The sequence below is a fragment of the Artibeus jamaicensis genome, unplaced genomic scaffold (genome assembly GCF_021234435.1).
Source record: "Artibeus jamaicensis isolate MK-2021 breed Jamaican fruit bat unplaced genomic scaffold, CSHL_Jam_final contig_729, whole genome shotgun sequence".
NCBI classification, from domain to species: domain Eukaryota; kingdom Metazoa; phylum Chordata; class Mammalia; order Chiroptera; family Phyllostomidae; genus Artibeus; species Artibeus jamaicensis.
The window spans coordinates 3,944,823-4,233,180 of record NW_026521939.1 but is presented as its reverse complement, the minus strand read 5'-3'; the positions used below and the strand labels follow the sequence as shown (position 1 = coordinate 4,233,180).

The window sequence follows — 288,358 nt, the reverse complement described above, 5'->3', positions numbered from 1 at the left end:
TCAGGAGCATAGTGGGGGACACATGGGAAGCCTGGCCACAGTGGTACCGAGGCACCTCTTCTTCTGGCCCCTGAAAGCATCCTCTTGCCCCCACACAATGCCGAGGGCTGTAGATTTTCCCGAGTGTATCACAGGAACATTCAAAGAGGGAGTTTGTAGCCACCTCCCCAAACATCCCTTGCACATTTCTCTTCCCCCAAAGACCTTCTCTGGCCTCAGGTCCGCTTTCTGGTGCTCTTCCGCCTTCCTCCCTGGGACACTCTCTCCCTGGTCCTCTGGCTCCCACTGCCTCCCTTCTCCCTTACCTCTCCCCATCTGGTTTCTGTGCTACACAGTTTATTGATCTTCTAGTTTTTGCCTTCAAGTGCGCAGGAAGTCTCATCTACTGCCTCTGATACATCATCAGTGCCCATGAGGAAAGGGTCATCCATCCAATTGGGTCATCCGGACCCAATCTAGGGTGTGTGTGCAAAAGAGTGCTCTCACACCATTTAGGGATGATTCAAAGTATAAAGACACATAAGTGGTAATCTACAATTTTAAATTAATGTCTTCTCTGATAAGGAATGGGGGTAGGCTTTCAAGGAGGGGTACACATGAGGATGGGGGCGGGGGTGGAGCAGGGTTGCCCTAGGGTAACCGACCCTCTGTGTTTGCCCAGGAAGGAGGGTGTCTCAGGATGCAGTGCTAACATCAGGCCAGTCCTGGGCAGATGGGGATGACTTGGCCGCCCCGGCCTGTGCTGTATCTGATGCTTTATCTTTTAAGGATGGGTAGTGGGCACATGGTGCTTTGCTGTATTATCTCTGTACTTTTTATAGACTTCAAACATTTCATTGAGAGGGAAGGAGGAAGAGGGAGAGAGAGATCATTTCTTCAAGAAACATGTGCTCTGGGAGCACCTGAGAGAGAGTTGCTGATTGTATGGGAACATTGAAAAAGATTTGGAGAAGGTACAGTTCAAGGGGAAGCATGACATATGAGTGAGAATTCTTCCTGCACTTGCTATTCAGTTTTGAAATTATTTTCCGGTCTTTCCGAATACCTTCCTAAGCTGTTGGCTCCAAGAAAGCAAGGGCTAAATTTTATGTGTCATCTTGACTGGGTCACTGGGTGCTCAGATGTTTGAGGAAACGTATCTGGTATGTCTTTGGGTGTTTCTGAGTGACATCAGCGTTTGAATCTGTAGACTGAGTAAAGCAGATTGCCCTCCCCTGGGGGGGGTGAGCCTCGCTAGGTCCAGTAAAGGCCTGAATAGAATAAAAAGGCAAGCAAGAAAGAATTCTTCCTCTCTGCCTGATTGTCTTAGATCTGAGACACCAGTTTTTTCCTGCCTTTGAACTCAGACTTGAATTTGTACCATCAACTCTTCTGAGACTCCAGCTTCCTGACTGAAGATCTTGGATACTCAGCCTCCATAGTCACATGAGCCAGCTCCTTATAACAGTCTCTGTCACATATTATATGTGTCTACCTATCCCATCGCTTCTGTTTCTCTGGAGAACCCAGACTAATACATTGTCTTCTTATCCCATCCCTAGTACCTGGCCCAGACCCTCTGCCCATAGTAAGTGCTCAATATATATCTGCTGAATGAGGATGCAGAAACGTATACAGTGGGAACTACACGGGCTGGGGACCATGCTGGTTCCTGGCTTGTTTGGTGAGCAGAGAGAAATTAGCCCACTGTGCTGGGAGGGAGGGGATGGAGGGGTAAGCAGGAAAGTAGACGGAGGACAGGCTACATGGTGCACCCAAGCCATGCTACAAGCCTTTGCCTGGAGACTAAAAGGGGAAACTAAAATGAGCGTGGGTACCAGGCAGGTAATGCAGTGAGGGAGGAAGGCTGGCTGTAAGGCAATAGGGACTGCTGGAGCACTTGCCTAGGGGGCAAGGCGTTGTACTCAGTCAGCTCTGGCCAACTGCAGTTACGCAGGATAGGGTGTGGTGTTTTCAGTTTTTCATGCAAAACCTCCAAATTAAACACACACACACAATACAGGCCAAGAATAAACAACCCATCTGTAGGCCTCCAGTCCTTGGAGGGGAGCCAAGCAGGGTTTTTAAGGCAGGCCTGTGACGTGATCCCATCTGAGTTTTAGATGGATGGCCTTGGCAGCGGAGTGGAGGGTGGATGGGAGGAGAGTGGTAGTCGTGGGCAGCAAGCTGCAACTTCCAAGATCTCAGAGAAGCCAGAGGGTTTGGTGGCAGCCCTGGGCCCTGATTTCTGGAAAACCCTCATTGCAGGGAAGGGGAAGCATGGCCCAGCTGGATGCCAAAGAAATCACGGGGGAGTGGAGAGACGGGACTGTGATTTCCCTTTATTCCCAAAGCCACCCATCCCATTCTGTCCTCGCCCACACTGGGTCAGGAAGACCACAGGTCACTAGGACAGATGTGGCCACAAGCTATCCCAAAGGACTATAGAAGTAGCTAAAAGTGATGCCTCACTTTCCAGGCTGAGTTATGACCAGGAAGTCACAGCCGGGTAACTGCAGGTCAGTCAGAAGTGGAATGAACAGGGCCTGTGGTCTGTGCTGCCTGGGTGCCATTCAGGGGTGCTGTGACTAGGCTCTCTGCACTGACCAGGGCATGGCTCATGGGGCCCCAAAGGGCCCCGCCTCTCTGCTTTCCTTCCCTTCTAAGCCACAGAGGGTTTGGGTGGCAGGGAGACCCAAACCAGGCACAGAGACTGCAGCCCTCCCAAAACAAACTAGCCAAATCCCAGGGGGAGCAAAGAAATGGCCAGCTGCCAGAGCTCTATGCAGGGGCATTTGGAGGAAGCTGTGAGCCCAAAGCTTTGAGAATGCACTTCCCGGGTTCTGTTCAGTGACTGGAATTACCTCCATGGGAGCCATTCCCCAGCAGCTCCTACCTCTACCTCGGTCAGCTACTCACACAGGCCCAGCTCTTCACCAGGTGCTGGGCTGCCGTTGGTAGCACTGCTGAAATGCTCCTGGACTTGACCTGTCAGGGGCCTGGGCCAAGGCATCCAACCTTTCGGCCTCCAAGAAGGGCTGAGAGAGCCCACCAGGGGAAGACTGCAGAAATACACACACCATCGTCCCTTCCTGGTGCCCCCCGGGGGCTCACCGTGCCTTGAGAGCCTCCAAGGGTTGATGAACCACAGCTGGGGACACAGAAATGACCCACAGAAAATGACAGAGCCAGCTTAGTTATACATTTCTTGGTTTTTAAAAGTAGGGGAGGGTGCTCTTTCCACAGGCCTTTTCAAAGTAGTGAGGAAGAGAGGAAGGGGGGTTGGGCCCTTAAAATCACTCCTACTGAGCAAGTTTTGGTGGGTGGCCAATCACACGCCCTGGAGGGAAGGATCCAGCCCAAGAAGGGTCAGGAAGGTGAGTGGGGTACAGGCAGGAATACCAGACAAGGAAGTCAAGCACGTTCTGAGGGCTTTTGCGTTGAATCCACACCAGTTTTGAGGAGTAGGAGGTATTATGCCTATTTGGCAGACAGGAAAGTACAGCTCAGAGAGGCTGAGTAATTTGCACCAAGCCATGCTGCTAATGAATCAGAATTCAAACCAGGGGCTGACTGGTGCAGAACTTAAGCTCTTCGCTGCAGAACGCCAACCAGCGGAAACGATGCTCCAGAGATGGTACCCTGCTTGATTTATTTACTAACCGTCCACTGAGTGTGGGAACCTGCAGGGGCCGGCCCTCCCGGGTCCAGGCCTGTGCGCACCCCGTCCAGGGGTCCCTGAGGTCGGCCTCCTGCAGCAAACACATGCCCAGCTTCCAAAGTGTTAGGAAATGTCCATGAAAATTTTCCACAAAGCCTTTCAAGCAAACAAGAAAGGTATATGAAATAATATCCAGAACACCCACATTCTATCACCAAACTTAAGAAATAAATGTTACAAATATAGTTTCAGCACCCTGTGTGTCCCTCACTCACTAACCATCGCCTCCCTGGTTGTAACCACCATCCTGATTTGTGTGTTTTTCATTCACATGTGTCTTTATACAGGGGTAGGCAAAAGTAGGTTTACAGTTATGAGTACACAAAATACCATTTATTTTTGTACTATTATTTATTAATGATTGTATTATTTTCCATCTGAACAACTATAAACCTACTTTTGCCACATCTTGTATTTTTTGCTGCATTTGTAAGTGTTCCTAAATATGTGTTGTTTGCGTGTGTCAATATTTCTATATGAATGGTATCACATATGTATCTATCCACAACTAGCTTTTTGTGAACAGTTTTATTGCTACTATACAATGCACTCACAACATATACCACCCAGTGGCTTTTATTGTATTCACAGAGTTGTGCATCTATCACCACAACCAATTTTAGAACACTTTTGTACCCCAAAATGAACCCTGCCACCCCGCTTTGGCCATCACTCACAATCCCCTCTGCCCCTCAGACCTGAGCAACCATTCATTTCCCTTCTGTCTTTATAAATTTGCCTATTCTAGATATTTCACACCTGAAATCCCGTGTATAAATGGAATCACTTGCCTGTTGTGTCTGACTTCTTTCCCTTGTTATGTTTTCATGTTTCATCCATGTGGTAGCCTGTATCAGTGCTTCCTTATTGACAACTAGTATTTTATTGTATGAATAGGCTACATTTTATTTATTGATTCAGTTAATGGGCATATGGGCAGTTTCTACTTTAGGGCTATTATGAACAATGCTGCTGTGAACCAATGCATGGACATGCTCTCCTTTCTCTTCTCTATACCCAGGGGTGGAATTGCTAAGTCACACAATCACCCTATGCCCAACTTTTTGAGAAACTACCAAACTGTCTTCAAAGGCAGCTGCACCACTTTCCATTCCCACCAGCAGAGTATGAAGTTTCCCATTCCCTATATCCTTGCGGATACTCACTGTTGTCTGTCTCTTCTATGACAGCCATCCGAGGGGGTATGAAGTGGTGTTTCACTGTGGTTTTGCTTTGCGTTTCCCTCGTAGCTAATGACACTGAACGCCTTTTAGTGTGCTTATTGTTTACTCGTTTATCTTCTTTGAAGAAATGGCTATCAGATTCTTCGCCTATTTTTAAAATGTGGTTGTCTTTTAATTATTGAGTTATAAAGTTTTTACATATTCTAGATATAAGTCACTTATCAGATATATGATTTGAAATTTTTTCTCCCATTTTGTGGATTATCTACACTTTCTTGATACTGTCTTTGAATCACCAAAGCTGTTCATTCTGACAGTCTAATTTATCTATTTTTTGTTGTTGTTCTTGCTTGTGCTTTGAGTGTTATATCTAAGAATCCACTGCCCAATCCAAGGTCATAAATGTGTACTCTTACATTTTCACCTAAGAGTTTTATAGTTTTAGCTCTTATATTTAGAACTTTGGTCCATTTTTTATTTAACTGCTCATGGTGTGAGTCACGGAACCAACTTCATTCTTTTTCGTGTGTGTACCCAACTCTCCCACCACTGTTTGTTAAATTGAGTTGTCTTAGCTCTCTTGTTGAAAATCAACTGGCCATAAACATGAGGGTTTATTTCTAGTCTCTTGATTCTATTCTATTGGTCCATATGTCTATTCCTATACCAGTTCTATACTGTCTTAGTAACTGTAGCTTTATAGAAAAATTTGAAATCAGAAAATATGAGTCTTCCAACTTTGTTCCTTCCTCTCCTGGGTCCCTTGAATTTCCATTTGAATTATAGAATCAGCATGTCGATTTCTGCAAAGAAATTATCTAGTATTTTGATAGGGATTGAATTGACTCTGTAGATCAATTTTTAAGAGTATTTCTATCTTTATAACATTAAATCTTACAATCTATGAATGTGAGATATCTTTTAATTTATTTAAATCTTCTTAAATTACTTTCAACAGTATTTTTAGTTCAAAAATCTTGTGCTTCTTCTGTTAAGTTGTTTCCTAAGTATTCATTCTTTTGATGTTGTTGTAAATGAAATTGTTTCCTTAAGTTCATTCTAAATTTACTAATTGTCAATACATAGAAGAAATACAATTACTTTTTGTATGTTGATCTTGTATCCTGCAACCTTGTTGATCTCATTTAACAATTCTAATGGTTTTGTGTGTGTGCGTGGAATCCTTAGGATCTTCTACCCAGAAGACTATGTCATCTTCAAATCAAGATAGTATTACTTCTCACTTTCCAATCTGGTTGTTATTTTTGGTATATATATTTTTCCTCTGGCTAGAATTTTCAGTACAGTATTTACTGGAAGTGGCAAAGGTGGTCATCCTTGTCTTTCTTGTTCCTCATCGTAAGGGAAAGCATTGTCTTTACCAAGAATAGATAAATTAGACTTTTAAATATGATGTTAGCTCTGGGGTTGTTATAAACACCCTTAATCTGGCTGAGGAAGTTCCCTTGTATTCCTAGAATGTTGAATGTTTTTACTGTGAAGCACATGATTTGGGTTTCTCTGTTAACATGGAGTGTGAGATTTATCCACAAGTCACTGAAGTTTGTAATGTCTACTTTTACTGAAGATTTCATAGGGGGGATAGAGAAGGTTAAGTCCTGTATCATCCATCTCCTTTAATTACATCTTTCTTATTTTTCTCACACCACTCCCCCAAGGTCCCGCCCACAACTCCCTCCGCAGGCAAACTCTCTCCTCTCTCATGCTCCACAGAGGGCTCTTGGCAAAAGAACACTCCGCTTCATTCATCCATCTGCGGTCAAGTTTAGGAGAGTGGGAGTTCCACACAAGTTCCTGAAGGAGGGTGCCTTTGAGCCTAGACTAGAAGAATGGGTAGGATAACACCTTCTGAGCAAAGGTGTCTCAGGTTGTGCCCTGTCATTAAATGAAACTGAATGTAGGCACTAGTGAGGTCCCAGTAGCACAGTCTTGATTGTTATTATAAGAATCTTCTACTCGTATGATAACTGCATCAATTGTGTCTATAGACTCAGCATCATTTCATGTATCTAGAAGTTGTCCTGTCCAATATAGTAGCCACTAGCCACGTGTAGTTATTTAAATGTTAAATGATTAAAATGAAATAGCATTCAAAATCCAGTTTTCATTTGCATTAGATTCATTTCCAGTGACCAATAGCCACATGTAGATAGTGGCTATTAGAATGGACAGCACAGGTCTAGAACATTGCCACCATCACTTTGGAAAGGTCTGTTGGACAGCACTGTTGTCGTTTAGAGAGAGGGGCATGGGCTTAAAGCAGGTGGCTGAGGAGCTTGAGGCAGACCTGCAAGCCCTGGACGTAGGTATAGGCAGCCAAGCCTGGAGGTTATAGGCTGTGTGCCAGGTCTGGCTCTGCCATCCCCAGTTCACTGGACAAACGACTTCTCCCCTCTGGTTTTCTCATTGCCAAGAAAATAAAATCACTGGGCAATGTAATCCTAGGAGCCCATCCAGTGATTTCCAGATTCTATGACTAAATTTAGCCAGAAAGGAGTATATTCAGATGTTTCTTCCAGATGTAGAGAAAAGACCTTGGACTTGGAGAGAGAGCAGCAGGTTCTGGTGCTACCCAGCTGGACCGGCATGGGCAACTCATTTAACTTTTCTGAAGCCCATTTCTGCATCTGTGAAGGGGGGACTATTGAAAGGATGAACTGAGAGGATATAAAGGGAAGCACTTAGAGAAAAGAGCAGACATCACAGGACACCACCAGGTCAGATAAAGTGGGAAAGTTCAAATAAACAAAGCTAAATGGCTTTATTTGCTGCAGGATTCCTTGGAGCTTTAATATTCTGAATGCACATTATATGCATCTCTAAGCATTTCCCAACTTGGTATGATCAGAGGATTCCATTTTGTTCTTTAATTCTCCCAAGGGATGGGCATAGGCATTAGCAACTGTTACCTGAAACACCCGTGGGAACCAACATTCACAGGGATGGGACACTTCTCCTCCGTAACTTGTATTGATGGTTGTCCCCCAGAGTCGCCTCTGAAAAATGCATGACCTAAGGAAGAATTTGGAAGATCTGGGTCGGATGACATCATAGAGATTGCTCAGAGTTGAGGTGGCCTGCAGACGAAAGCAGAGGGGAGAGGGAAGAGGGCACATCTAGGGAAGGAAGTTACAGAGTGGCCGAAAGAAGCTATGGTGACTGAATGCAGATAAACTGCACACCAGGCTCTGACCTTGACATTTTCATACTTATCATCTCCCACCCTCGGAGCAACTGTGAGGCAGGTTTTACATGCATCAGCAGGTAGTTCCATGCCCATTTCGTAGATGAGGAAACTGAAGTTCAGGGAGGAGAAGCAACTTAAATACGTTTCAACATGTAGTAAGTGACAGACCTGGAATCTGAACCCAGAGTTACTAAAGTCCCATACCCTGGAGGTTAGTAGGCTGCCTTTCCATTTCAGGAAGCCTAAAATACGAGGATCCTGGGCTTTAATTTTGCAGGGGATGGGTAAGCAACTGTCTGTAGTTTGTAAACCTAGTATTGGCATCATCTGGCTTTTTCCTTATGTCTGATTGAGTGAGCTCTTTTGAATGAAATGAGCTTACTCCATTATCCTCCCCAGGCTCTCCAGCCTCACAACAAAGATGACCCAAGGGTCCCCAAAAGTAGAACTAAAATCAGGTTTTCATCCTGGCCACATGCCATCCCTCACTTCCATGGGAATTCTGCAGTTAGGAGGCCAGTGTTAAGCCTGAGATTTTGGGAACTTCTGTCCCACCAGAGCCCTCTAAGTGAAACAAAGAGGTACCACCTGGCAAGGTGGGGGCCTAGGCTCCCGCAAAGGATGAGGGGGCGTGGCCCAGAGCACCGAATTCTGTAGGTGTAGTGTGTCTCTTGGTGGATTGTGCAGACTCCACTTTGGGACCAGATACTGATCAATTGCAATCAAAAGCAGTTGTGCCGATTTCTGTTTTAAAAAGATGTAACTTCTTAAGGACATTGACCCTGTGTCTCCACGGGGATCAAGCCAACACAGCAAACAGAAACCCTCATGTCCTGTCACCAGCACTTCAGCACTGAAAAACAGGGTGGCAGGTTAGGGCCTTACAAAAATTGAAGAAGGCAAAACGTGGTAAAAACGGTGTACTTGTGACTGTTTGGGCTGAACTCGAAAACAGGCATCTTTATTTACAGTTAGTTAGATTAACTCAGCTGCGTTTACAAATGGAATCTCCTGCTCCAGCAGCCACCACCATTTGCTGAACATGTGTTGTAATCTTGCCTTTAAATACAACCACGTGTATGACATATTTTGTTTTCTCTTGGTCATTGCACTGGAAGACGATTGAGACAACATCTGCTTTGCCTTCCGACTGACTCAGGAGAAAAGAGCCTATCTGGTCTCTCTCTACCACCCTTCACATCATGCCTGGGATATCAAGTTGCAGCTGCTAACACGTTCCCACTCCCTAAGAATCTGATCCTGAACAGGAGTTTTCTATTGGAAACTTGGGTCTCCCTCACTCAAGGACCAAACTGCCTCTGATCTTGGCTCCAGCCTGTGAAGCCCCCCCTCATACATCCTGCGCCCCTCCAATTCACTGTTGTGACCTTTTGTTGGTCGGTTGGTTTTTTTGGTAGTACTCAACCCAACTTGAAATTATTGTATTTTCTCTTTAGCTCTCTTGTCTCTACCGTGAGAGTATTCTCTTCAGCAGGGCAGGACCCATGTCTATCAGCCATGTACCCCCGTTTCTGTAGGGCCAGGAACATTTAATAGACAACTCAATAAACATTTGTTAAGTAAACCACAGTATTCTCGATGAACCATTCTCCACCCAAAACCAATTTGGGTGGAGCATAAAGTAAGTTTGGATCACTTTGTGAGAAAGTTATTGACTTTGCCACCATTTCAATTCTTCTAATAACATCAAGAGTTTGGGTGTTGATGTGTCTCTAACTTCTCATTGACTCTCGCTATTCCCCTGTCCGCCCACCCTGCCACCTATTTTATTTTAACAGAAAGAACTTCTCTGGGCTCAGAGCTAAGGACAGTTACCAAAGCTAGCTAGGATTTAATAACATTGTTTTATTTCTGAGCATTTAATTTTTTTCAAAGAATGTTTGTGGCTCTTCACTTATGGTGGTGATAATTTCCTTTTAAGAGGAACCTAAGGTCAAGTGCACTGTTTTAGAGGAAAATGGACTCAGTGCAGGTAGAAGGAAAGCAGCTTTGAAGACAGCAGCTGCGGGACTGAAGGTGGGAATGAACACGCACATGCGTGGTGGAGGCTGCAGCTGCACACACTCACCTGCGGGAATGTCCACTTACAGTTCTGTTTGGCCCGTGCCTTACAAAAGGCAATTCAGTAAAGAGAACTTTGTTTTCTTCCAAAATAATGTAGGTCTGAGCTAACTCCTACCTCCTAACCTCTCCCTGTTCCTTTTTCCTGAGGCTGCTTTTTGGAAGATGGGAGCGGAGCATTACTCAGAAAGAGACCAGGAAAGGTAGGGCACCTGGGACATTAGCTCTGGTGTGGGTCATCCCCCAAGACACTGGAAGGAAATACCTAGAGCCATAATCTTAACTGAAGACTGAAATTATAGACAAATCATGTGTTTTTCTAGAAGGAAGTTCTTCATCATTCATCAGGTTCTTAATGCTCCCTAAGAAAGTTTCAGAACCACTGGCCTGGAGGTTCCATGAGGAATGAATCGTCACCGTGGTTTTCCACCACACACAGCTGGTCAGTTAATAATGCAGCAAGTTAATAATTAAAATGGGGGTTATGTGATCCTTAAAGATACAGGCTTGTTCCTCCTGTCTTCACCTGAAGAATACTGTCACCATCAAAATCAGTAGGATCTCCCAGGTGGCTCTGTGCTTTCCTCTGTCATAAGAACAGGGAACAGTCTACTTTTGTGGTCTGTGTCCACACTAGACTTCGAGCTTATGCAGAGACCAAATCTGTCCGGTTCGCCTTCTGCTTTCGTAATCCTTCATGCTTAAATGCCCGTCATTCCTCCCATCACTTGCCCATAATATTTCTGTCAGTAACCAGGATCAGGTGGACCCACGGGCCTGTTTATACCCCAGGAGGCAGGATATCTGGGTTGACTGTGACTCGAAGTAAGTTATTTAACTTCTCTAACTCATAGGAGTGTTGTTGAATTTAGATCAAATAAAGAAGCAGACTTGGGAACTCTATGGAAAGTTAGAAGAGTCCTAAGATGTAAAAGGTCTATTCAGAGAGCTGGATTCAAGTCGCCCTCAGGACCCATAACTCTCAGGAGCTCCTAGAGTAGGTAAGGCTCCTCCCAGCCAGAAAAGGTGTGGAACTTGGAGCTGTTTGCAGCATTGTTAGTAAGATTTTTTTAAAAGATGGATCCCACTCATATTCTTCAAAGCCAAATAAATACCCTCTGTCAGTAACTATATATGAAATATATTTTCAGTTGTTTTTAAAATATATATATTTATTGATTATGATATTACAGCTGTCTCAATTTTTCTCCTTTGCCCCCTCTACCTGGTGCCCCTATTCCCTCCAGTAGTCCCCCCTCAATTTATGACCATGGGTCATGCATCTAAGCGCTTTGGCTTCTCCATTGCCTACACTGTTCTTAACATCCCTCTATTCTGTACCTACCAATTTGTACTTAATCCCTGTACCTTTTCCCCTATTCTCCCTCTTCTCCCTTGCAGCTGATAACCCTCCAAATGACCTCCATATCTATGATTTCGTTTCTGTTCTGCTTGTTTGCTTAGTTTGTTTTTTCGATTCAGTTGTTGATAGGTGTGAATTTATTGCCCTTTTAATGCTCATGGTTTTGATCTTCTTCTTCTTTTTCTAAATAAGTCCCCATAACATTTCATGTAATAATGGTCTGGTGATGATGAATTCCTTTAGCTTTACCTTGAGTGGGAAGCACTTTATCTGCCCTTCAATTCTAAATGATAGCTTTGCTGAATAGAGTAATCTAAGTTGTAGGTCCTTGCTTTTCATCACTTTGAGTATTTCTTGCCAGTCCCTTCTTGCCTGCAAAGTTTCTTTTGAGAAATCAGCTGACAGTCTTATGGGTACTCCTTTGTAGATAACTATCTCCTTTTTTCTTGCTGCTTTTTTTTTTAATTTTATTTTTAGAGAGGGGAAGAGAGGGAAAAAGAGAAAGCGAGAAATATCAATGCATGGTTGCCTCTCACGTGGCCCCCACTGGGGACCTGGCCCACAACCTAGGCATATGCCCTGACTGGGAATCAAACCAGCAACCCTTTGGTTTGCAGCCCACACTCAATCCACTGAGCTATGCCAGCCATGGCTCTCTTTCTGCTTTTAAGATTCTCTCTTTCTCTTTAACCTTCGGCATTTTAATTATGATGCATCTTAGTGTGGTCCTCTTTGGGTCCAACTTGTTTAGGACTCTTCTGTGCTTCCTGGACTTGCACGTCCATTTCCTTCACCAAATTAGGGAAATTTTCTTTCATTATTTTTTCAAATAAGTTTTCAACTTCTCACTCTTTCTCTTATCCTTCTGGCACCCCTATGATTCAAATATTGGTATATTTGGAGATGTCCTAGAGACTCCTCATTCTATCCTCATTTTTTTAATTCTTTTTTCTTCTTACCATTCTGATTGAATGCTTTTTTCTTTCTTATGTTCCAAATCATTGATTTGATTCTCAGCTTTATCCCTTCCACTGTTGGTTGCCTGTAGATTTTTCTTTGTTTCACTTAATGCAACCTTCATTTGTGCCTGGGTCTTTTTTATGGTGTTGAAGTACCCAGTGAGTTCCTGGAGCTTCCTGATAACCAGTGTTTTGAACTCCTCATCTGATAGGTTGGTTATCTCTGTTTCATTTAGTTCTCTTTCTGCAGTTTTGTTCTATTCTTTCATTTGGGCCATATTTCTTTGCCTTCTCAATTAGTAGGCAAAGTGTGTACTAGGTAGAGCTGCTTTGACTTACTGTCTTAGATGCGTGGCCTATTGTAGAAAAGGCACTTGTAAATTGGGGAGGAGCCTTAGGAAATCTCCAGGGTGGGGCAACCCATTTCACCACTTTGTGGCTTTGTGTGGGGAGGGTTCAGAGAGTGGACAGTGCCGCTGCCTGTCCTCTGGAGATTTGCCCAGGAGGAAGCTATCTTCTCTGGCACTCTCCCTGTTGCCAGTCACTTCACTTTCTCCCCATATGCTACTTGTGCCCTTCCAGCTGTTGCCCTTGTGCTGAATCTCAAAGGAGGTGGGTTTGCATAAGTCCCGAGATCTTTACAAGACCTTCAAGAGGTGTCTCCTGAGAATCCTGTGGTTTCTTCCACCACCCCAACCCCCACAGGGCTTATCCAGAAGTTATGGGGACTTACATTCCTGGCTCTGGAACCTTGGGCTGTGTGGTCTAGTCTGGGGCTGGGATTGCTCACTACTGAGGTATCCCTCCTGATTTTTATCCTCCACACATGAATGTGGGACCAGCCATTCCACCGCCTCTCTGCATCTCCACCCCTCCTACTCATCTGGGTGAATGTGGCTTCTTTAAATACTTGTCAGACTTCCATACAGCTCAATTTTCTGATGAATCTGGGTGGTTTTGTTTTGTAGTCTAGTTGTAACTTTTGTAGTTGTGCAAGGAGATGAAGCATGTTTACCCATGCCTCCATCTTGACCAGAAATCCTATTTTCAGTTGTTTTAAACCACTCCTTTTTATATGAGTGCTGTACCCCATTTCCAGTTCATGGGAGTGAGGTGGTGCTGATTAGCTCTGGATATGGTCATCTGATGCAGAATTGGCCAATTAGATCATCACATTCCCCCCAGTCATAAGCTATTGGTTCAGATAGAACACATCATTTAATTTGGGCCAAAGAGATGAAAGGAGGACTTTACAGGAAACTCTGAGATGCAACCATGTCCCTTTCAAATAGATCAGAACCTGGGTTTATATGGACCTGAAGCTGCTATAGCATTCTTGGCAGCAGGAGGAAAGGCTTTGTCTGAAAATGACTGAGAATAAGAATGGAACAAGAGAAGAAGAGTCAGAGTTGTGATCTTATAACTACAATCATTGACTCCCATTGTGTCTGAATCATTTTTGGTGATACAAGATTTCTTTCTTCCTTTCTTTCTCTCAATTGATTTTTTCTTCTTTCTTTCTTTCTTTCTTTCTCTTTTTTCCTTCCTTCCTTCCTTTCTTTCCTTCTTTTTTTCTGAAGCCACTTTGGCACAAATTTTGTGTCACTTGCAACCATAAGAGAGTCTTGACTGACTACAGTGTTTTTAACATCTTTGTCAAATGCTGTTTCTCTCTTGATGTGGCCTATGTTTAACCTGGGGCCTCAGGACCCATCTGAACATACTGATCCACTGAAATTATTCATCTCAGTTTTCATTTGTTTTTTTTACATCTATCTTGGCACCACAAAGATAGTGAGAACCATCTATCACATTTATTCATCACTTTACAGTTTACAAAAGGTTCTTACAGGCACTCTATCAAATGACACTCACTTTACTGGAGTAAACAGAGAGAGAACTGAAGTGGCCTAATACCCAAGGCCACGCAAGTAACAGGTCATTGTTCTCAAGAGTGTGTTTTCATAAATACCCATGGCAGACGATTAAAGGGTCTGAGGAGATACAGGTAACACCCTAACTTCATGAACAAGACATTGTCTTCATTGCACCCAACAATCTCCTTTCTATACATTTACTACATGTCCCCACCCTGGAATCCTTTCTTTAGGGTAGCAGATACCCAGTAATTCCCATAAGGGTCAGGAATACAAAGTACCCCTAGGGCTTGTTTGCTCCTGAGCTGAAGATACTTCCTTCTCAGACTTGGGGGAGATTTGCATCCTAAACTATGATGTTTTCCTTGCCACGTCATACTATTTTTCAACCCTGTGCACAGGCTCGCTCCTTTCCTGCCTCCTTTCCTACCATTTTCCTCTACTGACTTAATCATCCTTCCTGTATTTGTCAGAGTTCTCGGTTGCAAACAAGAAAATCCAGTTTAGCTACTTTGAAAAGAAAGGGAAAATGCTAGGCTGTAGTAGGTAACTCACAGAATGTCCAGCAGGATCAGATAAGTGAACTTGGAGGAGGATACGCAGCCAAGAACAACATCTACATTTTAGCTTTAAGGGCATCTAGGAAGGTGACTTTTAACTTCCAACCTCAGGAGAAGAGACACTTAAATTGGAAAATTTTCCAAATCTAAGATTTGTATTAAGAGGTACAGCAAAAAGTCCAAGAAATTATGCATTAAACTTCCTAATTCTGCTAAGACAGCACCATTGCCACTAACTCATCCACCTGCATGAGCCCTACTCACAGTTAGGTGCTGCTTCTGTGTTCTCACAAGGCCTGTGCCTACAGCCGTGACGGCACGTGATGTTCATTAGTCTGCTACTGCCTCTGGGGGAGGGGCGCTCTTTCTCCAGTCTCAGAGCTTGCAGCTCACTTGGTCTGAATTGTTCTTTACCTCCCAACCACCACCCTTCCATTTTTTTAGCTCTCATAAAGTTAATTTTGATTCATTCTTCATGTCTCACCTCAAAAACAATATCCTCAGAAAAGCCAATTCTGACCTTTATCCTTAGTCTTAGTCTATTCAGGCAGCTATCACAACAACACCATAGACTGGGTGGCTTGAACAACAGAAACTTATTTTTCACAGGTCGAGCTATTGGGAAGTCCAAGATCAAGGTGCTGCAGATTCAGCATCTGGTGAGAGTCCACTTCATGTTTCATAGCTGCCTCTTTGCATTGTGTCCTCATAGGGCAGAAGAGGCAAAGGAGCTTCCTGAGGTCTCTTGTATATGGGTGCTAATCCTGTCCCTGAGGGTTCCACCCTCATGACCTAATCACCTCCCAAAAGCTCTACTTCCTGATACCACTTTGGGGGCTAAGTTTCAACATGAGAATTTTGGAGGGACACGTTCAGTTTATAGCATACACTCACAGCATCTTGTTCTTTTAAATTCATCTACGTACCATAGTTTCTATATTTTAAATCCAGTCTTTCCTACTGGACTTTAAGTCTTTAGAGCGAGGAACCTACCTGTTATGCTCACCATTATATCCCTTGGCCCCTAGCCCTTAGCATGACAGGCCTTCTGTAAATGGCTGTTGGAGAAAAATAATGAGTTGAATGGATGCAATCATACTAGATTGATGTCAGAGTGCACTTCAGAAGATTTCTGTCTCAAGAGGTGATCACACATTTCTTTCCTATTAGAAGTGGTTTTCATGTACTGTAGGAATCAAATGAATCTGAGTGAAAATTGTGCTGAAACAATATTTATAAGGGGAGTGGGGAAGCTGTTTTTCTTGGAGAATGCAGAGGTAGTGCCCCGGTCCTGGAGGGGAGTAGCAGCTGGGTGGCTGTGTAAGAGACACACACTAGCAGCCCCTCCGGTGCACTGGCCCCAGCTCTGAATGGTGAGCAGGCTTCCTGGCAGCAGCCCCATGAGGGAGTAGGACGGGGTGAGGGGATGAGAAAAGCTCTCCAGCTTTACTTCTCGGGGAGCCAGAAAAGGGGAGGGAAGCTGCTTTCCCTTTGTGAAGTCTTGTTTTAGTTCAGCTTAACCAGCTTTCTCGGGATTCTCGTTTTGGCAGCTACATCATGGCCCTTTTCCAAAGCATGCTTGCTTTGTCAGAACCATAAATCCCTTAGTATCTCCCTCTCCGCTGGCCTCCTTCCTCAGTGGACAAAATGCTTAGGTCTCTGTAATCTTTAGAATCTTCCCTTACCCCAGCTTTCTCTTCCTTCACTGACAATGTTCTAAAAAAGGTTCCCATCCACCCTCCCCAGCTGACTGCCTGTTTAACCCCTGGCCATCCAGCTTCTGCCCCTTACTCTGGGACTGATTTCTCCAGCGCTGAAGTTACTCAGGGTCCTAAATCAGTCATTCCTCACCTTTTCAGGATCTCTTCGAGAACTTTATGAAAGCTATAGACTTCCTTTCCAATGAATACACTCTTGCATCCACATAAAACGTGGTAAGTAATTTCAGGAGTCCATGTGCCTTCTGAACCCCAGCCTCAACCCCCCAGGATAATTACCTTGCTCCTGAATGTGAAATCCAGAGGCCTTTTCTTAACCAGCTTTGGAGATTGAAAACCAACTTCTGGAGTCCCACTATTTGTGAATTCTGTCTCCACCCTTCCTGGCTACCTGAACCTTAATTTCCCCAATTATAAAAAGGGGATAATAATATCTAACTTTACAGGGTTGTGTTGAAGCTTAAATGAGTTAATTCAGGTAAGGCATTTAGAACAGTAGTTGGCATGTATTAAATACTCACATGTTCATTACCATCATCATTATTATTTTAGTTTCATTGTTCATTATTCTCACCAACCTCATTAGTTGTAGGTCAAACATGGTTCCATATCTGACTCATTGTTATGCCTTGTTGCCACACATAATTCTAATGATAATAATAAATTCATCAACAACATTTAGAAATTAAGAGTTCACATGAAATTCTGGATTTTTGGCTTCTCTTGGAAAATCTGGTCTGGCAATTCTGGTTCTGCATTTCTGGCTGGTGTTATGGGTCGGAGCTGAGTAGTGTGAGTAGTTTTCCGATTTGCCACAGTTCCCACCACTGAAACCAGGAATCCAGGGCACCTGCATAGTTGCATTCCCTGCAGTCAAAAAACGGTTCTTGTACCCAAGAAAATGAAACCTGGACTAAGGAGGCCATGTATTTTCAAAAAGAAAGTATAAATTCATCTGTGCAGAAAAAGACTATGCCTGTGACTTTTTCTTTAATCATCACCTGAGGACACGTTTATTAATTTTTTAGAGCGAGAGGATGGGAGAGAGAGAGAAACATCAGTCAGTCAACTCCCGTATGTGCCCCGACTGGGGGTCAAACCCCCAATCTAGGTACGTGCCCTGACCAAAGGTCAAACCTGCAACCTTTTGGTGTATGGGATGACGCTCCAACCAACTGAGCCACCCAGCCAGGGCATGTCTTTTATGCTGTAAATCCCTTTCACGCATTTGCTTTACAGCCCAGCCTGTGGGCATTTGCATTTTCCTTCTTAGCCCCTGCACCACCCTGGCCCTTGCTTGCTTCCCTTCTCATATTCTGTCCTGTACTAGCTTTCTTGTCTCTGCCCCAAAGTACTTCTTTTTTTTATCTCACTTCTCCTGTGCTGGGAATGACATGGGTTTTAGAGCTGAACAGACTTCGGTTAAATCCTCTCTTCTGAGCTTCCTTTTCAGGTCTATGGAAAGGGTACAGCATTCTTACCTCGTAGGTGTGTTGAAAATCAAACAAGAGAATAAACACCCAGTTGTTAGCACAATGACTGGCAGAGGGTAGTTGCTCGATGCTTATTCCTTTCCCTTAACTAAATGAGAAAAAAAAGCTCAAGGCTCTCTTCCTCCAACCCCTTCTCTTACTGTCCTCTCCTCTTGCTGTGGGTGAGCAGTCCCATTTCTATAACTTTAACCATTGCTTCCCTCCAGTTGCCTTGCATGACCGCCGGTGCAAGCAATAGTACACGCCTCTCTCCTTCCTCATCTTTGCCTCTACATTGGACAATGACTTTACAATGTAATTACCCGTAGACAGAAAAGAAGAATTATTCCATCTTTCTACAGCATGTTGATTGGATTTGGTCCTCTGTTATTGATAAGTGATCGTGTTTTTTTTTTTTCCAGCTTCACAATGGTTGATTGGTAACAAATTTTTAGAGCTCTTGTTAAGTTTTGGAAAATCATTGTCAACTCTCTTTGAGATACGTGCTGAAAGGTTTAGAATCATTTTCCACAGACTAGCTTCTGGCTCTGTACATTTCAAACCTGTTTCTCTTCCACCGCCCACAACCTTGGGGGTATATTCATATTGCCACACAACTTCATGTCATAATTCCAGGTGCGTGGACCCAGTGGGTGTTAAGAATATTCCTGGAAACTATTCCTATACAAGGATAGCTAGCAATTACTTAATTATGTGAGGAAGTGACTGTGAAGTGCAGAAATATAGCCCACTCAATTCAAACTAAAAGTATTCCCAATTTAACTTCTCATAGTTAGATCCAAAAAAATGCCCCCAGGGATTCCAGTGCCACTGAAGACAAAGGGAAATGAGATGGGTGAGGTAGGAGGGGAGTCAGGTAGGAGAGATTGCTTTTAATCGATCATAATTAAACAACACAGTCTTGTAAATTTTATAGGAACACATGACCATGTGAACACCTAGATAGGGCTTTGGAAGTGCCCATGCAAGTGGTAAATGCTGAAGCTTCAGCTTAATGAGCTTCACCCTTTACTCTGGCCAAAAAGGATTGACTCCCATTACCTGAGCAGCCCTGGGGTTGCCTTTGCTTGTGTTAGTCCACCCTCCTATGGACCGCATCCTATCTGCCTCAACCATGTGCCTCTCAGAAAAACATCTTGGACCTTTTCAGTTACTTCTCTTCCATCCTCCTCTACTCCCTTATGGAATCTTATCCTTTATGTTTCTTATTGCATTTGGCAGACATCACCTTGTATTTAAGTTTTCCATTCACTCAGAAAATATTTACTGAATGCCCATGATGTTTCAGCCATTGTTTGGGTACTGGAATACCCCAGAAAGGAGGCCAAGTTCAGCATTCTGGGAGCTGCTAGCCTAGTTGGGGTGGGAAGTACAAGTACCTTCACATGCAAAGAAGATCATTCAGAGCGATAGGGCCATGGAGAAGATCACAGTGACTAGGAAAGAGAAATGCTGCTTTAGCCAGATGGTAATGGAAGACCCCTCTGATGAGCTGACCCTGGACGATGAATGGAAGGCATCTCCAGGAAGAGCTGAGGGAAGGGCATTCTCAGCCCAGAGAACAGCAGGTGAAAATGCAGTAAGTCAGGGCACTGCAAGACCATGGCAGCACCAGATGAAATTATATTGAGCTCCACTCTTCCTTCTGTTGCCAACAAACCCTTAGTCCCTACAGGCTATTCAGGGCTTTCAGAGCAGCGTCCACTTCCATTTGGAAGTTCTGGACTCTGCATCAAAACATGCCAGTTCTATGTTCTGAGGCAGGAAGCACCACTGGTTGCACATTAACTAGTGATAGGCTACTAAGATACTACTTCACCTCGGGCTATATCTGTGCTTATCAGCAAGACTCTTGAAAGGAAAAAAAAATACCTTAATTTGTCAGCAGGAATATCAGTCACTGTGGCAGGTCAGTAGAAGGGATACTTTTCCTGCAAGTCACCTATGGTACGGTGACACCAACACTGGTATGTTATTTCTCTACTGCTACTGTAATGCATCACCACAGGTTTAGTGACTTAAAACATCTGTTTAGGACATCTGTTTATATGCGTAGGTCAGAAGTTCAAGCACAGTGTGGCTCAATAAGTCCTTTGCTTAGAGACTCAACCTGACTTCTCAGTCAATGGAAATGCATTCTTTTCTGGAAGCTCAGGGATTAATTCAATTTCAAGCTCGCTTAGGTTGTTAGCTGAACACAGTTCCTTGTGGTTGTGGGGCTGAGGTCCCTGTTTCCATCTGGGGGCTGGTCTTTGCAACTATTCCTTCTCATGTTTTCCATGTGCCCCTTTCCAGCAACCGTGTGGCGACTCCCTTTCCTCCTTCAAAATGTGACTACATCTGCCACATCTTTCCAGCCGGAAAAAGGTCTCTGCTTTGAAGGATTTATTTAATCATGTTATTTTATTGGGCTTACCAGGATAATCTCCCTATTTTAAGATCTGTAACCTTAATCACATCTGCAAAGTCCCCTTTGCCATCTAACACGACACCCTCATGGGTTCCAGGAATCCTGGTGTGAATGTCTTTGGGGCCCCATCCTGCCCACCACACTGCACTGGGCCAGCAGGCAGAGTAATGGAATGTGTACTCTTGCTCTGACACTTGCTGTCACTACGGGCAAACCTGTCACCGCCTTGAATTCCAATTCAGTCTCTGTAGAGGAGGAGTAGGAGCTAAGGCCTAACAACTCTCTCGTGATCCTATTTTACCTTTTAAAATTGCATGTGCAAAAGCACTTCATCTCTTCAATATCAGCAGATAAGTCACTGTTGTTGTTGTTCCAGCACATGGTACTGTGATGGCTCTTAGGTTGTGTGGTACCCCCTCTGCCACCATCAGGAACTTTCCAGCGAGGAGGAGCAGCTGTAGTGGAGCTGGTTGAGGGCCTGGGCTTTGGGGCCAGATTGCTGTGCTTCCATTCTGGCTTCTCTATTTGCTGCGTGACCCTGGGCAAGTTTTTAAGCTCGGTGCTTCAGCTCTATCACCTGTAAAATGGAGAGAGTGGCATCTGCTCCGTGGGGTGGTTACAGAGTAAGTGATTTTAAGAGGGCAAAGTGCTTAGAACTGCAGCTATCGTCACCATCATCCTCCTTGTCATCAGCATGTCCTCTCAGTGTCCTCCACAGCCCTTTATGTGATTTGCAAGCAGAAGTTTTGTCTCTGTGTTTGCTCAATGTATACTACAACCAGTCGATTTAAGGTCCATCAGGACTATTATGTTGAAGGGAGTTGCTTATGATTAATTCTTAATTACATATCTTCGAGAATACATGTTGTCAATAAATGGAAACACTGAGGATAAAGGTAATGTCTCCTTTGAATACCATGTTTCCTCCTGGTCCCTTCTGCCCTCCCCAGAGAGAAGTAGCACCAAGTCTGCCAACATCAAGTGCTCCCGTGGGGGAGGGGTAGCAGCGCCCAGACATTGTAAATTGATATGGCCACCATGGAGGGCAGCCTGGCAGTAGCTGTTCAAATTAAAAGTGGGCGTTTCTCCTGACTCAGCAGTTTCACTTCTCAGAAGATACCTTAGAGCCACATTGGCACATAAGCCAGAGAAGCCACAGAGAAGGATGCTGATTGCTGTGTCCTTCATAGCAGCAAAAATGAGACAAGCTGCACACTCGCCAAAGGAGGAATGGTTGACTAAACCACAGCACCTCCAGGGAGGCAGTGCAAGAAGTGAATGTAGAACTTCTATATCTGTTATTAAACTTCATGTTTCTATTTGTACTTCACATGATTTAATAAGAGCAAACTGGCTATGAGTGAGGCCCTGTTTATTCATTTAATTTCCACAGCAGCTCTGTGAGGTGGGTGCTATTATTATCCCTACGTGAGACACAGAGCAAGAACCTGGACTTTAGCAGTCATTCCCAAGTGAGTGAGATTAATCACTTTGCTACACAGTGAATTTTCCTTTCCTGTAATGTACCTAACATATTCACAGAGTAGCTCATGTCTTCATGTGTAAAAAAAGCAATATGCAGCAACGGAGGGTTGTTTAAAGTTCAAAACTTTAAGGGAGCTCTATTACAAAAGTTTCAGCATCACTGTGAGCAGTATACAGCCATGAAAAGGATGAATGAAGTAGGTCTTCACGGGCCAGTTCCACCTCATTTACTTTGTTTCCCCAGTGCTTATGTAAGGCACCTAGCACATAATAAGAACTCTCCAAGCAACAGGGAATAAGTACATAACCTCAGTGCAATGTCTGTCCTGTTGTGACTCTGAACGTGGGAAAAGGGACCCAGGCCTTTGTGTCCCTTGCTTCCCCTCCTCCAGGCCCTGTGCACGAGGACACTAGCTAGGCAGGTGCAGAGAGGCTCTGGTTTCCGGAAGCCTGGAGATAGATGTCTGTGAGTCTACGTGACAACGCTGGCGATTCACAGGAGAGTGACAAGGAACCTAAAAAGAAAACGAACAAAAACAGCTCCTAGAACTACTAATTGAGTATAGCAAGGTTGCAGGATCCAAGGTCAACACACACAATCAATCATTTTCTATAGACTAGCAATGAAACACTGGATACAAAATTTACAATACGGTGTCATTTATAGTTGTTCCAGAAATAAAATAAAATACTTTGGTGTAAGCCCAATAAAATGATTGCGTACATAAATGATATGCTGGAAGTTTCAAAATATTGATGAAAGATATTTAAAAAGTCTTACACAAATGGAGAGGCATACCGTGTTCATAGATCAAACAACTCAGCATAGTACAGATGTCAGTTTTCACCAAATTGATTCATAGGTTTAACACATTTCTATAAGAATCCCAGCAGTGTTTTTGTACATATAGACAATATAATTCTAAAATTTACATGGAAAGGCAGAGGACTGGGAACAGCTAAAGCAATATTGAAAGAAGAAAAAAGTGAGAAGTTATAGGCTTACTCTGATGTTAAAGCTTATTTTACAGTCAAAGTTATCAAAACTGTGTGTTAGCAGAGAGATAGACACAAAGATCAGTGCAACAGAACAAAGAGCTCAGAAAGAGGCCCACAGAAGCATTGCCAACTGATTTTTGACAGAAGTGCAAAAATAATTGGCAATCCATAGACAAAAATATGATCCTTGAAGTGAGCCTCACACTGTGTACAAAAATCAACTCAAAATGGATTAGAGATCTGAACATAAAGCATAAACATATAAGGCTTGCAAGAAAACACTGGAGAAAATTTTCATGACCTGGGATTAGGTGACGAGTTCTGTATATAACACCAAAAACATAATTCATAAAAAAATATTAAGTTGGACTTCATCAAAATTTGAAAATTCAGCTTTATGACAGAACCAGTTAAGAAAATGAAAGACCAGCCACAGAGTGTGAGAAAATATTTGCAAAATTTGGGGTCCAGAATCTATAAAGGACTTTAAAAACTCAACAGCAAAAAAATATATGCCCTCATATATCCAACGACAAAATGGGTAAAACAGGCATTTCACTGAAGAAGCAGTACAAATGGCAAAGAAGCACATGAAAAGATGTGGCCATTAGGGAAATTCAAGATAAAGTTACAATAGAATATAACAATATACCTATCAGAGAGGTTCAAATTAAAAAATATTGACATACCAAGGGTTGGTGAGGAGGGTGGGTGCTGAACCTCTCCTCCATTGCTGGTCGAAATATAAAATGGCACAGGGACTCTGGAAAAAAATTTGGTAATTTCTTATAAAGTTCATTATGCCCTCAGCATTGGACCCAGCCACGGCACTCCTGCCCATCACATAATACTGGAGAAATGGAACGGTACATCCACAAGAAAACCTATGCATGACTTTTCATAGCGGCTTTATTTGTAATAGCCCCAAAACCTTAACAGGCAAATGGATAAAACAGCTCAGCCACAAAAAAGGAAAGTATTGATACACCCAACAACGTGGATGGCTCTCAAGGGTATTATGCTGAATGAAAAAGAAAGCCAGTCTCTGAGGGTTTTATACTATATATGACAGCATTTATAGGATATCTTGAAATGACAGAACATTAGAGATGGAGAGCAGATCAGTGGCCGCCAGCAGACAGGGTGAAGTCGGATCTAACTCACATGAAAGGTAGCCTGAGGGACTTTGTGGTGGTAGAGTAATTCTTTATCCTGATTATGAAGGTAATTGCACAAATTCGCACACATTGGAATTTTGGAGAACTATAAAAAATAACTATGAGTGAATGAAAAAAACTGCAGAAATCTGAGTAAGGTATGCAGTTTCCAGTTTTTTACATCATACTGTGGTTAGGTAAGGTGTTAGCACTGGGGAAAGCAGGTGAAGGTAACCGAGGACTCTGGACTATTTTTGCAACTTCTTGTGAGTCTGAAATTATTTCAAAATAAAAATTTAGGGAAAAAGGCGTTAAAGGGGCTTATTCGTAAAAGTCTGGGGACAGCAATAGAGCAGTATGCAGCCATAAAAAAGGACAGAGTATCTTTATGGAGCAATTCTATCTTATTCACTATTTCCCTGGTGCTCACCATAATGCATGGCATATAGCAACAACTTAACAAGTGACTGGAAGATAAATGAATAACCTTGGTGCAAGGTCTGTCCTAGTCTGACTCTGAGACAGGAGGGAAAAGCTCAGACTCAGGCCGTGTCCTGGGATCCTGCCTGGGCAGGTGCAAGGAGGCTCAGGTTTCCTGGAGCCTGGAGATGGAGGTCGGTGAGGCTGAGTGACAGAGATGGGGATTTCTGGGTGAGCAATAAGCAAGCGGGCAGAGGACACCAGGGCTGGCCCAGGCCTAGGGGGGGACATAATCTTCCCAGGGTTCCTATCTGGCCAGAGAGCCCAGCAGAGAAAGAACTTCTGGCACAAACTTGGCCTTTGAGCTGCCTTGAACTACCTGCCTGCAGCTCTTGGAATTTTATTGTTCCCCTTGGAGCCTTTTAGGCCAGAGTTTCAATGCCCGCAGCAGCTTCCTAGTTGTGGGATCTGGAGACAAGTCACTGCCCCTCAGTGAGCCTCAGTGTTTCCATCTGTAAATTGAGATTAACACCCCCTTAGCTTGCTAAGCCCTTGTGTGGGTGGATATTGAGATTATTCAGGGCAAGGGCTTAAGGCTAGGCAGGTTATTTGTGCTCAGGGAGTATGATGCTTTCCACCTTCCTCTTTGTGATGTTGCATCCATCCAGCACTGGTGGAGAGGGCTGGGCCCAGCATCTGGGTTTTTTCTTCCCATTGACCTACTCTACTGACTTTTCATTTGTATCCAGGTGAAAGTAAGTTAAAAAAAGCATCAAGTGGTCAGGGCTTTAGTGAGAGTGGCAAGCAGCTGGTGGTGAGTCAGCTGCCCAGGTATGAATCCCAGCTCTGCTCTTTATCAACCATTGGGCATCTTCTTTAAGGTCTTTGAATCTCAGTTTTGCCATTCTGAAGTGGGGACAAAGGTCCCTGACTCAGCGGGCTCAGAGTATTAAATACTTTAAAAGGAAAACATATTGATTGGAAAGCTCTCTGCCCCCCACCCAGGGGCCCCTCAATAAATGAGAGGGATAATACTGATCATCTCTGTCATGTTGATCATTACCATGCACACCGCGTGCAGGGAATGGTGCTGTAGAATCTGAAGGTATTTGTAGCTGCGGCAACTGCCTCCTCCTCCACCTCTGGAGCCGCTGGGAGGAATCAGTGTCCAGCTAAGGCAACTGTTCCTGCGTGCTGTCCCCTGGGCATGGCCGTTCTCATGGGCAGGCTCCTCTGGGGACCATGCAGACAGTGGCTATCTGGGTTACCTGCAGCCTCACCTGACTCATTCCCCGGAAACCAGGCCCAGCATTCTGGGCCAGATAACATCCTCCATGTCCTCAGATGCCCCGAATGTGGTCAGGTTGATGCCTGGGCATGAGGAGGAGAAGCCCAAGAGTGAAAGCCCTGTGATCAGCCAGCAGGCGGCCTCACCGCACATGGTGAGGATGGGAGCTCTGTGTCCTGCAGGGTCAGTTTCCACAGCCTTTGTGGGGCCTGCTGCTGACCTCCCATCTGTTCCAGCTGTCTGGGGCTCACAGAGGATACTATCAGGTCTTAGGAGTCAGCAGAAGCCCCTGAACCCTTATTTTCCAATGAGAACTCTGAGGTGATGTCCTTGCACAGGCAGAAGCAAAACAACTCCCCAACCTGGTCTCCCAGCTCTCAGCTCAGTGCCCTCCCACTCCCCACATTGCTACAGATCTGGAAATGACTGGGCTCAGATTCTCGTTCTATCACTTATTTGCAATGGGAGATAAAGATAAAGCAGAGGCTGCCCTGCTGTGCCTCCATTTTCTCGTCTGTGAAATGGAATCATAAAATGAACCTCATGCTTTGAGAACAAGATAAGATGTTGGGCACAGGAGACAATATAAGTCTGTGGGTATTAAGTTGAAATGGAGCCGGGAGGCTCTGCTTGTCGTGATGATGGAGGCCCATTGCCAGCATGGGAGGGAGTCAGGGGTGAGAAATGTCCTCAAATGCACAGGATAGACTAACACAAAGAATCGTCCTGCTCCAAATGCCAGTCGCCCCCAAACGAGAAACCTGTGTGTTAACAAACAGAGGACTGTCATGTGAGGACAGACCCAAGGGCAAGCCTCTGGTGAGATGAGACACTTGGAGCAGGGTGTCCAGGATTCCTGAAGGACTAAGCAAGGCTGGTGTAGCCTTGGGCCTCTCTGTGGTCACTTAGGAGAAACAAGGAAGAATGGCAAGGGTTGACTGCGGCCAATGTTCTCCAAACTCGAGTACACGAAACAACATTTATCATTTTAATAGTTGCTATATTTAATACACATTAGAAAAATAACTAGCACATCAGTGCCATGATTTGATGAATATTATATTTAAGATAAATGTAAAGAAAGTATTTCAGTTTGTTTTTTAAGTGGATAGGCGATGTTAAGCAATGAGGGCCAGCAGAAAGTGGGTACGCAAAAACCAGCAAAGTCATCGGAAAATGACTCACAGTTGGGAAGTTCTGGACCTTGGGCCCCCCTAGGCCCTTGTGTTCTTAGAGTAGACATCAAAAGTCATGCTGGGAGCACAAGGTAGTTAAAAAAGGAGAACCTCTATTTGAAGGGGACAGACAATGGGGGTGAAAAGGCAAATTCTCCCCATCACTCCTTCCTGTTCTGTGGTTGTGAGCTCTGGTCTGTCTTGGCACCAACTGGTGGCGCTACCTTGCCCTTCTCCTAGACATGACCTGCCAGGGCCCAGGGCGGAGAGGGCCAGGCCCAGGGCCTCACCGCTGCTTTTAGACATTCAGGCTTTGTATTGGTTTCCTGGGGTTGCTGTAAAGTACCACCAGCTGAGTGATTTACACAACAGAGATGCGTTGTCTCACCATCTAAGAGGCTAGAAGTCCAAGGTCAAGGTCTGGTTCCTTCTGAGCCTGGGAAGGAGAATCTGTTCTATGCCTCTCCCCTTGCTTCTGATGGTCTCAGGTACTCCTTAGCTTGTAGGTGGTACTCTTTCTGTGTCTTCACATCATCTTTCTTCTGCATGTGTCTTGTGTCCAAATTTCCCCTTATGATAACAGCAGTCTTATTAATTAGGGCCCCCCCTTACCTTGATTACCTGCAAAGCCCCTATTTCTAAATAAGGTCACATTCAAAGATACTGTGGGTCATAGGACCTCACCATCGTTTAAGGGTACACAATTCAACACATAATAGTCCCGTTTCAGTGAGTGAGAAGGGGGGCCCCAGCACCCCAGGCCTGCCTCTCCCACACCCAGTTTCCTCCACAGTTCCTCTGCTGGGTCAACCCTGCCTTTGGTTCCAGGAAGGGTATGTTTTCCTCCACCCCATGCAGACAGATTATGGTCAGGAAGTACTTGGCCCTGACCCTTGGGTAATTTCACTACTGGGGTAGCTGTACTCCAGTATGTGCTTCCCCAAACAGAAGAGTAGTTGAAGCAAAAAAAGTATGCTCACGTATACCCTAAGCAACTGCAGCAGCCCCTGCACCAAACTTGGCTTTGTGGAGAGTGCGTTAGAGAGTGCTCCTCCCGAGCACTTGTGATGTACTCCCCTCTACAAACCAAGAGGTCAAGGTGCAGAGGAGCCATCTGACTGCAGAGGGGCACAGCTGACAGGTGGCAGATCCCCAGGTAGGAATCTTCTGACCCCACTTCTGCTTTTATTCTAACTGATCTGCTCCACGGCACCCTTTCTGCCTTTCTCGCTTGAGTATTTAGTTATTTATTGAATGGGCAGTTTATATAGAGGTGACTCTATACACCTTGCCTTTTAATGGCTATAGAGAATCAGCAATACTACTATTATTACTATTACTGCTGTTGATATGTTTAGATCATGCTTATTAGAAATGTGTGCCAGACTCTTTCCTAAGTCTTTACCCTATATTAATCCTCGGTGACTCAGTGATGTGGGTGTTATCACTTCCCCATTTTCCTGAAGAGAAAACCGAGGCTCCACGGTGATTTGCCTGAGGCCACACTGGGATTTGGCCTCAGTCTGTGCTGGACTCACCGCGTCCTAATCTCCCACAGCAGAGTGTCTGCTTGACAGATGGCCCTGAGTGCATTTGATCAGCATCCAGTTTTTTGCTATTATTATGCTGCTGTGAGTTTCCTCGTACATGTGTGATTTCCGCATGCATGCAACGATGTCTTTTAGACAAACGCCTTGGAGTGGAATTGCCAAGACAAAGGATGTGCGTATATACTATTTTATTTTTACCATGATTATTTGCTTATCCTTTTAGTAAGCAACCAGGCTATAAACTAACTTTACTTTAGTCACCAATTCTTTTTTTAAAATTTCTATTACAGTTAATACACAATATTATATTAGCTTTAGGAGTACAACAAGTGATTAGACACTTATATAACTTACAAAGTGATCACCCCAATAAGTCTAGTGCCCATCTGACACAATATTGCTGACTAGATTTCCTATGCTGTACTTTACATTCCTGTGACTGTTGTTCATAACTGACAATTTATATGTCTCAATTCCTTCGTCCTTTTCACCCCCCAAACCCCTGCCCATCTGGCAACCATCAATTTGTTCTCTGTATCCATGAGTTTGTTTCTGTTTTGTGTGTATATTTATTTTGTTTTTAGATGCTTATTCCATGTGATTTAACAAACAGGTATTGGACAGCACCTGGGAAGACAGAGAACTGAGTGAGCTTCTGTGCTGCCTTCACAGACCCATCCCTGGGTAACTAGAATCTGGGCTACCTAAGTCCGTCCTAGTCTAGGGTTGCATAGGCCTGGGGTTTCAGAGTCTGGCCTGGGACAGAACCTGGTTCTCCTCTCCACTCTTCTGGCCCTTGATGAGTGTGTAGTAAACATTAGCCATTTCTCCCATCATGACCCTCTGGGCCATCCCCACCCTACCCACAGCACTCTCCAGAGCTGAGTAGCAGCTGCCCCCTTTTTATTATCCCTACTGAGTTCAGAGAAGTTAATGATCTTGTTAAGGTCACAGCCCGATCATCTCTCTCTCCTTCTTATTTTTGGAGACTCCAGAAATCTGGCTTTTTATGGCATATGTCCTGATTTTGTAGTGTTTTTCATTAGGATTAAAAACAAAAAAAGCAACAAAAAAACCACTGTCAAGGCCAAACAAAACCCATCTGCAGACCAGATGTGGCTAGTGGGACACCAGTTTGCCTCAGAGGTGGGCAGGCGTGTCTCAACTCTGCCATTTACAAGTCTGCAGCCACACCGTTGTGGGACACCTGGGTGCCCTCATCTGTGGAAGGGCAGCGATAGTGCCCACTACGCATGGCTGAGTTTGAGTGATTGGCTATTTGTGTCAATTGCCTGGCACATTGCAGGCACGCAGTAAATGGTCGATCACTGTTATTTGTATGGCAATGACATTATATGAGATCAGGGCCATGGTGGGTGGAGATGTTGGAGGGAACTGATTCCATTTTGAGCTTGTCAGGATTTAGGTGTTGCAAAGACACCCAGATGGAGACGTCTAGGGAGGGTTGGAAAAGTGTGGGGGTGGAGCAGGAGACGTCCCTCTGGGGGAGGGGAGGTCTTCCACTGAGAGTCTGTCATCGCAAAGAGGCGAGACAAGTAAAAAACCCTTTATGCACATACTCCTGAGAGTTCTGAAAGTTCATGGGCTTCTGGCCACCACCTCAATGTCCGATGCTCTGAAGGCTTGTTGTCAATGCTTCCTGGAAAACAGCACAATTTCCTGAACTGGCTGCTCTTCCAATGGGAGGAGCGTGTGAGAAAGGGAAGTCAGACTGGGGCTCGTTCTCAGAGAGAAATTGCGGTGGTGTCAGGCAGAGGTGATGGAGGCTGCGGGCAGAGGACACGCACTTGCCCTTGTGAACAGTGAACAAGAAGCGCAAATGACGTCAATCAGCATTGTCTGAGAACACTCCTCCACTGTGGGACCTTGGTCTCTCATTGGAAGAACCACTGGACTCCAGTTAGAAGACGTGGGCTCTCATTGCTGTCCTGCTTTACATTCTCCCTGTGACCTTGGCCAAGTCATTTCTACCCTTTGGACCTAAGGTCGTTATTCATAAAGCAAGTGTAATAAACTTTGTGTCAGTTTTCTAAGGCCACCAATACAAAGTACCACAGATGAGTGGCTTAAACAACAGAAATTTATTTTTTCACAATTCTGGGGACTGGAAGTTCAAGATCAAGGTGCCAGTATCCGGAGCACTCTCTCCTTGCTTATAGATGGCTGTTTTCTCCCTGTGTCCTCACGTGGTTGCCCCTGTACAAGTCTATGTCCTAATCTTTTTAAAAGGACACCAGGAATATTAGACAAGGGCCTACCCCAATGTCTTCACTTTAACTTCATTGCCTCTTTAAATGCCCTTTCTCCACATGGAGTCATGCCCTGAGGTGCTGGGGGCTAGAGTTTCAGTGTATGAATCGGGGAAGGGGGCATATGTCAGCCCGTAACAGACAGACCAGATCATTGTTCCCTACCCCCCCAAAGTAGGGAAACAATGCTGGCAGAATTGATTTTATATCAAATACAGAAATATACCTTGAAGAACAATCTATCCTTCTAATTACTTTAAGAAGAAAACATTTGGTTTAATACCAAAGTGCTCTGGTAACCTTTCCAACACCTACCAAAGCAAATGGAGAACAGGCCTCAGGCACCCACATCTGTATTACTTACCTATCGCTACATAACAAATTACCTTCAAATTCAGTGGCTTGACACTGTTCACATTTATCATGCCATAGTTTCTATAGGTCAGAAATTCAGAAGCAACTTAGCTGGCTGGTTCCGGTTCGGGGTTTCTCATGAGGTGCAGTCACCTACAGGCTTCGCTGGGACTGGTGGCTACACCTTGAAAGTGGGTCAAATTGGCATTGGCTATTCCTTCTCGCGTGGCTGTGAGTCAGGTATCCTCAGAATGTGACAGCTGGCTTCCTCCAGAGTGAGCAATGGAGAAAACAAGAAAGCAAGGAGGAAGCCACCAAGCTTTCTACATCGTAACCTCAGAAGGCATACACAGCCATGTCCACAGTCTCGCCTGGGACACTAAGGAATGAATGGTGCACAGGCATGGAAGGGAAACACAAAAGGGCAGGGCCACCAGGAGGCCAGGGTCACTGCGGGCCATGCAGAGACTGACCCAATAGACATTAATAAGGAGCTTTATGTTCCAAGTAATTCATTTTCTGGTTACCTAATCTATATTTCTATACACAGAAAATATATGCAGGGTGGGACCAAAGTAAGTTTACAGTTGTGAGTAGGCAAAGCAGTTTATTCTCGTATTATTAATTATTACTGCATTATTATCTGTACGAACAATGGTATACCTACTTTTGCCCCACCCTGTATTAGTATTTTGTGCTTTTAATTTACACAAGTGATACCTATGTATAAATGTATAACCTGAACTTTTTTACTCATCAATATGTTTTTAATATCAATCGCCATTAATAGAAATAGATCTGATTCATTCCCTTAAATTTTAAGTACATGCTATTTTTATCAATATTTATCCATTCCCCTATTAACAACCATTTAGATGTTGTAAATTTTTGTATTTATGACAGCGATGACTCAAACATCCTCATACATGTCCTAGGACAGAGAGTAAGAAGGCAGATATCTGGGTTCTAGAATATGTGTATTTTATATTTTGCTAGATGGGACCAATTGTTTTTTACAGCAGTTACACTCATTTACCCTCCCCTGCAAAAGAGGGATATTTCCTTTCCACCACAATATTACAAACACTTGATATTTCCAGACATTTTAAGCTTTGCCAGTCTGATGATCAGAGAAATGGTATGTAAATGTGTTAAGTTTTAAAATTGTGGTAAAAACATGTAATATAAAATGTACCCTCATAACCATTGTTAAGCACACGGTGTGGTAGGGTCAAGTCCACTCACACCATCAGGCAGCCGGGTTCCTCTTCCACTGCAAGACCGACACTCCGCACCAGACAAACAGCAACCCCCCACGCGCCCGCCCCAGGCCCTGGTGACCGCCACCCTACTTCAGATGGCTCATATAAGTGAAAACACACAGTATTTGTCTTTTCATGATGACTGTCTTATTTCACTGAGCATAATGTCCTCAAGGTTCGTTCATGTTGTAGCATGTGATGGGATTTTCTTTCTTTTCCTTTCCCCCCTTTTTTTTAAAGATGGAATAATATTCCATTGTGTGGATGTACCTGTTTTTTTATCCATTCACCCATAAATGGATACATGTGTTGCTTGCACCTCTTGACTGTTATGAATAATGCTGTTATGAGCATGGGTGTATGAATATCTCTTAATTTTTTGGATATATACCCAGGAGTAGGATTGTTCAATCATGTGGTAATTTAATTTTTAATTTTTTGAGGAACCTCCATACCGTTCTCTATAGCAGCTGCATCATTTTATACTCCTACCAGTAATGCCCAAGGGTTCCAATTTCTCCACATTCTCATCAACACATTTTCTTTTCTGGGGTTTTTTTTGTTTGTTTGTTTTTTCATAATGGCCTTTGAACGTTTCAGGTTTCCCTCTGCCTGAGTACGAGTAAGGCTGGACATCTTTACACACTCCCCTTTGAACAAGAGGGAACTTGTGGTTCTGGGAGATTAAATCACTTCCCCCAGGGCTAGTCAGTGGGGCGGCCAAATCAGAATCCATATACCCATGTTCTCTCCAATATGTGACCCTGCCTTTAAACTTGCTGTGCTTCTTGAAGCAAAGAAAGGAAGGAGAAAGAGAGGCTCCAGCTTCTGAATTCCTGCCTGTTGTGCCTCTGACAAGTGGGGAGTCTACAGAGCATTATTTTTCTTGGATCCGCAGGCTAAGTGGCGTTACCTCCACCTAGGAGGAAGTAGTGTCTAAGCTAATACCCCGGACGGGAAATGTGTGCCCAGAAGATTAGCTCTATTGTTTGGGGCTGGACGCTTTCCACTGACTTTGTTTATGGGACAGATTGTTTTTGTGAAGTTGTTTGCTCCGGTGAGTCTCTGAGCTCCAGCAGCCTCCTGGCATAGGAGAGGGTCGGATTTACGGGTAGCCCAGAGTGTGGCCAGGAAAGGCTACAAAGGAACAGGTCCCCGGGGGACTTCAGGAGTCTGTCCGGGGCTTCCTCTAAAAGCAAAGTTGTGGCCCTCTTTTATTTTATTTTAAAAATTGGATGTGCTACAGTGTGTGAAGTTTTCTTAGCTCTTGGCTCTTAGAGCTGCTATTTTCATGTCACTGTGTATGTCCCACATCAGCTCACCTCTGTAAACCTCTGTATGTGTTGCAGGGATTTTGAGGGTTTTTTTCTCCCAGTTCTTTCTGCCAGAGGCAGCATGTAGCTACTAACATCACAAGCCCCTTCGTGCCTATTTGTTCTAAATTGGTTTGCAGATGGTGCCTAGAGAGCATGTGGTTCACACCCCTCACTCAGACCACTAGACATCTCTCCTCGGGTGGTCCAGGAGGGTGCATTGTGTCTGGCATGTGGTACAGATACCAATTGCTAACATGTGCTCTTTCTTTATTGTTCCATCTTCCTACCCACCCACCCAGCCAGCCAGCCAGAACACCCCATCATCCTGAGTTTCCATACTGTTTCCAAACCTCAAGAATTTAGGCCAGACACTCTGGCAGGGAAGGATGCAGAAATGAGGACGAGATATAAAGCTTCTTAGCTTTTCTGAGCCTCAGCTTTCTTCATTGTACATGTCATAATAGGGCAACTCTGGCTCCTGAGGTTATTAAGAAAGTCAAGGACATCGGTAGCTAAAGCACCTATTATTTTCTGTATGCCCATCTTGGGTAAGACTCTGTGCTAGGGACACAGGGAGACGAAATGAGACACAGCTTTGTCTCTAAGAACTCACTTCAAGTGAGAGAACCACAATTAACAGACTACCATCATACACAGGGTGCTGATAGAGAGTAGCACAGAGTGGGCACACAAACCAGACTGGGGGTATCAGGAATGTCTCCCTGGAGGAGGTGACGTCTGAACTGAGACCAAAAAGTTACTCTCTCTGCTTTGGGTGATCCTGACAAAAGCATGCCAGAACCTCACATGATAATTCTAGATAACATATCTAGAGTAAGGCCTTTCCTATCTGCTCCAGCCCTGGTTGGCATTTCCCCCCTGAACCCCTCAATTCTGTTCTGTAGAAGGAAATCTATACTTAACTATTTCCTCTCCCCTGGACATAGTTTCAATGCCTATGACTGTCTCCATTCTTTATCACCTTAAAGGTTTTCACAATCTCCACAGTCCTTGGCGAAGGCCTTAATCATTCATTCACTCATTCATTCTTTCTCTCATTTAATCAATCTTCCAATTGGTGACAAGATAAACCTCACCCAGGAGATCAGGTCCAAAATCTGCACAAACCTTAAAATGAAGCCTGTTTGTTTCTTTCCTGTCACTGAGCCACGACCCATTTTCCAGCAACTCTGGGCACCACTGATGGTAGCATCCATGGCGAGACAACTGAATGGAAGGGAGGACACGTTCTGACATCCCACATCTAGTGTGTGACCTATGTCATACTCCTTCATGGCCCTCGTCCTCATTTTATCCTCCTAATCCTGGGAGGTAGCCTCCATTATTTCCACTTGCCTGGCCCCAGCAGCTAGTGCTTGTTGGGTCTGCAGCTGGTGGACTCCTAGACAGTTGACTGTCAGCTCAGTCCATTCAAAGTGCCTCCCAGCTGACCAGCCCCGCCTCAGCTCTGTCTGGTGCCGATGTTCCCTCTGGGGTCTGGCTGCCACACCCAAGTTTCCCCTCCTCATGTAGGGCCACCTTGTAGCTCTCTGTCTCAGGGCCACTTCACCGTCCCAAGGCAAAAGCATGTCCACTGGCACTGTCACCTATTTTCTGTGTCCCTCCACAGGGCATGCGGAACCTTCTGGGTGCAGAATCAAAGCCCTCCTCTGCCTAACCATGTCGTGTACTGATCTTATTTTAATGTTGCCTCTTCCTAGAATCCCATATGTGAAATAATACAAAGGCTTCTCTGCTTTTGGCTTTCCCCACACCTGACAATCTTCTAGAAGGGCTGCCTAGGACGTCCTGACACAGCTGGCTGCTTCCCTGCTTCTCTCCCTCTTCCCCCACAGTCTGCACTCTGCTCGTCCGAGAGTGGGGAGGAAAGTGGTTCAAGGAAGGAAGCCAGCTGGCAATTAAAGATGCATGTTGGCTGATATTTGAAAACCTGACCTGTTCCAAAGGTCAACTGAGGGATGGATACAGGTGCTTCTGTGCACATAAGAACAGACCAAAAGAACAGAAAGAGCGTAGGAATCAAGATTCAGGAGTCAAACTGCTTGGGTTCGCATTCAACCTCCACCAGCTAGAAGCGGTCTGACCTTTGGCAAGTCGATTAAACTCTCTTAATCTCAGCTTGCTCAATTGTAAAATGGGGTGATAGTACCCCTTACCTCACTGACTGATGGGAGATAAAGGAAATAATGCCCCTTTGTTCATTAAGATGTGTGCTTGGTTGCCAATAATAAAAATCAGGTGCCAGTTTACAGGGGAAGTGTGTTCTTTGATGCCACCTAAATAAAAGTGAGGATTTTTGTTGTTGTTGTTGTTATTGTTGTTGTTGTTGTTACTGAGGAAGAAGGACATAGATGTTGGGTAGGTTCCTAGGAAATGGTTTCTGCCATGGCTGGTAACATGTTCTCAACATAGTACTTAGTATAGAGGGAGGAAGTACTAGAAAATGTTAGTTAGTAGCAGCAATCTTGCCCATGCACAAGGGATCTGAAATTTGGACTGGAATCTCTGTGGTTGCAGTGAAGAAAGACTGTCAAGACCCTTGGAATCACACAGTCAAGGCAATTTTCATTGTTTCCCTGCATGACCTATAGTGCATGCTTAATCAATATTTTGTTGAGTATACAAATGAATAAACACCTTTGGCCCCAGTGGGCTCTAGCCCCTCTTGACCCCCCAACACATTTTGAATCTCTGACCCTATAACCTCCAGCTGACCTCCAAGTGACTTTGGTTGGGCCCCAGCTGCAATGCACAGTTCTGTTCTTCCCACGGTGCGCAAGAGCAAAATCTCATATTGGATTTCATTTCCAGCATTTCTTGGCCTGAACTTTGGAATATGCCAAGGCTTTATGCACCCTGCCTTTGTGTGTCAGTGTCTGTCTCCCTCTCCACCCCCTGAAGGTGCTAATCTGGCAGCTCACCATAAATGGTGTGAACGTCCTCCAACTGCCATGGTCATGTTTCTTAATCAATAGCCTGCCTTGTCAACACCAAGTAAACACAGCTTCGATCTGAGAAGGAGGAAGCCAAAGGATACTGCTGCAAAGCACACAGAGAAGGAATCCTTTCTTTCATACACTTATTAGGCCATTAAGTCAACTAATAACAGCAGTTCTTTGAGTAATGATTATGCACCAGGCTCTGCTCTAAGCACGAACCATGTGTATTGACTCATTTAATCCTTATGATCTTTCAATGTGTTGTGACTGTCCCTATTTTATAGGTGAGGGCACTAGGGAACAGATTGTTTAATAATTATCCAGTGTTATCACAAGTTAGGCTCTTGACTAAGGGCTGAAGATGTCGTAGTGAGTAAGACAGATATGAATTCCGGTCTCATGGCACTAAGAGTCTAGTGGAGGGACTTGGACAAAATACACACAGCTAAATTAACGCAGTGATTTCAAATGTGTTTTATTTACTTAGGGCTACTTTGACTGTAAGTACCAGATAACTTAATAGTAGTAATGTAAACACTAGGGATTTATTTTACTTCCTAAAGCAGCAGATGGTAGGAGATACTGGTGCTGGTTCTATGGCTCAAGAATCCAGTATTTGCATGGTCTTTCCCTCACGGCCCTAGAGTTGCTGAACAGCTCCCACCATAGCCCCTGTGATTCAGCAGGAATGAGGTGATTCATGGAAGAGGGGGGAGGGACAGCACCAGTGTCTCTTACTGGCCAGATCTGAGGCAGATGGCCATCGCTGCCTGGATCGTCACTCAGGAGAAATCAAACAGGACTATGGGAGAGAGGACTCCTGTATACGGGGAGGTCAGGGGAAGATGACATTTGAAGAGAGACCTGATGATGAAGAGCCAGCCCAGCAAATACAACAAAACATTCCACACAGAGAACATAGCAAGGCCAAGAGTCTCATTCTGAAACATGTAGGTCAGACCTTGGAAGAAAGAGAAGTTCAGAGTGGGTAGAGCATGAGAATAGTGAGAAACAAGAAAAACAAAGGCCAAGGAGGAAGACAGGAGCTGGATCATGAGTGCAGGGTCTTTTAGGTCCTAGAAGGAATTTGATCTTCTTGAATGTGTGAAGTTACTGGAAGCTTTTAATCAGGGAAGTGAAATAATCTGATTCAAGTCTTGAAAGGAATTATTGGGGCAGAAAAATGGCTGTAAGGCTTAAGGAGACTTAATTATAGGTGATGGTATAGTTTTTCCAAGCTCCTTTTTCTTGGGTTTACTTTTGTCTGCTTTTTGGACCTCCCCTGCCCGATTTTAGTTTCACAGCAGCTGCTGGAGAACTGGACTGTGCCCAGTTCACCTCTGTCCCCACAGCACCTAGCACAGGGCCAGACACGGTGGCAGTGCTTGGTCAATGTCACTGAGCTGAACTGGACAGAGGCAAGCGCTCCATCCAGGGGTCCCAAACTTCAACCACTCACATTCCACTCTGTTTTTTGGCTAGATCACTGGCTCTTACCCCAGTGAGTTCACCTCCCAGGGGAGCATTTGGTAATGTCTGGAGATATTTTTGGTCATCATAACCAAAGGGAGTGCAGGGATGCTTCTGGCATTTAGTAGGTAGAGAGCAGAGATGCCACTAAACATCCCACACTGCACAGGACAGTCCCACACCATACAGCATGATCTGCCCCCAAATGCCCCAGTGTTGAGGCGAGAGGACCTGGACTACATCTACACACCCTGTTCTACTATTGCCTTAATATTTCTCTTTAAACTAATTCACTTTTTAAATCAAAACATTTCTAGAAAAGCTGTATATCACTACCATAAGTAAGATAGTAGTGTCACTTGCCATAAGTAGAAGATAATTGGAAGATAAATACTCAGAAAACAAAAGCTGATTACATGCTAGCTACATACTGTGCCTAGTTCAAACCTCTGAGTTTCCCTTTGTTAAAAAGGGAGCTTGTTCACTGACATGAAAGACCAAGAATGACTGAGGAACTGTTTCAGATTAAATCAGAGTGGAGGGAAGTGACAGATAAATGCAATAGAATTCTGAATTGGATCTGGGATCAAAAAAACTCTGACATGACTTCACTGGGACAATTGGCAAACTTTGACTATTAGATACTGCATATTAGATACTGGCATGGTACCAATATGAAGTTTTCTGAATTTAGTAACAATATTATAGCTATGTAAGGAAATGTCCTTGTTCTTGGGAGATTTATGGAGTATATAGGAATAAAAGATCATAACATTGACCAACTTATTCTGAAGTACTTTTTAAAAAGTGTATATATTTATATGTACATATGTGAATATATTTTCTCTACATGCATATACATGTATATACAGATACACTTATTCACATACACAGACACAACACATAACATATGCACAAAGAAAGCAAATGTGGCAAAAATGTAAATGGTTGGTGAATCTAAGTAAAGAATAGGAGGGTTTATTGTGCTGTTCTTGCAACTTTAATTTTTTTTAGTTAAAAGCAAGAAACCAACCAAAAGATTTCTTCTGAATATATCTCTAACGTCACGAAAGCCTCAAATCGCTTAAACGCTCAGGAGAACGTCAATACTAGTTTCTAATGAGTTGAATTCTTCATACTTGACTCCCAAAATAGGAAAACTTAAGATGTCTACTAAATGGAAAAATGTCTTCCATGCTATCACAGTTATGTCAATAAGACAGCCAAATTAACTCATGGGTGATTCTAGAATTGTTTTGTTGGGGGTGCTATTGTGGTAACATCACGTAACTGTAGAGCCGTGGAGATGTGAAGCCACAATGATATATTCTAAGCAGTGTGCCTGAGGCTAGGGTGCTCTTGACTGATAACAAAGAAAAAATGTTTTCTTCACAAAAGATTAGCCAGTGTTCAGGAGGTAGTCAAGATAGAGTAGCGTCAACAGGAGACTTTCTCAGCAGAAGGACTGAAAGCAAATTGAAAGAGGGGCAATTTTCTCACTCTGATTCATAGTTTTCGGCCAAGGGTCAGTCCACCCAGGAAGATCAGTCATAGCTGTTTCTCTTCAGTCTTGTGCAAGTCCTGGCCCTAAGACTCAGCTTTCTCAGCTGCAAAAAGGAGATGATACGCCAGAAGCCAGGTGCCAATTTGGGGGCAGGCCATCTGCCCTTTGAAGTCTCTAGATAATACTGACCTGACTTGCTGTTCCCACCCGCATTCCAAGTCCTGGGGAAATTCCAATGTCCTTGCAAAGATGTCATCTGATTCCTGGAGCCTTACATTCACACTGTCACCTGGGCCTTGACTTCCTCCTGTCCCTGCCCACTTCTCTTTCTTCCTCTGGCTCTTGTGGCAATTCATTTGTCTTCACTCTGCAGGCATTCAGCCCCCTGCTATGATTTCCAGCACACACAAAGACACGCACAAACACACCCAGACACACAGATACAGACACACACAATCACACAAACAGAAACACATAGAAACAAAGACACACCCAAGCACAGACAGTCACAACAGTGCACACAGACTCAGAACCATTACAGATGCATACATAGACTCACACAGACATACACATGCAGACACACACAGACATGTGCACATCACATGCACAGACACCTACACATGGATGCACATATAGACACACAGGCACTTCATAGCTGAGTGTGGAGTGTGTGGGAGGCTTTACAAGTGTTTGGGGGTCTGGAAGGTGTTTCCAGTGCAAACGGCTTATGAGTGAGTGTCACGTATCTTCCTTCAAGGTCTTCCGAGTATCTTTCCTTTCCTCCCTTCTTTTACTCTCCTCACCCCACATATTCTCCACTTTTTTCTTATCAGAACAACTCATTTTTTCCAAACTAAATTCAAACTCTGCTCTTGATGTCGCCTTGCATTTCTCCTCTCTCATCAATGCGCTCTGCCTTCCAGTCTGGTCTCTTCTTCTCTCATCGGGTTTGCCAGGGGAAAAGAGCAACATAGAGATTAATTTACCCACTGCTAGGAATTACGCCACACACCCTCACACCACCTTAAAATACTGGCCTGGTGTCTTAGTCCATTTCAGGTTACCACAAAAACACCATGGAGTATGTGACTTAAACAACAAACATTACTTTCTCACAGCTCTGGAGGTTGGGAAGCCCAAGATTCAGTTCCCAGTGACAGCCTACTCCTTAGTTCATTGACGGCTGTCTATTCACTGCGTCCACCCATGGCAGAATGGGGTGAGAGAGCTCTCCGGGAAGGCACTAATCCCATTCATAAGGGCTCCACCCTCCTGACCTAATCACCTCCCAAAGGTCTCAGATCCAAATACCACCACATTAATACTAGGTTTCAACATATTAATTTTTTTGAGGGGGTGGGGAACACAAACATTTAGAACATAGCACAGGATTACACTCGATTTCGTTATTACCATTAGAAGGCATTCGTATGGGTAGTGGTGCTGATCAGTTCGCTCCCCGCTCCCTGGTAGGAAGGACCACATGAAATACGGTGGTAGTGGATGTGGTGGTGGCACATGCTGTGGATTTAGGATTCTGTTCTAAGTCAGCATACGGCCTGATGTTCATGGTGATTGGTGCCGCATCTCTTCTATCACACTGAACTCGGTTGTGGCTCGGGGCTCTGCACACATTGTTCCCTCTGCTTGGGGTTCCGCTGCCATTCTCTACACGTCAGCTCATTCTCGCTCTTTACACCTCAACCTTGGTGTCATCACTTTAGAAATACGTTCCCAGGTCACTCCACGGATTTCCCTCAAGGCATGTGTCACGGCTCACAGTTATTTTATTTATTTTTTGTACTTGATGTTTGGTCTGTTCTTCTCCGGTAGATAGTAAGCTCTTTGAGCATAGGAACCATGTGTTATGTTTGCCATTATGTCCCCAGGGCCCAGTGCAGAACTCAGTAAGTATAAGTGTCAGTTGTTGAATGAAACTCCCCCTCACAGGCCTCCCCCAAGAACTTGATAGCTCTTAAGGGCCTTATATTTTATACCAGTTTTTAAAAATTAAGTTATTGGGGTAACGATGATTAGTAATTATACCAGTTTTGGAATGGATGTTTTCCAGGTTGCCCCTAGAAAATCCTATCAGCAATAACTAGGAAAATTCAGCACCACATTTTAAAACTTTTTATTCTGAAATGATTTTAGACATACAGAAAAGTTGTACACACAGCAGAGTATTTTCTCTTTACCCTGCATCTCCTAATGTTGCTGTCTTTTATCACTGTACTACAGTTATCAAGACAAAAAAACTAAGTCCAACCTATGGACTTTCGTCAGATTTCACCAGTGTTTTCCTCTAATGTTCTTTTCTGTGCAGGGTCCCACATTGCATTTAGTCATCATGTCTCTTTGGTGTCCTCCAATCTGTGACAATTCCTCAGTCTTTCCTTGTCCTTCATGACTTTGACACATTAAAAAGAACACTGGTCAGGGTTGGGTTTGTCTGATGTTTTCTTCTGATGTGACAGGGGTTCTGGGAGAGGGCACCACAAAGATGAAGTGCCCTTCTCAATAAATTGTATCAGAGGATCATAACAACACGACTTATTACTAGTGACATTAAACTCAATCACTGGATTGATGTGGCATCTGTAATTAATATGGAATTATGGGTATTTATTTTATTCTATGGCTTGTAATTCAACACTATTTTTATTTTGTTTGCTCAGATTATTCTAGCTTTAGCCATTGGCAGCTCTTTAACGTTAACTCCTATATCTTTTCAACAAGCCCCCAACCTTTTTTTAAAGCACTTCCCTATCTTCTGGCATTCAGTTTACTATTTTCTGGTCCCAAGTCCATCTTGTATTTTTCCTGCCCCAGCTCTGGAATCAACTACTTCTCTAAGGAGCCCTGGTACCTTTTATTGGAGAATGGTATTTAGAAACCAATATCTGAGTTGTAAGTGTGCTCACTGCTACTGGGGAATCTTTGCTTCTAGGCCCTCTAAGTGTTCAGAACTTGAAAATATATTACATATACCAATCCATGCATTCACACATATCTAGTATATTTACATCTGTATCTACCTCCATATACATTTAAGAAAACTTTCTTTTTTCATACCAAATACTACTGATTTCAATTTATCAGCATAGGGTCATTCTTGCCTCCTTCCTTATCTATAACTGTTTTTTTTTCCTTGAAAAGCTGATCTTCAAATCTTGATAAATTGTAAACAATGTTTCCATTTCATCCCTCTTCTCATCCTTTCTTCCCTGGAAATGACTGACATGAGAACATAACATTACTTGATTTTGCTGTCAGAAGCTACACAGAAGAGAACCTAGCAGATTACTTGGTCTTTCTTAGTGTAAAAAGGACTAGTTACACACTTTATATTTTGTCTGCAGTGGGGTTCATGAGGGTCAGCCCAGGCTCTGGAATGTGAGCTCATTGTTCCAGCCAAATGAGTCAGTTGAGATGGGAATGCAAATTTATTTGAGCGGTTGTGTATTAACACAGTTTTGGGGGGAGGGGAGTTTGCCTGTTTTCTGCTCCAGCCGCCCCCCACCCCCTGGAGGAAACTCACCCAGTGGTCCTCTTACCTGGCTACTGTCTTTGATCCTGGAAAAGCCCCTTGCCTCTTGCTGGCTGCCTTATTTCCTCATTGATTTCCACCCCCTCCCCTCTCAATATACATGCTGTTCTCTTTCCCTGTAACTTTCCATCTTTATTTCCCTTTTTACAGACTCTGTGAATTTTCACCAAAAAGCAGGTCTTAGCAGAAACCTTTCATGGTTGAAGCTTCAGACTCTTTTCAATCAGGAAAAACCAAGTATATATTTTCCTTTATTTTGTTGTCCGAGGTTTGGTTCCCTGTTCCTGAGGAAGTTTTCTGTTCTTCCGTCCTTTCATAATGGCTTGGAGTTGTTCAGCATGAAACCTCAAGGAATGCTTTACCGAAAACCCAAATTTCGCCCACCACACTCCAGATATAAGAGATGTTAGGAAGGGCCAGTGTTGCTCACTCTGATGGCATATGAAACACGTACCATTTGAAACTCAAAAGCCTGGCTCTTTTAGCTCCCCCTGGGAAGAAAGGAATAAGCTCATTCCTTTTAGCGTTATCAATGACTCCAGAAGGTCTGAGGCCTGTTTGACTGGGATCCTGCCACTCCCATGGCCAGGGGTGGGGGCCACCTTCACAGTGGCCTGGGCTGACCAGACATGAACTCAGAATGCCCTGGAGCGAGATGACGTCACGTTAGTGCAGGGGGAATCTCAGGAGAGCCTGTATTTTCTTAGTTGTATACAGGAAGCTGGATGGAAAGGTCTCAGCAGACACAAGCTTCCTGGGGAGCCAACTGGGCAGCTTCCTGGGGGCCCTGGGGGTGTGAAATCATTGTGGGCACTGAACCATCAGTGAGACAATGAAGAATTCATTTCAAGAATTCCAAGAATACTATTCTTTCTTGGAAGGAATGCTAAGCAAAGTCACCTAGGGCTGGTAGAAAGGGAGGGAGAATGTGGTAAGTAATAATGATAGCTATGGGACCTGCTGAGTGGTAGCAGTAGCAACAATAATAATAAGTAGACAATGATGACAATGATAACAGCTGGAATTTAAGGGGGCTAGAATTTAATTCATTTCTTCCTTATGAGCCAGGCAATATGCACAAATTTACGGTACACATTATTTCTGGTTGAAGTCTCCTCACAATTGTGTGAGGCAGGTACTGTCATTAATCCCATTTTACATCTAGGAAACTGAGGTTTGGAAGGAATTAAGTATGGTGCTTGGAGTCAAAAAGCTACAAAGGGATGACGCTAAATTAAAATCCTGAACCTGCTTTCTGAATTACTTTGCTACATGGTCTTGGGAGGGTTTGTCTTGTAAGCTGTGGGCCTTTGGTTTTGCTGAGCTGGTTGGTATTCAGGTGGCTGTGACTGATGCTTTCACAAGTGCCCACAATACCAGTTAGATGGTCCAGAGAAAGGAACCCAAAGCCCTGCCCTCCCCAAGGCAGCAGCGTGGACGGAGGTATATGCAAGGCCATTTGCAGGACCATAGTGTGCGGGATGGTCGCAGAACCAAGGATGGGATCATCAGAGGCAGTCCAAGGATTTGGCCAGTGTTAGGAGTCAGAGCGGTAGGAATGGAAGGAAGGTACACTAAGCATGAAGGTGCGCCAGCGTGAGCCAAAGCGTGGAGGTATAAAATATGGTATGGCCCTAGAATGTCAGGCTGGTTATTAGAGCTGGAATAGAAGGTTGTAAGTGAAGGGGGGAGACAAGAACTATATCTGAAAGGATAAGCAGGGGCCTGGTGTGAATCAGCTAAGCCCAGTGTTTAAGCACATGGGCTCTAGAGACAGAAGGACCTGGGGGTAAATTCCACTGTTGCCACGCACTAGGTGTGTGACCATGGGCTGTTTCTTTAGAGCTTGGCTGAATTTCCATTTTCATATTTGGGAAACAGAGGCAAATGATATCGCGTATGCTGGGATGAGGAACTGGAGGCCTGGAGAGTCTAAGTACCTGGTCTTGGTTCACGGAGCTGAGTAATGAGTTGCCAGAATACAAGCCTACTTTCTATCACACGTGCAGCTTTAAAGTTTACAAATCTCTTCTGTACTCTCAATTTCACAGATTTCAGATCACTAAACCAGGTTTGCATTGTCATTCTTCTCTCTCTGCGCCTGTTGTTCTCAGCCTATGCAGCCCTCAAGGATAGGGACCTTGTCCTACTTGACAATCACATGGTGGACCAATATGGTTAAGCTCTGGCCCCAGGCCTGCCAGTATATCAGGAGTCCCCAAACGGTAGGGGTCTGGAACCATCTGCGCATATTGAATCAGAATCTTCAGGCCTGCAGCTGAACTTTCTCTCTTGTCCAGCTGGGGTTTTGAACCACAGCAGAAAAGTGTTCCTTGAGTGAATAAAGGAGCAAATCACCATACTGTATGTATTAATAGGGTTAAGCTAGTAAGTGCCATGGCAACCAACAATCTGCAACTCTTTGTGGCTTTAAACAATAAAGGTTAGGAGGTTTTGGTCATCTTATGTTCACAGTGGATTGGCTATGGACTGATGCAACACAGCAGCAGCCCAGAAGTAACACATACTTCCTTCATTTGCACTCCTTGGCTAGGACTAGTAACATGACCCCACCCAAGTGGACCAGGAAGTGCACTCCTCAATGTGCCCAGAAGGTGGGAAGCCAGAAACCCTGGGGAAACAGCACAGCCTTTTGGAGCTAGCATCATTAACTTCATTTTTACATCAAAGTGAGACTAAGAAGCTTGCTCAAGGCCAGTTAGCTAATATGGAGTTGGATTTGAGCTCCTTTTCTATTGTTTTTCCTGGCTAAAGCTTACAGGTTTTTTTTTTGTTTTTTTTTTTAATGTAAGGAGGCTGGATGGTGTATGGCATCAAATTAGTGGCTAAAAGCTTGGAATCTGGATTGCCTCCAGACCTTCAGCTCTGCCACTTACCAGATGTGTGAGCTGAGCAAGTAACAGAAGCACATTGTGTCCATCAAAGAAATGGTCGAAAGATGGGAAGAGCTAAGGAAGGATAAGTTTTCTTCCTTTCTCTTTTAAAAGATTTTATTTATTTATTTTTAGAGAGGGGGAATGGAGGTAGAAAGAAAGGGGAAGAAACATCAATGTGTGAGAGAAACATCTGTTGGTTGCCTCTCACATGCGCTCTGGTCGGAGACGGGGTCATAAGTCAGGCATGTGCAGGAATTGAACTGGCGAACTTTTATTTTGTGGGATGATACCCAACTCACTGAGCCACACTGGTCAGGGCAGGGTGTGTTTTCTTGAAAGCAGTGTTTGAAGTCAGGCAGGGCTTACTTGAGTGGTATTGATATTGGGGTGGGAGTGTGGCGGGGGGATGAGGTTAGACGTAAACGATTACCTAGGATTTGGGGTGGCTCCTGACACAGCCAGGGAAGATACATGCCTGTTCTTCATAAGTTGATCCCTTGCTCCCTGCACTAGTAAGAATGTTTGGACTGCAAGGAACAGAGAAGCCAAGTCAAGTTGACTAACCACAGCATTAGCTCAGGGACATCCAGGGCCTTGGAGGTCTAGGGTCAGTCCAGCAGCATGCTGATGTAGTTAAGGACACAGGATCTTTTGTTTTCTCTGTTGTTCTCTGTGCCATGCAGCCCCTATCTTATCCCAGAGTTGCAGAGAGAGCCACTGGTGGTGGCTGAGGTCCATGTCAGGCAGGGAGAGGGAGCTGGCTTCCTCAGGCTCTCTCTTACAGCAGAGAAACTTCCCCAGGCCTCTATTCTTAGCAAACCTCTCTCTGAGTCTCGTTGGCTCCAATTGGCTTGGACCTGTGAGGGGTCAGCATTCTTGGTGGAAATGCTAGCTGGTTTAGGTAGAAAGGAGAATGTAATATAGGATGTTGGGTATCCCACAGAATCATCGTGAAGGCTGGAGAAAGGAACTTGAGGCTAAGCTTCTAGGAAAAATGCCCCAAACCACACAGCAGGCGTGGCCCCATGAGCTAGCTGCCACCCTGCCTGAGTCTGCTCTCACCACAGCCACCACTGCCATCAGCACTGGTGCAGCTTCTCCATCGGGAGCTCCACTCTGCAACCACCGTCCCCAAAGCTGACTGCTTTGGCTGCTGGCCACTCAACAGAACACAGCTCATGACCACATTCAGTCTCACGTGGTACGTGTGGCTGGTGGAGCCTATGTCATTTTCCTTATCCTAGTTGGAAGGGAGGCAAGACATCTGCAGCTGGATTTCTGTTTTGGGGTGCTGGGACTTTATAATGTTCGATTTCCTCAAATACAGATCGGCTAGAGATATGACAGCTGTGTCATCCTTGACCAAGCACTGGTGGGACAGAAGTGGTAGGAGTCCAATATGAGCTTGGATTGGCTGGAATGGGTATGTGGGGACCAACGGCACTTCTCGTGACATTCTTCTGCCTCCAGTTGGGTTCTCTCCTCTCCTCCCATGTCCTCAGGGTGCACACATGTCTGAGATGCCTCTAGAGGCCCTGCCACCCTCCTGTCTTCCCAGCTGCCAACACTTACGTTCTCCTTGCCGATCCATGCCCATCCCTATCTCGGGAATGTTCTCCCCTCTCCTCCTTGCCTAGTTCACTCTAATGCATCCTTCAGAACTTAATTCAAACAAGTTACTTCCTACCCTTCCACCCAGACTTTTTGTCAGGGGAGGGGTCATTTGCTCTTCTTTGGCATTCTATTTACCACATAACATTTCAACACTTTATTGGGTCAATTATTTAATTAGCACCTCTCTCTCCTTCCAGGACATAAATGCAATGACAGCCTGGACGATGGTCTGTCTTACTCAGAGTTACTCAGACAGCAACTGGCACTTAAGTGCTTAATATGTTTTTAATGAACAAATGAGCATTAAATGAATCCATTATAGGCATTTATAAAATTCCCCTCGGATCAAAAGATATTTCATTAGTGCTTCTTGGGAAATGTACATCAAGCCTTTAGAGATATGCATATTAGAATCACCTGGTTGCTTTGTTTTGCTCTCAAACTACAACAGATCTTCAGTAGATCTTGTCATGTCCACCCTGCCCATGGTGAGGATCATTCCACACTGCCAGTGGTGGGAATGTGTGGTGTGGCTTTTGTCAGGGTAGTGACTTTACTTTGGGGTACCATGTCCTGAGGGTGGCGGCAGCTTCGGTTCCTATTAAAGCCTTCCTGCCAATCATGATATCACTGTAGTTATATTAACCCTCAGCCTTGCCAAAAGTCTCAAAATTTTTAGCGGTTTTTCTGTTTTGTTTTGTTTTTTTTCCAACAACTTAAATATATCTGGGTGACTTTCCCTATACAAGGGGAGCCTTTTATAAAACCAACTGTCAGTCTCCCAGGGAACTGAGAAAAGCTTCAAAAGAGTCTAGTTTCTCTCCACTATCAGGGGGAAGTACAGGAGTCATTTTGTCCATTCAAGAGCATTTATTTTTTCCAGTAGGCCAGGAACTAATTTTATTCCTATGCCAGAGTAGATAAGGTCGCATCTCTCCAAAGTGATTTGGAGTTTATACTGAGGGATGGGGGAAGAATAACATACCACAGACATCCCCATGATACTCATAGCTATAATTTATTGAGAGTTTAATTTGTGTGAGGCACTTTAGTACATGCTTCACAAATATTAACTCGGTTAATCCTCCCAACAACTCATTTTTATCTTTATTTTAGATGAGAATATTGAGGCATGGTCTACCCAGAAAACAATACACAGTATCTTAGGCTCATGGGATTTTTAGGCTTTCGGTTTCACAAAGACATAGACTTTGGGGAGCAGGGAAGAATCTTGTTTGTCACTGAGGTCACAGTATGTGGTTTTGGTGACAGACTGTCCTGGGGTAGAACCCCAGCCCTCCCACTTACCAACTGTGTAGCCTTGGCAAGTTTTCTCCCCTCTCAGTTCCTTGCTTTTCTTAACTTTAAAATGGGTACAATCATAGCTTTCACATGGTATTGCTGGGAGGCCTAAATGAATGGATAGCACCTGGAGTAGTATTTGGTACCTTGCTACTGCCCATCAGATGTGACTTCCTTTCCTCTCTCACTTCCTCCACGAGTGGTTTGAGTAATGTTGGCACATGGAAGGACATCTATGACCTTTGAGAGTGGCATTGTTTCTGGAGGGAGTGGGCAGGCTTGGAGGGTGGGCAGGCCTATATTTGCTGACATTGACATGACTTTCAGGAGGGCTGGGTAAGGCTCTGATGCATGGTGAAGGGTTGGCTACAACCTGCAAGGCTCTTGATTTTATTGGTTGGCCCAGACCAGCTAGATCAGGCAAGCTCGTGGGACTTGAGCACAAGGCAGCACGTGGCTCTAAACTCAGACCCAGGTTCAAATCCTATCTCATTACAGAACCTTAGGCCAGTTTCTTTATCTCCCTAAGTCTCCATTTTGCTATGAATTAACTTGGAAGACTATTGGTGGTGACCTTGAAATGCCCTCAATAAGTGCTAGCCCTTCTTTATTGTTATTATTTAATCCTCACCCCAAAACACACTTATTGATTTTAGAGAAAAAGAAAGGGCGAGAGAGAGAAACATCGATTACTTGCCTCCTATATGCAACCCCAGGGATTGAACCCGCAGTCTAGGTATGTGCCCTGACTGGGGATTGAACCGACAAACTTTTGGTGCACAGGATGACACTCCAGCCAACTGAAGGGCAACCATGGTTAGCCCCTCTTCTTTAGAAACAATAAGAGGAGTCCCCCTTTATTCCCAGGAAATATGTTTCAAGACCCCAGTGGATGCCTGATACCTCAGACAGTATTGAACTCTAGACATACTATGCATTTCTACACGTACATAGCTATGAAGAAAAGGTTACTTGAACACGAGCACTAGGACCCCCAGGCAGCTGATGAGATCATGGAGGCAGCTACTAAGTGACTAACAGAAGGGGAGCATATACAGCATGGATGCACTGGACAGAGGGATGATTCATGTCCTGGTCGGGACAGAACGGGCAGGCTCTGGATTTCATCACACTACTCAGAACGGCCGCAATTTAAAACTTACGAATTGTTTATTTCTGGAATTTTCCATTTAATATTTTCGGACTGTGGTTGACCATGGGTAACTGAAACTGCAGTGAGCGAAACCCTGGATAAGGGGAAACTACTGCTTATAATGTTAAGATTTTACCCTTAGGAAAAAGTCACATGGTTCTCTGTGCCCTTAATATGTGCACTTTGGTTCTATGTCCCGTGTCCCGTAGAACGACTATGCTACCACCATCAAAACACCACCAGTGTGAAGAGGAGATAGAACAGAATATATTCACATAGCTTTCAGAGCCATGTAAAGGGTCTGGAACAGGAAGTCCTTAGAAACGTCATGTAATGTGGGAGAAGTATTTTCCTGACCAGCAGCTCCAAAAACCCCCAGAGGGATTGTAGCAACCCATCGCCCAGGAGGGCCTCCTCTCACCTTGGTGAAGTTTAGGAGGGAAATAAAGACTGGCGCTGAGACTGGTCTCCCTCAGCAAGAGTTGGGGCAAGGTCAGGGCTGGGGGGGCGGGGGGCGGGGAGGGAGTGGTTCAGAGCAGGGGAAAAATGAGGCTTTAACTTGAGAATCAGACAACCCCATGTGCCAATTCCTAGCAGTGTGTCCTGGAGATAGGGACAACCTTGTCAAGTTTCTGTTGCTTCCTCTCTGGAATGGAGAGTATAGTAATCTTCATTCCTGGGGGCTATTGTGACTACCCGAGGTGGGTGGTAAAAGTACTCGGTGCACAGTATGCACTGCCAGACCGGCTGGTGGGATTATTGTCGCTAAGGTCAGTGTCTTTGCAAAGGCTCTCAGGTCCAGGACTTCAAGCGTGCGCATGCGCGCGCGTACTGGCCGGCCAGGTGAGAGGGAGGTGGCAGTCTTGCACCTGGCTTTTAACCCTCACGCTCATGGAAGTGGGCGAAATGGATATAGCAAGGGGGACGCAGAAGCCAGAGCACCGCTAGGACTGTCGCTGAAACTAGGGCTGCTTACAGAGAGCGCGTGGACTCTATTCCAGTCCGGGGTCCGCCAGCGCCGCGGGAGGGCGGGGGTGCGCCGAAGGGAGCGAAGTCTCGCGAGATCCCGCGCGGCGGCGGTGGCGACGGCGGCGACGGCAGCAGCGGCAGCAGCGGCCGGAGAGGTGAGCTGCGGGCCACTGTGGCGGCCGTTGGGGGCAGAGGAGGGGGTGAGAGCGGCGCAGACCAAACGCCGGACGGGGGAGCGGGTTGGGCGGCGGCCCGCGTCCTGGGCTGCGGTCCCAGCTCGCCCCGCGGTTGCAGCGGAGCCGCCGGGTCCGCCCCGTCCCGGGACCCGCGCGGACGGGGCGGGGCGGTAGGGCCGGGGCTCCAAGGCCGATCCCCCAGCAGGCAGTTCCTGCGCTCCGGTGAGACCCCGGGGTCAGCCTCAGTTTCCTCCGGCTGCGGGATGGCTCCAAGGACGTGGTGCTGCTGGCTGCGGCAACACCATTTGAGCCTTTACTGTACGCTCGGCACTTGCGCGGTTCCACTCCCGTGCGTCTGGGAGAGGTGAAGCGCCCTGCCGAAAGTTAACACTGCTGGGAAGGGGCGGAATGGGGGTTCAAAAGCAGGCCTGTTGACTCCCGCGCCCACTCCCATCCTCGCCTCCCATCCTTCTCCCCACCCCCACTCACAGAGCTTTAAGGCTCTAGTTCTGTTCCTCGGATCCCCGTTGGGCTGCAGAGGGTGTGTCTGGAAGTCCCTACCCGCCCCAGCGTTGAATGCAGCGTGGTATATGAATTGTTGGGAGATGGTCCTTGGCTTTTGTCAAATTCCCCAAAGGGTCCTTGATCCAGAAATAGTTCAGAACTGTTGTTCGGCTCCGTGAGAGAGCAGAAGTGGACTTAAAATAGCGGTGTGCCAGGTCGAATGGAACTGGAATATTGGAGCCCTGGGCTTCCTTAGTTAGGGGAAGGAAACTTTTAAGTTTGACTTTTGTCAAGCATGTGATTGCACTCTTTGGAGCAGTGGTGCTCAAACTTGTCAGAACTAAGGCCCTTTCCCTTTGCAGCAAGCGTTTATAAAGCCTACTTTACGGCCCTGAAATAAAATTTATCATGAAGTACATATGATCAGTACGATGTTCCAGATTAAATGCAAGGGAGAACTAAATGTAGAACAATGTATGACATGCATTGTAGCACACACTGTGGGAAAGAGAGCAAGTGCCTGGGTGCTTGCACCTGCTTCAAATGAATGCACTTGGATTAAAGAGTGATAAAAAATATTAGGTATTTCTAACAAGATAAAGAAGGGCCAGAGGTATGGATGGACACTGTGTGTGAGTGTGTGTACGGGGGTACACCTGAGTGTTGGGATAGCCTGTTTATGATAATAAATAGCTTACATTAAATTAGAGATAAAATGCCAGGATGTCAAGATAAAAATTACAGACTATCTCAATCAACGCATAAATGACATTAATGTAACGCCTTCCGTTAATCATCCACCATTGGTATGGTGGATGCCATATTTTCAAATTACTTTGTACAGTACCTTTTGTGTCGAAAGCTTTAAGGTACTGCCACTTACTGATAATAGTGAATAAAATAACAAGATTGAGATTTAAAGATTCAGTGTCGGGGACTTCTGCCAAGATGGAGGCATAGGTAGAGATGCCTTGCTTTCTCACACAACCAAGTTTAGAGTCAACTAAATATTAGCAACAGAAAACACAGCCAGAACACAGAAAATTGAACTTTTCGGAAGTCTGATAACAACAAATTCTTCAGCCTGACCGGTAAGAGGGGTGAAACCAGCAGCTGGCGGAGCGGGGTTGCACAGGAAAACTCGGTCAGATGGACTCAGGCACGCTGAACCCAGGCGCAGGGTTGCAATGGGTGGACCTAGTGAGCGACCCACCGAGTGACCTCGAGGAACCAGCGAGGAAGCAGGGCTGAGATTTGACTGTGGTCAAGCATTTGGGTGCAGATAGAACAGCCAGGGAGTGGGCGGTTAGAGGGGACCCAGCAGGCCCCAGCGGCAAGTGGCAGCAGAGGGCGAGGCCATTTCCCCCGCTCTGACCCCGCCTCCACATAAAGCGTCATAACCCAGTGACCTGAGTGGCCCTACCCTGGTGAACCACCTAAGGCTCTGCTTCTCACCCAGCTGTGTGAAACAGCAGACAGGGTCGCCATTTTCCCACTCTGACCACACCCCACATACAGCGTCACAACCCAGCGACCTGAGAGTCCAAGGCTCCGCTCCTCGTACTTAACGGGCGAGAACAGACCAAAAATGGTTCAAGAAGATCTCAAAGCCCCAGAGCCTATAAATCTAAGCGATGAAGAAATAGCAAAACTCTCAGACGCACAGTTTAAAACACTGGTCATCAGGATCCTCACAGAACTGGTTGATTATAGCCACAAATTAGACAAACACATGAAGGCGAAACTAATTGAAATGAATGGAATTGCACAGGAAACCAATAGGGATGAAAAGGAAACTGGGACTCAAATCAATGGAGTGGACCAGAAGAAAGCAAATAATGGCCAAACAGAAAAGAGTGAAGAAGCAAGAATTCAAGAAAATGAGGAGAGTCTTAGGAACCCCTAGGACATCTTTAAACACTCCAACATCCGAATTATAGGGGTACCAGAAGGGGGAAAGGAACAGCCACCAGTGGAAAACTTATTTGAACAAATAATAAAGGAGAATTTCCCCAATCTAGCAAAGGAAATAGGCTTCCAGGAAATCCAGGAAGCTCAGAGAGTCCCAAAGAAGTTGGACCCAAGAAGGAACACACCAAGGCACATCATCATTATATTAGCCAAGATTAAAATGAAGGAGAGATTCCTAGAAGCAGCAAGAGATAAGAGGACAGTCACCTACAAAGGAGTCCCCATCAGATTGTCAGCTGATTTCTCAAAAGAGACCTTACAGGCAAGAAGGGGCTGGAAAGAAGTATTCCAAATCATGAAATCCAAAGACCTACAACCAAGATTACTCTATCCAGCAAAACTTTCATTTAGAATGGAAGGGCAGATAAAGTGCTTCTCAGATAAGATCAAATTCAAGGAGTTCATCATCACCAAGCCCTATTATATGATATGTTAAAGGGACTTATCTAAGAAAAAGAAGTTAAAGAAACATGAACAGTGAAAGGACAGCACACTCACAATTATTAACAACCGCACCTAAAACAAAATCAAACTAAGAGGACAGCTAGATCAGAAGTGGAAACATAGAAATGAAGATCACGTGGAGGGTTAGCAACAGGGGAGTGGGAGGAGGAGAATGGGGGAGAAGGTACAGAAAATAAGTAGCATAGATAGTAGATAGAAAATGGGGGGGGAAGAATAGTATGGGAAATATAGAATCTAAAGAATTTGAGACACATGGTCATAAACTAAAGGGGGGGGGGGGGGGGGTAGGGTGGAGGGGAATGAAGGGGGGAATAGAACAACTGTAATGGCATAATCAATAAAAATAAATAAAATTAAATTTAAAAAATAATAAATAAAGATTCAGTGCCGATATCTCAATTACTGGTTTAAATATGCTCAGTTTTATGACACTGCAGTTATGTGTTGAGTTAACAATATGTGACATGAGGAAAATGGTCACTAATGTTCAAAGATTAGTTATTTTATCTCAACATTCTTCACATTAGTTATTTCCTCCTAAATTACCGTGGGTTTCCCATAATACAAAAACTTTTTAGTGTTATACCCTAGAGTAATGCCACTTTACAGAGATTAATCTGACTAGATATGTAAAAGATTCTCGGGACTGAGATGAATCTTCATTATGTGGGTCTGTCCCATGCATCTTGTGAAATCCGACATTCTGGCCCCAACATGCTTAATGCCAGTGGTATCTCCAGTCACTTTGATAACTGAATATGTTTTTTAGGATATAGTACTAGCCCCATTGAGACCTACTCTAATGAATACCCTCCATTGTCTTTTCAGTTATTGGAGAAAGGGGGGCAGAAACTGACTTGAGCAAGTTTTCTTAGGAGAAAGTTTCCTTCTTTTGTAACATATGGAAAAATCAGGCCCGGTGGCTGCTGACACTCATTGGTTAATCTCTGGTGGGAGACAAGGTTAGTACCTATGTCCCTCTGAAAATTTTTCTTTGTTTAATGGAAATTTTTGTTAGAAACATTGAGGGGGTGGAGGGATAGAGAGAGAGGGGGCAGAAAGAAAGAAGAAAAGGAAGGAGAAGAAGAAAGAAAAGAGGTAAAGAAAGAAAAAGAAGAGAAAGAACTCATAGACACAGATAATAGTCTGGTGATTGTGGAGCGAAGGGGGTGGGTGGAGGTGGTGGAAGGTATAGGGGGGTTAAATGGTAATGAAAAAATACAATACAAAATAGTGTAAAAATTATATATGTACATAAAGAAATGTTGACAACTAAACTCTTGAATCATTGAGCAGTTTGAGATTATAATGGAGTTGGGAAGTGACAGCAATAATGTATAAATAAAAAGGCCCGAATTGCAATACACATCAGTACTGTATATAACCGCTTTTTAAAAAATTTTATTTACTTATTTTGAGAAGGGGAGGAGAGGAGATAAATATCAATGCATGGTTGCTTCTGGTGCATCCCCTGCTGGGAACTGGCCCCTGCTGGCAACTGGCCTGCAACCCAGGCATGTGCCCCGATGGGGAATCGAATCGCAGTCTTTTGGTTCACAGGCCTGTGCTCAGTCCACTGAGCTACACCAGCCAGGGCTATAACCGCATTTTAAATAACTTTTATTCCTACATACTAACATCCATATTAGAGAATTTAGGAAATGTAGATGTGTACAAAGGTGAAAATTAAAGTGACCTATAATCACATAGGTCCTCAGTCCTCCTGGTATGATTGGTTAGAAATTGTCTTTTCACTTCAATCTCAGACACGCAGTTTAGGGGGAAATGCAAATTGAGTTAAGAGTGTTCAACTCAGACTATTATATAGCTACAGTGTAATACTGTAAATTTCTTCAAGCCTTGTTAAATCTACAAAGCAAGTTTATTTTTCCTTTTTGTTGCATGGATGAATTCTTTCTTGCTGTAAGATGTTTATTATTCATTTGTTGTTACTTTTGAAGAGTGCTATGGAAACAAACATGTAAGTAAGTACTTATCAAAATAGAAGGATATATTTTAGATTGACTAGAGATAGATACATCAGATTTTTTTGCATTTGAAAATTATCCAAGTTAAGCATAATTAATTTTTATTACTTTGAACAAGTAGTATCATGTTCCAGGATAAAAGAGGTCACTTCCTTTTTTTTCCCAAAGGAAACTACTTTTTAAAAAATATTACTACTGCTTTTTACATTGATCTGTACAAAACTGAACCAAGTAATATGATTTGCACAGATATGGAAACTTCCAGTTTTTAGGTGTGGGGGATACATTGTTATGATTATGCACATACCTCTGATTATAATTATAAATCTTAAGCCTATAAACCTTAATTATAAATCTAAGCAATTTGGAATGGTATCATAGAATTGGCATGGTTTAATTGGCAACTTTTCTTAGCAGTACCTAAAACAATAGGGCACAGGTGGCAAACACGAGGCCCGTGGGCCGAATCCATCCCTCCATCTTGTTTTGTTTTATCTGGCTTGGCACCTTGATTCTTCCTGGTGGCATTGCCAAGCTCCTTGCCACTAGGTAAGGAGTAGTTACATTGTTATATTTGTACTGTCCTAAAATTACATTTGGCTCTTTGAAGGCAACAGTGAGGCTTGATGTGGCCCCTGGTGAAAATGAGTTTGACATCCTTGCAATAGTGTATCTGAAAATTGATGACATCTTAGATTCCATGAAATAGGGATACATAGAAATTTCAGCACATTAATTAATTTTTTTAAACTTAAAAAATATTTATTTTCAGAGAGAGGGAAGGGGAAGGAAAGGAGAAGGAGAGAAACATCAATGGGTTGCCTTTGGGGACCTGGCCCGCAAGCCAGGCATGTGCCCTGACTAGAATCAAACCAGTGACTTTTCAGTTTGCAGTCTGGTGCTCAATCTACTGAGCCACCCAACCAGGGCTAATTAATTTTTAACACCAAAAACTTTATCCAGGGGATGACTTGCAAAATGAAGATACATAACATGTCTAGGTCTTTGCATTCTAAACCATAATTCTTTACTCAGAAACTTCCTGTAAAAATTATTTCCATATAGAACAATGGAGAATCAGTATTTGTAAATAGAAGAAACAAACTGCTTGGTGATTTTCATGGCAAACACATGGTATGGTTAATGTGTTTTGAGGTAAAGTTAATCAGATGGTACAACCAGGCAGATGTGTGAATGTGATTTTTTGGTTTTTATCATTCTGGAAGGCTCATAGGTTCACTTTATAAATGAAAGTTTTATCAAATGGGACATCCTTACATTGGGTTTTAATAATTCATAATTGTTATTGTTTTAATACGAAAAATGTTTGAAAATATATTTACTGTGTGCCGATTACAGAATTTATATGAGAGGCAACACGGTTATCTCTTAGCCACAAAACCCATGTAAGGACCTTTTCCATCTAATATTAAGGGCAGGTTTCATAGAAGACTCAACTACACAAAGACTGCTCACCTTCTTCTGCAGGTGAACTTGCAGTTTTGTTCACAAAGTGTGGCCCCTGAGACAGCAGCATCCTGGAGCTTGGCAGACTCTGGGGTCCATCCCAGACCTACTAGACCAGAATCTGCATTTTAACATGATCCTCCTCCAAGTGATGGGGTGAATGTGTGGGAAGCATTGGATTGGATTATTGGCTCTCAAACTTGAGTGTGTGTCATAGGGATTGCTACCTACTGCTCCTAGAGTTTCTTGTTTAGAGAATTTACGTTTCAGCAGGTTTTCAGTTGATGCTGATAATGCTGGTACAGGGACCATACTTTGAGAAGCATTAGATTAAAACTTCCTTTCCAGACTTCTGCCAAGATGCAGGCGTAGGTGGAAACATTGTGCCTTTGCGCACAGCCAAGTTTAAAGACAACAAAGTTTTAGTAATAAAATACGCAGCCAAAACACAGAAAATTGAGCTATACTGAAGTCTGACAACAGTGAAACCTTCAGCCAGACTGGTAAGAGGGGTGAAGCCAGCAGCAGAGCAGGGTTGGGCAGGAAAGATCCACCGGACCTACCCAGGTGGGCGACCCAGGCACACAGGCAGCCGTGGGTGGATCCCAGGTGTGGAGTAGCAACAGCTCTGCCACCTTTCGACCCACCGAGGGTGCAAGGTGGCAGACCCACTGAGGGCTGACCGCGGTCACACATTCGCACTTAGATAAACCAGCAAAGGAGCAAGCAGTGAGACAGACCCCCAGGCCCCAGCGGCGGGAACTGCTATTGCCCCCCTTTGGTCCCGCCCCCACAAACAGCATCATAACCCAGCGACTGGGTTGCCCCACCCTGGTGAACACCTAAGGCTCTCTCCTCATATGTAGCAAGCACAAACAGATCAAAACATGGCTCAAGAACAACTCAAAGCCCCAGAGCCCATAACTCTAAGTGATGAAGAAATAGCCAAACTTTCAGATGCACAGTTCAAAACACTGGTGATCAGGATGCTCACAGAACTGGTTGATTTTAGTCACAAATTAGAGGAACAAATGAAGGCTAAACTAATTGAAGTGACAGGAAATGCATAGGAAAGCAATAGTGATGGAAGGAAACTGGAACTCAAATCAAGGGAGTGGACCAGAAGGAAGAAAAAAATCACCAAACAGAAAAATATGAAGAAACAAGAATTCAAAAAAATGAGGAGAGGCTTAGGAACCTGCAGGACATCTTTAAATGCTCCAACATCTGAATTAGAGGTGTACCAGAAGGGGAAGAGGAACAGGCATAAGTGGAAAACTTATTTGAACAAACAATAAAGGAGAACTTCCCCATTCTGGCAAAGGAAATAGGCTTCCAGGAAATCCAGGAAGCTCAGAGAGTCCCAAAGAAGTTGGACCCAAGAAGGAACACACCAAGGTACATCATAATTACATTAGCCAAAATTAAAATGGAGGAAAGAATCCTAGAAGCAGCAAGAGCTAAGGGGACAGTCACCTACAAAGGAGTTCCCATCAGACTGTCAGCGGATTTCTCAAAAGACACCTTACAAGCAAGAAGAGGCTGGAAAGAAGTATTCCAAGTCATGAAATCCAAAAACCTACAACCAGGATTGCTGTATCCAGCAAAGCTTTCATTTAGAATGAAAGGACAGATAAAGTGCTTCTCAGATAAGATCAAATTCAAGGAGTTCATCATCACTAAGCCCTTATTATATGAAATGTTAAAGGGACTTATCTAAGAAAATGAAGATAAAAATATGAACAGTGAAAGGACAGCAAACTCACAGTTATTAAGAACCATACCTAAAACAAAAAGAAACTAAGAGGACAGCTAGATCAGGAGCACAACCATAGAAATGAAGGTCACATGGAGGGTTAGCAACAGGGGAGTGGGAGAAGGAGAAGGGGGGAGAAGGTACAGAAAATAAGTAGCATAGATGGTAGGTAGAAAATAGATAGGGGGAAGGCAAGAAGAGTACAGGAAATATAGAATCTAAAGAACTTGAGACACGTCATAAACTAAAGGGGGGAATGGTGGGGGAGGGGGTGTGCAGGGTGGAGGGGAATGAAGGGGGAATAGAACAACTGTAATAGCATAATCAATAAAATATATTAAAAAAAACAAAAACAAAAAAAACTTCCTTTCCATTGCAACTTCCTGTTCTCTCTTTTAATTCTTTACCCCTCCAAATAACTTAAATAATTGTAGTCATACACTTTAGCTTGGTTGAAGAAAAAAATTACATTGTCTTTTATAATTTTCAGTGATGTTCACATTAAATTGCTTGTCAATATCCAATTTCAGAGAAAAATCTTTTTAAATGCTTGTTAGATTTTGGCTTTGATTTATGGGTAGTTCTCTTTTTATGAGGTATACTTTTAACACTTTAAAATTATTTTTGTATAAAGAAAATGTTCATATTGTTTAAATATTAAAACCAATATTTTGAGGAGTCTAGCAACTATCTTGGTCTGATCTGTCCCCCCCTTCCCACGGGAAACCTCTTTTGTTTCCTATTGAAGTCTCTTGTTTCTTTGTGTAGATAGAAGCAAATATCGGTATACTATGTATACACTCACACCTTTTTAATATAAAATATAGCATACTTTGTAAATTATTCTGCCACTTTGCATTTTTTAGTTAATATATCTCTGGGGTCTTTCCATGTTTGTGTATAGAAAACAGACATGGATGCCTGTGCTGTAGTTCATTGAACTCACTCCTACTGATGCACATTTGAGTTTTTCCCAGTCTCTTAACAATTGCAGACAACCTGGCATGAATAACACTTACGCATATCATTTTGTATATGTGAGGTGTCTGTGTAATGCATTAGAGCACCTGTTTCTCCACAGTCTCTGCAGTAGGCTGCATTTACCAACCTTTGGATGTGTATCAATTTGATAGGTGAAAATGGCAACTTGGTGGCGTTTTCATGTGCATTACTTTGATCATGAGTTAGGCTGAACATCATATTATACACTTAAATGCTATTTCTAATTCTTTTTTTTATGAACTCTTTGTTCCTGCCCTTTGCACATTTTTCCTTTGGATTGCTTTGCTTCTAATCAGTTTCTACTTGTAAATTAGATTAGCCCTTTGTGATGTGAGTTTCAGTTACCCCCAGTTGTCATTTTTTAAACTTACTTTCATGTATTTTGGTATAAAGCAGGCTTAAAAGTTGTATCTTTAAATTTTAGGCAGTTATTAATCTTTTATGGTGTCTGGATTGAATCACAGAAAGGCCTCCATGAATTTGGAATTTGTCCCTGTTTTCTTTGATCACATTTGTGGTTGAATATTTAAGTTAAATCTTTGAGCCATTCAGAATTTATTCTGGTGTTCAGGGATGATATATAAATTCAATTTTGTTTTTTTCCATATGACTACCAGTTATCTTACTCATTTATTTCAGAATATAGCACACCTTTACTGTATTCTGGACTTCCAGACGGGGTACACCTGTGGAGATGTACCTTCATACACACACCTGTGTGTATGAAGGCTCTTTATTTCTGTGTAAGTACAGAAATTGACCCAGAATTTGTAAGTCATTTTAACAGGCCTTAAATTCTGCAAAATCCCATACACATGTTTGCCTAAGAGAGAGACTTAGCAGTTAAACTTGTGGTTTAATTTTGTGTCTGCATTTATTAGCTGTGTGGACATCAGGGAATCTATTTGACTTCTCCCAGCCTCATTTCCTAATCTATAAAAAGAACAATTCTATCTTTGTTAGAAAGTTGGGAGAATTAAAAATGAACATGTAAAGCTCATCATGTAATGCCACTTCTGCCATCACTGCTAATGTCAACATGAGTTGAGGTTGCTGTTCTTTTTTCTCTCCTACTCTTACCCCTTTCACCCTTAAAAGGGAAAAAAACAAAACTATTAAAAAACAGTAAAAAGATATTAGAATTGAAATTAAAACAAATAAATGGTGTGAAAATTGAAGTGGTTCAACCTGAGCAGAAAAATCAACATACTTGAGAACAGACAAAGCATTTGTAATCTCTCCTGCTTTCTGTCCTTACAACTTACTGCCCTCTTGGATGCACCTTGATAACGACGAGGCTACCCAAATATCCTGTGTTTCCTGTTGTACGTGTCTGCTCTCCATTTCTACCAGTTCAGATGCATGCTGTCCCAGATCGATAGCTCATCTGTCTTATATATCGTGACCCTTGATAGACTGGAAGCTGTGAAAAGAGAAACTCTCCATCCTGTCCACCAAAGAATGCCCAGCAAAACACCTGGCAGTGAATAGACTCTCAGGGTTGTTAAATAAATGAGTAATTATTGACTTTGATCTTTCTTTTGTCTTAACATTGTGTGTCTGGGTAACTCTTCTCTCTCTCCCAGTACTTTGTAAGCCTCTTGAAGACAAGATTATGCCATTTCTTAATAATATAGTAATGGTGATGGTACAGGTAGTGAGACACAAACATTTATTATTATATGAAAGCAATAATTCACATTTATTTAACATTTATTACACTCCAGGAACTCAAGCAGTCCCGATGTGGATTATGTCATATAATCCTCAGCATTCTATGCATTGGGTACTGTTACAACACATATGGGGAGAATGAGGCACACGGAGGCGTGGGGACTTGCTCAAGGTAACAAAAGCTAGGGAGTTGGTAGCGCTGGGATTCCAGTGCAGACGTTCTGAGTCTAGCAGCCCAACCGTTCACCTGCTTCAGTACTTGAAGCCTATTGATTGAATATAGTCGTTTATATAGTTTTTGAGAAATGTAGGAGAGGTTAGTTAATTACACTTGAACTCTCACTGTCTTTCCCAGCTATCCCATTTTAGTGACTTCTGTTTTGTTCTTTCCTATTAATCTGACTTAATGTTCTCTAGGAGGCTTTGTTTGACTGCACTTCCTGGCATATAAAGAAGTGTTCAATAAAAAGTAATTTTCACTTTTTTTTTCTTCTCTAGGTTCAAAATAAAGGTGCTAATAAAGAGAATGTAAGACAAGAAAATAATTAAATATTTGACCGAGGTAAGTTTTTTATTATTTCATTTTTTTTAAAACCTTATTATTATTGTTTTTAATTCCTCTCTACAGCCTGCTTTCTTTAGGTATAAGAGGGAGATTGTTTTAGGAGTGTTTAAGTTCATGGAATCTGGGGTTCTTAAGGTGGATGCCAGAAATGTGAGCTGTTTGAATGAGATCATTTAAATTCCCCTTATCTCCTTGTTTTAGAGCGTGCTACTGAGAAGGAGACCTAGTAGGTGGAAACCCATAAGCTCTTTGGTGACTATATATATATTCAACATATATTTAGTATATGTTAAATATATATTAATACATATTAAAACACTAATATATATTAAAACATTCAGTGAAGAAATATGTATTTCTTATTTTAATATATATTTAATATATAAGTATATATTAAATATATATTAAAACACCTATATAGATATATTAAAATATTCAGTGAAGACTTTGTTTTTTAAAATAGGGAACTGAAGGATTTGAAGTCATTTCTGGTGACATAGCAACACTTCTTTTTCTTAAATGAGAATTCGGTATACAGGATGATGCTCCAGCTAACTGAGCCAGAAAGCTAGGGCACACACAAACCATTTTTCAAGGAGTAAATAATTGTCATTAAGTTTGAATTAAGATGTAAAAGAGGTACCTCTTCTCTTTTGAGAAGAGCATTGTCCTGTACACCAAAAGGTTGCAGGTTTGATTCCCAGTCAAGGCACATACAGAAGGCAATTGTTGATGTTTCTCCCTCTCCCTCCCTCCCTCCCTCTTCCCCTCCTCTCTCTTCCCCTGCACCTTCCTCTCTCTAAAGTCAATGAACATATCCTCAAGTGAGGATAAAAAATAAAGGAAAAGAAATGTAATTTATTGGAGATTATTTTGTTCATTAGATTCCTCTTATAGGTGAGATCATGTGGTATTTGTTTTCCACTGACTGGTTTATTTCACTTATCATAATCTCTAGTTCCATCCATGCTGTCACAAAAGGTGGGAGTTCTTTCTTTCTACTGTATAGTATTCCATTGCGTAGATGTACCCAGTAAACTAACGAACAAAATAGAACCACAGACATGGAAACATGGAACAGACTGACAGTGACCAGAGGGGAGAGAGGAGGAGAATAACTGTGGAAAGAAGGGGAAGGAACTAGTTAAAGAGCATGTATGAATGACCCATGAACATGGATAGTGGTGTGGGAGTGGGGAGGTGGGATGGGCAGAGGAGGGCAAAAGGGGGAAATTGGGACAACTGTAATAGAATAATGATTAAAAAAATCTTTAAACAAAATTTCTTGGAGATTAAAACTAGCACCTGTGATTTTTAAATTTATATAAATGTAGATGTACATAATTATAGTTAACACTTGCAACCCTAACATTTTTCAACATTTTGTTTGGACTATTGATTTGGACTATGTCTCATTTATTTTCAGATTCACTTATATTAGTGGTTTTAAATAATGCTTTTTCATTTGTTTTTGTTGTTGCTGTTAAGGGCAAAGTAGTATCTAAACTGGGTAAGGTACTAGATCTTACTAAGTTACCCTGTGTATGTTTCCTATTATAGACATGGGAGTATTTTTCAGTTAGGTTATTTGAAGACAAGGATAAAATGAATGCCCCCAAATAATTTATTGTTATAATGGAGAGAAACTGAGTTGTGTTTTAACTGTAGGGTTTGACATTTATAAAAATAAAATTAGAGATATGGATTGCCAGAAATTGAGAATTTATAAATCTTTGTCTCATATCCTGCCTATTAAGCTTTTCTGACTCTTACACCAGTTTTTTTACAGCCAAAATAAACAGAAGATGGAAAAATTATCTAATACATTCTAGCAATGTTGTAGACTCTTGCTTCATACATTTTGTTTCCACTGGAATATGGGATTTTTATAAGGGAATGCATGAGCTAGTTTTAACTAGTATTTCAGCAGCAGTTACTTGCATGTAAAAATTTAAAAATTTATTTATAATCCCCTAGCAATTTATTTGTATTTTAATTTGCTTAGCAACTCCTTATTTAAAAAATATTGTCATTCAAAGTTATATGTAGGCAAACTTAAAATTACTGAATCTTTGTTAGTTGAGTCTAAATTAATGAGATTACCTAGAGTTTTTCCCTCTGATGTTGTGGCTAATGGTATAATCTTGTATTTGTTTTAAAATAACCAAATTTTTGGGTTCTTGAATCTCTTTTCTATGGCTTTATGGGAATTTATTTATTGGTAGCTTTCATTTCACTGGTAAGTTAATTTCTTTAAACCCTTCTTTAAAACCTTAATTCCAAAAATACTTCTGGCAGGTGAGGAATTACTAGTAGTAATGGTTAAACTGAAGTCTCAATTAAAATTAAGACTTTATATCATTGTTTCTCCTCGTAGCTGCACTTGTAAAACTTTTTGTATGGTATTAAAACAGATTTTAAGATATTCTTACATACTTAATGGGTTGGATTTGTGCATTTGTAACAGTTTATTCCTACTTCAGCCATCAAGCTTAAAGTTTAGACTGGCACTGTAAGTGGTTATTTGTTTGGAAAGTTGGAAAGAGGAGAAGTTCTGTCTTCATATACAGAATTTGTGGTAGCAGAATATTTAGATGAATCTTGTGGTCAGGCTGTGAGTATAGAACCGCAGTAGGGAGGGAAAAAAACTAAGCACTTTACACAGTAGGTAATGGATCCCTGGCAAAGCCAACACTGGGCGTCTGTAGTATCTGTAATTGACTTGGTCTCTCACAGAGGCCTCACTAAGTCAGAATCTCAAGTATAGAGTTTTAGGAAAAAGATGGAGAACAGTAGCTTTGGACCACAAATTCCATAAAGAGTGCAGAGCTTAGTGTTCCTCTCTAGGTATATCCCCAGCCTCTGACTGCCCTGTCCTACTTGAGAAATACTTTTCCCTCCTAACCTTGGAGGCTTTCTTTGCCTAGTGTTGTGGCATGATGGAGATGTGTATGGAGCTGGGCAGAAGAAGTCTGACTCTGCCTGTTACTGCAGTTTAGATGCTCTCTTTAAATAGATTTCAACATGGGAGTATGGCTATAAAGCATCATTTCCTCTGTATCATAGCAGTGTAATGACAAATCTGGGAATTCATGCAAGTTTTTCCTTCAGGCCAAAAAGTTTGTTCAGAGAAGACACCTAGTTCATGGTGAAGGTTGTGTAGATTAAACCCAATAAGTTTTGTTTGAAATAGATTTCAGTAATGTAATAATGTTTTTCAGTCTGAATGTTCCAGCAGCCATTACTCAAACATTAATTGCTGTCAGTGAGAAAAGATATCCTCCTACATCTTTTCTGGAGTGCTTGAAATCATCCTACTTCCTTTTTCTTTTACTTTAAGAACTGATTACTGACACAGGAATTATAATCAGATTGCATCAGTCTTTATGGAAAGGTTACCAATTATTGCACTGAAAAATAGGCATTTTCTGTAATAGTAAGTGTTTTTCTTAGTGTGTCTCTCTTGGTTCAGTGGTGTTAAATACTTCTCAGATGAATGAATGCTTTGCGTTATGCCCTGATTTAAAAACAGACTTTCTTGATGGCTTTCCTACCTTCAGTTCTATGGGAAGGGGGATAATTTATTTAATGTGAAGTCTTCATAGGATCTTTTCGTTGTTTAGATGTCCTTGGGGTAAAAGAAGGATGGCAGATGTCAGTTACTTATATGATTATTTAAGCTCTAAAAGGAGTATGTGCTTTGAAGAGTCCAGAACAGTGGGTATTTTAATGGTGGGGTGTACATGTTGAACATTGGACCCTACTGTTGGTGTGCATGTCCTCATTTCATTCTCACAGCTCTGAGAGGGCAGATAGAATCACTCAATAGAAGGCCACAGTTAGGAAGTTTGTCCTTGGGCATGCAGCTTCAGTAGGTTTTAAAAAATGATGACTTGAATCCAGATCTCTGTAGCTCCAAGGTTGTTGCTCTCCTTTATACACATTGACAGAGAAAGGGATTTCACAGTTGTTAGAGTGTTCCGTTTTTGTAGATAATTGAAATGTTGGACGGAATGAAGACAAAGCTACTTTGTCACCATCATCACCATCATTTGTACCATCTTTATTTCTAAGTTCTTCAACATCAACCAATGAAATTTTGGAGCCTGCCAGGGTGTCTGGCTCACTGTGTCCAATACAACGTAGGCTTGTTTAGTTTAGCAGTGCTCTGAGATGAAAGGTTCATGGCAGTCAAGTACAAACAGACCTTCTGTGGGATGTTAATTCTGTTATAGGAGAGAATGCTGTTTTTCCTTGCTCTTTGCTAATAAAGAAGCTGGCACATTTACTCATGATTTAATAAGGATTTTGATTTGTTTATATGTGTGTAATCAAAGGGAAGTGAACAGTTCTGGTAAACATTTTTCTTTGTGCAGTATTTGGTTAATTCCATTTCATAGCTGCCAGGGAATTGTAAATGGTGTGCTCTTTTGTTTTCTCTTTTTACTTTGCATTTGATTTTATGGTTGGTTGTTGTAAGAAATCATTTCCTCTTTTGAACAGATTGTGTGTTTTTTACAGGAAGTTATCCTATGGTAGGCAGAGTGATTTAACCAGACCACTGCACAGAGGTATCATTATATGATTTTGTTCAGTCCCTTTCTAAATGATAGCTGTATTGAGATATAACTCATGTACCCTGAAGTTCACTCATTTAAAGAATACAGTTCAGTAGATTTTAGTATGTTCACAGTTATGCACCTATCCTCACTGTCTAATTGCAGAACACTTTCATCACCCCAAAAAGAAACCTCATGCCTATAAGCAGTCACTCTCCATTCTTAACCTTTTTCCAGCCTCTGGGAACTACTTTCTGTGTCTGCGGATTTGCCTATTCTGGACTTGTCGTATAAATGGAGTCCTACAACGTGAGGCTGTTTGTGTCTGGCTTCTTTCACTTACCATGTATTTGAGGTTCATCCATGTTGTAGCATGTATCAGAATTTCATTCTTTTTTTGTTGCTGAATAATACTGAGTTGGGCAAAAAGTCCATTTAGTTTTTTCCATAAAAGACACTTTATTTTCACTTTTATTAATAACTTTATTAATAATTTCCAGTAACTTTATTAATTTGGAGATTTCGAGTATGTTGCCTCTCTCCCGCTATTGGCTTCTAGTTGGTAGAGGCCAGGGGTGCTATTAAAAATCTTCCAATGCATAAGACAGCCCCACAGCAAAGAATTATTTGGCCAGAATGTCAGTAGTGCCAAGAAACTTTGCAAACCACTTCCATCAGTCACAGCATTTTCTTTATACGCTGCACAAATTTTGTTTTGCATTTTAGTTGTGTTTTTACATTTCTTGAAATAATAAAGCATAATATGCTGAAAATGTTGCAAACAAGTTTTGGGGAGGACATATATTTTCATTTCTCTTAGACATATACCTAGGAGTAGAATTGCTGGGACCTATGATAACTCTGTGTTTAACTTTTTGAGAACTGCCAAGCTGTTTTCCACAGTGGCTGCACCACTTTTTATTTCCTTCAGCAGTGTTAGAGGATTCCAATTTTCTCATGTCCTTGCCAACACTTGTTTTCTGGGTTTTAGTGGTTTTTTTTTTTATAGTAGCCATCCCAGTGGGTGTGTGAAGTTGTGTCTCGTGGTTTTGATTTGCATTTTCCTATTGATTAATGATATTGAGCATCTTTCTATGTGCTTATCGGCCACTTATAATGATATATCTTTTTTAGAGAAATAGCTGTTCAAGTTCTTTCTCTATTTAAAATTTTTTTGCTGTTGCATTGTAATAGTTCTTTATTCTAGATACACACATGTGTACACACATTCTTATCAAACACAAGAATTGTAAAATTTTTCTTCCTTTCTGTGGATTGTCTTTCACTTTCTTAATGTCATTCTTTGAGGCAAAAGCTTTTAGTTTTGATGAAGTCCAGTTCATCTATTCTTCAGTTGCTTGTGCAGTCTTCTCTGTTTTTGAAATTTTGTGTAAGTTAAAAACATCCCTTATTTCTAGACATCTCCAATTAATTAATTAATTAAAAATTTTCACCTGAGGATATGTTTATTGACTTTAGGGAGAAGAAGGGCAGGGGGAGAGAGAGACAGACAGACATTGATGTGAGAGAGAAACATCAATCACTTGCCTCCCATGTGCCCCAGCTGGAGATCAAACCCACAACCTTTTTAGTGTAACCAACTGAGTAACGCAGCCAGGGCTAGCCATCTCCCACTTAAAAAACTGGTGCAAAATTGAATGGTCAGCTGGTTAACTATATAGTGGGTTAGAGGTATTAAACATCCTTTGTGTTTTTCAAATATTCTCATCTAATTCAGAAATATGTCTTTTGCACTGGCCTGGTAGCTCAGTTGGTTAGAGCGTTTTCCCCTGGTACATAAAAGTTGCGGTTCAGTTTCAGTCACTGCATGTACAAGAATCAACTGATGAATGCGTGAATTGGCTTAGCAACAAGTCCATGTCTGTCTGTCTCTGATGCTCCCTCTTCCTCTCTCTCTCTAATTCAATAAACAAAAATTAAAAAGAAAAGCCCTGGTTAGTGTGGCTCAGTGGATTGAGCCCCAGCCTGTGAACCAAGGGGTCGCCAGTTCAGTTCCCAGTCAGGGCACGTTCCTGTGTTGTGGGCCAGGTCCCCAGGTGGGGGCACTTGACATGCACACATTGATGTTTCTCTCCCTCACTTTCTCCCTCCCTCCCTTCCCGTCTCTGGAAATAAATGAATATAATTTAAAAAGTTAAAAAGAAAGAGTAAGATTTCTTCTCAGTCTTCTGCCTAGCTTAGAATGCATGTGTCCTTCTGTGAACATCGATAAGTGTCTCATACACCGAGCATTTGACTGGCTTGGGGATCCAGAAGTGAGTGGAACATGGGTCCTGTCCTCAAGGAATAAGAGCTCACATGCCTCGCTGGGAGCGTGCACAGAGGGGGTATGCAGAGGAAAGAGGAGGCACTCTCCTCCATCAGGGTGAGAATGCCTCATTAAGGGGAGACACTTGTGCTCAGGCCGCAAAGGCTATCAGAATTTTTTGGTAGGGTCTCTGACTCTCTCTTCTGGCTCTCTCTTCTGGCTTACTGTTGTGTCTGCCATGTTTCCTTGGCACCAGATATCTTATACCAACCATATTTAGGATTGTTTCTGTACTAAAATGTTGATATAGCTGTGATGACTTTGATGCCTAGAAGTGAGCCTAAAGAAACTGGTTTAATTGCTTTAGGTCTAATTAAACTAATTTAATTTCTTTAGGTCAGCATGGTGTGTGTGTGTGTGTGTGTGTGTGTGTGTGTGTGTGTGTAAGCAGAACAAGTCCAAGTAATTTATGTCAGAGCATAAAATTTGAGGCAGGGAATAATAGTTGCTTGGTTAGAGAGGAAGTTTAATTATGGAGAATTGGGTATATTCTGATAAGGAATTCAGATTTTGCCCATATTGATGGGGACCGTTGATGAGTCCAGGAGGGGGAGAGTGATATGGTCACTGTGGCTACTGTGTTATGGATGCCAGGTGCAGGGGCAGGACTGGACACAGAAGACCCATTAGGCTGTTATACTAGTCCAGTTGAGAGCCAATGAGGACCTGAACTCAGACATTTGTGGCTGAGTTGGGTAAGACACAGGCTGTAAATGTTTAGTAGTTATTAGTCAGGAATCCTGACTACAGGTAACAGAAACCCTGCTCAAACTATCTTAAGTTAAAAGGGGTATTAATTGGAAGGTCCTGGAGAAGGTCCCAAAAGAAATGGAATGCTGCAGAGAGCAGTGATGTTGGGGATTAGAGTGGTACTTGTTATCACAGGCGCTCTTTCCCCTCTGTCCTTTCAGACTTTTACATGGAGAGTGGCCATTTTCACACTCACCAGTCAATAGGAAGAAAGAGCTTCTCCCTCCCAGCTGTAGTTTTTAAAATCCCAGGGGCTCTCTTGGCTTCTGGTTTTGTGGCTTCACCAGGCACTGGGGTCTTTGTGGAAGCTCTCTAACACCATCACATTGGGAGCTCCATACCTCTTTCCATAAAAGAAGTATGGAAAAGGTGGTTCTGGGTGGAGACAACGTTATCCCCCTACTCTGGGAATACAGACCAGATCCAGAGATTGAGAAGATCTGAGGAGGAAGTGAGGATGAAGAGTGCCTCCCAAGTTTGTGGCTTTGGTAACTTATAATGGCACCATCCAAGAGTAAGGGTTCAGGAGCAATTAGATCAGAGTGCAGTGAGTAAACTGAGTTCAGTTTTAGACCAGCCTAGGCTGGGACGTAGGGCTAATCACAATTCATATGTTACATATTTTTATAATTCTTTGATTGGTTTGGCTTCCTTTGCCATTAGAAGCTCCGTGAGGACAGGGACTGTCTATTCTCTTTGCTGTCAATCTCCAGAACCTAGCATACTGTACTTGGCAGTAGTAGGTTTTCAGTAAATACCGATATGAATGATTGAATTCGAGTGAACACTTCCAGCAGGCAGCTGCATGGACAGTTTGGTTCTCAGATGAGGACAGGAAAATAGACTTGGGAGTCATCAGTATAGGGGTAGAAGGGAGACAAGTCTTGAGAGTTGTCCTTACTGGCTAAGTGACTGAAAGTTCTCTGTATTGTGGAGACCTGTAATTTTCATGTTCAGGTAATGAAATTGTGTCTTTTCTCTGCCTTGCCTAATATTTAATGCTTGTAATTATCTACTGACAATCCTGCCAATGATTTTTTTTTAAATTTTGTGATAGAGTTAGGGTTGTGGTAGGGAAATAAAGGTGATAGACAGAAATTCTACTTCCTTTTAAGAATAACTGACTCATGGGATAAAACCTTGGATATGATTTCAGATCACTCCTGTAAACTCTCACAAAAGATGTTTATAAAACACTTGGAACAATACAGATTGTACCAAGAAAATGTGCTTTGATCAACTCTTGAGATACAAAGCAGGGAACTTAATAAATCAAATCCTATTTGTGAATGGAAAGGACTGAAAGTTCACCTTAAAAGTAGGAATTCAGTGCACATCAAGGCTTAAATTTTGTATTCTGAATAGCAGATGTTATCTTAGTTTCATCTTTTATATAAAAAGAAAATGAATTGCAGGTTTCAGATCTTCACATCTTGAAATCTGACTCCTGATTCTAATCTCTTAATTACTATTGGAACACTAGTCTAGAAATGGAATTTGACTTTGGTTTTTTTACCCATTAATTTTGGGGTGAGTGTACTTCCAGCCCTTTATATTTAGGAAAACCAAACCACTGGTAGTTTGGATATGCCATAACATTTATTATTTAAATATTAGAAAAACACGGTAATGTTTATGTAAAGTGGTAATATTATGTTCATACTTGGGAAAAGTGGTTTTTCATTTTAAGGCATAAATATAATTGTATTTATATTGCCTTCCAGCAGCAATGATGTAAACCATTCTTTAAAAATGTATTTAATTTTTTACTTAAAGAACTTCCACTAAATTTACCTGATTCCAAATACAGGCCAGCGTTTTTTAGCGAGCTGTAATTTAATAGAGCATTTCTAAGAACTCAAATTGAGTAGATAATAGCATCTCAGCTTTTGAAATTACCATAAGATATAGTTGATTCTTGCATAAATTAGTTAAATACCTGACTACCTGGAAAAACCCTAGACCCCTGCAAATTGTGTCCATTTTGACATCCAAGCTGACATTTTAAAATGTTGATTTTTGGAGGCACACTTTGTCAGAAAAAGAAAAATTTTAAATGCATCTGATATCATATAGCTTGTATTATATTCTGAGATAATTTTATTCTTAAGAGATAGTTTTGTTCTTTGCTAATTCTTCAGAAGTAGCATTATTAAAAATAGAAAAGGTTACGACTAGATATGGGGGGCGGGTAAGCAGCTCTTACAGACAGTAGTAAGCACTTGGCCCTGAAGAAAGAGGCCTGCATCCTTCGGCAGTTGTTTTCTGGACTTGTCAGGGTCACCGCTCTTAAGTACCACCTAAAACGGCAGCAAGATCACGGTAAAATTCACATACACAGTATTCCCACTTATTTGATCTTCAGTTTTTCTGTGACTGATAGAATTCAAAAAGGAGCACTAACTAATGGGGGAAAATTCAAGCATTTTATCTCTACCTAGATTTAGTCTTAATTAAGAAGAATTTGTTTGAGATATGGAAAGTATAAATAATTGGAATGTACTTCTATTTAGGTATGTGTAGAATTTATGCTAATGTGTTTGGGTAGCAGGTATAAAGAATCTGATAAGTGATTCTAAGTAATATGTATGTATTCTGGATGTAATTAGACATTCTTAATATGCTTTAGATGTAATTTTTGTAGTTGAAGTAGCTGACAGAGTTTGTTTACGCACTCTACTGAGTAGTCTTCGATAGACAAAGAGAAGGCAGAGGCCAGTCAACCAGTTCTTGCTCCTGTGAGAGTAAAGTCTGAATTTAAGTTGTAGTCTACATCTCAAAGATTGCAAAATAGTGTACAGAAATTTGAAAAGGGTTGGGGAGTGTGTGGTTTGCATAACTTACTTTCCGGGTGTGTTAGCTCTGAAACCCCAGTGTGTTTTCAGAAGGCAGGGGAAGGCTGGGCAGGCGCTGCAGGGGCTTTGGGAGCGTTGTTCCAGGCCATCATTAACGAAATGGCACATTGTTTTGGTGAGGGGGCAAAGGACAAATTATTCATGATCATTTATGCTGTATGGCTACATGATAAACACTAATATGATGTTAAATCAGAATTGCCTAAAAATTTAATAATCACACTACTGCTTAGACTACCCCATAGCTCTAAAATAGTCTTATCTTCTTACAAAAGAGCCCATGCCGGACTTCGCAAGATTCTAATAAAAAGTACCTGAAAGCCAAAGCATGGAAGGTAAGTTGGAAGATAAACCGTCATATTCATCTAGTCCTTTCACGATGTTGTTTTCTCCCATATTAAGGCATACAAGGAATTAGAGAATAATAAGCACTTGAGAATAAGTGAACAGCAAGTACTGTGGTTACATGAGTTCATATTTTCAGGCAGGTGTGGCCCAGCTTGAGGCCTGGCTCGGGAGACTCACTGCTTAAGGGTTCAAGGTTTCCTCTGTGCTATGAGCCAGGTGAAATCGTTCTGTGACCTTGGACAAGTTCTCAAGGTCATAGCTGTGAAATACACCTTCATAATGTTGTTTGAGGGTTAGTGGAAATGTTGCATATAAAGTATTTCAGCACAGTGTCTGGCACATTATCAATTACCAGTAGATGTTAGACAATAGAACTGTATGTTTCTTCAAGAGGGAATATAACAGTAGGGCAATAATTGATAGTGGAGGATTCAGGTAGAAATACATATTTGGATCCCAGCTTGAGCAGAACTCATACTGCAGCAGGTGCCATTTTGTAACTTTAATTCAGGTAAATATTGGAGGTGAGATGGAAAAGTTCCATGGTGCAAACTTAATGTTTACTATTAGCTGTTGAATGCATCTGCTTTTTGGATACTTTTCTTACCATTTGACCTAAAACAGACCCTCCATTTTTTTTTAACCCGAAAAATACAGAAGGTAAAATGACTGAGTCCTCTGGTGTTTTTCACTCTTTGCTTTAGTGCTTATTGCTTCTCTGTGGGGATGAGTTTGTGCCCACAGAACCTGTGGTCTGCAATGCCATGGGCTACTGAATGTTTAGAGTCTTGGCAGTGGTTCGTAATGTGGGTGTGTATTTGGACATGCGTTTAGGACATGCGGTACAGGGGTCATTCCATTATGTTAGTCAGAATTCACTAAAAGCTATTGCGTAGTAAAATTGTTTCTTTTTTAAAGATTTATTTATTTATTTTTAGAGAGAGGGGAAGGGAAGGAGAAAGAGAGTTAGAAAAACATCAGTGTGTGGTTGCCTCTCACGTGGCCCCCCACTAGCGACCTGGCTCACAACCCAGGCATGTGTCCTGACTGGGAATCGAACCAGTGACCCTTTGGTTCGCATTCTGTGCTCAATCCACTGAGCTCCACCAGCCAGGGCTGTAGTAAAATTGTTTCTTTGAAGACACAAAATATGACAGTTCAGAGGCAACCTGAACATTTTACTAAAGGAATTAGTTTCTAAGGGAGTCAGAAGCAGTTACCTCTTAACAAAGAATATTTATTGATTTTGTGTCTGTTGCAGGTGTTGTTTAATTCTTTTATAGAAAAAGCCTAAAAGAGAAGTGCTACTACAAGGCAGGGAAAGGTAAAGGTTTTTAAATGGATACCCCTATAAAATAGTCTATATATTTATGGAAGGATATGTAGACTCGTTGAGTTTTATTTGTGCTGAGTAAATAAGCATACATTTTTTTATTAATTGTAATTACTTTCCTTGGTCCAGTTAGCATAGAATTCCCTAAAATTGACAGTAAAAAGATATAAGACACAGAATGTTGTCTTTGATACTAACATTTAGGGAATTTACTTAAAGCTTCCAAGTTTATTTTTACTTAAAAATTTTTTTATACATATCATTTTGGATTTGTCTACTACCTAAGTTTTTCACTTTTTTTTTTTTATGCTGGAAAGACTTGGCACCGAGAAGCTGCACTCCTTTGTCTGTGTATGGAAGTACTTTTTTATATTTTTCCTGAATTCACTTAGGCTTCAAGACATACCTTGTTCTGGATTTCTAAGCTGTCAATGTACAAGTCTTCAGTCATCTTATCACTAGCATTTAACTTTCACTGTATTAGAAGAATCAGCTTATTTCCATTGTTACTCTTTAGTTATGTTATTTAAATGCAATGACTAAAACCTTACAAATTATTCCCAAAGTAGATACAAAATGGCTTTGTAATTTTGTACTGAACATTCTGCATGAACATTGCCAGACAGAATTCATGCGCAATAAATGTTTATTTGAATTAATGAATTGCTCTAGGGCAGCTTGTGGTTGCAGTATTTTCAGTACTGGTAGTTTAGCTAAATATTCAGGCTTCATTTGAAGCCAGTAAACAGACCACTGTGCAATCCAGAGAGACCAGTCTGTTCACTTTTTCATCCAATAGTAATTTACTTTTACAGTTGTGTTTATATAGAGTAAAGGTCAAAGGAAAAGGTGTATTTGAGGCAGTTACATCAATTGCTTTGCCTCATAATTTTCAGATGTTAATGAAAATGGGGCAATCTAAAATGAATATTATAAAATTTAAGCAATTATTTGTTCAGCTTTATTGAGCATAATTGACATGTAATAAACGACAAGTGTTTTAAGTGTACAGTTTAATCAGTTCTGACACATGTATGCGTCTATAAAACGACCACCACAATAAGAATGATGAAATATGCATGCTTCCCCAATGTTTCTTTGTGCCCCTTCATAAACTAACTCTTATGCCCCTCTGCCTCCATATCCAGGCAACAACTGCTCTGCTTTCTGTCACTATAGATTAGTCTGCCTATTCTAGGGTTTTATGTAAGTGGATTTGTATACTGTGTACTCTTTTTCTGTCTGGTTTCTTTCACTCAGAATAATTATTTTGAGATTCATCCATGTTTAGTTTATTCCTTTTTATTGCTGAGAAATATAGATATTCCACAATTTGTATATCTGTTCACTGTTGATGGCCATTTGGGTGTTTCCAGTTTCTGGCTATTATAAGTAAAATTGATCTGAAGATTTATATACAAGTCTTTGTATGGACATATGCTTTCTTTTTGCTTAGACAAATACCTAGGAGTGGGGTGGCTGGATTGTAGGTGCATGTGAAACTTTGTAAAAACTACCAAATTATTTTCAAATTGTTATATTCTTTTACTTTCCCAAGCAGCACTGTATGAGAGTTCCAGTTGCTCCACATCTCTGTCAGCAGTTGGTATGGTCAGTCTTTTAATTGTAGCCATTCTAATATAAGTGTAGTGGTATCCTCATTGTGTTTTTAATTTGCATTTTCCTAATGACTGAGTTGAGCTTATTTTCACGTGCTTATTTGCCATTTCTCTGTGAAATGTCAGATCCTTTACCCATTTATTGGATTGTTTATTTTATTATTGAGTTTTTATGGTTCTTTATATATTCTGCATATAGAGCCCTTATCAGATATAAGATCTGCAAATATTTTTTCCCAGTCTGACTTGTCTTTTTTTTTCTTTCTTCTTTTTATTGTTGTTCAAGTACTGTTGTCTCCTTTTTCCCACCACCACTTTCCCCCTCCTCCTCCACCCCACCCACCCTCATTCCCATCCTCAGTCTTACCCTCCTTTGGCTTTGTCCATGGACCTTTATACGTGTTCCTTGACATCCCTTCCCCTTCTTTTCCCCCTTTATCCCCCTACCCCCTCACCTCTGGTTACTGTCAATTTGTTCTTTATTTCCATGTCTCTGGTTATATTTTGCTTGCTTGCTTGTTTTGTTGATTAGGTTCCACTTGTAAGTTAGATCATATGGTATTTGTCTTTCACTGCCTGGCTTATTTCACTTAGCATAGTGCTCACCAGTTCCATCCATGCTGTCATGAAGGGTAGAAGCTCCTTCTTTCTGCTGCGTAGTTTTCCATTGTGTAAATGTACCATAGTTTTTTGATCCACTCATTCATGATGGGCACTTCATGACGGGCACATGATGGAAGCAGGTTGCTTCCAGCACTTGTCTTTTAATTCTCTTAATGGCTTCTTTCAAAAAGCAGAAGTTCTGCCCTGACTGGTGTGGCTCTGTAGGTTTAGCATCATCTTACAAATGATAGGTTGCCAGTTTGATTTCCCGGTCAAGGCATGTGCCTGGGTTGCTGGTTTGGTCTCTGGTCAGGACATACACAAGAGGCAACCAATTGATATTTCTCTTTTATGTCAACATTTTTCTCCCTCTCTTTCTCCCTCCCTTCCCCTCACTCTAAAAATAATGAAATAAAATCTTTTTTAAAAGCAGAAGTTCTTAATTTGATAAAGTTTATTTTTTATGAGTTATGCTTTTGGTATCATATTTAAGAAAGCTTTATCTAATTCTGAAACATGAGGTTATCTTTTGTTTTCATACAGAATTATGGTTTTAGGTTTGATATTTTAGGAGCATGATCCATTTTGACTTGGTTTTTGTGTGCAGTGCAAGGTCTGAATCAAAGTTCATATTTTTGGATATGTTATCTAGTTATTCCAGCACCGTTTGTTGAAATGAATGTTCTCTCTTCACTGAATAGCCTTTGCAACTTTGTCAGAAATTCATGGTTCCTGTATGCAGGTTTATTTTGCACTCTATTTTGTTTCAGTGGTCTATTTGTCTACCTCTGTAGTGGTGCCATGCTGTCTTATTTACAGCTTTATAATAGGTCTTGAAATTTGGTAGTGTTAGTTCTCCAACTCTTTTTTTCAAAGTTGTTTTGGCTATTCCAGGTGCTGTGAATACCCATATGAAGTTTAGAATAAATTCATCATCTTATACAAAATAGCCTGCTAGGATTTTGTTTGGGATTATATTGCATTTGAGTATCAATTTGGAGAGAATTGACTTCTTAAGCAATACGAGTCTTCCAACTCATGAACATGTTATTTTTCTCCATTTATGTCTTTAATTTCTCTCAGCAGTGTTTTAAAGTATAAATCTTACACAGCTTTTGTCAGATTTATCTCTAAATAGTTCATATTTTTTGGCATTATTATAAATGATATTTTCCGAAATTTCAGTATAAAATTATTCATTACTAAGATAGAAATACAGTTCAGTTTTATATACAGAATGTATACCCTGCAGCTCTGTTAACCTCACTTAGTTTTAGTAGCTTTTTTGTGGAGTTCATTGGATTTTTCTAATAAATAATCATGTCATTTTTTGAATACAGACAGTTTATTTCTTCCTTTGTAATGTGGATGTCTCTGTGTGATAACAGTAGATATCTCATCTTGTTTCTCATCTTAGAAAGAAATCATTTTGTTTGTTTGTTTGTTTATCCATCCATCCATCTTAACCTGAAAATATGTCCATTGATCCCAGAAAAAGAGGGAGGGGGATAGAGAGATTGAGAGAAAAACAACAACGTGAGAGAAGTATTGATCAGTTGCATCCTGAAGGTCCTTCAGCAGGGGACTAAACCCACAACCTAGGTATGTGACCTGCCTGGGAATCTAACCTGTGAGTCTTGGTTTATAGGACAATGCTCCAACTGAGCCACACCAGCTAGGGTGGAAATCATTTAGTTTTTTACCATTGTGTGCTGTTAACTATAGATTGTGTATGTGCGTATATGTGTATGTAGTTCCTCAATTGCAGAGATTCTATTCTTAGTTTTGCTAAAAGTTTGAATCAGGAATGGATCTTGGGTTTTGTTAGATATTCTTCTGAATTTATTAGGATGAGCATATGGTTTTTATTTATTAGGTTGTTAATATGGTAAATTATCTTGATTGTACTTTGAATGGTAAACCAACTTTATATTCCGCTTGGTCATGATGTATTATCCTTTTTATATACTATTGGATTTGATTTGCTAAATTTTGTTTAAAAATTTTGCATCTGTGTCCAGAAGGGACATAATAACCTTTTGTAATGTCTTTGTTTAGCTTTAGTATTAGGTTAATCCTAACCTCGTAGGGTAAGTTGGGAGTTATTTCCTCCTGCTCAATTTTCTGAAAGAATTTGTGTAGAATTGGTACTGTTTTTTTCCTTCAGCATTTGTTAGAATTCACCAGCAAGGCCATCTTAATCCAGAATTTTCTTTGTGGGAAGATTTAAAACTACAAATTAAGTTTTTAATATGACTATTCTAGTTATCTATTGCCTTTTAAATTAGTTTTGGTTCTTTGTATCCAGTAATTTATCTAGTTCATCTAAATTGTTGAATTTATTTCTGTAAAGTTTTTCACAATGATCCCTTACTATCCTTCTCATATCTGTACCATCTGTGGTAATACCAGTTCTCTCATTTCCTATATTGGTATTTTGTGTCTTCTTTTTTCCCCTATTTAGTCTAATTGGAGGGTTATCAGTTTTATTTACCTTCTCAAAAAAAAAAACAACACAGCTTTTGGTTTCCTTCATTTCTTTCTTTCTTTGTTTTATTCATTTTCTGCTCTGATCTCCATTATTTCTTTTCTTCTGCTTATTGTATTGTGCATAATTTTAATAATATTTTTCTTTTGCTGTTAAAAAATTTTTTTACAGTATGAGTTTTTTAAGGTTTTGATTTAAATTATTTTTTCCTCAAGACATGAGGATACTGAGGCTCAGAAGTTAAAAGAGACAGTTAAAATGCACAGCCTCATACTCTTGTTCTTACAGTGTGATCAGTGCTGTGGTAAAGGCAAGGAAGGGTGCAACTTGAATAAGAAGGGGGCTTAGCCTATAAAGAGCAGAGTAAGGGGGCCTCCTTGGAGAAGTTGATGTCTGAGGGGTCTTATTTTGTTGAAGTCTAGGATAAATCTGTGAGACCAAGTTCAAGTATTAGATCTTAAAAGTTTATTTTGCACTGGCTGCAGATGTCTCTCTTGGTTGCTCCATTCTGAAGAATGTGTTAGAATATTCCAAGAGTAATTTTGCATACAGCTAATGTTCCCTTGGGTTTAATTGCCAAACCTGCTCTTTATTTCTATTAAGACTGTTTGCAGTGGTCATGGTAACTGTAGCTGTAACAGTGGTGCCAGGTGTTGCCAACAGGATTATGTTGAATGGGAGGAAAATCTGGGGGTGGAATGTGGGGGATTTACATCAGTATTTCACTTCAAAGTTAAAAAAGTCTCATTTAGTAATGAGTATTTAACAAAAACTGTTTCTTGCTTAACACGTATAACTTCTTTAAAAGTACTTTTTATTATTAAGAAGGCTTAATTCTGTAATTATTTTACAAATGAAGTGAAACCGGTAAACATCTCAGCATCCATTTAGAATGTTGAGTTTCTTTCCAGTCTGAACGAAGGTACTATATTTAGGGATTTTGAAAATATAGGACAGCTGTTTGCTGGGATGTACCAGTGTGGTCAATTGTAGAGAAGAAACAAAAGGGAAAAAATAGAAGAGTTATTTTCAAATGGCCCTGAGGGCCAGGAGTTATGAGCATTATTTTAGTTTCTTAATAATAATAGTAAAGAACATGAACCTGATCCTTTATGTAAAAAATTGTGATTGAAAGAGCAAGCTACTCCTTTAACAGTTTGCTTCTTAACATTATAAAATTTTCAAGTTCTTAATTTTGTAGAGTAGAAACAGCAATAGAATTAAGCAGACAGTTTTTTGATAGTGCCAGGACCAGAACCCACACTGTTGAGTCAGGAAACCTGCATTCTAACCCTGTCTCTCTCCTCTGTACTTCATATAACCATGAACTTAGCCTCAGCTCTTTCATTTGTAAAATGGAGATGATAATGGTACTTTTCTTCTGCTTGTGAGCTAACGTGTGAGCTATCTATCACTCAGTAAACGTCTAATACTATTTTGAGTAGGGAATCATTTTCCTCTTCTCAAGGACTCAAGGAAATAATTAACGGTCATCTGTGCTGATAAGAAGCTACTTAATTGAGAGTTTTTGTTTCCTAACATGATTTCACCTCATCCACTCCATCTACTTTTAGAATTATACAAAAGTTTTTTTTCTAATTGAACAAATGCAACTGAATTTCTATGCTGTATAGATGCTTTTAAACCGGTTTACTTTTCAGTTTTGTTTGGCCTCAAACTTTGTAATAAGGTGTCCAGCAAACAACAAATATGTACTCACACGAATGTTGATTTCTCTCACGTCCCCAGTCTTGAATTTTGTATAATAGTCTCACAGTGTAAGATAGGTACTTTGGACTGTGTGCATTTCCTGTTGCTTTAGCTTTGGGGTTAAAGGAGGATAGTGAGGTGGAGAATGTTGAGTGATAAAAAGTCATGAAGTAGATCATTTGCATATCACCTCCCTCTGCTTGGATTGCTCCCTGCCCCCCTCCTCACCTTCCTATCCTTTCCATTTTATTCTTAAGATTTAGCTGCATTCTTTATTTTCTCTGGGGGTCCCTTTGCTGATCCTCTTGCCCAGTTATGTTAAAGTCCCCATCCTCTTCTAACCCCTAATGCTCCCATAACACCTTACTGTCATCTAGTATCCTTTACCACACTATGTTGTGATCATCTGTTTTCTCATCTTTCTTCCTAACAAATCTTGAAGTCAGATTTTACTAATCTCCATCTCCCACCTCCCAGCAGAACTCCTGATCAAAGGTGCTCAAGGAAATTGTGTAGGAAGCCTTGAGTTTGATGCATTCTGTTCAAAGAATAAGAATACACTGTTTATCTAACAAAGATATTTCTTTTTCCATATTTCAGCCTCTTGTTTTGTTTTGTTTTATTTTGTTTTGTTTTTTCACTAAGGAAATGCTTGAGCTACCAGAAAGACCTCAGGAGTTTTCTTAGTGTCATTGACACCCTTTGTGGTATTGCTTGTTAGATCGAGGGACCTTTGAGGAACCCAGGATGATTCCTGTTTCCACTGGTAGGATCACAGTGCAGTCTTGCAATGTTGCAGTATATTTTTGCATTTAAGCACACAGACCAGTTGGCTGCAGATACAGTCTACTTTTAATGCCTTCACGTAGCCAGTCCAGCAAATCTGCAGTTTTAGGTGTTAAATTGGAAATTATCAAAATGGAAAGAACAGTACTTTCAAAGAGGCAGCTGGCCCTTCCCTTTTCTGCACTATGGAATAATAATATAGAGAATTATAGCTCTGCTGTACTCAATCAAGTGAATAGTTAACTTCCCTACAGATTTGTGCCTGGTCTCTGGATGTTGAGGCGTGGGAACCATGATTTATCATTGGCTAATATTGGAAGAAAAAAATAATGAAACTGAAGGATAATGTGACCTGTAGTAACATATAATCTACCTAGTTAATGGTTGACAGTGTCTTCTCAAAGGAGGCTCTTGAACCAGAATGAAAAAAAAAACAACCCTTAATTTTGACATTTATTTGTAGAAATATACTATACTTGTGGTGTAGAGGAAAGAGAGAGTTTAGGTGTGAGGTCCGGCACCAAACTTTTAACTGGCAAGACTGAACATTGTCCTATTTATTCAGATAAGAAGGAACCTATAAAGGCCTAATTTGTGTCTGGCTGAGCATATCTCCTCATTCTTTCCCTTTCCATCATTTCTTAGAGTTTCTGATAGAGACTTTTCTGATATTCTCCTAATTTATTCTTGAAATTCATGTTCATCAGATGCTGCTCAGAAACATCAGAGATGCTGATAAGTGAGTGTGATAAGCGAGGCTCGATAAATAGATTGATGTCTGATATTTTGCACTCAGCGGGATAACATGGGGAGTTCTCTTAGTTTACTGATCTAGCTGAATCTTAGCTTTTAAACATATCAGTAAGCCTCAGTATTATTTAAATGTTTTTCTTTAAATGTTTTTAAATGTTTTCATTTGTCACAAAAGATCAAAGCCAAAAATGAGAATTTTTTTGATGAGTACTATAAATAATATTAATTATTTTCAGGAGTAAATTTTGAGAAAGGCAGGTTTTTAAAATGTAAGTTTTGAGAGACTCAGTAAATTTGAGACGAGATCTTTTCTTTTAGGATTTAATTAACTCAGAGACTTAGACACCCCAGTCCTTTTTCACTGGGTAGCTTTCTTAGGTAGGATATGTGATCACCATCTGTGTTTTGTTGGCTTCTATGCTGAAGAAATTATTCCTGAGTGTAGTTAGCCTTCTTTGAGCAGAGGCATACTTAAATTTCTACTTCGTTATCCTTATTAAAACTTAGGCCTCTCTAGGTTCCACCAGTGCTTTCGTTGGTCTGATAGTTAGGGGTAGAGGGAGTGGATGGAAGAAAGGAGACCCTTATTTCCTTCTTTTTTTTTTTTTTTAAAGAAAGATGTGAACAAATGCCCAGAAATTGAAATTTGCTATCATAGAAATTAGCAAACTTTCAGAAAGTAAGCAGCCTAATTAAGAATGAAAAAATGAGCCCATTTTTTTCTTTCCTTCAAGTTAAAATTAGCTGGAAGAGGTCTGAAGGCATTGTCTTACAGCATCCCCTTTGCCTAACTTAGGCCATGTTTTAAATGAGCCCAGAGAGGTCTCCTGTACTCTCTCTTTCACAGAATGGTCCGTGACATTTTTCATAAAAGGTCAGTGGTCAGAAAGGAGTGACGTTTACTTTAAAAATGTCTTTTGGTCTGTCAATGTCTGAAATATAGCTGTGGCTTGATCAGGTGTATTGTTCTCTTACAGACATTTTGGATTTGTGGAGAAATAAGATGCTGTCCTTTTATTAATGAAAATTATAGCTATGTTTGAAAAAGTAAGTTTTGGTATATTGTTAGTGATAAAATTAGATAGAATGTTCTTAAAAAGAGAGGAAGTTACAGAAAGTTAAATGCTGTCATTCTGTCTCTTCATACTAAGAACAAAAGCATATGATTGTGAAGTATTTCAGTGGGTTGAACCTTAAGTTTTAGTTTGCCTTCCTCAGTCTTATAAGAAGCATTTTGTCTAGTTGCTATGGGAACAAATTTAAATTATTGAGTTGAAAGTTACCATGTAGTTCTTGATACAGATCTGCTGTGACAAATAGATGTTGCAAACTAAAAATCTTAATGCTACTCCTACAACTATTTCAAGAAAAAAATATTGACCTTGTACTTGCTGTATGGTAGGTACTGTGTTAGAAAGCTATGTGCACATTAAAAGTCTAGGTTCTCAACTCTAGGAGCTCTGATTCTCATGGGCAAATAATAAACAGACACATGGATTAGAGCAGGACTGTTGGTCCAGTGCAAATGTGTGCGAGGTGCAGTGGAAGGTGATGCAGAAGAAATGCTCAAGGTGGTTTGAAGGACGTGTAGATTTTGCCTGATAGGGAGATGGGATGATGTTCCCACAAAGGAAACTGCATGGGTAGAGGCTAAGAGGTGAGGTTATTTTAAAGCAGTTCTTTTATATCACTATATATCTGCTTAGCCATAATGTTAGGAAATATTTGGGTGATCGCAAATTTTTGTTTTCATTTTTTATTTTATTATTTTTTAATATTTTATTTATTTATTTTTTAGAGAGGGGAAGGGAAGAAGAAAGAGAGGGAGAAAAACATCAGTGTGTGGTTGCCCCTCATGTGTCCCCAACTGGGGACCTGGTCCACAACCCAGGTATGTGCCCTGACTGGGAATTGAACCAGCGACCCTTTGGTTTTCAGGCCCACGCTCAAGTCACTGAGCTACACCAGACAGGGCAAATCTCAAGTTTTTAAATTCATAACCTGGTTGAATGTAGACCCTGGAATCACCCTGCCCCACTTGACAGAGTGACTGGGAGGTATTTAATCTCTCCAAACCTCATAAAGATTAAATGAGAGACTGTCTGTGAAGGGCGTAAGTCAAAGTTTGACCATGAACTCTAAATAAATGTGAATTTCTTAACAGCATCAGTATTACTATTGTTCATTCTAGCTTGCTGACAGTTTTGAATGCTTTTGTAACAGTTATGTTATTATGTAAAACATATTCTGTCTTGCTGGATTACAAAATTTATTTGCAGTACCCCATTGAATTCCTACCTACTATGTGCTCAGCATTGGGCTAAGACTCAGTGTGAAGTATATGTAGTTCCTATCTTTAGGCAACTTGCAACATAGTTGAGAATGAAAACGGGAAAATATGAAATAAAATGTGCACTGAACTGTACTATATGGCTTTCTGTGTAACTGTTCAGCATTTTAATTAGAGTAGTGTAGCTGCTCGTGTGGCCCCGTTGCTGTTTTCAAGGGAGCGTAGGCATAGGCTACCAGAGAGAGGACAGAGAGTAGAGATAGCAGTCAGGCAGAGCCAAAGGAGTTGGAGACAGAAAAAAATAGACAAAAACCTTTTTCTGTGATGAATCTGCCCAGTATAAGAGGGAAGCAGTTGCCCCTGTGGTGTGATTCCAGGGCTGCTGCCTGGAATCTCTCTCCCATTCACATCTTGATAATTGGAATTCCTTCATTTTGCAGGGCCACTAAGAGAGGTCAACCACGTATCTTTTTCCTTTTAGTATGAACAGCTTTATTATATCCTTTCCTGAGAGTGAATTTTTATCAGATACAAGGAATGAACACTAGTCATAGGATAGGGGTTGGGCATAGTTGGGGGTATGTGTGAACATACTAAAAAACAGGCTTTATTTTTCTCACTAACAACTCTGCAAAAAAAAGTTCAGGGGCAAATAGTGGATGATTGCCTTGTGCCAATTTATTCTAAAAACTAGGGATAGATACAAAGAGGAAAAGATAAACTCCTCTACTTCAATGAAATTTTACAGGCCAATGAAAAGAGAAACATAAATGTAGTACATGCTGGGTTGGCAGTGCTGAAATCAGGGTGCAGAAGGTTGGGTAACAGTACGGTACAAGGTCTACCAGGGACAGGTCGCAGCAAGAGTTGTTGGGAACTCCAGAAGGTACGCTTTGTTACTGTCTTCTCTGAGTTTCTGATTTCAAGCAGGAGCAGGAAGCATGCAGTTCTCGTTCCAGACATCAGCCACCTCCACCTTCTGTTCCTACCATTGCTTCTCCTCTGGGTAGTCTTTTACTTCACAGGGTCTAGCTTATAGCAGTGCACTGCAGTGCTTCCAGGTTTGGGACTTACAGTGGATGGAGCTGCTGTCCACCTGACTTTGGCCTTGTAGGCCAGGGCCAGATGCTTCCCTGAGCCCTGGATTTGCAACAGCTACTGGCCCCAGTGCTGGATGCTGTGCAGGGGTAGGACTGGGGCGGGTTAAAGAACACCCAGGAGACTGTAGCTTCCATAGTGGTAGTTTCCCATGTCTGTATTGCTCTTTCCTAAATAGTCCAAGTGTGATTGGAGTTTTCTAACAAACCTGAATCTTGAATATTTGAATAAGATGAAATGTTAGCATTCAGTAAAGAGGATGGGTTGAATTTCATCATAAGCTTATTTCATTTAATGACCCTTGATAGGAAATTTCTAAATGCACAGTGCTGACCTACAGAATTACACATGGAGAGAACTTAGAGCTGATGGACGGCATAATCACCTTGCTGGCCATACACACATTAGTGGTTGAAATCTGTTATGTGAGAGAGAGACGTGGAAGCAGCCTGCTGGGTCACTCGGTGACTTCATAGAAGTTTGAGAGGACATTCAAAGCCTGTACTCTGAGGAGGTTACTTCTCTCTCCCCTGGAATTGACATTCTGCATGCATTTTATTTTTATTTTTAAAGAGAAGGTCAGTTACCTCTGAGAGTTTAAGAAGCTGCATTTAATAATAAACTTGGCATACTTGTGTTTTAATCAAAATAGTATAACAACAATAGCAGCAACCACACAGAGAAAAATCTTTCCTTCATCATCTCTACCACATACAGTAACTTGATATTGGGGACTTTTAAAGCTGGAAGTGTTAATGTCTGCCATTTACTAGAAGAAAATGTAACTTATGATAATCTGAAAATTGCATAATCTACTTTAAACTTGTACCATATTTCTATTTTATTTCTTTTTCCGTTCTTGGCTTGACTTAAATATCAAAATTATTGGAAGAAATTGTTTGCTTCTTAAAGGACTTGAAGCTTAACTGTCTAACGCTTCATTGCTTCTTAGAAATTCCTATAAAAGTACAATATTATTTTCATACAGGAAGCTGAAAAACCGGGCTGTTCTGAAGGAAGCTGTTGTGTAGTTCCTTCCTTTCTGAACTTTTAGCCGAATGCTTTTCCTCACTCCAAGTTCAAGGGCTTAGTTTACGTGCATGAAAATAAACTGAACAGCACCTGCCACTTAGTCATAAAAGAGAATATCTTAAAGCTGCTAAGCAAACAGATATATTCAGTTTATGCTTTTGAGATGCTCCAAGCATGTGAGTAAAAAATAAATTTCAAAATGAGTAGTACGAAGAAATAAAGTTAGAATAAAGCATAAACGAAGGGGTCACATTGGCTGCCTAAATTATGTACATTTCATTGCAATACTGTCATCACTGTGGGCACTGGTACTTTGAAAAATTTGTCCTTGAGAACACAGAATTGTCAATGTTTTCTTAAAGAAGGATTTGGCATAATTTACAGGTTTTTTTTCTTTAAAAATATTTTGTTATGACAATTCATTAGAAAACTGAGGAGAAAGCATAAATAGTACTTAATTCTTCTGTTATAAAATTATTCAGTATTTATTGACTTCAGGCAGCTTTTAAAAAATTTTTTTAAATATATTTTATTAATTATGCCATTACAGTTGTTCTATTTCCCCCCTTCATTCCCCTCCACCCTGCACACCCTTCCCCTACCATTCCCCCCCTTTAGTTTATGACCATGTGTCTCAAGTTCTTTAGATTTTATATTTCCCATACTATTCTTGCCCTCCCCCTATCTGTTTTCTACCTACCATCTATGCTACTTATTTTCTGTACCTTCTCCCCCCTTCTCCTTCTCCCACTCCCCTGTTGCTAACCCTCCATGTGATCTTCATTTCTATGGTTGTGCTCCTGATCTAGCTATCCTCTTAGTTTGCTTTTGTTTTAGGTGTGGTTGTTAATAACTGTGAGTTTGCTGTCCTTTCACTGTTCATATTTTTTAACTCCTTTTTCTTAGAGAAGTCCCTTTAACATTTCATATAATAAGGGCTTGGTGATGGTGAACTCTTTGAACTTGACCTTATGAGAAGCATTTTATCTGCCCTTCCATTCTAAATGAAAGCTTTGCTGGATAGAATAATCTTGGATGTAGGTCTTTGGATTTCATGACTTGGAATACTTCTTTCCAGCCTCTTCTTGCCTGTAAGGTCTCTTTTGAGAAATCAGCTGACAGTCTGATGAGAACTCCTTTGTAGGTGGCTGTCCCCTTATCTCTTGCTGCTTCTAGAATTCTCTCGTTCATTTTAATCTTGGGTAATGTAATTATGATGTGCCTTGGTGTGTTCCTCCTTGGGTCCACCTTCTTTGGAACTCTCTAAGCTTCCTGGACTTCCTGGACTTCCTGGAAGCCTATTTCCTTTGCCAGATTGGGGAAGTTCTCCTTTATTATTTGTTTAAATAAGTTTTCCATTCATTGCTCTTCCTCTTCCCCTTCTGGTACCCCTGTAATTCAGATGTTGGAACGTTTAAAGATGTCCTTGAGGTTTGGAACCTAAGCCTCTCATTTTTTTGAATTCATGGTTTCTTCATTCTTTTCTGTTTGGTTGTTCTTCCTTCCTTCTGGTCCACCCACTCCATTGATTTTAGTCCCAGTTTTCTTTCCATCACTATTGTTTCCCTGTGCATTTCCATTCATTTCAACTAGTTTAGCCTTCATATGTTCCTCTAATTTGTGACTAAAATCAACCAGTTCTGTGAGCATCCCGATCACCAGTGCTTTGAACTATGCATCTGAAAGTTTGGCTATTTCTTCATTGCTTAGATTTATCGGCTCTGGGGCTCTGAGTTGTTCTTGATCCATGTTTTTATGTTTGTGCCTGTTATGTATGAGGAGCAGAGCCTTAGTTGTTCACCAGGGTGGGGCCACCCAGGTCGCTGGTTTGTGATGCTGTATGTGGGGGCGGGATCAGAGAGGGACAATGGCAGTCCCCTCTGCCGCTTCCTGCCACTGGGGCCTGCACAGTCTGTCTCACCATGTGCTCCCCCACTGGTTTATCTGCACGTGAATGTGTGACCACAATCAGCCCTCAGTGGATCCGCCCGCTTCTCCACACCTGGGATCCGCCCACAGCTGTTGGTGCACCTGGGTCACGCTCCCAGGTCAGTCCAATGGATCTTTCCTGCCCGACCCAGTTCTGCTGCTGGCTCTGCCCCTCTTACTGGTTTGGCTGAAGGGTTTGTTGTTGTCAGACTTCCGTATAATTCAATTTTCTGTGGTTTGGCTGCGTTTTTGTTGCTAAAACTTTGTTGTTTTTAAACTTGGTTGTGTGAGAAGGTGCAGTGCTTCCACCTGCGCCTCCATCTTGGCGGAAGTCTCAGGCAGATCTTTATAAGTTCAAATAGTACAGGACAGTCCACTGTAAATGTCTTATAATATGTATTGCTTGATCAAGTCCATGGTAGCTTGATAAAGTCCTTAATACTGACAGGAAATGAGATGGCCAAGTTGTCCATATTTATTTAGTGTAAATGACCATGCTTGGTTCCATAAAACATTGGAAGCTATGTTCATGTTAACTTATGTGAAGGCTCAAAGTTCACTAGGAGATTACCTAGAAACTCCTATTTTACTAGTGAATGTTGTCTGGAAAAATATGCAGAAGCCCTGCTAGAAATATAATAGACTAGTTTTGTTATCAGCAGAGTCCTGTGAACTAACATTATGAAGAATACCAAATACAAATTCCTTTTTGCCTGGGAATCATACACATGGCTCAAGATTTCCATCATAGATGAAACAAACAGCATCTTAAATTCTGTTACTGAGGTGGAATTCGGGGGAAGAAGGAAACAATAAGGATCAATATGGTTTGCCCTTTAATCTCAAAATCATTTTAATGATTCTTAGAGTAGGGTGTGTGTCTTATTTACTCTATTGCCTTGAGACTTAGTGAAAAATTTAAAACAGTGCCTGGAGACATAGCACAGTCTGAGCTGGGCTCCCCATGAAAGAACAAGCCAAGCTTATGTTCAGGAAGGTCCTGGGGTAGAGTCACTCCAGCACCTGTGAAGCCGTGATGGTTGAGAGTTAACTGTCCTGGATTGGATATGTGCAGAAGCCAAAGTCAGGTGCTGGCTCCCTAGTGTAGTTGTCATCAGTGGACATGTGGCACCGTAGGGCCTCTGTGGACAGATAGGGAGCTTAGAATGGGTTATACAGGAAGCAGCATAGTGTCAGGGAGGTAGCTCCAAAAGCAGACAGGGAACAGTGTTCTAGCCTCTCAGCTCTCTCAGCAACTTGCTTTGTGACTTTGGACAAGTCACTTCATTTCTTTGGGTCTCTGCTTCCTCATTTATAAAGCGAGCACACTGAATCACATATCTCAGAGGTCCTGGCTCCTTCCATCCTTCAAGCCCTATGATTCTAGGAATATTACCAATCTGACACTGTGCCTTCCATCTTGTAGCAATTGTACCAGCCCTCTACATTGAAATTGATCCATAATATGCTGTTAGTCACCAGGCTGTGTCCATTTCTCTCTGGGAAATCTCTTTAGTCTTTTCTTTTTTTCCCTTCTCACTATCTGTACATTTGGCAGGTTCTCATTATGCTTGTCTAGATGACTGCCTCACTCTTTGGCCTTCCACCTCTTGCCCCCAACCCCCATCCTGTTCTTGTTCCTTTCCCATCCCATCCCGTCCTGTGCTCTTGAGTCTCATCTCCCTTAAATACAGCTTTCATCATGAGCATTTTCTTGTTCAGCAGTCATCAGCCTACACTGTGTGGCTTTTAAGATCCTCTGTAATCTTGTCCCATCTTATCCATCTAACTATTTTCTGTCACCATCAAGCAAGCCCTATTACGCAGTGATACCAGTTTTATCACTGTCTTCGTAAGCATTCCTGTTTTTTTTCCTACTCATACAACTTGTTCATTTTGTGGTTTCCATCTGGAATATCTTTTTCTCTTCATAAATTTAACAAATTCAAAATTCAAGAAAGTAGGATAACTGAATAAAGCTCTGTGGATTAGGGGGTGAGAATGGTAGAGAGAGGGGTGGGGGTAGTCACAGGATGAAGGGAAGAACATTGGGATCCAGGAGGGAGGGACAAGTAAATGTTAACCTGTGGGGTTTGAGTCACAGGGAAAGGAAGTTTTAAAGACGATCACTCACATCAAGTGGGCTTTGCCCTCTGTAAGATAGAAGCCACGTTCATCTATTCAGAATGATGGGATGGGGACATTTCTAAGAACCTGAAGAAAGTAGAAAGTTCCCACCTGCTAAATACTCTTAGTTTCAATATCACTTTATCAGCGATAACTTCAGGGAGGAGAGAAACTGGTTTGGAAACAACAGTGATGAGCATGATGATACCCACCCTACTTTCAAGCTCAGGAACATGAGGGCTGTTGCAGGAAAAGGCCACGGAGGAAGCAAGGGGAGAGCCATGTTTTCCTCCCGCTGTTTTTTCCTCCACTGTCAACTGTTCCGGCTCAGCAGCCAGAGTGATCATTTTGCAGTAGAAGCCCAGTTTTCTTATTTCCACCCTATTTGGAATATTCTTCATAGCTTGATCTCTCACCTCCTGCAGGGTTAGGGTCGTGAGTAGTCTCCCTCTCAGGGCATTTCTGGTCACCCTCTTTGAAATGGTGCTCCTCTTGCCACATGCTGACACCTCCCTTCCCTGCCTTTCCATTTCTCAGCATATAGTACTCTTTGATAGTATACATTCGACTTATTTGCTTCTTTATGTTACATCAGGACAGCTTTCTGTCTGGGTTATTAAATCATTTTACAATAATGCTTTCCCCAACCCCCCTGCACCTAGAAGAGAACTTGTCGAAAGGCAGAAATTTGATATTAGTTGAATGTGGGTGGACTGGCTGGATGGATAGATGAAGGTAGGGATGAACCAACAGGTGCAAAAGGCATAAAGGAGGAGGAAACAATGTATTCACAGGAAGGCATTTCAGAATTCAGGTTTTAAGATGTGTCTAGGATGTGATTGTTATTGTGGGAGCTTGAAGAGAATGGAAAGGTTCCTGTTGTTGAGGAAGTTGAATTACTGAGACACTGGTAAGTAGAGGGAATTCCAATTCCTCTCACTTGGTGGCAGGAGAGAAAAGCTGCAAATCAGGCCCCGCCCCTAATTGAGGACTTTATGGGTGGCCAATGAGGGAGGAGATGCTTTAAGAAAAAAAGGAGCATATCTACAAAGACACTGTTGTGAAGTGTTGCCTACCTTACATCAAGTTTGATTCCCACTCCCTCCTCACCCACCCCCACCCCCCTCAGTTCTCCCTGGTACATTTAGTTAATTGTGAGCTCTTGTAGTTTAGTGGGTGTCTTAGATTTTTCTTTTTTTTCAGGATGAAAGGTATTAGACAAATAGAACTAAAACGTGCTGACACTGGTTTTTAAAAGTCTGTTATTCTGGTGTGGGATAGCAAGTATCCAGCAATTAAAATAGCTGCTGTGGAGAGCTAGTTCCTGCTGATCTTTGAGGGTAGAGTACTAGCATTTGCTTTTCAAGCTGTCACAGGTTCAGAATAGAGAGTATGATTTATACTGATATATTTGTGGTTGGAAACTTGAATATTGCCAAAATCTTCCCAATTGACATCTGAATATCTCAATTATGTATCTGTTCAATTTATTATTTTAAAACACTGCCAGACCATAGTGCTTTACAATATTGGCCATATATTGCTGATGACCTAATTTATTATTCAGACTCATTGTAAGTGTTCTAAATGTTTCAATATACAACTATTCATTTTATCCATTTGAAGTGCATTTTAGGAGTACTTTATTACATAGAAGGGTTGTTTTCCCCTAGCCCAAATAAGCACAAAATAAATGTTTAAGTGTTTTAAACCCAGTTCCCAGATTTTTTTTGCTTTTTGGTGTAGGGTGCCTTCCAGAATATCAAGAAGTGTAGTCCAGTTTCCAGTAGACTTTCTTCCAGGCAACAGCTCCTCTCCAGGCCCCACGGGAAGCTGCATTCGCCATGTTTCTGGTGGCTCTGAGCTTCACTGACCTCTACCTCCCACCCACAGCCTTTTTTCAACCATTATTTCTTCCTGATCTCTGCTTTCTTCCGTTTTCTGCTTTGCTTCAGTTCAGTTTCTTTCCCTCTTTCTAATCCTTTCAGATCAATAATTTCGAATTATCCTTTAAGTCTCAGTTTCAATATCGCTTTCTCAGGCAGATCTTTCTAGATTCTTTCCTTCCTATGACATTTGGTCTATTGCTGTATATTGTCAACATTATGCTTTCCTATCATAAATTTTACACCTTAATGTAATATATGCTTCATGTCCATGTACCTCTATGAGATTCATAACCTCTGAGGCCCCATGTCTGTCTCCTGAATTGCCGTATCCTCAGCACCTAGAATAACCAGGACCTAGCACACAGAAACCTCCTCACGGATTTGTGTCGAATGAGGGAATGAATGAGAGAGTCCTGGGCCCTTCCTCTGTGTCACTGCCAGGTGGCCAGTGACCACCTGACACAGTATGTGCAGTGCTTGACTCAAGTACCCAAAGGGCCAAGTCTCCTCTACTAAGAAAGTTAAGTCCTTGGTGTGTTCGTGGCTGTGTTGACTCTTCCTTTTGTGTGGAAATCCAGGAGCAGGAATTGTGAAATAAATTACTATGAAGTAATTTGTTTAGTTCTTTCTCAAATCTCACTACTGTGAGTCTGCTAGGATCACATGCCAAATTTCTAGGTTTTCAAGGCAAACTCCATAAAATGAGTCATAAGGTATATGTGGTGTATGTATGTGTGCATATACACACACACATATGCACACACCCACATATCTGGAAGTTTCATACTGTTGTTAGTAAGAGCAGTGATTTAGAAAAAAATAGTCTGAACACATACTCATTCAGAAACCCACTTTGTTCAATTTAATGTAGTTTGACAAAGTTTATTCAGTACCTTGTATGTGTCTTCAGTCCTATATCTTAAACTTCTGGGTCCAGCTGCATTTTGGAATATAGGCTTTTTTGAAGTTTAATAAGTTGATATGCTTACCCAGTGGGGTCTGGGGTGGCACCCCATAATCAAACATTAATATTTCTGTGTTGAAATATTTTCATTAAGTAGGGTAAATAGCCTCAAGTCAGTTCAGGATAGTGGGCCTTGGAATGGGCTTCAGAGGAATGGGTTCCTTGGAATGGGTTCTGGTTTGGTACCTTAGGATTATAGTTGAGGTTTAGGTTTAGGAGATTGGGGTCTTTGGAGTTACAAGGCAGAGAACCATGATGGGTACATGTCTTGGTATAATGCTGACTATGTCTAAGCATCTTTCAAATGCCTCCCCTCCATCTTCGAACCACCGTAAGGTCAATCCATCCTTCAGAGTGAATGTCCTAAAACAAGTTTTGGTTATACCACTCGTCTGTGAAAATCCTCTCAGTGGCTTTTATTGCCCTAAAGATAAAGGCCAAATTTCTTAATCCATCATACAAGCTTATTATGGCATGGGTCATTTGCTTGTCAGTTCTTCTGTAGCTACTCCCCACTTTTCCACTGTATAAATATGTCTTTCATTCCATAGTCCTAGTTGCCTTCCTTCTGTCTGCAGTAGCTCCTTTATTCTGCCTTCATCCTTACACCCCTTTCTAATTCATTCGTTGTTCAGGTTCTGAGGTAGGTGTCATTTCTAAAGAAGCTTTTCCACCCCAGTTCTAGACTACATGCCTCACCTTCGTATTTGGTCTACACCTTACACTCCTGCTGTATTATGATATAATTACTTCACTAATTATCTAGAATAGGTTTCTCAACCTAGGCACTATGGACATTTCATATATGCTCATCTAACAACCTTGTGTTTAATACTCTCCTCTGACACTTGGCCTGCTTGCCTCTTGTCCTTGACCTCTTTTGTCCTCCTTTGGCAGTCAACTCTAGACATGTTTCTAAGCAACCTACATTAGGTGTCTCTCCTTTGACGTTATTGACTTTTGAGGCCAGAAGATCTTTCTTGTGGGGGTGTCATTGTAAGCCTCATTGTTGGATGTTTAGCAGCATCCCTGGACTCTACCACTGGATGCCAGTAGCACAGCCCCCACCCCCACCATCACAACTGAAAATGTTTGCAGCCATTGTCAAATGTCCCCTGTGGACACAATCACCTGTAGTTGAGATCCACTGGTCTAGAAGGAAAGTTCTTTGAGGCAGAGCCTATGCTTGTGTGGCTCTTCATCCCTAACTTGGTACATGTGTAGGTCTCTTTAAATGTATTTAATTAAGTTGTTGAATGAGGTGGAGATGAGGGTAATGGACAAGGAGGGGGACAGATGGATGGACAGATGAAGAGAGAGGTAAATTAGCTCTCTCATGAGGTAGGGGATGAGAGATGGTATAGCAAATGCTTTTTGAGGGTTGAACTACCACACACAGTGGGCTCAGATTCTATTCTGTCTCTTTAAATGGCTGTTTCTTTGGCCTCTGGGGCCATCCCCCAAAGACCGCTTTGGTGCCATAGAGCTGCAGGCACAGAATCTCCTGATTGCTCAGAGACTGCCTTAGAATCAACTAGGAAGCATTTATTGAGCACTGTGTAAGTTATAGGTGCTCCAGCCCAGTCACAAAGAGGGATGTGGGTTTTGTCTCTGTACAGAGGCCCTCCACCCCTCCTTTCTGGCATATTTCTATTTCTCCTATCCAATCTATAGATCATATTAGCCCTTTCTGCTGTATTGTCCCATAGCAGCTATTCTGTTCCTTCATAGCATTCTTTACAATTTTATTTCTATAGTTTTTTTTTCTATCTTTATTTAATGTTTCTATTCATTGAGACTAAACTCTGTGGAAGAAGTGAAACACATGTTTTGTTCACTTATGTTTCTGTTGCTGCTGGTATAGTAATTGGCACCTTGTAGGCATTTAATATATAATTTGTATAAAAATGAGAATGGGTGTGTAATAGCCTCTCGCATGCTCCCTCCTGGGGACCTGGCCTGCAATCCAGGCATGTGCCCTGACTGGGAATTGAGCCAGTGACCCTTTGGTTTTCAGCTCGTGCTCAATTCACTGTGCTACACCAGCCAGGGCTGAGAGTATATGTGGTATGCCCTCCAAGAATCTGTGTTTGAGTAAAGGAGACAGTGTGTACTTCAGTGCCATGTTCTACACCAAAAAAGCAAGAAAGTACAGTGTTGAATTTTGGAGTAAAATGGGAGAATAAATTGGGCTATAAGTATCTGTCTGGGTTGACTTTATAAAAGAAAAAATTTCAAAATATAGAAGAGTAGAAAGAAAAAAATAAAAACTATCCGTAGCCAAAGGCTCAATATTAGGAGACAACCATTTTGGTAAATTTCAGCCTCTGCTTCTTTTTCTCATTCTTTAAAATACAAGGTGCCCATACTTTGAAATATTTTGCAAATATAGCATAGTTAAATTTTAACATTGTTTTTCTTTGCTTTACATTAAAAGCTTAAAATGGTATAAGATAAAGCATTGCACACATAATCAGTGCCCCCTGTGTACCCCTCTCAGATGTTCTTTCCCCTTTTTCCTTCTGCAGAAGAACCATCATCTGAAGTGTACCATTCCCTCACACGATTTCCTACTTACATTGTATGCATATGTATTTATAAGCAACGTGCTTAATTTCTGGATCCCAAACTTTGTGCAGTATGGTATTATATCATGTGTGTATATCTTCAACTTGTTTTGTTTAACATTCTGCATGAACTATATTCATGTAGACACGTGTGGCAGTAATTTCTTCATTTTTGCTATATGGTATTTTAGGATTATATTACAGTTTGTTCATCCTGTTGGTGGAAGTTTGGGGTATTTCCATGCTTTGCTGTTAAACAGTGTTGCTAACAATATGTGGTACATTATGTTCTTCTGCATATTTAATAGCATCTCTAGAGTTTGTACCTACAGATAGAATTGCTTATACATAGGGTATGCACATCCTTGACTTCTAGATGTTGCCAGATCATTCTCCAGAGTAGTTGTACAAATTTCAACGCCTGACATCTCTGTCTGAGAGTTTCTATTGCTCCATTTCCTTGCCAAGCCTTGGTATTATCAGACTTTCAATTTTTTTGCTAATTTGAAATTGTGTATTTTCTTGATTTATGGCGTGTTTGAGAATCATTTCTTGTGTTTCTCTGGCTCTTTCCGTTTCCCCTTTTGTGAGGTTTTGTTGCTCTTTTGTATGTTTTTCTGTTAGACTGCTTCCCCTCCTATCTGTCTTTTATTCTTAGATGTTCTGATTATCTTTTCTTGATATTTTAAACTTGAAATATATTCTCCCAATGGCTTATCTTACCACTTTGTTTATTGTATGCTTTGTTGTGTTCAAGTTTTACATTTTAATCAAGGCATGCTTTTTAGTCTGCTTGTTTGTGGTTGGAGCGTTTCGCATCACGTTTATAAATCTTATTCTGAGTAATTTGGGGTTATAAAAAATTCTACCATATTTTTTTCTAAAAGTTTGTTCTGCTCTTCAGCATAAGTCTAATCCATATGGATTTTTTTTGTTTGTGGTTATGAGATTAGGGAATAATTTTCCATGTGAATAAACTAGTTGTACAAGCCAGCATGTCTGATGCATAGTGCCTCTTTTTCCCCACTCATTCATAAAGTCTTGCATTCAGTCAGATTGCTCATTATGCATGGGTTCTGCGCCATTGGTCTTACTATATTCTTGTGTCTAGATTTATATATTATGTAAAGCCCTGTGATAAGACCTTTGGTTCTGGTGACAGTTCTGGCAATAGAATAGTGGCTGGTTGCATTAGGAAAATAGATGGACGTTATATTGTGAAGGTTTTTGAGCACACCTTGGAGGACACCATTTAGACCTGCCTGTAGGGCCCAGTGGGTCACTGAGTGCTGGTTGGGATAGCAGTAGGGGTGGACTCTCAATTTTCAGCAGCAACCAGTGGTTTTTTCAAAGAGGACTAGGAGTCTCAAAATGATATTTGCACATGCCCCACAAACTTGTACGTATGCTTTATGTTTTTTTCCCCTTGGAGACCTTTCCATTAACTTTCCCTTAAAATGTTATCCTCTTAAAACCTTACCAGGTGCTTCAGTCTTGTATAATCCGAGAAAGCCTTTAAAAACTGGTTATTATGAACCTTCATTGTTATGGTATTACAGCCTTCGTTTGAAAGCTGGTTCTTAGCATTGTCATTTTTTTAGTTAATGTGCCACCTTTTTTTGTAACTTTAGGTTTACTTTTTTTCTTCTCTATTTTGTGCTGAATTGAGTCATAAAATGAATGCTATTTTTAAATACTATTCTTTTGGAGAAAAGGTTCAATTTAAAATGTTTGTCTAACCTGCAGGGGTTTTCTATCAACTGTGCTGCTACTAAGAATGAGTAACAGACCTTTTTTTGATTTTAGAGAACAAGAGCAATGTCACGATGCTCCAAATGCATGTTGTCTTCCTTATTTTGGTGGCATTTGAACTCTTATTAAGTAGAGCTGAGTTAGTAAGAATCAAATAACAGAGAAAATTGGCATTATACAGGTCATAAAGCCCTTATAAAACAAACCTCTGATGCTTCTGTGATGTTTCAGAAGGAACTGTTGAAAGAGATACAGAATGGGGGGATAGGGATAAAAAAACTATTTTTTCAAATTGGAAATGGCTTTATTCTCTTTGCAGACTATAGAAGTACAAAAAGTTTACATAATATCAAAGGGCATAGAATAGCCCTACCCAGCAGAACTTGGTACAGTAGTGGAAATGTCCTGTTCTGTGTGGCCAGTACAGTAGCCATCAACCAGATGCAGCTGTTGAGCACTTGAAACGTGACTCGTTCAATTGCAGAATGGGATTTTAAATTATATTTAATTTTAATTAATTTTGATTTAAACAGACACATGTGACTAGTGGTTATTGTATGAGACACTCTCAGAGCTCCAGCCATTTTGGAGTGTGTACTTCGTGTCTGTCCCTGTGTGTCTGTTGGTCTCTCCCTGCCTCCTGCCCATTTCTTCTGTCTCTTACCCATGTTTTCCTCTCACCTTCTCTGTATTTCTTTGGTTTTCAGCCTGCTGTGCACATACTCTCCCTGCCTGCTCTTGTTTGCCAGACTACCTGCTGCTTTTCTTACCTGTCTCATTCTTTCTCTCCCTTTCTCTGTGTATGTGTTATATACACACAAGCCATATTTTTAGGACTATCAGATGCACCTAGGTTTTAGAGGAATAAGAAAAAATTTTTTGAAGCAAAACATGTAAAATATTTAATAACCTGTGACCCCGCCCCACCACTGGCCCGCAGCTTCTCCCCTCAACCCCCCGCCCCACCAGCGAGCCAGGTAAACTACATTTGGATATAAAATGCACCCCCTTGTCCTCCCAAATGGGAGGTTTGTCTTATAGTCCAAAAAATATGGTAATTATTTAGTAGAATGTTTTCTGCTTAATTATATGTCATGAACATTTTCCTTTTTTGGTACTTATAGATCTTTTTGGAATTTTTTTTAAATGATAGCATTATTTTAGTGGCATGAATGTACCAATATTTATTTAACCTGATGGGCTATAGGTTTTTTTTCAGTTTTTTCCTTCATAGATACAGGGGTGAACAAAAGTAGGTTTACATTTGTGAGTTCATGAAACACAGAGTTTCTTCTTATATAATTATTAATTATTGTATTATTTTTCATACAAACAACCACTGCATATTTTTAACTAGTGCGGTTTTTCCTGTTATACTTTATCCTGTGTGTTCTTTGGGTACTTTGCTGTTGTGCATGGGGTTGGGTTGTTCAAAACTGTGAAATCTGCCTTTGTTTGGTGGTTTGATACCTGTTGGAATTCCCTTAGCATTTCAAATAAGGACCCCTCTAGAGTCACTTGCCTACAGTCTCAAGGACCATGTTAAGGTTACAGATCTTCAACAGTGCACTGTGCTAAGGAGCAAGACACTGGAATGCTATATTGACATGACTATCTGTCCATTGCTGTATATCTCAGGTCAACCATTTGCAACTGCCTCAACCTTTCTTCAGGCCATCTTGGTGAGGTTGTACGTAAAGGCAGCTGCTAATGCACCTTCTTCCAGTCCCTCCATCTTTGCTTCATGGTCAGAATTCCACTGGGGAAGAGTACTTGGAGTCCAGGTGTCTCTTGGGTTTGGAAGGAAATCTCAATTTTTACCCAAGGTTAATTGAAATGCTGGTCTGGCAGAGAGAATGGTCATGTCAGCCAAATGAAGAAGCTTGGAGGGGAAGCCTCAGAAAAGTTGAGGGTAGCAGTGGGAGTGGGTGAGGGTCAGCAGAATCCCTCTCAGCTAACACCTCATTTCTGTGCTGTTGGCTTTTTAGTTTTTTTGCCATTATCTCCCAGAATTTTCTAAAACTATTCTGTTGCCACACATAAAAACCCTAAAGTCTCTCTAAAATAACTTGTTTAATGAAATTTCATGTAATAGTTGCTTTTTTTTATTTTGGTAAACGGGCTTTCATGAACTAAATCTATTTTGAAGATTTTATAGTATGCTGAGGTCATTTCCAAGTGACGTTCCAAGTGATGATTAAAGATTTTTAATGTTTATCTGAAAAATATTTTCTTTCAGAACAATGATGTATTTATAGGAAATAATTAACATAATGCCACTTGAAAAACAAAGGCTTGCGGAACACAGAAATCTGAGCCTCCTTTCCCTTCATTAGTTTAGTCACTTCCAGTACAGAAATTGTAATTACTTTCAAGGACTAAACTAAAAATCCTGGATGTTTCTGGCTACTTTAAGAAAAAGCTAAAGAGATAACATATTATTATAAGGAATAAAAAGTATGTGGAGAACATTTATTTTACTGATCGTACTAAAAAATCTTTGGGAAATTCTTGTAACCTGCTGATATTAATTTGCGTTCTTAGTTTTAAGAAGTCACTGTAGGAATCTCTTTAAAAATCATAGTTTTTTTTTTCTTTTAGAAAACTTAAGTTAATATATACAGCCATGTTATATTGCCAAATATCTAGAAATCCAAAGCTGTTAAATCTTAAATGTTGGGGAAAATAATACAAAAATACTGAGACTGATTTTAGCTTCTGTTAATTTTAGAGCTAGCCTGCATTATGTCTGTGTTAGAAAATTGTTTCAACCCTATGATCATTTATTCATCAGAATAATTTTGTATGTGTGTCAGAACTGTTGGTAGGAATAAATTTTTTATTTGGAAGTTTGACATATAATTAGAAAGTCAAGAGAAGCTAGAAATGAGGTTTAGCATGAGGGTTTTTTCCCTTCAAAAGTTAGGTGATAATTGCAATACTTTTTATGTTATTTCACATAACGGGGAACTAGGAATGTAGTTGACAAAATAATAACACTAATTGCTAACATTTATTGACTACTTACTATGTGCCCAAAACTCTGCTGTATACCTCACATCTAATATTTCTTCAATTCTCCCTTTAATCCTGGGAAGTAAGTACTTTTGTCACGCCATTTTTTAATAAAGATTCTGCGGCTATAAAAGTTTAAGTGGCTTCACCACCAACTAGAAAATTTCAGAGCTGGATTTTGAACCTAAGCAGGCCAACAAACAGAGGAGAAACGTTTCTCACCACCACAGGTCTTATGTGACAAGGTCTCTCATGAAATGGGGGCTGAATATTATGGCATTTTGGTGACTACATCAGCCAGGAAACAGCCATAACTGCAAATGAGGCCCTGAGCAATTACTGGATGCCTTCTTAGTGCCAAGCGTGATGCTTAGCACTTGATACATGTTGTCTCATTTAATCAGCGCCTTGCAATGGAAATACTATTTATACCCATTTTACAAAGAGGCTTAGGGAGGTTAAATGACTTCCTCTTAGTTGAGCTTCTTGCAACTTTCAAAGTTAGGATAGTGCGGAGTAATGGATTAACATTGTTACCGAACAAGAGGTCCGAGGTGGGGCAATATTTGGCCCACCTAGGGATGCCAAAAACTGCTACAGAACAAGGGTCCTTCCCAAGGACAGAATACTAAAGTCTACTGGGCTCTTCTGTCCGCTGCCAGTTGGAAAGACATCTCTCAATGCCAGAGATTTGTGAAAAGGAAACAAAATGTTTATTTAATGCTATTCAGGCCTAACGCCTCCACTAAAATATCAAAGTCCTTTAGGGTACACACACACACACACACACACACACACACACACACACACCCACACCCACCCCCCTTCTCCCACTGTCCCAACTCCAGGTACCGTAAATCAGGAAAAGAGCACACGTCCATTTTTATAGGCTGCTGGCACCATCAGCTGTGTCACCATGCAGGCAGGATCTCTAGTTAATCCAAAGTACTGTGGTACCCTCTCATGGTCCCTGGCAAGAGTTCTTTGTACCCAGTTCCTGTCAAAGTCTGTCCTGCTTTCCAGGCCATGTGGCCAAAGGGTCACCCCAAAGCTGTGTGGGCCTCTTCTACCAGAGCTGCAGGGGTCCGCACTCCACCGAAAGCACATGGCGTTCCTCTTCACCTGGCTGCAGGGCTCTCCATTCTGGCAAAGCTGTGTGGTTTTCCCTTTCATCTGGGAAAGAGGGGGTCTGCACTCTGCCAAAACCACGTGGCTCCCTCTTTCACCTGGCCAAGAGGGGACCCTTTGCTGAAACCACATGGCTCTCTTTCATCTGGCTGCAGGGTCCCCATTCTGGCAAAGCCAAGTGGTATTCTTTCACTCTCTCCTCAAAACTCCGTTGCTCCCCCTTCTACCTGGCTCAAAACTTGGCCACAGCTATTTAACATATCTATAAAACCAGTTAAAGGTTATAGATATGTTAAATAATCATTCCAGAGGTTAGCTGCAAAACTGTTGCTATGCAAAACAGCTCTCAATGGCCCTGCTTTATTGGTCCTTTGCAGGGAGGGGGTATGAGGACATGTTACATGTCTCTCCAATATTCCTATACACTTTGAATTCTGGACACCATTCCAAATCCTTTTTTAGGGGGTTCCCCCCTTGGCTGCACCCTGTATCAATATCAGTAGGAAAGATTTTATTATTTATTGCAAAGATTTGCTGAGTTCTGTTTAGTTCAATATTTTAAGCATTGACTAAGATGACTATACAAAATGCAAATTTCAAATGACACAAAGCTGAGAGATAGTATACGTATTGGAGGATGGGATAATATTCAAAAGGATCTTCATGATTTGTTTCATTCTTACACATAATTAATAGTATACATTCACTTGTTCAAAGATAATAATAAAACAGTACTAAAACTCACTCTGACCTCTGCCAGCAACCGCTCCATCACATCACTCAAGTCACACACAGTTCAGAACTGCTCTGCTGTTTTCCTGTGTCTTCATTCAGAATTTCACTTTAGCAAAAAGTGAATATATTTCTATTCTTCTTTTTCTCTTTTTCTAATGCACTGTTTTAGTGGCAATAAATCAGATATCCTTTCATATCAGTGTTACCTGGAGAACTTTGTCATTCTTTCTTATAACTGTGTGGTGTTTTATTATAGATATACAATAATTGAAACTGTCTCCTGTTTTTTCAAATTTTATTTATTTTTTTAATTACATTTGACACACAATATTATAGGCCAGTATCATCGGCCAAGAAACAAGCAAGTATAAAACATAGTGATTATACATTTTTATAAATACTAAGTGATCACCCCAATATATCTGGTACCCCATCTGACACCATACATTACATTGCCATACTACTGAATATATTCTGTCTGCTGCACTTTACATTCCTGTAACTGTTTTTATAACTGGTAACTTGTACTTCTTCATCCCTTCACCTTTTCACCCATGCCCCTAACTCCCCTTCTGTCTGACACCCATCAGTTTCTTCCCTATACCTGACTTTTTTCTGTTTTGTTTGTTGATTTATTATTTTTTAGATTCCTCATACGTAAAATATGGTATTTGCCTTTCTCTGTGTTATTTCACTTAGCATAACCATCTAGGCCCCTCCGTGTTGTCACAAATGGCAGGATTTCATTTGTTTTTATGTATAATATCCATTGTGTAACATACATATCACATCTTGTTTATTCATCTATTGATGGACATTCAGGGTGCTTTCATCTCTCAGCTGTTTTAAGTAATGCTGCAGTGATCATAGGGGTGCATTTATCTGTTTGAATTAGTGTTTTGGATTTCTTTGGGTAAATACCTGAAGTGGGATTGCTGGGTGATATGGTAGTTCTATTGTTAATTTTTTAAAGGCACCTCTATACTGGTTCATAGTGGCTATACTAATTTACATTCACACTAGTAGTGCACAAGAGTTCCCTTTTCTCCACATCTTCACCAACACATGTTGTTTGTTGATTTATTGATGATAGCCATTCTGACCGGTATGAGGTGATAATCTCATTGTGGTTTTAATTTGTGTTTTCCTGTTGATTACTGATGTTGAGCATCTTTTCATATATCTATTGGCCATCTGTATGTCCTCTTTAGAGAAATGTGTATTGAGGCTCTCAGTTCTTTTTTTAATTAGATTGTTTGGGTTTTTTTGGTGTTGTATGAGTTCCTTAACATATTTTGGATATGCACCTCTCATCAAATATATCATGGGTAAATATCTTCTCCCATTCAGTAGATCGTCTTACTGTTTTATTGATGGTTTCCTTAGCTATGCAAAACCTTCCTAGTTTGATGTAGTCCCACTTGTTTATGATGTTTTTGTTTGTTTCCATGCCCAAGGAGACATGCAAAAAATATTACTAAGCAATGTCAGACTTTACTGCCTATGTTTACTTCTAGGAGTTGTATGATTTTGAGTCTTTAATCCATTTTGAGTTTATTGTGTATGGTGTAAGAAAAGTAGTCTTAGTTTTTTGTCTATATCTGTTTATTCCCATCACCATTTATTGAAGAGATTATCTTTACCCCATTGTATATTTTTTCATTATTCCTTTGTCATAGGTTAATTGACCATATAGGGTTGGGTTTATTTCTGGGTTTTCTATTCTGTTCCACTGATCTATGTGTCTGTTTTTGTTGTTTTTTTTAAATGTATCATGCTGTTCTGATAATTATAGCCTTATAGTATAGTTTGATATAAGGTAGCATGATACCTCCAGTTTACATCTTGTTTCATAAGATTGCTTTGGCTAGTTAGGGTCTTTTGTGGTTCCATACAAATTTTAGGATTATTTGTTCTAGTTCTGTGAAAAATGCCTTTGGCATCTGGATAGAGATTGCATTGAATCTCTATAATTCAAATTATTTTGAATAGTATGGATATTTTTAACAATGTTAATTGTCTTTATTTATTAGCACAGTATAGCCTTTCATTTATTTGTATCTTTAATAACTTTCTTCAGTGTCTTATAGTTTTCTGAGTTCAGATATTTTACATCCTTGGTTAAATTTATTCCTAGGTATTTTATTGGTTTTGATGTAATCGTAAATAGGATTTTCTTAATTTCTCTTTCTACTAATTTGCTATTGGTATATAAAAATGTAACTGATTTCCAAATACTAATTTTGTATCCTGATACTTTAATGAATTCATTTATTAGGTTTAATAGTTTCTAGTTTTTTTGGTGGAATCTTTAGGAATCTCTCTGTGTAGTATCATATCATCTGCAAACTAGGAAAGTTTTACATCTTTTCAATTCAGATGCATTTTGTTTATTTTTCTTGTCTTATTGCTGTGTCTAGGACTTCCAATGCTATGTTGAATGAAAGTGGTGAAAGTGGATAACCTTGTCTTGTTCCTGACCTCAAAGAAAAAACTTACAGTTTTTCACCTTTCACCCGTTAGCTGTGGGTGTGTCACATATACCCTTTATTATGTTGAAGCATGTTTCCTCTAGTCCTACTTTGCTGAGAGTTTTTATTATAAATGGATGCTGGATTTGCCAGATGCTTTCTCTAAACATACTGATATAATCATATGCTATTTATCCTTCATCTTGTTTATGTGGTGTATCATATTCATTGACTCGAAAGATACTGAACCAACCTTGCACCACAGGAATAAATACCACTTGATCATAGTGAGTGATCTTTTTCATGTAATGCTGAATTTAGTTTGCTAATTTTTTTTTGAGGATTTTTATCTGGTTTTGGTACCAAAATGAGTTTGGAGTTTTCCTCCTCTTCATTTTTCTGAAATAGTTTGAGAGAACTAAGTATTAATTCTTCTTTTAATGTTTTGTAAAATTCACCTGTGAAGCCATCTGGTCCATGACATTTTTGTTGTGAGTTTTTTTTATTATTGATTTGATTTTGTTAGTAGTTATCGATCTGTTCAAATTTTCTGTTTCTTCCTAATTCAGTCTTAGATGATTGTATGTTTCTAGGAATTTACTCATTTCTTCCAGGTTGTCCAATTTTTTGACATATAATTATTTGTAGTATTTTCTTATAATCCTTGGTATTTCTATGGTATCAGTTGTCACTTTTTTTCATTTCTGTCTTTATTTGAGTCCACTTTTTTTTTTTCTTTGGGTCTGGCTAAAGGTTTGTCAGTTTTGTTTATCTTTTCAAAGAACTGGCTCTTGGATTCACTATTCTTTTCTATTCATTTTAGGACTCTATTTTGTTTATTTTCACTCTAATCTTTACCATTTCTTTTCTTCATTTCACTTTTACTTTGTTCTTCTCGTTCTTGTTTTTTCAGGTGTAAGGTTAGATATTTTATTTGAGATTTTTTTCCTGCTTCCTGCTATACATTTCCCTCTTAGAACTGCTGTGGTTGTGTTTCACAGACCTGAGGTCATTGTGTTTTCATTTCCATTTGCCTGAAGGTATCTTTTTACTTCTTCCTTGATCTCATCGTTAGCTTAGTTATTGTTGAGTAGTATGTTATTTAGCCTCCCCCTCTTTTTTCCAGTTTTTGTCTTGTAATTGATTTCTATTTCATACCATTCTGATCTAAGAAGATGCTTTATATGATTTCAGTCTTCTTCAATTTATTTAGGCTTGTTTGGTGGTCTAACATGTGGTATGTCCTAGAAGATGTTCAATGTGCACTTCAAAGGAATGTATATTCTACTGTTTTGGGTAAAATGTTCTGAAATGCCAATTACCTCCATCTGATATAATGTGTTTCTTAAGGCTACTGTTTTCTTGTTGATTTTCTGTCTGTATGATTTCTTCATTGATGTCAGTGTGGTGTTGATGTTCTTACTATTAATGTATCTTTTGATCTCTATGTTTATGTATTTTTTTTAATTTCTTCTCTTATTCTCTTGCTCCTTTCTTGTTCCTTTCTTATTCTTTTGCTCTTCTTTTTTATATGTTGAAGACTTTACATAGTGTTGTGTTTGGAATCCTTTCTCTTCATATCCTGTGTATTGTAGTTTTTTTGTTTTGAGGTTCCCACGTGCTTCATGTATACCAAGCTGTTTTTATAGTAGCAGTCTGTTTTCAGCTGATGGTGATTTAAATTAGAATGCATTCTGAAGTCACTACAATTTTTACTCCTTTCATATTTATGTTCTTCATTACTGTTTACTTCTTTTGTGTGTGTTTGTGTCTTTTTTAATTTATGGTTGTAATTACGCATGGTCCTACTACTTTTGTCTTTCACCCCTTTTATTTGGTTTATAGTTAGTTGAACAGTTGCTTTCATTAAGTGTTCGCCTTTGTCAGTGAAAATTTATTCTTTCCTATATTTTCTCATTCATAGTTCTGATCTTCTAAATAAGTCTGTGTAACATTTGTTGTAGTACCGGTTTAGTGGTAATGAACTCTTTTAGCTTTTTCTTGTCTGGAAACTCTTTATCTCTCCTTCAGTTGTATATGATGTATTTGCTAGGTGGAATAATCTTGGTTGTCGGTTCTTAATTTTCATTGCTTTGAATATTTTATGCCTATTCTTTCTGGACTGCAAAGTTTCTGTTGAGGAATCAGCTGATAGTCTTACGGCAGCTCCCTTGTACATAAGTAACTGCTTTTCTCTTGCTACTTATAAGATGCTACTCTCTTTGTTTCTAGCCTTTAACATTTTAATTATGATGTGACTTTGGGTTCATCTTGTTTGGGACTCTCTGCACATCCTGGGCTTGTATGTTTATTTCCTTCATCAGATTAGGGACAATTTCAGTCATATTTTTAAATAGGTTTTCGGTAGCTTGCTTTTTCCCTTCTCCTGTTACCCCTCTGGATGCTAATGTTGGTATGCTTGATGTTGTCCCAGAGGTTCCTTAAACTATGCTCATTTCTTTTGTTGTTGTTCCATATGAGTGTTTTTTGCTAGCTTTCTTCCAGATTGATTTGATCCGCTGCTTTATCTAATCTGCTGTTGACTCTGTCTAATATATTCCTTATTTCAGTTCATTGTATTCTTCATTTTTGACTAGTTCTTTCTTATGGTTTCTGTCTCTTGTTTAGGTTCTCACTGAGTTTATCTGTTCACCCTCTATGTTAATTGAGCATCATTATAACCAGTGTTTTGGAAATTTGTGTCTGGTAGATTGCTTGTCTCCACCATTTCATTTAGTTGTTTTTCACAAGTTTTATCCTGTTCTTTCATTTGGGCCATGTTTCTTTGTCTCCTTGTTTTGGCAGCCTCTCTGTATTTGTTTCTATGTATTAGGTAGATCTGCTATATCTTGCAATCTTGGCTGAGTGGCCTTATGTTAAGTATCTATTGGGCCCAGTGTCTCAGTGTCTCTGTTCACCTGAGCCAGATGCTCCAGTGGTGTCCTTTGTGTGTGTTGTGAGTGCTTTCTTATTGTAGTTGAGCCTTGATTGCTGTTCACACATCACTGGGTGGGGTATGTGAACACCCCTCAGGCTGATTGACTGTGAGGGCTGGTTATGACAGACAAGTTCATTTGGTGAGAGCACATGGATGACCCCACATAGCAAGAGCCAAGGCCATCCTTCAGGTATGTCATTTGTTGAGCTGGTGGGGTGGTAATCTGGTAGTTTGAAACCGACCCACCTTCTGGGTAGAGCTTCACTGCAGGCCAAGTTTAACTACCACTTGTGCTTGGTGTGGGAGCACATAGTAGAAGCTATAAAATGATTTGCAGTTGGTTGCTGCTTGCGTTGGGATTGGAGATACCTGGGAGAGGCTATGCAGGAACCTGAGTCTGATTGCCACTAGTTCCAGGCTTGGGATCCTTTGGTATATGTATCACTGTGTGAACTTAGGCTAGCCATCACTTGTGCCTGCTTATGGCCCCTTAGTTGAAACTGTGTTAAAAGCCAAGACCAGCCACCCCTTGGGATCACCTGATTGAAGTTACAATGCAAGTTGAGACTGGTTGCTGTTTGGTGTTGGGCTTAGGGCTACTCAATAAGAGATACAGGACACATTGAGGCCAGCCACTATTTCTTTGGTGTCTGTGGACCTTGAAGAGATTTTAGGGAAGTCCATGTGTGGGCTGAGGCTGTCTGCTTGTGTGGAGGAACTGAGGACAGGGTCTCAGGGAATTACAAGGGCAGGGTGAACAGTGTTAGCTAGGTATATGAGAGAACAGATTCGGTGTCTGCTTCTTCCTGTTGACTGGGTAGCAGGAGCAATCAACAAAAGAACAATGGTGCCTGTAGCTCTTCAATAGAGAGAGCTGTCCTGACTCCTCCCCCTCTAGCCCTCTTCCCGAATCTAGTAAATTTTGTTCCTCTTTATACATCCTTGATGCCCTTCAGGCTGCTGTCCTTATATTGGAATCCAAAGTGAGTTGAGTCTGTGAGCAAGCGGGTTTGTTTGTGAGCCCCTCAAGAGCAGTATCTCAGTTTCCATCAGCCCACTGTCTCACGTGGATGGATTCCCCACTGTTTTTCACTGCCAGGTGTTTTGGGGACTCCCCTTCCTGGCACTGGTACCCTGGACTACTGAGCCCAGTGTGTGCCTGGGACCCATGCTCCTCAGGGAGGACTTTTTCAGCCTAGATGTCCCTCCTGACTCTTAATTGCCACACCCTGCATGTGGCACCTTCCTGTTCTACATCTCTGCCACTCCTACTATTCTTAATGTGGCTTCTTTATATCCTTAGTCACAGGACTTCCATTCATCTTGTCTTTAGGTGGTACTCAATGATCATTGTTTTATAATTTAGTTGAAATTTTGATGTGGTTGTAGGAGAAGGCAAACTCAGTTTACCTACTCCACAATCTTGACCAGAAATACCCCCTGCTTTCTTGTATATTCACACAGAGCTTCATTTTAGCAAAAAGTTGAGTATGTTTGTATTTTCTCTCTTGTTCTCATTTACTGTTTCACTTAGCAGTAATCAGCTGTCTTTCCATATAAGTATTACCCAGAGAGCTTCTTCATTCTTCTTTATAACTGAGTAGTATTATATTTTATGTATGGACACACTGCATATTTTTTTCATCTCATTCATATTGAAACACATTTAGGTTGTTTCCAGTTTTTGGCAATTATGAATAAAGTTGCTGTAGACATACACACATAGGCTACTTTTTTAAAAAAGCATCCTATATTTAAGATAGCATTTATATACCGTAGGATTCTATCATTTAAAAGTATAAAATTCACTGACTTTTAGTTAATTTACAAGAGTTAGGCAACCATAACTACAGTAATTTTGTAACATTTTAGTAATTTCAAAAAGAGACCTTATACCTGTTTACAGGTTATCCCTATTCCACCCTCAACCTCAGAAAGCTATTAGTCTTTTTTCTACCTATATAGATTTGCTTTTTGGGGGTGGCAGTGGGGAATTTCATATAAATGGAATCATACAACATGCAGTTCTTGGCCTCTTGGTTCCTTTCACTTAGCATGTTTTTAGTTTTGTCCATGTATAAGAATTTCCTTTAATTGCTAAATAGTATTTTATTGGGTTATATCACATTTTGTTAACCCATTCACTAGTTGATAGACTTTTAAGTTGTTTACAGTTTGGGGCTATTATGAAAATGTTGCTCTGAAAAATGGTTCATAAGAATTTATGAGGACATATGTTTTTATTTCTCTTGGATAGAAACCTAGGAGTGGAATTACCAGATTACATGGTAAAATTATGGTAAACACATTAAGAAAATAACAAACTGTTTTCTAAAGTAGATTATTTGTTCCCATTCTAACCAGCACTGTATGATGGTTCCTGTTTCTGCACATTCTTGCCACTCCCTTTTGTTGTCTGTTGTTATTATTATTATTACTATTATTATTATTATTATTATTATTATTATAGCAATTCTGGTGGTTGTAAAGCGGTATCTCATTGTGGTTTTAATTGCATTGCCCCAGTAACAAATAATATTGAGTATCACACATACACAGAAAGAAATATTCCAACTCAATAAAAACACAAATTGCTCAATTTTTTAAATGGGCATTTCTCCAAAGAAGATGTATAAATGACCAATAAGCACATAAAAAGATGCTCAACATCATTAGTCATTAGGGAAATGTAAATCAAAACCACAATGAGATACTACTTCATAGCCAGTAGGATAGCTATGTGTTTTTTATTTTAAAGGAGGATTTGGAGAAATTGGAACTCTTATATTTTGCTGGTAAGACTGTAAAATGATGAGCCACTGTGGATAACAGTTGGCAGTTCTTCAGATAGTGAAGCATAGAGTTACCGTGTGACCCAGTTATTTCACTTCTGTGAGAATACCCAAGAGAATTGAAAACATGTTACACGAAAATTTGTACATGAATGTTCATAGCAAATTATTTATAGTAGCCAAAAAAGCAGAAACAGTCTGAAGTTCTTTAACTGAAGAATAGATAAACAAAATGTGATAAATCCATACAATGGAATATTATTAAGCATAAAAATTAAAGGAATACTGATAACCTGGTACAACATGAATGAATCTTGAAATCATGTTAAGTGAAAGGAGCTACATATAAAAGGCCACATATTATACGATTCTATCGATACAAAAATATCTAGAATAGGAAATTCATAGATTAGTTAGTGCCAGGAACCAGGGGAGAAAGAATAGGAAATGACTACTAATGTATATGGGATTTCTTTTAGATGTAAAACAAATCTGAAATTTTGTTTCCAATTCTAATTTCTGAAATTAGACAGTGATGGTTATACATCTTGTGAAAATACTAAAAATTATTTCACTGTGCATTTTTTCTTGTTTTAAAATATATTTTATTGATTATGTCATTACAGTTCTATTTCCCCCCACCCTGCACACCCCTCCCTCACCATTCCCCCCTTTAGTTTATTATCACGTGTCTCAAGTTCTTTAGATTCTATATTTCCCATACTATTCTTGCCCTCCCCCCTATCTATTTTCTACCTACCATCTATGCTACTAATTTTCTGTACCTTCTCCCACTCCCCTGTTGCTAACCCTCCATATGATCTTCATTTCTATGGTTGTGCTCCTGATCTAGCTGTCCTCTTAGTTTGCTTTTGTTTTAGGTGTGGTTGTTAATAACTGTGAGTTTGCTGTCCTTTCACTGTTCATCTTTTTTATCTTCTTTTTCTTAGTTAAGTCCCTTTAACATTTCATATAATAAGAGCTTGGTGATGATGAACTCCTTGAATTTGATTTTATCTGAGAAGCACTTTATCTGCCCTTCCATTCTAAATGAAAGCTTTGCTGGATAGAGCAATCTTGGATGTAGGTCTTTGGATTTCATGACTTGGAATACTTCTTTCTAGCCCCTTCTTGCCTGTAAGGTCTCTTTTGAGAAATCAGCTGACAGTCTGATGGGAACTCCTTTGTAGGTAACTGTCCCCTTATCTCTTGCTGCTTCTAGAATTCTCTCATTTTAATCTTGGTTAATGTAATTATGATGTGCCTTGGTGTGTTCCTTCTTGGGTCCAACTTCTTTGGGACTCTCTGAACTTCTTGGATTTCCTGGAAATCTATTTTCTTTGCCAGATTGGGGAAGTTCTCTTTTATTATTTGTTCAAGCAAGCTTTTCACTTGTGGCTGTTCCTCTTCCGTTTCTGCTACCCCTATAATTCAGATGTTGGAACGTTTAAAGATGTCCTGGAGGTTCCTAAGCCCTTCCTCATTTTTTTGAATTCTTGTTTCTTCATCCTTTTCTGTTTGGTCATTTTTTTCCTCCTTCTGGTCCACTCCTTTGATTTGAGTCCCAGTTTCCTTTCCATTACTATTGGTTTCCTGTGCATTTCCCTTCATTTCAATTAGTTTAGCCTTCATATGTTCCTCTAATTTGTGACTATAATCAACCAGTTCTGTGAGCATCCCGATCACCAGTGCTTTGAACTGTGCCTCTGATAGGTTGGCAATTTCTTGTTTGCTTAGATTTATTGGCTCTGGGGCTCTGAGTTGTTCTTGAGCCATGTTTTGGTCTGTTTGTGCCTGTTACATACGAGGAGGTGTTCACCAGGGCAGGGCCACCCAGGTCACTGGTTTGTGATGCTGTATGTGGGGGCGGGGTCAGAGAGGGACAATGGCAGTCCTCTCTGCCACTTTCCACCACTGGGGCCTGTGCTGGTCTGTCTCACCGCTTCGCTCCTTCACCAGTTTATCTGCACTTGACTGTGTGACTTTGGTCAGCCCTCAGTGAGTCCACTACCTTGTGCCCTCAGTGGGTCTGCCCACTACTCCACACCTGGGATCTGCCTACAGCTGCCGGCGTGCCTGGGCTGAGCATCCCAGTCGGTCTGGTGGATCTTTCCTGCCTGACCCCACTCTGCTGCTGGCTCTGCCCCTCTTACCGGTTTGGCTGAAGGGTTCGTTGTTGTCATACTTCCGTGTAGTTCAATTTTCTGTGGTTTGGCTGTGTTTTTGTTGCTAAAACTTTGTTGTGTGAGAAGGTGCAGTGTTTCTACCTACGCCTCCATCTTGGCGAAGTCCCTCACTGTGCATTTTTAAATGGTGAATTTTATGACGTGTGAATTACATCTCAAGAACAAAAAACGCTTATTTACAACTGCTATAAAGTTAATAAAATTCTCAAAGTTGATTGAAATTGCTGTTTTATGATATATACCAGTATTTTTAATACAGAAAAGAATTCACAAGTATTTTGAAGAACTATGATACAGTGAGAACAGATGATTTCATATTTGATGGTGCTAGAAACTTATTTGTAGTTGTACTGTCTCCTAGCGTGCTATTATAAAACTCTGAATGTGAACTTTTATGTGTATTATTTTATTGTATTAACAGACTCCAGCCCTGGCTGGTATGGCTCAGTGGATTGAGCACCAGACTAGGAAGCAAAGGGTTGCCAGTTCGATTCCCAGTCTAGGGCACGTGCCTGGGTTTCAGGCCAGATCCCTGGTAGGGGGCGTACGAGAGGCAACCACACATTGATGTTTCTCTCCTTCTCTTTCTCTCTCTCTTCCCCTCTCTCAAAATAAAAAATAATAAAATTTAAAAGTGTTAAAAAAAAACAGACTCCAGAAAACTTACAAAGACACAGATTTCTAATTTGAGATGTCCTTGTCATCAACATAAACCTTTAAAATGCCTTGTCATAGAACCTGTCTTCTTTAGCTCCCACTTTACTGGTTCGGTGAACTACCAGCCCTCTCCTGTCCCGTTGTCTTAGAACACACTGAACAGTCACGGCTAGGAAACGACACTGAAGTTTGGCGACACATCCGTTCTCACTGATTAAGTTGTGTGCTAACCAGAAGTCAGCTGTGTTTATTCCTAAATCTGTTCATGCCGGTAGTTGTAGTAATCATGATTAAGTACTTTGACTAAATATTATGTAAACTGATGAAATATGAGTGCAAAAAAAGTTACATGTGTAGAAACACAAAGGCATATTAATACTTTTGAATTGAACGTGGGTAAGAAACTAAAAAAATTGGGTTAAAAATTAGAAAAGTGTTGACACGTTCTTTGCTCAAAAACCTTTTTTTTTTGAGTAGAACAAAAATGTTTTTTGTTCTACTTCAAAGAAGTGGAAACTAGAAATTATAGACAGTTGTGGTTTACACCAGAGAGCTGACACATCTGGAAAGAGAAAGTTTTGAACCTGTATTGGAAAACTGGCAGACAGATGCACATTTATGCCATGTAATTTAAATGAAAATGTTTTAAGAATTGTATGTTTTAAGAATACATATAATTTTATTTTTTAAAGATTTTATTTATTTATCTTTAGAGAGGAAGGGAAGGAGAGACGGAGAGAAATATCAATGTATGGTTGCCTCTCATGTGTCCCCTGCCAGGAACTGGCCTGTGACCCAGGCATGTGCCCTGACTGGGAATCAAACCACAATCCTTTGGTTTGCAGGCCTGTGCTCAATCCACTGAGCTACACCAGCCAGGGCTAAATATATACAATTCTTAAAACATTTATTATATGTATCATTTTTACGGACTCTTCTCTTAACTGAGATTTTCAGTTTACCGATGAACTACCTGGCATGCTTGTGTCAGATAAGAGGGTTTCTCCTCTGGTAATTAGAAACCAAAGAACTGGATTACAGGTTAGGGGACTCGCGGTCCCAGCTCTGCTGCTAAACTAGTCATGGTACTTTAGACAAGTAAATTAAAAATGTTTTCATGTATTTTGCAATACTTTTGAATTTAGCAACATATCTTTGGTTAAATTCTAGTGATTCCTAATATCGAGAAGAGTGAAGTGCTAGAAAACTGATTTCCCTCTTTTTAGTATCCTTTTCTGCTTTCTCTCTTTCCCTTTCTTTTCCCATCCTCCTTCCCTACCTGACTTACAGTACTGGGAAATAGGAGTACAATATAGTTTTTATCTGTTAAATAAAACATTTGTTAATGTTGCCCTAGCTGGTATAGCTCAGTGGATAGAGTGCTGGCCTGCGAATCCAAAGGTCACTGGTTGGTTTCCCAGTCAGAACACATGCCTAGGAATGCAGGCCAGGTCCCCAATTGGAGCATGTGAGAGGCAACTGATCTGTCGATGTATCTCTCGCACATCAATGTTTCTCTGCCTCTCTTTCTTCCTCCCTTCCCCTGTCTAAAAATAAATAAAATCTTTTTTAAAAAGAATTTGTTTATTTGTAACACTTTAACTTGATATCAAAAAGCGTGCCCTTTTATACTTAGTAAATCTACAGGTGTAGATTTCATTTTCTACGTTTGGACTTTCAGTTACACTCTGTGTTTGCTAAAATGGAACAATAAGGGAAGAGGCTTTCCTTTATCTGTCATAAAGCAGGCATGTTCTACTAGCTCTTATTAGGCATTTAAGGTTATGTTATAATTGCCTAATTGACAAGGTCTTTACCTCCAGGAGACCCCAGGGTGGGGGATTAGGATTGAGTTGTCATTGGAATCCCAGTGCCTAATGCTCTGCCAGGGTGTTCAACTTGTGGCCTGCGGCAGCCTGCGGCAGCCTGTGACCTAAGATGGCTAGCAGTGCATCCCAACACACAATCATAAACTTACTTAAAACTTTTTTTTGCTCACCAGTTTTCATTAGTGTTTGTGTATCTAATGTGTGGCCCAGAGACGCCTAAAGATTGGACACCCTGGCAGAGACACCCCTGCTAGGCCTTCAATTATGAATGTTAAAGAATTATACAAATGAGTATTTTCACAACTTTACTTCCCTCTTTCTCATGACTGCCTCCTCCGCCAAATATTTGTCTCTACCAATTACTTGCTCCAACTTACTTATATTTTGGCACGTAAATGTTATGTAATTGTGAAAGAATATGGGCTCTAAAGTTAAGAATCCTGGCTCTGATCCTAGTCTCTCAAATTTGTTTAATTTTTGTAAGCCTTAGTTTTCTCATCTGTAAAATGAGAATAATATCTATCCACAGTACAGTCATTAGGACAAAATTAAGGAATGCATAAACTAGGCTTAGTGACAAACTGAGTAGAAATGCAGTAACTCTTCTTCCCTTTACTTCTTTTCATTTGTCATTTCCACTTTTTAAATTAGGAAATTGGGTCCATGAGAAGTTAAGTGACTTGCTAAAAACTGAATCTCCATCTCTCCAGTCACACCCTTTTTTAGAGCTCACTCCAGGAGGCCTGCGGATTCTCCGAGTTCACTTTCATCTTCCCCACCGCTCATTCCAGCCTCCCTACTGTCCCAATCCAAACACCTCAGCCACCTCTGCTCTTTATTTTCCTCTACCTTTCAAATGAGCCTGTCACGAAGTCTTGAAATGTTGCCTCTTAAATATTAATTTGAGTTTATTCTTTTTTTGCATTTCTATCTTTTTAAGTTTATTTATTTTAATTGTTGTTCAAGTACAGTTTTGTCTTTTACTCCCATCCCAGCCCACCCCCCCCAGTACTCCCCACCTCCCTTCCATTTCCACTCCCCTTAGTTGTTGTCCATGTGTCCTTTATACTTGTTCCTGTAAACCCTTTAGTCCCTCACCATGAAGTTTTTATCATTTCATCCCATAACATGAAGTTTTATCATTTACCTGCCTCTGCCACAATTATCATTCTACAATACCAATCTGATTATATCACTGTTATTAGTCCACATTCCTTTACAGTTGTGCTTTAATTTACCACTCCAGTCTTATCTTCTCACCCCCCATGTCATGCATGCCCTTTTACACTGGCCCCTACACTCGGTGATAACTGCTCATGCCACTATACTTGGATGAGAAAAACTTCTGTGCCTGCAACTGCAGACTCCTATTCAACACTGGCTACATGTTAGAATCACTCTACCCAAGACCAGTTAGTTGTATCAAAATCTCTGCAGTTACTCTCCCTGGGCCCCCACCTATCAGGGATTTTTTCCCCTCAAGTGAGTATCATATTGTGAGGAGGGTTGAGAAGCGCTTATACTAAACCTTGTTTCTAAGATATCTTTTATCTAAAATATTCTGTTATTCAATGAGAACATTCAGGCAATTAAATCAGAAAAATATAGGGGGACAAAAACACTTTGCATGGAAAATTTAACACTTTGGATAAATTATTTATCTCTGCAGTTCTTCTTCTCCTCAGTTTTAAAACTGGGAGGTGAATGTTATTTATTCAAAAATGTAAAGATTCGATCCTGAATTGTTGATATCCTTAAGAAATTTTTAGAAGATAGTGCAGAAGTATATTTTTACGTCTTAATCCTCACCTAAGGATATATTTTATTGATGAGAGAGAGACAGACAGACAGAAGCATTAATGTGAGAGAGAAACATCACTTGGTTGCCTCCTGTAAGTGTCCCGACCGGGGATCAGTCCTGCAAACTAGATATGCACCCTGGCTGGGAATCAAACCCACAACCTTTTGGTGTACAGGATGATGCTCCAACCAGTTGAGCCACCCAGTCAGGGCAGCAATATATTACTAAGAAAATGTTTTTATGTATACAGTTGACAAGAGTTTGTTCATATATTAAATTTTGAACTCTAACAGTGTTGAACAAATTGTCAGCAGGAGCTTTGGAAGGAGAACAGATAACATAGAATAGCACAGGGTTGACATCAGTAGTTTGCCCAACCCAATGACACAAACTCCTGTTTCTCCAGAGTAGATTAAATACGGAATTTTCAACTTGTTTGATCATAGGACTTAATTGTAAATATTCATCTAATTGGGGAATTACTTTGTGTGTGTGGAAAATTTTTGTCTTTGAACTTTTAAATCAAGTTTTATGTTTTTTTAATTTAGAAATTTATTTTTACTGGCTATTAGGCAGGTATTTTTCTATCTGTAAATCAGGGGAGCTTTAAAGACCAGAGACAAGAGTTTTGTTGTTGCTAAAACATTTTTTTAGTATGTTTGGATCTCCTGTTTGCATTTGGCTGATTGTATATTAAGCTTCTGTAGTTTGATATTGATATTCTTTGAATTCCTTTATTATTTAGCATTGTTAATATAACAGTGATTATGAATCACTTTATTTACTAATATTTTCATGTAAATTAGTCATAAGCAAAAAAGTACAGTGGAAAGAGATTTGCCTTGGGACTTCATTTGACTGAAATCAAATGTTAGCACCAATTTTGGGACTGTCTTAGCCTGTTAATAGCCTAACATCTTTTTAAATATAAGGTCATTATTGATGCCACCTTGATTCCATTCAGGGGGGAAAAAACATGAGTGAATCAATAGATAAACAAATAAAGCGGGATGCCTATTTTTTTCTTTCCATATTATATATTATGTCTCTAAGCATAGTGTCTGGCAGTGAAGTGGTTTGTATTTGGTGAACAGAAGCCATATCCCAGGGTGATCTTACTGGTATTGTGCTGCACTTTGACCTGGTGTTGGATAAATGTTTGATTGGTTTCATTTTGGAATGAAGTTATGTTACTGGGATAGGTAAGATGTTACATTGATATTATTTTGTCAGTTATAGGCAAATTAATATTTTATCACAGTTTGTTAACACTGATTGCTTTACTTTAATGACTAAATTATGATCCAGTAAAACATTTTGTTCTAATGCTATTTTTAAAAAGATCTCAAATAGAGACTATTATTGGACAGAGTGTTTCTTTATGTTTGATGTTGGATTTCAATTTCAAAAGAAAGAGCAGTTAAGAAGATATTAAGTGATAGTTTGCAAATTGGTAGTAGAATTTCTGAATAGACTAACACTTATTCATTTCCTTTTGCTACATTTTATAAAGATTTTTTTAGCTTATAATTTTCTTAAATTGAAGAGATGTGTGGGAGTTTAAGGTGAGCATAATGCCAAGGAATAATAGGTTGGGAAACATTATTCAATGTGAAGAATAGATACTGTTGCACGGAAATACGTACTTTAAAATGTACTGCGTAAGAAGAGCCTAGTTAAAGAACAAGTATGAATGACCCATGGACATGGACAACAGGGTGGGATGGACTGTGGGAGTGGTGGGTGGGCAGGGCAGGGAGAGCAACAGAGGAAAATTGGGACAACTCTAATAGAACAACAATTTAAAAAAGCTTCATTGGAACCGAAAAATAAAAAATAAAATAAAGGATCTTCAAAATTATGAACACTAATGTCAGAGTTTGTATATCTTGCCATTATAAGGCATTATGGTACTTACAGCTTAGAATTAATTTGCTGGGAATGTATTTTATTTTAAATTAATAAGTAATTTGAAAAGAAAATTCTTAGTTGTGAAAAAATTGAAGAAGTCATATCTTAATATTCCTTAGCAAAATAAGTCATTTTACTTGTATACTCACTTACCTAACATGTATTTTTGATGTTAACCTTCCTGGGCTTTTAGTTTGCATGGCCTGTCTTTTTCTGTCCATTCACTTTCACCCTGTTTATTTCTTCATGTTTAAAGTATGTCACTCATTGTAATATATTGTTAGGCTTTTAAAAATGCATTGTCAACCTCTGTCTTTTAGTAATAGTTCTTAATTCATTCATATTTAATGTAATTATTGATAAGGTTGGATTTAGGTCTATTATTTTACTGTGTCTATTGTTTTGCCTATTTTTTGTTTCTCTAGTCTTTCTTTTTAGGTTAATTCAGTATTTTTAAAATATCTTTTAATTCCCCTGTTGGCTTTTTAGCTAAAAACATTTGTATATTTTTAATGGTTGTTCTAGGAATTATAGTATACAGCCTTCTCAGTCTACTTCAAGTTAAAATTTTACAACTCTTTAATATAATGTAAAGAAATGTAAGAATGTTGTTATACCATCAACCCTCTACCATCCTCTGTTATAATGGCCATATATACTGTATTTATATATATTATAAACCCCATAACAATGTTATAATTTTTACTTTGGACTATAATGTTAAAGAAATGCAGAGGAAAAACTAGTCTTTGGTATTTATCTACATGTTTACTGTTTCTGATGCTTTTCACTGTTAAGGTCCAAGTTTTTGATAACACTACACTTTAGCCCAAAGAAATTCTGTTTGCATTTCTTGTACTATGTATGTGTCTGCTGGTGACAATTTTGCCCTCACTATTAAAGAGTATTTTTGTTGGATATGGCATTCTGGATGCACAGTTATAAGAAACTGTATTCAGTAAGGTTCCCTCTCAAGAGTATTGTTTTACTTTAACAGGCAGTTAACTTTGCAGAACTCACTTTTGCAAACTCCATCTTTCCTTGGTGAACACCAGCTGACATCTCAGTTCTGTTCTTTTTGGGCTGTTGGGAGTCTGCCCTGCATGTACCTAATTTAGGGGTTAGCCAGAAGCTTGGGCTGAGTTTATTTACAGAATTTAGAGGTTCCTTCTTTGTGAATCTCTCCTTTCTGGAAACTAAATACAGAATCAAGAAATCGATTCATGTATAAATGGACAGTTGACTTGCAACAAAGGTGCAAAGGCAATTTAGTGAAGAAAAGGTTTTAACCTTTTCAACAAATGGTGCTGAGACAATCACATATCTTTATGTCAAACAAACAAACAAACAAACAAACCCAAAAGCATAACCTTTGATTCAGATCTCACAGCATATATAAAAATTAACCCAAAGTGGATTATAGACTTAAATGTAAAACAAAACTATAAAATATCTAAAACATAAGAGATAATCTTTGTGACCTTGGGTTAATCAAAGTTTTCTTAGCTATAACACTAAAAACATGATCCATAAAAGAAAAAAATTAATAAATTGGACTTAATTAAATTGAAAACTTGTCTGTTCTTTACAAAACACTAGTAAGAGAATAGAATGGTAAGCCCCTGACTTGGAGAAAATATTTGCAAACTACATATCTGATAAAGGATTTTTGTCCAGAATATGTAAAGAACTCTTATAATGATAAAAAAAGAAACCACCTAATTTTAAAAATGAAAATACTTGATCAGATACTTAACCAAAGATATACAGATAGCAGCACATAAGCACATTAAAAGATGCTCAGCATCATCATGGAAATGCAAATTAAAGCCATAATGAAATACCACTGCACTCCCATTAAAATAAATAAGATAAGGAAGATTGACCGTAATCAAGTGTTAGTTAGAAAGTAGAACAAGTGGAACTCTCATTCACTGCTGGTAAAGTGCAAAATGGCACAACCACTTAGGAAAACAGTAAGTTAGTTTCATTAAAATTTGAACATAAAGCTGCCATATGATCCAGCCATTTCATTTCTAGGTATTTAACCAAGAGAAGTGAAAGCATATCCATTTATGTATCCATCTAAATAATTGTACAAGAATACATATAGTATCTTTATTTCTAATAGACAAAGACTGTAAACAACTCAAATGTCCACCAGTAGATGATTACATAAAACAAACTGTGAGATGAAATGCTACTAAGCAGGCAACAGTTCTATTAAATGTTTTGCCACTGTGTAATATGGACCACCATCCTTCTAGCTTTCAATAATGGTTTTCTCGCTGCCCACTTACTCAGCCCCAGAAGTGTTTCTTTGGCACTTCTGATACCAATTTTTCTGTCAGTCAGGTTGGTTTGTAGCAATTAAGGTAGACTTTCAAGCAAGACTGTTTTTTTATTTTAATCAGTATTAGTTTTGTCCATTTTAAGGTACATTAAAATCTTTAAGTAATGACACCAATAGCTATAACTTTTCTTGATACTATACAAAAATTGTACAAAATACTTTCAGCTTTTATTTATACAGTTTTTAGATGGGAAATATTCCTGTGTGTTGTACAAGGAATCTGAGGTCCAGAAAGGCCAGTTGTCACGACAATGAACATGAACTAGAACCAAGTGATCCCGTTTTAATACTTTTGTACAAATTGAGAAAAATAAATGTACCACATACTTAAACACATTCTTTATTTTGACAGACTCTTCAACAGACCACGTTTAAGAGTTGTCTCGTACTCCCTCTTGTCAGTGGCTGGAGCACAATGGATCACACAGGGACACTAGACACCGAGGATGAATTGGGACCTTTAGCCCATCTCGCTCCAAGTCCTCAAAGTGAAGCTGTTGCTCACGAATTCCAGGAACTTTCTTTGCAGTCCAGTCAGTACTTGCCCCCTCTGAATGAAAGGAAGAATGGTAAGTTCTTCAGCACGTGCAGTGGGGATTTTGATTTAAAGACTGACCTCTTTGTGAGCCTAATTGAGTTCTCTTTAGTAGTTTTTTTGTTTGTTTGTTTGTTTGTTTTGCCAGTTGCATTTGACAGTCTATCACAGAGGAGAGAACCTCATAGGGGTTAGTTTTGAGTAACAAGCAGAATTTTACTTTCCATCCCATTCTTCCATTATTTCCCCAGCATCTTTGGTAGCAACGTTATCTTTGAAAATAAGTTTTAGATTCAGTCATTTGAATACCAGCAGAAGATGTCATGCTAGAATGGTGTTGGGAAGTCACATCCTGTGCTGATTCTCGGGAACACAGATTGTGGATTTAAATAGATTATCCTCCCAATTTCCCCACCTCCAGTGTGTTACAGCTTAACTTCAGAATTGGTAAAATTTGCACTAATTTAATGATCACTAAGAAAGCAAGAGTGTTTTATTTATTTTTATATTAATAGGTATTAGAAATGGTCATATTTTCCACCTTTGGCTGACTCATCCTTGTATACAAAATGAATAATTTCTATTTATTTGCTGTCTGTTCAGGAAATGTTCCTTGATCACAGAGGCATCCAGAGTTTCCAAAAAACACGTACTGCCAATTTTTAATATAAGTGAATATAGAGAGATGATATACACTTATTCTTAATACTTAAAATATAAAAACTAATAAATATAAAATATTAAAATTTACAAACACTTTAAGTATACATATGAAAAGTACAGAATTAAGAATTTCAACCAGATTTACTGTGCTTTCCTCAGATCTGATGAGGCTTATATTCAGAAATTTATATTCTTTTAAATTCCAGAAGAAATAAAAATATTTCCCTGTAGAACACTTCCATATGTACTATCTTATTACTTATTTTTCTGGGTTCTGTGTCCCAATTCTTTTCAATATTGGCCTTTCTTATTCAGGAAAATGGATAAAAGGTGTATGTTACTATTCTTAGTTCTCTAGTACACATCTTTGGAGTGTAACTGTTCTCCCTTCAGATAAGATATCTGATACTTGTGTCTTATATTAGCTGTTGGGCACAATGCTTGTGCAGTTCAATTGGTATACAGCAGCATTTTGGCTAAGATGCTGTCAAAGCCTTCATGAGCTGTGGTTGACAGGTTGATGACCTTAGAACCTTCTATCAATTACAGGCCAAGCTTTATGTTAGTGGCTGAGAGAGAAGAACCACACTTCATGAAACATGATTAAAATGTGATCAAATTTACACAGTACACTTGGATCAGTATGATAATGTTCAAATTTGTATCTGCCAAAAGAAAGTTGAGCAGATATAAAATTGCCCTATATATAATTGCTCAAGAAAATGATCATATGAAGGGCAACCCCCCCCAAAACTGGAATTATCTTCTGGAGGGCAGGCCCCTTATAGTACAGGCTTCCCTTGCTAGGTGAGTGTTCTAGGAACCCATCAGTAACAATGTGCCAGCTGATGTTGTTGTGAGAGGCTGTGTTTGGCTTCAGAGAATTTTTGTTTTGAAGACTTTCAATGTGTTTGCCCATTTCTTGATGAGTAATTTACTAGTGTACCTGCCCACATCACGCTGAGTGTTCAGCAGCTTTTGACCCAAAATGGCATAACCTCTGTGGCCCCCACCATTCACTTCTTCTCACCTCGAGCAACTTTTGTTTGTTTACCTAATGAAAAAAGTCCTCAGAAACGTGTTGCTGATGTGGAAGAGGGGAAATAAAAAATGACAGAAGCACTAAAAGGCATCAAAATTCACAAGTTCAAAACTGTTTTGAGCAGTGGAAAAAACGTCTTGATAGGTGTATTGCATCAAATGGAGAGTACTGTGAAGGTGACTGAAGTTTAAACATGTAAGAATAAGTACAGAGTTTTTTATAAATAAAATCCATTTTTTTGGTGGGGTCCCTCTCTTGTATGTAGTAGAGGAGAGAATTGAATTATGTAAATAAGTTTCTGCTTTATGGATATCTGCTCAATCCAACTTACCACATTCTTTTCTCTTGAATATGTATGCCTGAATATAAGATAAGCTCAAATATAAGGTAATCTCCCCTTATAAACTTTTAAAAATGTAGATTAAATCATAAAGTATTAATTTATTAATTTAGGTATATGTATTTAAGTCACATTTTATGAAGCAGTACAGTAATATAGAAGGATTGCCTTAGCCACTTGCATTTCATAAAATCATCTTGCTCAGACTTTGTCCACCAGTCTTTGTTGTGTTTTTATCATCAGTAGAACCCCTTTGCATTATGTGTCTAGTATGGAAACCCAGGGTGCATCTTCATTCTGTCTCTTTTGTTTGAGTTACAGCAGTATTTGAACACATGTATGATCTAACACTGAAGATTTTACATATAAATTACAAATACCATTCACAAAATAGTGGAACTGGGTTTGTTGTTTTTTTGTATGTGTCTTATAGTTGTATATTCATAATCTCTACAGTTGTATATTCATAATCTATAGTTGTATATTCATAATTCGTAATTACTCATGTTTGACCTCTGATTGATTACAACATTTTATGTAGTTTCTGTTTCTGAATTTAATTCTTTTTTGAGTAGTAACATTGTATATTCACTCAGTTTAAAATTGAAGTGTACAAATGGGTACACAGTGAAAAGTAGGTCCCTTAACTACCCAGTTACTTCCCCAGAATTACCAACTGTTAACTTGTGTCCTTTCTGAGAGAATAGTTTTTGATGACTTTCTAAAAGCAGTTTTGAAAGTCTTTGTAACAACATCCAACACTTTGAATTTTGTTTTAACCTAAGAATAATGAATGTGTTGATTTTTTCCTCCCTCTTTTTTTCTGACTTTATTAAGATGTATCTGTACATGTCCTAAAACCAGCTTTGAGTGAAGTAAATTTAAAAAAATATTTACATTAAATTTATTGGGGTGACATTGGTGAATAAAATTACATAGGTTACAGTGTACAATTCTATAATACATGACCTGTACATTGCGTTGTGTGCTTACCACCAAAAATTAAATGTCCTTCCACCACCATGTATTTGACCCCCTTTTCTCTTTACCTCCTCTTCCTCAGCCCCGTTTCTCTTTGGTAAGCACTATACTGTTGTTTGTATCCATGGGTTTTTGTTCATTTATTTGTCTTCTTTGCTCTCAGTTTTATATGGCACATACGAATGAAATCATATGATTCTTGACTTTTCCCCATCTGGCTTATTTCACTTAGGATATTCTCAGCATTGAACCATGTTATTGCAAATGGCAGTACTTCATCTTTTCTGTGGCTGAGAAGTATCCCATTGTGTACATGTAGCACATCTTTATCTAGTCGTCTATAGAAGGACACCTTGTTGTCCCCGTGTGTTGGCCACTGTAAATAGTGCTGCAGTGAACAGAGGGGTGCATACATCTTTACAAATAAATGTGTTCAGATTCTCTTTTAGTAGACATCCATAAGAGAGGTTGCTGGGCCATTTGGTAACTCTATCTGTAATTTTTTGAGGGTCCTCTGTATTGTTTTCCATAGCTAATGCGTTTTTCTCAAATCCTTTTTTATTATTAACTAACTGAAAGAGCATCTCATAATATGAGATATTGTGTAAAGACTCTGACAAGAGAGAATCTCCTTTTTTCTGACAAGTGACTGAGGAAGTTAAAAACCTTACCTTATATTTAGGCATACACTAATTTTAGGTTTATGGTATATTAGCTTAATTTGCATATACATCACAAAGCATAAATGGAATTCTTGTACAGCTATCAGAAATCTAGGATTTTTGATACATTGATATGAGTATAGTAGAACCACATCAAATAATATGTAAACAGAACCATAACTTTGTTTAATGATTTTTTCAAGCTTATTCTTCATTTTCTAGGTCTTAATGTCATGTTTAAATCATATATACAAAATGTAGGTGTTAGCTCAAAATTAATTAATATAAAGTATGGTTTAGCTATTTTGAGGTAATCAAATTTAGATATTTTCTAACATACTGTGTTTTATTGTTATACCTAAGTTTTTAAACTTCACTTTAGAATTCTCTTCGGGGTAAATGAAAATATTTCAGTTTGGGCTCGGCATGTAGAAGGATTATGTCACCACATAGTTTATATATAAACTTTGCAAGGAACATGAAGTTGACATTGAAGTAATGATTCCAGGATCTCCCCTTATTTTTTTAAAGATTTTATTTATTTATTTTTAGAGAGCGGGAAAGGGAGGGAGAAAGAGAGGGAGAGAAACATTGATGTGAGAGAGAAACATTGGCTGGTTGCCTGTCATATGTGCCCCAGCTGGGTACCAAACCTGCAATCCAGGCACGTTCCCAGACTGGAAAGCAAACTGGCAACCCATTGCTTTGCAGAACGATGTCCAACCAACTGAGCCACACTGGTTAGGGCAAATCTCCCCTTATTTTTAATTAATATTTATGTTGGCAGTAGTGGAGTGGTAAAATATTTCCACCACTGGAGTAAACATGAAAAATGTTTAGTAAAGATAAGCTAGCATTTCCCTTTACCCATGAACGTGGCCAAAATAGTTGTATAGTTAGTGGCACTTCAAAAGTAAGGCAGCCATTTAGGCAACTAACTCTTCTCGACAAGTGAATCCTTTATCAAAGAAAGTAGATATACAAAAACAAATAAATAATGTACCTTTCCTAAGACAATGCATACACTGGGATATTGAGCTTTGTTTTGACATACACACAGTAGACTCATTTTCATGTTTCAATATTAACATTCCTTCAGATGGTGAGAATAAAAGGGGAATCAGTCAAGGGGACAGTTAGCTCTTTTATTGTTTAAATAGGAAAAGCTCAGGTGATATAAAGTGAGTATAGTTTTGTAAAAGGAGGGAAAGGCAAAGTTGATGGAAACAACATGCTGGAAAGAGCTGCGACCCCTTTGCTGAGGCCCACACCTAGAAGAGACAAAGAAGCAGCTTCTCATTCATGAGGCCATTTGCAAGACCAATCTATGCTGGTTGGTGAATTTAAGCTTTTAAGTCATTGCCAGTAGTGTCTTACAGTAAGTGGATAAGTTGACATAGATTCCCCTTCTATAAAACTGTTCGGTATTTCAGTACTTCTTGGTATGTCTCTGAAGATAAGACTCAATCATGTTAACATGGCCACAGACACCACAGCCAGCCATAAGTAGTAGTGTCAAGTGCATGGAGAATAAGCATTTGCCCCTTCTTCCTATGTTAACCGACCTTTTGAAACTGCATTTACTATTAAACCATCAGCATGTTTTAGGCCTCACTGAAGAGGAGAGACTTGTTATTCTCAAAACGTTGGTATTACTAGTTACTACAGTTGTTAGGTTTTTGTATAGTCCCATTTTGAAATTTTTTCCTTAAGATTTCTGTCCATTGAATTCATTATACTGAACAGTTTTACACCATCTCTTGTTCTATTCCAAAATGATCACTTACTAGAGAGAAAATAATTTATTCAAAAGCCTGCTGTCACACAAGGGAACACAAGGTGGCTGTTTGTATTGGATCCAATACCAGGGTTAATCCATTTGCCATCAGACAAATTTTGCCTTGCCATGGAACCCAGAAAAAAAAACACCCAAAAGTCTGCTCCTCTTGTTCCATGGAAAATAAATGGCACATGTTTACAGTGTTTTCACTGTGAACTGTTTCACAGTTCTCTTTGTGTTTTACTTTGAAAACATTTCCCCACTACTCATTACCCTGTTAGGCTTACTGGCAGACCTGGTGTTTGGGAATGTACAAAAGTGATGAGTGTGTCTTGAGCACAGCCCTGCTCTTTAGAATGTCCAGGAGCTGGTGTGGCCTAATGGAGGTTGGTCAGGGAAAGAGAAAATGTAACTATTTTTCTCTGGAGCAAACAGCCAGGCATAAAATTCTCATAGTGTCCTTAATGGGAGAGAAATAATTAGAGGGTAAATAGCCAAGGCAGGGAACTATGGATTTTTGCTTTCCCTTTTTACAGCTGGAGGCAGTAGAAATGAATAATTTTCTGCAAAATTGTCTTGTGATTGGCTTTACTATTAACATATTTAGGAGCTTGAATATTTAAAATAATTCTTTAAGGTAAAAATATTCTGATACATTTAGATAATTTCTTTTTGTTTTTAGGAGTTAAGAATATTTAGACTTAGAAGAGAAATATGTACTCCTTAAATATAACTTTTTAAATTTTCAATATTTTTTGAAAATTTGGCTTTAGGACTTACTTATACCAGCCACAATTACAAAGTTTAAAAGTCATCTGTGAACCTCCTAACAATGGCAAATGAAATTCTTGATTAATTGTGGCAGCTCTCATATTGTTTTTGTCTGTGACAGTCTCTTGAACCCTTTCCAGATGGAAAAGAAGCCATATAAGTAGCTTAAAGGTGAGGTGCTGTCCTTCACAATGGGCTTTATATAAAGTCTGCTATTAAATAGCATGTTTTGTTTCACAATGTAAACAAGCACCTTTAACCCTGTCCACCTTTTTTTTTTTTGTACTCTGGGTTTCTTATTTAGAGAGTTTTGCGTTACTGAGGATTTAGTTTGCTTCATTGCATTGCTGAACATACCCAAGCAGTATGTGTGTGTGTTGATGGAGGGAGGGAGGGAGGGGGGTAAGCATTAATTTACAGTCTTCCGTTAGTAGCTGGCATGTTCAGAAGTCTAACACAGGAGTGCTTCTGTTATTGCTGAGGGGGTAGATGAAGCTTACAGTTTCAAAAGTGCATCAGCAAGACCATAAGCCCCAGTTATGTAACACCCTGAAGCCTCATTTCGAGTTATTTATTCAGTCTTTAAATTGTATCCTCTCGCAGAAATTCCCTTAGAGTGTCAGCAGTTAACATATTTATATTAAAAGTTAGATTAAAAATGTAGTTATTCACAGTTCCTCCAGCATGAGACCACGTTATCTTAAATTTATAAAAGTCTAAAATTTTTACAAAGCTTTTCTAGTTACTACTCATAGAAGTACATTATTTCTTACATAGATTATTTGAGATAATTTTTGTAAAACTGGAGCCCATATATGATTTATATTAGACATTGGGCCAGTGAATAAACAGAAACTAATTTATTATTTATTAAGCTAATTTATTATTATTCAGTAGTCTCCTGTTTCTTGAGGAGCAATTTTAAAAGGTAATATATAAAGTATTGGGTTGGCCAAAAATTCTCTGTAGTCTTTTCCATAAAATAAAAGACAGTTTACATTTTCAACAGTGACTTCATTGATTTGGATATTTTGAGAATGTCAGCTGTCTCCCACATGGTGTAATGTTGATTGTTCTCAATTACTGTCTCAATTTGATTGCTATCAACTTCGACTGGTATATCCCGACACGGAGCATCATCCAGCAAGAAACCTCCAACACGAAACTTTGCAACCACTTTTGACGTGTTTGTTCAGTCACAGCACCTTCTCCATACACTACACAAATCTTTTTTGGCATTTCAGTTGCATTTTTACCTTTCTTGAAATAATAAAGCATAATATGCCAAAAATTTTGCTTATTTTCTTCCATCTTCAATATTAAAATGGCTACACCAAAATTCACCAATTTTGATGGGGTTTTTTTTTAATGCATGCTGATACGACACCTGTCACAATACAAGATTGTTTCAAATGAAGCTAAAGACAACTAAGTGCTACTAGAGCCATCGTATAGAAAAAAGTCAGACTTTTTGGCCAACCTAATATAAATAAGTAGTTATTAAATATTACTCAGCTATAATCCCTTAGCACCTTAGGGCTACTTGGAATTGAATAGTTAATTTGTAGTTGAATTACTGAATTAGACCCTGTGCTGGGCTAAGAGACTTTGTTAAAATTAAGTCAGTCTGCCTGACTACAGGCAGTCTGCCTGCCTATACTCTTTACTTAGGTCTGTCATCTAACCCAATCATAGTCACCTCATTAGCTAAAAAGGAAGCGAAAGGATAGATACTGGGTCCTGTAAAAGCCTAATAAATGTAGGGAGTGTACTGGAAAAAAAGCGATCCATGACTATTTCTATTCTTCTGTTATTTTATTTTTAGAAAGTAGTATTGTGGCAGAAGGCAACAAGATAAATATGTTGGAATAACAAATGTACTGGAATTTGCTCTTGGGTTTGTAGTTAATAATCACCCAGACTAAGTAATAAGTATCATACCCAGTATGTTTCTAACCCCTTTAAATTAATCTATACTGTTGGCTACCCTCACCTGCTGCCCTCACTATTATTAACAGGAAGTGTAGTCTTTGGGGAGTCAGGACTCCAGTCTCCTCTGCTGACTCAGTCTGTGAGCATGGGTAAGTCTCAGATGCTCTCTGTGTCACGGTGTGCTTTTCGTAATATCCATGTGGTGGTAGTTTTCAGCCCATGTGTCTTCCTCTGGCTGCCCTCCCTCGTTACATTGTGTGTTCTTATATCTCATCACTTTTGCCTTGTGTTCTTCATTGGGCAGCAGAAACGGAAAGGACGGAAGATGACTTCTGTCTCAGTTAACTGATGGCATTTGCTGTAGACAGAAATCAGTCATGTCGCTGTTTAATACATTCCTCACTGGTGTATAATTAAACACACATTCGAGCTTGCGCGATTAGTCAGACTTTCCACCATATTGAAAAGGAAAGAGAAGTTGATTAATTTGAGTTATTCTAAAAATAATGTATCTAATGTACAATATTTAAATTTAGAATATGCATTATTTTTCTACTTATGGTTTTCAAGGGTTGGCAGGTATGTGTTAACATTTTTATAATAGCATTCAGCTATCAGTTAAAAGACAGTATTTTAGCCTTTTCTTTTGAGGTTGCATTATTCACATTATTTTCTTATTATGTATGTTGTTACTTTCATTAAGAAAATGTTAACAGTTGGGTGTCTGTTTCACCAACCTAAATTTTTGACATACAACCTCTGTTTAATAAAGGTCTAAAAAGAAAAGTGAAAAGTTTGATTTACAACTCGCCATTGGTTCTTGTAGGATAGGCTAAGTTTAAAAGCTAACAAATGTTAGAATTTGTCAGCACTCTGCAGGTTTGAGATTTATAGCTACAAACTAGGAGACCCTCTTTGACAGAAGCCTTGGTCCCGACATATCAGTTAAGAAGTATCAGTTGGACTGCTTGATCAAACCACATCATGTATTATATAAAAGAAAAGTTTGCCATATCAGAATAGTCACCTCTCTCAACATATTAAAAAGTTCAAGAGTGGAAATAGGCATATTTTTTATTGTTAGAAAAGATCTATTGAATGATCATTGCATCTCTTACCTTAAAATAATTCTTAGATTTTAAGCCTCTAATACAATATAGGCAATTCAAATGTACTATATTCTCATAAAAATGTTGCACACATAGATTTTTGAAAGTAATTCCTTCAGCTATCTACAGAAAATTAATGTAGAGATGGTTCTTGCAGATAACTGAGAGGGAAAAACACCGTCTTAAACAAAGAGAACTGCAGAGTCAAGCCTAGAACCTGCTCCCCTGCATTAGACGTGTGGTGTTGGGTCACACACAGCCTGTATCTCTCCTCTGTAAATAGGAGACATGTGAGATATACCTCACAGCGTTATTGGGAGCGTTAAATAAAATAAAGCATTTATAGTAACTAGCACATTAGTAGGACATGTTACAGTTACTCAGCACTGCATTCGTGATATGAACATTCCATGAAAGAGGCAGCCTGCACTGCGGCGGAGAGGACCGATTCTGGAGCCACCACCCTGTGTGAGTTTGGACTCCAGCTACAACATTACTAGTTAAGTGAATTTAAACAAATCAATTATCTTCCCTTTGCCTCAACTCCTTATCTGCAAAATGGGGATCATACTTCTTAGAGTTGCTATGAGGATTAAATTGAGTTCATGTAAGTCAAGTATTTAGAACAGTATGGGCGAATAATTAGCTCACTGTAACTATTTTTTATTCATGTTTGTATTTCCAGAATGCAACATTTCAATTCATACTGTGAATATCGTTTTTCAGGGTTCTGCCATGGTGTTTGATAACTTAGTGTTGCTTTCAATGGTCCCAGTAATTTTTGCTCCCATTTTCCACGAGTATTTCTTTTTAAAGATGTTAGAGTGACTTGCAGTTTAAATGTCCTACTGTGTACCTTTATAACATTTGAAGAGCCACTTATCTGATGAGAGCCGAGAGGGCAAATGTAATAGGCACTGATTTCCCATGAAGTTTGTCTCTCTTGTTGGTACTGCCAGTTCCCACAATCCTAGCATTCCCTGGGCATCAGTCAGTGTCTACAAGGAATGGTTTTCAAATATTAAAGCCTGTGAAAAGACAAACAGGCCAAAACTCAGCGCTCCCTAGGGACTATGACCTCCAAAACAGACTCTGTTCTGACATTTTCACAGGCTGCTTGAGGGAATTCCAGCAGGGTCATTCCATTTGGTAAACTCCTAAACAAACCCTCCGTCATCTAGGACTAATTTAAAGATTTTTCTCCTTATGTGCTTGTTCTGAAGAGATTAAGATAGTGGATATGGTTGCTGAGACTTTTTTAAGGCATTTGATGTATATGATAAGTACTATACCGAAGACTTTTGGTATTTTGAAGTCATAAAACAGTTACTATGTTGAGAAATTTTTTATTCTGAATTGTCTTTTAAGTTCTTTTTCTTTTTCATTCGAGGAAATCTATGTCATAACCATATCTAAATTAATTTTTTATTAACCCTCCAAAATTGACTAAATTCAGAAATGATCTTTTAAAAAACATACATTAAAATATGTATATGATCACTTGTTTTGCACTGGCTTTGTTATATGTAAAAACAGAAACAGTTCTATTGTTTAGAATATTCTATGAAGTCCTGGTGTGATGGCAGTTGTTTAGATGAGGGTTTCAGCTTACCGGGACTGGGGGCAGATCCTAAGTTGTTTTTCAGTTCATCTGAATCCTCTAAAAATATTTTACTGTGTATTATTATATATTTCTTTTAAAAAAGAATACACTCCTAAAAATAAATGAGAAGGACACAACCCAAGAGATTTGGAGCCTGGACAACTGAAGGTAATGGGTAGTTAGGGCTTATTTGGTTTATAGTTGGCCTTACATGCTGCAGCCTCATGGTTGTCTGAGTCTGAAGTCTTGTGAGTGGCATGTATGAAGTTCCAGAGGTGAATCGTGTTCCTTATTTGAAGAGTCAGATTTATTGAGGATTTTGTATGGTTTGTTTCCTTCTTCGCATGTTCCTTTTCAGTGAGTCCTATTAAATGAAAGAGATCTTCACAATGAAAAATTTCTGATGACTTGATATCTCATTCTGTTGTAAGATTGTAATACATTTTGAACAAATTAAAAATAGGACACAGGCAAGTAAGTTGACGTATGATCTCAGCCAAGCCTCTCAAAATTAGTAGTAAAAATAAAACTTGTTTTATTACATATTTTTTAACATCCTGTCAGAAAACCAGGATGTTTCAGAGATTTCTTAGTTACAAATGTGAAATAATAAGTTCCTTAGTAATTGATCACAAGTAGTTATTGAATGTATGAGAAATTGTGTGGCTCTTGAGTGAGGTATAAAATATATATGATGAAAACAATATAAATGTTTATGTTACTGTTTTCTCAGGCCAAGAGTGCAAAGGGATATTTAAAAACTAGGCATGCTCTTAATATGAGAAGGCCTTACTTTTCTAACAATCTACTCTTCTAGCATAGATTTTTTATCCCTTGCTGTGTATTTCTATTAGCTAGTCTTTTCAGTTTTCAACTAAATGGAATTTAGTTAAATAGCGACTCACCGATAAACCAGTGAAATCTCTGGTTGCATCATTGTGTGCTTGTTTGTTTGTGCATAGAAGCAGAGTAGCTGACTGATTGATTGCTGAATGCTTTCTGAACTCTCAACAGAAACAAAATGCTTACAACTTTAAAATTGAAGACTTTATTTGGATACCCAAATATTATAATTTTGAGAGTTTTCCAGATAAAGAAGTTTAAACTTAACTCCAGTCAGATCAAGTTAGGACTGAACAAAGTAAAACTTAAAGCAATTCAAGAACTTATTCCTAAATCTGTAAATTTTGGATTTTAGTGGTTTTAGACAGTACATTCGGCCCTTGAACAACACAGGTTTCAAGTCCATCATGTGCGGGTCCACCATACGTTGATTTTTTTTTTTTTTTTTCCAAAAAATGTGTAGTTGGCTGGCTGTGTCCCCAGGTTTAACATCATGATTGAACCAACCATCTATCAAAATTCCTGATCCTCTGTTGGAAACCCACAGATACAAAGGGCCAGCTTAAGTTATATGTAAATTCCAGCTGCATAGGATTCAGAATCCCTGCCCCCACATTGTTGAAGGGTCAGCTGTACTTTGATTTTTGTTTTATTCTCCTATTACACTAAAACTATTCAAAACTTCTCATGAAAATGTGTACCTTTCATAAATGACCATGAATGTTTCATGTACCCTTAAGTATGAGGTAAATGTTAGTTAGGTCTAGTTGGCTTATAAAGTTGTTCAAGTCTTATATATCTTCACTGTTTTCTTTTTACTTGTTCTATCAAAGACTTAGAGGTATGTTGAAAACCTCAACTACTATTAGATTTGCACGTTTCTCCTTTCAATATTGTTTTTTCCTTCCTGTATTTTGAGGCTCTGTTACGTGTTCTTGATGAAGTGAGCCCTTTACACTATAAAATGTTCCTCTGTCCTTGGTAATGATTCTTCTGCTAAAGTCATCTTTGTTTGATAGTGATATAACCCTTCTAAGTTTCTTACGTTTATTAGCATTGCATGATAAATCTTTTCCCAGCTTTCATCTTTAACCCATCTGTACCTTTATATAAAAGTACGTTTTATTTAGAAATCATAGACCTGGATCATTGTTTTTTGAAACTAGTCTGAAAATCTCTGTCTTTCAATTGTAAGGTCATTATTGTTTTGTCTGGTGCTCTGGTTATCTATTTCTGTGTAACAAGTACACCTTTAGCATCTTAACACAGACGCATGTATCACCTCACAATTTCTGGAGTTCAAGCATGGCTTGCAGGGGTGTCCGTCATGCGGCCCAACACAAAATCATAAGTTTACTGAAAACCTTTTTTTTTCCGCCAGTTTTCATTAGTGCTTGTATATTTAGTTTGTAGCCCAAGACAATTCTTCTTCCAATGTGGCCAAGAGATGCCAAAAGTTTGGACACCCCTGATAGAGGGTACTTGTGCCACAAGGTTTCTTGCAAGCTTGCATTTGTGTCAGCCAAGGCTGGAGTTTCATCCAGAGGTTCCACTGTGGAAGGATCTACTTCTAAACTTACATTGTTCTTGGTAAGGTTCGGTTCCTTAAGGGATGTTGGACACTGAGTTCCTTGTCACAGTGCAGGGAGCAGGGGCACAGGGCGCTCTCCAATGTGGAGGCTGACTTGAGCAAAGCCAGCAAGAAAAAGTCTGCTGGCAAGACAAAGTAAAGTTTTCTGAACATCGGCCAATTTTATTGATTAGAAACAAATTACTCAACGGGAGAACATTCTAAAAGGCGGTAAATACCAGAAGGTAGGGATCACTAGGGACTGTCTTAGGCATTACCTACTGTAGTTGAATTTAAATCTATCATTTTGATCTATGTTTATCCAGTCTCTTCTCTGTTTCTTTATTCCTCTTTTCTTGCCTTTTTTTAGTATTTCATTTTGCTATTTTTATATCTTATTAGCTATACTTTTATTTCAAGAGTTCACTGATTTTTTTACATACACATATATTAATTTATATAATTAATTTATGTTTCATTACAGTTGTCCCAGTTTTTGCTCCATTGCTCTCCCTGCCCCTCTTCCCTCAGTCAGTCCCCACACTGTTGCCCATTACCATGGGTCCTTTATACATGTTCCTTGACTGGACCCTTCTCCTTTCCCCCGTTTTCCCTCTCCTCCCTCCCCTCTGGTCACTGTCAGTTTGTTCCTTCTTTCCACGTCTCTGGTTTCTATTTTGCTCATTTGTTTGTTTTGTTCATTAGATTTCAGTTATAGGTGAGATCATACAGTCTTTGTCTTTTCTAACGTAGGTCTAATAAGCTGCTAATCCTATCTAATAAAATGTTTACCTTAGATATTACATTTTTATCTCTACGAGTTCCCTTTTGTTCTTTTTTGCATTGTCCATTTCTTTTGTCATTATATACATGTTTTCCTTTAAATACTTGTACATAGTTATAATAGCTATAATAGCTGTTAGTAGTTTCATTTTTTTCTGTCATTTCTGAGTCTGTTTTGTTGACAGTTTTTTTCCTATTAAAGAGACATTTTGCCTCTTGGCAAGTAGTCCAGTAATTTTTTGATGTAATATTGTGTTACATTGCTAAGTGGCTAGATGTTGCTTTTGTTATCTTCCTTTAAAGAGTGTTGGACTTTGATTTGGTAAAAATCTTGGACTTTTGGGTGACTATCAAGGTTTTTTAAAAGCTCCTTAGGAAAGATCCAGGGTAGCATTCACACCAGGGATGGTTCCTTAACTACTAGGACTTGACCCCCTTGGGAATCCCAGCTGATGCCCCAGTAGATGCCCCAGGGAGGGCTTTTCTTTCATACTGGTGGGAGCTTGAATGTCCTCCAACTCTGTGTGTGCTTCGGATGTTGTTTAGCTTTTGTTTCATTGCCTGGCCATCCTTGTGAAATTTCACAATATGGATGTATAACTTAGTACTTACCAGACTCAGAGCCGCCCTTATGCAGATTTCTAGAGCTTTTTTTCATCATTGGCCTTTCCTTGTCAGAAATCTGCCCTGAAACGTCCAGCTGCCTTAGCCTTCCGTGCTCTCATCTCTATCTCCTCAATTTGGCTAGCCTGACTCTGTTTGAATTACCCCTCCTTAGACTCAGTCTGGAAATTGTTTCCAGGCAGAAAGCGAGGGTGACTGTTAAAGGTTATCTCATTTGTTTTCCTTCCTCTAGTCTTTCGTTGCCTGTTTCCCAAAGCAATTGTTTCATGTACTATGTCATTTTCTCCTTTTTTTATGGCAAATGATAAAATGCAGTTCTTGGTAGTCCATCACAGCCGAAAATGGGAGTCTGGAGTTAGGACTTCAACATGAAGCCTGTGCCGTTCACTGAAACACGTTTCCTCTCTGAGTACATGTAGCTTAGCTTTCAGACTAGACTGCAGCAGCAGTGTCGTTTTACGAGTATCTTTGGGTCCGCTCAAACCCTCAGACCTCCTGGACACACTGGGTTGCTCCTGGCTTTTTCGATCAGTGAGCGAATGAAACCAAATTATTGGTTAAAGACTGAGGCCCATAGTTGTGGTTGGTTCTCATGGCAAGTAGATTTCCAGTTCTTGCTGTAGGTACAGACAGAATGGTCAGCAAGATTTACATAAAAGAAATTATGGTGGGGCCTCTTGGATCACTTGGAGCCAAAGGCAGAGTTAAGTTGCTTTAAAAAATATAAAAATAAATAAAAAGTTCACAATAAAGAAGAAGAAGAAAAAAAAGAAGTTGTCATTTAGGTGGTAGTAGGGATCACCAAAGAGGAAATATTTCACTGGTTAGCAGAATCTATTCTCCATTAATAAAGAACTGATCAGATATTAATTTCTTTACAGAGATGTTGAAATTAAAAAAAAAATTTGCCTCAGTGTTTGAATTTGGTTCAGCTCGGCGGAATAGACTTTAGAAGAGATACTTAAAGATTGTACTTTTCTTCTCACATGTGTGTTAATGGAATTTTCTTGTCAAGAATATATAGGTTATATTAAGTAAAAAAAAAAGCAAGGAGTAAAACTGTAGATTTATCATACATCCACATGTATTATTGCATTTTTATGTCTATTTTGGAATTAACTTGTTTGAAAAAAATAGCAGGATCCTGGCCAGGTAGCTTAGTTGCTTTGAGTTTCTATCCCAATAGGCCAAGGCTGCAGGGTCAGGGCACATACAGGAATCAACCAACAAATGTATGAATCAGTGGAACAACAGACTGATATCTTTTTTTCTCTCTTTCTCTCTAAAATTAATACAATTTCTTTTTTTTAAAATTTTTTAATTTATTTTTACAGAGAGGGTAAGGGAGGGAGAAAGAAAAGGAGAGAAACATTGACCAATTGCCTCTTGCACACACTCCAACTGGTGACCAGGCCCACAACCCAGGCATGTGACCTGACCTAGAATCAAACCCATGACCTTTCACTCTGCAAGACGATGCCCAACCAACCGAGCCCCACCAGTCAGAGCAATAAATTTTTTAAAAAATTAAAAACTAGCAGAGTATGATTGGGAACATGTTGAATTTGTAATGTGGTGTGAACTGACATCTTAATTCCTGTTCATCAGTGATATCTCTGTATTTATGTAGACTTTCCTTAATCTCTTATAGCCGTGTTTTCTGGGTTTTAGTATAGATGTCCATAAATCTGTTTTTGACAGTGTTGTCAATGAAATTGGTTTTTAAATTTAATTTTAGTTATTCTGACTTATGACCTTAACATTGCTTTTTGCTCTGCTTTGCTGATGATTTTGTAGACTTCTAATAACCCTTAAGTGTCATTGATGTAGGACATGATGGTGGAGGAAATGTAGGACGTGATGGAGGAAAGCACAGATACTAACTTATGCTTTTGTGAAGCACTAGGTGAAAACCCCGTTGGAAGACATTTCATTCTGCATTAGTTCAGATAAGGATTTATTTCTGCCGAAACTGCTAGAAACCTTTCGGGGGGGGGGTGTGTGTGTGTGTGTGTGTGTGTGTGTGTGTGTGTGTGCGCGCGCATGTGCCTATATGTTACAGTCATTTATAATTGTGTGTGTAGATACTTGTATTTAAAGAAAAATAATAGAGAACTCTTACATTACCTTCATTGTCAGTGGATGAATTTTGACCTAACTGGTTTTGTGATTATTGTTTATTGATGGAGCATATATTATTTAAGTGTTGGCCTCTGAAGTGCTAGGGCTGCAGAGGGGGGAAGTTACAATTTCTTTTCTCAGTCATTGATAAGAGTCATTGGTATTACACTTGCTATAGAAACAGAGCAACCAAATACAAAGAAACACAATAAAACCCATGTTTTTAAAAATATTCCTTATCTGATAGAAACAGGGCCTTTATATTATTCCTGAACAGTATATTGTTTTCTTTAACTTGTTTCAGTGCTTCAGTATAACACTATGTACAGTCAGTACCATCTCCCAGCAGCCTTGCCATTTGTGACAAAAAATTACTGTCATTGGCACATACTTTAGAAAATCAGTTGTTTTTTGTTGTTTTGGGGATTTTGTTTGTTTTCTGATTCATAGTAGTAGCACCAGACTTTGGAAATGAAAAATCTTTTCTTCTGTTAGGCTGTACAATGCTTATGAAGGTTCATGTAATTATGAATGTTCTGAAGTAATGATGAACCTCATTTTGAAAAGATTGGTTATTGGTGACATAAATGCCATTCTAAGCTGTACTTATTTGGCTGTCCACATAATTTAGCTCTTTACAGATCTCTGTGTTCATGAATTTGCCATTATTTCTAAGACTATTTCTAGAATATTCTACTTTTCCAGCTTTTTTTTAATTGGCTTTTTTGAAAATTGTATGCATTCTCATAAAAACAATGGAGATAGACTTTGTCATGTTATTTCCCAAAGTTTTTGGGAAATAAGACTTAGTCATGTCTTATTTCTTTGTCTTTGTTTCTTTAATAAAGTTTTTGTTCTTATTAAATATTGTTTATGTGTATGTATATATGTAAAATCTTAATATAGTTTGAATACACCTCATATCCCACTTCTTGCTTTCTTTTGACATTTTTTTGTTTATATTTATATTCTGTGTCTGAGTGGTCGCTAATGTTGTGACTAAGTGTTTTTCCTTGACAGTGTTTTAGGTAAGTTTGCCTTGCTTCATATTCTCTTTCCTGTTTCTCTCTTCTGTGTTAGAAGTTTTCACCCTTCTCTTTGAAACTTCCATATGCTATTCTTAACATGTAAGAAATATTCTCTAAGGGTTTTTTAAAAAAACTTTGTTTCCAAAAATAATATTTAGGGAAAAAATTGAAATCACAACAAATGCAACTCTGGAAAACCATTGTGTGATCATATATAAGCAAGTAGCTGATAACAATTTTTATGAGAAGTGTTTTCATTGTCAGTCATTGTTTCTATTTCTCATTCTTGGTTTTCATTTTCTTTGGTCTTTTTCTGCTATTTAGATACTTAGCCTGTTAGCTTTTTAAAAAGTACTTTGATTATTCTAAAATGTCACTAATGTATACTATGGCAAATTTGTGAGAAACAAGGAAAGGAGAGACAAAAAGGTTAATATATATTCCTACAATTCAGATAATCACTGTTAACTTTTATAGCATTTCCTTATTCATTTTTCTGTGTTGACTGTTTGGGTTTTAAAATGTCACTAATGTAAATTTATTTCTTGATTATTTTTCAATTTAACATATATTTGTATTTATTTTTAATTTTGTTTTATAAGCAGCAATTTATTTGTACTAGCTCAAGTTAGTGCATCAGTTAATGCATCAGATCCTCAGGGTTTTTTTATATAAAGATTTTATTTATTTATTTTTAGTGAGAGGGGAAGGGAAAGAGAAAGAAAGGGAGAGAAACATCGATCAGTTGCCTCTTGCATACATCCCAATCTGGGACTGAACCTGCAGCCCAGGCATATGCCCTGACCAGGAATCAAACCAGCAACCTTTTGCTCTTCAGGATAATGCCCAGTCCACTGAGCCATGCTGGTCAGGACCAGATCCATACCCTTGAACCCTTAAACTATTTTTATTTTTTAGTTTTTGCCATAGGTTAAAATCTTTCTACTAGCACATTTGAAACTTTGAAAATGCTTTTTGTAGTCCTTATTTTGTTACCTCAGGTAAAGCTTTTTTGTTTAATTTTTTAAGTTTATTTTTATCTTTTTTATTTTTCCATCACCTTGTATCACCCCCTATACCCTCTTCCACCTCCACCCACTCCCCTTCCCCCACAATGAACACACTGTTGTGTGTGTTCATCAGTTCTTTTGCTTTCTTGCTTGTTTTATTGCTTCTTCCACCCCTCCAACTACCCCTCCCAGAGCTGTCAGCCTGTTCTATCTGTGAGTCTGTCTCTATTTTGCTTGTTAGTTCAGTCTATTCATTAGATTCTACATATGAGTGAAATCATATGGTACTTGTCTTTCTCTGACTGGGTTATTTCACTTAGTATAGTGTTCTACAGGTCCATCCATACTGTCACAAAGGGTAAATTTCCTTCTTTTTCTATATCCACATAGTATTCCATTGTGTAAATCTATCATATAAGCTGTTTTATCCACTCATCTACTGATGGACATTTGAGCTCCTTCCAAAACTTGGCTACCATAATTCAGGTTTCTTCATATAAATTCCTAGAAGTGTAATCACTAGATCATAAAGCAGTTCCATTTAAATTTTTTTGAGGTATCCATACTGCTTTCCTCAATGGCTGCACCAGTCTGCATTCTCACCAGCAGTGCAGGTGAGAATGGTTCCCTTTCCTCCACATCCTCACAAGCACTTGTTTATTGATTTATTGATGATAGCCATCCTGACAGGTTTGAAGTTGTATCTCATTGTGGTTTTAATTTGCATTTCTCTGATGATTAGTGACATTGAGCATATTTTCATATGTGTATTGGCCATGCGTAATGTATGTCCTTTTTGGAGAAGTGTCTAATCTGGTTCTTTACCCACTTTTTAAATTGGATTGTTTGATTTTTTGGAGTTTTATAAGTTCTTTATAAATTTTGGGTATTAACCCCTTATCATATGTATCTTTGGTGAATTTCTTCTGCCTTTCAGTGGGTTATCTTTTCATTTTGTTGATGGTTTCCTTTGCTGTGCAAAAACTTTTTAGTTGGATATAGTCCCATTTACTTATTTGTCTTTTGTTTCTCTTGTCCAAGAATATGTGTCAGGAAAAACATTGCTACAAGTGTCTGAGATGTTGCTGCCTATGTGTTCTTCTCAAATCTTTATGGTTTCTGATCTAACATTTAAGTCTTTAATCCATTATGAATTTATTCTTGTGCGTGGTGTAAGAAAGTGGTCTAGTTTGTTTTTTTTTTCCGACACATCTGTCCATTTCTCCTAAAACCTTTTAGTGACTAGACTGTCTTTAGCCATTGTATGTTGTAAGCCTTCTTTGTCAAATATTAATTGACTATAAAGTTGTAGGTTTATTTCTGGGCTCTCTATCTTTAGCCATTGTATGTTGTAAGCCTTCTTTGTCAAATATTAATTGACTATAAAGTTGTAGGTTTATTTCTGGGCTCTCTATTCTGTTCCATTGATCCATGTGTCTGTTTTTATGCCAGTACCATGCTGTTTTGATTACTATGGCCTTATAGTATAGTTTGATATTAGGTAGCATGATTCCTCCAACTTTGTTCTTCCTTCTCAAGATTGTTGTGTTTATTTGGGGTCTTTTGTGGTTCCATATACATTTTTGAAATATTTTATTCTAGTTCTGTGAAATATGCCATTGGTATTTTGATAGGAATTAAGTTGAATGTGTAGATTGCTTTGGGTTGTGTAGACCTTTTAATAATGTTAATTCTTCCTATCCATAAGGAGTATCCATTACATACTCCCATTTATTTGTGTCTTCTTCAATTTCTTTCTTCACTGTCTTATAATTTTCTGAGTAAAAGGCTTTTATGTTCTTGGTAAAATTTATTCCTAGATATTATACTCTTTTTAAAGCAATTGTGAATGGGATTATTTTCTTAGTTTCCCTTTCTAATTGTTCATTATTGGCACATAAAAATGCAGCTGATTTCTGGATATTTGTATCCTACTTTACTAAATTCATTGATCAGTTCTAGTAGGTTTTTTGGTGACATTTTCAAGGGTCCTTTATATACAGTATGAAATCTGCAAATGATGACAGTTTTACTTCTTCCTATCCATTTGGATGTTTTTTATTTCTTCTTTTGGTCTGATTGCTGTGGCTAGGAGTTCAATACTATGTTGAATAATGGTGGCGAAACCAAAATCCCCATCTTGTTCTTGATCTTAAGGGGAACACTTGTAGTTTTTGCCCATTGAGTCTAATGCTGGCTGCAGGTTTGTCATATGTGGCCTTATTATATTTAGGTATGTTCCCTCTATTCCCATTTTGCAGAGAGTTTTTATCCCAAATGGCTCCTGGATTTTATTAAATGCTTTTTGTGCATCTATTGATTTGATCATGTGGCTTTGTAACCTTCATTTTGTTTGTGTGATATATCACATTTGTTGATTTGTGGATATTGTACCATCCTTGCATCCCCAAAGTTTTAAGGTATTTCCTGGCTAAGAGCATAGACTTTGACCACAGACAGTGCTAAGATTAAGAATCCCAGCCAGTTACCTTACCACCTGTGGTTTCTTCATCTGTAAATTAGGACGAGAAGATAATGAACGTAAGTATTTGTTCAGGTCGTTGAGGGAATCAAATGAAATGAAATGAAGTTCTTAGCATAGTGTCTTGTACACAGTGCTAAGTAAAAACTGGAGTAATTGTTGAATTGTTTCTATTTTGCAAGTATAAAAGAGTTAAATTGAAATTTAATCTCATTTATATATTATGCCTAATATGTTCAAGTGGTTCATCAAGATATGTTTACATAGTAAATGAGAGCGTTTCAGTTTGTGAGATGGCAGAAGTCCTCTCAGAAATTAATTTTGTAGTTAGAAATCCTGGAATGCTCGTTACTTATATATCATAGACTTCACTAAAATGTTTTTCTATGACATTATTATATTGCTTTACAAAATTGTGGCTTTGGAGTTGGTAGTATATTATGTCCTCTGTCTGTCCCTCAGATAGTCAAACTAGGTGGAATCCATGTTATGTAGAAGTGTTTTTTATCTTGTTAATTATTTGCAAATGATTTTATTCTTAAAGTTTAAACAAGAAATGTCAGGCAGAACTTACTTGCCAAATAACATAGAGAATGATGATAGTTTGTACTATATCAGAGTTGTTTCCTAGAACAATGTTGAATTACATGAGGAAAGGAAATACCTATTTTACAGAGTCAGAATTTGATGATTTTCTGGCAGTTCTCATGAAATAAATTACTTATTTCCTCTCAATCTAAAACCCATAGAAATGCTTTTATTAAGTACTTTCTCAATAGCTGTCTTGCTTCTTTTTATAACAGCGATATATATTTGCTTATCTATAATTATAATACCTTAACATTTGTTTAAATGAATTACATACAGGCCTCACTGGGTGGCTCAGTCGGTTGGAGCATCATCCAGTACACCAAAAGATTGCGGGTTAGATCCCTGGTGAGGCCACGTACTTAGGTTGTGGGTTAAATCCCTGGTCAGGGCGCATATGGGAGGCAACCAGTCACTCACAATGATATTTCTCCCCACCCCATTCCTCTCTATAAAATCAATAATAAAAAATACCCTCAAGTGAAGATTAAATAAATAAATAGGTCATTACTATAAAGAGACAGTTTAGATTACCAATTCACAGTAATTTTAATTTAGAAAATTTAGGGTTGATTCTTTTTTCATCATAAGTATAATGCATGCTTATTTTACATATAGACCATTTTTAAAATTCAGAAAGATTTGAAAATTATCACTTAGCAATTCCCAGCACATTAATTGTTGTAGGTCAAAATTTCCAGTGGACACTAAAATTTAGAATAGGTGAGAGTATTATGAGGAAAGGATAATTATATAGTGCCAGAATATTTTCTTACAATATACTTATTAATTACAGAACTATAGAGAAATAATAACTTTACAGTGAAGAAACCTAAAGACATCATCTTAACCATGTGACCAAGCTGAACATTCACCAGTACTGGGTCAGACTGATATCCTGTGTCACTGAGAAGACACACACCATCATCTCTACAGTCTTCCTGCTAGAAGAGCATGACCTGCTCTAATCCAGAGGGACCTCAAGAGATGAGCCAAATCGAGTGTCATTCACAAAATAGCTGACCTATACTCTTCAAAAAGATTCTAAAAAACAAGATAAAAAGAAAAGAATGAGACTACAGAACTGCCTCGTTTTAAGGGAGACTGAAAGACCTGACAATTAAATGCACCATGTGATCCTAGACCAGATCGTGAAACTCTTTTTTTAAAGTATATCATCGGACAATTGGCATAATTTGAATAAGATCTGGGATTAGTAAATAGTATAGTGTCAAACTTAATTTCCAACTTAAATAATTGTACTGTGGTTTTATAGGAGAATATCCTTATTTTTAGGAAACACACACCAGAGTGTTCAGAGGTTAAAAGGCAACCTGTCTGCAACTTACTCTTCAATGGTTCTGGGAGACTTTAGGTGCAGATATGGGAAGAGCATGACATTGCAAGCATTACAAAGACGTTAACAAGCAGGGAATTGGGGTGGAGGATATATAAGAATTCTTTGTGCTACTTTTGCAACTTTCCTGTAAGTCAGAAATTATATAAAAGTAAAGTTCAAAAAATGTCATCAAACCGTACATTTTAGATCTCTGCATTTCGATGTGTGTAAAATATAGCTCAAACTAAAAAATTTTAATGACAAAAATTATTCAAGTAGATGAGGATGCTGTGAATGCTGTCCAACACTACCAATAAAAAGTTGGTAATGTAAATACTACTAAAGAAAAGTTGGTATCATGTTTCTAGAAAGCCACTAGAAATATGTTCAAGAACCCAGAAAGAGGTTAAACTCTTTGACTCTGTCATTTAATATCTACAATTTTATTCTAAAGAAATATTCTAAAGTATATGTGTGTGTAGTGATTTAGGTGCAGTGCTATCTATCTATTTCAGAATTAACCATACAGCAAAGCCCAGCAAATATGAATAAACAAGGGATTAATCAAATTGATACATATATAATTATGTACTGTACAACCATTGAAATGATGACTTCAAAATGGAAGTATAATCATTAGGTGCTTACAGTGCACCAAAGAAGTAAAAAGTGATTTCTTTGTAGGAATATTTAATAGCATGGAAAAATGTTTACTATAGTAGCGAGAGGAGAAAAGGAGTTCATAAAGTGTATGTTCAGTGTGGTCCCCATTGTATTTTCTAAAAATCATATGAATAGAAATATATCAGCAAAGATAGGAATTATAGTTTTCTTACATGGTCCGCTATTTATCTTTCTGATTTTAAAAATGGTCTAAATATAAAATAAGCATGCATTATATTTATGTTGAAAAGAGATATTTTCTAAATTAAAATTATTTTGGTTGTTTAATCTAAACCGTATCCTCAGAGTAACAACCTGTATGTAATTCATTTAAACAAATGTTAAGGTATTATAATTAGGGGTAAGTTATACTTCTGTTACAAAAAGAAGCAAGACAGCTATTGAGGAAATACTTAACAATTTTAAAGCATTTATACAGATTTAAGACTGAGAAGAAATGAGTATTTTATTTTATGAGAATTATCAGCAAATCATTATATTCTGACTCATTGCAAAATAGGTATTTCCTTACCTCATGTAATTCTGATACTGTTCTAGGAAATGACTCTGATATAGTACAAACTATCGTCATCCTCTATGTTATTTGGCAAGTAAGTTATGCCTGACATTTCTTGTTTAAATATTAAGAATATGGCCATTTGAAAATAACATGTATTAGATAACATTCCACTTTATAGACAGCTTATCTCTATGCCCCCTTTATTAATTTATATTAATGTGAATGATGGAATCGTACTAATAAATAATACTATTATATAGTAATTCTGTTACTTTTATTATTTATTTTGATGCTAAAATTATCTTAGATTCAGCTAGTTCAGGCTGGCTTCTATGTTCTTTTGACAAGTTCCCATCATTCTTAGAGCACTTACTTGCTTTCTGGCACAGCAAGATGTTCTAGGCTCAACTTATATTTTTTTCCTGCCCTGGCCCCGGAATCAGCCCTTTCTTATGGAAAGTATGGTTCATTTTAATGGAATCTTTATAACCAAGATCTTGGGAAGTAGGTGTGTTCATTACTACTGTTTGTTCATTGCTTCTAGATCCTCTCCGTACACAGGAATAGGAAATACATGTTTGTTCACATATATGCACACACCTCTATGTCTGTTCCAATGTACCTACATTACTGTATATATTAAAAATCATGCATCCTTACCGATACCTCCGATTTCAACCCAGCATCACAGGGTTTATTCTAGCTTTTTGTCTTTCCATATTTCTAACTCCCTTGTCTGACAGTGGAAAACCCTGCTCATATCATCCACAATCAATTCTATGTGTTTAATTCTCGAATACGCCCAAGTTAGTTTTAGAATTGCTAACCCATACCACTGTGAAAAATAAATCTGCTATACTTTAAACAGGCGAACTTTATAGTCTATAAATTATATCTCAATAAAGCTGTTTAAAAAGTATTTGCAAACTGGAGTTCAATATTTGTTTATATTCTTTTTGTCTGTACCCCAAAGTTACAAAGTCAAAATATTGTATTCAAAAATTAATAAGGCTGGTTATATTCCCTCTTCAGGGTATCCACATCGTTTATTTGAAAACAGTTGGGCTCATTTGTTGTGTCTTTATTCATATTTGGGTGTTCCCCCATCCTCGCAGATTGCATTTATTTTTTTTTTTACTATGTAACATATTAACAAGGTTCTAAAAGTCAAAGCTATATGAAAAAAGATATCCTCAGAGAAGTGCCATTCCCACCTTCTGGCCCCTCCCATTCTCTCATTCTCCCATTCTCCCCACCCTGGTTCCCCACACACAATAGTTCCTAGTGTACCTTCCCTTCAGTTTTTCCCCTCAGATAAGCAGCTATAAGTAAATTTTCTTGTTCTTTCTTCTTTCTTACAGCAGATGTAACATTAATACTGGTTTTTTGTTTGCTTATTTTACTTAACATTAGAAGACCCCTCATATCAATTCTTGGAACTCTTGGTCCTTTCTATAGCTATATGTGCTGTGGATGTACTGCAGTTTATTCAGATGCTCTCCTTTGTATGGGCATTCGAGTTGTTTCCAGTATGTTTCAGTTGCAGACAACACTGTAATAAATAAGTTTTGGCATGTATCATTTTATAGTGTTATAGTTTTCAGGTAAGTTCTTTTTTTGTCCTTTTTAATTTTTAAAAAATTTTATTGAATGTACTGCGGTGACATTGGCTAATAAAATTACATAGGTTTCAGGTGTGCAGTGTTATACTACATCATCTGTCTATTGTATTATGTGGTCACTACCTGAAGTCAAGTCTTCCATCACCATTTATCCCCTTTACTTTTTACTACCTGTCTCCCACTCCCCTTTTCCTCTGGTAATCACCATACCTTTTTCTGTGTCTCTGAGGGATTTTTTTTTCTTTTTTTGCTTAATCCCTTCACCATTTTCATCTACCCCCCCCACCCCCGACAGCTGTCAGTAAGTTCTCTATTTATGAACCTGTTTCTATTTTGTTTTTTATTTTATTCATTAGATTCCATATTTAAGTCAAATTATATGGTATTTGTCTTTCTCTGACTGGCTTATTTCACTTAGCATAACATTCAGGTAAATTCTTAAATATGGGATTGTCGGGTCAGAAGGTATAAATTCATTCACAGGTTTGTTAGATATTGCCAAATTCCTCTCCCAAAGGGTTGTACCAGTTTGCATGCCAAAGTTGAACTTTTTGTGTGTGTCTGTAAGGGCTATTTCAAAATCTTGTTCTGGAGCAGAGTGTGAATTACCCGTTCATTTCTTTGTCAAGTTTTTATACTTTTTAATATTTGAAGTTATTTATGCATTGGGGATATTAGCCCTTTCTCTTCAATGGTTTTTTTTTTTAATATGGACAGAATTTATCAGTCTTTCCTTTTATTGCTTTTGGTTTTGGGGTCATAGTTAGAAAACTTTTTTCTATGTCCAGGTTGAATTATACCACCAATATTTACCTACAATGCTATGTGGTATGATTTTTTAAAAACATTTTTATCCCAGAACCACTTGGATTTTATTTTTATCTAATAAAGAATTTTCTTCCTCCCCAATATGACATTTTTTTCTTCTGTGTCTCCTAGTTTGTCTTATGTGTTTTTATTTTTCCCATGTGAACTTAAGTATCGCTTGTCTAGTTCCATCAAAAAGGAGTTGGTATGTTTATGGCAATTGCATTTAATTTGTAAATTATAGAAAACCAGCATTTTTTCAGTGTGATATTATTCAGAAACAAGGGCTGTCTTTCAGTTTGTTCAGGCTGACTTTTGTATTTTTCAGTAGTTTTGTACATCTTATATTGTTTACACCTGAGTTTTTATCTTCTTTGTTGCTGTTATTGATGGGTTTTTTCCTACTGTTCTACTAACTGCTTATTGTCTGTGTATCTGAAGGCTATTGATTTCTGTTTGAATTTATTCCACTTGAAGTTTGCCAGGCTTCTTGACTTTGTAAATTTATGTGTTTTATCCTATTTGGGGAATTTTTAGGCATTATTTTTGCAAATACGTTTTCTGCCTCCTTCTCTCTCCGCCCTTCTTCTGGAACTCCAGTTGCATATAAGATAGACCTGAAACCATCTGAGTCACTGGGACTCTGTTCTCTGTTCTTTTATTAGTTGTTTTTTTTCTTTATGCACATAGTTTATTTTCATTTTTATTGATATAATGGTTTATGGATTTGAATTTTTCTCTGAGTACTGCTTTAAATATATACCATAGATTTTGATTATACAAAACATTTTTCTTTCATTTTAATTTTTCCTCTTTTCTGTAAGTTACTAGATGTTATTAGTATTTATATAGACATTGATATGAATGTTGTATACAGTATTTTTTTAACTTTATTGTATTCTTTGCGTTACCATTTATTCCCCTTGTACTCCTCCCTCAGAATTACCACACTGTTGCTCATGTCCATGAGTCCTTTTTCCTTCTGGCTCAGTCCCTCCATCCCCCAACCCCCTTCCTCTCGGAGCTGTCAGCCTGCTTTCTATCTATGACTCTGTCTCTATTTTGCTTGTTAGTTCAGTTTGTTCATTAGATTCCACATATGAGTGAAATCATATGGTGTTTGTTCTTCTCTCACTGCTTATTTCACTTAGCATAATGTTCTACAGGTCTAGCCATGTTGTTACAAAGCATAAAAATTTCTTCTTTTTTTTACAGCCAAGTAGTATTCCATTGTGTAAATTAGCTGTTTTATCCACTCATCTACTGATGGACACTTGGGCTGCTTCCATATCTTAGCAATTGTAAATAGTGCTGCAATGAACATAGGAATGCTTCTGTTCTTTCAAACTAACTATAAGCAATACATTATTTTTTATTTTATGCAGCTCACTCAAGTTTTCTTTGTGACCTAATATGTGGTTGTTTTTAAATATTTCACATATATTTGAGAAGGTATGTTCCCTATCAAAAGTGTGTCAAGTTCACTGTCAGTAAAATCTCTATTGCTTATGTTTTGGATGGATATATATACCCCCCAAAACAGAATTTATTTATAAAAAATTCTGTATTTATTCTTACATGTTTAAACTTCTGTCACCTTCCAAATACTCTCCATTTGATGTAATATGCCTATCAAGACATTTTTTCCACTGCTCAAAACAATTTTTGAATGTGTCAATTTTGATGCCTTTTAGTGTTTCTGCTGTTTTTTGTTTCACCTTTTCGCACTGGTAAAACATTTCCCGTTAAGGACTTTTTTCCATCCAGGTAAAAAAAAAAAAATCACCTGGAGCACAATCAGAATAGGGAAGGTAGAGCATAAGGGTCATGCTATTTTTGGTCAAAAACTTCTGAACATCAGCATGGTATAGGCAGGTGTGCTTCTAAATCACCCATCATGAAATGGACAAGAGTCTCCAAAAAAATTTTACAGGAGCTGAGCACAGCCTCTCACAATGCCAACTGGTACACAGGTACAGATGAGTTCCCAGAACACTCACCTAGTGGGGGAAGCCTGTACTACAAGGGGACTGTCCTCTAGATTACAATTCCAATTTTTTGGAGTAGATATATATATATCTCCTTGTTTTCTCTCTACTTCGACTGTTTGTACTGAGAGTGGCAGATTAAAGATTCCTGTTATTTGTGTGCTTTTCTACATCATTCCATCTCCTGTTGTTTTTGTTTTATAATGGTGGTTATGTTGTTTTGGGCATAATCATAACTGGTATATTCTCATTATTATTTATGGCTTTTAGCATTGAAAGATGTACTTCTTTGTCACATATAATGTTTGTACTTCTTTGTCACATATAATGTTTGTACTTTTTTGTCACATATAATGTTTTGTACTTGAATTCTGTGCTTTCTGTGGTTAGGGACACTACCCCTTCACTACTCTGATCTGTAATGTATCATATAAGCCTCTCAGTGAGTCATACATAACACACCGCGTCACCCCACACCGTGTGCTTAAGGAATTGTGATTACACATGGGATATATATTATTTTGTTTATTTTAAATGGATAAGTAGGTTTGTTGGTTTGGTCTTTCTTCCTTTTTTATTTTTTAAAGATTATTTGTAGAAATTCTGCTGCTCAGTTGCTTTCAGATTTTAGGTGCCCAGATAAATAATTCTTTTGCATTAAAGTTTTATAAACAGCAAAGACGGTTTCAGAGTTATCATATTACACAAAGGAATTTTTCTGTCTGTTCCCACGAGTCCCATTGTGTGTTTTTTAAAACAAATTCATTGACGTATAATTGACATACAATAAATGCACATATTTTTTTAATGCACATATTTAAAGTATTCAACTTGAAGAATTTTCTTCATACTGCAATCAAGATAACATTTTTATCGCTCTTAACAATTTCTTCTTGCTCCTTAGTAACCCATTCCTCTTTCCACCACAGGCTCCGAGCAACCAGTGACCTCCTTTCCATCACTAAACATTAGTTTGCATTTTCTAGATTTTTTAAAATGGAAATATATACATGTGCTCTTCTTTATTTGACTTCTTTATTTGGCATACTTTTTTTTTTTTTTTTTTTTTTTTACATTTAGCCCTATTGTTGTGTGTTACCCTTGTGTTCCATTGTATGGACGGACTTGCAGTTTTAGGCTATTATAAACAAAGTGGACATTAAAGTTCTGTTGAAGAAACCATAGTTTCTTCAAAAGTTAAACATATACCTTCTGTATGAGAAGCCTTTATATAAAAGAAAGGAGTATAAATAATGAAAGATTTATATGAATGTTCATTTTGGATTTATTCATATTAGCTCAAAACTGGAAACTAATCAGATGTCCATCAACTGATGAATGGATTAACAAAATATGGTATATTCATGCAACAGATTACTACTCAATAATAGAGAAGAACTACCAATGTATGCCACAATGTGGATGAATCTCAGAGTCAAAGTTGTAGTGAAAAGGTTCAAATAAAAGACTACATACCGTATGATTTAGTTTACTTGAAATTCTAGAAAAGGGAAACTAATATATAGTAATAGAAAGTAGATGATTGGTGATCTGGAGTTGGGTACAGTAGAAGGATGTATGCAAAGAAGCAAGAAAAAAACTTTTCTTGCTGAATATGTTCTGTGTCTCTAATGTGACCATGGTTTCACAGGTGTGTACCTCCACCACTTACCACACTGAACACTTTAAGTGGATGTATCTTATTTTCTTTATGCCTCAGCAATATTATCTTAAATGTCTGTAAACCACAACCAAATATTATAATAGGTAGTTTTCATTATTAGTTTATTTTAAGGAAGTTACTGCCCTGGCTGGTGTAGCTCAGTGGATTGAGTGCAGGCCTGCGAACCAAAGGATCTCCGTTCGATTCCCAGTCAGGGGACATGCCTGGGTTGCAGGCCAGTTCCCAGCAGGGGAATCATGAGAGGCAACCATTCATTGCTATTTCTCTCCTTTCCTCCCCTCTAAAGAGAAATAAATAAAATCTTTTAAAAAAAGGAAGTTACTAATCATTTAGTTAGGACTACTTTAGTTAGAACATTCATATAAATCTTTCATTATTTATACTCCTTTCTTTTATATAAAGGCTTCTCATACAGAAGGTATATGTTTAACTTTTGAAGAAACTATGGTTTCTTCAACAGAACTTTAATGTCCACTTTGTTTATAATAGCCTAAAACTGCAAGAATTTACTTAAAGAGAAACTTGACCATCTGCACATGATTAAACCACTGGAATAGGTCTCTGAGGAAACTGAAAGATGAGTGAACTTCAGTTTCAGCTTTTGAAGATTGTAAAATTTACTGAGATGGACAACAGATATCAGGAATATGAAAAAGTATTCAGAAAGTGCTGAGAGAAAGCGTAGAGGAATGATTAAAAGCACCCAGTGTTTCTCAGCCAAGACTGCGTGAGAAAATAAGTTCCTGCAGATGTGATTAGAGTGACTGTTTTGTCAACTACCCCAAGGATGACATAGCTAATACCATTTTAGATACATAGGAGAGACATTAATTCATCCTGTACATTGGACAGCTGTTGGCATTAGAGTTTAATTTTCTCACAGAATCCATTGAGAAAAGCGAGTAGCCTGAAGTCCACTGTGCTGCATAGATTAAAATCTGTCTTCTGCTGCTTAAAATCAGCATGGTTGAACAACGTAAACTCTTGGTGTCTCACTATAAAATGGAGATGGTGGTAGATAGAGCTGTGGAGAACGGGAAATCGAGGGAATATATGTAAAGCACTTAGCACCATGCATACATAAATATAGTGCTCCGGCACACAGTAAGTGACGTATAAGCATTAGTGACTAGAATCATCCTCATTATTCACAGAATGTTACATCCTCGCATTGCAGGTCTGAGTGTTCAGGGTGTGCAGAGAAAAAAGATCCAGTTTTTTGGAGGAACTGACAGACATCCTGGAAAGCTTCAGAGAGATTAGTACTGGAACTAGTTCTTGAAGATTGCTTGACTAAAGTAACCGAAGCATATGGAACATGTTGGGGTTAATAATACTGCTTCAGGAAGTGGGCAGCAAAGCACTGATGGCTTTGTATGCCACACTGAGAAGTGTGGGAAGGATTTAGGTAGGTAGGGGAGAGGCCCAGATGAGTTTTGGGCATGAGTTGAGTGATATTCATTTATTCATATAGGCAACATTAATTGAGTGGTCATAGTTTCCCAGGCATTGGGACTGCAAAAATGAGTAAAACAGCATGGATTATTTTTTAAATTATATTTTATTGACTATGCTATTACAGTTGTCCCAGTTTTTTCTTCTTTGGCCCTCTCTACCTAGCACGCCATTGTTCATGTCCATGGGTCATGCCAATAAGTTCTTCAACTACTCCATTTCCTATGCTGTACTTTATATCCCCATGGCTATTCTGTAACTGCCTATTTGTACTTCCTGATCCTCTCACCTCTTCAGCCATATACCCACAACTCCCACCCATCTAGCAACCATAAAAATGCTCTCCATATGCATGATTCTGTCTCTGTTCTTGTTTGTTTAGTTTGTTTTTTAGATTCAATTATTGATAGGTGTGTATTTATTGGCATTTTATTACTCATAGTTTTTATGTTTTTCTTAAATAAGTTCTAACATTTTATATAACAATGGTTTGATAACATTGAACAACTTTAGTTTGTTCTTGTCTGGAAAGTTCTTATTTGCCCTTCAATTCTAAATTATATCTTTGCTGGATAGAGCAATCTTGGCTGTAGGTCCCTGCTTTTCAGACTTTGAATGTTTCTTGCCAATCCCTTCTAGCCTGCAAAGTTTCTTTTTGAGAAATCAGCTGACAGTCTTATGGGAACTCCTCTGTAAATAACTAAGTGCTTTTCTCTTGCTGCTTTTAAGATTCTCTCTTTATCTTTAACTTTTGGCATTTTAATTATGATGTGTCTTAGAGTGGGCCTTTTTGCATCCATCTTGTTTAGGACTCTCTGTGTTTCCTGGACTTGCATATCTTTTTCCTTCATCAAATTAGGGAAGTTTTCTTTCATTATTTTTTCAAATATATTTCCAATTTTGCTCTTTATTTTTTCCTTCTGGCACCCCTATGCTGTGAATGTTGGACCTCTTGAAGTTGTCCCAGAGGCTGCTTACACTATCTTTGTTTTTTGTGAATTCTTTTTTCTTTTTATTGTTCTGATTGGTTGTTTTTTGCTTCCTTATGTTCCAAATTATTGCTTTTATTCTCAGCTTCATCCACCCTACTGTTGTTTCCCTGTAAATTGTTCTTTATTTTAATTAGTGAATCCTTCATTTATGACTGGATCTTTTTTATGCTATTGAGGTCCTCATTAAGTTGCTTGAGCATTCTTATAACCACTGTTTGAACTCTACATTTGATAGATTGTTCATATCCCTCTTCTTTAGCTCTTTTTCTATAGTTTTGATATGTTCTTTCATTTGGGCCATGTTTCTTTGTCTCCTCATTTTGGCAGCCTCCCTGTGTTTGTTTCTACGTATTAGGTAGAGCCACTATGACTCCCTATCTTGGTAGTGTGGCCTAATGTAGTAGGCATCCTGTAAGGTCCAGTGGCACAGCCTCTCCTGTCACTCAGGCTGGGTACTCAAGGTATACCCTTCATTTGGGCTGAGTATACCTTCCTCTTCTAGTTGAGCCTTGATTGCTGTCAGCAGGTCAACAGGAGGGATTTATTCAGGCCAGTCCATTGCAAGGACTGCCTGTGACCACTGATCGGCAACCTCCACCTACCATCAGCTGTGCTGGGGCAGGGTGGTGGCGCTCCAGCATAGCCTGTAGCTGTCCACTGGGTTCGCAGGTTCTGGTGTTTCCACGGTGGTGCAGGCCAAGGTCACCCCCACTTGTGTTCTGCCCAGGGCCACCCTGCCTAGGCAATAAAGCAATCTGAAATGGCTGGTACTTGTGGTGGACTTGGAGATTCCCAGGAGAAGCCAAGCTGTGAATCTAGGCTGGCTGCTGCTAGTGCTGGACCTGCAGCCTCTTAGCAAGGGTTACAGGGACTGGGGGCTTGGGGGCTCACTGAGGCCAGCCGTTGCTTTTTTGAGAGGATTTGGAAAGTTATAAAGCATGAGCCAAAACCAGACATTTATATGGAAAAGTCTCTGTTAAACGCTTGGGTGGGTCTGTAACTTGGGTGGGACAGAGTCTCAGGGGATCTTCTAGGTGGGACAAACAACATTAAGCAGGTTGATGGAGTCTCAGATATGGCACCTGATTGCCAGCTCTGTGGCTCTGTGGGGAGAGGATTCAGAAAAGGGACAGTGACCTCCTCCCACCTGTCTATCTGAGAAGAAGCTGTCTCCCAGCTCTCACCTTCATGCCAGACCTTCTGTTCCTCCCTGTATGCTCCACCCTATTGGTGCCTTTCAAGCTGCTACCCTATTGGAGCTGAGAGGGAGTGAGTCTGAGTAAGAGCAACTCCTTGGGACTTGAGCATTTCCTACCACTTACACAGTCCCTGATGGTTTTTGCAGTCAGAACTTACAGGACTTATCTTCCCGGCACTGGAACCCCAGGCTGGGAGGCCTGGTGTGGGGCTGGGACTTCCTGCCCCTGAGATATTTCTCCTGAATTTTTATCCACCACACGTGGATGTGGGACCAGCCCATCTGCATCTCTGCCCCCCTACCAGCCTGGAGTGATATGGTTTCTTTCATTCTGTAGTTGTCAGACTTCTGTTTAACTTGATTTCTGATGGTTCTGAGTGATGGTTGTTCTGTAATTTGCTGTAATTTTGATGTGGTTGTGTGAGCTTTGTTTACCTGTGCCACCATCTTGTCTGGACATGAATTGGTTTTTAAGTGCATTGTCTCGAGCTGGACCAACCTGAGGTCTAGGCTAGCCAATCAGTTGTCTCTCATTTTTAAAAAAATCTTTTTTTTTCCATGAAAGTCAAGCAAAGCCTGTTTTACAGAATTGTTGGTGATTTAGTCCTCAGTATAGCATATTATCTTAAAATCAAGGATATCTTAACTGCAGAAGATTTTGAAAGCAAGTGCCCGATCCAGAAGTAGAATGTATTTATGTATGTTCATTGGTGGGTATTTAGAATTAATGGTTGATGCTAATGCAAAGGATGAGATTAATAAGGGAGAGCATTTAGAAATAGCCAAAATTTTGGGAAGTTACAAAAGAGGAATACAGGGGGAACTGCAAAATCTTGGTAGGCACAAAAAATCTTATTGGAGGAGTATAATTTATTGACCACATTTTTTAAAGTAGTTTGGAGAGAGCCGTCCTTTAAACAGAATGTCTGCATCCTGTTTACAAGAGAAAAAATTACTTTTTCCTTGAAGACATCTGGTAGAATGGGAGTTAGAAGATGGATTGGAGGTTAATGTCTGAAGACCTCAATATGAGTTCATATAGGGACCCAAGTTCCTTGCTGAGAGAGTTGTGAGGGTGAGAATGTGTAGTGCTGTCTTGAGGGGATTGGAAATGTTTTCGGACACTGGCACGGTTAAGTCTAAGTAGAATCAGTAAAAGACAAGAGACGTTTTGAAGCATAGGAGAGATCATGACATGATTTTGTATTGGACTACAATGGTCATCTTGCCTCCTTAAGTCTCAAGCTGTGCTCATGCTGTTATCTCCGCCTTTGTCAGGACTTCCAAGATGGCAAAATAGGCTACCCAGTCAGATCAGGGTTTAATTCCCACCTCAGGATAACATTGTAGAAGCCAAGCAGCAGAGGAAATGGGTCCCCTCTCCCCATTTGAGTTGCACTGCACCATGAAGTAATGTTTCACAAACTGAAGAAATGTAGAGACCCTTTAAAAACAGTTAGTAAAGGACTTCATTGATATGAGTTAAAATGTTGTCGAACTATGTACAACCATAAATGAAATATAAACTCCATGTACTTTGTAGCATTTACACAGTTGCAAAACAAACACTTTTGCATATTACTTAGAAAAATCTACAAAGAACATTAAATTCAAACCAACATTAACATACATAATGTTACATGATGCGTTTTTGCATAGATGGGGCTGCTGCTGGACATCTTACAGTGGTGCTCCCTGCTCTAGCACCAGCTCAGAGACTCCTCTGTATGCGCCTGATGCCTCATTTTCCATCCCTTTTTTTCTACTCAAACCGCTGCAGACTGCATACCATTTTGCCTTCTGTAGGCTTGAATATGTCATCATGACAGTGTTCACCTCTTGTTACTTTTCATTCTTACATGGCAACACTTGATTTATTCAAGGTTAACAAAATGAAAACAAACAGTTATTAAAATTGTCATAAAGAATTCATTCAAAAATACATCATTGGATTCCCGATTATGACCTAGTGTTTCTTTTTTTTCCCCAATTACAGTTGACATATATTAGTTTCAAGTGTATAACATAGCAGTTAGACATTTATATAAGTTACAAAGTGATCACCCGATAAATCTAAAACATACCCATCTGATGCCATGCATAGTTATTACAGTGTTATTGGCTATCTTTCCTATCCCGTACTTTATATCCCCATGACTTTTTTAATAACTAGCAATTTGTACATCTTAATTCCATTCCTTTCTTTACCTGTCCCCACAACCACTCCCCCTCTTGCCATCGTCATTTTGTCTTACGTATCTATGAGTTTGTTTCTGTTTTTTTTTTAATTTTGCATTTTAGATTATAAATGTTAAGTGAAATTGTATAGTATTTGTCTTTCTCTGTGTGTCTTATTTCACTTAGCAAAATACCCTCTAGATCAGCAATTTTCTTTCCTTTAAAAAAATTTTTTAAAATATTTTATTTACTTTTAGAGAGAAGGGAGAGAGAGATGTGCAAGTGGTATTATTGATCAGTTGCCTCCTGCATGCCTCCACCTGGGGACCTGGCCCACAACCCAGGCATGTGCCCTGACTGGGAATAAACTGGTGACTTTTCAGTTTGCAGGCCAGCACTCAGTCCACTGAGCCACACCACCCAGGGCTAGGTCAGCAATTTTTAACCAGTGTGCCACAAGAATTTTGAAAACATGCAGTCCTGACTATTTAGTCAGGGGCACTGACCACTTTCCTTAGATTGTCAGATTTAAAAAATGACAACGGCCAACACAACAATAGCCATCTGTTGTGAATGAATCAAAATTATACCAATTTTTTGTCAGATTGGCAGAAAATATAATATTTTTTGGTGTACTGCAGAATTTTAGTAATTAGTTTATGTGTTCCATGAGAGGAAAAAGGTTGAAAGTTGCCACTCTAGATCAACCATGTTGCTTAAGTAGTAAGATTTAATTTGTTTTCATGGCCAAGTAATATTTCATTGTAGATATGTGCCCCTTCCTCTTTATCCAATTGTCTATTGTAAGTAATGCTACAATTAATATGGGAGTGCATATATCTTTTCAAACTATTGTTTTAAATTTGTTCAGATAAATACCCAGGAGTAGAATTGCTGGATCATAAGGTAGTTCTACTTTTAATTTTTTTTGAGGAACCTCTGTACAGTTTTCATAGTGGTTGCACGAGTTTACAGTCCTACCAACAGTCCAGGAAGGGTCCCTTTGCTCCACAAGCTCCACATCCTCACCAACACTTGTTTGGTGACTTATTTTAGATGATAGCCATTTTGACAGGTATGATGTGATTGATATGTTTTCTTCTAGGAGTTTTATAGTTTTGTGTCTTCTATTTTAGTCTTTTATCCATTTTGAGTTTGTTCTTATATATGGTGTAAGAAAGTGGTCTAGTTTCAGGTTTCTTGTATGTATCTTTGGAGTTTTCCCATCACCATTTATTGAAGAGACTATCTTTACCCCACTGTATATTCTTGCCTCCTTTGTCATAGATTAATTGGCCATATAGGTATGGGGTTATTTTGTGCATTGTTTATTCTCTTCCATTGGTACATGTATGTGTTTATTTTTATGCCCATACCATGCTGTTTTGATGATTTGTAACATAGTTCGCAGTCAGGTGGCGTGATCCAGCCAACTTTGTTCTTCTTTCTTAAGATCGTTTTGTCTAGTTAAGGTCTGTTATGGTTCCATATAAACTTAAGGATTATTGTTCTAGTTCTGTGAAAAATGCCTTTGTTATTTTGATAGAGATTACTTTAATCTGTAGATTGTTTTGGGTAATACAGACATTTTAATGATGTTAATTGTTCCTGTTCATGAGCATGGTTTATCCTTCAATTTATTTGTATATTCTTCCATTTCTTTTTTTTTTTTTCACTGTCTTGTAGTTTCAAGTATAGGCATTTTACCTTCTTGAGTGAATTTTCCTGGTTAAATTTATTCAGGTATTTTATTTTTTTTGATGCAAGTGTGCAAAGTTTTCTTAGTACACTTGCTAAGTGTACTAAGAAACTAAGTTTTCTTAGTTTCTTCTTCAGATAAGTTTGTTGTGGTTGTATAAAATGTAAACAGTTTTTGAATATTAATTCTGTATCCTGCTACTTTGCTGAATTCCTGTGTTAGTTCTAATACTTTTGGTGGAATCTTAGTGTTCTCTTTGTAGTATCATGACATTTACAAATAATGACAGTTTTACTTCTCTCTTTCCAATTCAAATGTCTGTTATTTCTTTTTCTTGTCTGATTGTTATGGCTAGGACTTTCAATACTATATTGAATAAAAGAGGTGAAAATGGTCGTCCTTGTCTTGTTTTTGATCTTAAAGAGAAAGCTTTCAGCTTCTCACCATTGAGTATGATGTTAGTTAGGGGTTTGTAATACGTGGCCATTATTATGTTGAGGTACAGTCCCTCTAGCCCCACTTTGCTGGCAGGTTATTTTTTTTTTTTATCACAAATGGTTGTTGGCTTTTGTGAGTACATCCATTGATGTGGTCAGATGATTCTTATCCTTTTTTTTATGTAGTATATCATGTCAATTGACTTGCAGATAATGCATCCAGTAATAAATCTTTCTTGATAATGGTGTATGATCTTTTTAATATATTACTAAATTTGGTTTACTAATATTTTGTTAAGGATTCTTGCATCTGTGGTCATTGGGGGTGTTGGCCTGTTGTTGTTGTTGTTGTTACTGGTAATGTCTTTGGTTTTGGTATCAGAGTTGGCCTCATAAAATGAGTTTAGGAGTCTTTTCCCCTCTTCAGTTTTTTTGAAAGTTTGAGAAGGATAGGTATTAACTTTTTTGTGAATGATAAAACTCACCTATGAAGCCATCTGGTCCAGGGCTTTTGTTTGTTGGGAGTTTTTTGTTTACAGATTCAATTTCATTAGCTGTTAATGATTTGTTCAGATTTTCTGTTTCTTCTTGATTCAGTGTTGGAAGATTATATTTTTCTGAGAATTTCTTTATTTCCTCCAGGTTGTCCAGTATTTTTGCTATAAAATTGTGTGTAGTATTTTTTTATAATCCTGTGCATTTCTGTGGTGTCACTTATCACTTCTTTCTCATCTCTGGTTTTATTTTTTGCTCTGTTTTTATGATAATTCTGGCTACAGGTTTATCTATTTTGTTTATCTTTTCAAAGAATCAGCTCTTGGTTTCATTGCTCTTTTCTATTTTTTATTATTTTTAGTGAGGTTTCTTTCCAATTATAGTTGAAATCCAATATTATTTTATATTAGTTTCAGCTGTACATCATAGTAGTTAGACATTCATTTTTTTAAACTATTTCATTTATTTCCTCTCTGATGTTTATTATTTCCTTTCTTCTACTTACTTTGAACTTTGTTGTTCTTTTTCTACTTCTTTTAGTTATAGAGCTGGATTGTTCATTTGAGATTTTTCCTGTTTCTTGAGATAGGCCTGTAATGCTATGAATTTTCCTCTTAGGACTAGTTTTGCTGTGTACCCTAGATTTTGGATTGTTATGCTTTCATTTTCATTTGCCTCAAAGTATGTTTTGATTTCTTCTTTGATCTCATTGTAAACTCATTCATTGTTTAGTAGCATGTTATTTAGCTTCCACATGTTTTTGTGTGTTTTTCAGTTTTCTTCTTGTAATTCATTTCTAGTTTCATACCTTTGTAATCAGAGTAAATATTCAATATGTTTTCAATCTTAAGTTTGTCACTTCTGATGTGTCATTTAAGGTCACTGTTTTCTTGTTAATTTTCTGTCTGGATGATCTATCCATTGATGCCAATGGGGTATTAAATTTCCCTACTACTACCATATTACTGTTGACCTCTCCCTTTGTGTCCATCAGTATTTGCTTTATATATATACGTGTACCTATATGGTATGTAGACATTTTTGAGAATTATAACCTCTTGTTGAATTGATTCCTGTATCATTATGAAATGCCCTTGTCTCTTTTCAAGTTTTTCTCTGAAATAAGTATGTGTACTCCTGCTTTTTTCCACTTGCATGAAATATCCTTTCCATCCTTTTCCTTTTAGTCTGTGTGTGTGCCTTTCACTCTAAAGCAGATCTCCTATAGGTAGTATATGTGTGGGTCTTGGTTTTTATTCATTTTAACCCTGTGTCTTTTGATTAGAGCACTTAGTTCATGGACTGTTTTTAAAAAGATTTTATTTTGTTTTTGGGTAGAGGAATGGGGGGGCAGAAAGAGAAGGAGAGAAACATCAGTGTGTGGTTGTCTCTTGAGCACCCCCTACTGGGGACCTGGCCTGCAACCCAGGCATGTGCCCTAACTGGAAATCAAATCAGGGACTCTTTAGTTCATAGGCCAGTGCTCAATTCACTGAGCCTCACCAGCCACGGCTAGTTCATTGACATTTAAAGTAATTATTGATAGTATGTAGTTATTACCATTTTATTCATTGTTTTCTGATTGTATTTGTAATTCACTGTTCTTTGTATTCTCTTGTTCTCTTGTATGTTGATGACTTTCTATAGTGTTGTGTTTGGATTTCTTCTCTTACTTTATTTTTTTCTTTTGGATTTTAGAGGGGGGGAGGGAGGGAGAAAGAGAGGGAGAGAAATACCGATATGAGAGAGAAACATTGATTGGCTGTCTTCAGCACACTCCCCAACTGGGAACCAAACCTGCAACTCAAGCATGTGCCCTGACCAGGAATTAAACTGATAGACTTTCAGTTTGCAGCAGGATGATACCCAACCAACTGAGCCACTCCTGGCGGACTGGATTTCTTTCTCTTTATTTCTTGTATATCTCTTACAGATTTTTGGTTTGTAGTTACCCTGTGCTTTATGTATACCAAATGACATTTTTGGCAGTCTGTTTTAAGTTGATGGGCTCTTAAATTCAAACATTCTAAAATCACTACAAGTTTTACTCTCCCCTTACATGTTTATGTTTTGATCATTTTTTCCTTTTTTTGTTTGTTCTTGTTTGTGTGTATCTCTTAATTTATTATTGCAATTGTCCATGATCTTTGCCTTTTGATATTTGTAACAGTTTTATAGTTGGTTGACTCATTGTTTTTTTTCTAAGTAGATGCCTTTTCCCTATTTTTTTATTATTCATGTCTTGATCTGTTCTTCCTAAAGATGTTCCTTTAACATTTTTTTACAATACTGGTTACTGGTAGTGAATTTCTTTAGCTTTATCTTGTATAGGAGACTCTTTATCTCTGCTTTGGGCCTAAATGATCACCTTACTGGGTAGAGTAGTCTTGCCTGTAGGTCCTTGCTTTTCATTACTTTGAATATTTTATGTGAATTTCTTCTGGCCTGCAAAGTTTCTGTTGAAAAATCAGGTGACATTCTTATGGGAGCTTCCTTATTATACATGACTGGTAGTCTTTTGCTTCTCATAGGATTCTGTCTTTGTCTTCAACCTTTGGCATTTTAATTATGATGTATCTTAGTGTGGGCCTCTTTGGGTCCATCTTGTTTGGGACTCTCTGTGCTTCCATATTTTGTATTTCTATTTCATTCACCAGGTTAGGAAAGTTTTCAATCTCTTTCTCTTTTGGTTCTCTTACGATGTGAATGTTGTTATACTTGATGTTGTCCCAGAGGTTCCTTAAACTATCCTTTTTAAAATTCTAGGGTTTTTTTCCTGTTCCAGTGGGGTGTTTTCCATTACCTTGTCTTCTAGATTGCTAATTTGATCCTCTGCTTCATCTAGTTGCTATTGATTCCCTCTAACGTGTTGGGGTTTTTTTCTCATTTCAGTTATTGTGTTCTTCATTTCTAACTGGTTCTTTCTTAGGTTTGTTTGAAGCTCTCATTGAATTCATCTCTTCTTCCCCTGTGTTCATTGAGCATCCTTCTAACCAGTGTTTTAAACTCTGTATCTGGTAGATTGCTTGTCTCCATTTTATTTAGTTGGTTTTTTCGAGTTTTTGTCCTGTTCTTTCATCTGGGATATGTTTCTTTGTCTCTTAATTTTGGCAGCCTCCCTGTATTTGTTTCTGTGTGTTAGGTAGATCTGCTACATCCTCCAATTTTGGCTGAGTTGCCTTATCTTATGTTAAGTGCCCTGTGAGGCCCAGTGGCACAATCTCTGTTCACCTGAGCTGGGTGCTCCAGTGGTGTCCCTTGTGTGGGTTGTGTGCACCCTCCTGTTGTAGTTGAGATTTGATTGCTATTGGCATGCCACTAGGTGGGGTTGACCCTCAGGCTGACTGACTGTGAGGGCTGGCTATGACAACAGCATAGCTGTTGGGGGAGTGTGGGGACTCGCCTCAAGTAGTGGGAGTTTTTTTAGGAGGACACTGATAACAGCCATATCCATCCTTCAGGTATGTCATTTGTTGAGCTGGTTTGGTGGTGATCTGGTATAGTCTGAAGTCAACTACCTGATATGTCAATTATGAAGCCTTTTAGGAGGGGCTTCAGTGCAGTCCAAGGTGAATTGCCATTTGTGTCCAGCTTGATACCACCTGGTGGGAGCCACAAAGGGATCGGCAGTTGTTTGACATTTGTGCTTTACTTGGAGGTGTTTGCAAGAGGCTATGCTGCAAACCAAGGTTGGCCTCCATTAGTACCAGGCTTAGGAACCTTTGGTGTGTAACGTGATCTGAGCCGAGGACATTTACCACTTATGCCAGGATTTGGCTGTTTAGTTGAAGTTGCATTCCAAGAAAACACTGGTTGCAGCTTATGCCAGGCTTTGGGCCACCTGGTGGGAGTTACAATGCAAGATGAGACTGGTTGCCATTGGTGCCAGGTGGCCTCTTAGCAAGAGGTACAGGGCACAATGAGGCCAGCTGATGCTTGTTTGGGGTTTGTGTACCTTTTACAGATTTTAGGAAAGTCAGCACGCCATTTGTTTTGAAAAGCCACTGGAAGCAGCTTGGGTGCACGAGTTGGGTGGAGCCAGGTCACAAGGCATCACCAGGGTGGGACCATGTTTGCCAGGTTAATGGAAAGCTTCTATTTGGCATTCACCTGCACCTGCCAGCTGGTTGGGGATAGTGGCACGTACCAGCACCTCTGTCCCCTGAAGGAGTTGCTCTGACTTCTGCTCTTTGAGCTCCTAACCCTTAACCTAGTCACTTCAAATCCTCCCTGTATGTCCCTGGTGCTTTCTCAGCTGTAGCACAGAGCAAGTTAATTTGTGACCAAGTGAGTCCATGCATAGGCCCCTCAAGAGGAACACCTGATACTCTAGAAGCCCTTCATCTCACTTGGGCACAATGCCCACAGGTTTGCATGGCCAGGAGTTGTGTGGACTCCTTCCCTATACTAGGACCCCTCACTCCCCAAGGTGGTCCTTCACAGCCTAGATATTCATCCCTGTTCTTAATCACCACACCATATGTGTGAGAACAGCATGTTTTGTGTCTCCTCCCCTGCCACCAGTCACATCATAGCTTCTTTATATCCTAAGTTACAGAATTTCTGTTAAGCTAGTCTTCAGGTGGTTCACAATGATGGTTATTCTATAGTTTAGCTGTAATTTTGGTGTGATTGTGGGAGGAGGTGAGCACAAAGTATACCTGCTTTGCCCTCTGGGCCAAAGCTGACCTACTGTTGGTTCTAACCAATTCTTAGACCCTATGGCTGACTTCTTGGCCACGATTTGTCACTTGGGGCAGTTTTTCTATATCATTATTCCAGTAAGTGAAAAAGTATCAATAGGGTTCTCTGCATGTATAAGCTAATAAGTAAAATTTCAAGTAGTAGGAAGTTACAAGAAGGTATTAAGTGCCAAACCAAAGAATGATGAACTTTACCTGCACCCCACTTCAGCCTTGAAGTGTGTGGGTGGAAAATGTAGAACATGTGTGTGGTGTTGTGGTCGGTGAGCTAGTCTGCGTGGTGCGTGTATATGTTGCCAGAGAAATCCCAAACCTAGGAAACATGCAACCATGGAGAACAACAGATAGGGGAGACCATTCCAGAAATTAGTCCTAACAGACTTCTACCATGGGGAGTACCTAATGTTTATAATTACAGAAAACATCTGCTGCTATTTTACATTTCTGTAGAGGAGGTGGCCACAGAACAGAGATATTGCCACTTTTTCAAGATCTCATAGATCTCACAACCGAATTTGTTAATTCTAAACTTATGCCTTCCACAAAGCCATCCTGCCTCTAACCTTCATAAATCTGTCTGTAATCTTATCCTTCTGAAATTAAATGACCGATTTTTCTTAATACGCCTCTGAGAATCACATGTAAATTTAGTAAAAAGGACAAAAAAGACATACAGGCTTTTGCTTTTAGTTAAAAGAATGTTGGAGTCAGAAAACCAGTGTTAAAAATGTGTTCAGTAGCAGATCAACTTCAGAGCACATCATTTCATGTTTGAACTTCAGTTTCTTTTTTTAATAAACAAATATCAACACATGTCTGCTATACCTCAGCTGCTGAGGATCAAAAGATCCTCAAAGGATATGCTGACTTGTAATCTAAAATCCTTATCACAAATAGCAAACATTTGTTAATACTTTCTCATAATGGGTTTCCTACATGCAATTCACTCTTGCTATCCTATTTGATTGTTTTCAACAAAATAGGAAAAAGTTGGCTTTCCTTCTTGTAAATTCTCAAAGGGGTGAAAATTGGTTCTTGGAGAATAGGCAAAATTTTTTTTAATGTATAAGGCACAGATAAGTAAATATATATTTATTATATATATAAAACATAAGCAGCCATGTGGTAAATTTGTGGTATTAAAATTTCATGGAAAGTGATTAGGAAAACCATTACATAGAAAAGGGTCAGGAGATAGGGATAGTGATGTAAAAATGGTTGAGAAACACTGACAGATAGTTTTGTTGTTGTTGTCATTATAAGCGCTGACCTCAACATCACACTGATCATAACTTCATAATATGCCTTCTAGGCTTTGACCTTCTTTTTTTTTAATTTTTATTTTATTCATTATGTCATTACAGTTGTTCTATTCCCCCCTTCATTCCCCTCCACCCTCCACCCCCTACCATTCCCCCCCTTTAGTTTATGACCATGTGTCTTAAGTTCTTTAGATTCTGTATTTCCAATACTATTCTTGCCCTCCCCCTATCTATTTTCTACCTACCGTCTATGCTACTTATTTTCTGTACCTTCTCCCTCTTCTCCTCCTCCCACTCCCCTGTCTATAACCCTCCTTGAGATCTTTATTTCTATGTTTCCGCTCCTGATCTAGCTGTCCTTTTAGTTTGCTTTTGTTTTAGGCGTGGTTGTTAATATCTGTGAGTTTGCTGTCCTTTCACTGTTCATCTTTTTAATCTTCTTTTTCTTAGATAAGTCCCTTTAACATTTCATATAATAAGGGCTTGGTGATGATGAACTCCTTGAATTTGATCTTATCTGAGAAGCACTTTATCTGTCCTTCCATTCTAAATGAAAGTTTTGCTGGATAGAGTAATCTTGGTTGTAGGTCTTTGGATTTCATGACTTGGAGTACTTCTTTACAGCCCCTTCTTGCCTATAAGGTCTCTTTTGAGAAATCAGCTGACAGTCTGATGGGAACTCCTTTGCAGGTGACTGTCCCCTTATCTCTTGCTGCTCCTAGGATTCTCTCCTTCATTTTAATCTTGGCTAATGTAATTATGATGTGCCTTGGTGTGTTTCTTCTTGGGTCCAACTTCTTTGGGACTCTCTGAGCTTCCTGGACTTCCTGGAAGTCTATTTCCTTTGCCAGAATGGGGAAGTTCTTCTTTATTATTTGTTCAAATAAGTTTTCCACTGGTGGCTGTTCCTTTTCCCCTTCTGGTACCTCTATAATTTGGATGTTGGAGCATTTAAAGATGTTCTGGAGGTTCCTAAGTCTCTCCTCATTTTTTTTTGAATTCTTGTTTCTTCATATTTTCCTGTTTGGTCATTTTTTCCTTCCTTCTGGTTCACTCCCTTTATTTGAGTCCCAGTTTCCTTTTCATCACTATTGGTTTCCTGTGCATTTCCCTTCGTTTCAATTAGTTTAGCCTTCATATGTTCCTCTAATTTGTGACTAAAATCAACTAGTTCTGTGATCACCAGTGTTTTGAACTGTGCATCTGAAAGTTTGGCTATTTCTTCATCGCTCAGTGTTATGGGCTCTGGGGCTTTGAGATCTTCCTCAGCCATTTTTGGTCTGTTCGCACCCGTTAAGTATGAGGAGCAGAGCCTTAAATGTTCACCAGAGTGGGGCCGCCCAGGTCACTAGGTTGTAACGCTTTATATGGGGGCGGGGTCACATGGCAATCTCCTCTGCTGCCTCCCGCCACTGGGGCCTGCTTGGTCCCATCTCACTGCCCACTCCCTCACTGGTCTATCTGCGCAGGAATGCACGACCACAGTCATCCCGCCACCCTGCGCCCTCGCTCAGTTGCCGGTAGCTCACTGGGTCGCTCACTGGTCCACCCGTTGCAACCCCACGCCTGGGATCCGCGCATCTGAGTCCATCTGACCGAGTTTTCCTGTGCGACCCTGCTCCACAAGCTGCTGGTTTCACCCCTCTTACCGGTCAGGCTGAAGAATTCGTTGTTATCGGACTTCCGAAAAGTTCAATTTTCTGTGTTCTGGCTGTGTTTTCTGTTGCTAATATTTTGTTGTCTCTAAACTTGGTTGTGTGAGAAAGCACAGCGTCTCCACCTATGCCTCCATCTTGGCGGAAGTTACATTTGACCTTCTTAACTTTTCATTATTCCCTTCTATTTCTGTGAAACCTTTAAAGCTGTAATCATCTCATTCTCCCTCATATTTCATAACTGGGAATTTGAAGAAAACCGTGCTAAAGATATATAATCTAAGGGAAGCTCTTTGTTTAAGTGTTCCAGCCAGTTGTCTATATTTATGTAAGTAACTATAAAGTTTAGAAACAAAGAAAGGATCTGAGTGACTTATTTAAAAAGCTGATAAAAGTGTGCTCTCTTATCTCGTGATCACCCACACTAAAGATCCGGGCAGAAGACGACAAATGGCGCGGTCGTTGCCGTGTGTAGAGTCAGATCACTTCAGCTGAGGGAGGCTGTCATACTGTGACGACCTGACTAGGAACGAGCTGCCTTGCCTGCCACTTGCCCCAATCCACATGAAGTTTTCTTCTGTCAGGCTAGCAGGGTTAATCAGCAGACCATTGATGGTGAAATTCCAACCCTGAAAAACCAGAGAGGATAAAGCAAACCCAAGAACGTAGTGCCATCCGTGCCAAGATTGTATTCTAGGATGATAGACGATCAGCACAAATTACAAACCAAATTATTAGGCTGTTCCGCCCTGTTGTCGCGTGTAAGTTATGCAATATTGAATAGTTAAGCAATATTTAATTGGTTAAATCATTGATACTCCTTCAAAATCTTATTAGCTTAGAAATGGCAGAAAAATGTATTCTTCATGAAACAGTGGCTCTCACAAGTGCTCATTTGTTCATCTCTTTTATTCTGAAGTACTATATATTTGATATCCATGTATTTTTTAAAAATTGTAAAAGTGAAGAACTTAAGATATGCTATCTGGTTGCAGGTACAGCACCCTTTAATCATTCTTTTTTAAAAAATAAATTATCAGAATGATTAAATTGGGGTTAATAATTATTAAATTGTTGAAATTTATCATTACCATTTAGCAGTTCTCTAAAGATACAGTATTTTATAGTGGTATTTATAATGTTAAAAAGGAGAAAATTAAGGATCAAATACATGTTTTACTCAAAATGTGGTATCCTTAGGAAAAAATTAAGGTGTAACCTAGACTGAAGTTTTTCTCCCTAAATGCACCCAATCTAATTGACTATATCTGCATAAATTTTGTGATGCTGTAGCTCACACTGTGTGAAGGAAGCCCAAAGTGTACCCCGACTTGCTTCAGTGAGCAGCTACTTGAGGACCTGTTGCGAAGTGCACAAATGTGGAAGGTGGGGAGGAAAAACGCAGTGCCTCTCAGTCGCAGCCTCGGGGTGTCGCAAGAGAAACGAGACTCAATGTATTTAGCACTCTCTGCATTCTGTGACTGTATTCTTTATTCATTACTCTTGAAAGTTTTCGCACTGGTGAACATTTACTATTTGGTGATATTCTAAGGTTTTTCCTTACTGAAATCCAGCATGATCACAACAATAATCTTTCTTATCACCAGTTTTATAAACATATATTGACTCTGCCAAGTTTTTAGTGTAGGTCCCTTGAGCCTAGTTTGTTTCTGTTCTGATTCCCTAAAGCCTTCTTTGGATTGTTCCTAGTCTCTGAGCCATACGGTTTTTCTCATGCTTATTAAATATATGTAGTGAGAAAATTGACTTGATTTATGCTACTCTCTTTCACACCAAAACAGCTCTTTTGAGTTTGTGTACACACAAACCCTGTGGGAGCAAATTTATCATAGCCAAAGTGACTTGAATCACCTATTAGTTGAAGTTAAATGTCACTCATGACAATAGAGCCAATGACACTGAAGATGATGTAGCACATATAATAAGGAACAAGGGCAGGCCCACTGGAAAGCAGTTCATACGACAACTGTGGGCTTCTCTGACTCAGAGAATGCAAGTCTCCTTCCGTCCTTTGTTCCTTATTGAATCCAACAGACATTATGTGGGGCCAAGCAAGGCAGCTGCTCTGTGGGAGTGGGGGAGGTGACCCAGTATAGGTTTTCAGAAGCTGCGTAGGCTGGGGAAACATCTGCATAGGTTTTGGCTACAGCAGTGCCAATGGGGTGAACAGGGTATTCATGAGCGAGGTGGCAGAAACCATGGAAAACAAGGTTCTTGTTATAGAAGAGGGTTACAAATGTAGAAAAGAGAGAAAATTAGAGTGAGTCTGTGACATTGGATCAGAATTGGAGGCATCAGGGTGAACTCATGGTTTTCAGTATTCATAGATAAATGTAGATGTATATATTTAAATATAGATCTGTACTTTACACCTATCCATAGGTAGAGATGTAAGTGTGTGTATGTTTACACACAAACATACAAATGAACTCACTGATTATTTCCTAACTAACCCTACAGAAGAGTCTACGAGAAGGGAGTAGTGACACCCTAGTAGCTGTGAGCACACCTCGCATTCAAATCTGTTTCTCATCAGAGCAGGAGGCAATAAGGGGAGCCTGGGACATTTTGTCCAGAAAGTGAAAAAGTGCTCAAAGGTATCCAGGGTCATGATAATAAGAAACTGAAACCAACTTGAAGTTGTACCCACCGGCCAAATCTGGAATAATTAGCATCAAAATAAATTATGATAGAAACATGTTATAACCAAGTGAATAAAATAGAAATCCATAAGTTCCTGCTAATATACATAGATACCATAAACCAGATAAAGAAAATTCTTTTTCTTATAGTAGGATGTGCCACTAATAATTGTGGAAGGGATGATAGGAGTTTTAAAATCACCATTTGGTAATCATCAGAGTAGTAATTCAGCCCCACAAAATAATTACAAAGAGGTAAAGCTTTACAATAAAGAAACCTGGCCACTACCACCTTAATTAATTAATCAAAATAATCTGTATCAGTTATGAGACAAATGGAATTTTCTACCACCTACAAAGAATACATCATTACTTCTGTGGTATTCCTGCCAAAAATATTTCTGCCATACCTGAATCTAATCATTAAGGCACATCAGACAAACTCAGATTAAGGGTAATTCTACAAAATAACATGCCTGTAATCTTCCAAATTTGAGGAAGGAAAAGTCCAGAAAGGTAGAAGAGAAGATAACTGAAGAGACTTAACACTCCAGTGCCATACGTGATCCTGGTTTGGATCTTTCTGCCGTACGGGATGCTGTTGTCAGGACGGTGGGTGAAACTGATGGAGTCTGTGGGTGAGATGGCGGTGATGTGTCAGTGTTAACTTCCTGACATTGACGGCTGTGCTGTGGTTGTGTTAGATAACCCTTCAGTAGGAACTGACCACTAAGGCAGAGAGGTGTCCTGTCGGAGCCCCCTACAGGTGGTTTAGGGGGAAAGTGCTCTGTGAACCTGAAACTATTTCAGTTTGGTTTAATCCTCACCCAAGGACATTTTTTCATTGCTTTGAGAGAGAGAGAAACATCAATGTGAAAGAAAAACATGGAGTGGTTACCCTCTCATATAAGCCCTGACAGGGGATTGAACCCACAACCTGAGTATGTACCCTGACCAGGAACCCTTCAGTCCCCGGGACGACACTTTAACCAACTGAGCCACAGTGGCAAGGGCTCAGATCTTTAAAAATAGCAAAATAAATGTTCTGACAGGCATATTTACCACTAAAGAAATTACATTCTTTCAAAACTACAGAGCAAGACTTTTGATATAAACCTACAGCTGGACAAAGTGTTTCCTTATTAAGCATTTTGATATTTATCAGGTACAAAAATAGTAAACTTACAGAGGATCTTTGAAAGAGAAGTTTTGTGTTTTAACACATTCAGCACATGTGCTATCATACACACACACAACACAAAACCAGTGAAGAATTTTGAAGTTTCTAGCTTGTATGTACTCGGGTTTTTAAACTTGTGGCTTAAAATCATTTGGGCATTATTTAAAAAGCAACATCCTGAAAAAGACATTGTTGGGGTTTATTGTTCTCTGGGGTTTTTCTTTTTATTTTCACTTGAGGACATATTTTCTTCAGTGCTTTCAGAGAGGAAGGGAGGGAGAAACATCAGTTGGCTGCCTTCTTGCAGTCACCCTTACCCGAGACTCAAACCCGAAGTCTGGCTATGTACCCTGACTGGGAATCAAACCCATGACCCTCACATCTTCAGGATGATGCTGCAACCAACTAAGCCATACCAGCCGGGGTGGAGTTTATTGGTTGTTTTTTTTTTAAATCTTTTTGCAAGGTAATTTCAAATGTAAATCCTGGAGCAAAGCTTTCTGTTTGTAATTCTGGCCACCACTTATAAATTATAACCTATATTTTTCTAGGCCCCAGTTTTATCATCTGTAAATCAGGATAATAATGTTGAACTCACAGGTCAACAGAATAAATGAGATAATATATGCAAAGCACTTAGACTGTGGCACATTGTGAGTCCTGCATAAAGGTGGTTCCTGCTTTATTATTTCAGAAGTTAAAATGCTTTCATAAAAGCCTTCATGTATGATTATGTTGGCTTCCTTCTCTCCCTCCAGGAGGAATAGAATTGCCAGGCCATCAGAGTTAGGTCCTCTGCTGTTAAACTTGTCCCAAGGTGAAACTAAAGCCTGGAAATGGAGCATGTTTTAGAAGACAGAAGGCATTGCAATGCAACAGAAAAAAGGACCTAGGCTTTGGAAAACTGAGACTTGTTAAATTCCAGACCTGCTACTTACCAGCTTTGTAACTCTGGTCTCGGTCTGTAAAATGTCTATAATGTACAAACAATCTTAGAGATCACAAGGACTGTTGGGAGTTAAATGAGATAAACTTTGCAAAACTTCTCATAAAATGACCACCCTAAAGAATGTCTTCAAAAAATGGTTATTTTTCTTACTATTTTAAAGGTGTGGGGATGGTTAATTTAGAAGAATAAAGGTCTTAGGATCATAAAATTAGCAGAGCATCTGAGGGCATTTTTGAGGAATGCGATAAGCTTGTTGTGCCTGTTTGTTCCTACAGAGGTTTAGACTACCAACGATGGGCTTAAATTGCTTCAGAAGGAATTTCAGTTGACAAGAAACATGTCCTGTGTTGTGTAATCCCATTCTCAAGAGACGCTGGAGAAGGATAGATAACTATCTTTCTAGAACAGCTCAGGTTTAGTGCACAGCAGCCTTGAAACTGGGGACAAAGGATAGACTTCATCTAGTTTCCATCTGTGTTTAAATGGTGAAGAGAATATTGACTTTTCTGGCTCTAAAAATGTAAGACTTGCTTTATCCCACAGAAGGATCATGTCAAAGTGTTTTCTTTTAAAGAGAACATGTAGTTGTTCATCGAAAGTTAGTGCTTCTTGGTAATTGATGTAGGACTTGTTTAGAACTCTTGAGTATTATAAAAGAAGTTTTCCTGTTGCACTTTCTTCTGCTTTAATTCATTCACTTAGTCATGCAACAAGTATTTATTGACAACTAATATTTCTGGCACTCTGCTAGATGTTGGTTTTGAAAATGTGAACAGAACAAAACATTCCTCAAGGAAGAGGATTCAGTCTACTGCCCTTACAACCCCTGATGGGCCTTATAGGAGCTCTCCACAAAGGAGCATACTTTGAGTTATTAAAAAATTAGATTCTTTTGGCTACAGTTACAGCTGGCTATATGTTTGGAGCGTACAAAAACAGGCCCGACTCCACGTATGCCTGGGATTGCCATCCCTAGAGACCTTCTTCAAGCAGCGTCCCCTGTGCGCAGTTTGGACAGCAGTCTGGGACCTGCAGAAGAGGTGCCCGTTGTTGACAGCGCATGGGAAATTAAACTTGGGCTGGTCACGGGTTGAATGTTACAAAATAGAAGCTTTCAGTGTCTCTCCTTTTAGTACAGGGGAAGAGATTTTTCCTTAGAACCATCATGGCGATGTTAACTCTCTCAGCCGACTAGCGGCACAGAGGAGAAGTGCTGCTCAGGTCTGAACTGGCGAGGCGGAAAGCTGCAGTGACAGTACACGTCCCTGTTACAAAGAGCACTGCTTTGCCAGGAAGAGCCAAGCGCAGTAAAAAGCACAGCACAAAAGAACTTTGGTCGTGCAGTGCCTCTGTTTTTATCCAGATAGGCTAGTAGCATGTTTATTCAGCAGGGTGCCTCTGCTGAGATAAGACCCGCTTCCGTCAGATGCCCTGGACTGCCGCTTGTTTAGCTGCAGAACTTAATGAGTAATGAATGTGCTTGTCTGGCTGATAGAAAGTATTTCCACAGACTGCGGCTGTGTTTATAGAGAGCTAGAGAGACCACAGGCAGCAATTTGTCGTCTTAGGTATCAGCAACGTCTTCTCTTTTAACAACTAGAGGATTTATTTTTAACAGCTTGACTCAGTGTTTGTCAGATGATTTGGACCATCAAACTGCAGATTGAAGTGCCCAGCACGGGGGAAGCTGGAGTGGCAAAGGAAAAGGGCTGGCTGGGAAAAGGGGTGGGATTTCAGCATCACCGCGCCTCCAAGGCTCTGCCTCCCAACGTGGGAGAGAGTTCAGGGCTTTCAGCGGCATGAGTGTCTGTGCAGGTCAGGCTGGGAACCGAAGGCTGATTGATGGGTGCCTTCAGCTGCTTAAAGACATAATTGCCCACTGGTGATTGGGGTATTGTGAGGAGGCTCCCAGGACCCAGGGACCAGAGTATTTTGAGCACCAGCCTCTGCTGTTCGGCAAATTGAGCTCTTCTCCTGCTTGATGCTGCCTGTCTCCAGAAGCCTCTCACCATGATCGATAGCTCCAAGAAGCAGCAACAGGGGTTCCCAGAGATTTTAACTGCTGGGAATTTCGAGCCATTAAAAGAAAAGGAATGCCTTGAGGGGAGCAACCAGAAAAGTCTCAAGGAAGGTCAGTGTTTCTTTGGACAGGGCCAAAACTGCCAAATTCCTGTTCCCATCCACCAGGCTGGAGCATGTTTGTCTGATTACCGTGCCGTGTCTCTCTTTTTCCTGCCGTATCTTACACCGTCTAAGTTCTCTGAAATGAAAGCTTAATGCTATTCTTGGTAGGTCTCTCTAAAAATTCATTAACTGATAGAACTCTAGGGATTTTGCAATAATTAATACAACCAGGGGATTTAGGAAGCCAGTCCTCACTTCACTAAAATCTTTCCAGGTTCATTTTGTACGTTTTCTCATGTTCTCCAATTTTTTGTCCTTCTCCCTGCCCCGAGGAGGGGCCATTTCTATTTCAGTATTATTCAGAACACTGCTTCTTTTAGGTTTACAAACACGTGAATTTTCCTGGAATAGTTTTCTGGGAAAAATTTTTTTCCAATTAACATGTTTATGGCTTTTATTATTTAAAACAAGGAAGGTAGCTATCTCTTTCTCAATTATATCTCAAAACGAAAGGTTTAATTGATTATAAGCCATACTGCATTGTTTTGTTTTTAAATGCACGTTGCGTAGTTTTGTGGTTTCGGAACAAAGCCAAGAATAAGCTTAAGAATACTGTTAATTATTGTTAGTGGCCACTACAGAGGTACCTCTCTGATTAGTTTAAGGAAGTGGCCAAAGGTATGGATGGGCATTGCTGTCCTGCGCCCTGGCATGCTGAGTGTGACAAGACCAGTGTGCCCCATGCTTTACTGTAGCAGCTGGAGATCAAGGGCTATGGTGTAAGAAATTCAGAATCTACAGAGAATAAGTTTTTCCTAAATTTGAGGTACGAAGACCACCTCTCTCAATACTTGTTTAATTTTAAATTTTATTTCCTAGTGTCCTTTGGGAGGCAAAACCCCACAGTAACCTCTCTTTTGTTTTATCTGCTTTCAGCTCGTACCATGAGCCACCCCCTCATCTCTGTACTCGCTCTCGCTCATCTTACAGAGACCCAGAGAGTAAAGGTCCAGTTACCCACCTAAGCAGAAGTTTGCGCTTCTTCCAAAAAAAGATCCCTCCTTTCCCCCCTCATTTAGAATATAAGCATGATAAGTTGTAACAGATTTAAAAGAGTAAGAAACAATAGGTGGATTGATAGAGTTGAACTACTTTTGAGTGTGAGTAGAGAAAACATCTGGGTGGAAGCAGATGACACACAGTGAGGTATAAATAGCTGTTGCCAGGCGCCAGACAATGGGGTCGCCTCTGCCTGTGCACTGGGAGCCTTACCACAGGTTGTCACAGAGGCAGCACCGGTGGAGTTTGTAGGACATACTCCAGAGATTCACTGAGGGAACCTTAAATTTTTTTAAATCATTCACTTCAGAAAAAAAGCTAAGAATTATCTGTGCATCATTTACATCAAGTTCAGGTGTTAAGCTACTATTACTACCTTAAATTTAAAACAACTTTTATAGGAAAAAATTTTTAAATAAAATAATTTTGTGCCATTTGAAAAACTGAGAAAATAGAGGAAAATGGAATAGGAAAAAATTTTTAATGTCACAACAGCCTAATATGATAAAAGAGCATAGAAAGCAAGGATTAAAAATACAAAAACAGGATATAGGGGAATTACCAACAGGAACAGCAAAGAGAGTTGAGGTGATTACATAATGCATAGATTGTTTCCCTAACAATCGTGACCACGCTTTCCATTTATACACATTTGATAGTGTAATGTCAAAAGAGCAAAAGCGTGGACTCTCAGGGGAGACATATGCTTGAGGTCAAATCCCAGACATACCATTTTCTAGCTGTGTGACCCTGGACAAGTTTGTACAGCGAGGAGAAACCGTATGTGCTTCATAGTGTTGTTATGAAGTGTTGGTTTAATGCCAGCTTACCAGCCCTCTTCTTATTTGGCTTTTTAACCCTTCATTATTTCCCCCTTCTATTTAAAATTACATTTTTGAGATCCTATATATATATTGACAAAATATAGAAGTATTCTACATTTTAGTGTCATGTAAATTCATAGGTATAAAGAGGTAAGGGGAAAGAACTTCCATATTTTAAAACACTTCACAGAAATAATTGTATGTTAAAAATTCATCTGTCTTAACCACAGTTGCACTGAACTGGGTTTTGCTTTCTCTCTGAACAGACTGTATTTCTACTCATTTTCTGGTACACATAGAGATGAGGGTTTAAAAAATGATATGTAGAGAGACTGAGGGTGACCTGTTAGTGAAAGAAGGTTAGACCTTGGTTTACTTAGAACAGAAAAAAAGAAATTTTGAAGAAAGCTACTTTATTATTTAGAGTATTGTGAAAACACCTTGGTTCTTCCTATGCAAGCTTGAACTTGTGAAATTCAGTTGTCGCAGTCACTGCCTACAGATCAAAACCAATGGCCAGCCACTCAAAGTTGTAGAATAAAACAAGGGACAGGACACTGCAGAACTTCATCTGCTTTTAAGCGTGGGGTCAAACGTCAGTTGTATTAAGCCACACAAGTTGGCTGCAGGTGTTCAAACGCTAAAACACTCTAGAGTCTAATTAGATTCTATGCTGTTTTGTCATAATAGACAAATATGTGTGACTGCTAGTAATGTCTAACGGTTTATGCCTTATCTGTTAAGAGACACAAAATATTTATTATATTTCATATCAACTGTGTTTGGTTTTCTATTCGTTTTTGGCAAAGTTGATTTTTGTTTTTGTTTTTTTGGAAGAACAACCTTTGGGATTATTTGTACTGTCTGGATCCTAAGTGTCTAGATAACGAGGAGGGATAAACTTGGGTCCATTTAGTTCTAATCAGAGACACAGCTTATCTCACTGATGTTTCTGACGTGTCCATTCCAGGGGTTGGAAGTCCACTCTGTTTCTCAAGTAGTTGGTCTAGTTTTTGCTTATATTAGGATATTTTAAAATTCTTACAATTCCTTAAAGTACTAGTTAGCTGAAATTATTACTTGAGGGGAAAACAGACTGCAAGCAAATAATCATAGAGTTGAAGAGTTTATGTGACATCTTAACAAAAAAAATGTGTAATACCTGTTGGAAACGTGTGTGTCTGCTGCCTGTAGGTGGTTGTTGTCACACCCAGAGAGCGGTTGGATATAAAGCATCACACCTCGGGGCTTCGATAAGGCTCGCTTTTGATAAATATCAACCTATGTGTATAGTTGGACATTTACTAATTATTTTTTGCTTTAGGTGACAGTAACAATAAATGACATGAATCCTGATCAAATTCAAAATAAGAAATTTTCTTTAGACCAGATTCTTTTGTCAAAGCAGCAACAGGGAATCTTAACTTTTGACTGATCCACAAAAGGGTTAGAACATTTTCAAATAATAATCAGCATGAATGAGATATAAATTTAATTTCTGATTCTACAACTAAAGAAGGATATTACAAATTGACAACTTAAGAATTAATAATTATGAATTTTGAGAGAAACTCAGATAAAATGAGATGACTTAATTCAGATAAATGTCTTGATAAGAGTCATTAAGATAACAAATCATAATACCAGTGCTACCAGCTACTCATGTTCCATATTTATCAAGACCAAATGGTAGCAAATAGATTTAAAGAAGAACTGATGTTCAGTGTACAGAGCTCTCTATGGAAAAAACAAAATACCACCGAAAGAAAACTGGGTTGTATATGAACTACCTGGAATAAACTAACTGCTCTAACAAACAGCCCCCAAACTCAAGTGTTTTTTTAACCAACTGAAGTGATTTCTTGCTCAAAATATAGTCCAAGGTGAATTGGACAGCTATAACAGCTATCCTCCAAGAAGTGACCTGGGGGTCTGGGCCTCTTTCGTTGTACCACTCAGTTGTAGGCAAGGAGGTAGGAGTTACAGATTTGGGGGCCCAGGCTCCCCGTCTGGCTCAGGCTCGTTAAAAGAGTTGAGATGAGGTATGTGAAAGTCTGCGGTACGCTGTGTGCAGGCAGTGCAGTAGATTAATGTGGTGTGCTGGGGCGTGGCTATAATAGACCCATCTATTAAAAAAATGCACCTTTGATAAATTCTGAGTTATCCAGTCTGGGGAAATAGATTAAAAAATACCTTTATCAAAGCACCAAAACTTTTATAAGTGATGGAAATTGTCTCATACATACTCTACCTGTGCTGTCCTTTGGCTACATATGGCTATTTAAATTTAAAATAAAATGAAATATAATTTTCAAACACTCAGCTCCTTAATTACCTGTGATGAGCCACATTCCATCTACTCAGAAGCCCTATGTGGTTAGTGGCTACTGCATTGAGCAGTGTTGATTATAAATCATTTCCATCACTGCAGAAAGTTACACTGAACAGTACTGCTCCACATTTCCCTCCTTCCTGTCTTTGCTCACAACGTTCCTCTCACCCCAGTTTTGCAGGTCCAAAGTCTCTTTAAACCTAATCCCCATGCCATCTTGCTAAAGAAAGTCACTTGATCCTGTCAGCTAAAAATAATTTCTTCTCTCCGTTATATTCCTGATAAATTTATCTGCATCTCTTTAAGACATTTCACCTTTTGCCATTATGGTATATAGCTGTACTAGGTTCATTATTAGACCATAGTATTTCTTGAAGATAGAATCATTGTTTGGATCATTGTAATACCTCATCCCCAGAGTCCTGCTTCTCGTAGACACATTATTATTATGCAACAAGTATTTAAAGAGTATTTGAACTATTACCTTTAGATATAATTTATAATTTAATTAGAAATTAATGGCTAGCCCCAAATATAATGTATTGGTGCCTTAAGGCACTATTTAGGTATATAAAATAATTCACCCATGCACATAATGATCCCTAAATCATTACTAGATTATTAGAACTGTTATTTATTGTTTGATTTTTGTCATCTGCTACTTTCAGTTGCTCTCCCTCTTCTGATTTGCTGCTTCTAATCTTCTTTAACGTAAGCAACAAATTAACAAAATGTGATAGTGGAATCCTGATTCTATTGTTGATTCAACTACTATGTATTGAGCCATAGACCAAGAAACAGGCAGATAGGCTGTTGAAGTAAAGCACACTACCAAGCCTTCTAAGTAAAGCACATGAATTTTGCAACATCTATTTTTATTTTTCTGGAAATTGCTTCTTTCTCTGTTCCCTGCCAATGCTGTCCCACAATTGAAAATGTTATACAAGTGAGGTATTACTAAATTAATGTTTTTTAAAGATAAATTTAAAAAGTAATGTATGGTACTTACAATAATTTAAATAACGTATAGGTGTGAAGGAGGAGGTAAAAGATTCCTCTTCCCAGACATAATTCAATGTTTTCTTTTTAAATGGGCACATGCTACTTTTGAGATGAAATTATATAATTTATCTTATTAGAAATAATTTCATTTGGCAAAATTTGAGTGTTTCTACAGAGCACCATGACAGAAGTTGTAAACCTCTTTAAGCCACAGCAGTGGTAACACAGGAGTTAAAATATGCACACACGTAAAAGAGCTATAGAAGAAAACCTTGTAGGCTTTGGTCCAAATGAATGAGAATTACAAACTGTGAGGGCCAGGGCTGTCTCTTGTGCTCCAAACCTGTTAGTCATCCACGCCACTGTCATCTCCAGTGGGCCCCTTAGTATAATTCTTCCGTGAGACATATCCTCCAGTGAATGGCATCTTTCTACCCATTGGCCCACACGAGGAATCTGAGTGAGAGTAATCCTTGACACTTCCCCTGACCGCCTCCTCATCACCAAATCCTATTACCAAATTCTACCTCAAAAAAACATTTCATTTGTCCACAGCATTGTTTCACCATGGGTACCACACTTCCTGAAATAGAGTCTTTATAGAAATCTTTATTCAAGTAAACATAGACCTGCAGTTGATCCCTCTCCACCCACTCTAGCCAGATTTACTGAATGAGGTCCTGCCTCTGTCTCAGAAGCGTGTGGGTACTTCTCTCTCCCAAATGCCTCTCCCTGCCCACCCCACCCCATTGGCCAGAATAGCTGTAACTCGTCCTTTTGGCTGCATCATCATGCATGGTTGCTGTGTTAGAATAGCACACAAGTTGCGGTGGTTTGGGGTTCTCTTTATGTTTAAGGGGAAGATAGACGTGTGTGTGTGAACACACCTAGGTATAAATATGAATGTGTGTAGACATGCATGTGTGCATGTGTGTGTGTGTGTGTGTGTGTGTGTGTGTAAGTCCCACTCCTGAATCCATAAAACGGGAAGAAGGACCAAGATACTGAGCCAGACTGAAGTGACCTCAAGAGAGGAGCATGTGTTTACTATTCTGGGAAAAATTAGAGGTAAAAAACATTGTTATTTTCCTGTTTCATTGTTAATTGTCCTTTTCTTCAGGGAACCTCCCTTAGGAATTTACATTGAGACATTTTAGAATCTTTTATACAGAATACATGTTCTCATTTCAGAGGAATTAGGAAAGAGCTTTAACCCATGAGTGCCTCTGCCTATAGCTAGCTGCACACTGAAGTTCCAACACAGTGGTAGAATATAGAATTTCTGATTGCCCCCAAACTAATAAAGATAAATGTAACTTGTTTTGGTATCACATAGGGTAAAAAATCTAGAAGATCAGGTGAACCAGCATGATCTTCAGATTAAAAATTGTCAAAAAAAATCAAGTACTGTTTTAACCTCTTTATGTTACTGGTGGTCAGGCAATTAAGTGGATAGTTTTGCTTGTGGAGTCTTATACTTCCATTTATCCCACTGTGTACTTCATTTTCACTACTTTTTAACCTAATGAAATTAAGTGTGTATATGTGTGTCTTTCTGTCTGTACCAGTCCCCTGGCTTAACATCACATTGTCATGCCACAAGAAGCACACTTTAAATTCATTCCAACTTTTGACAAAAAGGAGAAGGGAATTTGTGTGAAGGTATGATCAGTTTAAAGAAACATGCCCCATTTTTAGCAGTCTGTTTCCATGGAAACAGAAGCAGCAGCCAACCAGAGTTCTCAAAGTGCCTGTAAATTTCCAAGGCACAGTGTTGAAAACATTGTCTTCCTCACCTCATGCTGCAGGTTAATGCGGGAAACCTACTGTAAGGGTAGCCTGGACAGTTAGCATTTTAGTTTTTAGTGCATTTCTGCTCTGCAATTCCTAATAGAGGGTAAATCCTGCATTCTAGACTGTGACCTCCTTACCAGCAAGGGTTGGTCGGTGGTTTAGAATTCTGCAGTTATACCACCTGCCTCTTCCCCTACACTCCCCACCCCAGCGGACTTCATAAGGTCACAGTAGACTTCCTGACATTGTGATAAAAGGCAGTCTTAAGGCCCAACTTTTTCAAACACCTATGTGTAGTTTTTTAAGTTAACTTTATGTTTTCCCTCCCTTTTTTGATGGAAAATAATCACAGTATAAAAATTCCTGATCAGAATGCTGTTGGTCTTCACCGTGCCTGAGGTTTAGATCTATGTGCACCCCGTGTAACTCTGCTGTCTGCTCCAGACAGCAAGCGGTGATGGAAGTTGGCTTAGTCAGTACAGGCAGCATGGCGCTCACAGGACAAACCACCATTTTGTTCTTGGCCTCTGCTTCCCGTATTTTAAAATGACTTGAAGAATCTTATTTTTTTTCAATTGGCAAATTAGACCCCTGAAAAACACAACCAAAGTTCTGTCATCTTTGGCTGCTATTTTTGTCATCTATGAGAGTAGTACTTGTGTTTTTTCTCTTTAATGCAGCATGAATTTCACATTAATTTTAAGTGGAGATGAAAGGAAATTAGTATCTACTAGGTTTTAGTGGTGGTCTTCACTCCTTTTCTTTGAGCCTGCCCTTCTTGTACCACTTGTATCTTCTTGTACCCTGCAAAGCAACGTAATTAGATTTTGTCCTCTATTCTACCACCACCATCAGTTCACAAATACCTTGAGCCTCAAATTCATACAACAAAGCAAAACAGTGTTGGTTCTGCCTCATTATAATCACTTGCCCATAGAAAATCCTTTTGGTAATTTATTCTTAAGTTTGGCATAGCATTCTCTTAGAAAATTAAGTTTGTCATGCAAAATTGAGTAAAATATGTTTATTAAAACATGTATATGGTGAGCATTGAAGAAAGTGCTAGAATATATGATGAGGTCCAGAAGAGAGGCCTGAAAACCCCAACAAAACCTAGAATTCAGTGTGACCAGGAGTGTGTGACATAATTGTCACGGTGGTTATTGAATCAGTGAAAGGTAGTGGCACCATTTGGGGTTAATGGTGATAAGAGAGAGGCTGAGTGGGCAGTAAGAAAATATAATTACCATGTAATAGTTTTTTTTTAAAAAATCTTTTAAAACTGCTTTTATTTTAAACTCTTAGGTGTTGGGGGCCAGCCCTACAGAATTCCATGTACGCACATATCACATATATACACGTGCACACATAGATTTATATATTTTATATATGTGGGTACTCACATACACATATGTGTCTGTGTGTACTTAACGGTATGCAACCTAACGTTGGAAATCAGGCTGCCCCAAAATCAGAAAAAAAATTCTCTAAAAGACCATGCAGGGGAGAGAGAGCCTGCAAGTCCGCTCGTCCCCTTTCACAACAGCCGTTCTGTGTATGTGAGCCTGCATGTTCTCCGTCTGGCGGGGTGGCCAGGGAAGCAGTACTGTAGATGTTTTCCTAGGTTGTAATTACTTTCTTAAAGTCTGTTCTAGCAGTTGCCTTTTTAAAATTGAATTAAAATTCAGATAACATAAAATTAACCATTTTAAATGAAACACTTGAGAGATATGTAGTATGTTGACAATGTTGTGCAACCACACCTCTATCTAGTTCCAAAACAAAAACCTTGTAGCCATTAGGCATTTACTTTCATCCCCTTTACCCCCAATTCCTGGCAGCTAACAATCTGAGCTCTCTGCGAGTCTACCAGTTCTGTATATTTCATGTGTCTGGAATCATATAATATGTGATCTTTCGTGTCTGGTTTCTTAGAAATGCTTTTCAGGTTCATTCATGTTGTAGCATGTACCAGCATTTCATTTCTTTTTATGGCTGAATAATATTTCATTGTACAGATTGAGAACATTTTGTTTACCCATGCATCTGATGGTCTTTCCCCACCTTTAGCTGTTGTGAGTAGTGCTGTGAACATATGAGCATCAGGGGGGAAAATTTATAAAATTTATAAATAAATATGTGATTTCCAAGAGCTTAACCTGAGCTTCTGACAACCAGTCAAAAACCCAGTTCCATCACTTCTACTAGTCCCTTTGATATCTTGTGGTGGTCCCTTTCTGCTTATTAATTATCCTAAATGTTACTATTATTTTGGGATCATATTGCCAGTTTTAGGTAAAAGAAAGAGAATTTAAAGTTACTTTAAAACATGATGATGTACATTGTGGGGAAGAAGTGAACAAAAAGGTACTCTCTTACCTTGTCAGTGGAAATAAAGATTGGTGCAATCGCTTGGATTGCAAAGTGCCCAAACCAAAAATTTAAATGTCTGTTTCACTGTTAGAAATATGTGTATAAAATCAAAAGATGCAAAAAAAGTGAATCAGAGGAATGATTGCAGCCTTCTTTATAATGCAGAAAAATCTCAAAACTTAAGAGAATATGATTGATACATCCATGTGTTAGGTATAGCCATTAATACAGCCAATAAGAATGAGCTAGATTTCATGTTTTTTTAAAGAAAAACCACAAACTACATGACTAGTTTGATCCCAACCCATATATTTCCTTTGCATATTTTTAAAGATTTTATTTACTTATTTTTAGAGAGAGGGGAAAGGAGGGAGAGAAACATCAATGTGAGAGACATCATTCAATTGTCCTCTTGTATGTGCCCCAACTGGGAACCAAACCTGCAACCCAGGTATGTGTCCTGACTGGGAATCGAACCAGCAACCTTTCCATTTGTGGAATGGCCCCACCAACTGAGCCACACGGGTTAGGGCTCTTTTGCATATTTTATATTTCATGTTGTTGGAATACTCACAAAACATTCTCTGGAGCCTTACAAATTGAGCAGTGGTTACCTTTATGCATAAGAAGGTCTGGAGGTCTATAGTAACATGGGCTAAGTTTCACTTTTCTTTCTAATGCCTTTTTTATGTTAATTTAACAAAAAATTATAAAACATGGATTTTTAAATAGAGGCAGTAGTTCTGCATCCCAGTCTTCAGAAGTTGACCATTCAGGATGTGATTTCTTACTTTCTGACTGCAAAATAACCATAGACAGCAAAGCACTGTAAATCCGTGACTTTTTGTAGAATTACTTTTTTATTTTTTCCCCCTAGAATTACTTTTTTAATCCTCTTTATAATGAGGGAGGCTGTGTGTGGAAGCAGTGGGTATATGGGAAATCTCTATATCTCCCCCTTAATTTTGTTGTAAATCTAATAAAACTGCTCTAAGAATAGTCTTTTTAAGAAAATCCTGTGGTTTTAGATTTAAAAAAAATGATTATCTTTGGCAAGTATCTAAAGTTATAATAGTAATAGTAACAATAATAATTTAACATTTATTTTTTATGTAAAGGAAAATTAATAGTTTATCAGTCCTCTGCCCTTTCAGTATAATTTTTAAGATGTCATTCACCTCTAACCTGAATACACAAATGCAACTGTAAACTTTACTGCTGAACCACTGCTTGATAAAACACTAAAACCAGGGTTGAATGGGGCCCTCAAAGTTAATTGTCCTAAGGTGTTACTGAGCTGCCAGTGAATCCCTCCTTTATCTAAATTCAAAAGGCAATGAGAATGTTGGCTTTTTAAAATTCTTTTGTTTTTATAGGATCAGCCCCTAATTTAATACTGTTTAAACAATACCTAATAAATTTTTGCCAGCCAAACACTATATTCTCTTAACTCTTCAAACATCTGTTTGAAAATCAATTTAAAAGATAAAACCCCTGAAACCAGTGTCTGTTTTTTGCCTAGTATTAACTTCAGAGTCAGTACCTACTTCAGTGTTCCGTCTTTGCTTCTACCTCTGCTTTACCTGACCATTACTTGCCTGCTCAGGTTTGTTTTTTTGTTTTGTTTTTTTGTTTTTTTACCCCTCATGATTCTGCAGTTTTTCTGTCCAGTGTCTTATAACTAAATAATGTACATGGGACCCTCGTTCTAGCTTGCAGACAGCTGTTCATCTCCCCTCTGCTCTTCAGCCTGCCCTCCTTCATACCCCATAGCTACCTATTTATACAGAATCTCCACGACCATGCCTCCTGCCATACTGCTTCCCAGAAAGTGTCATTTCTGCCTTGTTTTTACTGTATACAGTCCTCTGATGTCCCCTTGCAACACTGGGCCAAAACCATGCTTTGTTTTGGCTTATTCAATTCATGCTAAATTGCTATACGTTATTAAAATGCTGCATATTTTTTATTTACTGTGAAAAACAGCTTTAATTATGTCATATTAAGGAAACATTTCAAACATCTACTTGTAGAAACAAAAAGAATAGATATGTCAGCTTGATTCACAAAGCACCTGGAAATTTCAAAATGTGGTATAAGTATTATGTGAAAGACAGTATGATATTTGAATGCTTTTCACATTGAAAACTAATACTAAAATTTTGTTTTAAAAACACTTTAAACCATTTAAGAAGCAGGAAAAGGAACTAAATAAAGATACTTTTAAATATCTCAACTATTAATGATACTGAATAAGATGATATTTTATCTTTACCATTAAATAAGCTACCTTTCATTTTTTTAGAACAGTAAAGTCAAATTTTTACTTGTATATAAAAAAAACATTTAAAGCACCTCTCTTATACAGTATAGTTTTTATCTGTTCTAACAAGCAAACACTAAGTACAGTTTCCAAAATTATACTTTTTTCTTTGTTGAAACGTAATAAGAAATCATGGTTGAATGGATGATAAGTGAGTGTGCTATAACCTTATCTCTTTCAATTGATGAGGGCCTTCTGCATGTCTGTGGTGGTTTTATCATCAAGAAATATGGGGCTATGATAGAATTCTTGTGGCAACTGCTTTTGTACAGAGAACATAATACTAGCTGTATAATGAGATATATAAATATACTTTATATCCCCCTCCCCACCATTTTTGGAAAAAAATTAAACAGGTTTAAACCCAAACATTTTAAACTTAAAGTCATCGTAAGTGCCTAAGTTGTCTGTCATTTTGTTTATATATTTTTCAAAGATAAAGACATTCATAGACCATGGATAGAGCTGGAGAACATTATGCTAAGTGAAATAAGCCAGTCAGAGAAAGACAGATCCATATTATTTCATTCATATATGGAACAAACTGTAGCAACAAGCAAAGGAGAGGCAGACTCACAGATAGAGAGCAGGCTGACAGCCCCGGGGGGTGGGGGTTAGGGTGTGCAGGGTTAGAGCAAGAAGGAGAAAGGGCTCGTGGACATGACAACAGTGTGGGGATTGTGGGTGGAGTCGGGTATAAGGATAAATGGTAATGAAAAAGTACAATAAATATACATTTAAAATAAGACATTGTTAGAAAACATTTAAATGTGTGCAATTATAACATGAATTCTGTTTTAACTCTATTACTATGTCCTTTGTTTTCTGAAAAGGATGTAGTTGCTCACTCACTGCTTTGAACTTTTTTCTCCCTGAGAATTCTATAGACTTACATGTTTTCTTTTCTTGCTTGTAATTATTGGCAAGATGGCCATGGAGGATACTGAATTTTAGTCTATTAACGACCTAGGATGGAAGCTATGCCAGCCCAGTAGCACAGTTGATCAGCTCAACTAGGCACCATGGGAGATTGCTCTTGGGTTCAGTTTTCGGACACAAGGCCACTGCCCAAGAAACTGTCTTCCTAGGATGCTGTCCTCCACCACCACCACCCATTTGCCACCGCAGAGAAACAGTGCTGGACCAGAGCCTAGTCTTCAGTTCTCAGAAATACAGTTTTGTCCACACATGCAGTGTCAGGCTTTCCACAGATCAGCCAGCATACCGTTTTATTCCTTGTTAAGAAAGTACACTTGTGCAACAGGCCCTGTCATATTCCATGATCGGGGCCTTCCCTCCATGCAGACATGAATGCGGAGGCTACAGAGGGAGGAAGACAGTCTGCAGGCCTAGTTCGCAAAGGTTCCAGGGAAACTTGATAAAGCATCTTGATCCCACAACTGTGAATGCCTCTGGTCGTTAAGAGTCTGGCCCTCTCCCTTCACAGTCCTGGATAAGCACTGCCAAATTCTGCCCAAGCTGTTTGCATCAGTGATTTTCAACCAGTTTGCTAGACACAGCTGACCTCAAGTTGAAACATGCAGTATCTTTAGTCAGAGGCACTGACCTCTTTTCCCTTAGATCATCAAATTAAAAAATGACAGTAGCCAACACAATAGCCAGCTGGTGTGAATGAATCAAATTATGCCCATTTTTTTTTCAAATTGACAAAATATCTACTTTTGGGTGTATCATAGAATTTTAGTAATAATTAGTTTATGTGTGCCACGGGATGAAAAAGGTTGGTCTTCATCAATGGTCTTTGTCATTTGAGCCTTGTTCTTCTTGGCCTTTGACATTCTGTAAGGTGAAGATACCAACTTCATCTAATAGTTGTCATTTATTATATATTAATTTTTTACAAATATGATGAGTGGGAAGTGCTAAAAGGATGTTTGATATTTTCCAGAATTATGAGGCTGTACCTATTTGAATGGACTCTTTGTAACATTAGTTTTTCTCAGAAGAGCCTCTATCAAGTTGTGAGCAACTGGCTATATTTAATATGAATGAATATTATAATATATTGTGTTTTAACATGGTGCATTGTGCCTCATATTCAATATAGTGTGTCCAGTACTGCCCACCTATGAGTACAGTTAAAACTGAGTCAAGCAGGGTCATCAACAGTCTTAACAACATGACTAGTGATATGCCTCCTCTTCTATTCATGTTCTTCCTAATGTCTTAATAAATAAACATGCCTGGGGAAAGCTGCCTGCCGTACTACTTTGAGTGATGCTTGTAGTGTAATGATACTGCTTGCATCTTGGGAAGATTATATAAGCAATGATGCGAGCACTGATTGGGAAGATTGCTCTCCTATATTCAAGTGGTATGACATCAGTAAGATTAATTGCTTTACCATCAAATAAACAGGTTTGCATTTGGTTTTTGTTTTAACAATTGATGATTGATGAGATGCATTAATTTTGTGTGTCCCCTCCTGGTAGCAGATACCTGTTACATGTCAGCATGAAAGTGCAATTTCTAATCAGGGATGATGTAGCCAACAGGATAGCTGTCAAGGTGCATGAGGGCAACTGACCAATGTACAGGCAGGAGATGCTTCAAGACTATCGAGCTGTTGTCTTCAGTGTTGGTTTGCAGATCAAGTTGTTGCAAATGTTTCCATCATTCCAAGACACCATCACCCAAAAATATGTATTGCATTTGATACATTTGTCTCACAAGTATGGTGCTTTGTTTGTTTGCTGTAAAATGAAGAAGAGGGCTGTTGATGTTTTCATTACCCTTTCTATTTTACTCCTTTCTTTGAGGACTCCCTTGGGAGAAAGGAAAGACTGCTAGAGATTCTCCAACAGACGTGGACCACTGTGTTCCGGAAGTGTCAGCCTTTGAACTGGAGATTGTTTTGAACTTTTTCTCTTCTCATATTCCTTTTCTTGAGAGTCTACCACCTGAATATGACTGTGTTAATTTCATACCAGCATTAACTTTAACATTCATGGAAGAATGTTGGAGTATGCAGCCATTTGGGTGCTGTCAGATTCACAGGTCAACTACTTTCATTTCGTTCCTAGTAGAGTGGGAACATACTGTCCTCAGTAAACTGTAAATTATCAGGGAACAGATCTTTGAGTTAGAGCATAATTGATCCAAAGTATCACAAAGCATTTTAATGTGAGAAACATGCATGGGGTTTTTTTGACTCATTAAATTTTTCTTTTGTTTGTGTAATAGAATTTTGTTGCTTCAATTCAAAATGGGATGCCTGGAAACTTTGTGATCCTATGACCCCCCCCCCCCCCCAAAAGGAGCAAAAAAAATTTTTTTGGTACTTAATAAAGTATGACATACATATCTAGCAATGAATTTAAAAAGTGTTTAAAAGGCATTTTACGATATAGTGTCTTTTTGAAGTATACCTGAAATTGTGCTTTGCTCTTCAGTCAGCACAAGGGCAGGCAAAAAGCAAAGGCTGTGAGGGCCACAGGCCTGAGGGGTTTGTTGCAAGTAGGAGCCATCATGTGCATTGCGTGTGAGCCTGGGTGAAAGGCCAGACTGAGCCAGCTCCTGTGCCACCCATCACCCTTTTGCTAGAAAATTCTCTGTCTTCCTTCTCTACACATGTGTATTTTCTTAAAGAAATACACATAGGAAATTGTTAGGTTTTTTGCTTATTGACAATCCTTAAACAGATACTTAATAATCTTATCCTTGGTTTTTATCCAGGGTTTGAAACAAAAAGAAAAATGGAAACTTAAAATTTAATATAAACCAAGGGAAGTATTTTTCAAAATTACTTTATTCCTCTTTTGAAAATAGCTCAGTTTCCAGCCAAAACTATAGAGATGCTATGAAAGGAATCCACTTGAGAAGTTGAGTAAAAAAGATTATTTTGATTAAATTAGAAAACTGGATTTCCACCTTTTGTGATGCATACCTTGGTTTCTATAAATTCTAATGATTTATTTCCTCTTTTTATTAAAATGATATGGTGTCAATGGATTTGTGACTTTCTTAGAACATATAGAATGAGGTATGGTGTTTTGTTTTTGCAAAGATCATTAAACTTGAAATTCTTAATTTGGAAATTTTTTCCTTTGGTCATTAGTGATATCTCCTTGGTCTAATTATAATTATGCAATTGACCTTCATTAAAGCTATTTAGAATTTGTTCCTAATGGAGTAAATTCCTCCAAATAATTCAGTCTTTCCTTAAAAATGTATTTTTTTGCTATAACTTGTTTTTAACAAAAAACTAAGGAATGTTAAGGAACTCACATTTCTATTCCTACAAATAAGACAATGTATGAGTCAGTAATTTTTGCTTATTTGCTGAGTACTGGGTGATTGTATTTAAACAACAAATACTTGGTTTTATTCATCAAGTTAAGATTAAGTAATCAGAGAGTATTTTGAGAGAACTTCAAAGTTCACCACGGTCAGAAATCATGGACTGATTTTCTTTTTACAGGTTGCATGGGGACAGGTAGTATCCTTACTCAGAAATTAGAAAGTGCCTAATAAAGTTGACTCCTGCAGTTGCCTCCAAACACCAGTGGTAAATGATTGTTTCCTCTTCACAGTGCTCCAGCTGAGGCTGCAACAGAGGAGAACGAGAGAACAGCTAGTGGACCAGGGCATCATGCCACGTAAGATTTCAGTGTCCTTGTCATCTCTAATGGGACGTAACAAAATAGGCATGTCCAAGAAGAACCTGGAGCATACTATACTCAGTTGTATCCATGTACTCAACCAGATAATTAATTACCAGATGAATGTATAAGGAAAAACCAGGCTTCAGCACTGCCAACTTGAGAGAATCATTTAAAACACATTTGGAAAACCGATGCTGATTAAAAGATGGACTCAAATTGTATATTATACAAAGAACACCTTTAAAACTCTGTAATTAGGCTAACATCAGTTCTGCGAACTGCAACATTTGTTTTAGTTTTCAATAATTAAAGTAATTACGCTACATAATAGGTCCAGTGTTACTTAGACTTGCAAAAGCAGCATGATAAAATTAACTCAAAACCTTATTCTAATTTAAATTCTCTTTGCTAATGTATGGGCTGTAATCAGTTAAGGACTAATAAACATCCTATTTTAATTAGTAAAATCTTTCTTCCCCAAATACAGATATTTTCCACCTATCTCTAAGCTTCAGTCCTTCATTTTTTGCAAGTTGATTAATTTTAGAATATTTTTCCAGGTTGTTGTCTTCTTTATCTTTAATCACCAAGTTTGAAGACGATGTTACATTTTAGAGGGGAAGAGTGATTTTGTGTAGGCCATTAGGATTATTTATGGATTTTGTTTAAAAATTGATTTATCTAAGAGGTAACTTACTTGGCTTTTAAAAAACAAAGAAATTACAAAATGCTTTTATGCTTCCCAGTCGTCTGAGTCACTGATACTACCTTTTTTGGTTTATAAAGAACAGTTTTTCTCTGCAGTGGATTTTCCTCATTGAATCTTTTTTTTTTTTTACTATTAATTATCTAAATATTTTAAAGCTGGCATTGTGACAGAGTCAAAGCTTGTTTAATCTGCCAGATTTCTCCACCACTACATTCCCGAATGGGAACAGGATCAATCAAATAGGATCAAATATGATGTTTAAGACACCGCTGCTAAGCCAGTCGTAATCTGGGTTTGGAAGCTGATCCATGGCCAGTCCTGTTTGGACTGGGTTGCTGGAAGTCTTTGCTATGCTTCAAGCACCAGAGCTGACAATAGTAATGCTACCGAGAGCTGGCTGGCCCCGTTTTAGAGATGGCGGCCCAAGTAAGCCCAGCCCTGTATCTCACCCATATCATTTGACTGCCCATAGCCATAGGTGCAGAATGTTATCAGATAGTGGTGGACATACACATAAGAGAATTTGCACAGATAATTGACAGAAAGACTGCAGTAGGCAATATTTCAGTAAATAAACACTGCTTGTTCTTACCCTCTCTCTGGGATTCTGGAATATTTAATGTAATAGCAGTTAGTGTATTAAAGAATTACTATGTCAAAAAAACGGAATTACTATGTCATTCGCATTACTGTGTCTAAATGCACTGTGAGTGAGTGTGGTGCATGTGCATTGTGGTGTGGCAGAAAGAGCATGAACCTTTCCATTCAAAATTCTAGATTTAAATCTCACTTTGACCATCATCTAGCTATATGACTTAAAGAATTCATTTTACTTTTGAGCTTTTCGTCTGTACTGGGGTAATTCCTGCCTTGCGAGGTATATTGTTGTGATATACACAGCAATATAACTGTGATTGACCACAGAACACTGGGTTAAGCCTGTTATGGGTTCTCAGTAAATGGTAAATCAGATCTGTGAGACATGGAGTAAAGAGTGTCCTCATGTTCAAGGTTAGATCACTCATGATTAAATGTCCTAAGGATATTTGGGGTTTTTCCAGTAGTTGATATGGCCATTAAAAGCAAAGATCTGTCAAGGAATCATCAAAGAGTTCCCTTGTGATAGTGTAATATTTCACCCAACTATTGGTTGGAATTAATCTGACCTGATATTTGCATTGTCATTATGTATACAACTCCATTTTATTTTTTTATTTAAAGATTTTATTTATCTATTTACTGTTAGAGAGAGGGGGGAAGGAAGGAGAGGGGGGGAAACATCAGTGTGAGAGAGAAACATTAATCATTTGCCTCTTGCACACCCCAGCCGATATAATAGCAACCATAGGCAACTGAGGCATGTGCCTTGATGGGCAGTTGAACTGGTGACCTTTTGGTTTGCGAGATGACACCTGACCCACTGAGCCACACCACTCAGAACTACAACTCCATTTTTAATGTTCACTTGTTTTATTTGTACAATATGTAATTTTAATTCTGAAACATTTAAGGTTCCAAATTTTGCAGATCTCCTAAAGGAACTAGTAAATAAATAGAACTGTACATGCAAACTAATATGATTAAGACGAAACATCAACAAGACATACTATAACATTTGACTGAAGTATTAACTCCTCTATTTATACCATGAAACCAATTTCTTTTCCTCTCACAGCTTTGAAGAGCCCAGCGGCATTCCATGAGCAAATAAAAAGCTTGGAACGAGCCAGAGTAAGAAATCTCAGTTTTAAATGTTCTACTTTTCTGTTTCTCTTTCATTTCAAAGTGCCTGTGGACAAGTTGCAGTATATTTTCAGGATACATGGTATATAGAATAATATATTCTGGGGTAGTTTTATCTTGGAGGTTGGTAGAAAATACATGACATTCAAATTTTGTTCTTTTAAAACCAGTGACTAATTTTGTACATAAAGAACAAATCATATTTTTTCACTTTCTTGCTTCCGAGGCATAACCACAGTTTTTAGAATAATACTGGAGTAATTCTGCAATGTGCTACCCCAGCAGATGGACACAGACCCTACTGTGTCCCCTGTACATTTGACCAAGAGTAGGAGAGTCTGAGTGAAAGACTGTGGCCTGTTTTCCACTCTGCTTTATTTTTGCAGTTGACTCCATCGTAGTTACACATCTAATTGATATTTATTATATTTCTTTAAAATGTACATTTTTCTTTTTAAGGAAAACTTTTATCATGTTTTATGAAAGGCATGTTCTAAAAATTTCTTTAGCATTTTCTGAGGATGCAATAATGATCTCTTTGAGTCTTATAAAATATAAAAACCCATTTTAAAACCCTGTTGTTTAGAATTGAATACAGTTCTGAGTAAGAAAATATGGCCAAAGATATGATGAACTCATCAAAGAAAATACATGAGAAATTTTTAGGAAAACTTGTTATGTAGGTATATTTTTCACTTAACCTGAAGATTAGATTTTCTTGATTTTCATTATTCAAATAAGCAAAATTAATGTCTGTTCAAAAATCAGCTTCCAAATTAGAGCCTTTGCCTTTGCCGAGTTTTAAAAGAAAAGTCTATAAATCAATTGTTTTATTCCAGCATACACTTCAAGTCCCTGTATAGTGTTAAAGGCTGTAGTCTAAATCATGTATTGGATAATAGTTTCCCAAAGTACTAATTTCTTTTCTTTTCTTACTCTCAAAATCATGGCCAAAAGGATATCAATTAATTTAAATGGAGAGGCTTGAGAGAAAAATATATAAAACCACAATAAGTCATAAACAGTTTGTGGTAAGACTTTCTTTTTTTTCCCCCCTAAAGACTGAAAACTTTTTAAAGCACAAGATTCGGAGCCGACCAGATCGTTCTGAACTTGTCAGGATGCACATTTTAGAAGGTAAAGTTTTATTTCTGCTTATTTTGTTGCATTTTCTCAAGAAAATGAGTAAGAATTCCACAATTTCTGTTTATACCTATTTTAATAACTTTTATCCCACAGGCTGACATATTCCAAACTAGATGGCAACATGTAAACCCAATGTTAAATGTTATATTAGGTACATGGGGAAAGTTTGATTTTCCAAATAACCAGCTGATAGACTGACTCTTCCCCACCAGCTGGTGCCATAAGTATTTTTACCATCCTGTCCTGGAAAAACATTTTTGGTCCAGAGGGTTTCTTCCCCAGCAAGGGGCATGTGCCCAATCATTATTCATAAAGAGTACAATAGCCACAAGTCTAACCATAGATTTTCGGCTACTTGGGCCCTGTTATGTCTACCTGGTATGATGCCCACACTTAACATTTTTCTCTCCATTGCTTACCCACAACACTCCAGCTTGTTCTATTATCTTAAGCACCCTCCACTTGGCCCACAAGATTTTCTCAATGACGCAGCCTCATCTCTTGGGAAGCTGGTAGGGATGATTCTGCTCCATCGTTGGTAGAAACCTAAAGCCACTATGTTTTCTCTCTAAAGACAGAGACATCCTTGAAAGCTTGTATCTCCACCAAAAATTCCTCAAGTTACATATTCTTTCATTGTTTTGCTTCTTTGACTAATTTGTTGAGCAAAACTAGGAGCTTGACTGTGTGATACTCTTGAGTGTGTTAAACCTTGAGAAGCTACAGAAGGAATCTGAAAACTCAAATATTTAGACAAAGTTACCAGATAAAAGGAATAAGATTTGTTGTGTCTGGCCTGATGACAGACTTAGTATTAGAATTAGATTGACATTATAAAGTGTTAGATCATAGCTCAACATATTATTCCTAAAGGTCAGACGTGTCAAAATATAAAATCTTCAGGAAGCCTATGGAGGCTGTTATTGGAGGTGTTTATTCATTGGCCAGTGAGTTAGACACCAGAGGCCCAACAAGTTAACCTGTCTTCATGGAGTTTACATTCTAATGGCACAGGCAGATAAACAGGCAAAACAAATGAATTATAAATTCAGAAAAGTGCTCTCCAGGGAATAAATAGGCTGCTGTGATAGGGAATAAGCACAAGCTGACACCACACTAAGGATGTTGTAAAGAAGTTCCAAGTGTAAAGTTGGCCTCTCTAACTCTGAGTAGTGTCTCTTCTAATCCAAAGGATCTATGATTATGTGACGGTCTTCATACCTGGGGCAGGAAGTGAAAGCTCCTGGCCAATAAACTCTACTTTGGGTCATGTTCTCAGAAGTCCACTGGACGGATAAAGCTTTTCCAGAATTCCAGTGGTAGGGTAGGAGCAACTGCCAGCAGCTTACCAGGGATAAGTTCATCTTCAGAGAAGTAAGTTTACTCATAAGTAAACATTTTTGGTCCAGAGGGTTTGGTAAATGGCTGCTTCTCTGCCTGCAGACATCTTAACCTGTGAGGGACATTTTTGTGGCAGCAATGCTCTATGTTTCAACATACCTCCTAACTGTAACAGGCTTTGTTAATATAATTAAAACCAAGGCAAATGCATGAAAGGAATCATATTTGCTTTTTATTAAAGAAGACTATCCAACATTTAAAAACCTAATCATGTGCATGAGTGAACCATAAGCAATGTTTTTAGGATGTCTATTCTCAAGTTGGGATTTTTTAAGTAAGAAAAAAATGTGCCATCTCTAATTTTTAAATACCTTAAAAACAACACCCAACTTATTTTACAGTATCCCAGTTTTTATTGGACTGGATGTTTGGCAGGCAAAAGTCTAAATTATTTTCTGAAGGTTAGCAGCTAAAATCCAGCCTCAGCCTAATGGAAATAAGGTTGTAATAAAACTGGGAAAAGAAACATACCAAAATGCCAACCTCTGATTATTTATTTTTGGAATTTTTTTAACATATTCCTGATATCACTTACCTGGTATTTATGGGAGAGAAGAGAAAAATAGAAGACTATCCTACCAAGATTTAACAGAAGTATTTAAATACCAACCTAAGTGTGGTGTGCATGATTTCATTCTCCCCACGTATCATCTTCCTGTATGGTTAGAAGTCTTTTATCTAACAAGATTGGGGCCACAGTGAGTTAGTTCCACAAGAAAATTATAAAAATGAGGTAACCGCACAGTATTTTAACTTATAAAAATGTGCGTTTATTTGCCAAAGTTCAGACTGAGGGCTAGGACCTTCATTTGGGGGAAGGTTCTAATGGATAGAGTTCACTTTATTTTTTTTTTTTTTGCACAACCATTGTACATTGACTACAATTTCAATTTATGGTGGAACAAAAATGTAAGGGCACTTGAAAAGCAATCTGTATTTAAAAATTCTAGATTTTACAGTTTTTTTCCAAATCTTTTATGGTTGTTAACTGCCCTAATTTGACAATGATTTTTGTAATGACTCACCTTCATCAAGTTGTTCCAAAACATTTAACATAGGTTTCTAAAAAATAATCATTTTATTTTAGAAGATTATTCTTTCCCCATAACATTTGGTTTAATTATGTATTAACAATACCAGTCCCAACAGACATGAAGTATTTTGTGAACAAATCAAGGTTGACTTTTGGTAAGTGTATAAATTAACTGGTGGAAAGAGAAGTACAGTGACCTGTGAACAACATGGGTTTGAACTGTACAAATCCACTTATACATTATTTTTTTCAACAAATACTATAAATGTATTTTATCTTCCTTATGGTTTTCATAATACCATTTTCTCCAGCATACTTTATTATAAAAATATAGTGTATAATACATATAACATACACTAAATAGTGTTAATTGGCTATTTATGTTATTTGTAAGGCTTCTGGTCAATAGTAGGCTATTAGTAATTAAGTTTCAGGGGAGTCAAAAGTTACGTGTGGATTTTCGACTATGTGGGAGGGGTCAGCACCCCAATCCCTGTATTGTTCAAGGGTCAGCTATACTCAGATGTTCCAGAGAGTAGTTTATCGGCCAGAGGGTTGCCCTGAGGTTTGAGCTTCAACAAGGACATTTTACCTACAAAATAAAGAACATCAGTTAATCCTGAGAATAATTATAGAGAATTTCATTTAAAGACATTCTGTGTAATTTAAGAGGCAAGTAACTTTCAAATCAATCTGGGTTTAACCCCTCATCATTTTTTAAAACATTGATTGATTGACTGAAAGATTGATTGATTGATTTATAGACAGAGGGGGAGGGAGGGAGAGAGGCATCAATGTGTGGTCACTTCTCCTGCGTCCCCAACTGGGGACCTGGCCCTGCAACCCAGGCATGTGCCCCAACTGGGAATCAAACTGGCCACTCTTTGCTTCATAGGCTGGCACTCAGTCCACTGAGTTACACCAGCCAGGGCAACACCTCATCATTTTTCATCAATTCTAAACATTATTTAGAACAGTGTAATAAACTGTTAGAGTTATGAGAAACAAGTAAATTACAGAATTACACACATGAACAAGCTATGTTTATAATAATTTCACATCATTGTACAACTTCATGCATCTGTAAGTAGATGTGTTGATGCTTCTGTGTGACTGTTACTTATGTATAGTAATTGAATATTCCTGACGGACACAAGATTATGTATGCAGAAACAAACCCAAACTCTTAACTGTGATGATCAACTCTGAGACACACAGGGATCAATTCAAGAATATGATCTGAAGCTCTTCTCATTGACTCCTGAAGAGACGTTTATATCCTAAGATACAATATCTCTGCTTCCAGGAATTAACTTTCCAGTGAAGCCAAATTTAAAACAATGAACTTCTTGAACCATGGACCACATTTATCCTGTTCACCTCTATATCCCTGATACCTAACAAATGTGAATATGACCCTTCTGCTATAAATAAATAATAGCAATAGCCCATATTTTGTTCAAGTTCATGTTAATTAGAGTCTGTGGACATCATATTTGAATAGGCAGTATAAAGCTATCCAGGACTAAAAATATAAAATGTATACTGGAACATTCTTAAAGAGTATTTTTCTTTTTCCATGGATACATTAAGAACACATAAATATGTTGAAACTGGTTTAAATTAAATTAGTTGACCTGAAATAGCATTATGGAATAGAGATAGTAGTTCAAGTAACGGTTGAAACTGTGTTTCTTCTTTCAGAAACATTTGCAGAGCCATCCCTCCAGGCCACTCAGATGAAGTTGAAAAGAGCTCGCCTAGCTGATGATCTGAATGAAAAGATTGCTCAGAGACCTGGTCCTATGGAGCTGGTAGAGAAAAACATCCTGCCTGTAGACTCCAGTGTTAAGGAAGCAATTATAGGCAAGACTCTCAAAACTTATTCTGGGAGAAAGAAAGCATGGCAGTTTTAAGTAAAACGAATTTAATTTTAAAAACCAGCACCAATCATAAGTATTGTTTTCTGGGTCAATTAGAAATTAACATTTAATGCTGGTTCTATTATTATTATTATTATTATTATTATTATTATTATTATTATTATTACAGTCGTTCCTCTATATTCAAGGTAGATTGGTTCCAGAATTCCCATAGATACCAAAATCCTTGGATGCACAAGTACCATATATAAATGGTGTAGTATTTGCATTTAGCCTGCCCACCATCCTCTCATATACTTTAAAGCATCTCTAGATTACTTATAATACCTAATACAGTATAAATTCTATGTAAATAGTTGTTACACTGTATTGCCTAGGGAATAATGACCAAAAAAAAGTCTGTACATGTTCAGTATAGACGCAGTCATCTTAGGCTTAACTATGTCACACACGTCAGCAACAGCATTAACTTTTTTTAACAAATATTTTTGATCTGGGGTTGTTTGAATCTGAGAATGCAGAACCTGTGGATACAATGGGTCGACTGTATATTAAATATTTTAAGACTAGCATCTTTTACCTGTTCACACAGAGATTCTCCTTATGTCCGAGGTTTATGTCTTTTTAAGTTCTGATTTTATTATATTTTCTAAGTTAAATTTACTGTATTATACTGTTTAGTTTCTATTGTTTAAATTTTTTACATAGTTTTCATTATTTTTGTTCTATTTACTTTCAGGAAAAATAGCTTGTCAGTGTTTGTTCAGCAAGGTTATCAATGTATTCATTATGAATGGTACTATCTGTCTATTTTACCTCGTTCTTAACTTAGTTACTAATGTTTCCATTTTTTTCTGGCATAAGCTTTAGCAGGGAAAAAAATCCAGAATACTGCCACTTATTCAGCAAACAATTTTTAAAAGTTACTGTCCTGTTTGAAAAACTATGATGGTTTCCAGTACTCGTGGGAACTTTCTGTTTTGCCTTAGTATAAGTTTTAGTCTTAGGCAATTTGTAGTATATAATTAAAAGTAGTGCAATCAACTGTGATCCCTTTCAACCCCAAAGAAATGGGCTCCTAACAGTAGGGTGTTGGTATAGCTGGGCTGCTCCAGGAAGTGGGAATTATCAAAATACCCAGTCAGCACCACATTTTCCCCGTTGCCTCATAATGTTTTGTAACAGTTGGATTCCAGATCACGATCCAACCGATGTCCACGCATTGGCTTTGGCTGGTACACCTCTTAAGTCTTAATCATTTGGTTGGGTCTTCCTCCTCTGTTCATTTCTTACTATTCATCTGTTGGGTAGTGTGCTTGTTTTATCTATCACATGTCCACATTCTGAATTTTACTGGATGCATTTGCATCCCCAGTTGTTATTAAAAACTTCCTTGCCTCCTCTACTTCCTATAACAGGCAGTTGGATCCAAAGGCTTAATTCAATTCAGGTTTGATTTGCTTGTTTGTTTGTTTCCTAAGTACTTATGGTAGGTTGTGGTAGGTTCTTCCACTGGGAAGTACATCATGTTCTTTTTTTTTTTTAACAGCTTCTTGAGGTCTTACATTTAAAAAAAAAAATAAAGTTTCTCCTTTTTCATTGTAAGCTTGGTATTCCAAAAGCCAAGGTCAGTTAAGGGTTGTTTTTTTTTTTCCTTTAGGCGTTGGGAAGGAGGACTATCCCCAAACTCAGGGCGATTTCTCATTTGATGAAGACAGCAGTGATGCTTTGTCTCCAGACCAGCCAGCCAGCCAGGAGTCGCAGGGGTCAGCTGCATCCCCCAGTGAGCCAAAAGTTAGTGAATCACCGTCTTCTGCGACTACCAGCACTCCAGCCCAGGTATCATCTTTCGTGTTTTTACCTCTAAGCAGAGAAAATTTCTTGTTTTTTGTATGTCAAGTATATATCTTATATTTTACACACCAATACGTTCTTACCAGAAGGTTAGTCTGAAATTGTGGCAAAATATCAATTTTTCACCTGTAATGGAATCACTCTTAACATTTTTAATGGATTCTTACATTTTATTTCTGTATTACATACATATTTTTATTTCACAGTTTTGTAACTCTTAAAAATTTTTTCATGTAACTTCTTTTTGAGGTATAATTCACATACTGTAAAGTCTGCCTTCTTTTTAACCATCTCACTGTTTTAAAGTGCACAGTTCAGTGGTGTTAAGTAGGCTGACACTAATGTGCAGCAGATCACCAGAACTTTCTCATCTTGGAAAACTGCAACTGTACCCATTAAACAACTCCCAGTTTCCCCTTGCCCCAGGCCCTGGCAACCACCATTCCATTTCTGTCTTTATGAATTTGACTACTTCAGATATCTCGTATCTAAATCGTACAGTGTTTGACTTTTTGTGACTGTCTTATTTCACTTAATATAATATCCTCAAGGTTCATCCATGTTGTAGTATGTGACAGAATCATCTTTATTTTTAAGGCTGAATAATATTCCATTGTATGGATTTACTACATTTTGCTTATTTGTTCATCAGTGGACATTGGGTCACTTCTGTCTCTTGACCACTGTGAATAATGGTGCTGTGTACATGGGGGTGGATCGTTTCTTCAAAAACCTGTTATCAGTTCTTTGGGGCATATACCATAAGTGGGGTTGCTGGATCATACGGTCATTCTATTTCTATTTGTTAAGGAACCTCCATATTGGTCTCCATAGTGACTGCACTGTTTCATACTCTCTACATCCTTGCTGACACTTCTCAGTTTACATTCTTTTAATAGTAGCCATTCCATTGGTGGGAGGTGATACCTCACTGTGCTTTTGATTTGCATTTCTCTGATGTTTAGTGATGTTGAACATCTTTTCATATTCTTGTTCACCATTTGTATATTATCTTTGGAGAAATGTCTATTGAAGTCTTTTGCCCATTTTTTAATCAGGTTATTTTTCTGTTGTTGAGTTGTAGGAGTTCTTTATATATTCTGGATATTAATCTCTTATGAGACATATGATTTGCAAATATTTCCTCCCATTCCACATGTCACATTTTCACTGTTAATAATATGCCTAATGCACATACGTTTTTAAGTTCAATATAGTCCCTGATCAATAAATATATTTATATCATTTTTAATTGCTGTGTAGTATTCAATTGAACTGATATACTGAATTGCTTTTAACCTGTTTCCTATTGTTGGTTATTTGGCATTGTTTCCTATTTTTAACTCATAAACATGCTAAGAGCCCCTTCTGTGTTCTCATGTATTTGCTATACCCTTTTTTTTTAATATATACATTGTCAAGCACTTACTATTTCTTTAACTAATTACCAGGTGTTGAAATGGGATTGAACCTTTTGTTGGGCAAAAGATAGACACTCTAACTGCCTTCCAGGAAGGTAATACTGACTTCCAGTCACTATGTGTTTACCATAAGTAGGTAATATCATTACCTTGAATCCTGAACACCATTTGGATATTTGACTGTTTTAATTGACTCCTTGATTTTGGTTAGATTGAATTCATTTGTTCAATGAATATTTATTGAGCACCTATTATATGTCAGATGGTATTGGGAACAGGAGTCTAGTACATGCAAAGGAATCCAATAAATATTTTTAATAATTGCATTGGAAATTCATATTTCTTATTTCTCAGTGGGTGTTTCAGTTTCATGAGAACCCCTATCCTTCATAAAATTTCTTGTTCTCTCCTTATGGTTGTCAACTGATGGTCATTAGCATCAACTCTGTGCCTACAGGAACCCCCAATTTGGGGTGCAGTGAAGAAGGAAACTTTATTCAGTGCAAAATAGCTCAACTGTCATATTGCACGGCAGTGAAAACAGCATGGCTATGAGGCAGCCCTGGGGCCAGGCAGTCCTAGGGCCAAGCCCCTCTCACACTATACAGCTCTGCCCTGCTCCTTGCTGGTGTGCTTTGTGCTATGTTGCTCTACTTCACTCTGGTCTGCTGTGCTCCAGCAATGTGTCTTTGGTGTTTTAGCTCAGCCAGGGAGACGCAATTGATGTAAAAGGAAAGTGCACACTCAGAGCAAGAGGAGAGTTGGCTTGTATGGACAGAAGTCTTCACTCCTTGGCCCTAATTGGTCTGTCCTTATGCAGAAGAGGACTTCAAATCCTCAGAGTTTGGTTGGTCTAAAAGACACTGTCCTGATTCATCAGAATAGAGCCACTCCAGTTGATTGGAGCTGCATAAGCTCTGATTGAATGAGGAAAGCCTCAGTCCTATTGGTTTAAAATAGGGTTCCAGGTACTCCTTTCTAAGAGCTGGCTCAGATGGCAGAAATGCACTGCAGGCAGGCGGTTCAGTGCAGAGGGAGGCATTTCAGTGCTGGCTTCTCCCAGAAGTGCAGTTTGTGCAAGAGGCCCCTGTGAAGAAGTGATTGCTACACTCTAGGTTTGTTGATTGGTTGGTGGTTGATCAGTTGGTTGGTTAGTTGGTTGGTTTTTTACATTTGAGCCAGTTAGCCTCTAGAAGTCCTTCCTAGTGGGTGTCTTCTTTCTTAGGGTTCACATGGTGTTTTTGACTTACTAAAATTTTAAAAGAATTTTGTTATTTTTTTAAAAGATTTTATTTATTTATTTTTAGAGAGCGGGGAAGGCAGGGAGAAAAAGAGGGGGAGAAACATCAATGTGTGGTTGCCTCTGAAATGTCCCCTGCTAGGGACCTGGCCTGCAACCCAGGCATGTGCCCCGCCTGGGAATCGAAGTATGACCCTTCAGTTCGCAGCCCACACTCAATCCACTGAGCTGCACCAGCCAGGGCAGAATTCTGTTATTTTAAATTCAAAACTATTGAGCTACTTAATGGGGTTGGTGGAGTTCAGTAGAAAATCTTCTCATTATAGCTAGCATCATAGAATTTTTGAGTTGGAAAGATATTTAGCAATTACCTGCCTTAACTCTTAAACCAAAGAAGGCCTGGGTTCAGAAAAAATTTTTATATTTTCTTACAGCATTTCTTCTTATTCATGAATATCTATTTGTCTTTCAGCATTATTTTCTTGCTTGCACTTAGCATAATCTGAAATATATTAATTAATTTATTTTTTATGCCTCTAAATGTGAAAATGTGAGCCTATGAGAGAAGGACTTTGACTCTTAGAGGGCAAGAGCTGTGTGTGTGATTGTGTGTGTGTCTGCATGTGTGTATGTCTTCAACGTCTAGCACAGGGCCTGTTGCAGAAAAAGTGCTTAGTAAACACTAACTTGAATTCAGCACCATGAGAGCTTACTGACATCCAGCCTGCAGACGTGGTGTTTGTGTTCTTCCTTTAAGAAGAGAGCCTCTCCAGCTTGGATTCATCAAAAGTAGTGTGGGTAGCTGCAGTTCATATGCTCCTGTCAAAGTTTACAGGGCAAGAGTGACTAGCCCCTCAGGTTTGCTGGAACTTGACCTAGAAGAAGGATGAGGGTGAGTGCCCAGCTCACAGTCTGAGGTCTAAGCAGGCAGAGAGGGAGAGCAAGGGAAACCAGCCCTTACTGTATTCTCACATTTTTGCTGCACCCTGCTTTTGAGCTTTAAAAATAGGTCTAAAAAGGAATGTCAAGTATGCAAGTAAATAACCTTAAAAAACAGTTATACTTATCCATTTGGGTTGTTCTTTGCTTCTGAGTTGGTCAGAATATCAGACAGCTAATAGCACATCCTTAGCTTTTAGTAACACAGAATTTTTGTCACCTCAGCTGTCTACCTGATAATGACTTCATGGCTGTTCTACCCGTGTAGGAGATTGTCATTCTCCTTTGCCCAGCATGGCTTGTACTAGTAGGTTTTTTACTTTGTTCTTGAAATTTGGTCTTCAGCTAAGTTTGTAAGTCAGAAACTTTAACCAGAGGCAGTGCCACCCAGTAGGCTATTCCAGAATTATTTGAAGGAAAAAAAGGTAGCTATAGCAGTGTTTCTTGAAGAATAAATATGCTCTACTTATTGCCAGTGCAACACACAGTAAGCCTTGGGTCATTCCCGAACTTAAGCAGTTTTTGTAACACTCTCCAGGGTTGCTGCCGCACCAGTTCTGCCTGCTGTGTGTTGACCCCTGGCAGTCTGCTCTTTAGTTGTCAGCTGGGCCTGAGGGAGAAGACCCACTTTAGAGAATGGTACACTTCCTACTTATGATTTGAATAAAAGAACCTAGAATCAAAGCTAGCTCACTGCTATTACATAATTTCTGTATGGTATACCTTGAGGCCTTCTTAAATTGTGTCATTTATTCCCTTGTGTTATGTGTTGTAGTATTTATAAGTAAGGAATTCAGATTCTTTTTTTTTTTTTAAAGATTTTATTTATTTATCTTTAGAGTGGAAGGGAAGGAGAGAGGGAGAGAAACATCAATGTATGGTTGCCTTTCATGCATCCCCTGCTGGGAACTGGCCTGCAGGGAACCTGCCCGCAACCCTGGCATGTGCCCTGACTGGGAATCGAACTGCGATTGTCTGGTTCGCAGGCCCGTGCTCAATCCACTGAGCTACACCAGCCAGGGCTCAGATTCTTATTATTTATATTTCTATTCATGCAATTAAAGAAGCATCTCTATATTAACTGCTATGTTGTTTTGGCAAATTTTGTATTTTATTTTCAGTTATCCAGTGTTTGTTTATAGAATTTATTCAGGCATTTCACCTGATATATTAAAAATATATATTTATCTCCCTAAATATAATTACTTTCACACTTTCAGTTCCAGGGGAAAGTCCCTAAAAACATTGCTTCTCATTAGATATGAAGTTTCCAATGGCCAGGGATGTCCCATCATTTTATCTTAGTAGCTTCATACTGAACACACAGGACCCAACACATAGCAAGTGCTTATTGCCTTAGTGAATGAAAAAGTCCCAGGAGATGGCCTCTGAAATACATTTTTTCCTGCTTTAGAATTATCATTGTACCCCCACCAAAAGTCAGTCTCTTTACTATTATTAAAATAGTCCTTATAAAGCAAAGATAATAAAAGAACAACGTAAATATCTTCTATTTTGGACATTCTCTGAGATTCTTAGTTTTTAATCTTAAAAATGGAAACTCTGGAAGATTTGGTGGTGAATTTGGTTACTGTAGACCAGTGGTCCTCCAATTTCTGGTAGGGAGGGGCTATTGTGTGTTTGTTTTTCATATAGTTTGTTTAATTTCAACAGCCTAACAGACTAATTTTCTTGTAAAATACAACAAAAACAATGGGGCAACATCAGGTATCCATAAGTCTTCCCATACTTGTTGCAGGCAGTTAACAAAGGTCCACAGACCATCCTTCAAGTAACACTGTCATAGAATTCCCTTTCCTTCTTATTTTCCTGAGTCAGGTTGGGTTTCTTTGTTTTTTGTTTGTGTACTTATTTGTTTGATAGACTAATCATTTTGTACTGCACATTTAATCCTATGGCTTAAGTATATTCTTCTTGTTTCCCTGTTCATTTTTTAAAAATACTTGGCCTAATAGAAAGTTTGTCCGTGTATTTGTTTTAGATTCTGTTGTTGTTGTTGTTGTTCAGTTACAGTTGTCCTGCCTTTTTCCCTGTTTGTCTCCCCTGCCCCATTCTACACCCCTCACCCCACTCCCACCGTCAGTTTCCACCCCATTGTCCATGCCCATGAGCCCTCTATTCATGTTCCTTGACCTGCTCCTTCCCCTTCTTTCCCCTGTTGTAACCCTCTCCCTGCCTCTCTGGTTGCTGTCAGTTTGTTCTTTATTGCCATGTCTTTGGTTCTATTTTGATTGCTCGTTTTGTTGATTAGGTTCCACTTACAGGTGAGATCATATGGTATTTGTTCCTTCACTGCCTGGCTTCACTTAGCATAATGCTGTCTAGTTCCATCCATGCTGTTGCAAAGGGTAGGAGCTCCTTCTTTCTTTCTCCTGCGTAGTATTCCATTGTGTAAATGTACCACAGTTTTTTGATTCACTCATTTACTGATGGGCACTTAGGCTGTTTCCAGCACTTGGCTATTGGAAAATAATGCTGCTATGAACATTGGGGTGCATAAGTTATTTTGAATTTGGGATTCAGGATTCTTAGGCTATAATCTCAACAGTGGGATGGCTGAATCAAAAGGCAATTACATCTTTAGTTTTTTGAGGAATTATGTTTGTAGACAATAAGTTGAGAGAAAATTAAGCCAAAAATTTCTTGATGATACGGTTTCTTTTTAAGATTTTATTTACTTATTTTTAGAGATAGGAGGGAGAAAAAGAGGGAGAGAAACATCAGTGTGTGGTTGCCTCTTGAGCACCCCCTGATGGGGACCTGGTCCACAACCCAGGTATGTGCCCTAACATGGAATCAAACCAGCAACCCTTTGGTTTGCAGGCTGGCACTCAATGCACTGAGCCACACCAGCCAGGGTTCTTAATGATTTGCTTTATTCCAAAATGTCTTGTGACATAGTGTCTCCTTAATTCTTTTCAGAACACACAGACACCAGAATGTTAAGTCTTACGGGAAGGTAGTCAGATAAAAGAAACATTCCCTACAAAAAAGATTTTAATCTATAACACCTAAGTAAAGAACAGATTTTCCAGGTACTTCTCTTCAAATCCCAGTGCTAAAATATTAATGACCTTGAAATGTAGACAGTATAATACACCACCATGTTTTTCCTTTAAAATGTAGATTTTAATGGTGAAAACAATTCTCCTTTAATATGTATTTCAGTGTAGTCTGTAAGAGACTAAAACTGCTTTTCCTTGGACTTTGCTCTTGTCTTTTCAATTTTGATTAAAGTACAGCTGGAAAGGAATTTACCAAAATATTAATGGAACATATCACATGTTGGAGCTCAGTCTATTTTATGCTTGAGCAACTCTTGAACAATGCAAAGCTGTAGAAAATTAAGGACAGCTAGCCACATGTGGGTACCAGAAGCTGTTACACTGGTCCTTTTAATTGGAAGACTTTTTTCATCTCAGCAATTTCTTCAGTTATTTAATTAATTTATTATAAACACACAGATGTTTAACTGCAAGTGTGATCTGACAAGGTCTGTGTTAATTTTCAAGCCTGTGCTATAAGGACGAAGCCTGTACTGAATTCAAAGCAGTGCTGAATGGAAACTTGGTCAGTTACTCTGTGTATTTTCAGAAAGACAAGCTTAGAAAATTTAGTAAACTATCTACTATCTATTTTTTCCCATTGTATCAATAACTTTTAGGTAGACTGCCTTTTGCCATGTAATATGGAAACTTTAAGTTTAAGGTAAAAAAGGGAATGAACAAGGTCCAGTAGGTAAGTACGCATGCAGTCATACATTAAATAATCAGCATTACACTAATTTTATTACACATACTTATTAATGAAGGCCTGCATCAGATATCAAAGATAAGGACTGTAATTTCTTTTTCCAAATTGTATTTTTTTCCATTACCGTTTAGTCCTCTTATACCCTCCCCCCAGCAATCACCACACTGTTGTCCATGAGTCCGTTTTTCTTTTGGCTCAATCCTTCCACCCCCTCACCACCACCCCCCAACCCACATCACCTCCACCTTAGGTGTCATCCTGCTCTCTATGACTCTGTCTCTATTTTGCTTGTTAGTTCAGTTTGTTCATTAGAGTCTACATATGAGTAGAATCATATGGTATTTAGTTTTTTCTAACTGGCTTATTTCATTTAGCATAATGTTCTCCAGGTTTATACATACTGTTGCAAAGGGTGAAATTTCCTTATTTTTATAGCCAAGTAGTACTCCATTGTGTAAATGTTTCATAGTTGTTTTATCCAATCATCTACTGATGAACATTTGGGCTGCTTCCATATCTTAGTGATTGTAAATGATGCTGCAGTGAACATAGGGGTGCTTATGTCCTTTTGAATTAGTGTTTTGGGTTCATTCAGATATATTCCCAGAAGTGGGATCACTTGGTCAAAAGGCAGATCTACTTTTAATTTTTTCAGGTAACTCCATACTGTTTTCCACATTGGCTGCACCAATCTGCATTTCCCTTTCTCCACATCCTCACCAGCACTAGTTGTTTGTTGATTTATTGATGATAGCCATTCTGACAGGTGTGAGATGATATCTCATTCTGGTTTAATTTAACATTTCTCTGATGAATAGTGACATTGAGTGTCTTTTCATATGTCTATTGGCCATCTGTATGTCCTCTTTGGAGAAGTGTATATTCAGGTCCTTTGCACATATTTTTTACTGAGATGTTTGTTTTTTTGGTGTTGAGTTTTATAAGTTCTTTATAAATTTTGGATATTAACCCCTTATCAGATGTAATGGTGAATATGTTCTCCCATTCTGTGGGTTGTCTTTTTTGTTGATTTCCTTTGCTGTGCAAAATTTCACTTTGATATCCTATTTGTTTATTTTTTCTTTTGTTTCCCTTGCCTGGGGAGATATATCCAGTAAAATACTGCTATGGGCAATGTCCAAGATTTTGCTGCCTGTATTTTCTTATAGAATTTTTATGGTTTCAGATTAACATTTAAGTCTTTAGTCCATTTTGAATTTATTCTTGGGTGTGGTGTAAGAGGGTGGCCTGGTTTCCTTTTTCTGCATGTATCTGTCCATATTTCCCAACACTTTTTATTAACCAGAATATCTTTAGCCCATTGTGTGTCTTGCTTCCTCCATCAAATATTAATTGACTGTTAAGGTGTGGGTTTATTTCTGGGCTCTCTAGTCTGTTTCATTGATCTGTGTGTCTGTTTTTATGTCAGTATCATGCTATTTTGATTACTTTGGCCTTATAGTATAGTTTGATAATAGGTAGTGTGATTGCTCCAACTTTGTTGTTCTTTCTCAGGATCTCTGTTGTTATGTGGGGACTTTTGTAGTGCCATATATATTTTTGAAATATTTGTTCTAGTTCTGTGAAATATGTCATTGGAATCTTGATAGGAATTGCCCTGAACGTATAGATTGCTTTGGGTAGTAAGGACATGTTAACATTGTAAATTCTTCCTGTCCTTGAACATGGTATATGCTTCTACTTATTTGTATCTTCAGTTTCTTTCTTCAGTGTCTTATAATTTTCCTAGTACAGGTCTTTTATATCCTTGGTTAGGTTTATTCGTAGGTATTTTTTTCTTTTTGAAGCAATGAGATTGTTTTCTTAATTTCACTTTCTGTTAGTTCATTATTGCCATATAAAAATGCAACTGATTTCTGGATATTAATTTTGCATCCTACTACTTTGCTGAATTCATTTATCAGTTCTAGAAGTTTCTTGATGGAATCTTTGCAGTTCTCTATGTACAATATCATATCTGCAAATAAAGACAGTTTTACTTCTTCTTTTCCATTTTGAATACCTTTTATTTCTTCTTCTTGTCTGATTGCTGTGGCTAGGACTTCCAGTAGTATATTGCATAAGAGAAGTGAAAGTGGACATCCCTGTCTTGTTCCTGATCTTAAGGTGAACTCTTGTAGTTTTGCCCATTGAGTACGATGCTGGCAGTGGGTTTGTTATACATGGCCTTTATTATGTTTAGGTATGTTCCTTCTGTTCCCTCTGTGCTAAGAGTTTCTATCACAAATGGATGCTGGATTTTATCAAATGCTTCTGCATCTATTGATATTATAATGTTGTTTTTATCATTCATTTTGTTTATGCAGTGAATCACATTTACTGATTTGCAGGTGTTGTACCAGCCTTGCATTCCCAGAATAAATCCCACTTGATCATGGTGTATGATCTTTTTGATACATTGCTACATTGGGTTTACTAGTTTTTTGTTTTTTTGGTTGGTTTTTTTTTTTTTTTTTGAGGATTTTAGCATCTATGTTCACCAGAGATATTGGCCTGTAATTTTCTTTTCTTTTCTTTTCTTTTTTTTTTTACTGTTTTTATCTGGTTTTGGAATTAGGATAATGCTGGTCTTATGAAATGAATTTGGGAGCCTTCCCTCCTCTTGAATTTTTTGAAAAGGTTTGAGGAGGAAAGGTGTTAGTTCTTCCCAGAATGTTTGGTAAAATTCACCTGTGAAACCATCAATTTGGGCTTTTGTTAGTTGGAAGTTTTTTGATTACTGCTTCGGTTTCAGTAGGCGTAATCTGTTTGTCCAGATTCTCTAATTCTTCCTGGTTTACTTTTGGAAGATTGTCTCTAGAAATTTATCTATTTCATCTATGTTGTCCAGTTTGTTGGCATATAATGCTCATAATATTTCCTTACGATCCTTTGTATTTCTTCGGTGTCATTTGTTATTTCTCCTCTTTCATTTCTGATTTTATTTATTTGGGTCCTCTCTTTTTCTTGATGAATTTTCAAAGAATCAGCTTTTGCATTCGTTGACTTTTTGTATCATTTTTTGAGAATCTGATTCATTTATTTCTACTCTGATCTTTATTATTTCCTTTCCTCTGCTCACTTTGGGAATTGTTTGTTGTTCTTTTCAAGTTCCTTAAAGTGTAAAGTTAGATTTTTATTTGAGTTTTTTCTTATTTTTTGAGAAAGAGCTGTCATGCTATGAATTTCCCTCTTAGGACTGCTTTCCCTTAGTCCCACAGATTTTTATTGTTTTGCTCTCATTTTCATTTGTTTCAAGGTATCTTTTTATTTCTTCCTTGATCTCATTGTTGATGCATTCACTGTTTAATAACATGTCATTTATCCTCCATGTCTTTGTGTGTTATTCCCGATACTGCATTCTTTTTTTCTGACTTATCCTTTTTTATGGTTTCTATGTCTTTTTTCATGCTTTTGAGTATCCTTATAGTCATTATTCTAAACTCTTTATCTAATACATTGCCTCCATTTCATATAGTTCTTTGGAACAATTTTTTTGTTCTTTTCTGCTCTATTTCTTTGTCTTCCCACTTAGACTGCCTCTTTGTATTTGTTTCTGTTTATTAGGTAGATCTGCAAAGACCCTGGTGCAGGTCTCTTTCAGACACCTCTTGTGACTGGCCCTGGCCAACCTGTTTGTAGCTGTCAGCAGTCCATAGCTTGTGGCTCCCTCTTCTGGGCCTGTTTCTGTGCAGAAAGAACCAATCTGCATATCATGGCCAACATTTACCAGCACCAGGCCTTGGGGAGGGTCAGCTGAAGTCTCAGAGTTCCCAGAGATCCACCTTAGTTCCTAAACTTAATCAGCAATATACCCACAAGCTATATTGAGGAGCCCTGTTTAACCTCTGTGGGGATGGAGAGAGCAAAGTAATTCTTGCTGGTGGGGCTATTGCTTCCTCTCAGGCTGATTCCACTTGGAGAGGAGTGCTCTGCCTGAGAAAAATAGCTTCTGCAGTATGAGGGAATGACTCAGCACTGGGATCCTGGCAGCTGTTCTTGCGGTTGTCTCCCCAGAGCCACCTACCCAAGACTCTTCTCATGCAGCCCTAGTCTACTCTGCCTCCCTCTGCTAAAGCCCAGGGTAAATGGCTGCAAATGAAATTTTGTGCATTGATGCTTTAAGAGGCTCTTCCTGTCTTCTGTCTCTCCCTGGCAGACAGAAACCCTGCTACTTTTCACAGCTGGATGTTATCTGGGTTCCTTTTCAGCTCTGGTACTGTTGACTGGGGAACCTAATCTGGGGTTTAGACCCCACACTTATCAGGGGAACCTCCCCAGCCACTGAAATATCCCCCCAGAACTTAGGCTGGTGCCCTTGGAATCCCAGGCAGCCCTCTAGCACTCCCTTCACACTCCTTACCAGTTATGTACGTTGTGGCGAGGTGGTTTCTTCTGTCTGTCTGCTTATAAGACTTCTCTCCTGCTAGTGTTCAGTTGGTTATTCAGGATAATTTCTCTACAATTTAGTTGTAATTCCAGATTGGTCCTGGGAGGAGGTTAGTTAGCTTCCACTTACTCCTCTGCCATCTTGGGTCTCTGACTGTAATTTCTTTTTTTTTTTTTTAATATATTTTATTGATTATGCTATTACAGTTGTCCTATTTCCCCACTCATTCCCCTCCACCCTGCACACCCACTCCCTCCATTCCCCTCCCTTTAGTTCATGTCCATGTGTCTTAAACTCTTTAGCTTCTACATTTCCTACACTACTCTTGCCCTTCCCCTGTTTTCTGCCTACCATCTATGCTACTTACGAACAAGTGGTCAATTCTAGGTGATATGTTTTAACAAAGCCAGCATTATATAAAATATCCATCTATCTTATTAACTGTCTGAAGCACATGTGTTTGATTTATATTCATGTCATTCATTGAGTATTGCTCATTTTATTTGGGGATATGGAAACAATATTTTTTAAATAATTGCATTTTGAATTTATTTGCATATTATCGGCATAATTAAGATCTCTGCTGCATTCTAAATTAACAACACATTTTTACTGATTTTAAATCAACAGCACAAAGAAACTTTGTTTTTACTTACCTAGTTTCTATCCCTTGAAATTGCATAAAGTAATTCTAATAAAAAAGGAACTTACCAGGGGACTTCTGGCCAAGATGAAGGTGTAGGAACATATACTTTGCCTCCTCACACAACCAAAAGAAGAACAACAGCAAATTTAAAAACAAAAATAACCAGAACTGCCAGAAAAGCAAACTGTATGGAAGTCCAACAACCAAGGAGTTAAAGAAGAAACATTCATCCAGACCAATGGGAAGGGCGGAGACAGGCGGCCAAGGTGGAGAGGACTCACAGCAAGGCAGCGGCTGGAGGACCAGAGAGGACAAGGAGGCAGCTAGCAGACTGGGTGGTCCCACATTTACATGCAGATAAACCAGGAGGAAGAACTGGGGAGCGAGACAGACAGCACAACCCAGGATTCCAGCCTGGGGAAATAAGGCCTCAAAACCTCCTGACTATAAAAATCTGTGGGGGTTACAGCAGCAGGAGAAACTCCCAACCTCACAGGAGAGTTTGTTGGAGAGACTCCACATGGTCCTAGAATGTACAGAAACCCACCCACCTGGGAATCAGCACTAGAAGGGCCCAATTTGCTTATAGGTAGCAGGGGAAGTGACTAATAGCCAGCCAAAAGCAGAGCAAGTGGTATTGTTCCCCCTCAAGCCTCTCCCCCACATACTGCACCACAACACAGCTACATGGGTTGCCCTACTCTGGTGAATACCTAAGGCTCCACCCCTTACTACGTAACAGGTGCGCCAACACAAAAAAAAATATGGCCCAATGAAAGAACAGATCAAAGCTCCAAAAATAGAACTAAGTGATGAAGAGATAGCCAACCTATCAGATGCAGAGTGCAAAACACTGGTGATCAGGATGCTCACAGAAATGGTTGAGTTTGGTCACGAAATAGGAAAAGAAGTGAAAGCTATGAAAAGTGAAATAAAGCAAAATGTACAGGGAACTAACAGTGGTGGGAAGGAAACCAGGACTCAAATCAACGATTTGAAGCAGAAGAAAGAAATAAAAATTCAACCAGAACAGAATAAAGGAACAAAAATTCAAAAAAATGAGGAGAGGCTTAGGAACCTCCAGCACAACTTTAAATATTCCAACATCCAAATCATAGGGATGCCATAAGGAGAAGAGGAAGAACAAGAAATTGAAAATTTATTTGAAAAAATAATGAAGGAGAACTTCCCCAATCTGGCAAAGGAAACAAACTTGCAGAAACTCCAGGAAGCTCAGAGTCTCCCAAAGAAGTTGAACCCAAGGAAGCACACACCAAGGCACATCATAATTACATTAGCCAAGATTAAAGATAAGGAGAGAATCTTAAAAGCAGCAAGAAAAAAGGAGACAGTTACCTACAAAGGAGTTCCCATACAGCTATCCAGTGATTTCTCGAAAGAAACCTTGTAGGCAAGAAGGGGCTGGAAAGAAGTATTCGAAGTCATGAAAGGCAAAGACCCACATGCAAGATTACTCTATCCCACAAAGTTATCATTTAGAATGGAAGGGCAGATAAAGTGCTTCCCAGATAAGGTCAAGTTAAAGGAGTTCATCATCACCAAGCCCTTATTATATGAAATGTTAAAGGGACTTACCTAAGAAAAAGAAGAAGGTAAAAACTATGAACAGTAAAAGGACAACAAACACAGCTATCAACAACTGAACCTAAAAAACAAACTAAGCTAACCGCTAGAACAGAAACAGAGTCATTGAAATGGAGATCACACGGAGGCTTATCAGAGGAGGGGGAGAATGGGGAAAAAGGTACAGGGAATAAGAAGCATAAATGGTAGGTACAAAATAGACAGGGAGGTTAAGAATAGTATGGGAAATGGAGAAGTCAAAGAACTTACATGTACAACCCCTGGACATGAACTAAGGTAAAGGAATGATGGTGAGAGAGGGGTGATGCAGGGTGGAGGGGAATAAAGGGAAGGAAAAAGTGAGACAATTATAATAGCGTAATCAATAAAATATATTTTAAGAAACAAAGGAACTTACCAGACAATGATTTGTCCTTGGCAAGTAATACCATCTTTTCAGAAGGAGCCAGTGCAGACCTGAAATGTTATAAAACTTTAGTCAGCCTAAATATTTGCTCTATTTTTTCTTTTGTATTTACCATGTAAATATCCACTGTTAAACAGCTTTTTTCTGACATATCCTTCATGATGTAATGATGATAATTAAAGAACTGGTAGTCTTGACACCTATAACTTGTGATAAGAACAGTGACCAGATTCAGCAAAACAAAGCAAAGTTTGCAGCATTTTTGTTTCTTTGGAGAAAAGATTCTGAACCATTTTCAGGTATAATTTCAATAATACATAAGGTGAACTTGGGTCTCAGTGGCAATTTAAATGTACTTAAAGCATTCTTTTAAGATTCTTAATGTATTGTTCAATATACTGTGAAACAAATAAGTGTAGTATTTTTATTTCTTGGATAGTCTCTTAATCCTTTTTAGAGTACTGTCATTTAAGAAGCATGGATATCTAGATTTTTATTTATATTTTGTTTAGTAACTCTAGACACTAGGATCCTAACACTTAGATATGATCCAAGATTTTGGAGGGTCCTTTCTAAGACACATAAATAGGGCTGGCACAATCTTTTTTTTTTTTTTTTTAATTTATTTTTTAAAATTGATTATGCTGTTACAGTTGTTCTATTCCCCCCTTCATTCCCCTCCACCCTGCCCCCCATCCCCACCATTACCCCCCTTTAGTTTATGTCCATGTGTCCCAAGTCCTTTAGGTTCTATATTTCCCATGCTATTCTTGCCCCCCCCATCTATTTTCTATCTACTGTCTATGCTACTTATTTTCTGTACCTCCTCCCCCCATCTCCTCCTCCCACTCCCTGTTGCTAACCCTCCTTGAGATCTTCATTTCTATGTTTCCACTCCTGATCTAGCTGTTCTTTTAGTTTGCTTTTGTTTTAGGTGTGGTTGTTAATAACTGTGAGCTTGTTGTTCTTTCACTGTTCATGTTTCTTTAACTTCTTTTTCTTAGATAAGTCCCTTTAACATTTCATATAATAAGGGCTTGGTGATGATGAACTCCTTGAATTTGATCTTATCTGAGAAGCACCTTATCTGTCCTTCCATTCTAAATGAAAGTTTTGCTGGATAGAGCAATCTTGGTTGTAGGTCTTTAGATTTCATGACTTGGAATATTTCTTTCCAGCCCCCTCTTGCCTGTAAGGTCTCTTTTGAGAAATCTGCTGACAGTCTGATGGGGACTCCTTTGTAGGTGATTGTCCCCTTAGCTCTTGCTGCTTCTAGGATTCTCTCCTTCATTTTAATTTTGGCTAATGTAATTATGATATGCCTTGGTGTGTTTCTTCTTGAGTCCAACTTTTTTGGTACTCTCTGAGCTTCTTGGATTTCTTGGAAGTCTATTTCCTTTGCCAGATTGGGGAAGTTTTCTTTTATTATTTGTTCAAATAATTTTTCCACTGGTGGTTGTGTCTTTCCCCCTTCTGGTACCCCTATAATTCGGATATTGGAGCGTTTAAAGATGTCCTGGAGGTTCCTAAGACTCTCCTCATTTCTTTGAATTCTTGCTCCTTGACTCTTTTCTGTTTGGCCATTATTTGCTTTCTTCTGGGCCACTTCATTGAATTGAGTCCCAGTTTCCTTTTCATCTCTATGGGTTTTCTGTGGAATTCCATTCATTTCCCTTAGTTTAGCCTTCATATGTTTCTCTAATTTGTGGCTATAATCAACCAGATCTGTTAGGAACCTGATGACCAGTGTTTTAAACTGTGCGTCTGAGAGTTTTGCTATTTCTTCGTCCCTTAGATTTATCTCTGGGGCTCTGAGGTCTTTCTGCGACATTTTTGGTCTGTTCTGGCCCTTTAAGCGGGAGAAGCGGCGCCTTGGATTCCCAGGTCGCTGGGTTGTGACGCTGTATGTGGGGGCGTGGTCAAAGCGGGGATATGGCGGCGCCCTCTACTGCCGCAAGCTGCGGGGACCGCCGGGCCGGTCCAAGCGCCCACTCCCTCGCCTGTCAGCTCGCCCACAGATAGGCAACCGCAGTCAACACGCAGCCCTGCCTCCCCACTGTCTCCTCAGCAGTCGCTCACCCGGTGGGTTGCTAGGTCCAATCCTGCCGTGCGTCTGGATTCGCACTTCTGGATTCCGCGCCTGGGTCCGTCCGACCGGAGTCCTGTGCAACCCCTCACGAGACACCGGTTTCGCCCCTTACCGGTCGGGCTGAAGAATTTGTTGTTACCGGACTTCCAAAAAGTTCAATTTTCCATGTTCTGGTTGTGTTTTCTGATGCTCTTATTTAGTTGTCCCTAAACTTGGTTGTGTGAGAAGGTACGGCACATCCATCTATACCTCCATCTTGGCGGAAGTCCCCGGGCTGGCACAATCTAAATCAAAATTTAGACATTTGTTCCTTTTAAACCAGAATTTATTCAATTAGGTAAAGTTAATCACTGGTTTCTCAGTTGACTTAGCCTGGTGTTACGCTGGAGTGTGTGGTTTTCTCAATAATGAAGTCACACTGAAATACCAAAAGAGGTATTCAATTGGGAGTATCAGTAGTCAAGGCTGAAGTCAATTAGGCAAGGTCTAGAAATAATAGGCAAAATGTTTTCATAAATATTACAGTTACCACCACAGATTTTTAACACTGACTGCTCTCAAATGCACCATTACTATCAAATCAGCCAGTGAGATCTGGACTGGTAAAATAGCTTGCCAGGTTAGTAGATTTTATCTGCAAAGAAATATATATTTAAAATTCAAATATCTGATTATATTTTATATGCCAGTTTTTTAATAGCCTAGGAATGTTTTTCTCCTGTGTGAAACTTTGCCCAGAGATAAGTATCCTCATTTCCTGAAACTATGCAAAGTGAAAGGAAAACAAATAACATAGAACCCTACCCCGTGAAGCAGTGACCCGCTAGCTGTCCCCTCTCACTTTGTGTCAGAGATTCATTGAGGAGCTGGCTGCCTCAGGGCCATTTGGGGACAGAAGTCAGCCTGGAACATAGGTGTCAAAACTTTTGGATAAGTTTTCTCATTTTCATTTGAAAATTAAATTGAGTATAACCATCTTTAGAAAGGCCAGTCTTTTATATTGTCGACATTTACAGTCACTGATAATTAGTTAAAAGCTAAAATCAATGGCAAAAGAAAAGACCTCAGGGAAAGTGCCGACATGGCCACGCACAACTAATTACACACGCACATACAGTCTCTGCAGCCTTAAGTGTGACCTAGCATGAGTAAAGCCACAAGGAATTTCCATTCACCCACTTAAAAAATATTTATTGAGTAACTACTGTGTGCCAAGCTTCATATTCGTTGCAGCTAATAGCCTTCTGACTTTCCAGGTCATTTATTTTAAGGAGAGAAAATACAGTTTTGTATTTTTAAACCCAAGTATTTCAACAGGAGAACAGATTTTGACTGGTGTGATGAATTGAGGAGTTGTTCAGAGAAGTGTAAGTGATAAAGACATGTTTTTCCTTAAGATAAAGCTGATGATAATAAGTCCAAGTAGTAATGGATAGGCAACATTTAACTAATTTATTGGAATAGTAATATCTCTTTCCAGTAAATGAATACTTAAAGTCTACTTAACGTAAATTGCTGATGGGAATAGGTTTCTAAGTGATTGATAAAAACCCAAAAAGCTTTCTGTAGTTTCTTTGTTAATATATGACTCCAAATTGAGATTGAATAATTAATTGCCCAGGTAACAAATTAGTGTCTTGCTTTTTGAGTATGAATGTACTGTCAGTGAAGTAAGTCAATCTTACCAGAATACATTCTTTAAATTTTCTTCACTGAAAGAACGGGGGAAAGTTAAGGAGCCCTAGTTGGGTTTGGAGGTAGGAGCGTAACCTGTAAGGCACATTTAAGGGCACAAGCATGGAGGGGAAGCTTCTCATCAGACCCAGCCTGACTGTGGGTCTGCCTGTGGTGGAGGAGATGCATCAGGCCCTGTAACTAAGACTAAAGACGATATTTAAATTTGCCTGGATTAGTGGGACCTGTTTGGCAAGAAAACCTTATGAATACCACGTATTGTTGTCTTCATTTTTACAAGAGTCTTGTACTTGATTTCTGCCAAAAAAGGGCAGTTCTGACCATATTTCTGAGAAAACACTACAGTTAGTCAATTTAGCCCTAGCTTTTCAATACTGTTGAGGCAAAGACTAAATAATTGGCTTCACGGAGGTCAGGCACATTATTTCTCCATTTGGGTCTCAGGCGTAACAGTATACTTTCCTTTCTTTTGTAACTACACTTTTCTTTAAGTGAAGTCACTACCTTATTTTTTTTTAAGATTTTATTTATTTATCTTTAGAAGGGAAGGGAAGGAAGGAGGGAGAGAAATATCAATGTGTGGTTGCCTCTCGTACATCCCCTGCTGGGAACTGGCCTGCATCCCAGGCATGTGCCCTGACTGGGAATCGAACCACAATCCTTTGGTTCGCAGGCCCGTGCTCAATCCACTGAGCTACACCAGCCAGGGGAGGTCACTACCTTATAATTCTGGTTTTTCTATTTTTACTGTCATTGATGTCACAGACTTGTTCCCTTTCTGCCTTTTTCACCAGTTTACTTCAGTGTCCCCAGTAGTTCCTGAATTCTTGAAAACTCCTGCTACTACGGATCAGCCCCCCACAAGGTCCACAGCTCCTGTGCTCCCCACAAACACTGTGTCCTCAACAAAGCCTGGGCCAGCACTGGTGAAGGTGGGTACCCTGCATGTGCACTAGTTTGGGTATCTCTACTTGTGACCGTTGTCTGTCACCCCCTGTGGAAGACACAGCCATGTGTCCACGTTGCCCAGCCTGCCTTTTAGCCTGAAGCCTTGAAAACAAAAGCATGGGAGGACTTACTAGACCAGGCCCTAAAATTTGCAACTGCCACCTTCAGCACATGACCTATTGTTCTGTAGTCGCAGAACAGCACACGTGTGGTCTGGGTAAACTGTTGGGGCAGTGAGAAAGATTGTAGGGATCACTCTCTCAGCAGTGCCCAGTTCTGCTCCCATCGGGCCACGAGGGCGGGGCGAAGGGAAGTAGGGCGAGACAGAGGTGCTTCGACACGGCCCACAGGAATCCTGAATCGCACAAATGGATGCCTTTAGCATTGAGATGAATTTTGGACGTTCTACACAAGGTTTAGCTCAGTGGTATTCCAGATATATTACACGATAGGTTAAAGGTTTCATAGAAGCAAATACTTCTTTTGGTTTGGCAGATTTGGCCTGATGAAGCTTGGTTTGTTCTTCAGATAAGCTGCAGATTTGTGGCAGTGTTCCCGCATTTTACTTGGTCAAAATAATTCAATTAGAGTTAAGTCCCAGGACAGATTAAAATGTTTAATATACAGTACCTTTTAAAAGTTTTTTGAAGTGTACTTAAAACTGCTAAATAAAGTGTGGGTGGTAGATAAACTGCAGAATAGTTTAATCATTTCAGATGTGGCTTTTGCCAAAACTAGCAGAACACAAATCTCAAACTTTCAGAACTAAGAAAGAATGTTAGAGAGCAAGCTAACCCTCTATCCACCTTCCCGATGAGGAGACCGAGACCCAAAGAAGTAAAAAACTGACAAGACCAGGAAGGACCTCCGTTTCCTGAAGTCCAGTCCAGCCCTCTTTCTGCCATCTCCGTTAGCCCACTGCAGGCCTCTTCAGAGGCAGTAAGCATGGTGCATTCCTCATCTCCATCTGTCCCTGGGCCTGTCCTTACAACCTTCCTCGGAGAAGGTTCTCTTAACCACTCCTGGCTCTCTTTGTTAGAGTGACTGAGACTGTGTGGCTTCAAGGGCATATTGTAATATATTTCACCATCTTGCATCGCTTAGTATTGGAGCCAGAAATTCCAGAGGGTGGCAAGTGGCAATTGTTTCAAGAAAATCAGCTTGTACCTCCTCTTCCCACATCCCCAAGCATGCACCACTAATGGCACAAAAAGGGTTTGAGTGCCAACCCATCTTTCCCTGCAGATACTGAGAATTTGTCCTCTGCCTCGCCTCATCTTTGAAGTTCTGCCATTTGCTAGTGTCTGTCTTTAAGAGGGCTTCCGTTTTAGGGCAAGAGGCATTGCTTAAGAATGTGAGATTCGGGGGCTGGGGAGGGAACCCTGGGACTATACTAGTGGAGGAAAGGACAAGTACATATTAGGAAACAGACCATAATTCTTTGGGTTTTTCTATGAGGAAAGCTATTTCCCACCCTCACTTTCTGAGAGAATAGGCATGTGCCTACCAGCTAATGGTAATAGCAGATTTAGTCTGAGGAGTACTGGTTCTTATGTTTTTGTCCCCTCCTTTGTCATCAGGTTCCTTCCTGATTGCAGCTGGGCCAGTTGTTTTACTGTTATACAGCAGTTAGAGACAGACCCCTGTAACCCAGACCCCATTCATTGGTATGTGCAGTTTGAGAAGACTAAAAATAAAATATGTCATTGATACCAACATAAGCAGGTAACAGTGAATTGATTAATACTGTGAGATTACAGGAGGATTTTAAGTGGGTAAGGGTATTTTCTGACATTGTGATTTTTTTTTAAGTACCTAATAATTCAAGTGATTTCTAATGGCATATACATTCATCATTAATTCATTCAGCAGATATTTATCTAGCACCTTCTATTGCCAAGCAGTGCTCTGGATATGAGGAGTCAGTAAAGCAGTGATAAAAGCATCCCAAGGTGCCCCCACCTCGGTTAGGAATGGGAGGTGAACAGACAACAAAACACAGAGTGGGCCGGCAGTGAAGAATGAAGTGGTGAGAGGGGCCACTGGGGAGGCAGGGGAGACGTGTCTGTTTTTCAGGGTGGTTGGGCAAAATGAACAGGTGACATCTGGGCAGATAGAAGAGGTGAGGGAGTTGCCATGAGGATATCTAGGGGTAAAAGGTACATATGAATAGTGACAATTTCTGGTCTGTAGAATATGGTGCTTTTATTTTCTTCTTTATTTTTTAAATTTCCTCCTTCAAATACAAACATATATAACAGGATCACAACAGTAACCACATTTAATGTAGTGCTTCTCAAAGTTGTCTCATTGAATATTTTACCGAAGGAAGCTTAGGAATAATTTCCCGTACCTTGTTGTTTTTGTTGATGGACTTTTTTTATTCAGATGAAACTATAATATGACTACTTAAAGTAGAAAGTGATCTGATAACTTATAAATGGAGGAAGAAAGCTCAGAAAAAAAGCCATCTGATTCTTAATCATAAGATGGGGGTCTCACACTCCATGTTCAAAATAAAAATATATTTTTGAAAAAATTTGTTTAAACTCATATTCACATTACTCAGTATTTTTATGTGTATATTTACCACGGAAATATATAGTTTTTATCTGCTTTATTCTCATTACAAGCATTTTTGGTTTTATATATTCTTTATTGATTTTAATGACTATAAAATATTATAGTTATGGTAAACTATATTTTATCTTTTTTCTCTTGTATATGTAATGTATGACTTGTTTTTCACTGGGAGATAATATATGTAAGCACTCAGCAGTGTGTCTACACAGAAATCTCAGAGCTAATGTTTGTTGAATTTGAATGGATAGTGCTAAGCTGAGGATCTTGCCCTTAGTCTGAAGGAACCAGGCAGCAGGAGAAATAAGTTCTTAGGAACAAGATTTCTTGGTCAAGGGTACATGCATATGTTTTCCTAGCTCTTGAAATGTGTTTGGTGCCTTGCCTTCCCAAGTGGCTCCACCAGGTCTGAAGCTGCATTGCTCTTTCATTTCAAGTCACTGAGGCACAGGAAAACAGACTGCACGTGGTGGCGTCTTTAAAAATGTTCTTCCCTCCCTTTTCTCACAAATAGCAAAGCCATCCTAAGAATCCGAATGACAAACACCGTAGCAAAAAATGTAAAGACCCTAAACCACGGGTAAAGAAGCTGAAGTACCACCAGTACATTCCACCAGACCAGAAAGGTGAAAAGAGCGAGCCGCAGCTGGACTCCAACTACGCCCGCCTGCTCCAGCAGCAGCAGCTGTTCCTGCAGCTACAGATCCTGAGCCAACAGCAGCAACACTACAACTACCAGACCATCCTGCCTGCACCACTCAAGTACGGGCTGGGGGCAGTGCTTGGCTTCTAAAGTGCATTTTGCTGTGGTTTTTTTTTATGAGGACCCATTAGTTACGGAAGGTTGGATGTTGTGATTTATTTGTGCTTAATGACCATTTGCATTTTACTGCCATCGAAGTTCCACATACAGGGTCTAAAGTCAACATAGTGAAAATAGCCTGTGTGCCGCTCCCGTTTTTGTCCTCTAAAGTAGGTTCTGAATTTTTCAAGTTAGAAGGGACTTTTCAGAATTACTTATCCAGGAAAGGTTTGCCTAGTATTAAGTGCTAAGAAAAAAAGCATCAGAAGTATAAACAGTTGTTTGTTTGTTTGTTTGTTTGTTTTAAAAAGCATAACCATAAAACTGGAGTGGTCAAGAAAAGTTTTATGAAAAAGACAGGATATTTATGTTCGAAAGGACCTTAAACTTCAGAGGGAACCAACCCTCCAAACAGTGGGGAATGATGTGAGTGGAAGTACACAGTGCAGTGCCTATTTATTGGATGGTGAGAAAAGTGGCCTGTTAAATAATGAATATGATTAAATTATAAGAAAAGTGGAAGACAGAATTGGGTTGAGCCAGTGTCTGGAGGAACGTGAAGCTGGGACGACTCTAATCTTGATGTGGTAGGCATTTCAGAGGCCGCACTGACGTGTAAAGTCAGCGTGCGGGGAAGAATAGTTCGACCCCAGTACTGAAGGGGATGTGGAAGTAGGAAAACTAGTTAGAAATTTTGTGGTAACATAGATGCAAGAAGGTAAAAGGGCACTTCTAATGGAAATGAAGGAACAGGATAGCTATTCCAAAAGACAATGAATAAAAGGTCTTTGTGACCAACAACCATGAAGAAAAAAACACATTTGCAAAGTTTGAGCCCAATCAGGAGGGACAGAGGGAGTGAGTTCTGACAGTTTCTGAGATTCAATCCATAGCAAGACAGCTATAGCTTACTTTAATTATGTAATAAAGGAAACTAATAGTTATACATCCTCAATGTGCTTTTTTCTCAGAAAGAGATAAAAATGCAAAGCCCCTGTCCTTCATTTTGTTCACTTTTTAGGAGAAAGGGATATTTACATTCAACTTGAGAAAAAAATTCTAGAAAAAAATAAAATCTCATACAAGGGCCCTGGCTGGTGTGGGTTGGTGGATTGAGCACCGGCCTATGAACCAAAGAGTTGCCAGTTCAATTCCCAGTCGGGGCACAGGCCTGAGTTGCAGATCAGGTCCCCATAGGGGGCGCTGGAGAGGCAACCACATATTGATGTTTCTCTCCCTCTTTCTCCTTCCCTTCCTCTCTCTCTAAAAATAAGTAAATAAAATCTTTTTTTTAAAAGATACTTCTAAAGAAAAAATTCATACAAGGAAAAATTACTCTCTATGCACAAGCCCCTTGATTTATAATCACTTGAGTTATAGACACTTGTTTTCTACATGTAGGCTAAGCATTCCTCTGTGGGGGCCCCTGTTTTCTAGGAGTAGAAAACCATTGAGACACGCTCAGAACTTCTCTTAAGAAATATCTTGTACTTGCTTTGGCAGCACATGTACTAAAGTTGGAACAATACAGAGACAATTAGCATGGCCCCTGTGCGAGGATAATATGCAAGTTCAGGAAACATTCCATATTTAAAAAATAAAAAGAAATATCTCCTCACATGCTAATGATTATCAATTCACTGTTTTCTTTCAAGAACCAAATATGTCAAGGAAAGTTAGACCAATTAGTCATTCGGACCTTCCTGTAAAGCACTTAAATCTGTATCAGAGCACAGAGATGAAAGAGGGAAGAATCTTGTAGCGTGTCATTATTTTAAGAGTAAGCAGGCCTGAGAGAGCTGTTGACATTGGCAGGGGACCGGGAATGCAGAGAGCTGGAAGAGCATCAGACACAGCCACTGCTTCACAGCTCTGTCCAGGTCCCAGGGAGGCATCCCCACCGGCCGCCCTCCTTGGCACCGTGATGATAACAGCACGAGGGCTCCTGTTTGTGTGCTCGTTAGGATGCCCCATGCCGTCATCATCACCATCATCCGCACAGTTACTCCAGGAAGTTTGATATTATTGACCCCATTCCCAGATGAGGAAACGGTTCAACTGAAACCCCATAAAACAATTTTTTTGTGCTGTTAATGAAATAGTCTTTCCTATAATGAAATAAATTGACTACATGGGACTGGCTTCATGGATGGGAAGAATACATCTGAGATGCAGGGTTTCTGAACTCGAGCAGTTCTCTGTCTTTCCATCAAGGCTTCAGTTCCCCGCTCCTCCTGAAACATTCCCTGCACTAAAGTAACCAAGCCAACCCATCCAAGGAAATTATCACACAAAAAGATACAGGAGCCAGGAGGGGGAAGATCACTGGTTTTTCAGTATTATTTCACTACACAAAGACTGAACACCAGTTCTGTTTAACTTCAGGTCCTGAAAGTAGAGATGCTATTTTCTAATTAACACACTTTATTTTTACCAAAATTCCATTACAAGAAACTAAATGTGGAAGTCCTGTAGTGCCCACAGTAGTGGGGTTTTTTTTGATAATGCAGCCCTTGGGTGCTATGGAAGGAGCAAGAGCCTGAAGACACGGGGCTGTAGTGCCAGTACAGCGCCGGCTGTGCACTAGCTGAGGGCCTGGGAGGTCAGGCCGTCTCTCAGCTTCAGGTTTCTCATCCACACAGTGATCACATTCATCACCCACTTCTTCCTCCTGATTCACAGGAAAAAAACGATCAGTTTGTTTCTCTTATTTTAAAAGTTGAATTAAACACCGAACTCTTCATCATGGCAACCAAGTGTATTATAGAATCTCATCCAAAATGACAGCATGAATAGACTAATTCATTGAAGTCATGCATTTGCAAGGAGATGATCTCATTCATAACGGAACAAGAGTTGATCGAGGGGAATCTTACACTTTTACTTAGTAAAGCACAGATGTGCATTACATAGACAGGTATATAGCACAATTATGGTGTTAAAACTTCATAGGGAAAGTGATTAGGGGAAAGGTGTCTAAAAAGGCTCCTTGCAGGGACAGTATTAAAGATTAAAATTGAGACATTTTGATTTAAATAAATTGTTTTCATAATTTAAAAATGATTTAAAAGTTGAGTTTTTAGAAATGAGAATAACAAAATATTTGTCAGTTCATCCAAGCTTCAAGAAACTTCATTTCAAATACTTCAGATATTCAACAAAATTTAAAGCAGGTTTAAAAAGAGTCAACTAAATGTAAAGAGTTAGCTGTTGACACGGCCAGAACTGGCTTCAAACGTGCTCACTTGAGAAAGCTTATCCAGCTGTGGACCTTACCCCACGTGCATCATCACCTCAGGTCCCTAGTTCAGAGTGCGGAATTCAGAACCTCTCTGGCTTCAGGGCCAAGGCTTATGTGATGGCAAAGCCTCAGGCTGCAGCGGAATTGACTGTATGGTGTCAGCCGTCATGTCACCTTTCTTTAATAGGTGTCAACCATGAGAAAAGGAAATGCCGTTGTGGCCAGGAGTATCACAATCGAAAGAAGTCAGAGAGGACCTCAGTTTTTTCTGGTCAGGCCTTTAAAGAAATCAGTACAAAGGCACCTAACTCTTATACTAACCAACATTTTTAATAAGCTTTAAAAAGTGAAGTATAACCTACATACAGAGAAATGTATAAATCATAAGTGAAATTGATGCCTAAGTAAGCATCCCCTGTAGCCACCTAAATCAAGAAATGGAACATTATCAGCCACTCTTGGTGACTGCCCTGACTTCCACCCCATAGACTAATTTTGCCTGCTTTTGAATATTGCATAAATGCAACCCTACAATATACCTGTGTGTCTGGCTTCTTTTGCTCATCATTATATTTGTGAGATGCATCTTTATTGGTGCAAATAGCAGCAGTTCATTTTTATTGCTGTCTAGTGTTCTATAATTTATCCATCCACTGTACTCTTGACAGACAAGTGGATTGCTTCCAATTGGGGCTGTTACAAAAACTGCTATAATAAATATTCCTAGTGTGCATCTTTTAACTGATAAATATATGTCTTTGTCAGGTATCTGCATAGGAATAGAATTGTTGGGCCAGCAGATAGACCTGGGTTTTTGTTTAGTAAGTACTATGAAAGTTCTCCTAGGTGGTTGTGCCAGTTCACAGTTCTACCAGCTTTCTATGAGGGAGAGTTCTGGCTGTTCTAAGCAGTTGGTATCAGCAGCCTACAATATAGTAGCAATCTTTCTGGATGTGCAGTGCTGTTTTGTTGTGCTTTTTATTTGCATTTTTCTCATACCTGTTGAGGTTAAGGCTTTGTTCATGTATTTATTGATCGTTTGGATACATGAGGTCTGTCTGGAAAAAGTCTAACCATTGTTAATATAAGGAGAACAGTTTGTGCAACATCGATGTAACCTGGCAGCCAAGGAGAATGGACTGGAAAGCGCATGCGTGAACAATGACAACTTGACTGTACTAGTCAGTGGGGCCGGTAGACACCACTGAGTGAGCTTATGTCTGTGCAGCCACCGCATTCAAAAGGACTGAGCAAGTAGAGCAACACATCTGCCTCAGATTTTGCATTAAGCTTGAACATTTCTCCATAAAATCTATTTGAATGATTCAGAAGGCCGCCGTTATGGGCAACTGGTGATTGGCAGATTCATCGCAGCAACGCATGAGTTTATGGTTCATGCATCGTGTCTTGTGCAGTTTTTTGGTGAAACATCAAACCACCCAGGTGACTCAGACCTCCTACAGCCCAAATTTGATATCCTGCAACTTCTGGTTTTTCCCAAAACTAAAATCCCCTTTGAAAGGGAGGAGATTTCAGACCATTGATGAGAATCAGGAAAATAGGATGGGGCAGCTGATGACGATTGGGAGAACTGTGTGAGGTCCCAAGGTGCCTACTTTGAAGGGGACTGAGGCATTATTGTCCTATGTACAATATTTCTTGTATCTTTTTCAGTAAATGTCTCTATTTTTCATATTACAAGCCTACATGCCTTCTGGACAGACCTCATACTTTCTTGCGATATGCTTATTTAAGACTTTCCCTTTGAGTCTTCTGTCTTACTGATTTGCAAGACTTTATATATTGTAGATATGAGTCTTTTGTGAGAAAAATGTATTATTTTTCCTATGGCTTGACTTTTCACCCTCTTAAAGATGACCCTTTTAGCTAGTGCTTTTGTGTCCTGTTTAAGAAATCTTTTCCTATCCAAAGGCCATGAAGATATTATCCTAATTTTCTCTAAAAGCTGTATTGTTTTCAAAAATCACACTCAGGTTTTGGGGCATGATGTGAGGTAGGGGTCAAGCTGGAGCACTATTTTTCCCTGTATGAACATCCAGTTTGGCCCAGTACCATTTAGTGGAACTGGAGTGCCATGTCACCTTTGGGGGGGCTGTTTCTGTATTCTCTGATCTCTCCCATTTATCTGTTGTTCTGTCTTTGCACCAGCACCATGCTATCTGAATAACTGGCTTTTTAATAAACATTGGTATCTAGTGGTATGGCTTTCCCAGCTTTGTTATCTTGCTTTTCTTCTTCAAGGATGCCATGGCCATTCTTGGTTCTTTGCATTTCCATATAAAGCTTAGAACTGTTTTATAAATTTCTACCAAGCAAGCAAACAAACAAAACCTAAGCAGGGGTGTCCAGCCTGTAACCCATGAGCTACATGTGGCTCAGGATGGCTATGAATGCAGCCCAACACAAAATCACAAATTTACTTAAAAAGTTACGAGATTTTTTTTGTGATCACATGCCTCAGTGTATTTAATGTGTGGCCCAAGAGAACTCTTCTTCCAGTGTGGCCCAGAGACACCAAAAGGTTGGACACCCCTGACCTACAGGGATTTTTATTGTGACCTAATTAGATTACCATCTTTACCAGACTGAGTCTTCCCATTCATGACCATGGTATTTTTCTCTTTCTAAGTTAACAGTCAAATTTTTAGTATAAGCAATATCAAATCCAAAAATTATTTTCTTATAAACTCTGGTTTTCCTTTTCTTTTGAAGGCCTCTCAATGACAAAAATAACAACAGTGGGAATTCAGCTTTGAACAATACCATACCTAACACAGCAAGACAGAATATGCCTGCTCCCATGAGAAAGCCAGGACCTCTGCCTTCCAGCCTGGACGACTTAAAGGTGATAATTCCAAGTAGAGTTTATTCACCCACGAATACCACAAAAATGTAAATGGTTTGCAAGGTTTTTGTAGATACTTTTCAGCAGATGTTTAACTTTACCAACAATATGATAACCCTCATAGAGGCACTTTCCTTTTACTCCATTAAGTTTACTTTACAGTATCATTATAGTGACCAGTAATAGCTCTCATTTATTGAGTATATAATACCATGTGCCAACACCATACCTGTTCTGATTCCAGAGACACATTTTTCCCCCCTGCTCATTGCCAAGTTTGGGAGAAGTGGGGAAATGTGATAGTTAAGAATAACACCTACACCTCATGTGAAAATTAAGTGAAAGAATAAAGCACTTCCAACAGTGTCTGGCACATAGTAATTACTCAATAAATGGAGCTGCTGTCATCAGTGTTTCTAGTAGTAAGTCTTTTCTTTGACATAACAGAAATTCACTCCTAAAAATTCTTGCTTTGTTATTTATTACTGGCCTTTCAGTTTCTTCAGCTCTATAGTTGTGTGTGTTAAAAAGGAAAAAGGAACTGTCCCACTTCTAAATATGCAATAATATACTGTCCTGTGGGTTTGTCAGAAAGCTTTAATACCAGAGGAGAGCTGATTTGTTTGTACTTCTAGGTATCAGAACTGAAGACAGAACTGAAGTTAAGGGGTCTTCCAGTGTCAGGCACCAAACCGAACCTTATCGAACGCCTGAAACCCTACCAAGAGATGAACAGCAATGGCGTTGCTGCTGATGGCATTGTGGCAGTGTCAACATCTGCCATCGTCACCAGTAACCCAGAAATCACCATGGCGCTGCCAGTAACCACACTACAAAACTGTGTGACTAGCTCAGGCTCCACCTTCAAGGCAGAACTGCCATCTGCTGGAAGCAGTAATGTAGCCCATGTGGAAACTGTTAACTCTCCTCTGCCGATCTCACCATCTCCTTCCGAACAGTCCAGTCTCAGCACCGAGGACACAAACATGGCAGACACATTTACTGAGATTATGACCATGATGTCTCCTTCACAGTTCTTGTGTTCATCCCCTTTGAGAGTAACAGGTAATGAAGACAGCCTAAGTCCCACCAGCAGCACTCTGTCCAGTCTGGAGCTGGATGCAGCTGAGAAGGATCGCAAGCTTCAGGAGAAAGAGAAGCAGATTGAAGAGCTAAAGAGGAAACTGGAACAAGAGCAGAAGCTCGTGGAAGTTCTGAAAATGCAACTTGAGGTTGAAAAACGAGGGCAACAGCAGCAGCAGCAGCAGCGGCGGCCACTGGAACCCCAGGCCGGTGCCCCAGCTAATTCTGTCAGCCAGTTAGAGCAGAAGCATGGCAGTGTCAGTTCCTCCATTAAAGATGAGACCTCACTCACTGACTGCTCCAGCCCCAGGCAGCCTGTCCCGGGAGCCAGCCATTCTGTAGGCCAGCCTGTCTCTACAGGTGGCCAGACCTTTGTTGCCAAAAAGGCTGTGGTGATCAAGCAAGAGGTGCCTGTGGCCCAGGCAGAGCAGCAGAGCATCGTCCCACAGTTCTACGTGAGTTCCCAGGGACAGGCGCCGCCTGCTGTTGTCGCTCAGCCTCAGGCTCTGCTGACCACGCAGACTGCTCAGCTGCTGCTCCCAGTGTCCATCCAGGGCTCCAGTGTCACCTCAGTGCAGCTCCCCGTGGGCAGCCTCAAACTCCAGGTGTGAAGTGTGTCTTCTAACTACTTTGCCTTGCAGCCTGCATAAAATGGACACTCTGCCGGTGACAGATACCTGAGCTTTTTCACAAATGCCTCCAAATCAGGCTTCACAGTTGCAGAAAACTGTTCTGGGGGACTGGGGTATTCAAAATTTTGAATCATCAGCACTGTTTTTATATAGGGTGCTTTTCTATTTATGGTACCTTTTACCTTTAATGAACACAGTATAGTATAGTACATGTAGTTATTTTTAAATACCTATGACATCATGATAATAGCTGCTGTCACTGAGCACTTTTCATGCACTGGGCACAACATCAAGTACTTTAAATGGCTTACTTCATTTAATCCTCCCTTCCCTAGAAGAGCCAAGTGATAAAACCCATTTCTAGATAGTGAAACTGAGACCCTTGAAGACTTAGCAAGTTGCCTGAGAACAGAATTAGTGTTTAAACCTCAGCCTTCTGACTCCAGAGCTTTGAGACTCTTATGTCCACTCTTACATTCTACCTCCCAAATGTAGTCTTTAAAAGGCACCAGTAATGTGAAGACGCCTACACTAAGGAAAATGTGACCACAACATTTAGAAGTGAAAGTTTTGAGAGAGTTGCTACTAGTGAAATTTCCTTTTATGTTTACGTAACCTGTGCATTGACCTTAAGTTTGTTTTTATGTAATGTGATTGCCGTAGGTTTCAGCAAAATATGGTCCACATGCTTCTCAACCGTGACTACCCAGGTATCCTTAGCAGAGTGTGCCCTGAAGTTAGAAGGCATCACCCACAGGCCCTGGCATTTCCAAAAATCCTAATCCCCCTGCTTAATCTTTAGAGGATCTATGAAGTGGAAAGTCTGCTCTTCAGTACAGCTTTTCTGGACTTTCCCCTGTCCAAATCTTCCATTAGAGTTGATGTTCTAGGACAGGGGTGTCAGACTCATTTTCACCGGGGGCCACATCGGCCTCACATTGCCTTCAAAAGGCTGAAATAATTTTAGGGCTGTATAAATGTGACTACTCCTTAACTGGTAAGGAGTTGAAATTACATTCGGCCCTTTGAAGGCAACTGTGAGGCTGATGTGGCCCCTGATGAAAATGAGTCTGACACCCCTCTCTGCTCTAGGGGAAGAACCACGTTGCATTCTGGGCCTGTGTGATCTGGTACATGGCTGACTGTCCCCAGAGAGCAGGCCTATTGCAGCTTAAATGCAGGAATTTGGGCTCTCGAGCCTCCCAGATTTCCTTGCTGCTCTTAATATCTGACCTATTCGGTGCTAAAGATGCTACTGGTTTTTTTTATTTCAGTTTTTTATTTTCACAGAATTTCCAGATGAACATCTTAGCCACTTAAAAGAATAATAAGAGCATGAAAATAACTGGTCTGGTCTTTTAACTCTATGGTTTCAAATTGTTAGGCTCAAATTTAGGTGCTGATGAGTTGTGTATATCTGTAAATATTTTATCTTATTTCAGATGTGATCCCCAAATGACCACATCTAAACTCCTGATTCTAACTTTGATTACGACAATTAAAAAATTTTTTTTGCATCCTAGACTCCACCACAAGCAGGAATCCAGACTCAGCCTCAGATAGCAGCTACCGCCTTGTCCTCAGGCTTGGTCCAGACCGTACCTCAGAAACCAGACACGTTCACACAACATGTGCTCAGTCAGCCACAGCAAGTCAGAAAGGTTGGTGAATGCTAAAGGAGGGCAGACAGTGGCTGGTTGGTACTCTCGTCTGCCAGCCACTCGGCATCTTCTCCGGGCTTCATCTGGGGAAGCTCCCTATGTTCTCTTTTATGATCTATCTCCCATCTGCGAGCATGAAGTCAGATGTCATTTGGCTGCAGATTATTCAATTTGGGGGGGAAAGAGAAAGAGTTCTTGAGAGCTCCTTTGGAGGTTCTAGCAGGGGACCTCCGCAGCGACAGGTATACCCCTGACCGAAGACCGGTCCTGTCCCCGCATTGGGAAGGTCATCCTCTTCGAGCCCGCAGCTTCAGGAGGGACACGCCTGGATCGGTGAGGGAGGAAGGGGACACCCGCCTAGCCAGCCAGATCAGCCAAATGGACCCTGGCGATCAGTGGGGGGACAGATGTTGCATCGAGATCACCCTCACATCCCATTCTGCTTCACCTGCATGTTGGGCCTTATGTACAGTTCACTTTCTTTCTCTGAGTGTCATTTTCCTCATCTTCAAAATTACGGATGGTGTCGATCTAGGGTTCAGCGTCCTCTACACCAATTCCCACCCAAAAGTTAGCCGAATTCCCACTTACCCAGTAGGTGGAGCTATGTGTACATCTCCTCAACAGAAAAATACTAAGGCCTCAAAAATAGGTCTTACTATTATAAACCTTGAGAATTAGTATCAGTCCCAGAGTTTTCGTGTCCTACAGGAAAGAACCTAGATAATTAAATGGACCGGTAAGTGTGCCCCAGGGTGGTGTGAGCTGTTTCAGCTGAGACAACTCAAGGGACGGACAGAGGCAGCCTCTCACATCAGAACAGTAACGTTAATGCACATCCTCTCTTTCAGACTCTGAGAACATGCAGGAGTTCTAGTTGCGTATCACTTAGTTTGGGGCCAAAACAACATTTTAGTGTAGGGATAAGCTTAGTGAATGTTCACTAAGACAGTTTTCTGTCTTAGTGAATGTGTTGAGACAGTTTTCTTTGTTTTAGGGAAAAATAGTATCTATACAAATAAAGGTTTATTCACAGAATCTTAAAATAATAGAATTAGAGATCATTACTTCCAACTTAAAGGAAATTTTATCAAATATTAGTAAATTCTACTTTTTATATATATATTTTATTGATTATGCCATTACCATTGTCTTATTCCCCCCTTCATTCCCCTCCACCCTGCACACCCCCTCCCCCCCATTCCCCCCTTTAATTTCCCATACTATTTTTACCCTCCCCCCTATTTTCTACCTACCATCTATGCTACTTATTTTCTGTACCTTCTCCTCCCTTCTCCTCCTCCCACTCCCCTGTTGCTAACCCTCCATGTGATCTTCATTTCTATGGTTCTGCTCCTGATCTAGCTGTCCTCTTAGTTTCCTTTTGTTTTAGGTGTGGTTCTTAATAACTGTGAGTTTGCTGTCCTTTCACTGTTCATCTTTTTTATCTTCTTTTCCTTAGATAAGTCCCTTTAACATTCTATATAATAAGGGCTTGGTGATGATGAACTCCTTGAACTTGACCTTATCTGAGAAGCACTTTATCTGCCCTTCCATTCTAAATGAAAGCTTTGCCGGATAGAGCAGTCTTGGATATAGGTCTTTGGATTTCATGACTTGGAATACTTCTTTCCAGCCCCTTCTTGCCTGTAAGGTCTCTTTTGAGAAATCAGCTGACAGTCTGATGGGAACTCCTTTGTAGGTGACTGTCCTCTTATCTCTTGCTGCTTCTAGAATTCTCTCCATTTTAATCTTGGCTAATGTAATTATGATGTGCTCTGGTGTGTTCCTTCTTGGATCCAACTTCTTTGGGACTCTCTGAACTTCCTGGAAGGCTATTTCCTTTGCCAGATTGGGGAAGTTCTCTTTTATTATTTGTTCAAATAAGTTTTCCACTTGTCACTCTTCCTCTTCCCCTTCTGGTACCCCTCTAATTCGGATGTTGGAACGTTTGAAGATGTTCTGGAGGTTCCTAAGCCTCTCCTCATTTTTTTGAATTCTTGTTTCTTCATTCTTTTCTGTTTGGTCATTTTTTGCCTCTTTCTGGTCCACTCCTTTGATTTGAGTCCCAGATTCCTTTTCATCACTATTGGTTTCCTGTTCATTTCCCTTCATTTCAATTAATTTAGCCTTCATTTTTTCATCTAATTTGTGACTAAAATCAACCAGTTCTGTGAGCATCCTGATCACCAGTGTTTTGAACTGTGCATCTGATAGGTTGGTCACTTAGAGTTATTGGCTCTGGGGCTTTGAGTTCTTCTCGAGCCATAATGTTTTGGGCTGTTCGTGCCTGTTACGTATGAAGGGCAGAGCCCTAGGTGTTCATCAGGGCGGGGCCACCCAGGTCGCTGGGTTGTGATGCTCTATGTGGGGGCAGGGTCAAAGAAGGGCAATGGCGGGCCCCTCTGCTGCTTCCCATCGCTGGGGCCTGTGTGGTCTGTCTCACTGCTTGCTCCTTCGCCTGGTTTATCTGCGCGCGAATGGGTGACTGCAGTCAGACTGCAGCCTTGCACCCTCACTGGGTCTGCCCGTTGCTGCCCCATACCTGGGATCCGCCTACTGCTGCCTGTGCACCTGGGTCGGTTGGATCTTTCCTGCCCCACCCCGCTCCACCACTGGTTCCGCCCCTCTTACTGGTCTGGCTGAACCGTTCGTTGTTGTCAGACTTCCGTAATTTCAACTTTCTATGTTTTGGTTGCGTTTTTGTTACTAAAACTTTGTCTTTAAACTTGGTTGTGCGAAGAGGCACAGTGTTTCCACCTACGCCTCCATCTTGGCCAGAAGTCGACCCCTGTTTTAATTAAAACATGATTTTCTTTAGTAGGAACAGCAGAAGGATAAACTGATGGGAAAATATTTATTCATTACAGGCTTTCACCAGCTCAGCATCCAATACAGTCCTTTCATATCAGAGACCACCCGCCCCAGCAGTCCAGCAGCCCTTTATTAACAAGACACCCAGCAGTGTTCTCCAGTCCAGAAGTGTACCCCTCCCATCCCTGCAAAACGGACCCAGCCCTCCCAGTAAGGTAATCCTGTGGTGACCGCAGCAGTGACATGCTTACTGGGTACACATCGTTCCAAAGCTTTAGGCTTGGAATGGCTGAAGATCAGTATTCACAGGGGCAATAGCTGAAAATACTGTGGTGACATTGTTAAGGGGCAGCTGAGCTGTTATCACAGTGAAGATGGCCGTCCCCACACAAGTGGCCTGCCCATGCTGACTCAGCCTTGTAGGCTTAAGAGTTCCATGATTTGGTTGCTGTGTGTGGAACAGTGGAGCCGAGCCCAGCCAGGGTGTGAGGAAGCTCACTGCCCAGAGCTGACACGTGCTCCTCCTCTGTTCGCCACAGCCGAGTTCGCCCCCTCCCACCCAGCAGTTTGTCGTGCAGCACTCTCTGTTTGGGAGCCCAGTACCCAAGACGAAAGACCCTCCCCGCTATGAGGAGGCCATCAAGCAGACACGCAGCACCCAGTCCTCTCTCCCAGAGGTAAGTGAGGCCAGTGGCTTCTGTTTCATCTGTCAGTTTCATGTTGTCCTCAAATCGAATCTCTTCTAAAATGGACTTGCCTCAATAGAAACACAGAGTTCATGGGTAGGAGCCTTATTTGCATTTTAAATGCCATTTAAAATCAAAATATCCTTTACTGTGAAGACTGCAACTTCTAAGCAGGTTTCTGCAGCTGTGTAACCTGCAGTTTCTCAGAATGAGGGTTCTCTCTTTTAACTTTTCTTTGGGGCCAGCTGTTGGTTGGGTCCTGTTAGGATAGAGGTGATTGTCACACAGGTTCCTCTTTTCTTTTTCCATTTTTTTCCTATATAAGGTCCTCCTCTAAGGGGAACTGACAAGTTGATAGTGACAGAAAATGAAGAAAAATGTAAGTCAGCTCCGACCATGTCTTTCAAGTTCTTGCAGGTTTGGAGACACATTGATGTGTCTGAGGTTTTGAAACAATCTGACTTTGGTTTTTTCCTGTGTTCCTAGAGAGCTTGTTACTCACCTTTCACTTTTAACATTTATGTTTTGCTCATGAAATCTTTGAAAGATTTCAAAGTCTCTGGAAAGTCTTTGTATAACTTGTTTTCTAATTATAAAAAGTGTGTGTTCATTCAGAAAATTTGGAAATCCCAGATGAATATAAAATAGAAGAAAAACACCAATGGTCCTACCACTCACAGTCCTTTTATTTACATTCTGCTGTGTATAACCCATTTTTATGTCCATAGAACTTTTTACACGTATTTGGAGTCATACTACTTCATAACTCAATCTTTCACATAAGTGTGTATTGAATGGATGGGCTATGTACAGTATACTCATTTTGTTGTGACATTTTTCATATTCCCATAATCCCCCCACAACCATCAGCTCAGAACCATCAGCTTATTCTCTAGACCTGAGTCTGTTTCTGGGTCTTTTCTTCATTTATTTTGTTTAGATTCTGCATATAAATGGGACCATACAGTAGTTGACTGCTGGAGAGGGGCAGGGGGAGGAGAAGGGACCCGTCTGCACAGAGAACATGTGATGCTGGGCTGAAAATCTCTGCGCGTTAGGAAGGGCGGTTTTCACTGTGGTTGTTTATTCACGTTGACATGCGTTATTATATTAGAACATACTGATACGGAACATACTGATCATGCATTTTTATAATTTACAAATTAATCTCCACCAAATGGCAGTTTTGCAGCTTATTTTTATACATTAGAATTAAGGGACGAGAGTTCAATGGAATCCACTGTTGGCAGGTGAAGGAGGCGGGAGAAATCACAGAACACATACCTCTCTTACACTGGTGGGTGCAAGACAGTTAATAATCCACATTTACAGCATGTGGAGGTGGTATGCAGGGAACAAGGTGACAGTGAGGCGTCCATGGTCTCAGGCCCTGGTGCCAGTGGTTGCGCCTTTAGGAGGAGGAAAGGAAAATTACTCAGACATGTTATCCTGGATGCATAAACAATAGACAGAGCTCACTTAAGGTAAACCTTGACCTTTGCTATAGCCTAGGACATGACCTGCTGTGACCAGCCCAGTTAGGAATATGTGAGCAGACCGTCCTGTGTGGTTACTTTCAGTCTCTGAGTTTGTCAGGCTGTCATGTGATCAGTATTTCAGTGGTATCTTTCTCTTTCAGCAGCTATGCACTTGGCCTCTGTGAGCTTCTCTCTCTTCATCTTTAAGACGTGTAACATTACCTACCACACAGGGCTGAGAATTAAATCGGATAGTATATTTTAAAACAGCTTGTACTGGGTCTAGCAATTTCAGTGACTCAGTAAATGGTAGCAGCTCTTGTTATGGTGTTGATCATTATTATGGAAATATGAAAGAGCAAAAAAAAATCCTCAAATTGAAATGGTTAGAGCTAGTACAAAGAAAAAATATATACACATGAGGTAAAAAATGGCCGCCAAAAACTGGCCAGTATTGTTATGGCAAACAGGCAAAAGATTTGGAAGGGGGCGGGAATCTGGATTTTCAGTTGTACTCTGACAGTCTAGCAATTGCTCTCTTGGAGGGGTAGGAGCAAGGGCAAGTCATTTTTATCATATGCATAATGGGGTTGGTCACAGCCATGTCATTTGGCTACTGGTGCTGGGAGGTGTAAAGGGAATAAGAAATGTGACAGCATTTTGATACATTACAAAATGTTGTATGTGGGAAAGTGATCATGCCTTTGACTCACCTGCTCATAAACTTACTCACTTGAAGTTCCTGTGCTGGGGCAGTAGCTCAAAAAGCACCAGGGATACACAGGAGGAATTAAACTGACTAATAACTTCAGGGCAAAGGCTGCAGGGGCAGCTGTCTCCAGGGACGGAAACATGTACTGACATAAAAACAGACACACAGATCAACAGGAGAGAGCAGAGAACCCAGACGTAATCTCATGCCTTTAAGGTCAGTTAATCTGTGACAAAGGAAGCAAGAACATATAATGGGCTGAAGACATCTCTTCAATAAATGGTGTTGGGAAAATGACAGAAATACCAAAAAAATTAAGTTAGAATACTTTCTTACATCATATACAAAAATTAACTAAAAATATAAGACCTAAAACCACGAAACTCCTAGAAGGAAACATAGACAGTAAAATTTTGACAGCACTCTTAGTAATATTTCTTTGGATACGTCTCCTTGGGCAAGGGAAATGAAAGAAAAAATAAACAAATGGGACTGCATCAGACTAAAAAGTTTGCACAGCAAAGAAAACCATCAGCAAAATGAGAAGACAGCCTCCTGAACAGGAGGAAGTATCTGCCAGTGACACATCTGGTAAGGGGCTAGTGTTCTAAATGTACAGGGTCTGGCGCAGGTAACACCCCTTTTTATTGTAAAATCTTTGATTACAAAATCATAAGCATGTAATTCTGTAACATAACTATCACATTCAAGCACACTGTATGACATTTTAGGTGAAATGTTCAAAATAAAACTGTAAGTTATTACACCCATGTTATTACTCTACCACCACACTCAAGTAGGTATTACTTCAGCTGGAGCCTCTATAAGGAACTCATACATTTAACATTTTAAAAAATTTTACGAAAAGGACCTAAGTAGGCATTTCTCCAAAGAGGACATACAGATGGCCAACAGACATATGAAAAGATGCTCAACATCGCTAACCAGGGATATGCAAACGAAAACCACAATGAGGTATCACTTCACACCTGTCAGAATGGCCATCATCAATAAATCAACAAACAGGTGATAGGATGGGGAGAAATAGGAACCTTCATGTACTGTCGGTAGAATTGCATATTGTTGTAGCCACTCTGGAAAACAGTATGGAGGTTCCTCAAAAAATTAAAACGAGAACTAGCATATGATCTAACAATTCCAATTCTTGAGTATCCAAAGAAATCCAAAACACTAATTCAAAAAGATATATGTACACCTATGTTCACTGCAGCATTATTTACAACAGCCAAGATATGGAACCAGCCCCAGTCATCAACAGACAATTGGATAAAGATGGTGTGGTACATACACACAATGAAATATTACTTGGCCATAATAAAGAATGAAGTTTTATCATTTGCGAAAATGTGGATGGACCTAGAGCAGGGGTGTCAAACTCAATTTCACTGGGGGCCATGTCAGCCTCGCGGTTGCCTTCAAAGGGCCAAATGTAATGTTAGGACTTTATAAACGTTAACTGCTCCTTAACTAGGGGCAAGGAGCTCTGCACTGCCACCAGGTGGAAACAAGGTGCCGGGCTGGATAGAACCAGGTGGAGGGCCGGATTCAGCCCACGAGCCGTGTGTTTGCCACCTGTGCCCTGGAGGTTATTAGGCTAGGTAACATAGTCAGAGAGAGACAAATATTGTGTGATTTCAATTACATGTAGAATCTAAACAAAACAAACATACAGATACAGAGAACAAATTGATGGTTGCCAGATTGGAGGGGGTTGAAGGGATGGGTTAAAAACAGGAAGGTATTAAGAGGTACAGATGGCCAGGTATAAAAACAGTCATAGAAATGTAAAGCATAATACAGGGAATATAGTCAGTAATATTGTAATAACTATGCATGATGTCAGATAGGTAGTAGACTTGTGGAGGTGATCACTTTGTAACATATAAATGTCTAATCACTATGTTGTATACCTGAACTAATATAATACTATATGTCAACTGTAATTTTAAAATAACTTAAAAAACCATTTATAAGGAAAAAAGATAGTAAATGTTATGCAAATATAATTTTTTGAATAAAATGGAAATTCTAAAACTGTAAAATACAGTATCTGAAATGAAACAATTATAGATGATCTTAGCAGAGTGAGGGTGGCAGAGGTTTAAAAAAAAACCGAACTTGAGGATAGATCTATAGCACTTACCCATCTGAATGGCAAAGAAAAAACTTTTCAAGGTTAAAAGAGCCTTAGAAACCTGTTATTTAAGATCAGATAATCTAAGACCAGTATAATCTAAGACCAGTCCCAGGAGAGGAGAGGAAAAATGAGGCAGGTAAAATATTTTTAAAAATAATGGCTGAACTTTTCACAAATATGATAAAAGACAAGTTTACGTAAAGCTCTGAGATGCTCAGTGAGCACCGAGATAAATAGAAGGAAGGCTTCATCATATCATAGTCAAGTCATCAAAGCCAAAGCTAAAGAGCAGATCTTGAAAGCATCAAGAAAAAAGCAATATAGTACTCAAAAGGGAGCAACTGTTTCATTTGTGGTCTACTTTTCATCAGAAACAGTGGAGGCCAGGAAAGAGTGGCAAGATAGCCTTAAAGTTCTTCAAGTGGAAAGAACTGTCAACCCAGAATTCTGTATCAAGTAAAAATATCTCTGAAGAATGTTAAGTGAACTAGAGATATTTTCTTATCAAGCAAACCTGTACTATAACAAATAACATTGTCCTGGTGGATTTATAAAATACATAGATATAATACTCAAAATTAATAAAGGATATGGGAAATAAATAGGTTGTATGTTTACAGGGGTTTTATATTTTATATGCAGAGGTACAGCATTAAGTAGCCTGACCCCATGGTTCCACTTCTGGGAATATGAGAAACTCAAAACTAATTTGAAAGAATATATGTACCTCTATGTTCATTGCAGCATTATTTACCATAGCCAAGATTTGGAAGCAGCCCAAGTATCTATCAGTAGATCGAGTAGATTAAAAAAGCTGTGGTACATTACATAATGGAATACTACTCAGTCATTAAAAAAACAAAAGGAAGGAAATCTTACCTTTTACAACAGCATGGATGGACCTGGAAAGCTCATGTTGAGTGAAATAAGCCAGTCAGAGAAGGACAAATACCTTGTGATCTCACTCATGGGGAATCTAATGAGCAAAATAATTTAACAAACAAAATAGCAACAGAAGCACAAATATATAGAACAGGCTGACAGCCATTGGGGGTAGGGGTTGGCGGGGCAGTTAAAAAAGGTGAAGGGATTAAGAAAAAAAAAAACTCAAACACAAACAATAGTATGGTGATTACCAGAAGGAGAGGGGGTGGGGAGAGGTAGAAGAAGGTAAAGGGGGATAAACGGTGATGGAAGGAGACTCAACTCAGGGTGCTGAGCACACAGGACAGTACACAGATGCTGTGTTACAGACGTGCACTCCTGAACCACTGTCACCCCAATAAATCCTATGTTTAAAGTTTGAAATAATTTAAAAAAGTAAAATTAAGTAGCTGTGAAAAATTAAGGATGTATATAATTTTTTTTAAATTCTCAACCAAAGATACCTTTATTGATTTTAGCGGGTTGGGGGGAGAGAGAGAAATATCCATTGGTTGCCTCCAGTACACGTCCCAACCGCGGACTGAACCCACAACCCAGGTATGTGCCCTGCCTGGGAATCAAACCCACAATCTTTTTTTTTTTTTTTTAATCTTTAGAAGGGAAGGGAAGAAGAGAGGGAGAAAAATATCAATGTATGGTTGCTTCTCATGCTGGGGCCCCTGCTGGGAACTGGCCCCTTCTGGGAACTGGCCTGCAACCCAGGCATGTGCCCTGACAGGGAATCGTACCTCAATCTACTGAGCTACACCAGCCAGGGCTGAACCCACAATCTTTTGGTGTAAGGGACAAGGCTCAAACCATCTAAGCCACCCAGCTAGGGCAAGGATATATATTGTATAGCTATACAGGAACCTAAGAAGTACAGCTTTGAGGGGGGGAACTAAGTTAGAATTCAAAAAAGTCAAATTTTTAAATGACAGGAAAGGAGGAACCGAAAACAGGATCAATAAAAAAACAATATAATGGCAAGTGTGAATTTTACAATATCAATGATTACATAAGACATACTAGTAAACAATAAAATTATAGATAATCAGAATGATTTAAAAAAAAAACAACCAACTATATGCTCTGTGGTAGTTCTGCAAATTCTTTGATATTCTGCCCTGGGTTGGCCTTAGTGAGCAGTTCTCACAGACGGAACTGGCAGAAGTGGTGGTATGTGACTTCTGAAACGAAGTGATAAAAAGGCACACCCTTCCCGCCTGGCTCTCTCTCGGACTGCTGGCTGTGTGGAAAGCCAGCTGTCATGCCACATGCACAGTCCAGCAGCTCTCGGAGAGGCCGTGTGGACACCCCCATCAACACTCAGCACCAACTTGCCAATCACATAGCGAGCCAAGCCTGGAGATGGCTGTAACCTAGCCAACATCTTGACTGCAACCTCATGAAAGATCCCGAACCAGAACTTGCCACCTAAGTCATTCCTAAGTTTCTGACTTTCAGAAACAGATAATACTCGCTTAGTGTTTGAAGCCACTAAGTGTTTTGGAAAATAGAGCAATAGATAACTAATGTGTGCATCCACAAGAAACATACTTTATTTTTTTATTGATTTTATAGAGAGAAAAAGGAAAAAGAAATACCAGTTTGTTGTTCCACTCATTCATGCATTCATTGCTTGATTCATATGTGCCCTGACCAGGGATCAAACCTGCAACCTTGGCATATTGGAACGATACTCTAAGCAACTGAACTACCCAGCAAAGGCCTTACAAGAAACATACTTTAAATGTTGAAAGTAAATGGTTGGAAAAAGATCTACCGTAAAAACAGTGAGCATGAAAAGTGTTAGCGCAGACAAAGGATTGGAACAGACATCACCAAAGAAGACACATGGATGGCAGATAAGCAGGTGGGAAGATGCTCAGCAGCAAGTCATTAGGGAAATCACGCACATGAACTTCCCAATGCAGCAGCACTACGTCCCTGTTAGAGGCGTAAAATTAGAATGACCAGCTGTACCAAGTGTTGAAGAGAATGTAGAGCCACCGAAAACCTCATGCATTGCTGGTGAAAATGTAAAATGGTGCAATTGCTTTAGAAAACAGCCATTTCTTAAAAAGTTACACACATACCCCTACCCTATGATCCAGTCACTTCACTCCCTCAGTATTTTACCCAAGAAAAAAAAAAACACATGTCTATACAAAGACTTGTACACAAATGTTCATAGCAACTTTATCTTCAATAGCCAAAATCTGGAAACAACACAAACTTCTGTTTTTTACAATAAATAAAAGCTTCTCAGTGATAAAAAGGAATGAACTATTTCTAAGGTATAATCTACAATATGGATATACCACAAAATCATTGAATGAAAGAAGCCCTCCCCCCACCAAAAAAATGAGTACATATGAGTCTATTTACATAAACCTAAAAAATGTAAACTAATGTATAATGAAAGAAATCAGCATTAGCTAGGGATGATAGAAGAACTATCACAAAGGAGCATGAGGCAACTAGGAGCAATGGAATATTCATTATCTCCATTTTGCTGGTAGTCTTATATGGGTATATACATATGTTAAAACTTATCAAACTGTCTTTCATATAACTTCAGTTTACTGTATGTCAGGTTACTCTCAGTAAAGCTGATTAATATATAGTCTGGTCACCTTTATACATACTTTACATTTTTACCAAAATGCACAAGTGAATTAAAACATTTTTAAAAGAAGGTATGGGAAGCCTCTCAAAATGTTGTCAGTGTACCATCTGGGACACTGCATGAATGGTGTAACTTCTGAGGGGCCTCAGTGTTTTCAGAATGACTGAATGATCAGAACTAGATGTTGTGTGAGGTTTCTTGGAGTGCGCAGGTGCACAACACCCTGGGTGTGTGGGAAGGAAAGCTAATTTGTACTCTCCTTGGTCACAGATCTCCCACACGCACAGTCAGCAAATGGATGACCTCTTCGACGTCCTCATCAAGAGTGGAGGTAGGTCACCGTCTTCTAATTCTAACTGGATTTACTGCTTTAAACTCTGTTAGAGTTCTCCACAGATATATATACACCTGCTGAAAAAAGACAAACCACCTCAAAACAGCAACGTAGAACCAGATTCACATTGCACACCAAAAACTTCGAAACTCATTCCATATGTTTTATCTATCAGTCATTGCAATGGGATAAAAATATTCCAATTCATGAGTTAATTTTGTAACAACCAAATTACCAAGCTTGGGGTCTAGTAACTTTATTAATATTCTAAGGTAATTCTAAAACGTGGTCTCCATACAATTGAAAAATCTTAGATTTTACAGTGTCTCACCTTAAAAAAGGGTAAGTGATATAAAACACACACAGAAAAATCCAGGATATCTCTGCCTTGGCTTACATATCTTTAAAAATAAGTATAAAATCAGTACTTCAAAAATGCGAATGCTACTTTAGAATATGTGTAAGTATTCTTAAATTTCCTGGTGAAAGAAGTTTTATTCAAGTTTTTAAATAGTAATCAAAATTTCTCCTTTCATACCAGGTACTGTTTGATTTTGATGTTAATGATCTTGTCAGAGTGTTTGACATGATACAGAAAACTCTTGATATTTGACTACAGATCTATGTGTGCAAATAGCAATTTTTTGCAAATAATAATACTGGCCTTGCAAAATATTTTTAAATCATGATATAGCTAAACTATGGAAGTTAGAGAAACAGACATTCCATGTCTTGAATTTAAAATTTTAAAAATGCTTTTTGCCACATCTGGTGAAAATACTTTAAATTATTAAAAACAATAATTTTACAGCTTAAACTTGGAAATTAAAATGTAACAAATTTATCAAACAATTGAGTTATTTTCTAACTATAACTATTTTCAGGGCAAAGTATCTAATGACTATATTTTTCATCTTACTGTAAACCAGTGATTTTCAACCTTCTTCATCTCATTCCACACATAAACTAATTACTAAAATTCAGTGCCACACCAAAGACTGTATTTTTGCCAGTGTGACAAAAGAATAGATGCAGTTTTGATCCAGTCACAGCAGACGGCTGTTACTGTGTTGGCTGCCATCATTTTATCATTTTACCTGACAGTCTCAGGGAAGAGAGTTCAGTGGCTCTGACTAATCAGAAACTGCATGTTTCAAAAACCCTTGTGCCCACCAGTTGGAAATTACTGTTGTAAACTGATACCAACAATAAGGAGAACAGAGACTCAAATAGTTGATTATAAGACTAGTTATTTAGATTGTACCTTCAGCTTTCAAAACAATTCTAGAAGTGACTTGCAGATAATGGAAAGTAACAGCTGTCCTAAAAACCCCCAGGGTGCACAGCTGGCTGTCTACAAAGAGGCAACCAGGGCTTAACTGTTTTCCTCATTTATTTACGCATCTCAGTCATTGAGCTGTAAGAGTTGTGATCAAGTCAGTTTCTAATGTATCTGCAAAAAAATAAAACCAATTCAGATATTCCTCAGAGTAAGAAGATACTTTTTAAAATGTATGTAGCTAAGTGAACACTGGTATCTGTAGCAGATGGTTCATGCATTTGCTACTTGATCTGGCAGAGAATAACATGATTAGTACTTCCTTAAGACATTTACCAAATCCTCAAATTTTATATAAACTCAAAAAACAAGACCAAAAAAAGTAAGAAACGTAAGGTGATCCACCTCATCTTAAATAAGGTCAGAAGAGCAATGTGTTAGCTTTGATTCAGAAAAGATATAAGATGGCATTGTATCTTTTCAGAACTGTATGTAAAATGTATAATTGATAACACAGTTATCATCAATTATACTGATAAACAAGAAAAAATCAAATTAGACTGTCATGATCTCGAGGATACACAGGTCCACATTCATCTTAGGGGTGGTGAGCTGCTGGAACAGCAGCTTCATGGTGCAGAATGGGACAGAAGCCCTGTCTTAAGCCTAAAATATAACTGAGAACGGGACCAAATAATCCAATAATCTAAATAGTCACCTCCTTCCTGGTGGGATATAATGGCTTTTAATGCTTACTCTCACTAACAAGAATTCACATATCAGAATGTTATGGATATAAATGTTTATTTAATTAAAATGATCTATCATCCTAAAGGTTATCAAGGACCAACAGCACTCTTTTCCTTTCTCTAAGATGGACTATGAATTAAGTCCCCGCAAAATAGCAAAATAACTGTTAGTAATTAATAAAAATTTTAAATAGTAGTAAATCTTTACTGATTACTTCTGTTATTTTGCACAGAGATTTCCCTCCCTATAAAGGAAGAGCCTTCTCCCATTTCCAAAATGAGACCAGTGACAGCCAGCATCACCACAATGCCAGTCAACACAGTGGTGTCCCGGCCACCACCCCAGGTCCAAATGGCACCACCTGTATCCTTAGAACCTATGAGCAGTTTATCTGCCAGCTTAGAGAACCAACTGGAAGCTTTCTTGGATGGGACTTTACCTTCAGCCAATGACGTTACTCCACTGCAAAGCAGCAGCGAAGACAGAGAGCCCTTCTCTCTGATCGAGGACCTCCAGAACGACCTGCTGAGTCACGCGGGCGTGCTGGACCATTCACACTCACCCATGGAGACTGCCGAGGCCCAGTTTGCCGCAAGCACGCCCTGTCTGTCCCTTGACCTCTCTGACTCAAACTTGGACAACATGGAGTGGTTAGACATTACTATGCCTAACACGTCGTCAGGACTCACGCCTCTCAGCGCCACTGCCCCCAATATGTTCTCTGCTGACTTTCTGGATCCACAAGACCTGCCGTTGCCATGGGACTAACATCACAGGCTTCTCGTCTCAGAGTTCATGAGTTTTAAGAAGATGAAGATGAGTCAAAGGTCAGTTTTTAGAGACAGGTCCATAGTTGCATCATTGCAAATGGATAGAAGGTCACAGCCTGGAAACCAAGTTTAAGAACATTTCATTGCATCCAGCAGTGAATGTCTGCAGTTTAATACAGCACAGGGCCTTCTGAAACATCTCTAGTCAAAGAAGACTCATCTGTTTCTTCAAACTTCACTAAGGAAGGAAGAGTTCTTTAGATAAAAAGAGAGAGAGTAATGTGCAGGATAATGACATGAGGATTCGCTGGTAACCAACTACATTTAAACCTCTGTGGTCACTTCCGGGCCCTTAATAAAAAGCATGCAGCTCCACTCAAAAAAGAAAGAACGCCGGGGTGAGGGAGGCGAGAGGTCACTGCACGTGTGTTTCTGGAAACAGCCCTCGCCCCACCCAGGATGCCGCAGGGATCAAAGGCAGCGGACGGCACCAGCTGAAGACTTTTAGTTCATTCAGAAACCAATGTAATTTTTTTTGCATTGAGTTTATTTTGTGATATTTGGAATCTTACTTTAGATTTCCAAATTTAAATTTAAATGGAAGTGTTTTCACCATAACCTGACAGGGTATACAAAATACTGTCATAAATGATCCCCTGTAAAAAGTCCAAGTCTATTGATAACACTGAAACTTCTGTTTAGCAACTCTCTGCGCTGATTAATGTATAAATTAGACGCGTCTGTGCACATGCTACATTAGGATTTGTACAGCCTACTTTGGGGTGAAAAATTGAGTATCCGGTGGCCCTGCTTGTTTTAATAACTCAAATATTTCTAGAGTACTTGAGCCAGTGTATTTCTGTATTTTAAGAACTAATTTTCAGGTAACCAGACCCATCTCAAAGAACCAAGAAAAAGCTGTAAGTGTAAAATATCTTTCTGAGCTGGTGAGTTGCAAAGCGAAGGCAAGGTCTGTCCTTCCCAGGAAATTCCCACGACGGCTCCAGGCTAAGCTGTCGCCAGGTCAGCCTCTGGACTGCGGCTCCCGCCGCCTCTCCTCTCGCTTATCCTGGTCCTCACTTCACAGGTTGGCACTGGGTGTTGTACCTGAGCTCTCACCACACTGTCAAGCTGACGACTGAAAAACTGGAGGTTTTATTAGTTTTTTATATAGAGAGAAAGTTATCATATTTGTTGAGTAGTTTAAAAATTTTCTGAAATGCCAACAGTCACAGGATTTCCAAAATGATTTCAGAATAGTTGAAGTACGTGACATGTATATAACTTAAAAAAAAAAAAAAACAGAAGTCTACCAAAAAGCGTGGAGGTTTTTATTCACTATTACCCCGCCCTCCACTCCCCTGTGTGAGCCCCAGAGCCAGGCGGCCTTTCTCCAGGTCACCAAGCGGGGACTGCTGCCACGGTGGCACGCGGAGGCAGCCTGACCCGCTGTTTGAAAAGAATTTGAGTCTTTTCTGGGTTCGCATTTTGCCTAAAAGCTGATCTTATTTCAAATTTGTGTTTCAGTTTGTAAATTTCACTACGTGTCAGAAAAGTCCGTTTTTCCAGAATTCAGTCGCCCAGAACACTGGAGCCCTCTGTTAACTTACACTTCCCACCTTGAAAGCGCTTCTGAACGGTTCCAGGCAGAGGCGGTGCTGCTCAGTGTGGTCTGCGGTGAGTAGCTGCATCGTTCAGAAATTGGTGACCCAGCATGGCATCCGGACACTGCCCTGTGACCAAGCCCAGCATGTGCGTCCTCAAGTCATTCATTTCCTTTCAGAAGGGCCTGTCTCCCAGGGCAGGGCTAGTGACTTAGAAAGGTAATTTCTTAGGGCAGGTCTTAGCATTGGATTTTTGTCTGTAGCTAACCTGGTCCATACTTGGACTCTAAGCATCACCTTGATTCAGATTTAAGTGGCCTATTAAATTAGAGCCAAATATCAGTGGGACTGTAGGAGGCAACCGAACAGCTAGTGCTATTGACTATTGGTGAATTAACTTTCTGTTTCCATCTTTTCAAATTGTGTACATAGGTCATTTCCTAGCCCTCAGGTCCCCTTATTGCTTCTTTAAAATAGGGTTTGAAACATGCCACCAGAAGGCTGCTCTCCAAAAACACACACTGCAGCGCAAAGAATGCTGTCTCATCAGCCTGCTTGCTTTTTTTCATTATGTTGCTAATGTGCCCACTTTACATGTGTGTTCAAACCTTTCTGTACCAGCATCTCCTTTACAAGGAAGGCAGGCAAGGAGTCTCTAATTAGGAAGTCTACCAGCTGCCGACTCCCACCATTCCGCTGGGCCCTCCTGGCCTGGCCTGAGCAGCAAGCTGGGCACCTGTGCTGCTCTCCAGGGTCCCAGCTACACGTTCCAGGTTAGAATGAGGACACAGACCATGGGCAACATGTGACGTGACCAAAGATGACACTCTGCAACCAAGGCTCCTTTGACCTAACTCTGCGCTTAAAGGTCAATGTGATGGGAAAGGTGTGTGTTTACTAGAAGAGGACAGTTTTTACTGTTTGAGGTGGGTTTCACAGCCATGAAAGCCAGGGTCAGAACAGCTGGCTGGGTTTTCAGTGCGCGTGTGTGCAGTTTAGAGGTGGCAGTGCTGTGTATCATCTTGCAGAAGATCCTACTGCCAAGAAAACAATCCCTAGAAACATACTATCTCACATGCAGTCTTATTTCCCTAAATATTCCTGAAACACAGTAGTATCAAGCTTACCTTTCTAGTGCACATAGGTATCAGGTCGTGTCGTTGGGGTGGGACACACAGAAAGTTACACCAAAGCTTCTACCTAGTCTTAGGAAGTCTAAGGGTATGTGGTCATCTTGTACATTTCAGCAAAGCATGTACTAGAAAACTTTGGGGACAGTGTTAGTGGTTCATGTCCTAGTGTTTTTCCTGAAATGTGCAATCTACTGTATAGTATTCACCACATATTTGTACATAGATGTATTCTGAATTCGTGGAATTTCTTGTTTAGACACTATTTGTTTTATATGAATATTTTTATAATACTAAAGAGATCTTATTTAAATTTCCTTTTTAAAAACTGCACAGTTCTGTGACCTGTGTAACTGACACTCCTGTGAGGGCAGTTTAAGAACGGGCAGAGGCAGTCTGGCGCCGTCTCCGAACTGCCGCCTGCTGCGGGCAGAGTCACGGTCACAGGATAGGTCTCCCAGGCTGTGCAGTCAGCGGACACTGAGAGCCATATCAGGAGCATTACTCATTTTGTCACCAAAGCTGACTCAGGCTCCCCCTACCCTCGACCCCAGATCATTCCAGGCCACATAGCTTTCTTCAGAGTCCTTGCAGAACTACCAGGCTGAATCCAGCCACAACAGTTGACTAAGCAGCTGTCCCGTGCACACCACACGAGCGGTCTCTGTGGGCCACCTGGTGCAGGCCGCTGTTGGTGAGCTGGGGACTTTCAGAGACTTCAGGGCAAAGAGTTATTACTAGGTGTCTACCAGCAGAGCAGCACAGGCCCCGTTACCCCCACTCACAAATAACCCTCCGTTTTGCTGTCCATCACTGCAAACATGAACCCTGGCTATGGGCAATGGAGCAGAATACCAGACTGTCCATGGCCCTGGCACCACAAAATGAGCCCAAATTATCAAAAAACATCAACTGGAAGATCAGGCTTATCAAGGAACACAGCGTACAAGTGCAGGCGTGTATTTGGAGAGCATCCTCACTGCATTTCAGCTCATCTTTTAAGTGGCTTCCGTAAAAACTGGAAAATAATTCAGATGCAGTGATGCCTTTTCAAACTTTTGATACCTTGCTCAATGACCTTCCCAGGCTGCGCACTGATGTGAAGTGACTGTCTGCATGGCAGTGCGTGTCTCCCCCGCTCACCCCTTCTTTCAGTGTTGGAGGGAAGTGCATCGTTGCCGAGGGTTTCTACCGGGAATCTCATCTGAGGCCTATAATGCAAAAAGCTGCACATGTTTACAAAAGCGCTCTGATCCTCCACACAAACACATTGCTCTGTGAATGGTTACTGAAAAAATACCACAATTCTGTGACCACAGGATGGCAATCTCAGATCTACAAGGTGCTGTCTGGAATCAGATAAAACACGTCACCGGTGACGGCGACGCCGCTGTTGTGTGTAACAGAGCTTTGTGCCAACTGCTCAGATAAAGCTTTCACCAAGCTCGTAGGCTCACCGAGGCTCATAGCGATTACCTCTCTACATTGTGCTGTAAGAACACTTGCTGATTGGGTAGGAGGAAGAAGCATTTAGGAAAGGGTTTAGTATCTACCAAAAGTACTTAACCTCAAGTAACCAGTAGTAATGCACACTTGCTTTAAAGGAACCAAAGGCATTGCCAAGTATTTGCCAAAAAGAGGCACTTTTTATTTAAAATTTGAGACTAATGAGATCTCAAAAATCAGTCCCAAAAAGGTATTATCCATTTAAGGTTATAGTTTTCACAAAGGTGTAGATATTTCTGTATTGTTTTCATGTAAAATAGTAGAGATTTGTTTTGTTGGTTTAGGAATAGTACACATTTAGTAGTAGTACAAAGTTTTTTCCTTTCTACGTACAAATTAGTTTTCTTGCTTGCAATAGAAGTGCAACGTGATAGGTGTTTCTCTTCTTATTTTCATTGTCACATTATGTCTTAGCATCTCACTTTATGAAAAAGAGGAGAAAGATACCAGTCTACAGAGCCCTGCTTATTCAAGCACTCGTTTAAGAAACAAAAAAATTATGGCAATCGGGGGTCCATTCATGTATTGCCTTTATGTTGTTTTTTAAAAGAAAAACCGTGATGCCTTTGTATTTGCTGTTTGCACCCCTGAAATCAATTCCATATCATGTTTGAATGCCATATGTTTTGCACATGTACTGTACATAGGTAACGCATACTGTATTTTTATATGTGTGCACATTTATCATTGGATCTTTTGTACATAGTGGCAGTATTGTAGCGGACCGGAAAATGTTTGATATCTCAGCAATTTTGCATTTTTGTGTCTCAAATAAAAGGCATTTTGATGTACTATGATTGTTGCTGTGCAAAGAAAAGACCGCCTTACAGGGGAGGAGAGCCACTGTAGACCTGTGGGGGGCATTTGGGAGGAGACACTGCCTTCAGAACACATGGCGCAGCAGACACTCACCACACAAAACGGGTGGGCTCGTGGAGGAGGGTTTTGTAGATCACACATCAGGGGACTCCCCCTCCCCTCGGCCCGGGACCAGGGATGAAGAATAGAAGAGGTACTAGCTGAACTTGAACATGACAAGACTTACACCCAAATCATGCTCATTCTTCCACATAAGGAAACACTGAACGAAAGACGTAATAAATCTGTAGCTCCCCAGAACCATAGAAATGGAGATCCCATGGAGGGTTAGCAACAGGGGACTGGGAGGAGGAGAAGGGGGGAGAAGGTACAGAGAATAAGTAGCACAGACGGTAGGTAGAAAATAGATAGGGGGAGGGCAAGAATAGTAGGGGAAATACAGAATCTAAAGAACTTGTGACACATGGACAGGAACTAAAGGGAGGAATGTGGGGGGAGGGGTGTGCAGGGGGGAGGGGTGTGCAGGGTGGAGGGGAATGAAGGGGGGAAATGGGACAGCTGTAATGGCATAAGCGATGAAACATTAAATAAATAAATAAATCCATAGCTCCCCTTGGGGTTTGCTACATACATACGCGTGCAGTGAGGACTCGACACTCTGGTCATCATAACTGCACCTCCAACAAAATTCCTGGAAGACCCAGATAATCCTTCAACTTGGCCAAGTTTCGGAAGCAACTACTTACGTAAGGAAGGAGGAAGAGTGAGAGAGAGGAAGGAGGAAGGTGTTTTTATAGAGCATATACAATTATTTTTAGGCTTCAGTATTATTTTGGTAAGATGGCATTTAATTTTCAGTCCAAAAGACCATGGTTAAAATAGTTTGGAGGAGAACAGAATTATATTTTCTGCCTTGTTTTGATAGAATAGCAAACCTGATTGACAACAATAACTTTCATATCACTACCTGAATTGGGAAATGGGTATTGTATCAACCACAGGAAGAGAGAAAAGATCACTGATTGCCAAAATATAATAAAATGTTCATTATTAATGACATTTGGTGACCAAGAGAGCAGCCTCAACAGACCAGTAGGCAGACGATGCTTTCGGAGAGCTACAACCTGTGTAACGTCACATATCACCAGCCTGGACCCTACCCTCAGGGGTAGAAACTATGGATGCTCCTCAAGTGAGAAATATGATGTTGGACACGGATCTCAGCTCAGAAAGGGACTGAGCTGGAAGAGACGATGTTGGGACACAGAGGGGACATTCCAGGCAGAGAAAGCAGCTTGGGGGAGGTCAAAGTTGAAAAGTCTGCCAGGCCGTGGGCCAGATGTGGGAGTGTGGCCACCGGCGAGTCCAGGCAAAAAGTGCTGAGACCCAGTGTGGGAAGGTGGGCAATGGCTGGACATCCAAGGATCCTGGGCCTCGGAGGGTTTGGCATCTTGTGCAGATTATCGTTCACATTGAGTAATACAGGGCCTTAGAAAGCTTTTCAGATACTGGGTACTGGGTACAGACACTATTTAGCTTTTTTTAAAAATATATTTATTTATTTTTAGAGAGGGGACAGGAAGGAGAAAGAGAGAGAGAGAAACATCAATGTGTGGTTGCCTCTCATGTGTCCCCCACTGGGGACCTGGCCTGCAACCCAGGCATGTTCCCTGACTGGGAATCGAACCAGCGACCCTTTGCTTCACAGGCCCACGCTCAATCCACTGAGCTACACCAGTCAGGGCTATTTAGTTTCTTTATAACCCTCTCCGGAAACTTGCTGTACAACTGGGGTGAATACCAAAGCATTTGTAAATGCAGGCCACACTTGGTGGTCCCGAAGTGAATGACAGCTGGGCCACATTACAGTGAAACACAAGGCCAACTTCGGGGCAGATGTAAACGAAATGTCACCAACAGTTTCATGTGTTACACAATCCCAAGGATTTCCCAAGTCGCCTAGTGACCATTCATCCTTCCTTCTGCACAGAGCTGGGCTTCCATCTTGGATGGATATTGACTTTCAGAAAGAAAGCCTCAGCCGGACTTCCTGGCTCTCTCTTGCTAATTTCGTGAGAAGTTATTAAAACTAACCCTACATTCTATAATTAGACGAAAAATAAGGACGCTCATCACCTTTTTGAATTCCTCTCTTGGGAATGATTGTGTGAGCGGTCACTCCAGATGCAGGTGGTGGGTAACTTCAGCGTGCTCACCACTGCTGTGCTATAGACAGAAGGCTCAAAAGCATCCAAATGTTGGTGCTGGCCTGTCAGAAGCTAAAGTTTTTGGTTGATGGTCAGGGGGAAGGGGTTTTTATCCAGGTTGATAGCTAAGAATTCAAAGTGTTTCCCGTCAGAAAGCTTTGCTGTATTTTCTGACCCTCGGCAGGATGGAGTCTGGGTAACACTGAGCAGAACACCAAGCAAAGCTGTTGGCATGTGAATTTCTCTAGACAAAGAGTGAGGTTACAGTGGTTTTGTTACAAGACTTCTTTAAGCACTAGAAAAGGACCCTTCCCCCTTGCTTGTGTGGCTCAGTGGATTGGGTGCAGCCTGCGAACCAAAGGACTGCTGGTTCAATTCCCAGTCAGGGCACATACCTGGGCTGCAGGCCAGGTCCCCAGTGGGGGGCACACGAGAGGCAACCACACTCTGGTATTTGTCTCCCTCTCTTTCTCTCTCCCTTCCCTTCTCTCTAAAAATAAATAAATAAAATCTTTCAAAATATAAAAAATAAGCAAGTACCCATATTTTCTTTACCTAAGTTGTCTGGTAAGCAACATGGAAAGTTGGCCAGGACATTGCATTCACTAGAGAGTGAGAAGCTACAAGAGGAAGAGCAAAACAGGTGCTACAACCGAATGCTTCTTAACCTTCTCCGCACACTGCTGGTACACAGGGCCGAGGACCGGAAATGAGATTGGAGGCAGGAGGATAAAACAGCAGCAAATGTATTAGGTGCTCCGAGATGCCAGGCTGTGCACCCAGCATTTTATATGTATGACATCATTGAGCTATAAGTCCATGAACTAGGAAGTCTTACTATCCCCATTTTACAGATGTGGCAACTAAGGACACAGGGAAAATGACTTCCTTGAAATTACAAAGGAAGAAGAGCATGAATTTGAGATCAAGGTGTGACACCCCAGAACCCAGACCATTTCTCTAGACTCAGTACATCCAACTCTCCATCTTCATTCAAATAATGTACAAATTCAGCTGACTGGCTGGCTTAATTCACGGTCATTCGTGACATTCACCCCAGCTGGCTGGCTGCCCAGTCTCCTCAATCTCAGACATTTTAAAAAGTAACTACTCACACAGAGGCTCAAGAGCATCCACAACTACAGCTGGGGCACGAGACTGTGCACCTTACATGAACCCTCACTGCCCGGGGCCATACACGATGGCTCATTAGGAAACATTGCTTACCTAGGTGGGACTTCCGTAGCCACCTGAGCACATCCAAAAGCCCAATAGCCATAGAACAGTTTTACAATATCTAGAAAAGTTGTAGACCCAAGTTCTGTGACTTGGCAACTCAACTTTTTTGGTACACATCCTTGAGAAACACACATGCACACAGGCAATCACTTGCAACAATTAACACTAAAGCATTTACAAAGAAAACACTGAAGACAACCCATCTGTCTTTCATTTGGAGAACATTCAAAGAGCAATTAACAAAGAACGATCACCAATTATGACAATGTAAACGAATCTGGAAATAAAATGCTGAGGGTAAGAAATGTACAGCATGAAACCTACCTAATACAGGTAACATTATAAAACATGAATGCTGCGTAGTTTTGTATACATAAAGATATAAAAACATGGGTGGTAAGGACTCATGTCACTAGGGAGATTCACAATACTTCTGGAAGAAAGGGAGAGTAGGCTTCAATTAACAATGAATATTTTTTAAAATTTCTTCATTGTCTTATTCCTTTAGTCATTCTATAGCCATCTAGAAAAATATTAACAAACATTTATTTAATGGCAGTTGATTTCTTTATTCCCTCACCCCATTCTTTTCCACGAGTTAGGAACATTTCATGTAAAACAGATTAATTTAAAAGTAAACAGATTGACAAGAGAAATCCATTAACAACTACATAATAAATTAGTTAACTAAGACAAATCAAGCAGATTTCTAGAAAGACACAAACTACCAAAAATTGAAATCAAGAAAAAAATAGAAAATTTGACTAGACTACACCAAGTAAAGAAATGAAATCGGTGATTTTAAAAAATACTGACAGAGAAGAGCCTGGTCTCAGATGACTTCACTGGTGAGTTCTACCAAACACTGAAGCAAGAATACCAATTTTTTATAAACACTTTGATAAAAATAGACTAAGCGAGAATACTTCTCAACTCATCCACCTAGGCCAGTATTATCCTGATACCAACACCACACAAAGACATCACAAGGGGAAAAAGACCCATATTTCTAATGAAGAGACATACGAAAATCCTAAACAGTTCTGTCGAGCCAAGTCCAGCAACATACAGCAAGTATTACGCACCACAACAAGTGGAGTTCATACCAGGAATGCAGTTCATCTCAAACCTGCAAGTCAATTAATGTAATACATTACATCAACAGAGTAAGAGACGACAGCTGCATAATCATCCCAAAAGATGCTGGAAAAGAATCTGACAAAAATCCAACTCCCCCACATTGAATCACAAACCTATAGTAGATACACAAAAGATAACGAAATCAAAACATACTACAACAAAAACAAAAAATCACAAAAGAAGATAAAAAGGGACAAAAGAACTACTTAACATTCAGAAAACAGTGAACAAAATGGCAGTAGTAAGTCCTTATTTAGCACTAATTACTTTAAATTGATTAAGTGCTCCAAGTGAAAAGACATACATACAGTAGCTGAATAGATTAAAAAACAAAATCCACTTCCAGCCAAAATGGAGGTGTAGGTAGATACATTTTGACTCCTCACACAACCAGAAGGAGGACAACAAAAAATTTTAAAGCAAAAAATAACCAGAACTGCCAGAAAATCGAACTGTATGGAAGTCTGACAAGCAAGGAGTTAAAGAAGACACATTCATCCAGACCCGGTAGTAGGGGCAGAGATGGGCAGCCAGGGCAGAGAGGAGGCGTGGCAAGGCAGCAGCTGGCTACCTGGAGGTCCCACATTCATGTGCAGATAAACCGGGAGGAACACTGGGGAGTGAGACAGACTACACAACCCAGGGTTCCAGCACGGGGAAATAAAGCCCCCAAACTTCTGGCTATAAAAACCTGTGGGGGCTGCAACAGCAGGAGAAACTCCTAGCCTCACAGGAGAGTTCATCGGAGAGACCCACAGGGTCCTAAAACGGACCCAGACCCACCCACCAGGAAATCCGCACCAGAAGGGACTAATTTGCTCACGGGTAGTGAGGAAGTGACTGAAAGCCAGCCAAAAGCTGAGCAAGCAGCAAAGTGGGTTGCCCTGCCCTGGTGATTACCTAAAGCTCTGCCCCTTAGAATGTAACAGGTCACCGGGACAAAAAATATATATATGATCCAAATGAAAAGACACATGAAAGTTTCAAAAACAGAACTAAGTGATGAAGAGACAGCCAACCTATCAGGTGCAGAGTTCAAAACACTGGTGATCAGGATGCTCCCAGAAATGGTTTCGTATGGCTGCAAAATAGAGGAAAAGTGAAGGCTGTGAAAAGTGAAATAAAAATGTACAGGGAATTAACAGTGATGGGAAGGAAACCAGGACTCAAATCAGCAATTCTGAACAGAAGGAAGAAATAAACATTCAACCAGAACAGAATAAAGAAATAAGAATTAAGGGAAAAAATGATGAGAGGCTTAGGAACCTCTGGGACAACTTTAAATGTTCCAACATCTGAATCATAAAAGTACCAGAAGGAAAAGAGGAAGAGCAAGAACTGAAAACCTATTTGAAAAAACAATGAAGGAGAACTTCCCCAATCTGGCAAAGGAAATAGACTTCCAGGAAGTCCAGGAAGCTGAGAGAGTCCCAAAGAAGTTGAACCCAAGGAAACACACACCAAGGCACATCATAATTACATTACCCAAGATTAAAGATAAGGAATCTTAAAAGCAGAAAGAGAAAAAGAGATAGTTACCTATGAAAGAGTTCCCATCTGACTGTCAGCTGATTTCTCAAAAGAGACCTTGCAGGCAAGAAGGGGCTGGAAAGAAGTATTCCAAGTCATGAAATCCAAACACCTACATCCAAGATTGCTCTATCCAGCAAAGCTTTCATTTAGAATGAAAGGGCAGATAAAGTGCTTCCCAGATAAGGTCAAGTTAAAGGAGTTCATCGTCACCAAGCCCTTATTATAGGAAATGTTAAAGGGACTTATCTTAGAAAAAGATGATAAAAACTATGAACAGTAAAAGGACAACAAACACAACTGTCAACAACTGAACCTAAAACAAAAACAAACTAACTAAGCAAACTAGAATAAGAACAGAATCAGAGAAATGGACATTACATGGAGGATTATCGGTGGGAAGGGCTAGTGGGGAGAATGGGGAAAAGGTACAAGGAATAAGAAGCATAAATGGTAGGCAGAAAATAGGGAAAGATTAAGAATAGTATAGGAAATGGAAAAACCAAAGCACTTATATGTATGACCCATGGACGCATACTAAGGGTGGGGGGTGCTGCATGGTGGGAGGGTGCAGGGTAGAGGGAAATAAAGGGGAGAAAAAATGGAACTATAATAGCATAATCAATAAAATGTACTTAAAAAAATTTTACCCTAAAAAATAAATGGACAAAGGATCTAAACAGACACTTCTCCAAAGAGGATATTCAGATGGCCAACAGACATATGAAAAGATGCTCAACATCACTAATCATCAGAGAAATGCAACTTAAACCACAATGGGATACAACATCAAATCTGTCAGAATGGCTATCATCAATAACTCAACAAACAACAAGTGCTGGCGACCATGTGGAGAAAAGGAACCCTTTCACACTGTGGGTGGGAATGCAGACTGGTGCAGCCACTGTGGAAAACAGTGTGGAGTTCCTCAAGAAATTAACAAAGGGAACTGCCTTTTGATATCTGGGAATATATTCTAAGAATTTCAAAACACTAGTTCAAAAAAATGTATGTGCCCCTAAGTTCGTAGGGTTATTTACAATAGCCAAGATCTAGAAACAGCCAAACGTCCGTCGGTAGACAAGTGGATAAAAAAGCTGTGGTACACTCACACAATGGAATAGTATGTGGCCATAAACATGAAGGAAATCTTACCCTTTGCGACGGCATGGATGGACCTGTAGATTATTATGCCAAGTGAAATAAGCCAGTCAGAGAAAGAAAAATGCCAGGTGATCTCATTTATATATGGAATCTGATGAACAAAATAGAAAGAGAGGCCTAGATACACGGAACAGACCGACAGCTGTCAGGGGGGAGTGGGGCCCTGGAAGAAAGAAGGTGAAGGGAGTAGCCAAAGAACGTAGATGCGTGACCCAAGGACACAGGCCACAGGGTGGGGATGGCCAGAGGGCAGGGGGGTTGAGGTGGGCGAGGGGGGAGAAGATGGGGACACCTGTAATAGTGTCAACAATAAAAGTGTTTTAGAAAGTTTTGCATATGAGTGTTCATAGCACTTTGATTTGTAATCGCCTAAAACATAGAGTCAATCAATGTCCACACCAGTTAGTAATAACGAGGAATGAATTCTTGCTACACAATCATATACAATATGGATGAGTTTTAAAAGAAGCCCGGAAAAAAGCCATTGTTTTATTCCATTTATATATTAGGTTGGCCTAGAAGTTCAGTTTTTTCCACACAATGACTTTTGGAGTGCTTAGTTGTCTTTATTCCAAACAATTTTGTTATATTGTATTGTGACAGCTGTCATATCAGCATGCATTTGTAAAAAACATATCAAAATTTTGTGCAGCCATTTTAATATTGAAGACAGAGAAGAAAGTACACATTTTCTGCATATTATTATGCTACATTGTTTCAAGAAAGGTAAAAACACTGAAACACAAAAAAAGATTTGTGCAGTGTATGGAGAAGGTACTCGGACTGATTAGACCTGTCAAAGGTGCTTTGCAAAGTTTCTTGGTACTACTGACATTCTGGCCAAATAATTCCTTGCTGTGGGGCTGTCTTACGCATTGGAAAATGTTTAGCAGCACCCCTGGTCTTTACCCACTAGAAGCCAATAGGGGGAGACAGCGGCATGCTCAAAATCTCCAAATCCATAAAATTTTGGGTGAAAATGAAAAATGTGTCTTTTATTTTATGGAAAAGACTAAGCAGAGTTTTCGGTCAACCCAATAACTAGACTATGCAAGCTAACATGCAAAGACAGAGAGCAGAGTGCTAGTTTTACGGGGGTAGGAGAGAAGGATTACAAAAGGGCATTAAAAAATAACCAAATAAAACAACCCATTCAAAAGAAAGAAGCCACCCTGGATTTCTACATGTGTGCTTATCCACTGAACTAGTGGCTTTTATTTGAGATAAGCTGAGGTCTGGATGCAGAGTTTGTACTTCCCCTAAATATTTTCCCTTGTGTTGTTTTTAAGATAACATAGGATTAAACGGGGCTCACTAACACACCCTGACAACCGACTAACGTGCAGAGGTAAACACAGGAGAAACCATCCACGCCCCCAGGGCATTTGCTGACGTCCAACAGGCAGCTGCCAAGGCAGAAAGCATCCCAAGAAACACAGTGACGGCTTTTTAAGACCTGTGAAATAAGACAGAACAACAAAATGTTTCTGATAAAATCTTACATCTCCATGAAAGAAATTCTAATGTGTCCATAGGAGAAGGAGGAGAAAGGAAAAAGTCATATTTCGCGTTAGGCATCTTTACATCTGAGTTTTACATATGCATTTATGGTGTAATAGCACTATAGCAAAGCTGCAAGGGAAAAAGTGAAAGACATGTTCTCCTCTGTCAATTTATCATCACATTGCTTTCATTCCCTTCCTCCATTTATCTTCCCACTTTGCCAAGAACAGACCTGGGACTAATCACCCCCCACACCAAGCACTGGCAATGTGGTCACTGGCTGATGATGGCAAGTGACATTCAGTGGTCACTTTCAACTTCATATTTCTGTTATTTCTTTATGTATATTTCACTATGCATAGTTAACTATTTAACTGTGTGTATTTGCTTAATATGCATATGCTGCTCCAACTCCTACATTCTAAAAGGGTGGAGGGGATGTCTGCGGAAAACGACCCAACAGCAAGCACTAATTCATCAAAACATCGTACCAGTTAAAAACATGTGCAACCCATTAGGTCAAGTATCATGTACCTAACAGTGATCTTAAAATAGGCGGCCTCAAAAAAGGTGCCTCTCTATCTCCCTTCCCTGTCGGTCCATCAGAATGACTTTCTGATCAATATGAGTGACGATTGGAGTTTTTGAAACATCAGATAATACTCATAAATCCACGGGAAAAGAAATGATTCTGCACTGTGTTGAGAACACACACCATGGGTCATCCCTGTGGGAGCCGCTGGTACTACTTTACAGAAAGTGGCAGCACGTGCGAAGGAGCCAACTGAGACATTCACACGTTGTTTCTTGCAAGCTCCTGACACTGAAAGGAGCCCAGGACTCTGCTCAGTTTGACACCAACACGCTCACACCCACGACACGTGTCTGCACCGCTTTGGCAGACCTGAGCCACCCTGTCACACACAGTGGGGGGCTGACTGTTTCTGCCTCTCCCCAACCAGCTCCACACGCAGTTTTAAAGGCGGGGCCCAAAGGATGCACGGATCCCTCCCGTGGCCCATTGGCACTGATGGCTGGTCAGTCACCGCCAGCAAGCAGGTATTTGCAGAACTGTTGGTGTAAGGCTGCTAAAAAGAAAAGTTACCTTAGGAAAGCAATGACCCTGACGTGCAGGCTGAAGAACCCTCACGCATGTGCAGAGGGAGTCAAGTGCGGCGAGGCAAGAGCAGCTGTTAGCAATGAAGAAAAATCAGAAACAACCTAGGTGACCAGCAATAGGGGACTTACTGAAAACTCTGCTCCACAGTCACCGAGCAGAGTAGAACACATCAGTTAAAAGGAACAGATAATGACAGCGCTGGACCTCTGATGCTTTGAGGAGTTTTTTTTTTAAAGGTGTCAAAAACCATTGCAGCATGGTACCATTTGTGAGGAGAAAAATTCCATCCAAAACACATTTTCTTTGTATAAACATGTATTAACACAAAAGCAAAGGAAAAGACATGGAAAAATCTAAAATTAACTCATAAGGGTGGTCACTTTGAAGAGGAGGGAGGAGCAGGAGGGAAGTGAGAATTGGAAGATCAGGAGTCCTCTGCTGAATAGTAGGAGAAAGAGCAGTTTTATTCTGTCACTGCCTGCTGCTTTCTGTATACATAAAACCACTGCCAACTCTGCATGACAGTTTGTATCCGATTTACCTTTTTAGAGTTTACCTGAAAAAAACAAGAGGGAAAAAAGAAAAAACAAAACTTTCTATTATCCGTAGCTGCCAACTTGATCTTATTCTGGCTCCAGAATGAACCAACTAAAGCACACTTTCCGAGGTTCATGTTTCTAAGACTGAGTTGCTGAGGTGATCCCAGGACATTCTGTACAACTGTCATTTTTCTGCAGAAAACTTGACTTTTCATCTTTACATTTTGTGTGTGTTTGGCCTGATCTGTTAAGAGTGCTGAAACGATCACCGCCTCTCCGTCTTATTGGGGAGAACCCTGCTGCTTCTGAATCCTGCCACAGCAGCTACACAGGCTACACGTCCTGCTTCACTCCTCAGCTCGGGGCGTCCCGCGGGGCCCCCCGGGGTTCCGGCACGGGACAGGGGTCTGTGCCGGGATGCAGTGCCAAAGGGGCACAGCACAGTCACCACGAACGTTCCAGCTGCTCTCCCACTGCAGACACAGGAAACGCACATGATGAAATGCCGAAGAAATGAATTTATAATCCAAGACTCGGCATCGGCAACAAACAACTGAAATATTCATGAACAGGAGGACTCGGCAGAGTTAAGACAGCAACTAAAACAGGCAAAACAATTTTGTAAAAGAAGGACACAGAGAAGGCCAAATCAATAATACTTGATTTGGGGAATCCCTATAAAGTATAATAATCAAGACTGTCTGGTAATTGGCAGAAAGATCAATTAGACAAGCACATCAATGGAAACCAACAAAAACTGCAGGAACAGACCACACATACACCCTCCGCTGAATTTTAACAAAGGTACCACACAACTGTATGAGGGGAGGATAATCATGTCAACAAATGGTGCTGCGTAACCATTTGGGGAAAAATGAATGGCAACCCCTACCTCACACCACACACCAAAATTAATTCAGAATGGACCAGAGATCTAAACATGAAAGCTAAAATGATAAAAATCCTAAAAGAAAACCTTCGTGACCTAAGTAGACAGAGATGTCTTAAAAAGGACACAAGAAGCATGAAGCACAAAAGACATACTGATATATAAGGTGGACTTCATTAAAATTTCATGCTTCAGACTTTGAAAGATACCATTAAGAACACGAACAAGCAAGCCACGAAGACAGAAAATATTCACAGAAGACTCGTATCCAGAATATACAGCAAACCCTGATGATCAGTAAGAGGAAGGCAAACAAACGGGCTACAAAAACACACAAGATTCAAGCAGACACTTTACAAAAGGTAACAAATAGCTACCAAGTATATGGAAAGGTACTGAAAACATCATTAGTCATCAGAAAATGCAAATTAGAGATACCACCACATACTGACTAGAAGACCTAAAATTTAAAAGGTAGGACGAAAAACGTGAAGTCGGTGGAACTCGTGGTCTCGGGTGGAACGTGCCATGGTGCCACCTCACCAGGCGCTGCCCCTTTCTCCCTGTGTCCTGCCCCTGCTCTGACAGCGTCCTGTTACCTGCCTCGCCCCTCCAGCACTGGAAGCGCCCGGCCTGCTCTAAATCACTGGCTTGATCAGATGAAGCGATGAAAGGGGGTTGTGTTCTCTGGCTCTGGCCCTGGATTCTAAACGGACATCACAAACAGTGCACCCTGGCTGCTGCGAGCAGCCAAGCGAGCTTTCCTGAAGTAAACTCTTGATTTGGGTAAGTAGTAAACAGCCTATGGTCATTACCTCAGGTGAGCTGAATATCCAAGACTGCAAATGAATTTCTCCAGGAACACTTCAGAGCACAGGTGGCAAACACAAGGCCCACGGGCTGAATCCGGCCCTTCACCTTATTGTTTCTCCCCAGCGGCAGCACCACGATCCTTGCCCCTACTTAAGGAGTTAGTTACATTTACACAGTCCTAGAATTACATTCCGCCTTTTGAAGGCAACCATGAGGCTGATGTGGCCCCCAATAAAAATGAGTTTGACGCCCCGGTTCAGGGTAATGGTTCTCAAAATGAGGGTGGGGAACAGCAGTATCAGCATGACCTGGGAGGTTGTTAGAAAGGCAGAACCTGGGCCGCATCCCAGACCTTCCAGGCCGGCCTGCAGTATCAGGAGACCCGAAGGTTCGAGAAGCACTGTGAGGCCACAGCTGAGGCATATTGAGATAACACAGGTGAAAGCCCCTCACAGACTGGGAGGTGCTGTTAAAATGGATGCTCTCCTTGCTGAGAGCAGGTGGGCAGGTGGGGAGGGTGTTAGGGGTTGCTGCAGTGGGGACATCTGAGGGAGAGTGTCTTGGAGACATTTTTTTTAAGCAACCTCAGTTGTGGCTGAACAACTAAGATAGTGCATCTCAGCCGGGTCTGAGTGAGTCAGGAGCCACAGAAAGAGAAGCAAAGGACATAAAAATGCTGGAAACCTCAAGAGGCCTTTCTGAAAACCTGATCCAAATTGTGAGATCTCTTTCCCAGAAACACACACATCCATTTCCCATGTTACATACTCGGGGAATTCACTGATTTCCTGGTCTTGAGTGCAGGTTAGGAATTCCTGCTTTGGGGACTGGCACAAAGAAAAAGAGGTGAAGTAAATAAAGATTTAAAACTACTATGCTTTTCTAAAATGGAAAAAAGTGACAAAGTTTCAACACTAAAGAAATGCGAATGCTTATAAATTATTCAGAACTAGTCAACTCACTCACACAGGTGAAACAAAAAGATCAAGAGTATTCTATCATGTTACCTGGCTTTGTCATCAGGTTAGTTTTGACACTTCCTCACTTAAAAGGTCACCTTCCCAGACTCCTCAAAGCACCATCTGCTTCACCCAACCCTGGGTTCTCACCCGAGCATTTGGGAGGCCTGGGATGGGGTCACAATTATTTGTGTGCCATCAGGACCCACCTGCCACAGGGACTCTGTAGGGGCACAGGAAACGTTTCTTTCCCTAAGCATGAGCAGTGGACATCTTATCACCAAGAAGTTAAAAGTTGTTGCTTGATCGTGGAAGGGTTTATAGGACGTTCAAAGCCAGGACTGTTGTGGCACAGTGTTCGAAGGTCACAGGCTAAAGAGGTTCTCCAGAATTCCGCATGTGAATTCCTTCCGCAGTACTTTTTACGGACCTACCTGGTGCAGGCATCACTCCAAGACATGGAGCCAGGACAAGCAGATCCTCCATCCTGGTGTCCAAGATCTGTGGCCTCTCAGGCCTCCTTACCCTGTAAAGTAAGTACGGTCAGAGCACCCAGCACCTGTGCTCCCTACTTTAGGGCTCACAGAAGATTGGAGGATCAGCCTCTCTCAGGGGCCCCCAGACCCCGGAAAACTTTGGGATCCCATCTGCCACCGAGGTGCAAATGCACCTTCATCATTGAATTCCCTCCATTCCCTCAGAAGACAGAGCTGAAAAAAAAATCACCTGTTAGACTCGGATTCCCATTCCACCTGCCAGTTAATTCCAGGCTCAGCTCATATGTGATGCTCTCTCATTGGCTAATTTCTTTTCACTTTTCATAAGCCCCTGTCACTTCTGCACAGTAATTTCAACAACCCAGTGAACAGCAAAAACAGAGGGGGACAATGGAACCAATTTTACCAGCTAGTCAGAAGCACTACTCCATAGTGCATATTTTAATTCTGAAAATGTTGTTTTCATTAGGTTGCTGCAGTAAGGTTTGCACACACATGTAGATCTATCTCAAGCACTTCAGGTGCAATCTCTCAAGGCTCCTGTCTGAGGGTGAATGTCAGAGCCTTTTCCACTCACCTGCCCAAACACTGACATGGAAAGCAACTCAGTGAACACAAATTCCTGGTATCTTTAAGTTTTCTATTTGCCTACACACCTGCCTGGTGGTGGGCTGTGGAGACACATTTAAGATTTTCTTTAAAAGGGAAGGTGAAAAGGAGAGAAAGATCAGTGTATGGTTGCCTCTCATGCAGCCCCTGCTGGGAACTGGCCTGCAACCCAGGCATGCTCCCTGACTGGGAATTGAACCGCGATCCTTTGGTTTGCAGGCCCACGCTCCCGCTCAATCTACTGAGTTACACCAGCCAGGGATGGATATGCTTAACATGTCTCCATATGCCCTACAAGCATCACTGGCACCAGGCGTCAAAGACACATGTAGCAGAATGTTCTGTGCAGCAAAAAAGCTGCAGACAACCCAAGCCTAACTCCCGGAAACTGCTTAAATCGTGATAGAGCCACTCAATAGAAAACCATGCAGCTACTAAAGAGAATAAAGGCAACGCATCCATGCATAATACCATATTACAGTATATGCCACTATAATTTACTATACAATGTTGCGACATTTACATTAACGAATAGAATTTAATTATATTTATTAAATAATATATTCTATTATTTATTGTCATTATGTTTTAGTATGCACTACAAGCCATTATATTGTTAACACATCATACAGTAATTAGTGAAAAAAAGTGCAGAGAACTGTAAAGTCACCCCATCTGGCTAAAAATAAAAGGGTACGTTTGAATATGTAAATTGAAATATGGGTATCCTTTATCTAGAGCAGTGGGATTCAGCCTCTCCCGCGCACCAGCTTCACCTGGAGTACTTGGTAAAACCCAGCCTGCTGGGCTCCCCCAGCAGGTCCAGTGGGTAGGTCTGGGTAAGCGGGAGAAACCGCGTTTCTAACCCTCCAGGTGAGGCTGCTGGTCCCGGGTCCAGCACACATCCTGGGCTACACTGGCAATCTGGGGGGAAGGAGTTTGGGCTTTTAATTTCAGAAAACGGTAGTTTCATTGAACCACCACTGCAGAGCTCCTGCCGGGTGCAGAGCAGCCGTGGACCGCCCTGGGTCCTATTAAGGAGGAACTGCCACCCTACCTGCACCTGCCGGGTGCCTCGCCCTAGCGGGGAAACCGACGCTCCCAGACCACTACTCCGAAGTTGCGAAGACTGTGGTGCAACTGGGTTTCGAACCCAAAGGGGTGCGACGCGGACCAGCGTCCGGCCAGCTCCGGAGTCTTACACACGCCTCCAGACGAGGCCTTGGAGACTCTGGAGACACCGCCCCAAGTTGACACCGCCCCAAGTTGTGCGGGGCCGCAGGCTCCGAGTTCTGTGGGCCGTCCGCAGTCCGCGCAGAGCGCCTGGAGTGCGCCAGCTGGAGCGTTGCCTCGTTCCGCCTGCCGCTGCGAGGGGGTGGAGCCGCGAGGGCCGCCTGGGCGGCCAGCTCCGGGCGGGCGTGCTCGTACCCGTGCTCGCGTTCGCGCTCGTGCCCGCGGGCGAGCTCACCAGGGTGAAGCCAGTATAATCACTAGCAGGGCCGCCATTGCAACGCAGGCGCGGTGGCCAAGTGGTAAGGCGTCGGTCTCGTAAACCGAAGATCACGGGTTCGAACCCCGTCCGTGCCTCGGTTGTGGCCTTCCTTTCGCAGGCCAGACTTTTTAGAGGTTTGGACCACTGCTCACCCTACTCCTCGGCCCTGACCCGACCGATTGTTTTCACTCCACGTGCGTTCAGATTCTCTTCCGGCCCTTGCAGCCCGGGTGTCCCGCCCAGCCACAGCAAGCAAACTTGGCCCGTCCGCCTTCGCCCACCCTCCGCGTTCCCTGGCGCTGTGTCCTCTGCGGGAAATGAAGGGCGCGGGGAGGCGGGGGTCACAAGCTTCAGTCCCCCAGAGGCCCGACACCCTTCGGGCAAGACTCCTACAGCCGACGGTACCTGGCTCAAGAGCAACTAACTAAGCACAGTGAAGTCCACTTTGATCCTCTAAAGAGACAACCGCCGTGGCTTGACACCGAGCCCATACACAAAGTCAGCTGGCGTCTGGGTTGCGATTTTTAAAAGGAAATCTATCGTAGGCCCTGCATTAGAGAGGGGATATCCTGCCCAGGCTTGGAGCACCTCTGACATGAAAACTGGCCCTCTCCCGGGGCCTCCCTTTGCCCCACTGTAAAAATGGGTCTCCGGCCAGCACAGGCGTTAGTGGCGCGGCTGCCACAGAGACGGCCATGAGTAAATGGAGGTACGATCACATGGCACCTGTTTCCTTGGCACCACAAAGGATGCCCATGGGCTGCTCGAATGAATGCGTTTATAGAGATTACGCCATGACCTCAGTCACCCTCCAGAAGCTGGTATGTTGTATAGTCTGAAAACCAGCCTGACCTAAAGAGGGGAAACCTGTATCAGCCTCAGATACCTAGCTGAAGGAAGCATTAATGAAGCTCACGGTGGATGCCTGTTGGAGCTGGATCTAGGGGTACCTCGGTGGACCAGCCAGATCGGCAGGCTCTCTCTGATAGAGTGGGGCTGGAGCCCAGCAGGACCCGCCAGCAGGTAAGAGCTCAGACTCTTCAGCAGTAGTTCTCGAACGTGAGGTTCATGAGCACCTTGGAGGGCTCGTTAAAACAACGGCCGCTGGGCCCACCTCCCTGGCCTCTGCATTCAGCAGTTCTGAGCTGGCGTCTGACATTTGCATGCCAGGTGGCAGGCACTGCTACTGCTGTGACCAGTCCTGACCACACCGAAACCAGTCTTCCAAAAAGAGCCATAATCTACAGCCTCATTCCAACCCCAGGAGCACATGTGTTTGCATGTATACAAATATGTAAGTTAACACATTAAAAAGTGAATGCCAGTTCTCACACTCTAACTGTGGATGGTGTTCAAAAGCAGGTTCCGACTATGTCGGTCTGAGGTGGAGCCCAAGGCTCTGCATTTCTAACTTTGGTCTGGGTGGTGCTGGTGCAGCTGCTCCTGCCCTGTGTGAGTGCACAGAGGAGAGAAGGATCCACACCAGAGTAAGAGCTGTTGCCTCTACCGAGGGGACCAAGTGGGAGAGCTGTTGAAAGGATTCCTTCAAGTCTTACCGTGTGAACTTTCACGCTGTTCGGATTTTCTACAAGACGACTCTATTGCATGTGATATTTCTTTTTCCAGAATAACCTCCAAAGCCCACAAATACAAAGATAACCTGTTAGAAAGCAGGTAAATCAGAACTACGCAGGATGAAGACAAATAATTGAGTGTTCTCTTCTCTCTACTGGGGTATCCACTCATTTCGAGAACATTAATGTTCCTTCCACCCCATTAAATAATAATAAACATAAGAAGAACCACACTGCCCCCTACAGGTAGGTCAGTATCTTGGAAGCGCTTCCACACAGATTTTCCCGTCCTCCTGCGGCTGAAGCAGCACCTCCCCCGGGGACACAGCCTGGAAAGAAGCCAGTTGTCATCCACACCCATCAGTGCTCCCGTCCCATGCCACCCCAGACGGAGCACCCACTCTCTGCCCCAGGTGAAGAATGGACTTTACCAAACGGCATTTTACCAAGTGGGGTGATGGGGACATCTCTAATGGTGGAAAGGAAGGGAGGGAAACGGAAGGGAAGGGAAGAAGGAAGGGGGGAAAAAGAAGGAAGGGAGGGAGGAAGGAAGGAAGAAAGATAAAACACAGCTTAGATTGACACACAAAAACAGAAGAAAAAGCAGTTTATATAATGTAGGTACCATTTATGACTCCCAAATTTTCACAAAATATTTAAGGGCATATATTCATGTGTGGAGACCTGTTTGCTCTTTTATTTGTTTTGTTGTTAAGCCTGGAAGATTACACACAAATCTCAAAACTGTCACCCCTGGTTGAAAGCTAAGGGTGACACAGAGCTGTAGAACCAATTTGGCACAGGCTGCAGAATCAGAAACTAGTCAGCAAAATCCCGAATCTGGGTCCTGTAGACACTTCAATGGGTAAGGCCGATCGTGTGAGGCGAGACGTTTGAGCAACCTGAGCAACATCAGCACCTGAATGAGCAAGACGTTGTTTTCTGTTGATTTAAGCCACTTGTGTTCATGAATACATAAAGCTGTGTTTGGCTTTCTATAACTTTTGTATGAATTTCAAGTCTGAAAGTCACCTTGAAGTCAGCAGTCTATGTTCTATGAAGAACCAGTCTCTGGTTTCCCTTAAATGTGTAAAGGGAAGATAAGAAGCCCCAGAGGCTGGGATTGGGAGGAAAAGCAGGTGTAACTGAGCCTAGAGGGACCCTCTGAGACCTAGCTGTGCAAACGTGACCACTGGGGAAAAAGTGGATTTGCATAAGGCTTTCCCAAGGCTTTCTGGGAAAGAAGAAATTAAACTCCCAACCCGTCTCCCTGTTATTCAAAGTTAGGGGTACCTGGAAGGGTAGATCGTGATGGTCGCTGGCAGAAAAAGCTTTAATTGAACTTTTGAAACCAAAGAGGGGAATCCAAAATCCTCATGTTAGCAAGGAACGGGGCTGTTTGTCAACAGAGGCTGTACAGGATCAAGTGCCAACAGCGCCCCTTGTGGCAGCAGGAAGCAAGAGCAATACTAGATGGACTCGCTCTGCCGGGTACCTACTGGGACCCGGTGGGAGCCCTAGACCCCCCACTGAACCTCTCTGCGCCTCAGCTTCTCCCATTCTAAAGTGGGAACAACACACTCCCTCGCTTCCCCTCTCACGGAGTTCTTCTGAGCATAACGTTGTAAACCTACCAGGACGTGAAAGCTGATCCATCCACCCCGTAGCATCAGCAGCAGCCACTAAAAAGACTGATTGATGTATTGATCCGAAAGGGTGATCATGAGAAACAATTAAGTAACAAAAGTTGATGTCCTGGGGTTTGGGGGGAGGGAGGGGGTTGGGCTATTGCTTCGCTGAGTCTTAATGGAGGGGACAAAACTACGGGACACAGTCCACGTGTGCAGTTCGGCGAGCTTGGCTGTGGGCGCACCCCTGTGATGCCGGGACTGCAGTTACGGCGACAGGCGCGCCCATGGCCTCCCAGTTCCCTGCGTCTCTTTGCGCTTTTCTGCATGTGAGGTAAGAGCACTTACCATGACATCTCCCCTCTAATAAACCTGTAAGCACCTAGTGCGGGACTGTTACCTTAGGGCACTACATTTTCCAGCAGATCGCTAGAACTGATTCGACTCAAATCACAATAGCTTTAGTTGATGTCCTGTTTCTGTAAAAGCAAATGAGCATACTTCTCAATACACGTATGGCTGTAATCATTGGTTCCTCAGGATGGGAAGAGAGTCCACACCCCAGGCAGAATGTTCCACGTCATGCTGTTCACAGGGGGGGCGAGAGGTGGAGAGGGACTCACGGAAAATCACTCATTTTTTTTCCTAATAGCATGATATCGGAAAGAGAATCTGTTACTTCTGGATTTACTAGTTTTGCAGCAAAAAAAAAAATGACGTTAACAAAAGAGAGAGAGACTGTAGAAGGTAGGCCGACATGGGTTCTGGGGGGGGCTCTGGGGGGGCTCTGGGGGGGCGCCGGCACCGACACGGGCTGGCACTGCACACACAGGCCGGCTGCCGCAGCGGAGAAGCGGGCTCGGGTGGTCCAAACCCACCCTCTCCGAGCAGAGGCCTCGGGGCCACCGCCAGGACACAGCTCGGGCTGACATCGTGCGCTTAGAAAACCTGCATTAAAGAATTAAAAAACGGGACTTTTAAAGAGGGAGTGAGTGGTTTGTTGTCATGCATGAGTCCAGGAACCACATTTCAAAACCGGAAGCGTATCTCGGGCACGAGCAACACTTGGAACGAAACACTGTGGCAGGGCCCTGGGAGCAGCCGGCGTCCTCGGTGTCACGTCAGCACATGTTCTGCTCCGCAAATCACCGGGCTGGCGCAGGGCACAATTTTCCCTGAAACTGCTCCCTTCGCCCCCCTCTCTGCCCTTCAAACTCAGGTGAGTGGAGCTGACTTTGCCTTACTGTGGGCAAAAAAAGAACCTCTGAACCTGAGGCCTGGCTGGATGAACGATCTGCTAACAATTCTTGAAACACCACCAGATAAGAAACCCACATCTTCTTTTGAGGAGTGTTGGCAGATGGACTCTAAGATAGCCGACATCCCCGTCTCGGACAGTCACCCCCTTGTGCAATGCTCTCCTCTTACATGTTAGTGGGACTGTGACCTGCTTCCAACCAAGAGAGTACAGCAAAGGTGGCGCGATGTCACTTGTCTGTTACATAAGGTGGCAACACCCACCGTGCCAGCAGATTCTCTTACTAGTTCGGTGAGACAAGTGGCTGTGTTGGGGGTGACAAGAGGCAGAGGGCATCTTCTGCACAACAGCCAGGAGAACACGGGAGCCCTCGGCCCGAAAGCCACAAGGAACTGAATTCCGTCAACAGCATTGTGAGCTTGAAAGCAAGTCCTCCCTTGGTTGCTATGGACTGAATGCTTGTGTCCCCCCAAAATGCAAACACTGAAGCCCTAATCCCAAGTGTAGTCAGAGGTGAGGCCTTTGGGAGGTGACTAGGGATAGATGAGGGCACAGGGGGGTCCTCATGGTAGAAATATTGCCTTATACAGAGAGGACAAGACTCGGGAGCTCTCTCCCCGCACACTGTGAGCACACACTGAGAGGCGGACATCTGGGAGCCAGAAGAGGGCTCTCCCCAGCCGCCCGATCTTCCTCCACCTCCATGTTAGCCGTCCTAGCCACCAGAACAGCCAGCAGTGAGTGTCTGGTGTTTCGGCTGCCCAGCCTGCGGTGTTTTTGTGGTAGCAGCCCAGGCCGACAAAGACACGGGCTGAGTGCCCAGAGGCGAACCCAGCCAGCACCTGAACTGCAGCCTTGCAGAGGCCCCAGCTGACCTAGCTATGCCTGGACTCCGGCCCAGAAGACTAGGAGATAATAAATGTAATATAATGTAATAAATGTAGTTCTAACACAAGCTGCTACGTTCGTGGTGCTACTGTTCTGCAGAAGTCGATCACTACCACCTGGAGAGTCTGACACAGGTCACTCAAGTCAGGCCTTCCATGCAGGTCCTGCGTGCTTCATGACGACGCCTGCCTGTAGCCCAGCTAGACACCTGGGACTCATCCCTGTGTTCATTTTCCAGCGCTGCTGTACCATCTTACCACAACCTTAGCGGCTTAAAACAACCTCAGCGCCACAGTTTGTGTAGGTCAGAAGGCCAGGTTTGCTAGGCTGGTTTTTCTACACTGGGTTTTACAAATTCAAAGTCAGGGTACTGACTGGCTAGGCTATCAGTAAGCCCTGGGAAGAATCTGCTTCCACATTTACTCAGGTTGTTGGCCAAATTCAGTTCTGTGCACTCATAGGACAGAGTTCTCTGTTCTTTGCCTCCTGGAGGCCTCTCTCCAGTCCTTACACATCATGTCCCTACATCTGTGGCTCATCTTTCAATCTCTCTGGCTTCCCCTTCTACTGTACCTTTCTCATACAAGCTGAAGATGAGTTCTCTTCATCTTTCTCTGTTTTTCCGGCTTCATGGATTCAGATTGGGTCTGCCTAGATAATCCAGGCTAATCTCCCTATTTAAAAGTCTATCACCTTAATTGCATCTACAAAGTCCCTTTTGCCATGAAACATAACAGACTTGTAGGTCCCAGGGATTAGAGTGTGAACCGAATTGGGAGAGCACCTGTCCCCCGTCTTTCCCTCACCCTCCACCCTCACCTGCTCGTCCGGTTGGTCGCCACCTAAACCTTTCTTGGAACACTTACTTCATGCTGCCATTTCTTCTGTGGCATCTGGCTGCTGCAGTAGACTCCTAACCAGTACCCCTTCCTCGCAGTCCCTCTCTTCCACCCCCTTCCTCTGTCACCCGACCTGGCTCAGACGCAGCAGCAAGTGTGTCACTCTCATGCTTGGGTCCCTCACAAGAGGCCCGCCGCCACCAGAATAAATCCTGACTCTTGCGTGGCACGCCGGACCCAGCTGTGCCTCCTTCTGCCACGCTTCCTCTTGCTCTTGGCACGCCGGCCTATTTTATTCCTGCACTTCGGTTTGTCCCTTAGCCCTCTGTGCTTGTGCATGCGCTGTTCCCCTTACCTGTATTGTCCCTTCTCCACCCTCATCTTCCTGGAAATTTCTACTCCTGCCCCAAAACCTTTCCTTACTGTTACTAAATGATTCCCTCAGCCTCTCAGTTGGAGTTAGTGCTACTTCCTCTGTGCACCTACCAGCACTGTGGTTTTTCCGCCTTTATAGCACCCACCACAAGATATTACATTTACTAGCTTACATGCCCTCATTGCCCTGGAAGACACCAGAGGCTGAAAACTCAGATGCCCACGGGAGCCAGACAGATCATGTAAACATGGAAAGCCCCTTGGGTACAAGACAACAAGGACTAGTTGGGGACTGAGGAGAACTTGAGGAACATTCCAGGCTAACGACCACTGCGTTTCTGAAAACCCCATGTAGATGAGCCCCAGGAACCCCACTCTGAGATGTCAGCTGTGTGGAGTTCCCACGCATGCGCACTAGGTTGTTGAGAGCAGCAGAGGGGGTGGAAAAGCAGACTGCAGTGTGCTCCCTGGGTTGAATTAAGTTCAGCAGTTCAGATGAGGAAACTATCAACATCCCTCAACATGGATAAAACTCACAGAATGTGGAACAAGGAAAAGGCAGGCACAGCCCTGGCCAGGTGCCTCCGTTGGTTGGAGCAACGTCCCGTGCACCGAAAAGTGGTTGGTTCAATTCCCAGTCAGAGCACATACCTAGATTGCCACAGGTTCGGTCCCCAGTCAGAACCAACTGGAGGTAACCAATCGATGTTTCTCTCCCTTTCTCTCTCTCTAAAATCAATAAACATATGCTCAGGTGAGGATTTTTTGAAAAGGCAGGCATAGAAAGGTGTCACACCATGATACCATTTATACAGAGTCCACATTACACCAACAATGCCCTGTTTGCTGTTTCTGGCTACACAGGTGATAAAAGCTTCCAAACCTGGCTGAGAGCGCTAACCTGTAAACCCAGGCCGGTGTTGTCAGTGCGGTGCCAGAAGAGGGGCGGAGATGGAGAAAGAGCACAGTAGGGGTCTTCGTTGGGTCTGGATTTATGTATTAAGCTGGCTGGCAGCCACATGGGTGTTTGTTCTTTTTTTTTTTTTTTGATGGTCTGAAACATCTTATAATTAAAAGTTTTTTAAAAAGCAGGTCTGGCCTTGGCTCATGTAGCTCAGTGGATTGAGCACAGGCCTGAGAACCAGGCGATCACAGTTCAATTCCCAGTCAGGGCACATACCTGGGTTGCAGGCCAGTTCCCAGCAGGGGGCGCAAGAGAGGCAACCGGACATTGATATTTCTCTCCCTCCCTCTTTCCCTTCCCCTCTAAAGATAAATAAATAAAATTAAAAAAAAAAAAAAGTGGGTCCGCTGTGGTCTAACTCACGTCTTACTATTCTCATGGACCTGAACCAACGCTGGTCCTGGCACATAAAGGACAAAAAAAATATTATTTCCATTTTCCAAATGGAATAACTGAAAGAGAGAGGTGGTAGTTTCCCTGGGTCCCGGAGGACCTACCGGTGTCCCACAGGTTGGAGAAGCGAAGGCCTGCACCAGACCCAGCGCGCCCCCCCCCCCCAGTCGGATTACACGGACCTTTGCGGAACGTGGCATTCCAAGGCTGGTGGGACCCGGAGGAAATGAACAGCCGTTCTGGTCTCCGCTGTGCACGTCGGGAAGGTGTCAGAGGGGGTGTCAGTGCGAGGGCCTCCAATGCTAACACGACTCAGTGCTTTAAAAACACGCCCACTCCTCTCTCTCCACCTCCGCCCGTCTAGGTAGGAAGGCGCTTGCAGCCTCTCCCCACACTTGGTCCCAGCACAGCCAGGCTGACTCCTCTGTCTGACCAGCTCCGGGCTTGTCACAACCAGAGCCTCTTCTTTCTCATGTTCTCTGCCCCATTCCAGGGTGTCTCCGACCTGTCTGTGTTCCCTTCCGCTGGTCCCATCACCTGCTGCCCTTACAGGCATGTCAAGACCTTGCTCACAAGGCTGAGAGAGAACTCTCCTGGGTCTTTAGGGAGAGGCTGTGGGCATTCAAAAGACACTGCTTTCTCTCCCTTCACAGAGATGGCCATTCTCACAGACCTGAATCAGCAACTCTCTGCTCCAGCCACATGCCCTGCTCAGGACTGGTAGGATGACCCCCGCCCAGGTTTACCTGTGGCTGACCGTCCCAGTTTTAACGCTGAAACTCCAGTAACCCTGAAAAACCCTTAGTTTCCGGTGACCCAGGTGATGGCTCACCCTACCTGTGCTGCCTCCACATGAAGCCTGTTTGAATGTCATCTCAGGGACTTTCTTAAGGGGATTGGGGCCAGGCCGTCGAGGCCCTCATCACTCCTACTAGGAATGACCACCAGCCTCCGAGCAGCCAGGAAGGCCCTGCCCGGGCCGGCCCCAGCCCCGGGGGTTCCCTCTGGTGAGCACCGGCTGGCGTCCTTCACACCCCACCTCCGGCGTCAGAGTCCACTTACACTTTGACTCTACTCACCTTTATTACCTGGGGACAATTTTATTTCAAAAGAAAAGTTGATCTCACTTCCACAAATGGAAAAAGAGCACCATCTGCCATACATACATAGGTGGTGATTCTTTTAAAATGCGGTACACACAAAACAGTGCTCATATACGCCATCTCTGTATCGCCACCGATGATGTGTTCTAAGTTGGAAGCTGGGCTCCCTTTAACAGGGCGCAGTAAGGGAGGGCATTAAACATGCAGTGGCTCCTACCGAGACTTTCTCCTTTACCAGATCAGGAGGAGTCTAAGAAAAGGGAAAGAAAAATACATCTCCGCTACGTTATTCCGAGCTGTCTATGTGCCTCCTCTGTCCAGGCTCTGAGATCGAACATTTCTACCTGGGGGCCTCAGGTTTTAGGGCTGGGTCTCCCCTAATGACCTGGCAGTTGGCAGCAAACCTTCCACCCTCTGATCATTCAGTGGTCTCAGCTGCTGGTCAGTGACCACACCACCAGCCAACATCTACTGTCAACTTCCCGAGCACTGAGCCTCGGGGGGAAAAGCCTTTACACGTCGAGTCGTTGAACCTTGTGGCAGCAATCACAGCAACGATCCAAGTGTGAGTTTCATGTTCAGCTGAGGAATCTGAAGCTCATGGACATTACCTGGCTTGCCTCAGCTCACACACTAAGGAGTCACGGAGCCCAGGCTCAAATTCACACCTGTTCATCTCACTGTCAGTGTCACACACAGATTGCTGTGTCCCCAAGATGCAAGTGGAGATAGAGACCCTGACCAGGATTACATTGTCCTAGGAAGCACGGAAACTTGCAAATTGCGCCCTCAGGTGGTAGACCCTGGGTAATTTCTGTTCCAGACCACAAAGGCCCTGGCTGGCCCATTCGACCTCAGCTCTGCAATGGAGGAAGAAAGAATTTTAAGTCAAGGGGTCCAAGGTGAAATATCCACATGGCCAGGCAGGTATCAGTGACTCCAGAGAGGCAGGGACTGCTCTCTTGTCAGTTTGGATGCTTTATTCTACAAGGAACAGGAACTTCCCTGCCTCAAACTGGCTAACCCAGTAAGGGAATTCATTATGAATTTATCCTGAAGGACAGAGGTAGGGTGGGTTTCTGGACTGGTGGTTGGAGCAACTCCACCAGGCCACCAGAGACACAGGTTCCTTCCATCTCTCTTCTCTGCCATCACTATGTTGGCTGCAACCAAGGCTGGTTCTAAAATGGCTGCTGCAGTTCCAGACATCACATCCAAATTCATCTTGTCTCATTAATTAGGATTATATCATATGACCTTTCTTTAGCCAATGATTGGTGGTTTCCCCTGAGCCAAGTTGTTGTGCTCAGGAGGGGAGAGGAAGAGCAATGGCAAGAATAGAACTTCCATGATCAAATAGAGGAAGCATGTACGGAATCCACTTGAAATAGAGATGCTGGTGCTTTTATGCCTCTGTGTTCTCTTCCTCCCGGCCCCTGAGCCAGGCATCACATTTCACAGCCCCCTTGGGTCCCTGTTGGGTCTCATGACCCATTCTCACCAACGTGGGACATTTCCTAGATGATGCGGTTAAAGGCTTGTTTGTTTCCCCACAATCTCCTTCACCATCCTCCAGCTCAATGCCAAAAAATAATTAATTAAATCACAGAAGATGTCAGAGCCCTAAAATGGAAGGTACCCGAGTTCCTAAATAATTTCTAGATAACCCTGCACCCCCACCCATGCCACTTTCTTGGACTGGGACATGAGCAGGAAATAAAATTGTACTGTGGTAAGCCATTGAAAGCTCGGGGCTGCTCATTACAGCTGCTGGCCTTCCCCGACAAGCATTCTGTCATCCACTGCGCTGCTCCAACCAGATGTTGCCCTGTGGGAATGCAAATCCAGCGCTGCCAAATGGCCCGATCATCTGATTTTTTTTTAAAGAAGCCGAAAATCTGGATTTCTTTCAAAATGAGATCTCCTGATTTTAAAATGTTGGCAACCAAATCAAATTTATTATTCCAATTTTAAATGCTCTGCAGGCCAAAGATAACACATCTGCGGGTTCCAGTTGGCCCGTGGGCTGCCAGTTGCAACCTCTGGTCAGAAAGCTCAAAGCCGACAGCGTTTTTCTGAGTTGGTTTTGGTCTGAGAGGTGGTGCTAGGTCCATCGTCATGTGGGTTCCAGAGAAAAGCTCTAAGCTGATAGACAGGTTGATCAACCCCTGCATTTCCTCCTGGGCTGGACGTGGGAAGCATCGTTCCAGTTTCTTGCCACCATGCGGTTGCCCTGCTAAAACTCCAAGAAGTCACCTGGGCATTTCTAGGTGACCAGGTCCAGCTGGGCCAGGCGGGCCCACCCAGTCAGGCCCCAGTGCCACTCCTGCTTTGGTTCCACTGGGCTGAGGGGCATGACACTAATGCCAGGGACACTAACCTCATCTTAAAGGAGAAAAGGGAGAACCTCTCTCCCTTGTAAATCTATTCACCCCCGTTTAATAGCTAATGATAATTGCTGCAATTTATTGAGCACATGATATGTGCCAGACCCGGACAAGCACGTCATGCAAATTGTGTGATTTAATCCTTCGAACAGCCCCCGCTGTTGCCAGCAAGGAAACTAAACTCAGGAGGGCTGAGGATCCGCCTCCAGACTGCAGGCTGATTTCTGGCTTCTCTTTTAATGGCAAGCCTTTGCTTAACCAGCCTTTGGGTGCCTGTGTCGTGATCCCCTGGGGCAGGTAAGGATCTTGTTCCCAGCCCACCAGGAACCATAGACTGCTCGGTCTTTTCACATAGCAGTTTGTCTTTCTGTCCGTCTTGGGCCTGGAGTTCTCTGCCTCCTGGGGACCTTGATATCCTCACAGATGGGATGGAGCTTGCCCCGTGTTTTTCATTTTATAAAGAAATGCAAGTCTGTGGGCCCACAGGGACCTGCGGCCCCAGGTGGCCTGATGGAAACTTGTCCACCTGACCCTGCAGAGCCTGAGAGCTGGGGTCCCAGAAACTGTGGTTTCCCGGCACAGTCTTTGACCCCAGTTTCTGTTGTCCCTTGCAGGGGAACAGGCAGCACTGGGGTGGGTAGGCAGGGCAAAATAAAAGGCCTTAAAGTGCTTCCACCACTCAGCATCCTGTCAAGGGTCAGAGGCAAGGGTGGGGCGACCTCTGGTTTTCAGGGGACCTAAATTGTAAGGACCATTTGGCCTGAGTCCTCATACTCAGAAAGATTTTTTTTTTTAGGCTGGATTCTTAACATTTTCTCCAGAAGAGATCACCGGGTGGTCACAACCTCCTTCTGGTGGGGCTGGGACAGGAAAACGGCCCTCCTGCCACTTCAGATTTGCGCCCAGGAATCCAGCTGGTCGCACCAGAGAAGGAATTTTCTGCAAATCCTACCATGGTTCCACGTGTAGCATAGCGACACTGCTGTGACTGCCTTCGCTACTGTTCCATGGGTCTGTTTTTAAAGCGCATGCATTTGTTTAGTACAAATAATTTAAACTATGGTACAATAATTTTTGTGTGTCTGTCTGCTTTGGAAGTTTTCCATTTTGGACATTCTGGGAATCTCAGGAGATGACAGTGACTGGCACACGTGAGAGGCGTGTGTGTGTGTGTCTCTCTCTCCCCCTCTGCCTGGGAGCCAGGAGTCCAGGCCTCTCCTGGAGGCTGCTCCTTCCTGGTGTGTCCTCTCTGTGTTTCTGGCCTAGGTCTCAGCACCATCCTTGGGCCAGAAACCTGGGTGCGGGTGGGGCTCCTTCCTGGGAGAAGGCCAGAGCGGGCCTCTAGGGCTTCCGGCTGGAGACCGGGTTGTTTTCCGGAGTCTGGCAGTGCTTCCGGAGCTTGACTGGATTTCAGGCCACTGGCTTGAGTCACGAGAAGCCGATCCAGACTGGGCAGGGGCAGGCCTCAGAGGGACCAGGGGGCATCTTGTGGGGGCTTTTACAGTGGAAGATAAAGGCGGGGCCCTGGCTGCCTTCTGTGGGGCCTTGCCTGGGGGCCCTGCTGGCCCCTCCAGAGCCTTTTCCTTCTACATCCAGCCTGAACTGGGGTGATGAGGTGGGCTTCCAGGATCCTGTGGCTAGTGCACTGATGTGGCTGGGGTCCGCTCAGACAGGAGGAGCTATTTGAGCTGCCAGAGGGGCCTGGCCTTTGCATGGCTACACCTGCTGCCTGGCCCCCACCCCTCCTGCTGGCCCCATCTTTTCCTCTTTTCAGTGCCAGCTCAGTGCTTCTCCCCCCCACCGTCCTCCTCCAGGTAATGATACCAAGAACAACCAACCACTCATTTAGAGGCCCTTCTTGGTCAAATGTTGTTAAAATTCTAAGAAAAAGCCAATGCTCAATTCTGAGCTACCTATGAATTTTGCAAACTGGTTTCCTTCCCCAAGAATGAGAGCAAAAAAAGAAGAAATCCCAAATATAATTCGGAAGCTGCAGGAAGATGAGAGCGAAGAGGAAAAAGAAGTGTAAGGACCCGCAGCAGACACATCTTTGGGGGAAGGGAACAGAGCAACACATCAACAGCATCTCAAACCGACCAGTCAGGATGCTCACCCACCCCCAAGGCCTTCAGAAATCGAGTGCCGCTCCGCACGGGGGATGGGTGGTGAAGGACTGAAGTGCTCTCTGCTCAGCGTGATTTGGAAGTGTTAATGCTCATATAAATGTCATATCATTAACTTCCAGTGGAATATGTACTAAGTACAAGTCTGAATATGTTCATGAGGCCGATTTTTTCCAGCATTTATCATTATTGTTTCACCTGTTAGAAAGCTTTCGTTGTGTATTTTTTTTGTTAATAGTACTTGAAACTGAAACTTCTAAACATAGAATATATAAAAAGAAAAAATATATATAGAAGGAAATGGAAAAAAATTGCCGAATACCCCTACTCAAACTTTGTCTCCTTTAATCCTCCCGGAAGTCCTATAAGGCAGGTATTATGATTCCTACTTTACAGACAAGGAAACTGAGGCCCAGAGAAGCTAAGCAATGCCCTGGGTCTCCCAGCTGGTGAGAGGTGGATGTGAGACCTCGGGGACAGTGCGGCCTTGGTGGATACAGCACCCGAGTGGAACTGGCACTGGGGGGGCCAGGTGGGGTAGCCCAGCCCAGATTTGGTCTCATGCTGCCCTGAGCCGAGGCTGCTGGGCTGCAGACCTCAAGGGCAACGTGACAACCACCTGCGGCTCTGTGACTCTCCCTGAAACCAATTCCTTGAGGGCAGAGACCTTGAGCTCCAGCATCAGCTCTGTCCCTGGCACACGGAGGACAAGCAGGCATTAGTTCAGGGAACAGCTGTCTGAGCCTCAGTCTTGCTGTCTGGACATGGGGTGAGTTTGGTAAGATGGTAGATACTTCCGTGCATGGTACATAGCACATCCTCAGGGAAAAATGGGGACTGATAATGGTCAGTGATCCGCCCTTTGCGTTAGAGGGATCTGACCTATTTCCCTGTTGCCACGTTTCTCTTCCAAACTGCTATTAAAGGAACCACTCCCCAGGGGTCCTCCAGCCAGGAGAGAGCCCCACTGCAGCCATTCTCACCTCCCCTGGAGCACAGTCCTCCAGGCTTCCGGAATAAGGGCTCAACACTGAGCAAGGTCAGTGGGTCAATGTTTTGTGTAGCGGATGCAAACCAGGACCGCCCCTCCCCCACCCCATGGGGGGTTGGGTAGGAGTGCAACTGAAGCGGAAGGAGAGGTGGGGGATGACCTGCCCGCTCCCCCTGTTTGGGCGCCCTGGGACCCTCCGGAGGCCACCAGGAGTGCCCCTGGGACGGCCGAAGTGTTCTGTGAGTGTGACTCGCGCTGGCCAACAGAGGACAGCACATGCATTTTTTATGATCTTGGAAAGCTCAGTCCAGTCACGTTCACTTGAAAAGAGGCTGGGCGGTCAAGGGGGACAAGTCATGTCTCAGTTATTTCAGTCCTCTTTAGGCCAGAGGGGATACTTCTACCATGATCGGAGGGTCCCTGGACAGGGGCAGCAGGTGGGGAAGACTTGGGGAGGTGGCTGAGTGTGGGGGAGGGTCGCTTTACTATTGGAACCTCAGGTACTTTATGGTGGACGAGTTGCTTACGGGAGGACGGGGTTGGGGTGGGGGGGGGGGTGGTCCCGGGGGGCTGGCGACGGCCCCAGAGGCCAGATCTTGGCCACGTGAAGAAGGCAACTTCGTGCCCCACCCCCAATTTCCCAAGTATCTCCCAGAGTCTGGGACTGCGAAAGCGGCAATAAAGCGATATTAAAGTGAGGAAGGGGTAGCACAACTTTATCTTTTGGCCTGAAGGTGGGTTGGTATTTTGGGGCGTTTGGGGGAACAGAGGGTGTCCGTCCTGTCTCAAACCTGAAGTCTCCAAGGGACTCTGGTCTTCCCAAAGGAGACCAGGGGCTACCGAGGGGTGAGTAGCAGGCGTGGGGGAGAGTCTGGGTGCTGCTCGGCTTCTACCGTTTGCTCATGGGCGTAGGGACGTGTTGCAAATTGGAGGAAGAGTTAAAAGTGCCTGCTGGCACTGTCACTGGTGCTCCCAAACGGGGGAGGCAGCTCTGGGGGCGGGTCTGAATCTTAAGTAGATGTGTCCCCGTTCGGCCACCCCTGCACCCACAGCGGAGGGATCCCTGGATAGCGTTTGGAGGCACCCTGCCCCCCCCCCCACCGGCCCAACCCCCGTGGGGGCCGCCTAGTCTCCCTCCTCCTGCCTCCTCCCGGCCGAGGGGGTATTGGAAGTGGGGAATGTCCCCGCTTCCTCATGCCTCCCAGTCTGGAGAACCCCAGTCTCTGCCCCCACAGGTCGAGGCTGACGACGCCGCCAAATTTCTAGGAATGCCCCTACCCACTGACTATATTTGGCGAGGGTTTCTAGAAAGGCGCCCCCAGCCCCAGCCACAGCCCCCACCCCAGGCCAGCGAGCGTGCACGCTCGGCTCCAGGCTCCTGCCCTCCCTCCAGGACCGGCCGGGGAGGAGCCGCCCCGCCGCCTGCTCCACCACCACTGCCTCCCCAGTACGGCCAACCCGGGGCCGGCCCAGCCCCCGCCCCGGGCCGGCCATAGGGCGTGGGGGGAGCGGGGGAGGGGGGCCGGGCCGGCCGGGCCGGCAGGGGGGGGACGGGGGCGCGGCTTTGTGGCGGCAGCGGACCGGAGACCGGGTGCAGCCCCGTCGTGGGCTCCAAGCTCTCTGCAGACAGGGATTTTCTAGGCCCCCCCCCCGCCCCCCATCACTTGGATCTGGTCTGGGGAGGGGTGGGATTTTTTTCTGGAAGTCTGCCCCCCCCTCACCCCACCCCACAGTGAAGGATTTGAGCCTGGGCTTCAATCAAGGCGGAGGCTGCAGGGCCCACGGGGCACCCCCCACCCCCTACACACGCCTCCCCAGAGCCCTGGAAGGCGCAGCCCCAGGGGGCTGCCCCCCCCGGAGGAGGCAGCGGCGGTGAGTCTCCCCTTTTCGCTTCCTGGCACCCCTCCCCCGGGCTAGAGCAGGGGCCACGGCAGGTGGGTGCCCAGGCCCCCGGGGCTGAGAGCGGTGCGGGGCGCCTGCCTGGGGGGTAGGTGGGAACGCGAGCGGGGAGGTGGCGGCCGGCGCAGCGCGTGGCTCTCTCGGGACCGTGTTTGGCGCTTGTCTGGGCTGCGATCAGCCGCAGCCGCCGCCCGAAGCTGTGGGGAGGACTGTCCCCAGCCCCCTCCCTGGCTCCCGAGAGGGGCGTGTTAGGCGAGGAGGTGGGCTGGGGGCGAGGCAGCCCCCTACCTCCCCGAGGCTCGGGCTGGGCAGTTTGAAAGGCAGCCACCCCGCCCCCACCCCGGAAAGCCCGTTCGGGAAACTGACTCGCTGCGTGACCCCGATATCAATGTGCGGAGAGCAGGCCGCCGGCTCGCGGGTCCGCGCCCTGGGCGCCCGCCACTCCACGTGCACTCGGGCGCGGCGGCACGGGCAGGGGCCAGCGCCACCCTCTCGGGTACATCCAGAAGAGCCGGGGAGGACGGTCCCCAGAGAGTTACCACCTCCCTGAAGTAAAGTTAGCTGCCCCCTTCCTCCGTCCCTCCCTTCCTCCTAGGAGCAGGCGGCCATAGCGTGTTGGCCTTTGCTTTCGCTGGACAGGAGTTGAAAAAAAGAAAGAAAAAAAAAAACTAGGTTCCGGGGTACAGATCAGGGTGTCAGGGCAGGACACCAGCCAAGTTGCTCTGGCAAAAGTTAGGGGGGAAAAAAACCAAAAGGCATTTTGATTTAGAGGTGGGGGGGGGCAGCGTTTCTGGTTTCTCCTGCTTCCAATCCCCTCCCGAGGAGCATTGGAATGTGCCGCTCAGATCCTCTGAGGACACATCCATATTTATAATTTATTTTTAGGAGAAGTTGTGGAAAAGGGAGGGGGTTTAAGGTGGGGAGAAAAGGTGTATGTACGGGGGTGGCCTTTCGGAGCCCAGAAGCTAATTGAGCTATTAAGACAGAAATGATTTGCCCCGATCTGGGCAAGCAGCAAATTTGACTTTAATGAGAGACCATTAAGGGCGCAAATAACTAAACTCCAGCTGGACGGGGGTGAGGGGGGGGGGGGGGCACCAGGCACCACTGGCACTCCTTTTGCCCGTTGCTAAGGGACATTTTGGGTCCCCCGGGACTTACTCTGAAAAATTGAAGGCCCAACTGGGGGTCTGGGGGCAAGAGAGGGAAAACATCTCCCTGTGGGGTGGGCAGATAATGCCCTCTCCCTACCAGAACCCCAGCTTTTCTGTGAGGTGAACTGTCATGCCTGCAGGAAAACCCTGTAATGATTCGTTCAATTATCCAGGATTCTCCAAAATCCTGCCTCCAACACAGTGGGCCCCCGGGGCTGTGTGTGAGCTGGGAAGGGGTCACTTCTCCAGACAGGAGGTGTTGAAGGCTGTGGCCCCAGAATCGGGGTTTTGAGGGCGAGATGAGTTTATGTTTTATCCAACTGGCCCACAAAGTCCCGCTTTTGGGGTCATTCTCAACAGCGAGGGATTCAGGTCCCAGCAGCCTCTGGAGGCTGAGGAAGAGAGCTGATCCCCTCAGGCTGTGCTTCAGAAAGTCAGAGAAAAGGGGGGAGGGAGGTTTACTGCTTTTGGTAAAAATGAAAGGCTGTTTTGGGGGATATTCTTGTATATGGCTATGTGTGTGTTTTCTCAGTTTGTTGAGCCTGTGGTGTTTTCAAGGGCCCCTTTGCTTGGAAGGCCAAAAAGAGATGTGAGAAGGCAGAAGTACAATTCCTTTTGCCCAGTGGTTCTTTGAGATGTTTCCGTGGACAGGGTTTGAGGGAAATGAGCAGTCCATTGGTGGCGTCAGAGCATTTGACACCCCCAAAATCAAACACAGCTGAAAGCGTGAATCACAATTCTGTTAGACTGCCTTTAGCTTTGTCAGAGGGGCGGTGCTTGCTGCTCGCTTCCACGCGGAATCACAGTATCACTTTGCATTTCTCTGCTACCTCCGTCTAAGTCACTTCATAAGAAACTCCATAGCCTGGTCC

General features: G+C 40.6%; 1 protein-coding gene, 1 long non-coding RNA gene and 2 other non-coding genes across 10 annotated transcripts; 3 read left to right on the top strand and 1 right to left on the bottom strand.

The window, feature by feature from the left end:
- Positions 1-51,149: 51,149 nt before the first annotated feature.
- MRTFB (myocardin related transcription factor B) lies at positions 51,150-254,182 on the top strand. 7 transcript variants are annotated; one of them, XR_008392801.1, is made up of 19 exons: positions 51,150-51,404; positions 62,751-62,814; positions 84,749-84,841; positions 122,767-122,983; positions 192,755-192,820; positions 195,211-195,266; positions 196,340-196,415; positions 200,563-200,724; positions 202,402-202,580; positions 221,595-221,732; positions 224,843-225,090; positions 231,105-231,237; positions 231,873-232,925; positions 234,476-234,613; positions 237,484-237,642; positions 237,967-238,104; positions 246,288-246,348; positions 248,613-249,675; positions 250,678-254,182. XR_008392801.1 is itself a non-coding variant. In XM_053672123.1 (19 exons), exons 4-19 carry the CDS (start codon positions 84,806-84,808, stop codon positions 249,146-249,148), a joined length of 3,396 nt encoding a protein of 1,131 aa, XP_053528098.1. In that variant the 5' UTR covers positions 51,150-51,404; positions 55,194-55,327; positions 62,751-62,814; positions 84,749-84,805; the 3' UTR covers positions 249,149-254,182. The 7 variants fall into 7 exon arrangements, 6 of the variants coding, with proteins under 6 accessions (XP_053528098.1, XP_053528100.1, XP_053528097.1 ...); XM_053672123.1 differs by adding an exon at positions 55,194-55,327 and having other exon boundaries at positions 248,613-254,182; XM_053672125.1 differs by having other exon boundaries at positions 231,873-232,775; positions 248,613-254,182.
- LOC119053598 (U6 spliceosomal RNA) lies at positions 226,618-226,724 on the top strand. The gene has a single exon (XR_005083331.1). It is a non-coding gene; the product is annotated as a U6 spliceosomal RNA (small nuclear RNA).
- Positions 239,355-269,678, bottom strand: LOC128628412 (uncharacterized). Its single transcript, XR_008392802.1, has 3 exons — positions 269,476-269,678; positions 267,747-267,838; positions 239,355-239,522 (listed from the first exon to the last, which is right to left on the bottom strand). It is a non-coding gene; the product is annotated as an uncharacterized LOC128628412 (long non-coding RNA).
- A 255-nt stretch (positions 269,679-269,933) lies between these two features.
- TRNAT-CGU (transfer RNA threonine (anticodon CGU)) lies at positions 269,934-270,005 on the top strand. The gene has a single exon. It is a non-coding gene; the product is annotated as a tRNA-Thr (tRNA).
- Positions 270,006-288,358: the final 18,353 nt, after the last annotated feature.

What these genes read in the sequence shown, in the direction of transcription:
- MRTFB (XM_053672122.1), top strand. Translation starts at nt 84,806, where the DNA reads ATGTGTCCCCAACTGGGGACCTGGTCCACAACCCAG. An exon ending in CAGGATGCACATTTTAGAAG is followed by an intron (nt 196,416 to 200,562) that starts GTAAAGTTTTAT and finishes TTCTTCTTTCAG; the next exon opens with AAACATTTGCAGAGCCATCC. An exon ending in CCCAGTCCTCTCTCCCAGAG is followed by an intron (nt 238,105 to 246,287) that starts GTAAGTGAGGCC and finishes CCTTGGTCACAG; the next exon opens with ATCTCCCACACGCACAGTCA.